The sequence below is a fragment of the Macaca fascicularis genome, chromosome 10 (genome assembly GCF_037993035.2).
Source record: "Macaca fascicularis isolate 582-1 chromosome 10, T2T-MFA8v1.1".
Lineage (NCBI taxonomy): Eukaryota > Metazoa > Chordata > Mammalia > Primates > Cercopithecidae > Macaca > Macaca fascicularis.
Window position 1 is genome coordinate 3,521,920 of NC_088384.1, and position 288,358 is coordinate 3,810,277.

A 288,358-nucleotide genomic window follows, 5' to 3' on the forward strand; every position below is an offset into this window, starting at 1 on the left:
CCTTCTCCCATGGTGTTTGTGCGGGCAGCTCAGTCTTTGTCAGAGGAATAAAGGAACAGATGAAGCAAGCTGGGAGCAAGGCGCTTCACTTGGGAACCAGGAGTGTTTATATTGTGTCGGGTTAATTAGCCACAGAAGCGCTCAGCCCATGGCCCGTCCACATGGCCAGGAATCCTTTGTGGGACCCGGAAATCCAGAGGCAGATAAAACCCAGCCTTTGCCATTGAAGACCTCAGAATCTGGTCAGGAAAAGAGATGGTAACAGCCAGTTACCAGGAAGTGTGAACGAAATGCAGAGATGGGGAGAAGTAACTTAAAAATAAGAGGAAAAGTGGTTGCCTGAGAAGGGTAGCTAGAACCAGCTTCCTGAGGAAGAAAGGAGATGTTCTCAGTCCACAGAAGCACAACTTGAGGGCATTTAGATCCTTGGACACACAGGCCTAAGAAGAAATGTGTTGTGGGATGTCAGGGGCCCAGAGAGAAAGGCTGAGTCCGGAGGCCAGTGGTTACAGGTTTCTAGCTTGATTGCTTGATGCAACCGGAGGCACGAGAGCTCCTGCTCGAGGCCCCCTCCTGCTGGGCCTTGCTCTCTGCGTGCCAGTGGTAGCCTCCATGAAATGTGATCCAATACAAGTGGATTAGTCAGGGTTCTCCAGGGAAACAGAACCAGTAGGATATGTAGAGACTTAAGAGGAGATTTATTATGGGAATTGGCTCATGCGGAGGCTAAGTCCCACGCCGTGCTGTCTGCAAGCTGGAGAACTAGGGAAGCTGGTGGCTTAATTCAGTCTGAGCCTGAAAGCCTCAGAACTGTGAGACAGAGAGTGCTGTGTGAGTCCCAGAGTCCAGAGGCCTGAGAAGCAGGAGCACAGATGTCCTAGGGCAGGAGAAGGTGGAGTCCCAGCTCAAGAAAAGAGAGAGGATTCTCTCTGTCCCTGCCTATTTATTCTATGGGGGTCCTAAGTGGATTTGATGGTGCCCACCTATAGTGGGGAGGAAGGGTCTTCTTTACCTTGTCCCCTGATTCAAATACTCATCTCTTGAGGATACTCCCTCACAAACACACCCAGAAATAATGACTTGCCAGCCGTCTGGGCACCCCATGGCCCAGGCAAGTTGACACATGAAATCAGCCATCACCACAGTTCCCCTCCCTGCCGTGTCCTGATCCGGTAGCCTCTCAGCAGCGTTCTCAGTGTTACTGTGGTGATGACACTTCAGTGTGTGTAGCTGGGGCTTTGGTTAGGAGAGGGCAGTGGTTTAGCCCTCCAGGCTGTCATTTTATTTTTCTTCAGCTCATTGGAGATTTGTCACTCTGAGTGTGATCATGAGGGGCTAATTCTCTGGGATCACAAGGCATCAAATGTATACATTTGCCAGGCCTTGAGTTTTGATGGATGGAAAAGAGCACACACATCATGGCTTTGTGTCCCTCTGCATGTGGCTTCGTCTGCCCCTGTGCATGGTTTTGTCCATCTCTTCTCATGCTTTTGTCTGTCTCTGCACCTGGCTTTATCTACCTCTGCTCATGGCTTTGTCCATCCCCAGTCATGGCTGTGTTCACATCTGTGCATGGCTTTGTCCAACCTCTGTTCTTGGCTTTGTCCACCCCTGCACATGGCTTCATTCACCTCTTTTTGTGACTTTGTCCACCCCTGCTCATAACTTTAACTACCCTTCCTCACAGGTTCATTCACCTCTTCTCATGGCTTTGTCCACCCCTGCTTATAACATTGTCCACCCCCGCCCATTGCTTTGTTCGCCTCTTCTTGAGGCCTTGTTCACCTCTACACATGGCTTTGTCCACCCTTGCACATGGCTTTGTTCAGCCCTGCTCATTGGCTTTGTCCATCTCTTCTTGTGGCTTTGTCCACTTCTGCCTATAGCTTTGTCCCCCTCTGTGCATGCCTTTGTTCACCTCTTCTCTTGACTTTGCCTACCCCTGCTCATGACTTTGGCCGCCTCTGCACACTGCTTTGTCCACCTCTGCTTTTGGCAGACATGGCTGATCACTCTCGGTGCCTTTTCCCACTGAGTGCTGATTGCATTTGTGATCCTCTGTTTTGGACTCCAAGAGATCACTGGAGTGATCACTGGAGCCTCTGAGAGACTCCAGTCAACCTCTGAGAGATCACTGGAGTTGGCTTAGGACATCATCAGTCTTGGCCATCCATGCTATGGGAGGCCATGTGATGTCAAGCTGAGGGGCCTTCTGGCTCCTTGTCCAGTACTCACTTTTTGGATGCAGAATGAACCTGCATGTTTCTGCAGACACATGGAAACATGGGTTTTTGTCCCAAGATCTTGCCTAAGAGCCTTCCAACCCTCCTGTTATCGCTCCAAAACTACTCACATCCTGGTTTAAATCCCTAGTTCTACACTCTTAGCTCCAGACTCAATTGCAACCTTCAGCTCCACCTCCAGACTGGACCCTGTCCCTTCCACTTGCTGCCCAGAGCTGACTGATCCCAAGATTGTTCTTTGATCTCTTCCCATCATTCAGGTCCTACAGTGACCTTTATTGTTATGATAATTGGCCGCTACCACCAATAACTATTGAGTGATAAAGATGCCACTTCACACATGTCATTCTAATGCTTAAAATTACACTGAAAAGTATGCATTTTTCATTCCCATTTTATAGATAAGAACACTGAGGATCAAGAAGGAAGGTGGGGATCTACACAGGGCTACATAGAGCTGGATGTTGAACCTAGACTGATCTGGACCAAAGCCTTTACTCCTTAGACTGTGCCATGATGCTCCCATTATGCTCATTCATTCATTCAACATATAATTATTGATGAATACAATGAGAAGACATCCAGGCTTGGCTCTGTCATTTATAAAGCTTACAAAACAGAGAGTCTTGCCGTAGCTATCTGTTTATTAATCTATTTCCTCACCTCCCACTAGATGGCTTCTTCAAGGCTGGGACTGACAAACGTGTATTCCTAAATTCACTGGCCAAATACAAAGAGTTCTAAGTAAATCTTGGATGAATGGAGGGATGGATGAATTAATGGATGGGTGAATGAGTGAGTGGATACATATATGGATGAGTGAATGGGTATATAGATGGGTGGATGGTTGGACTGTTGTTTGATGGATGGATAGATGGGTGGATGGGTGGGTGGGTTGATGGATGAGTGGATGGATGGGTGGGTGTATGGATGAGCGGATGTGGATGGATGAATGGATGGATGGATGGATTGATGGATAGATGGGTAGATGGATGGATGGATGGGTGGATGGATGGATGGATGAATAGATGGGTAGGTGGGTAGATGGATGGAGAGATAGATAGGTGGATGGATGGCTCAATAGATGAGTGAATAAACCTAGAAGCTGTAAGATACTTTAAGGACTTTTACTCCAATTATTTGCGTGATTTATTTTTTTTCTGAAAATTCACCTAAGTCTTGTTTTGAACACTTCCAGGGACAGGGAGCTAAATATTCTATGAGGAAGCTGCTCCATGTTGGAAAGCACCAGCTGTTGGAAGGTTATCTTTCCCAAACCTGGATTTGATGAAGCATTTGTTGACAGAAGATGGAGTTGCACAGGATGTGTGTTTGGGTTATGTGAGACTCACACTTATCCCTGGCCTCCTGGTCTAGTTTGTAAGTGTGGCTTAGCAAGAAGTGGTTCTGGGTTTCACAGGGGCTCTTCTCTCTGCCCAGGCCTCTCCCACTTCCTCTGCCAGAAGAGGATTCCTAGGGAGTCAGCAAACACAAAGACAGAATGCCTTGAATGCCTCTAGGTCAAACGTTCACTTAAAAAAATGTGTTTATGTGAAATTCCAATGCAACTGGAGTCCTTCATTCACTGGACAGCCCTAGACTCGGATGAGGTGGGGAACTCTCCTGAGAGAGTACCCAGAGCACCAGGGGGGCAGGAGCTGTAACATGTACCTGTGATCAAGAGACACAAATTCTCCTCTGCTTCCCAAATAATAAGAAAGTGGAAAGAATATGGTAGACAATGACTTGTCCCACCCATGGAATATTAAAAAAACTGGCTGAGCCTTCTCTTTAGTGAGGGCCTGGGGTTGTGGGTCACTGCTCAACTTGACCTTCTTTCAAAGCCAAGTGCTTCTAAGTCCTGTTTCTTTCCAGATGAAAGGAAATCAGTTCCTTACCCCTCAAGGCCTCCTCCACCCCACTCCCCACTCATTCATTTAGTGGAAGGAAGAGCAGCAACTGAGTCCTGAATGTGGGGGCCTCTTGCTCTGCAGAGTGACCATGTTCAAGGAGAACCCACGTCCTGCTCACGGCTCATCCCCGAGGGGAATGGGGCCTGTCCCAGGACATGCAGTGCTGGTTGGGTGAATGTCTCATCACAGGCTTCAGTTGTGAGGTCTGCTCTTGCCTGCATGTGAGGTAGACCTGTGGTTCCTAGAAGTCCTGATGGCTGCCCTGACGTCAGATTCCACATCCACCCTGCTCCAGACACTGGAGATGAGGCCTCAAGTGCCTCCCAGCTCTGGAATTGCTGGGATAAGCATCTCCTCTACTATCTGGCAGTGATAGACAGGGTCCCAGCACCACATGATGCAGGACAGGCTCGTTTGTTTGGCCACGGGGACTTTCGGAATCTGGCCTCAGCCTCCTTTCCAACGAGTCTCAGCTCTGGGTTTGGGGTCTTGCCCCAGCCATCACTCTCTGGCCAAGTTACTTTAGGGAACAGGGTGGCATATTGTCACCAATCTGAATGGGGACTCAGCCAGATACTTCTAACAGATCTGGACTTCCAGTGTGATATGATCAGGCAAGATGGGTGGTCCAGGGATGTCCCCCCCACAGGCCCAGCCATGCCTGCAGCTCAGTCTGCCCCTGCCTTCCACTGACCCTTCACCCTGCTTCATGGCACTGCAGCCCCAGCCCCAGCACCAGCAGAGTTGGGAAATGCAGCAGTGGCTGGCAAGGCTGGTCAGCTCTCAGCCCCAGAGAGTCAGCACCCACCTCCATCCTCCCTAGACCCCAAAGAAGCCTTTAACTTTGCAGAGAGAACAGTAACACCTGGGACAATCTCACAGATGTTGGCTCTGAGAGGAGATGCCACGCTCGGCCGTAGGGGAGGGGCGTCCCACTGATGTAGATGAGAACCGGAGACCTCAGAGGCAGCAGGTCTGGGCACTGAGTGTGGCTCCAATGCTTGGCAGCTGTTTGACTTTCCAAGTCACCTCCTCTCCTCTGAGCCTCGGTTTCTTCATCTGTAAAATAGGGATAGTCACACTTCCCCCAAACGGTGGAACATGAATCCGTTCATAATCTAAGGACAACAACTGGCACATGGCCAGGGAACACCCGGCATGCTGAGACCGTGACTGAGACAGGGCTGGAGCCTAGTCTGATCGGAAGAGTTAGCTTTCTGGGTCATCCTGAACATCTGTGACTCTCCCAACTCAAGACCCAAAAGATCTGGAGACTTGCCCAGGGACAGGTAGGAAAAGGGGTCTCACCCCAAGGCCAGGGTTGTGGGAACAGCAGCTTTCAGCATAGACGTTAAATGAGAATATTGTCTGCAGAGAATTTAACACCCAGTATAAAACCCAGGAAAAGCCAGCAGGCCTTTTATTGTCACTTTTCATTGCCAGTTTTGAATACTACTAGTAATAAAATATCCCTCACCTGTGAAAAAACCTTCTTTGGTCTACATTCTAAGCAATTTCTCTATTTACCACTGAGTTTTAATCGCATACATAGACTCACATACACAGACACGTGCATGGACACTCATGCGTGTGCAAATATACAAATATATGTCAATAGACATGTACCGCAGTGTTAGTTCATTTCATGTGTCAACTTGACTGGATGCCCAGATTAAATGTTCCTTCTAGGTGTCTCTGTGGTGATGTTTCGGGGGGAGATTTGCACGTGAATGGGGGGGTTCAGTGAGGTAGACGCCCTTCCCAAGGTGGGCAGACATCTTCCAATTTCTTGAGGTCCTGAGAAGAACAAAGGCTGAGGAAGTAGGAATTCACCCCTCTTTTGTTTCCTTCTGCCAGCAAGAGCAGGGACTTGGTCTTCTCCTGCCTGAGGAACTGGGGTTTGCACTGCCAGCTCTTCCGGCTCTCAGGCCTTCAGACTCAGGCTGGAAGTTACGCTCCCAGCTCTCGGGGGTCTCCAGCTTGTGATGGCGGATCATGGGACTTCTCAGTTTTCATAATCCCATGAGCCGCTTCCTTATTTTTTTAAATTTATTTTATATTGTTTTTTTTTTTTTTCCGAGATGGAGTCTCACTCTGTTGCCCAGGCTGGAGTGCAGTGGTGCGATCTCGGCTTCTGCAACCTCCGCCCTCCAGGTTCAAGTGATTCTCCTGCCTCAGCCTCCTGAGTAGCTGGGAATACAGATGTGCACCACCACGCCAGGCTAATTTTTGTATTTTTAGTAGAGACGGGGTTTTGCCATGCTGGCCAGGCTGGTGTCAAACTCCTGACCTCAGGTGATCTGCCTGCCTTGGTCTCCCAAAGTTCTGGGATTACAGGTGTGAGTCACTGCACCCGGCTACCACTTCCTTATAATAAACCTCTCCCCATCCTTTCTCTCTCTCTCCCCCAGCTCTCTCTCTCTATATAAATCTACAGAGAGATGTGTGTGTGTACACATACACACGTTTATCCTATTGGCTCTGTTTCTTTGGAGAACCTTGACTAATACAATTTCAAATTAACTTATTTGTATTATTCAACCTTTAACAAGCATTATTTTCTACACGGAATTTGATTTTTTAAAAACTCCGGTTATGCAGTGGGCCCCAGCGCAGGTGGGCTTAGCCACATGGGTTGATTTTAAGCAAAAGGTCACATGCGTATGGGACTGCCGCATCACCTTAAAGAGCATTGGTGGCCTTGCTCTGTGTCACTGCACTCGCTTATGTCCAAGGAGCTGATTTGCAGTGAGCAGCCGTGGCACGGGGCCTGCACAGAGGAGGCCCTGGAACATGGCAGCTCTGGGGTTCTGTGTGGCCACTTGAAGTTTTTACCCACATTTAAAATCCGAAACAGAGAAGTAGCCTGCACACTTCGTGGTGTAATATTTTTATTTGGCACATGCAAATTCTGTCTCACACATGAAGTCTTTCACTGAGGTCTGATATCTTGGAAATTTATTCTTTGAAAATGGCTAATTATTTTGGAACTTAAACAGTGGATCAAGATTGTAACACGGTTATGACTAAAAATAATGTTGGAATTTAGAGGAAAGGCGGCTAAGACGATCCTTCCCTGTGTCAGCCTGCTGGGTACGCCGGTGCTTTCAGGCTTTTCTGCAGGAGGGGTCTGTGCAGGGTGAGGGGGCTTTCCATCCGCAGGTGTTTGTGGTAGACCAGATGTTTGTGTCGGTAGATCCACATATAATATCTGCAACCCTCTAGAGACCCTCAAAAGTGCATTCTCTCAGAACATGCAGCTGGGACTCACACCAGGGACTCACACTGCAGGCACCTGCTTCCAGGCCTGGACATTCTTGCCAGACTAACACAAGCTGAGCCAACAGTGTTCACAGGAGGTTTTCTTCAGAGAGCCACCCAGTGCCTGGGGACAGGGAGGTGTGTGTGCTGAGTAGGCACCACATTCGGGACTTGGGGAACCCCTAAGAGGCCTGAGTCTCTGACCACTGGGTCCTGCCTGACCTTTTGAATGACGGTTGCATTTAAGTTAGGGCTGCCAGAAAAAAGACAGGAGGATGTGTTAATTTCAGAGTCAGAATTTCAGGTACACAATGAATGTTTTCAGTATAATTTTGTCCCGTACAATATCTGGGATTCTTTATACACTGAATGTTATGTTCCTTCAAAATGGATCTGTTGAAAGCCTAACCCCCAGTGAGAACACACTTGGAGATACGGCCTCTGCAGAAGTAATGAAGGTTACATGAGGTCATGAAGAGGGGCCCTGGTGCACTAGGATTTGTGTCCCGTATAAGAAAAGGCACCAGAGGACGCTCTCATTCTCTCCCAAAGAAAAGGTCAGGTGAGCTGCCATGCCACCAGCAACAGCCAGCAACAGAAGAGGCCTCAGAGTAAAACCTACCTTACCAGCACTTTGATCTTGGACTGCCTGGTCTCCAGAGCTATGAGAAATCAACCCCTGTTGTTAAAGCCATCGGCCTATGGTGTTTGTTATTGCAACCAAGCTGACTAACACAGACTCATTCTATTAAAGCAGCAACTTTTTAAAAATCTGAACTTGAACTTCAATCAGCATCCTGTGCTGTGTTTGTTTGTTTGTTTTTGTTTTGTTTTGAAACGGAGTCTCGCTCTGTCACCCAGGCTGGAGTGCAGTGGTGCAATCTCAGCTCACAGCAACCTCTGCCTCCCAGGTTCAAGCGATTCTCCTGCCTCAGCCTCCCGAGTAGCTGGGATTACAGGTGCCAGCCACCGCACTCAGCTAAATTTTTGTATTTTTAGTACAGACAGGGTTTCACCGTGTTAGCCAGGATGGTCTCGATCTTCTGACCTTGTGATCTGCCCGCCTTGGCCTCCCAAAGTGCTTGGATTACAAGCATGAGCCACCGCGCCCGGCCTTGTTTTTTAAATCCAACCGTCCTTGTTGAGGCTGTCAGCTGGACTGTGAGCTAAGGTCTGGGTCTGGGGAAGAGTAGGTGACATCCAGGAACTTCTTTCTTCCTATAGTGCAGCACTTCTCAGAGCCTGTAAGACAACCAGCTGGCACCACTGCGTGTGTCCCTGCCTCCTCCTGAGGTCAGATGGCTACACCTGGCATCTCAAGGATGGTCCTCCCTTCCTTGAACCCCCATGGGAGGGTCATGGGACAGCTGGTGCACTCAGCCTCTATTATTCAACTGCAGCTCCACTAAGCCCACCATTGAGGCTGAATGCCTCGCTCCACGCCTTCCATCCCCAGCACGAGGCAGGCCCCCAGCAGGGGCTCCGTACATGTTAGGTGAATTTGGAGCAAGGATGCACCATTGTAGCATTGCTTCAGAGGATGTTTGGGGCTGAATTATGGCCCCTCAAATATATATGTTGAAGTCTCAACCCCCAGTACTTCAGATTGTGACCATATATGGAGGTAGAGCCTTTAAGGAAGCAATAAAATAGGTAAAGTGAGGTTTTACAGTGGGACCTAACCCAAGAGGACTAAGAAGAAGAGATGAGGACACAGACACCCACAGAGGGATGCTCAAGTGAGGCCTAGGGAGAAGACAGCATCTACCAGGCCAGCAGAGAGGCCTTCAAAGTGTGCACAAATGTGTACAAATGTGAACCTGAAGGAGCCAGTCCTTCAAGATGGATCCCAAGTGGCTAATTGGGCCTAAATTTAAAACAGAGCCAAGCCAACTTTGCTGACTAGAGGTCACACTTGTACTCTGAGTGCCTTGAAAACCCACACCTCTATTCAGCTGTGGGACACCAGGGCACACCTGAACCGACCAATCAAGACTCACGTGCCTCAGCCAATCAGGGCTCAGCTGTATCAACCAATCAGAACTCAGTGGATTTCAATCCTTCATTTGCATAAGCAGACCTAATGGGGAACCTGGTCTGTTATAAAACCTGAGCCTTCCCTTTGTTTTCCGGAAGGGAATGTTGTGTCTCCCAGGTTTGCAAGTTGTTTGCTGGAATAAAATCACTTTCTTCCGAATTCCTTTTCAGATAACTTATGTTCACAGAAGAAACCACCCCTGCCAACACCGTGATCTTGGACTTCCAGCCTCTGGGACTTTGAGAGAATAAAGTTCGGTTGTTCAAGGCACCCCAGTCCTGCATGAGGACACTGACGCTGGGTGGTAGTGGCCAACGTCCAGGAACTAGAGTGAAACACACAGCCGCTGCAGGAGTCAGCCAGGTGCCTCCTCTCTCAGAATCCAACTCGGGGGTCCTTGTGCTCACCCACAGACATGCATATTCACTTTTTTAAACATGATGGTAATTTTCTTCTCCAAGAAGTAAGTGTATCTGGGCCAGCAATAGCAGGCTGACTAGATTGGATGCTGTAGGGGCTGAATAGTGGCCCCTCAAAGAGTCTGTGATGGTGATTTTATCTGGCAGTCACGTCTCTGTGGATGTAATGAAGTTGAGGATCTCAAGATGAGATCATCCTGGATTAGGGTGAGCCCTAAATTCAATGACATGTGTCCTTACCAGGCAAAGTGAGAGAGTGAGAGAGACAGAGAGAGAGAGAGATGAAGAGGTAGGACACAGAGAAGAAGAACCTGCCTGAAGACGGAGGAGAGACTGACATGGCACTGGCACAGTCACAAGCCCAGGAACGCCAAGCCACCAGATGCCGGGCAAGGCAGGAAGGATTCTCCCTGGAGCCTTTGGAGGGAGTACTGCCTTCTGGCCTCCAAATCTGTGAGAGAATAAATTTCTCATGATAATTTATTACTGCAGCCTCGGGAGACTGGCAAGCGCTAAACTATGTGCTGTGTGCTCTCCATGAGGCACACGCTGAGCTTGGCCAGGGCATTTGTAGGTGGTTAACAAGAAAGAGAGAAGTGAGAGAGAAATGAGGCTTCAGGGGCAGCCCTCACGAGGGGCCAGCAGAGGATAATCGCTCTCCCTTCTCGCCCAGCCAGAAGCTATCTTCCCCTGGATATGCATGTTCTTGCTATTCCAGAAAATATTCAAACATGGACAGAAACAGTCACATTTTCAATGAGCTGGAGGTTGAAGCTTCTGTTCCAGATGATTAATCAGACTTTATGTGCCTCTCAGAGTTGGGGAGTTTACATAGTTTTGGAAGTGGCTTCCTATTTTATGCACCATCTGCTGGGCTGTTAATAGTGGACAGATCGTGTTGGCAGCTAAGAGAAGAGGTAAGGAACCCGGTGGAAAGAGCCCAGATACTTCAGCGTGATTCTAGGGGACAGTTGCTTTGTGAAATTCGCCATGACCCTCATCACTCATCACTACCACGCTGCCGCCCTGCGGGGGCCAAGCCAGTGTTCCTGGCAGGGTCAGTCTGCTCAGATATGTGGACAGATAATCCAGCTTCTCACTCAGTCAGATTACTTCCAATAGAAATGAAGATGACTCTGGCTTTTCAAGACCTTTCCTTCTGCGGGTGGCAAATATAGATACAATGGTAACCTGGAGAAATATAAGCCTTGCTCTGTGCGGTCCTTTTGCTCATGCAGCAAATTCAAAAGAAATAAGTGCCCGGACACATCTGTGCACATGTCTAACTACGTCAATTTGGGCTCGTCATGACATTGATTGAGAATAATCTGGTAAATAGAAAGTTTAACGGCAAGAAGGAGAAGACAGTCCTAAGGTTAACGACGAAGACACACAAGCAAGCTCGCCGTGACATCGTTGTTAAAGGAACACATAGCTTTTGCTGTTGGTAGTGATGGTAGAGACAGGGTGGCATCCACCGAAGCCATGTGGTCTGGGGTCAGGGGCCACCTCCCCCTACCCTGGGCTTTGTGTGAGTCACAGCCACCAGGTCAGGGAAGAAACCAATGCTGTCCTTACAGTCTAATTTACAATGCCGAGGACTTGGCCCACGGACTTAAGAAGGACGAGCAGGGCTTGGGAAGCTGGGAGGACCCACCTAGCAGGAGAGCAGCTCCAGGTGCCTGTCCATGGCCCAGAGGAGGCACCCGTGTCCTGAACACTTTTTCCCACACGAGCAGAGGGGGCCAGGCAGGAGTGTGTGACACCCACCTATGCTGCCATGACAAATACCCCAAGCTGATTGCCTTAAAGCCACACACACTCACTCCTCTAGGTTTGGAGGTCAGAAATCTGAAATCCGTGTCAATGAGCTGAAATCGAGGCATCGGCGGGCCTGACTCCCACTGGAAGCTTTAGGAGATGATTTGTCTCTTGCTTCTCCAGCTTCTGGATTGATGTTACTTGGCCCACGGCTGCTTCCTCCTTCTTCAAGCCCCAGCATGGCACCTCGCTTCAGCCGCCATGCTGCCCTCTCTTCTTCTGTAGAGACCTCTGCTTCTGCTCCCTCTTGTAAGGATGCTTGTGTTGTCATTCTTAGGATGCATCTAGATAATCCAGGAAGATCTCCCCAGCTCAGGCTCCTCGATGGCATCCCATCTGCAAAGCCCGTTTTGCCGCAAAAGGTGGCATTTACAGGGGCCAGGAATCCAGACCTGATGTAGGTCCCCTTTCGGGACCCTTGCTCAGCCCGCCATGGAGGCTAGACAGACGGGCCTAGGTCACAGGGTCGTAGCCGCTGCTGAGGCGGACAGAGAAGGGCTCCCTTTGCTAAAGAAGCGTAGCCAAGGATGGAGCCACAGCTGCGTCCCTCAAACGCTTATGGAAGAGGCGCTTATCATACACCCAGTGTCCTGAGCTGCAGGCTGGCAATGCAGTCATTCACTCACTCATTCAAACATCCCTACACTCAGGGGACACTCACTGAGGGATGCACCTCCCCAGAAATGTGGACGGCATCATCAGAGTACTTTGCGAGCAGGATAGAGGCTGCGCTACACCAAAGAGAGCAGAGCCAGGTGGGTACATTACTGCACAGACAGCCACCGTGCAGAAGTGAGTACACCACGGTCTTAGGGCAGAGAACGGCTTCCACCAGCCTTCTGGGGCCTCACCAGACAGGAAGCCTTCAGGACACAGTGACGAGAAACAGGAGACCTCTTGACCTCCTGGCTGAATTGGAGTTGCCCAGGCCGAGAGGAGGAGGCGGGTGCAGTTTCTGGCAGCACTGGGGGGTGAAACCTGTGCTTGCCTCTGAGAGCCCCAATAGATCCTTGTGACAAGGAGCAAGGAGCATCCTGGGTCTAATCTATCTTCCATATATCTCGGAACTCCACTGCCCCCCACCTCCACCTCCAGCCGTTTCTTGTCTGGTCCAGGAAGCATCTTCTCATGGCTCCGTGGCTGCCTCCCAGGCATCTGAAGCTGGGCAGCAGGCCCCGCAGGCAGTCGGTCATGTTCCCAAGTGACTTGCTGGGGTGAGCACAGCAGCACCCACAGGCACCTGAGCACCTGAGAGCCCACAGCCAGAAGCCACCGGGCAGTGGAGACCAGACTCCTATGCAGTACAGAGAACCAGTGCCTGCTCCTACCCCATCTCTCCTCCGCCTCCCCCAGCTTCCCTCTATATTCCCCCAACTGTGTGCTCCTCCCCCTCCATGAGCTCCTCCCCTCCGTGTGCTCCTGCCCTCCGTGTGCTCCTGCCCTCCATGTGCTCCTGCCCTCCGTGTGCTCCTGCCCTCCATGTGCTCCAGTCGTCCGTCTGCTCCTGCCCTCCGTCTGCTCCAGCCCTCCGTGTGCTCCTGCCCTCTGTGGATCAAATGAAATCACATGTTTGAGGGAATTTTGTCAATCTTCAGACAGCACTGACAGCTTCAAGTGGAATAGTTGGTGTGAGGAGTGGACGCAGGCCTGGGCCGAGCTGCAGTGGGAGTGCCGTGGTGACTTGGAAAATGTGAAGGTGGACACAGAGTACCTCCTTCATAAAATCATTAGAGTGAAATTTTCTCATCCAGTTATGCAGTGGACTCTTGGTGAGACCTCAGGAAAAATTAATTAACCTATTTGTTCTTTGCTCTTCTCTTTGGCAAGGGGGGTAATGCCCTCATTTTGCAAACGCCCTCTTTTTCTTCAGAAATTCTGTAAGGCTTGATGACCTCGTAGCTCTCTAAATTATTGGATGGCACCAAAAATTCCAGAAGACAGCACAATAGGCCCAGAAATTTCCAAATGTCAAGGAGACTCCAGCAGAGCCTAGCCATGTCCCTGGAAGCTGGGGAGCAGGTTCTCTCTCCCGGTCACTGTGGACAGCTATTGTCTCCTCCAGCGATGTTTGCCCCACCTGAGCTGCATCTCCAAGACTTTAAGTCTTTAATCTATCTTGAGCTGGTATTTGTACGTAGTTTAGGGAAGGGATCCAGTTTCAGTCTTCCGCTTATGGCCAACCAGTTATCCCACCCCATTTACTGAATAGGGAGTTCTTCCTCCATTCCTTGTTTTTGTCAGCCTGTCAAAGATCAGATGGCCATAGGTGTGTGGCTTTATTTGTGGGCCCTGTACTCTGTTCCATTGGTCTATGTGTCTGTTTTTGTACCAGTACCATGCTGTTTTGGTTACTGTAGATTTGTGGTAGACTTTGAAGTTGGGTAATGTGATGCCTCCAGCTTTGTTCTTTTTGCTTAGAATTGCCTTGGCCATTTGGGCTCTTTTTTTGGTTCCATATGATTTTTTAAATAGTTTTTTGAATTCTGTGAATAATGTTATTGGTCGTTTGATAGAAAAAGCACTGAATCTGTGGCCATACTTCCCAAAGCAATTTATTTTATTTCTTTCTCTTCATTTATTTGTTGAGTTTTGGCCTTTTCCAGTTTGTGTATAAAGCTTACACAGGCCTCATGTCGTGATCCTGGAGCTTTCCCTGCTTTCCTGTTTCTAAGGAGTCCGTAGAGTGTTACAGTCAGTGTGATTGACTCCCAGGGGTGGCTGCTTCAAAAGACCCTCATGTCTTGATGTTCTAACTAAGCACAGGGTCACCCCAGCCCCTGCACAGGCCATCATGAGCTGCGCAGGTGCTCCTCCAAGTTCAGAGGCAGAGTTTTAGAAAAGGCATGCAAACACACATGCTAAGAATCCAGACTGATTGAAAATGTGCACGTGTATGTGCATGTGCGTGCATGTGTGTGTGTGCATGGTGTGTGTGCGTTGTGTGTATGTGTGCACATGTGTGCATGTGTGTGCATTGTGTGTGTGCATGTGTGTGCGTTGTGTGTGTATGTGCATGTGTGTGCATTGTGTGTGCGTGTACATGTGTGTGCATGTGTGTGCACGAGTGTGTCTGCATGTTTGTGCATGTGTGTGCATTTCTGTGTGCATGTGTGTGTGCATGTACTTGTAAACAATCTCATCCTTCCTCATCATCAAGAATGTGCAAATTTAAGACCTCAGATGTGTACACATTTTCACCCATCAAAATGAGAAATTCAGACTGTCTCCATTATTGGAAAAGGTGTGTGAAAATGGACCCTCGAATACTACCAGTGGGATCGAATTAGTGTAGTTATTTTCGGGGAGCCACATACATCAGCCAGCAAAATGGAAAGTGTGTCTACTTGGAATGCAGCAGTTCCTCTTATTTCCACATACCCTGTGGGTCCCGAGAGATGGCCTTAAACACAGCTCGGGCTCAGGAAGAAAGACCTGAAGTGACATTGACTAGGGGCAAGATTGCAAGGAGGAAAATGGAATTCTGCTTCCTGAACCCCATCTTTGGGCATTTGCACAGGGGATCCCCCTCTCTCCAGCTGTTTCCTACTCTGTGGTGAGGGCTTTGAGCCAGGTCAACAATGCTCAGTCTGGCCTCTGAGGGACACTCTTGCTATGCCAGTCTGGGGGAGCTTCTGCCTTTCACAACCCGGCAATGGCATTTCCTTCCAATGGGAGGAAAAGAAAAGTAATGGACAGAATTGTCACCACTCACTGGCTTCCTCCCACACTTGCCCGGACACACCGGTGCCTAATGTTGCCTCTGTCTACAGAATGTAGGATGACAAAGTATCTACTTTCTTACAAGCTAGTATTTTTCATTGTCTCAAGCTTAATTTGTCACCATTTTATAGCAGTCTTCTGAGCACATTAAACATTTTTGGACTCTATAATCATTAATGTCCCTCCCAGCTCTGGCTTTCTGGGATGTTAGAGACACCTAGATGTTTTATTCTTTCCTCCCTTGTAGTTGATAAAACTTCATGCAGAATGAGTAAACTGGCTATTCCCCTGTCTTGGAAAAATAGAAAGTTCCCAACCAAGATTTGCTGTATTTCAACACAGAATACAGTAACACGGCGGGTGTCCATGTTATATCATTTTAAAATGAAAGGGTTTCTTCTCACTGTATCTTCACGTGTGTGTTAAACAGTGGGGGAAAATCTGAACTGTGACAATCGCTGAAGCATAAGTGTTAGGCAATCTTGCCTAATACTGCCTCTGTCTACAGAATGTAGGAAGACAACGTGTGTCCTTGTCCACAGCCCTCCCAGACTTGCCGATGTGGGCTGGGTAGATCATTTCAGATTGGTCCACTTGACTGTTATTATGGCTGTTGTGCGGAGAAATCTATCTATGCTTTCAGCTAAAGGATGATAATTCCACATTCTAAGAATCTGAATGAATAACTCCTACAGAGCCACGGGAAGGGGCTCCTCCACCCGGGAAATCGCTGTGTGTGTGCGTGTATGTGGCTTTATATATAGTGGATAGTTTTTTCTTCTCTTTCATATCTTCATTTAGCAAGCATTTACTGAGCATTTCCCACCCATAAACCATTCCTTAGGCATCAGGACACTATGAGGAACCAGACTAAGCCACTGCTTTCAAGATGCTTCTGAGAAACCAGTTTGGGTATCAAGCTTACACGAGCCTCATGTCATGATCCTGGAGCTTTCCCTGCTTTCCTGTTTCTGAGGAGTCTGTAGAGTGTTACAGTCAGTGTGATTGACTCCTGGCGTGGCTACCTCAAAAGACCCTCATGTCTTGATGTTCTGACTAAGCACAGGGTCACCGCAGCCCCTGCACAGGCCACTGTGAGCTGCGCAGGTGCTCCTCCAAGTTCAGAGGCAGAGTTTTGTAAAACATGCAAACGCACATGCCAAGAATCCAAGCTGATTGAGAATGTGCATGTATATGTTCTTATAAACAATCTCATCTCCTTCCTAAGAAACCATGGGGGTGTTGAGGGGGTCTGCAGGGAGTGTGAGAATGAACACAGAGAGATCTGACAGTGCCGTTCACGTGTGAGGGCTTATTCTAAAGCCGGTGCCTGGAGCCAGTGGATTTGCGTTTCCAGGAATGCTTGGGCGTGCAGCGATGGGGCAGGTGGGTGCTGTCTATGGCTGGTGACCATTGATAAGGCACACGTAGCCCTAGCTAGCCTGGCCACCAGGCTGCTGCCTCACTCAATTCTCCAATCAACCCCTGAGGAAAGTAGCATCATCACCTCAACTTCTCCAGCCTTTTGAAGGGTCACGAGGCTTTCCTGTATTCACATGACCTGTGAGAGGAGAACTGGGGTTTTACCTCTGGCCATGTGATCCCCAGACCTTCTTCTCCTTTTTTTAAAAAAAAAAATGTCAAATTTATTGTGTGACTCAAATATTCTATATTTTGTATTTGTGTCTTTTTGTGTATCTCAATGTAAAATTACATACCGTTTAAGCAAAGAATACAAACTTTTTTTTTTATTATTATACTTTAAGTTCTGGGGTACATATGCAGAACATGCAGGTTTGTTACATAGGTATACACGTGCCATGGTAGTTTGCTGCACTCACCAGCCTGTGATCTACATTAGGTATTTCTCCTAATGCTATTCCTCCCCTAGCCCCCCACTCCCTGACAGGCCCCAGTGTGTGATGTTCCCTCCCTGTGTCCATTTGTTCTCATTGTTCAGCTCCCACTTATGAGAGAGAACAAGCAGTGTTTGGTTTTCTGTTCCTGTGTTAGTTTGCTGAGAATGATGGTTTCCAGTTTCACCCATGTCCCTACAAAGGACACGAATTCATCCTTTTTCATGGCTGCATAGTATTCCACGGTATATATGTGCCACATTTTCTTTATCCAGTCTATCATTGATGGACATTTGGGTTGGTTCCAAGTCCTTGCTATTGTGAATAGTGCTGCAATAAACATACGTGTGCATGTGTCTTTATAGTAGAATGATTTATAATCCTTTGGGCATATACTCAGTAATGGGATTTCTGGGTCAAATGGTATTTCTAGTTCTCAATCCTTGAGGAATCACAACATTGTCTTCCACAATGATTGAACTAACTTACACTTCCACCAACAGTGTAAAAGCATTTCTATTTCTTCACATCCTCTCCAGCATCTGTTGTTCCCTGATTTTTTGATCATCGCCATTCTAACTGGCATGAGATGGTACCTCATTGTGGTTTTGATTTGCATTTCTCTAATGACTGGTGATGATGAGTTTTCTTTCATATGTTTGTTGGCTGCATAAATGTCTTCTTTTGAGAAACGTTTGTTCATATCCTTTTCCACCAGACCTTCTATAAAGCTGCTTCCCCTAAGGGAGTGTGAGTCTCTCCCACTGACTCCACCGGGGGCCATGGTCCACATCAGCTGTGCCTCCCAATCCTCACTGTGCACAGGGCTTGGAGAGGATAGGGGATATTGCTGAAACGTGGGTGCTGGGCTTAGGTCATGCAGAACTAACACACTACCGGGGGAGGTCAGGCTGCTGGTCCACAGCCCACACTCTGAGTAGCCAGGTGTAGAAGCCAGGGTGGGGGTGCTGGTTCATGAGGACCCTGCCCTGCTCCTCTGGCCACAGAGCCCACTTTAGGACCTTCCTGTACCTGAGACTCGGAGAAGCGTCCATCCTGGTGGATTTAGCCTGTGCCTCATCCGGTCAGCGGCTGCCTGTCTTTTGGGAGTGCTCCCTGCTGGTGATCTTGCTGGGCAGGAGCTGGCCTGGACTTGGCCTGCTTCCCGCCCTCCCCCGCAACCTTCTCTTTACCCTGAAGGTTCTCTCCAGCTGGGAAGTTTACTTTGTTTGGAAAGAACTTCCTGGGGCTTCCACCTGGCTGCAACTATCTCTGCAGCTTTGCAGAAGCAATGGGACCAGGCTGGGAGGAGGGAATCCTAAGTCCAAATATTCTTTTACACCTTGACATTTGCACAGTGCTCTCCCCCTCCACCAAGCCCTTTCCCTCTCCTTCCCCCTTGATCCTTTCTTGGTTGTCTCTCCCCTTGTAGTTTCTCTGTAACTTTCTTTAGGGGAAATAAAACAGCCTTTTTTAAAAACATATTTTGGGGGTTCTACTTTTCTCTGATTAAGTTTCTCTGGGAATCCTACTCCATCAGTTTTATTTTTCCAAGAAATCCTTAAGCGTCTGTCTGCTCATACAATTTTCATTTGTTGCTTATCTGATAATGACACAGATCTTTTCTATCTCTTTAAATACATCTTTCTTCTTGTTTTGGGGTGGACTGGGGCAGATGGGACATGCTGTTTTGGGGTGAGTTTCTCAGCCAGGCTGTGACTGCTCCCAAATCTTTGTTTCCAAGCCTTGGATCCCCTCACCTCACAGGCCATCTGCCAACTGCCTCGTGATGTTAGAACCTGGTTCCACGCAGACATCTCAACTCAACCAGCTCAAACTTAACTAACCAACTCACCATCCTCCCTTCATCCTGACACTCCTGCCAGCCCCATACTTGGGAGTGGAGCTGCCATGACGGGGGCCTCGGAGAGCTCATGCACCACTCCCACCCCTCTCTTCTTCACCCAGCCAGCCACAGGCGTTGATCCTGCCATCTGTGGATCTGACCCCAGACACTAAATCAGTGTCGTCTCCCGGACAACCCCAGGTCTGCCCCAGCTCCAGGCTCTTTCCCCTCCAGCCTAAGCCAACATCACAGCCTGAAGCGGATCTCCCCTCCAACCCTTGTATGGCTGTCCTTTGTGGGACAAACATCTGACCACGCAGCTGCTCTCTCGGCAGCTCCAATGGTGTCGGGCACCTCCCGCTGCCCAGCCCGGGCCACACTGCAGGAACTGCGGCTTCGCCACCCTCTCCTCCGTCTCCTGCCGGAGCTCTGCGTGCCGCCTGCCCTTGGCCGCTCGTGGTCCTTTGTCTCTCAGGTGCCTCTGCAGGGGCGACTCCTTTGTCCCAGAAAGACAGCCTTCTCCCTCACTGCCTATTTCCTCTCCTGCCTTGAGCTCCCAGCTCAGGTGCCTTCCTGGGCCCTCTGGGTGTCCTTCTGTGTCCAGCGTTCCCTGTGCTATCCTCGCTTGAGGTGACTCTCTAGAAAAGGAGCCTCGCGTCAGGCCCAGCACTGGCTCCTCACAGGTGCTCAGGACTCACTGGCAGGGGAAGGAGTGGCCTGCGGATCTCTGGATCTGTCACTGAGCGTCCTGGCACGCGTGACCTGGGAGCACTTTTACTCCCTGGAGGTCACCTGGGATGGGGTGGGCTTGAGCCCCTCATGAGTGTGGCTCTTACACAGGCCCAAATCTGCCCTCCTCTCTCGCCGCCCGCCCACACTGCTCACACCGCCTGCTTCTCTCTCTCTCTCTCCCTCTACAGGGCTTTCCAAACCTCCATCTGTCAAATTTCAATTCTCCTTCATAACCCAGCCAGCAAGAGTAACTTATCCTTTGGAAAAGCTTCCCTGCAACTGTCAGATATGAATGTTCCTGTCCTTGCTGTTTGCAGGACACATAATTCTATTAATTTTTCATGATCCCTTTAGTGTCGTGGGGATGCATTGGTCTCCGTTGAGTTCCCCATTAGACGGTGCTTACGTGAGGGCAGAGCTGAGTCTTGTTCTTCTGTGTGTTCCCTGCACCATTCAGATATTCTCACAAACTGGGCCTCCATGGGTGTCTTTGATACACGATTTAACATCATCGCCTTCTCTCCACTTTTTCTCTAGCAAAGGTTTTGCATCTGCGAGCAGGAGCTGCATTATTTTAGGAAGAATCTTTTGGAGTCTGGTGACTGAGTTCAGATTTTGGCTCTGACATGAGCTACGTGAGCCTAGATGAGTCCTTTTGCACTTCAATTTCTGTAGCAGTAAAGCTAGGACGTTACTATCCATTCCAAACATGATGTGAGAAATGAATGGAGGCATCTGATCTAAGGCTTGGTGTCGGTTAGGCTCCCAGCACAGGTGTAGTTTACAGAACGGCTCCCTGTGGAATCGGAGCAGGCACCCGGACCCCAGGCCTCAACTGACAGGTGAGGGTGGGTGCCTGCCCTTCGCTGCCCTGGTGTCAATGAGAGATCTTTGGTTTTCTTTTGTCCTTCTGCACCCACAAAGCCATCCTTTGCTTAGGACAAAATCCCACGTCCCAGCTGAGATCAGTGGAATACTACTTTCCAGGGAAAAATTGGAAAATAATCCCACAATTTAGCCAGAGTATATTTTATTCATTCATTAATCTATAGCCATAATTAAATGGCCACAACCCGCCTTTCCCTGAATGAAGTCATTTTCGGCATTTATTTTAAGAAACACTGTTGGATTTGAAAGGACCAGTGAGTCAGGTTGGACTGGTAATTAGATGGTCTCATTCCAGGCCTCTAAACAATCATTCTTATGACATCATGGTTAGACCTCCGGTTTCTTATTAGCGAGGAAAGAAATACATACATCTCGGGTTCTGGCCACTTTCCCAAAGTGTGGGCCTGTCTGCATCTCATGCCAAGAAGCGTCGTTGTACATTGACCAAAGGACGGGGCAGCCACAGCCGTAGCTGGTGCCTCTGATAGCGGAACGGGTCCATTCCCAGAAAAATGGAGGCCATTCTCTGAGCAGAATGGCTTCTGCAAGAGGTGCCCTAGAAACTCTCATCCAGGGATTAATTTCCTGGACTGTTCTCGTGTGCATGTATGCACACACTCACATTCACACACACATGCACTCACACACTCTTACATTCACACACATTGACACGAATACATACTTTGACATTCACACACACATTCACACACATTCACACATACACTCACATACTGTCACACACTCACACACTCAGACACCCCCACACACTCACACACATATACATACGCTCACACATTCTTCACTCACATTCACACACATACACACACACATATACACTCACATACTCTCACATTCACACACACATTCACACACATCTACACTCACTCTCACACATTCATAGACACCCCCCACACACGTATATACACAATCACATTTTCACTCACATTCACACACACACGTGCACTCACACACTCTTACATTCACACACATTGACACGAATACATACTTTGACATTCACACACACATTCACACACATTCACACATACACTCACATACTGTGACACACTCACACACTCAGACACCCCCGCACACTCACACACATATACATACGCTCACACATTCTTCACTCACATTCACACACATACACACACACATATACACTCACATACTCTCACATTCACACACACACGCACACATATACACTCACATACATTCACACACACATTCACACACATCTACACTCACTCTCACACATTCATAGACACCCCCCACACACGTATATACACAATCACATTTTCACTCATTCACATACTCACACATACACACATTTACATACTCTCAGATGGACACATGCTGTCTCACACATACACTTACAGACACACACCCACACTTGCACGCATTCACACACTCAAAATCACACACACATACTCATATACTCACACACTCACAGACACCCCCCCCACACACACACATACACACACATAATCACACATTTTCACTCACATTCACAGGCACTCACACATACATTCTCACATACACTTACATTTACATACTCTCACACGCACACACACACACGCACACCCATTCTCACACATACACTCACAAACACACACACATGCACACAAGCACACTTGCCCACACTCACATACACACAGCCACACACTTATACACAATCTCACACACACACTTCTAGTATCAAGGAGAAAACAACCACAGAAGAGAGGTCCAGGTAAAATGCCATTAATCAAGACATAGACTCCTGGACGCGGAGCTTGTCCTAGGAAAGGGCAGACAGGCAGGGAGATAAAATAAGCAGAAATACGGAGTGAGACCAGAGGTGCTGTCTCCAGCCGGCCAGGGACCGGCAGCTCCACTCTGCTCTGCTCAGAGGCACCCGTGTATATTTCCGAGCAACTGGACGCTAAGCTGTCTTTAATGACAAGAGAGAGCTTCAGGAACCCCTGAGTACGGTGGAGAGTGACAGGTACAGGCATGTTTGCGGCAATTATCTCTGTCTTATTGTGGAATTAGTGTAAGGGTTTGCGGCTACAGCAGTTGCTGGCTCTGGGCACCCTCATGAAATCGAGGGTCACAGAGGCCAAAGGGTGGAGCCAGGTATCTTCTCTCTCCACACGGTCCCTCAGGCTTGTTCCCGATGCTCTGCCTGGGAGAGACGTCCCTGCCTCTTCCTTAAATATCCAGAATGGAAGTGCCTTGCTCATTTCTGAAATTGTCCATGAGCTCTTTCAGGATAACGCACTTGGGTTTCCTATAATTTCACCCCTTCCTTCATTTCTGTGCCATGCCTGCTGCTAGTTCCTCCTCCCTTCCTATTTCACGCTAAATGGTTTTTCCTGCATCGGCATTGCCCAGAATTTTTTTTTTTTTGTACTTCTGTGATGAGTCAGTGCTTCCCATTGAGGGCTGTTCATATTAAAACATCTGCAGTTCAGACTCACGGGGTTTTCATTTCATTCTTCATGCTAACTCGCTCTTCTTGCTCATCCCTGCTTGAGCTCTCTCTGCTGCCTATTTATTTGCACGTTTAAAAATATTTATTAACGACCTACTCTGCGCCAAGCCTGGGCCAGACCGTGGGGGAACAGCTATGGGCCAAGTCCACATGGGTCCTGTGTATCTCGCTGGCAAAGCCCCACTCAGCACCCAGCAGAGCTCCTGGGCAGTGGCTGGGGCCTGGGTTCCTTGTGAGTGCCAATGAGGAGTAGTGGAGAGAACACAGGACGTGAGGCCAAGTGTATCTGGATTTGCCTCAGTGAATCAACCCGCATTCATGGGCTCTTTGATTGGGGGAAAGCAGGAGAAATGGGTGCTGCTCACCCTCCACAGCCATAAAATGGGAACCAGCCTACCCCACTGGCTGGCTGAATAGCCAGGGCTAGCATATGTGAAGCCTTTGGGTACCTGATAATGGTAACTATGTATTATTAGCTTTTATTCGTCACCTGTCTTCATCCCAGAAACACACTGGGGGAAGTAGGAGAAGCAGCAGACACACTTCCTACAGTCAGGGCTCCTATCATCTAACAAGAGGGAAAGGGAATGACCTGATTCTATCCAACAAATGTCTACTGAATCTTTGCAGGCAAGAGGCATATTTCAGGATCAAGAAGAGATGCAGAGAAGACAGATGGGTATCCCAGGGGACGGCTTTGCACACGCAGGCTGACACCAGGCAAGTGAAACAAATGCTCTGAGGTTTGCAAATAGGAATCAATGAAGGCCGGGCACGGGGGCTCATGCCTGTAATCCCAGCACTTCAGGAGGTTGAGGCGGGTGGATCACCTGAGGTCAGGAGTTTGAGACCAGCCTGGCCAACATAGAGAAACGCTGCCTCTACTAAAAATAAAAACAACAACGACGACAACAAAAAACTAGCCGGGTGTGGTGGTGGGCGCCTGTAATCCCAGCAACTCAGGAGGCTGAGGCAGGAGAATTGCTTGAACCCAGGAAGCAGAGGTTTCAGTGCGCCGAGATCGTGCCATTGCACTCCGGCCTGGTCAACAAGAGCAAAACTGCATCTCAAAATAAATAAATAAATAAATAAAATAAAAAAGTACGGATCAGTGAGGTTCAGAGGTAAATTGTGGGAGGGAGGTTTAGATTCCAAGATGTTTTTGAAGGAGTTAATGCTTATGCTGGGCCTTCAAGAGTGGAGGCAACTCTGTAAGTGGAAGTCGGGGGTCCAGAAAACTCTGGGTGTGTCTGGACTTTCAGAATTGGGAGAGAGTGAGCATGCTGTCTGGAGCACGAGGAAGGCACTCCCAGGCTAAGCTGAAAAGGTGGGAGCAGACGCATGGGCCTTGACTCCCAGATGGGAGAGGCCCAGCCAGGGCTGCTGAGCAGGGAGTGACTTGATCAGAGTTGAGATGTGGAAAGATCTTTCTGGAAGCCTTTGAAGAAACAAGTGATGAGAGCCCAGGCAGGAGCCGGGTGCCGTCAAGTAGGCAACAGCCCCACCTGACTCAGATGCGGTGGAAGGAGAGCAAGATGGGGAGTCCTTCCGGAAACCACCGTGCATCCAGAGGCTGCGAGGCACAGGGCCTTTTGGGCTAAATCTACAGTGCATCATCACCAGGCAAGACTGCAGAGTCCACGTCCATTTCCCCCGGAAACCCTGCAGACTGTCTCTCTTTTTTTGACATTTTTAGGAGAGGATATGTGGGAACATGCTTTGAAGCTGCCATCGGGGCCTGTAGCTTCTTGGAACATCAGAGCTGGAAGGGCTTGGAGCCTGACTCTCCTACACTGTCACAGGAATCACCTGCCAAGGTTTCCTGGCAGGTGACTGGCAGTCTCCACCTGAATGCAAAATCACCAGCTTAAAATGGACTGGGCACTATGACAACTGTCTTGCATGGGTGACCTCATGAAATCTTCCCAACAATCTTATTTTGAGATGAGAAACTGAGAGTCAGAGGCTTTGGCTAAACTACCCAAGGTCTGCTTGGTGCTGTATGGTGGAGTGGGATTACATCTCAGGGGTCTGGTTCCAGACGCCGCACTCTTGGCCACTGCGCCAGGCCCAACAGCATGAACATGAAGCTTTGGGGCAACTCTCTCCACGGCAGGGCAGCGTGGACCCAAGCTCTCCTCTAGCTTGAATGGCTGCCCCCGACGTTTGATTTGAGGCCCTGGCTTTGGACCAGAGCATCCTTGTTCTTTGAACCCAGTGATTCTGCCCGAGACTTTTCTCTCCAGCTCCTCCAGCCCTCACATGCCTGACTTGGTTTCCTCACCTCTCACTAGCCTAGTGGCTCCCCTCTGAATGCTGAGTCAGCTAGTGTCTGTCACTTAACCTGGGCTGGCCTGGCCAGGGTGCAGCCAATGACCCCTCCTCCCAAGGGACGTCCATCCACCCCAACAACCCCAGAGTCTACTGAACCCACAGACAGCCACATCTCGTCCCAGCCCGGAAACATGGCAGGGGATAGGGCTTGGATATTTGTCCCTTCCAAATCTCATGTTGAAATGTGACCTCCAATGTTGGAGGTGGGGCCTTTTGGGAACTATTTGGGTCATGGGGGATCCCTCATGAATGGCTTGGTGCCATCCTTGAGGTACTGAGTGAGTTTGTGCTCTGAGTTTCTGTGAGATCTGGTTGTTTAAAAGGGTGTGGTACCTCCCCTGGCCACTGCCTTTCTTCCTGTGTCACCCTGTGATACACCTGCTCTCTGTCCTCTCCCATCATGATTAGAAGCTTCCTGAGGCTTCACCAGGAGCAGGTGCAGGCGCCATGTTTCCTGTACAACCTGCAGAACCATGAGACAAATAAACCTCTTCTCTTTATAAATTACCCAGCCTCCGGTATTCCTTTTTTTGCTTTTGAGAAAAAGTCTTGCTCTGTTGCCCAGGCTGGAGTGCAGTGATGCAGTCTCGGCTCACTGCAACTTCCGGCTCCCAGGTTCAAGCGATTGTCCTACCTCAGCCTCCTGAGTAGCTGGGATTCCAAGTGCATGTCACCACACCCAGCTAATTTTGTGTGTGTTTTTAGTAGAGATGGGGTTTCGCCATATTAGCCAGGCTGACATCAGGTAATCCGCCCACCTTGGCCTCCTAAAGTGCTGGGATTACAGGCGTGAGCCACTCACCCTGCCAGCTATTCCTTTATAGCAACACAAAACCCAGCTTAACACAGCAGGCTTCCCTCCATGCAATCTTCCTTCCTATTTCTGTCCAGTCATGCTGAGGCCAATTTGGGGTCCAAGTACAGGGATCTGCTTTCAACATGGATGCTCTGGAGCCCCTGCCATGGAACAGGACCCATTCTAAGGATGTTACATGGGCCCTCTGGCTTCATCCTCTCCACCTCCCTGGGAGGAAGGTGGAAACAGCATCCCATTCACAGGTGAGAGCAACCACCACGGGGCCAGGAGGATAAGGAAAGGGCCCAGGCTGCCTGGGTCAGTGCTCTCCCCACTGAACCACAGCATCCGCTGCTGCACTAACCATCCTTCCGGAACATACCCTTGTCCAGTGTTGGGCTAGAGAATTGGTAACCCAGGTCCAGCCATGCAGCTTCTGATACGGCCTGTGCAGCCTTTCTTTAAAAAACGTTTTATTTTAAATTTGACAAAAATTGTATATGTGCATGAGGTACAATGTAATGTTTCTATATATGTATACATTGTGGAATGATCAAGTCAGGCTAAATTCAGATAGCCACCACCTCACATATCTTCCATTTCTTTGTGGCGAGAACATTTAAAATCCACTCTTTTAGCGATTTTGGAATATACAATATGTAACGATAAAGTGTAGTCAGAGTGCTGGGCGATGGCTCTCCAGAACCTATTCCTCTCATCTGGCTGATTCTTTCGACCAGCGTCTGCCCTTCCCTGTCCCACCCCAGCTTCTGGGAACCGCCAGTCTACTCTCTGCTTTTGAGTTTGACTCTCCTGGATTCCACATACGAGTGTGATTGTATAGTTGTTATTAATACCTTTCTGTGCCTGGCTCATTTCACTTAGCAATGTCCTCCAGATTCACCCACATTAAGACAAATGGTAGAATTTCCTTCTTTTTTGAGGCTGAATAATATTTGTGCATTTTACAGATGTCCCCTCTTTGCTTTGTGTGTTTTTAGTAGAGACAGGATTTGATGATTACATTGAACAGAAACGAACAATTTCTTTAACCTACTCTCCCATGTTTCTGGGGGTCAGTGTGCACCCCTTTTTTTCTTGTGGTCTATGCTTCCAGCCTAGCCACCTTGGAATGTTCTCTGGGGATTTTCACTCTGAATGCTCCAGGGGCCTCTGCTATGCACACAGACATGACACCCAACAGATATTTGTCAGTGGGAGTCCCAAGAGCACTGCCCAGTGGAGAACCAGAGTGATTTCTCCTTTCAAAAGCGACAGCGTTTATCTACCTTCAGGTGTGAGCATCAGTCAGGTCTCAATCCCACCCACATGTGATCAAAGCACAAGCCTACTTTTATCTTCCTTCCTTCCTTCCTTCCTTCCTTCCTTCCTTCCTTCCTTCCTTCCTCCCTCCCTCCCTCCCTCCCTCCCTCCCTCCCTCCCTCCCTCCCTTCCTTCCTTCCTTCCTTCCTTCCTTCCTTCCTTCCTTCCTTCCTTCCTTCCTTCCTTCCTTCCTTCCTTCCTTCCTTCCTTCCTTTCTCTCTCTCTCTCTCTCTCTCTCTTTCTTTCTTTCTTTCTTTCTTAGACAGTATTTTGCTCTGTCTCCCAGTCTGGAGTGCAATGGTATAATCTCGGCTCACTGCAACATCCACTTCCCAGGTTCAAGCTATTCTCCTGCCTCAGCCTCTCAAGTAGCTGGGATTACAGGAGCCCGCCACCACACCTGGCTAATTTTTGTATTTTTGGTAGAGATGAGTTTTGCCATGTTGGCCAGGCTGGTCTCGAACTCCGAACCTCCAGTGATCCTCCTACCCAGCCTCCCAAGGTGCTGGGATTACAGGTGTGAGCCACCGTGCCCGGCCAACATGGCGGCTTCTTGTTGCTGAGGATGCCATGGCAGGGGATGTGCACACGCCTTCCACCCCTGACAGAAACCGCAGCAAGCTGGTGTCATTTTCCACGTTGTTCAGAGGAGAGTGTGTGCGTGAGCAGGACTGAGGAAGGCTCAAGGTCATGCAGCTTAACTCCTAAATCCAAAGCCCACACCCCTACCCTTGTGCCTCCCTGCTCCCTGGACGTCTCGGGATGATGACCTCCTCTCATCCACAGAAAATCATAAGAAACATTGCCATGTGCTCTTCTAAAATCTGCGTGTCCGGGGTCTGTGGACACAGCTGTCTCCAGCTACAAGACAAAGCGCCTTGTCACCATGCATGCTCCTGGAACCACAGGCTGTTCCTCTGCAGGACCTTCACAGATGCTAAAAGCAGGAAAAAAAAAAAAAGCAAACAGAAAGCAATAACAAAACAAGCCACAAGATCTGCGCCATAACGCCAGAGCCTCTCATAGTCAGAGCATTTTGTGAAAATTTCCAACTGTGGGGCTCTAATCCACTAAGACTGTTCAATATCTCATTTCAGGGAAATAGCACTTCCAGGGCCAGCCGTGGAACTCAGCAGCTCTGCTCTGAGTTTTCCGTGAAGGTGAGCCTTTGGGCAGGCCTCAGTGCTGGTTCCTCCTCACCCCCTTCCCACCTGCAGCCTTGGCAGAACCTTACCTTTCCTCTTGCAATTCAACTTCTCAAAGAGAGAAAATGAAAATGTGATTTTCTCTAGGTAAATATCTCACAGTTTTATACATTTTCCTCCCTAGGCAGGAATAGACTTTTTTTTATTTTAGAAAAATCGAAAGTGGCTTTAAAATGTCAAATTTTCTGTTGGAGGACAAACTGCCTCTTAAATATCACAGTTAAAATGCACCCTTTTTAATTTCACTCTCATCACCTTTCTCCAGAACCTGTCCCAAGTTTCCATACTGAGAAGCATAAGGATGCATATCTTCTGCCCAAGTGGCAATGATGAGTTTTCAAAGGTAGGTATTTGGGATTAATTAAAGGAGAATGTTCTCATAATTGGCAGGGACACTGTATTAGGCTCTCACTCCCGGGCCAGGGGTCTGGACCTTCCCACTTGCTCCCTGCAGGAGCTGGGTAGCCTGTGCTGGCCTATAGGTGCATCCCTGCATCACATGGGCAGGCCAGGCTCCAGAGGTGCCCTGCCGTGAGCTCCCTACCTGCATCCAGCCCTGGCAGAGGCCTCAGGCATCTATGGGTCAGCTGAGCCTTGCATGGCTCCTCCCAACATGTGACCTTGTAGAAGAGATTTAAATTTCTTCCCACATGAGGGTCTCAGCACAAGCAAGGCGGCCGTGAGGACGATGTCGTCTACTGCTGAGGGGATCAGGAGTTGGAGCATCTCACTAACAGCTTAGGATGCAGGTAGGATTGGTTCATGCTGACGCAGTTCTCAGCCCCACGGTCAGGAAGGCTGTAGGGCCTACAAAAGGAAGAGGCCACCAGCAACGCGGGAGAGCGATCCAGGACCATCACTGGGGCGGGGCCGGGCGCAGGAGACAGCCTCTGGCTTTGTCCTTAGCATGGACTGAGCACAGAGGCAAGAGCCCCTGAGTACCCACCTGAGCAGAGAGGACCGTTCCCCGCAGCCTGTTCCAGCCCAGTGGAGCCATGGAGAAGCCGGCAGGCACTTCCAAGAGTGAGAAGCTCCCAGGCTGTGGCTTCGGGATGTGTTAGTTACCGACAGCTGCCCTAATAAATTAACCCAAACGGGGTGGCGTTAAAACAACAGACGTGGACCCTCTCACAGCTCTGGAGGCTGGAAGCCCCAAATGGAGGTGAAGGCAGGGTTGGCCCTGTCTGCAGGCTCTGAGGGAACGTCTGTTCCAGGCCCCGCTCCAGTTTCTGGGTGTTCCAGGACTGTCGAAGCACCAGCCGGATCTCTGCCTCCATAGTCACGTGACCTCCCTGGTGCTTCTCCCCGTCTCTTCTAGGGACACTTGTCACTGGATTTAGGGTCCACCCTAATCCAGAGGAGCTCATCACAAGACTTTTTTTTTCTTTATTTCTTTTTTTTGAGACAGAATCTTGCTCTCTTGCCCAGGCTGGAGTCCAATGGCACAATCTCAGCTCACTGCAACCTCTGCCTCCCAGGTTCAAGAGATTCTCCTGCCTCAGCCTCCTGAGTAGCTAGAATTACAGGCATGCGCCACCATGTCCAGCTAGTTTTTATATTTTTAGTAGAGACAGGGTTTCACCATGTTGGCCAGGCTGGCCTCAAACTCCTGGCCTCAGGTGATCCACCTGCCTCAGCCTCCCAAAGTGCTGGGATTACAGGTGTGAGCCACTGCGCCTGGCCCACAAGATTCTTAATTGCATCTGCAGGCACCTTTTCACCAAATTAAACTCCAATTCACAGGTCCCAGGGGCTACAACGTGGACATGGTTTTTGGGGGATCACCATTCAACCCACTACAAGAAATGAGACAGGTCTGCCTCCAGCTCAGGAAGAGGAGGGCGTTCCCCCAGAACAGACAACGCCGAGCCTCAGTGTGCGAAGGGAAAGACAGGAGTAGCAACGACAGCGAAAGAAGAATAATACATCTTGCCTGGGCTTCCTTTCGGGAAGGAGCATGAAGAGAGGAGTCGTGTGTATGCGCGGACTGACGTTTTTAATGAGGATATCTCCTGAGCTGCATCCCACACTTAGAAGTAACTCTCATCATATGTCCAAAGCTCGATGTCAGGGAAATCAAATTTAAAACTGACACCAAGCATCGAGAAGAGAGCATTTGGGCATCAGAGAGCATCACTCGTACACATTCAAACAGAAAAAGCTAGGAGCTGGTGATGAGGTTGCTACCAGGCACAGGCCTTGAGGAAGTCCGAAGGTCCTCTCTGCCCAGACCCGGAAGCCCACACCGGGGGTGGACGCGGCTTTGGCAGAAAGAGTTCTGGGAGGCTGCTCACTGTCAAATGCAGAGTGGAGGCCAGGAGAGGATCCTGGTTCTTGGAGTCGCCCAGGAGCTCACCTTCCGGGGCTCCTGAGTTCTGAATCCACTCCCTAGCGCAAATTCATGGGTTTCTTAGACTATCTTCTATGTATTTTTATAATGGGAAGAAATGGCTTATAACGTTCAAAGCAGGGAGACCTTCGAAGCAGTCAGCTCAGTGCCAGGCACATGTAGGCAGGAAATCAAAGTCAGGGGCTGTTCAAGCTGAATTCATGTCCAGGCCCTGCCACCAAATTGCTGAGCAACTTTGCTCCCCTGTGAGAGACGGTGAATTCTGCCCCGTCTCCCGGTTCCTTGTACAGCAAGTGTCCCGAGCATAGTGACGTTTGGGACACTGGTTCAGGAGACCTGAGCTCTGGTCACTGAATGGTCGCCATTCTGCAAAAGCAGAAGTACAGAAGTTGGGGACTGAAAATATTTCAGGTGGCTGGGCGCAGTGGCTCACGCCTGTAATCCCAGCATTTTGGGAGGCCGAGGTGGGTGGATCACCTGCGGTCAGGAGTTTGAGACCAGCCTGGCTAACATGGCTAAACCCCATCTCTACTAAAAACACCAAAAAAAAAAAAAAAAAAAATCATATGTGTGTGGTGGCACGTGCCTATAATCCCAGCTACTTGGGAGGCTGAGGCAGGAAAATCGCTTGATCCCGGGAGGCGGAGGTTGCAGCGAGCTGAGATTGCACCACTGCACTCTAGCCTGGGCAACAGAGTGAGACTCTGTCTCAAAGAAAAAGAAAATGTTTCAGGCGTTCCATGGAGCAGTGTCACTGGCACACCCTGCTGTGGGGAAAGGCAGAGAGGAAACATCACTGTGATTGTGAATAAACCACTGAAACCGTCATCCCCCAGCAGGGCTGGTGGGCGGAGAGGCCCTGGGGTGAGACCTAACGCCCTCTTTCCTTGGGACCGACACTGGACAAACAGGTGGTTTGACGCAGCTGGGGTCTCACAGCCAGCTCAGGCCAGAACGAAGCTCAGAGACCAGAGCTCAGCTCCTGAACAGACGTCCCCAGACTCGCTGTGTTCAGAACCCTCGCCGGACTGGGGACCGGGGAGACTGGGCACAATTTACGCTGTCTCACGGGGGAACTACCTGGCGATTTGGTGGCAGGGCCTGGACATGAATCCAGTTTGAACAACAGCTGACTTTCATTTCCTGTCTACCGTGTGCCTGGCACTGAGCTGAGTGCTTTGAAAATGTCATTGCTTTGAATCTTAGAATGCCCCAAGAGGTCATTATAAACCCCATTTTACAGATCCAGAAACTGCCATAGCAACAGTCCTTATGCATTTATTAAATTCATCCATCTGTTCAGCTTCACAGCCTGAGATTTTTCAGATAATTTAGACAATGGGAACTTGTCTGACTTCAGTTATTCAGTTAGTGGCTCAAACACAGAATATCATAACCAGAAAGACCGGCCTAAGGGTGGCGTCCAACTCCTTCATTTTACAGAGGATGACGCTGAGGTTCTGGGAGGACCCATGTCTCACCCAAGGTTGCCTGGGTAAAGGGGAGCAGAAACAGGAAGAGGGAGCTGGTCTCCTGAATTCGATCCAGCCCCGTTTTCCTGCCAAGCCCTGGGATGAGAACCTGAGACGCCTTCTCCCACCCACTGCTCTGCGCACTGCACAGAAGAACGGCTGCTGGTAAAGTTCTGGGAGTTCTGACACACTGCATGTCACAGAAACACAGGACTGGGGATTGTCACCGCTATCAACGTTAATGACAATAAAGGGAAAACAACATTTCAGTGTCACTTCACTGAGCCGTGATTACTCATGCTTCCAGCAGATACTCAAGCCATTAGCATCCCCCACCATCCCTGCTTTATTATGGGTTTTTTTTTTTTTTTTTTAAGCCAGCTCCACTAAACACAGGCTGGATCTGAGACTGGTTTGGGGGTTAAGTTTCCTGGTAACACATCTGCTCCTTGGTCCTGAAACTTCAGGTTCCTTCTGGCAGGGGGCTGGGGGCTGAGATGGTTTTTGTAGTTCTCATTTCAGACTCTGTTAATGCCAATGAAAAGAAACAATATCTATCTATCTGTCTATCTATATGTCTGTCTATCTATCTATCTATATCTATCATCTATCTATATCTATCCATCCATCTATCTATCCATCCATCTATTTATCTATCATCTATTTGCCTATCCAACTATCTATCTATCTATCTATCTATCTATCTATCTATCTATCTATCCGTCTATCTACCTACCTACCTACCTATCTACCTAACTACTTACAATCAGGTGCCATGAAGTGAGATTTCTCTCAATAATAGACCTCACATACAAAGGTGATCTCCTGAGATTATGATGCTCCACCTTCAATGTGTCTTTTCTTTGTTTAGATAGCACAGTACTTGCCATTGTGCTACCGTCTCCTGCAGGATTCATACAGTCACACGCTGAACAGGTGCATAGCCCAGGAACAACTGGCCATACCACATAGCCTCGGTGTGTAGGAGGCTGTGCCACTCAGGTGTGTGTGAGTGCATGCTGTGATGTCCGCACAGCCATAAAATCTCCCACAGGTGCATTTCTCAGAGCATATTCCGTCTTTAAGCGACACACGACTGTATTTATTTTCACTGGAGGGAAGGAGTTTGTTCTGAAATAGAAGCCAAAATATTCTCTGGGTCCTTTTTGGGGAATTGGCTAGGAACTCTCTTGGTAAAGGCCCCAGTCCCTTCCATTCCCACCCACAGTTCCAGCTGGAGGGCCAGGGAGGCTGCCTGGGCCACAGTCCCATGATCACAGCTGATGCACGGCAGATGCCCAGGTGAGGGTCAGGTGGGCGTGGGCTGATGGTGAGGGTAGGGCCTAGGCATCTTCTGCACTCAAGTGGGGCTGCGGAGCCCCAAGACCACAGGCAGAGAAGCCCCTACCTGCCCAGCCCTAGGCGGCACCTACACCACACACCTACTCACCTACTCACTGACCAGGGTGGCCTGGTCCTCCCTGTAGGTAGGAAGCATGGGGTGACGATGCCTCAGAGAACAGAGCAGGTCATGGCAAGATGTGCATACACCCAGCTAGGGCTTCTGGAGGTCACCCCCACTTGCTAGGACCAGGCGCCACTCTTCCTGCCAGGGTCCTGCCAGCAGCTGGGCAAGGCATCGGCGGCAGTGACACCAACCACAGGCCACTTCTGCTGCTCACACAGAGTCCCAGTGCAGAAAGCCATCCCCACGAGTCCTCCCAGGTCCAGGCTACAGAGGACAATCCTTGGGTCATGGACATGGTGGAGGAATGCAGCCTCAGGAGATATGAGTGGTGGCCCACACAGTGTCCCTGCCTCCTTGGCCTGGCAGCTGCTTTACCTGACATGGATGCCGGCCCCATCCCAACCCAAGCCTGGTTCAGACACAAGACTCCAGTTCCTTCCCAGCACTCATGGACCCCGGGGGAGTTCCAGTGCTGCCTGCTTGCCATTGCTTCTCAGATGCTGTGTGTGTGTGTGTGTGTGTGTGTGTGTGTGTGTGGTGTGAGTGTTAGGTGATATGTGCTATGTGGTGTGTATGTGCTGTGTGGTGTGTGTTACATGTGTACTGTGTGGTGTGTATGTGTGGTATGCAGTGTGTAGTATATGTGGTGGGTGGCATGTGTGTTGTGTGGTATGTGGTGTGTTTGGTGGTTGTGGTTGTGTTGGTCAGTTACTGTCACTGTTTCTCTCTCTCTCTCTCTCACACACACACACACACACACCACCACCACCACCATTTCTTCAATCCTGACAAGAAACCTTTAGCTTATTGTAAAAACTACCGCAGTGAATGACATCTGCTTTAGAAAGATGTATTTTTTCCTACTCCCCCCCAGACATTATGAAAACCCTGGGTATTATACACAAAGCAGGCATGAGAAAATTCTGGTAAAGGCAGGCCAACTAGGGGCCTCAGGACCCAGGGAGTATCAGGGTGGTGAGTCCCTAGGGTTTCCTTTGGCATCCTACTCCCCAGACTCCACCCCCACTGAGGAAGAATGGAGCCCCTCCCAGCCCATCAGGGTAACAGAGAAGGCCCAGGGAAGAATCGGATTTTCACCATTGTCCAGTAGGAACGAGGCCACCCCCACAACGCAGGCAAGAACCACACAAGGAGCTGGGCCTTCCAACCCCGGCAGTGAACCCGGGTGTTGCAGGGGCTGTGTGGAGACCTGGGAGGCTCCCTCCCCACCTGGCAGGAGTGAGGCAGTGCCCCTCTTCTGCTGCTGGGGCAGTATCAGAGAAAAACAGATAAGAGCAAAGTTTTAAATGAGACTCAAAGTCTCAGAAGATAATACAAAAAATGTCCAGGTTTCAGTGGAAAATCATCCACTCTACTATGAACAGATGAACTCAAACTAAATGAAAAAAAAATCAATAGATGCTAACACCTAGAAGACAGAGATGCTAGAACTATCTGACAACGATTTCAAAGCAGCCACAATAAAAATGTTTCAATGAGCAATTACAATTACATTTAAACAAAGACACAAAATGCCTCAACAAAGAAATACAAAGTCTCAGCAAAGAAATAGGGGATATAAAAAGAACTAAATGAAAATTTGAGAACTGAAAAATACTATAACCAACACGAAAAGCTCAGTGGATGGCTTGACAGCAGAATGGAGGGGATTAAGGAGAAAATCAGTGAAGTGGAAAATAGACCAATAGAAATTATCCAATCTGAACTAGAGAAATAAAATAGAATGAAAAAAATGAATAGACAGACTCTCAGGGACCAGTGGGACTGTAACAGAAAATCTAACATTCTTGTGATCAGAATTCTGAAAGGAGAGTGGAAAGAAAATACCTTAAAGCATATAAATATAGGGTTTTGGGAAAAGACATAGGACAAAATCTTCAGGACCTACAGCTAGGCAAAGAGTTCATAGACTTGACACCATTAACATAACACATAAATGGAAAAGCTAATAACTGACTTTATCAACATTAAAAACTTAGCCTGTGAAAGGCCCTACTAAGAGGCTGAAGAAGATGTTCTAGTATCTAGAATAATGCACAGAACTCTCAAAAGTCAACCATATAAAAAAAAAATCCATGGCCAGGCATGGTGGCTCACACCTGTAATCCCAGCACATTGGGAGGCCGAGCAGGAAGGATTACTCGAGCCTAGGAGTTGGAAACAAGCCTGAGCAACATAGTGAGACCTCATCTCTATAAAAGAAATCAAAAGTTAGCAAAGCATGGTGGTGCACAAGGGCAAAAGGACACCTGTAGTCCTAACTACTCAAGAGGCTGAAGTGGGACGATCACTTGAGGCCAGGAGTTTGAGGCTGCCGTGAGCTATAATTGTACCACTGCGCTCTGGCCTGAGTGACAGACAGAGACACTGACTCTAAAATATCAAATCAAATAAAATTTTAAAACTAGCTAGAATTCAGAAGACATGAAGAAATATTAAGCCACATTTGGATTTCATTACACATCTACCAAAATGGCTAAAACAAACAAACAAAAAAGACAACACCAAATGCTGTCAAAGATACGTAGAAGCCGAATCATTCAGGCATTGCTGGTGGGAAAGTTAAATGGTAGAGCCACTCTGGAAAACAGTTTGGTAATTTCTTAAAAATTAACCATGGAACCCAGCAACTGTATTCCTGGGTATATATCCCAGAGAAATGAAGATTTATGTTCACACAAAATCCTGTACACAAATGTTTATGGGAGTTTTTTTGTTCAAAATTGCCACAAACTGAAAACAACCCAGATAGCTTTTAACAAGTAAATCGTTAAAAAAAAAAGTATCAGCATACATAGGCTACTACTCAGTAGTAAAAAAGAAACAACTTCCCTAAATTTCTAGAGCATTATGCTGAGTGGAAAAAAAAGAAAGCCAATCCTCGAAGGTTACATACTCCATCATTTCATTATTATAATAGCCTTGAAATGACCACATTATAGAAATAGAGAACAGATTAGTGGTGCCAGGCATTGAGGAGGATGGGGTAGAGGAAGGAATGGGTGCAGTTACAAAAAGGCATTTGAGGATGCCGTTGCTGGTGGGAATCACTGGCTTGTTGGCTTGTTTCCAGTTCCCAGACTCAAAGGATTGCTGGATGATAGAAATCTTCCATGACTTGACTCTGTCAATGTCAATATCCTAGTTATGATAATGTGCTATGATTTTGCAAGGGGTTGCCTGTAGCGGAAACTGAGTAAAGGGTACATGAATTTTCTCTGTATTATATATCCTATAATGGCATGTGAATGTGATTCTATAATTATCTCAAGATAAAAAGTGTAATTACAAGGGCACAGGCCATAAACATTACATCTGCCTATTTCCATGTCTTGATGTCTTGAGATTCTTCATACTTGTCCATTTGATTGCTTAGGGTAGACCTTGGGTTTTATGACTTCTGCTTTCTCTCTCAGAACACATCTGCCATCATATTGCAAAGCTTGTTCTCAGTCTCCTGGAGCACAAGAGACTGTATGGAGCAAGAAAGAGCCACCCCAGTAGCTTGGGATGCCCCTTCCTCCACCAACCTGGCTACTCAGGGTTGTCACCTGGGTGGTGATAACCACTCAGGTGACACCAGCTCGGTGTGAGACCAGCAGGGACCAGGACACCAACCTCAGAATCATGCAAGTGCATGTGTTGTTCTAAGCCACGAGGAATGGGGGTATTTGTTATGCGGCAGTTGATAACCGCTACAGGCTGAATGGTTATGTGTTAGGGATGCTGTGCATGTGGGATGGACATGGCCTTGGATGAGAAGGTGGCCCAAATTCCTTCTCTTCTGAGGTCTGAGGTTCTATCTCATGGCTATAAATTAAGGTCAGGCCCCTGTAAGGCACTTGCATGCTTAGCTTGGAGAGAGACATTTGTCTACCAAAGACAGGATCTGTGTTTCCTTTTCAGTCTCATCTATTTACAAATGCGCCTCCAGGTTCTGTTGAAATTTGTCTGAGAATTTATGGTCTCAGCCGATCAACCATCCCTTGAATCATTCAGCTTCCTAAAGCCTCACCTCACAACAGGAAGTGAGCCCAGTCAACTTTCTACGAAATAATCCATCAACACCACAGGCTGCATGGTGGACTGATTGACATTCAAAGGTCTTGTATTTGCAGTTTTGCGAGTTATGCCTATAATACTCACAAAGGTGAAAAAACCCCTGTGAATATTATTCAGCTGTGAACTACAGACAGGAAAATATCTCAAGCAAAATAACCATGGCTTGCATTGTTTAGCACTGCATAAATTTCAAAGAGCTTCCAAACCTGAGATGATTTTTGGTCTTTACGGCATTTCTCTGACATGGGAAGAGGCCATACTTACACGAGGAAATCTAGCTGCCGCTCAGTCCTAACACATTAGGACTAGTAAACAGCTAAGTTGAGCAAACTACCTGTCCCCCAAAATATAAAATTTTGACCGGTCCTAGCTGCATTCACTTCTGTATCTATAGGAGGCACATCATAGATGCCCAATCTGAATTTCTAGGTGTTTTCTGTCATAAAGGTACCTTGCCCAACCTGACAACCTTAACCCCTCATAGACCACCTTGCTCATAATAAGTGTCCAAGTGATGTTTCCTAAGCAGAGCTGAGTGAGTTACTACTGGTGAACAACATTTTATGACTGTTTCCTTTATTTAAATGCTAATTTTTTTAAAAGCTCACATGCTGACTTCGTCCACCTCTTCTGTTGGATGTATGCGAGCCCCGATAAACACCAGCCAGTGGTGATCAGTGAGGGTTACATGGAAAAGTATCAACAGACTGTGAAGCCCCCATCAACACTCACATTCATAAATACCCTTGGCAGTTCAAACACATTCCCATCTGCGGCTGGGTGACCTGGGAAGCATCACGTATGGTCTCTGGACTTTTGATTTCCCATCCAAAAACAGGAGCAATGATACCAACCTCGTTGGCAGTTACGATAATTAAGAGTAATGCGTGCTAGCCGTCTGTCAGAGATCTCGTTCTGCATGAGGGCTGCTACAAGGGCAGATGCTCTTACTGCTGACAGACACTGCATATTGCAGGTCAGTAGAGTTCAAGTACCCAATAGTCTAATCCGAAACAAAAGGATCTCTATCATCGGAGCGAGGCAGAACTGAAGCTGCCTTCTCATTTGTCAAGACTCAGCTTAAAGGACACTCCCTACAGATGCTACCTCTTTCCTTGTCCAAAGGTGGCACCCAGGCCCCTCCATGACTTGCAGTACAGACCATCCTGTTGTGCTGGTGACTTCCCGCCTCTGTACCTGTGTCCTGGGCTACACTGCCCCCGCCCCCATCCTCCAGGCTGGCTCCTGGGAGGTATCTAGGATGGCAATCACGCTGAGAATTCCTACCTCCCACATCCACAGTGTCCACCCCTGCTCCTTCCTGCTTCCCTGGAGCATCCAAGTAAGTTCACTCTGGCTGAAGCCAAGTCCCTTTCTCATTTCTCTGTTGCTGGGTTGGGTTGAGCAGAGTCTGGGATGAAATGCTGGTGGTGGAGAGAGGAATGCAGAAGAAGTCTGGCATTCTAGGCTCAGAGCTTGAGGTCTAAGACCCATTTTCTTTGCACCTCCCAGAATGGAGACGGATCCTCCTATCCCAAGATAAGCTCTCACCTTGTAGTCTTGTAAAATACCGTGCAAACCCTCACTGTTTTGTAAAAAGTGTGATAAAGCAGATTTGCCCCAAGTCCACAGAAGCATGCAGTTCTGTGTGCCCATGGAGAGGCTGGCTCTGCCGTGGAGACGACAAAGCTCCATTCAGGTTCTTGTTAAAATGCAGATCGGCAGGCAGTCGGTGTGGATGAGGGCCTGAGACTCTGCATTTATAACAGGGTTCCTGATGCTGCTGTTGCCGTAGCCCAGGGAGGCCAAGGGCTGGAATCCTGGATTTAGGGGTCACAGCTGTGTGACTTACGGCACATGGCTTATCCTGTCATCTCTGTAAAATGAAGACAGGGATGCTCCCCTCTTAGGGTTGTAGGCAGACCTGAGAATTCTGTGGGTAACTACAGCTGTCAGAAGGGCGATGTGGTGTCAGGCACAATCTACAGCTTCCTTACACAGGCAACAGCTGCAAGAGCTTTGGGAAAAAAGAGAAATGAGGTATCAAGTCAGGGAAAGACATGGAGAAACGTGAAGTGCTTATGGTTTAGTGAGAGAAGTCAACCTGAAAAAGTTACAGACTGTATGATTCCAACTACATGATATCCTGAAAAAGGCAAAATTACGAGGACAGTAAGAAGACCAGTGGTTGCCAGAGGTTCGGGTGGAGGGAGAGAGGAACAGGTGGAGCACAGAGGATTTGTAGGGCAGGGGAGCTCTTCTGGATACTGTCATGGTGGATTCCTGTCCTATTTGCCCAGACCTACACAATGCAGAGCACCAGGCGTAAACCCTGGTGGAAATTACAGATTTTGGTCAACGTATCAATATTGGTTCATCAGTTATAACAATGTACCACTCCAATGCAAAATGTCAACAACAGAGAAATGGTGTGTGGGACACGTATAGGAACTCTCTGTATTTTCTGCTCCATTTGTCTATAAACCTAAAATGGCTCACAAAAATAAAATCTATCGTTATTTTTAAAAATGAAAATAAAAATAAACAAACATTAACAGAGATTTCAAATTCTAAAAGAGATACAAGAGCTTAGCAGCAGGAGAACTGTGGCTAGCAGAGGACACAGAGCAGGGGCGAGCCTCCTCCACCTCTATCCTCATCTCTCCACCTTCCATCTCTTCCTCTGCCAAAAAAGAAGCACCAATAATAAAAATACCGGCAGTCCACAACAACCAAGACTCCATCTGTTCTGTGGTAAAGCTGCTCTTTGCCAACCCTAGGGAGATCTTCCATCAGTCCTTTTGAACTCATGGCTGCTTTCCTCCCAGCTCACTAGAGGCAGATCACAATGGCAAAGGCAGCATTTGCCCGAGTGTCCTCTCCAAGGTTGGGCAAGAGGAAGGTCGAATTGGAGGCAAAACATTCTCTAGCAGGTTTGCCCTGCAGCTTTAGGCCTGACTCCGAGTCTATCCATGCGTAACAATCTCGTGGAGTGCCCCGCCCAATCTTAGTGCTTGGCAGGTGGCAGACATCACCGACCTTCCTCCAGGAATCAGGCAGCGTCCACACCCCGCCCTGCTGTCTGGTCCAGAGCTACAGCATACACACATGTAGAACTGCCACTTTTTAGTGGAACAGACAGCTCTTATCTACATTTGATCTTAGCCACAAGTCCGGGAAACGATGAGAGCTCTTGTCTATGGAAGCACTTGTTGAAAATATTTTAGTTTCCATGGTTGCTGAAAACCCTAAAGGTAAGATGACCCTATAATTTATCAGTGAAACTAAGATACATTTGAGAATAAATGGCAGAGAAGCACTACAGATAATTTCTAAAAAATTATATATACACATACATATCAACATGTACATACACAAATCAATTTGTTTTATTCTATTGATAAGCCTATTAAATAATTCTATCCAAAAATAATTTGCAAGAATGAAATGCATTTCAAAAAATAGCATCTATTCATGTTCATTAAAGCTGACTTAAAAAATGTCTTATATTTAGTTATTAATATTATATTAATTTTATTTATTTATTTATTTTAAGACAGAGTATCACTCTGTCACCCAGGCTAGAGTGCAATGGTGTGATCTCGGCTCATTGCAATCTCCACCTTCTGGGTTCAACCAATTATCCCGCCTCAGGCTCCTGAGTAGCTGGGACTACAGGTGCACACCCCTATGCCCAGCTAATTTTTGTATTTTTAGTAGAGATAGGGTCTTGCTATGTTGGCCAGACTGGTCTCGAACTCCTGAGCTCAAGAGATCCACCCGCCCTGGCCTCCCAAAGTGCTGAGATCAGAGGTGTGAGTCACTGTGCCTGGTCTATTACACTAATTTTAAAATAAAACAATAGTTTAATACATTTGGGCACAATCTATGTACTTTTTTATCTATCTCTTAGCCAGATCCATATAAAATATATATCACTAGTATTTTGCTGAAAATGTATTGTTAATATGGTATAAATTTTAACATTTTCAAAATAGTGACTATAATTTTTTTCAAGGTCAAATTTTATGAAGAAGGCACTTGAAAACCACAATAAATCAAATGATGACAAATCCAAATGACCCTTCTCTTCAAACCTTGGTATTTTTAGTTGAGAAAATATTTTATCTGTAGGTCCTGAAATATCCAGTAAGCTCAGATAAATTTCTGCTAAAAGTGAATATTCTCATATGTAAGTTTTTACTGAAATATTAAATTCATCAACTTGTAAATTTTCACAAGTATACACCACTTAAATTCTTTAGGTAAAACAGAGTACTATGGAATGGAAACTCTAATCTTTAAGAAAGACTCAAGAGAACATATGTAGATAAATAAAAAAGACCCTATTTTCTTCTTATTTCTTTGAAATACATTTTTAAGCATTTGAAATACAACTTGTTTATATATTTATTTGAAATACAATTGTTTATAACCAAGCATAGAGTATTATATTGTGGCATATATGATAATGTAGACATGATATATATGATATTAACTCTAGCACAAAATACCAGGTGAAGGTAAATAGAGTTGCAAGCTTGCCAGACTTTTACATGATAATACATATAAGGTGGCACGATTTTGATGCTAAATATACTTAAACATGAATAGAATATATAATAATCTCTACAGCAACTGCAAAAAATCAATACTGGCAGGGAAGAGCTGAACAATGCTATTATCACCCAAATTGATACTTTCAGAGAACTCCTCACATGACTTCAAAATCCATATTCCTTTCAAGTACAAGCACGTTGTCATCGCCAAGATAAATCATATGCTGCGCCATAAAATGAATATCAGTCAAGTTAAAACGATTATAAGATATTGAATATGCTCTTTGACTAGATAAAACTGAGTCAAAAATCAACCAAAATACAGTATCTGGAAAACCCCCAAAATATAGAAATTAAATCATATGCTCCTTAATAATTATAAATCAAAAAAGAAATTACAGGAGAAAATATTTTGACCAGAATGTTAATGAAAACACATTAAAAATCTTCAGGTGGTTAATTCAAACTCTGCAAGATGTAGTTGAAACAGGCTTTCAGAGAAACACGTGACAATAAATGCTCATATGTGAAAATAATAATGGTATAAATTCAAGAACATAAAATTGCATTTTTAGAAGTTAGAAGCAGAAAACACAGTGACCCAAAATAAATAAGAATAAGAAAATAGTAACGATAAGAACTAGAATCTAGAATATAGAGAAAAGAAAGACAATAGAAAAATCAATTAGCCCAAAATGTAGGTTTTTGAAGATAAAAAAAATCAATAAACTTTTAATATGATTCATTAATAAAAAAGGAGAGTAAAAATTACAGATAACACCAATGAAATAGGGGGTGTCACTACAGATCCTATGGACATTAAAAGGAAATAAGGGAATGTGGTGGTGGCCTTTATGTCAATATACTTGACAAGTTAGGTAAATTTATTGAAATAAAATTTATCATAATTGACTCAAGATGAAAGAAGAAATCTTAATAGACCAAAATCTGTAATAAAAGGGAGAGCCCCCTTATCCATGCAGTGAAGATTCACTCTATTTGTTTAGCTATCACTCTTTCCCAAATTGAATTTTGGATTCCATACAATCTTCAAAATGTTTCCAGAAGGCATTTTTGTAGAATTTGATAATTGGATTTGGAACTTTATAAGAAATGGAAGCCAACAGACACATGAAAAACTGCTCATCATCACTGACCATCAGAGAAATGCAAATCAAAACCACAATGAGATACTATCTCACACCAGTTAGAATGGCGATCGTTAAAAAGTCAGGAAACAACAGGTGCTGGAGAGGATGTGGAGAGATAGGATGTGGAGAAACACTTTTACACTGTTGGTGGGATTGTAAACTAATTCATCCATTGTGGAAGACAGTATGGCAATTCCTGAAGGATCTAAAATGAGAAATACCATTTGACTCAGAAATCCCATTATTGGGTATATACCCAAAGGATTATAAATCATGCTGCTATAAAGACATATGCACACATATGTTTATTGTGGCACTATTCACAATAGCAAAGACTTGGAACCAACCCAAATGTCCATCAGTGATAGACTGGATTAAGAAAATGTGGCACATATACACCATGGAATACCATGTAGCCATAAAAAAGTATGAGTTCATGCCCTTTGTAGCGACATGGATGAAACCAGAAAACATCATTCTAAGCAAACTATCACAAGGACAGAAAACCAAACACTGCATGTTCTCACCCATAGTTGGGAATTGAACAATGAGATCACTTGGACACAGGAAAGGGAACATCACACACCGGGGCCTATTGTGGGGAGGGGGGAGAGGGGAGGGATAGCATTAGGAGATATACCTAATGTAAATGACGAGTTAATGGGTGCAGCACACCAACATGGCACATGTACACATATGTAACAAACCTGCACATTGTGCACATGTACCCTAGAACTTAAAAGTATAATAAAAAAATAAAAAATGGAAATACCTCTAATATTAAAATAAATTTTTTAAAAAGAAGAGCAAAATTAATAAAACATCTGACTTCAAAACTTGCTATAAAGCTATAGCAATTAAGATACTGATATAAAAATAGAAAGATTGAGGGCCAGGCCAGGTGGCTTACACCTGTAATCCCAGCACTTTGGGAGGCCGAGATGGATGGATCACGAGGTCAAGAGATTGAGACCATCCTGGCCAACATGGTGAAACCCAATCTCTACTAAAAATACATAAATTAGCTGGGCATGATGGCGTGCGCCCGCAGTCCCGCTACTCGGGAGGCTGAGGCAGGAGAATGGCTCGGGAGGTGGAGGTTGCAGTGAGCTGAAATTGTGCCACGGCACTCCAGTCTGACAACAGAGCAGGACTTCGTCTTGAAAAAAAAGAAAAAAAAGAAAGAAAGGAAGGAAGGAAGGAAGGGAGGGAGGGAAAGAAAGAAGAAAGAAAGAAAGAAAGAAAGAAAGAAAGAAAGAAAGAAAGAAAGAAAGAAAGAAAGAAAGAAAGAAAGAAAGAAAGAAAGAAAGATTACTGAAATAAAATAGAGTACCTTATGTTTTAATAGTCTATTAATTTTTTATTTATAATATTTGTCTGTATTTTTCCTTTTTTCTTTCCATATATAATGTATCCAGCTGATCGTAGTCCATTAATGTTTGAAGAATAGCACCAAAGCAATACAGTGTGAAAGAAAAAGTCACTTCAACAAATGATGCTGGAACAACAAGATGCATTTAGGAAAAATTAAATCTCAGCCCAACCTCACAATATACACAAAGATTTAATCTGTAAAGTTTCTAGAAGAAAACAGACAAAAGAACATCTTCATGACTGGAGGGCATGAAAAGTTTTCTTAATACACAGAAAGCAATACCATAAAATAATGACATAATTAATTTGTCTTAATTAAATGTATGCCTTCTCATTAAAAGATAGCATTAATAGAATGAATGAGTAAACCACAGATTGCAAGGGAATATCTACAAAATATGTGTCTGACAAAGACTTCTATCAAGTGTATCTAGAGAACTCTTAATGCTCAGTGATGAAAAGACAAACAATCTAATTAAAAACCAGCCAAATATTTTTAAAAAGATATACAAGTGGTCAGTAAGTTCATATGAAAGTGTTTAACATTAGTAGCCATCAGGGAGTGAAAACTCAAACCACAACAAGGTATTATTCACCCACAAATAACAAAATCGCTGTAACTAAAACCCCTGACAACACCAAATGTTGGCAAGGATGTAAATCAGTCAGAGCTCTCTTACATTTTTGGTGACATTTTAGAATGCTACAACCGCTTCGGAAAATATTGGGCATTTTCTTCTAAAACAAACATATGCCCATGAAATGAAATCATATGTCTGCAGAAAGACTCTCCCAAGAATTTTCCTAGCAGCTTTATTCATAGTAGCCCCAATCTGGAAACACCCTATGTGAACATCAAGAGGGCAATTGAGAAACAAACCATGGTATATTCATAACATGAACACACAGCAGTATATTCAGCAATGAAAAGTGAATAGTTTCAATAAAAACGTGCTAGTGATAAAATTGTTAAGCCTAGTGAAAGAAACTTTTCACCGAGAAAGTCTATATCATATGATTCAGTTTATACGAGGTTCTAGAACAGACTGAACTAATCTATGGTGAAATAAATCAAAGCAGCGGTTGCCTCTTGGGGTGAAGGTGAAATGGCAAGAGGAAAGGGGGAGTGTGAAAAATGTTCTATATACTTTTTCTTAGTGTATTTACAAAAACCCATCAAACACTACCCTAAAAATTGTGCATTTTGCAGTATGCAAATTCTAACCGAAAAGAAGTCGAAACACACTTTGGGAGGCTGAGGCAGACGGATTGTGAGGTCAGGAGATTGAGACAATCCTAGTCAACATGGTGAAACCCTGTCTTTACTAAAATACAAAAAATTAGCCAGGCCTGGTGGTACGCACCTGTAGTCCCAGCTACTCAGGAGGCTGAGACAGGAGAATCGCTTGAACCCAGGAGGCGGAGGTTGCCGTGAGCTCAGATCATGCCATTGCACTCCAGCCTGGGCAATAGAGTGAAACTCCACCTCAAAAAACACAAAATAAAATAAGTAGAAACATACAAAGTTGAGTTCATAACATGCATGCTGAAATATTTAGAGACAAAATGTACTGATGTCTATCACATTCAAATGTATAAAAAATAAGATGGGTTAAAGAATAAATGGAAGAATAGATACACAAAGTATGTATAATAAATTAATGGTACAATAGATGTTATGGGTGTATAGGTAGTCTCCGTAAAATTCTTTCAACTTTTCTGTATCATTTGAGAATTTACATAATAAAATGCCGAGGAAAGAAGAGTTTCATCAAATGTTGCTTCCCACATGTTGATGTATTCCAAAATGCAATTATAGAGTTTCAATATTAAATCTTATCACTAGACGAAATCTCATTATTAAATGTCAGTTTCTTATGTCAGAACAGATAAACATTTCAATAATTGCAATTTGCCAAAAGTTCTTAAATCACAAATTATTTTTGAAACTACATGAAGAATTCTTTGATGAAAGATTTTTGAAATTGAAGACTTCTTAATAAAATGCACCTGGAATGAGAGAACTCCTTTAGAAAAAGTTCAGTACAATTGTGGGTCACACTGTTTGATTTACAAAGTAGTACACGGGGACTCAAATGTTTTTAAGACCCAATTGAGTATGGGCTACAACAAAAGTAATAATATATTTTCTCATATCTAAAGTCGCTTTGGTGACACATACAAAGAATATGTTGCAGTGGACTTGTGTATGTGACTTGTGACTGTGTGTATAAAAAAAATCCTTTTAATTAATTAATTATTTATTTATTTTTTGAGATGGAGCCTCACTCTGTCACCTAGGCTGGAGTACAGTGGCATGATCTCGGCTCACTGCAACCTCCAACTCCTGGGTTCAAGCAATTCTCCTGCCTCAGTCTCCTGAGTAGTTGGGATTATAGGTGTGCACCACCACACCCGGCTAATTTTTGTATTTTTAGTAGAGACGGGGTTTTGCCATGTTGGCCAGGCTGGTCTTGAACTCTTGACCTCATGTGATCCTCCTGCCTTGGCCTCCCAAAGTGCTGGGATTACAGGTGTGAACCACCTCACCCAGCCTAAAAATATCTTTAAATCTTTGGTTGGTGTGATGTCACAATTTGAATGCCATTAGGAGTTGTAAATGCACCACAATCAATTACAAGCTCTATAGTTTCTTAATCAGTAAAATAATTGTTTTGGTCATAACTCTATGCAACATTAAATTTTTATTAATTTTCCCTACAAACACTAATGATTTTCTCTTCAATATCCAAATTTTTAACAAAATTTACAATGCTTTCACAATAAAGTCAGAATACTTTTAACAAAATAAATTCCCCCAAACTCTTATTTCATTAATTATATTAAATAAAACCTCATTTTTAAAATAAACGGACAGATTTACTATTTTAAAACATTAATGTATAACTTGCACTATTTAACTACTGGCAAATTTATTTGATGACAATTCACCCAACACGTTAATAACTATTGCTTTACTTTTTACAGATGAATGAGAAAAATTGAAATAGATAACCACCAAAATTAAATTAGAGAAAAGGTCAGTTGACTGAATTGAACAGCCATGATTTTCACAGTCAAATAATGGTGTTTTTGCAGCTACACAGGATCAGTTTTCATGATCTTTCAGATTGCACTTCTTAAAATAAGTACCAACTTTTCTTTTTGGGAGAGGGTCTCACTCTGTCACCCAGGCTGGAGTGCAATGGTGTGATCATAGTTCACTGCAGCCTTGACCTCCTGGGCTCAACTGATCCTCCAGCCTCAGCCTCCTGAGTGGCTGAGACTACAGGTGCACACCAGCATGCCTAGCTAAGTTTTTCCTTTTTTGCCCAGGCTGGTCCCAAACTCCTGGGTTCAAGTGATCCTCCTACTTCAGCCCTCCAAAGTGCTGGGATTACAGGCGTGAGCCACCTTGCCTAGCCTAATCACAGTCTTAACTACAATATTAGACAAGTACACAGCAGAAGCTGGAAGTTCAAGGTGGAAGCCTACCAAATCCATCTGGTTTATCTTAGAACAACTATTAATAAGAACATTTTCCTTATCAATAAAACATCTTTCACAAAACGCTCTTCTGGACAAAAGCCTGGGACTATAGACATGAATTGGGACAGTCTTCTGCACACTGAGACCTGAATCCATCCTATTCATGATATTTCTGATGGTCCTCCTGAAAACGAACAGACTTCGGGGTCAGATCAATACATCTGCAGACCTGTCCCAGGTGTGTCCTGGCACAGCCTTTGCAAGCAAAGTTTGTCCGGAATACTGTTGCTGTCTCCCTTTGACAATGAAAGTGAGTTTAGATGTAGTCACATCAATGAGTTATATATTTTCCAGGTATATGTAAAGGAATATCTTGTATGTACAATGAAGACATAAAACTTTATTTCTTTCAAGGCAACTTCCATGGACGTCATAAAAAAGGAATTATCCTGTATTCAGCTTTTTAAATGCTGGAATATTAGAGATTTAGACTCTGCTCCTCTGCAAATAATTCCCTCAATCCCTCAGGTGTGGGGTGGCTGGTGTATGGAGGCTGGAAGAGAGGAGATATGTATACACCAGCCAGGCCTGCCTTCAAGGATGCCTTCCAAAAGGACCGTGGAGGAAATGTTTGGGGGTGTTGAGGCCAGGAGTATGTAAGTACGAATATTAGCAGATCATCTCATTTTTCTCTTCTCCAGCATCATTTTCATACCATGATGCTGAGCCTGAAATGGAATTTTAGACCTCACAGGTTGTAAGACACATCATCAATTTAATAATGGATTTTCTGGGTAAAAAAGGAGGATGGCATTTCACATAAACCTTGTTTGTAAAACACATCATAGTTTTAGAAATATTAAAATGGGAAAAAAGACTCTATCTTAGAATACAGGGTATTTAAATGGAATGTTTTTATTCGCAGGTCATTTAGTACTTAGTCACTTTGCAGACAGTTGCTCAGCACACACCACCTGCAAGAGAAGCCTGCAGACACCTGGACAGGTACTATCAAGTTGAACCATATGAAACTTCTGTTGTTTGTATGTCAAAAACACCAGAGTGTCAGCAATTTCATATGGCTCAATCCTGCAGTAATAACAACAATATGGGTCAACTATCAGGTGCAACACTTCACCTAAATATTGCTAAATTCCCACAGATCAACACTTGAATCAGAGACCACCATCTCACTTTCATACAAGGGGAAACTTACATGCAGAAATGCGTGGTCCCACCTGGCCACCACTCCTGCGAGGGCTCCTTTCTCTGGTTGCTGGGACCTGTTCCTCCGTTCGTCATCCTTCCACTCCCTCTGTGCCCTGCCTCTCTGGTCCTGCACACACCGTCTGCTCTCTAGCGAAGCTACATTGACATCAAGCTTCTTCTAATGGGAAAATTGAGGCTCTTCTCAGACTGCAAGGAAAGGATCTCCCCAACTGTAAAAACGTGGCCAACCTGGCACTTGAGCTGAGATATCAGTAAGTTCTTCTCTGAGTAGCTGGTCAGGGCTTTCATCATAACAATCTCTTAGTCTAAATCCTGTTACACTTGGCATCCAGAATGGTACTGCCATACAGCTAAAATCCCTACTCTGAGAGCACATGGGGGTTCCATAGGTGGGGAAGGATTTATTCTTGCAAAGGTAAATAATCCACTGCCAACTCTGTGCATGACCCTGCCAGAGATGCTGAGCGGATTGAGAGATTAAACAAGGAGAGACGAGAGTTTCTCATCTTCAAGGACCACAATCAAACTGTGATAAATGCTTCTGGGAAGGTGAAAACCCCCATCATGGATGCAAGCATTTCTCAATGCAAAATTATTATTCAGAAGTCACTAAAAAGAGCCTATATCACCAGCGAGAGGGCCACATTTAGTCTTTTTCTTTTTTAGAAAAAGTAAAACTGGCCAGGAGCAGTGGCTCACGCTTGTAATCCCAGCACTTTGGGAGGCCGAGGCGGGTGGATCATCTGAGGTCAGGAGTTCAAGACCAGCCTGGTGGGAAGGGGAGGAGTCTCTCTTAGGCCTCTTTTGCAAGGACACTAATCCCATTAATGATGGTTCTGCTTTTATGACGTAATCACCTCCCAAATGCCCCACCTCCTCATACCCTCACCTTGGTGATTATTTCAATACCTGAATTTGGGGAGGACACGAATATTCAGACATTCAGAGCATGGCAAGAATGTATGATCAGTTTAAAGATGGCCTTAAGGCCAGGTGCTGTGGCTCACGCCTGTAATCCCAGCAATTTGGGAGGCTGAGGCGGGCGGATCACAAGGTCAGGAGATCGAGACCATCCTGGCTAACATGGTGAAACCCCGTCTCTACTAAAAATACAAAAAATTAGCCGGGTGTGGTGGCGGCGCCTGTGGTCCCAGCTATTCGGGAGGCTGAGGCAGGAGAATGGCGTGAACCCGGGAGGCGGAGCTTGCAGTGAGCTGAGATCGTGCCACTGCACTCCAGCCTGGGTGACAGAGTTAGACTCCGTCTCAAAAAAAAAATGGCTTTAAGTTAGTAAAAGGAACATTTGGGGGGTTAGAATGCTACCTGTCAGGTGCTATACTCACTACCTTGGTGACAAGATCATTCATACACCAAGCCTCAGTGACATACAATGTACCCACATAACAAACCTCACATCTTCTCCCTGTACCTAAAATAAAAGTAGAAAAAAAAAGTTTAAAAATACAAATGGAATAAGGAAAAGAAAAAAAAGAAAGGAAAACTCCTGGAATTGAGCGTTTAACTGACCCAGGGCTGTATAAACCCAGGGCTGTATAAACCCAGGGCTGTATAAACCCAAGTCTACATGTCCCAGTGCCCGCCAGAGAGTAATGCTAATGGTAATGCTAACTCTAGTTTTGTGCAAGTACTTCCTTTACTTCTCTTAATAGATTCATTAAATATAAAGGTTTATTTATTTATTTATTTATTTATTTATTTATTTTTGAGACAGAGTCTCACTCTGTCACCCAGGCTGCAGTGCAGTGGTGTGATCTCAGCTCACTGCAACCTCCGCCTCCCAGGTTCAAGCGATTCTCCTGCCTCAGCCTCCCGAGTAGCTGGAATTACAGGCACCCATCACCTTGCCTGGCTAATTTTTGTATTTTTAGTAGAGATGGGGTTTCACCATGTTGGTCAAGCTGGTCTCGAACTCCTGACCTCATGATCCGCCCTCCTCGGCCTCCCGAAGTGCTGGGATTACAGGCATGAGTAAAGGTGTTCTTAAACAACATAGTCTAATTGTACCTGTTTTTATAACCTGTCAAAATAAGAACTCATGGCTATGAGCCTGGACAGTGTATGGCAAGCTCATCCAACCAGTGGCCCACAGGCCACATGTGGCCCAGATGGCTTTGAATATAGCCCAACACAAACTCATAAGCTTTCTGAAAACATTATGATAAAACAAAAAGATATCTTTTGCAATATCTTTTTAGCTCATCAGCTATTATTAGTGTTAGTATATTTTATGTGCGGCCCAAAACAAGTTTTCTTCCTCCAATGTGGTCGAGAAAAGCCAAAAGATTGGACACCCCTGGTAGTGGGTAAAGAGCCTGTCCTCTGGTCCTCAGGGACCTGGGCTTGGATCCAACACTTCCACTTGCAATTCCATGACTGGTGGGCAAGACATTTACTAAGGTCATGCACCTCAGCTTTCTCCTTGTAAAACAGTGACGACAGTAGTGTAGACCTCACGGAGTGCTCTGAAGATCAAGTGAGTTGATACAGCAAGTGGGTAGAAAGAGCCTGATGCACAGTGAGCTCCATGCAAGGACTTTCTGTCATCACCATCCTCCACTGCACGTGTTTGTCAGCCAGCACTGCATTCCCTGAGACCCAGCCTCACTGATGTACATATACGCAGCTCTATTGTTTTTACCATTGCATTCATCTCTTCGACCATACATGAATACCATATGAAATGAGAGGGAGAATTACTGGGTCATAAGATATGCAGGTTTTCAAATTTGCTAGACAAAGACAAATGTTTTCCAAAGTTCTTGCACCCATTTAGACTCCAGCCAACCGTGTGTCAAGTACCCACTGCTCGGCAGCCTTGCTGCTATTTGGCGTTGTCAGATTCTTCCGTTTCTGTCAACCTGAATGCTTTGAAATGACGTCTGTTTGTCGTCATAATTTTCAGTTTCCCGATAACTAATTAAAATATACATCTTGTTATACTTTAATTGCCCATTCCTGTTTTGTTGGTTGGTTGGTTCGTTCATTTTTAAATTAATTTCATTTCTTTGGTTTTTTCTTTTTTCTTTTTTTTTTTTTTTTAGCATTTTCTGCTGGGTTGTTTTCTTGCAGATTTGGAGAATCATTCACATAGTTTGATCACTAATCAACCAGTGTAGACTATATAACTAACTTTATCGGTTATATCCATTCTAAATACCATCTTTTAATTGTGGATTATATTTTCACTTTTTAATATTGTCTTTTGATGTGGCAACATTCTAAATTTTAGTGTTTTTGAAATCACCAACTTGTTTTGTGTTTATGTCACTTCTTATTTAAGCTATCCTTCTCTACCCTGACATCCTAACTCCACTGGACTCTATTTGGTTCGGAAGTTGTGAGGTGAATTTTGCGTTTATATTACACTGCTCACCACGGTGGGGACAGATTTTTGTGTATGGTATGATATAAGGAGATGCCATTTTTTTTTTCTGTATGGACAACCAATGACCCCCAACAATTGTTGGCCTGTTCATTCTTTTTTTCCCATGGATATATAATATCATCAGTGTCATATTTCAAGCTTCCACGTTTGCATTATTATATTTCTGAGGCCTATATTTCATTCAATTTGTAATTCCAGCTACCTATTACTGAGTTATAAATGCATCAAATCTTAGTATCTTAAAATAACAACATAACTTATTTTGCATAAGAAAGTACAATTTTGAAAGCTTTCAGGAAACAGTGTGTCTTCATCCACGTAGCATCAGTAGGCATGCGTCGGGGCTGGAGGACCTGGTTCCAGAATGGTGCACTTCATGGCTACAGAGTTGGTGCTATCTGCAGGTTGGGGTTAGCCGGGGCTGCTGACCAGGGGCTTTATTTCCAACTAACCTTAGCAAGCTTCCTGCACATAGAAGTGAACAAAGAGAAGCTGTGTACCTTGTGGTATAAATTGGTATGATTTTAATTGCATTTTCCTCAGTGGCTTTTTTTGTGATACAGACATACAAGTGATTTTTGTACGGTGATTATATATCCTGCCAACTTGCTGAAGTCTCATTAATACACTTTTCTGGTGATGTCTGTGTAAATAATCCTATTCCCTGTGAACAATTACTTGGGAATCGTTCTTTCATGTATACATAGTATTCCTTTCCCCTGACTTACTGCACTGGTTAGGACCTCCAGCCTTATAAAGAACACTAGTGATGACAGAAACACACTTAATCTTCTTTCCAACTTCAAAGATAATGCTTTCACTGTTCCATCATTTCCTAGGATGGCTAATGGTATGCTAGGGTTTTTTTCATCCAATAGATTCTACTTAGCTGGGTAAGGCAGCTCTCTCCTATCCTTAGTTTGCCAACAGCTTCTTTGTTATCATGAAAATATACTGATTTTATTAAGTTATTTCATTGTTATTTATTTTGGTGATCTTACAGTTTTTCAACTTTAATCTGTTAATGTGGTTAGTTTCACTTTCATATACCACATTTGTGCCCTGTAAATAACTCATTTGTCGTAATAGTTTACATGTTTCACATGTTACAGGATTGGGTTTACTAATATTTTATTTAAGATGTCTGCATTTACTGTATCACTGAGATTAGCCTGTCATTTTATTTCTTGTACTATCTCTTTTTGGGACTTGATTACACCGTTATAATAATCTCATCAGAAGAAATACCAAATATTTATTTCCCCATAATCTGGAAGAGGTTGAAAAAATTAATTTTTCTCCATCTAAAATGGTTGAAATGCTTCTCTAAAACTGACTGGGCCTTAAGGAATCTTTATAGAGATTTAATATTACTGTTTCAAATTCTATAATGGTTTCTTCTGGAGTTAATTGGTAATTCATATTTTTCTAAAAAGTATCCATACTACCTAATTTATCACTTTTATTTTAAAATAATTAATAGTATCCTCTTTCTTACCTTTTAATATCTGGCAGCAATGCTCTTCTGTATTTCTTATTCTTCTTGCTCTCTGTGCTTTAGTCTGGATATTTTCTACTGAGCTATGATCCAGCTCATTAACCCTTTCTTCCACTGAGAAAAATTGGCTGTTAAGCTAATTTACTGAGTTCTTAATTTCAGTTGTTAATTCTACAATTTAACAGTTTCCATTTTTAATAGTTTCCGATTGCTGCTGTAATAAATTACGACAAACTCAGTGGTTTAAAACAACACAAATTTATTATCATATGATTTTTTAAATGTAACATCACATATTCATGGATTGAATGTGGGCATCTTTTGTGGGAGGGAGGCACTGTCCTGCCTAACACAATCTGCCCTCTGGCCTCTAAAGATTCACATCTGTTCCACAGGGAAAATACACCTATTCTATCTTAGAATCACCAAAGCCTCATCTCATTACAGTATTAACTCAAAGTTCAAATTTTTATCTAAATCTCATCGGTGCACAAGTCCTAAATCTTCGCATCTAAAAAATTTAAAATTTAAAATGAAGGTCTGCATACACCCATCTTGTGTCAAAATTATTCTTGATCTGTGAAAGTCAAGAAACGTGTTCTTGTGCCCCAAATACAATAGTGAGACAAAGATAGAGTAACAGTTACAGGTATTTCCATTCAAAAAGAAAAAAAAAAAAAAAAAAGGAAAGGGAAACAGAAGTCCCTGGTCCCAAGCAATTTGGCAATCCAGGAATTCGATTTGGTTTTCAAATGGCATGGGAATGATTTCTGTGACTCCCAGCTTTGCCCTCTGGGCATGCAGCTCCACCCTCAGAAACCATCCTTCTTTTTAAACAAAAGGAAGCGTATGTTTGCAGCTGAGTAGCAGTCAGAGCTAGTTTTATGCCTGTGGAATCTTTGGGATCCAATACCCTTCTTTCTTTTGTCCCTTTGGTACAAGGTGGCAGGCAGCTTTCCGGCCAGAATATTTTTAAGACCCTTGTAGCTCTTCATGGAGATTAACTCCATTAGACGTTGGTCTCCTCTACAGATCTTCCCCAGATAATCATCTCGACTTCTGGCTTTGGCTGAGATGGCTGAGGGCAACCCAGGAGTCACATGCCTAATCTCTTCAAAGAGCCTCCGGTATAACCAAATACTCTGACCCTTGATTCCCGGAAGCCACTAGCACAAACGTTGTTCAGCCACACCTGTGGTTCTCTGCAGAAAGTGCTATTCTGACATTTCTTGAATCTTAATTTAAGCACGATTTGCAATCTTAGTAGCCTGAGAAGTCCCCAAAACAGCAAGTCCTGGTTCCTTTTTGAGTAACAGCCCTTGCTTCTATCAACCCTTTTTCCTTTCACATTTTAGTGTAAGTAGCAAGAACAAACAAACAAACGCACAAAAACCACTGCACCATCAACATTTTACTGGAAACCTCTTCAGTTAAATATCTAAGTTCGTTGTCTAACGTTTTGCTCTCCACACAATTGCAGAACACAGTTCAGCTAAGCTCCCTGCTGTTATTTGAGGAAGGTGGCCTTTCCTCATGTTCCTTAACGTCCTTCTCATGTCCTTGTGATTTCTCCCCAGCCACACCTTCAATGCCCGTATTTCTACCAACTTCCTACGCATGGCGATGTCATCTCCTCTAGAATGATAAGGGCTTTCTCTACCATGCTCATTTCTTTTTGAGACTCGACTAATGTCACCCTTAGCATCCATGTTTCTACAACAGGCTGTCCAAGGAAATCTCGGCTTATTCTATAATGTCCTCAACATTCCTCCAGCCTCTCCCTACTGTCCAATTCCAAAGCCATTTCACTTTTTTTTTCTTTTCTTTCTTTTCCTTTTTTTTTTTTGAGACGGAATCTCACTCTCTTGGCCAGGCTGGAGTGAAGTGGTGCGATCTCTGCTCACTGCAAGGTCCGCCTCCCAGGTTCAAGGGATTCTCCTGCCTCAGCCTTTCGAGTAGCTGGGATTACAGGTGCCCGCCACCACACCTGGCTAATTTTTTATATTTTTAGTAGAGACAGGGTTTCACCATGTTCACCAGGCTGCTCTCAATCTCCTGAACTCATGATCTGCCCTCCTCGGCCTCCCAAAGTGCTGGGATGACCCATTTCACACTTTTAGTCCTTTGTTATCACAGAACCATACCTTCAAGTACCAAAATCTGTATTTTTTTGAATTGCTGTTACTCCAAATTACCCCAAACTTAGCAGCTTAAAACAACACAAATTTATTATCTTAGATACTTGTGGAGAAAAGTTCAAAGTGGATCTGATGGGGCTAAAATCAAGGTATTGGCAGGGATATGTTTGTTTGTACAGTCTCTAGGGAGACTTGGCTTTGCTGCACTTTTCAGCTTTAATACCCTGCCTGCATTATTTGGCTCATGAACCAGTTCTATCTTCAAAGTTAATAATAGCCATTCAAGTGTTTCTTCCATCACATCACTCTGACACTAATTCTTCTGTCTCCCTCTTCCACATTTAAGGAACTGTATAATTACCTAAATAATCCAGGATAATGTCCTTAAGTTGTGGTCAGCTTGTTAGCAGTTTTTCTTCCATCTGCAATCTTAACTACCTCTTACCATGTGACAGAGCCCATTCACACGTTCTAAGTGCCGGGACATGGGCACCTTTGGGAAGTTGTTAATCTGCCTTTGCCCACCATCCCATTGGATTCTTTTTTGTGGATTTCACTTCTCCATTGAATTTCTTCAAAAAATACTTTAACATGCTCATCACAATTATTTTAACAACAGTGTTAACCATCTCTGATATCTGGGTCATCTGTGGGTCTGAGTCTGATTTCTGTTTGTTCCCTTTGTCCTGTCTCATATGCATATGCTTCCTTTCTGTTGAAAGCTGAACAATGCACATTAAAGTTCCTGAGACTCTGGTTGCTGCTGCCTTCCTCTGTGGAGAGTTCTGTATCCCTGTATCCTCTTTTAGATAAATGGAGCCTACAGATCACTTTAATCCAAACATCAACTGAGATGTTCAAAGAATGAGCTGCCATTTCTGTAAAGCTCAGGCTACATCTATTTCACCTCTACTCTTAGAATATAGCAAGCTGAGATCCCAACTGAGACAGCAGGGTGCTTCCCGCACTCCTGCTGCATGGAAATCCCTCCTGCTGTGCCCTCCCTGATCACTGCCTCCTGTCCAAACCTCCCGCATCACAACTTCCTCTCTGGGTAGTCTCACTTTCTTCTGCTTTGAGATCCAACTGAGAACGCCACCACCCCTGTGTCCCTGTCCATTTGGAACAATTTGACTCACATGCCTGCAACACAGGCCTGGGATTCAGACCAGTATTCCTTGATACTTGTGTTACTTTCTTCATAACTCAAAACCCCCAGTGGATGATGTGATATCATCTGCTGTCATCCTCTGAGAGCCTGGTCGCCTCCCATGTTTGTTAAAGACATGAACCCACCTTCCCACCTTGGCCTCATGTCTGCCTTCATCGTCCTCCCTGACATCAGTGTCCCTGAGGACTGGCCTCTGCTCTCCCCACTACCTGCCATGTCTTCCTTACCCCTATCCCCTCCTACATCATATCCTGGGCAATCTTGTCTTCAGAACTGCAAGAGCCTCGCAGCCTCAGCTCACCACCAGTCTCCCCATGTCCTTCTTGTAATGCCCCCATTTCATCATCTTTGTGGCCAAAATCAAGCTGTGTTCATTTTGGTGTGGAATCAATTGACCACCAACCACCTTTTCCAGATCTGTCTCTCCCTTATGTCCTGGCTTCGCCCTTTGCTTCAGTTAGACTCCAGGACCATCATTAGAAACCCTGTAATGAGTCCCTGCCCCACCTCCCACTTCCTCAGACCCATTAAAGCCCCTTTCTCCTTCTGCCCTGCCCCTCCCCAGCTGCTGAATGTGCTCACAGTGGCACACTCCACTGCGCTGGCTGGACTCACAACGAGCCCTCAAACAGGCAGGCGAAACCCCCAGCAATCCTAATGTATTTGTTAAATGCTTCCCTCTCCTTTGTGCAGAAAAGCTATTCATATCCTCCCCTACCTCCTCAGCCCAACAACACCTCACCCTTCCTGAGAAAACAGCAGCTGCCTCCCTTTTCACCCCCAAACCCACCTGATTGCGTCTCCTGTGCTCACCCTGGCAGCCTCACCTTTTATATCCCAGGGAGCTGCCCCTTTTTCATGAAAGATCCTCTTCTCCCTTGCAGTTCCAGTGATAAAGCTGTGCATGGCTATCCAGCTGGCCCAGCCCAACAGAGATCCATGGTTCCTCACTTGCCTCCACCTTCTCTGTTTTTCTCCCCTCACCATCATGTCCAGCATCAGCAGGTCCTGGTGCTCTTTCCCTGAAAATATCCCAAGTCAGTTTCCTTCTGTCTATCTCAGCTGCCAGAGCCTGGCCCCACCATCATCCTCTCCCTACTGGACAGGTGTTACTGCCTTCCAAGTAGGGTCTCAGCCTCTATTCTTGGAGGTAGACCTACAGGTAAAGCAGACACAAGGGAAGGAGCCTGGTCTGGTATCCAGCAGCTCACATCAAAACGGCGCTGTGAGGTTGCCTATTCCATGTTCTGGCTGTGGCTTGTGAAGGCAGCAAGAATCCCAGCTGCCCCACCAAGCTGCCTTGAGCCGAGACAGACTTGCAGAAAATCGGGCCAATCCAGGTTGGCCTGAAGTCAAGTTGGAACATGAACAGGAAGTGACAAAAGCTTCCCTGGAATTAAATGCTATTTAGATTGTGTTTCCAGTGCCAGGAAAGAGCTGGCTTCAAGATGGAGCAGAGAGTCATTTTTACCAAATAAATGATGGGAATGTCATCCCCTGGGACAGTTAGAAAATCTCCTTGGCATCTGGTTTTAATTATAATATCTGCTCACTATCATTCCCAAGACAGTATCTCTCAAAATCCCAAGATATAATTTCTATTCTTTCATTGAAGAAATATTTGCTAAATGCTTACACCCTAACAGACACTATACAAGGTACTTAGGAAACAAGGAGGCATTAGACGTGTGCGAAAAAGAAGCTGTGTGCAGGAGAAGACCTTGTGCCAGGTACTGCCAAGGGAGTTGTGGAATCCCTTGCCGAGGACCCCTCTCCTGGCACCTCCAACTCCACGCTGAGTCCTCCAGGAGGATAGCCACCATTTCTTCCTCCCCAACCAGTCATTGGTCTGTGCCATTCCCATATCAGGCTGCAGGTTGACGGGAGGCTTCTTAGGGAACCAAGGAGAAGGTGAACAGGCACTGGCCCCAGCCTGAGCCTCACAACCCCACAGAGTCACAACCTCCCTGGCTGGGGAGCCTGTAGGTATACACTGAACTTCACATGGTCTCCCAGGAATTGAAGCCAGTGTTTTTCAAAGAGGATTCCACACAGGCGTTATTCCTGCAAAATGACCTAATGGGGAGAAAATACAGGTATCTGAGAGTGAGGGAAGAGAGAAAGAGGAAGCTTCATGTCTCAGCAACTGATACACAACGTCTTCATTCAATGACCCATTGGACTTCCTAGGAGTTATTTATTAGAATTAAGTGGCTGAGCTGGGTGTGGTGACTCACGCCTGTAATCCCAGCACTCTGCAAGGCTGAGGTGGGTGGATCACCTGAGGTCAGGAGTTTGAGACCAGCCTGGCCAACATGGGGAAACCCTGTCTCTACTAAAAATACAAAATCAGTCAGGCGTGGCTGTGCGCACCTGTAATCCCAGCTACTCGGGAGGCTGAGGCAGGAGAACTGCTTGAACTCAGGAGGGGGAGGTTGAAGTGAGCCGAGATGGCACCATTGCACTCCAGCCTGGGCAACAAGAGCGAAACTGCATCTCAAAACAAACAAACAACAAACAAACAAAGAAGCAAACAACAACAACAAAGAATAAAGTGGCTGAGACTGTTAGCAACTCTTTGCTTTAAGCCTCCATTCTCCACACTCACGTGGCTGTGGGGGCTTCCAGGCCTCCTCTGCTGGCCTCTCCCGGGGCTCTCACCTGATGCACCTGTGAGGCAGCCTGGAAAGGTACCTGCATATTGGAAACCAAATGGAGAAGACAACTGTGGAAATAAAGTTGAAAGGGCAATTTGAGGAGGACATCCTCAATCGAGCCGGAAGAGATTTGTAGCAATGTCATCAGTTGCAAACACACTACCCTTGGTTGGACTCAGACCAGGGACCAGGTCTCCCGAGTCTCCCTATGCCCAGTGAGCCACATGTGTGTGTGAGGAGCGGGTGTGCCGTGCTACTCAGAATCCACACAGGTAGACAGAGCACTGAACTTGCCTATCACTTGCTGGGACAGTTCCAGCTCACATGAGAGGAGAGAGTAAAGGCTGGACACTCTGAGGTAAAATATGCGCTGAGCCAGGCGTGGGGGAGGGAGCTGGCGTCAGCCACCTTTATCGATGCGTGCACTGACCATGCAGCAAGGCTTCCGTCCGTTGGATCTAGTCCTCATGACAGCCCTGTGAAGTCCTCATGAAGCCCTCAACGGTAGAGATCTCGGATTTAGGGATTAGGAATATAGGATTCAGAGAGGTCTAGCCACTTCACTAAGGTCACATCAGAAGCAGCTGGGAGCCAGGGTTTGCCTGACTCCTAACCAGGTCTCTCTTCTGCAAGCTGCAACCAAGGTGGGAGAGGAGGGGGCAATAAGATACAGGTAAGATTGTGGGACCAGAAAGGAACTGAAGCCGTTGTGAGTCTGCAAGAAAGATATGGCTGTTCCTGTGGTTGAGCTGAGTCAGCTGCCACCAGGGTCAGGGGAGGTGGGTAGAGAAAAAAGAACCCTCAGAGGCAAAAAGGCTGGGAAAGATCAGAGGTCTGGGTGACAGCTCTGCCCAGACATCTGCTGGGACCAAGCTGGGGTGGGCAGGCAGTTTCACGTCAAATCAGAAGACGAGAGGTCTTGGGAGGTTCTGGGGAAGAAGGAGGCAAAGGCCAGGCAGGTGAGGTTCCCGTCTCAGAAGCAACGAAGCAGGAAGGTAGTGTAATGAAAACACAGAGGAAGGATTTAATTCCCAACTCCATGTACTGCAGAACTATAGGAATTAAATGACAGCCCTGCACTGAGAATACACCAGCTGATAACAGTGAGAGCAGGGCAGGTGCCCCAGGCCCTGCAGTTTTGGGTACAGCACCCAGGCACACCCAGGAATCCCGGCTCAGGAGCTCCCAGGCCCTCCAGTGGGGCATTGGTCTGAATAAAACACTCGTGCCATGGACCTGGCCTCTGTTTCAAGGAGAGGCTGCACCTGCTCAAATTCACAAACGGGCCCACAGAAGCTGAACAGCAAGCTCTTTTGCCTCCTTGCCTAGAATGGGTGTGTGGATGCCAGCCTCCCTGTGATGTCACAGGACCAGCACCTGGCCAAATGGTGCTTCAGTTTTGCAGGCTTTCATGGCTGAAGCTGCTGACCCAGAGTGGGCATCGTATAAATCAGACGTGTCCTGGAGAGACCAGCTAAGAAGAAATGGGAAAGAGGAGTGCTGCAGGGATGGGAGGCGCATCTTGCATTTTGTTAAGATATGGCTACGGATACATCTTTACATTTTCATTAAAAAAATCAATAAGTCAATTCATAATTATTGACTTTCATTCCAGTACACCCTTTCCAAAATCTTTTCAGAGAACTGACCTCATTTGGCCCTCGTTGAAGGGACTGCTGGTTTCAGCACTGACAGGTCAACAGCTTGGAAGTTGTCACTCCTTCCCCTACGAGAAGAAAACAACAGAACATACTGAAAATGAATACCAGGACCCTCGGAAAGTGCAGGTCACAGGGCAAACTGCCTCCTTGAGATCTGGAGTGATGGCTCTATCCTGCGAGCCAAAAGCACCATGAGCTGACTTGGAACAGACGCCATGGCAGCTACACACTGGTAGGGGTATCTCAATGGTCATTTCGACAAACTGCTGAAGGCAGAGTGAGGACGAGTGTGAGAATGAGAAACTCCTCAGGGCCTGTCCAGCCTGGGTGACAGAGCCAGACTCCGTGTCACAAAACAAAAGCAAAAACAAAAACAAAAACAAAAAAAAGGAAGAATCAAAAGGAAATATAGGAAATCAAAAACTTGATGATAACAAAATATCATCAACTGGGCAGCCAGTTTGGTGAGAAATAGGAAATCTATTTCTCACTGTTCCGGAGCTGGGAAGTCCAAGATGGAGGCATCAGCAGATTCCACATCTAGTGAGGGCTTGCTTCCTCGTTCACAGATGGCACCTTCTTGCTGTGTCCTCACGTGGTAAAAAGGACAAGGTAGCTGTCTTGAGCTTCCTCTATAGGGTCACAAATTCCATTCACGAGGGCTTCATTCTCATCTTTCAAAGGACCTACCCTCAAATGAAATCGTATTGGGGGATTAGGTTTCAACATGTGAATTTGGGGGGGAAACACCAAAATTAAGGCCATAGCAAAGTAACATATATGTATGATTGAACTATCAGAAGGGGGAAAAAAGATAACAGAGTGGAAATAAATATATGTCTAAAGTCATGATGGCTGAGAACTTTCCAAAATTAATGACAGACTCCCAAACAGATCCAGGGAGCTCTCTGAACTGCAAGTAGGATTTTTTAAAATTACATCTAGGTGTATCACATCCATGTTATATTCAATCAGCAAACCAAAGACAAAGAGAAGAACTTGAAAGAAGCCACAGAAAAGCATAATACCTTACCTATATGAGGGCAAGAATAAGAATTCAGCAGACTTTGGAGGAGAGTGGAGTGAAATCTTCCCAATATTAAAGTGTTGATGTTTAAAGACCCCAACTCTAGTCTCTTTCCCTTTCATGCACCACCAAAGATTCTGGTGTCACCATGGGCCGCCACCCCACCCAATGTTACTGGTATTGTAAGAAGAAGTCTTACCCATTCTTACTTCTGCCAAGGTTTCCCTAATGGCAAGGTTCACCTCTTTGACCTGGGTCGGAAGAAGGCAAAACTGGATGAGTTTCCGCTCTGTGGCCACATGGTGTCAGATGAATATGAGCAGCTCTCCTCTGGAGCCCTGGAGGCTGCCCTATTTGTGCCAGGAAGCACATGGAGAGAGAAAATAATATAGGCCAGAAATTCAGACTCTATAAAGAAAAAAAGAACATTGGAGAAGGGATAAATGAAGGTAAAATAGAATTTTTTTATACTTAATTGATTCAAGAAATAACTGTTCAAAGTAATAGTAACCATTTATTAGATTATTATAGTATACGGAATAATAAAATGGCAAAAGAAATGGGAGGAATTGAGAATATTCTAAGAACCTGCACTACACAAGAAACAATATAGTGTTATTTGAAGGCAGACTTGGGTTAGTTAAAAATGTGTATTGAATACTCTAGAGCAGTCAAATTGGAAAAAAACAAAACAAAACAAAAAAAACAACCCTGTAGTTTTAAAGGAGTATAATAGATAAACTGAGAGAGGAGATAAAATTTATTATTATTATTATTATTATTATTATTATTATTTTAAGGCAGAGTCTCACTCTGTCACCCAGGCTGGAGTGCAGTGGTGCAATCTCAGCTCACTGCAACCTCTGCCTCCTGGGTTCAAGCAATTCTCATGCCTCAGCCTCCTGAGTTGCTGGGATTACAGGCATGTGCCACCACATCCAGATAATTTTTTATATTTTTAGTAGAGACAGGGTTTCACCATGTTGGCAAGGCTGGTCTCAAACTCCTGACCTGAGGTGATACAGCCACTTTGGCCTCTCCCATAGTGTTAGGATGACAAGCATGAGCCACCACATCAGGACTAAAATAGAATCTTATAAAATGCTCAGTTCAAAGCACAGAAGGCAAAAAAAGAGAAATTTTTTAAAAAAGAAACAAAGAATAGGTGTATGTAAAATGCAAACATCACAAACTAGTAAATATTAATAAAATTATGTAAAAATCACTTTAAATGTGAATGGTCTAAATATACCAATTGAAATACAGAGATTGTCAGAGTGGATTTAAAAAAACACAAGTACATGTTATGACAAGAGACCAACTTTACATACAAAGACTCAGCTAGCTTAAAATAAAAGGGATAGAGAATGCTATACCATATTAATACTAACTAAAAGAAAGCTGTAGTCACTTTATGAATTTCTAAAGCAAACTTCTAAACAAACAACCAAAATTTATCAGTGATAAAGAGATATTATATAATGATAAAAGCATCAATTCTTCAAGAAGACATAACGATCTTAAAAGTGTGTGTACCTAATGACAGAGTGTCAAAATACTTCAGGGAAAGAAAAGGAAAGAAGAAATGGACAAATCCTCTATTACACTGGAAGACTTCAACAGCCCTCTGCCAGCAACTGATAGATCAAGCAAGCAGAAAATCATTAAAGGTAAAGTTGACCTGAGCAGCACTATTAATCAACTAGATCTCATTGACATTTATAGAACATTTCATCCAACAATAGCAGAATACACATTCCTTTCAAGTTCACATTCGGTACTCACAAAGATAGGCCACATTCTAGGCCATGAACACACCTCAAAGGTTAGGAATCATACAAAATATGTTATCAGAAGACAAAGGGCTTACACTGGAAACCACCAGCAGAAAGACAGCGGAAAGATGCTGAAATATTTAAAGATTAAATAATACTCTTCTAAATAACATGTAAGCCAAGGAAGAAATTATAAACAAACTTTAAAATAATTTTGAACTAAATAAAAATAAGATAACATCAAAACTTGTGGGATACAGTAAAATCGGGGATTAAAAGGAAATGCATAGGATTAAATGCATATCGTTGAAATTAAGAAAGATCTATAATCAATAATCTAAGCTCCAACATGAAGAAGCTAGAGAAAGGACTACAACTGAAGCTATAAAGCAAGAACAAGAAAAGAAATTATTTTAAACATAGAGCAGAAGTCAATGGAATTGAACCAGAAAAGCAATAGAGAAAATCAATAAAATTAAAAGTTGGTTCTTGGAAAAGTTTTGTAAAATTGATAAACTTCTAATCAGCCTCACCAAGAAAAAAAGAGGTCATAAATTGCCGCTGTCATAGAAGAAATAGTGGTCATTACTACTAAACCCAGGGACATTAAAATGGAAACAAAGGAGATATAAACAACTCCATCTCCACACATCTGATCTTTTAGATAAAATGAACTGATTTCTTGAAAGACACAAATCACCAAAATCCATACAATGAGAATTAGACCATTTGAATAGGTATATAGCTATTAAATAAATTAAATCAATAATGAACAACCTTTCAACAACAATAACAACAGCAATGACAAGAAACAAAGCCCAGAAAATGTCATTGGTGAATTCTACCAAACCTTTAAGGAAGCCGTGATACTAATTATCTACTGACATAGTTGACATATGTCCCTACCCAAATCTCATACTGAAATATAATCTCCAGAGTTGGAGGTGGAGACTGGTGGGAGGTGATTGGATCATGGGGGCAGATTCTTCAACGAGTAGTTTAGCACCATCCCTCTAGGTACTGTCCTCATGATAGTGACTGAATGAGTTCTCATGAGATCTGGTCTCGCTTTCTCTTGCTCCTGCTTTTGCCATGTGATAAGTCTGCTCCCTGTTTGCTCTCTGCCATGACTGGAAGCTTCCTGAGGGCTCCTGAGAAGCAGATGCTGCCATGCTTTCTGTACAGCCTGTAGAACCATGAGCCAATTAAACTTCTTTTCTTATTGATATAAATTATAAACTATCCCATACTGGTATTTCTTTAAACAACGTGAGAATGAACTAATATGGTTACAAATATTCCTCTTCTGGAACAGAGGGAAGAAATCTTAACTAATTCTCTGAGGCCAGTCTTACAGTAATATCAAAACCAGAAAAAGATGTAACAAGGAGAAAAACTGCAGAGCAAAATATCTTATAACCAAACTACTTAACAAAACAATAGCAAGTCAAATTCAACAATGCATAAAGTAATTGTGCAATGTGACTGAGTGGGATTTATCCCAGGTACGCAAGACTGGTTCAACATTTAAAAATCAGTAAGTGCAACTGATTATATCAACTGTCTATACAAGAAAATTCATATGATATTTATTAGTGCTAAATTCGCCAAATTCCAACACCCTTTCATGACAAAAACTCTCAGCAAACTAGGAACACAGAGAACTTCTTCAATTTAATAAAGAACATCTTTTTAAAAAATTATGGCTAATATAACACAGTGGTGAGAAATTGAATGCTTTCTCCATATGATTGGAAATAAGGCAAAAATAAGAGAATGTCTTCTCTTTACATTCTTATTCAATATCATCCTGAAAATCCTAGCTAGTGCAGAAAGATGAGTAAAGGAAAAAAAAGTGAGTATATATATCTGAAAGGAAAACATAAAACTGTCTTTATTCACAGGTGACATGACATTATTAATGTAGAAAATCCTGAAGAATCGACAAAAATACTCTTGAAACTAATAAGCAATTATAGCAAGGCCGGGGATAACAGATTAATACACAAAAGTCAGCTGCTTTCCTATATACCAACAATAAACAGCTGTAATTTGAAATTTAAAAACTAATATCATTTACAATAGCACAATATATAGGTAACTAGAAATACAGAGGTATATAACTCACAAAATATATATAGGATCTGTATGAGAAAAACTATATAACACAGATGAATAAATCAAGTATCTAAATAAAGGAATAAATACTTTGTGTTCATGGATTGCAAGATTCAATGTTGTTAAGATAACAATTTTTCTCAAATTGACCTAAAGATTCAACACAATCCTTATCAAAATCCCAGGAAACTATTTTGTAGATGTTGACAAACTGATAAAGTTTATATGGAAAGGAAAAAGGGATATAATCATCAATACAACACTGAAGAAGAGCAAAGTTGGAGGGCTTCTACTTGATTTCAAAACTTACTTTAAAGCTACAATAATTTTTTTAAAAAAGTGTTTTATTGGCAAAAGAATAGACTCCTCGATCAATTGAACAGAATAAGGAGTTCACAGAAATATAGTCAATTGATCTTTGACAAAAGAGCAAAGGTAATTTAATATAGAAAAGATCATCTCTTCAACAAATTGTGCTGTAACAATTGGAAGTCCATATTAAAATAAAATAACCTAGACACAGACTTTGAAGCTTTCACAAAAATTAACTAAAAAGGGATGATAGATCTAAATGTAAAATTCAAAACTCTTGACATAGGAAGAAGAAAAATACATAGAAAGACATGGAAGAGGAGGAGGAGGAGAAACGGGCCTAGGAAAAATTTTATGAGACTTTGCATTTCGAGATGTGTTTTTAGATACAACACCAAAAACACAATCTAGAAAAAAATTTTAAGTTGGAGCTTATTAAAACTAAAAAATTCTACCATATTAAACACAATGTTAAGAGAAGCCGCAGACTAGGAGAAAATATTTGTAAAACACAATTTGATAAAGGATGTGTGCCAAAATTTTTATAAAATATGCTTAGAACTCAACAATAAGAAAACAAGAAGCCCAATTCAAAAATGGGTAAAATATCTAAGCAGACACATCGTGAAATAAATTGGGCCATGGCAAATAAGCAAAGAAAAAGATGCCCTAGACCATCTGTCATTAGAAAGCTGCAAATTAAAACAACAATGTGAACCATGACACATTTATATCACTATGGCTAAAATTTTAAAAAATGACAATACCCACTGCGGGCAAAGGTGGGAGTAACACAAACTCACATATTACTCTGAGTGATTGTACTCGTTACAATGTAAAATGGTGGAACCACTTTGGAAGACAGTTTGGAAGTTTCTTCCAAAACTAAACACAATCTTACCATCTGATCCAGCAAATATGCTCCTGTTTACCCAACTGATTTGAAAATTTATGTCTACAAACAAACAAACAAGAAATACTCATGCAAATGTTTACTGCAGCCATGTTTACAACCACCCAAAACTGGAAGTAAATAAGATGAGCTTCAATAGGGGAAGTGATGGGCAAAATACAGTTCGTCTATTCAATACCGTATTATTAGCAATAGCATAGAAGATGGACTCTCAAGCTGCAAAAAGACATATACAGCTCAAATGCATATTGCTGAATAAAAGTCAGTTTAAAAAGCATCCATATTGTATGACTCCAGTTATGTGGCATTTAGGCAAAGACAAACCTACGAAGGTGGTAAATACATCAGTGATTGCCACAGATTCGGGAAGTGGGAGTGAGGATTAAATAGGTAAAGCCCAGGGTAACTTTTAGGATAATAAACTTTGGTGTATAATGCAGTAGTGGTAGATGCTTGACTGTGCATTTTTCAAAACCCGTAGAACTTTACAGCACAGAGACTAACACATATATGATACTAAAAAAATTACATATATACATATATGTATGTTCTGTATATATAGAGTTCTGTGTATATATATAATTTTTAAAAATATCACTAAGGAGATCAAGGAAATCATAGGATAGAATGGAATGACGACTGTGGCAAAATAACTGCACTATAAATGTATAATGCAGCCTCATATATGTATACATATATGTATACATATATGCATACAATATGCATTATACACTATAAATGTATAATGCAGCCACTATAATAAATGTATAATGCAGCCTCATGGAAGAGGATGTCAGAGAAAGAAGGTGATGCATGTAACTTTGGAAGTCAATGGTCAGTGACACTAGAGACAAAAGACGCTGTGCACAGCACTGTGCTTTAGTTGACACAGTTGTTTCCCACACAACATGACATAACAACTCTGAAACCACTGTCTACGTATACTGTAATTGAACATTTAAGTAAGGGTTTTTTCACTGTTAGAGGTAAGCAAAGGGAGGAGGCTAGAATGGCACACATGGAAACAGACTGGAGTTGGCATGGTCAATTATCACCTCTTTTCACTTAATATTGATAGAGATGTTAAATATAAGAATATTTATAGGTATGTTTATAAACACACATTTCCTTGCTCTCTCAGAAACAATGGCACCCTAGTAGCAATGGGATATGCAGCGTCTAGATCTTGGTCTCCGGTACCGGTCTCCATAAAAGGAACCAGGACTTCTCAAAGAAATATGTCTGATTCTCAGACTAGGGAATGATATATAGAAGATGTACTTAGAGCTGTTTATAGTGCCAGAAGGTAACGAAGCACTAAACACACACTCACACACACACAATGACACAATGATAGGGATGCGTCAAAGGGATGCAGGAGTCCATTGAAAGAGCTCCCCATGGCCAAAGCTGATGCATTTGTAGCAACAAAATTAAATAATATTGGATTAAAATCAAACATGTAAAATAAAAATGCGTGAGTCTATACTAATGTAAGTAGATGATTGAATAAATAAATACAAGGGGAAGAAGAGGTGAATCTCCCATGCAGAAGAATCTCAAAGACTTCGTGTAGATGCTCCCTCATTTATGTCTACATGTACAGCTCCATTTTCCTTAAGCAAGGATGCACACAGTGACTTCCTACCGAAGATTACAATATGAGAATGGGGGGAAAGGGTAACCACAGTGGAGACACCTGACAAGCACACATTATCCAGGTGACCAAAGTCAGCGTCACCAGTGATGAGTCATGTTGACAGAATGTAGGCTTGATGGATGTGATGAAAATGGAACCTCACTTCTTTATTTAGTCTTGCCCCACTCAAAACCTCAGTCTAATAATAGAAGCATCAGATACATCCCAGTGGAGTAGGATTCTGCAGGATGCATGGCCTTACAACTGCTGAGGCCAACTAAAAGGAGAAAAGTCTGAGACCCGGTCACAGCCCAGAGAGGCCTCAGGAGCCATGACAACCGGATGTCATGTGGTGTCCTGGGTGAGATCCTGCATGGGATCCTTTAGGTAGGAACTAAGATCTGACTAAAGTATGAACTTTAGGTAACAATGTACCAATTCATTTTCATAAATGTACTAAACTATGTAATGGTTTAATAATAGGGGAAACTGGGCATGTACATGGAAACTTTTTATACCATCTTCACAACATTTTTGAAACTTCCAAATGTTCTAAATAAAAAGTTTATTTTATCAGCTGGGCATGGTGGTTCACACCTGTAATCCCAGCTCTTTGAAAGGTCGAGGCAGGTGGATCACTTGAGATCAGGAGTTCAAGATCAGCCTGGCCAAGATGGTGAAACCCCATCTCTACTAAAAATACAAAAATTAAATGGGCATGGTGGTGCATGCCTGTAATCCCAGCTACTTGGGAGGCTGAGGCAGGAGAATCACTTGAACCCAGGAGGCAGAGGTTGCAGTGAGCTGAGATTGCACCATTGCACTCCAGCTTGAATGACAGAGGGAGACACTGTCTCAAAAAAAAAAAAAAAAGTTATAAAAGTAAAAAAGTAAAACAAGAAAAACATAAGAAACAAACTATTCTATGAAAAGAAAATCATTCAAATCTAACAAAATTAGTAATAAGTACGTAGTTTTAGGAAATACATTATATTTCTCAATCATCAGAAAATGGGAATTCAGAGACTTTTTGACATTATTTTAAAGGTTAATTCTTGATTTCACTGACTTAGACTTTGATAACACTTGGGATAAAATTATTTTTACTTTAAATTTATTTTCAAATGATACTGTTATCCCTATGCTGAAAAGATCATACTGATCTCGGGTGGAAAAGGTTATTAAATAGCCAGCGTTTGCTAAGCATTTGTAACAAACTAAAATAAATCTATTTTCTGATACGGATTAAAACATTGCTTCACTGCTCAGATAATTACACAGCTATTTTGAAACTCTATATTGAATCATTTATCCTCAAAATAAACAAATTATAGTTGCCTATTTTATTTTTATACTAAAAAATCTATTACATTATAGTATCTTATGATACTAAAATGACTATAGATGCTTATGAAATTATGATCTTCAGCTCTAGCAGTGTAATTGGTTAAAAAAATATGAGGTCCTGTTGTATAACTTTCACAGTCCGCAAATCGTAAGACTAAGTAGTTGGAAATTGGAAATTTGTTCTGAGGGCCATAGGTTGAGAGCAAGAAGCCATGTCGTTAAAGCAAAAACTGAATTTATGGGAGATGAGACAAAAGCTCTGGCAGAAAGGATCCGTATGTCCGGTTCACAGATGTACAAACTGCACCTGACTCCAGCCGACTGCTAAGGACAGACAGCTTGGAACAGAGTCTCCTGCATTTTATCATGCATGGAGCGTGGGGAGTCAGAATAAGACAACCAGAAAGGCCAAGGAGCAAGGCTGGGAATCTATCCATGAAAGGAAGTGGGCAGAAGAGATGCACAGGCTGCCCAGGGTAAGCATTATTTGAGTACTGGATGCAGAGTCCTGAGTTGATGCAGAAGAGAATTTAAATACGAATGCACAGCTACGGGGTTGAATGCAGTGGGTTCAGGGCACCCCATCTCTGTCTCCAACAGGGCTCCTTCACTCCCACCAGGCCCTTGGTGTGCCCCCTATACACAAGAAGAGGACAGCACTCGTCTGCCAGCTCCTACTAAGAATGAGAGGTGATGGGGTTTGTGCCACCAACCAGGCTAGAGCAGGAAGTGAGTCCCAAGGAGCAGAAGAAACCCAGGGACCAGTTGTTCACTCCATACAAGGTGAGTGTGGTCAAGAGTAGACTCATTGGCTCAAGGAGTTTTCCTGTTTTTTTCCCCTAAAGACCTTGCCCTTGCTACTGAAGCATATCAGTGTGGAAATCACCTGAGGGCACCATTGCTAATAAGCCTTCACTTTGCTAGAATTGGAGAAATGATTTTCTCCTTAGCAGGCCTTTTCTTAAAGCCAGTCAGCTGTTGAAGCAACTGGGTGGCCAGTTAAAGTTATGAAAACATGTCTGCAGCCTTGCTGAGAGAGGTCAGAGCGCCCAACCTCTTCAGGACCTGCTCAGATGACTGTTGATGATACCTTGAGCCTTTGTTTTGTTGTCTCACACTTGCAGAAAAGAGAAAAACACAGTCTTTCCCAGGCCACAGACCGAGCATGAAAGAAGATCCCATCTCTCAGCTCATGTCAATCTGGTCTCCAGCAAAATACACATGGAGAGCCTGAGTGGACACACCACGTGACTCCTGCAGGGTCATCACACTGGGAGCACACCTGCTGTGATGGTGGGGGAGGAGTTGGGGAGAGAGGAGAGTCTTTCAGCAGCTGGAGGGAGCTGCACTCTGCTCCTCTGCCATTTTCAAGCTATCATACCAAGAATGACTTGAGCAAAAGCTTATGTGCCCAGAACAAATACGCTGGATAAAAAATAGCTGGTGTGAGGGCTGCTGGAAGGAGGAGGAATGGGGGAGAGTGGACGAAATGCCAGGAGGAGCAGTTCCGTCTCTGATAAGGTTGAGAGGGATCAGAGGAGGAAAGGGAAGGAAAATAGCAGCAGCCAGGCTGCTCTTGGTGGAGCTCCTCCGCTGAGCAGGTTTTGTGCCTGGAGCAGTGCATTCAGCCTCTCCTGTCTTCTTGACAAGTCTCCTTTTGAACACTCTTCCTACAGTGCAGAAAGAGATGAGATTTTGGAAAGCTATGGGAATTTTCTGAAGTCACAAAACCAATAAGCAGTTGAGGATAGCTTCAAGTGTGGCTGATCTCAATTGTCATTCTGAGGCCCAGGACTCTCAGTAAGATCACCCACCTAAGTCCACAGGAGGAGGTCAAGAGCCTGGGCTCTTGGAGGTAGCTGCCTGGTTTCAATTTTTGGCCCCACCATGACCAAATTCTTGGCAACCCAGGCAAGTCACTCAGTATTTCTGAGACTCTGTTCTGTAATCTATAACCCTGAGAAGCTAAAAGCTATTTAAATGAAAGAATGCCCATCAACAGTAGAGCCAAGCACAGTATCTGCCGCTTGGAGGCCCCAGACATGATGACTGCTGTTGCCTCCCCCTTGTTGCTGGGGAGATGGAGGTTAGCAAAAATGCTCAGAGTGGAGGGAGAAGGCAGTCCTGTGTTGCTCAGGGGTCAGCACATGCAAGACCTCGCTCAGGGCCTGCCATGGCAGAGGCTGGCCTGCAATTCCCTTAAAGACTTCTGGAATCTTCCTGCACATGGATCTTTCTCCAGTAAGGGAAGCGGCTCCAGTGGCCGGGGCGGCTCTTCTTCAGTCCTGCTGAGAGTGCTACTCTGCCGTCCACCTTTCTTCCAGCTTCCCTGCCTCCTGTTCCTCCTAGACTTTGCAATCATTAAGCCCAGGCCAGTGCCAGGCACAGCAGCCTTTGCAGGTACATTGGGACCACTCATCATGGTCTTGAAATTCCTGCACCAGGACCCATACATTTTATAGCTGGTCCTGCATGGAACCCTGGAGTTTCAGGGTTAGGGAGCTTCAGAGCTCACTGAGGCCAGTCTCCCCAGACTATAGATGAAAAATCAGAGCCAGGGACGGGGAGGGAGCTGTCCTACCTTGGCCGTTCTCTGGGTCAGCACCATTGTCTCCCACTGAGCTCAGGTTGGCCTCCCTCCTAGCCACCCTCTAAGTCACCTGGATTCTGTCTGCCCGCTGGCAGGCAGCCATCCCTCTCTGTGACATGGCAGGCACTGGGCATGGAGAAGATGAGTCCTTGACAGATAGCGGTGGGTTGCCATGGCTACCTTCCATAGGATGAGGACTGGGAGAATCACCACCCATGAAACTCTCAAAAACCTGACTAAGGCCAGGTGCAGTGGCTCACGCCTGTAATCCTGGCACTTTGGGAGGCAGAGGTGGGTGGATCACAAGGTCAAGAGTTCAAGACCAGCCTGGTCAACATGGTGAAACCCTGTCTCTACTAAAAATACAAACATTAGCCAGACATGGTGGCACACGCCTGTAGTCCCAGCTACTTGGGAGGCTGAGGCAAGAGAATCGCATGAACCTGAGAGGCAGAGGTTGCAGTGAGCTGAGATTGTACCACTGCACTCTAGTCTGGGCAACAGGGCAAGACTCAGAAAAAAATAAAATAAAAAGAAAGGAAGGAAGGAGGAAGGAAAGAAAGAAAGAAAGAAAGAAAGAAAGAAAGAAAGAAAGAAAGAAAGAAAGAAAGAAAGAAAGAAAGAAAGAAAGAAAGAAAGAGAGAGAGAGAGAGAAAGAAAGAAAGAAAGAAAGAACTTGCCTAAAACTGGGATGGGGGAGCAAGCGGATGGGCAAGGTGCTGGCGTTCAGGAATGCTCCCGTTCTCAGAGCTCTTGCATGGATGAAGATGCTGCCTGGCACTGTTACCACATTGCAGATGAAGAAACAAGGCCCCGAGGGGTTAAGGAAACTGCCAAAAGTCATGCAGCTGGAGAGAGGCAGGAGTTGGAACAAAGAGGGATGGGAACAGTCCCGAAGCCTGTCCTTGGCTGCCCCCAGCAGACCCTGCGGGGTACACAGCGTGGGTTATCTGCATGGGATTCTGTCCCATGGGTAGTGGCTACAGCACTTGAAAGCACTCAAAGTCCCCGCCCTCCTGGAGCTCCCAAATTAGGGAGAGCACCCCATCCTGTCTCCAGTAGGATTCCTGGTGAGGGGAGGCCCAGAGCTGTGGTCCAAGGGATCTGAGGGTGGCAGGGAGTCAACAGTGTGAGTCTGAGGATGGGGTCAGGGCAGGATGGACCAATGGCGGCAGGTTCTAGAATTGTACTCAGACTTTGGGTCTCTGTCAGGAAATCCATCCTCAGTCCCAGGGCAGCCAAGCCTCAAGTTGCCAACCACCCAGCGTGAGAGACGGGGCAACCCTCCTGCTGCCAGACAACATTGTTTTGAAAATTGTACATGATGTGAAGTTATTTAAAAGTGTGTTTAAAGCCATAAAGTATTAAAGAAATGGGAGGTGATATTAGGCCTGGCATTTAATACAACATCATTAAAGCTGTTACAGTTTATTTTTAATTTTACAAGCTACGCTAAGGCTTGTCTAATTTTAAAATATTTCCAAAACCTCTGTAACGAGTATATAAAAGGCTAAAATGATGGCATTTGTAAGACTTGGGGCTCCTTGCGGTAAGGGGCTGTATAAATTCTGGGACGAGCTTCCCTTCCACCAGCTGCACTCAGGAATCCCCGCCCGGTGTGTGAGCACATTCCAGTGCAGAAAGGTTTCCTCTGAGACAAAAGTTTAGCTAAGACACCGGGACGTCTTGGGAGATGAAGAGGTTAAATGCAGAGGCTCTGAGCAGCAGAGTACAAGTCCCACATTCCATTCTCATTGCCCAGGAAAAGGGGTCTTGGTCCTTCCCTCTCTGGGCTTGATGATGCAATTTTACATACAATTTGGATATAAGACTCTCAATCCTCAACAGGCTAGACAAAGGCAGGCTTGTGCTGCAGACACGCACCACAGCAGCAGGGAGATGCTGATCATAACCAAGACAGAGCACCAGGAACAGATCCAATTGCGTACGTACCAGATTCCCTGGATCCACTCTTCGGGGACAGATGCTTCGATAGATTCCCTGTCTTGGCTATTGTGAATAGTGCTGAAATTGACTTGGGAGGGCAGGTATTTCAATTAGATAGATAGAGACAGATTGACTTCAATCTATGCTCTACCCGCAAATGGGATTGCTGGATCACATGATAGTTCTGTTTTTAATTTTTTGAGGAACTTCCATACTGTTTTCTATAATGGTTGTGCTAGTTTACATTTCCACAAACAGTGTATAAATTCCCCTTTTCTTCACAACCTCAGACACGATGGAATAATACTCAGCCATAAAAAATAACCAAGTCCTGTCATTTGTAGCAATGCGGATGAACCTGGAGGGCATTATGTTCAGTGAAATAAGCCAGGCACAGAAAGACAAGTACCGTATAATCACAATCATATGTGGTATCTTAAAAAGTTGATCTTATAAAATGATACAATGGACTTTGGGGACTCGGGGGAAGGCTGGGAGGTGGATGAGGGATAAAAGACTACACATAGGCTGAGCGCAGGGGCTCACTCCTGTAATCCCAGCACGTTGGGAGGCTGAGGCGGGCGGATCACGAGGTTAGGAGTTCTAAACCAGCCTGACTAGCATGGTGAAACCCTGTCTCTACTAAAAAAATACAAAAATTAGCCAAGCGTGGTGATGCGTGCCTATAATCCCAGCTACTCAGGGGGCTGAGTGGGGAGAATCGCTTGAACCCGGGAGGTGGAGGTTGCAGTGAGCCGAAATCACGCCACTGCACTCCAGCCTGGGTGACAGAGCGAGACTCTGTCTCAAAAAAACAAAAACAAAAACAAAAACTACCCATAGGTTATAGTATACACTGCTCAGGTGATGGATGCACCAAAATCTCAGAAATCACCACTAAAGAGCTGCTCCTCAAACACCTCCTTTTCCCCAAAAGCCTATTGACTTTTCTTTTAAACCACCTTCAAAAACAGGAAGTTAATTTTATAGAAGTAGAGAGGACAATGTTGGTTACAGGGGCTGGGGAACGAGGAGTGGGGAGAGCGGAGATGGGGAGAGGTTGGTCAAAGGGTGATAAGGTACAGTTAGGAGGAGTGATGCATCCCAGTGTTCCATTGCACAGTGAGGTGACCGTTGAACAATAAGGTGCTGTAGATTTCAAAAGAGCCAGAAGAGAGGACTTTGAACGTTCTCCCCACAAAGAAATGACCAATGTTGGAGGTGGTGGATTTGCTAATTACCCGGGATCATTACACAATGTTTACATACCCAGACACTTTATAGATAGGTGTAATTATCATATCAATTAAAATTTAAAAAAACGTGCTTAGGGTGGGCAAAGCAGCAGCAGGTTTCAGCTGACCTGAGAGCATCCGACTGAATCCTGCTCCTTGCTCAGTCAAATCCTGGAATGTCCGAAGAGTAAATGCATCTGGATAGCGAGGCTTCTGCAGCTTTTAATCAGTGGGCATCTCTACTTCAACAAGCATTTGGACAACATCATCTCTTGGTTGTGCTGCCTGAATCTTGGCCTTCGTGAGGACATTGGCCTGGTTCTGGAAGAGCCAGTCTCCTGTGCTGTTCCCGGGAGGTGCAGACGAAGGTGAGGACTCAGAGTTTCCTGCATGTCCATGCACAGACAGGTGACTTGTCCTGAGCACCAGTGCGTGTGGCAGAGCCCAACCCCAGGCCCAGCCCCTGTCCCCCCTCAGCCCACCTGTCCTGCACCCCAGGACTTTCGGTCCAGCATCGTGGTGTCTGGCCATGTGCCTCCAGGAGCGCTGTGAACTTGCTGGACCTTGTTTTGTCTTGTTTTAACCTCGTAGAACGAGGTGCAATAGCATATGCCCCACAGGGCCTCAGGGATGAAGCTTCCTGATGCACGGTATGCACCTAACAAGCACAATGTCCACCCCTCCTGTTGAACACGCACTGAGGAGAATGGGTCCCTGTGTCTCAGGGGCAGCAGGCATCATCACCAAGCTTGGCTGAATCACCCTGGCTCACCCTCCGGCAACATGCAAAGACCAAAGCCTCTTGTGCTCCTACCATGGTGGCCGCAGTGTCCCATGCAACGGGCCCTTCCTCAGGTCCATCATGGAAGCAGCTCCCCAAGTCCTGCAGGGATCCGAGAGGCATGGTCAGGGTCTGTGAGTTGCAAGCATGGCCTCTGAATTTTGGAAGCACTCAGGGTCTTCCCAAAGACACGTCACCAGATGGAGTCTTACTCTGTCATCCAGGCTGAGTGCAGTCAAAGGATCTCGGCTCACCGCAACCTCTGTCTCCTGGGTTTAAGTGATTCTCCTGCCTCAGCCTCCCGAGTAGCTGGGATTATAGGTGCTTGCCACCATGCCCAGCTACTTTTTAATATTTTTTGGTAAAGTCAAGGTTTTACCATGTTGGTCAGGCTGGTCTTGAACACCTGACCTTAGGTGATCCACTCACCTCGCCTCCCAAAGTGCTGGGATTACAGGCGTGAGCCACTGCACCCGTCCTCTGAAACTTTATTGAGCTATAATTGACATACAAGAATCACACACTTTTGGAGGATACATTTCGATGAGTGTAGACGCAGGCGTGTGCCTGAGATGCCATCTTCACCATCAAGTACTAAAGACAAGCATCGCCTGCCAAATTTCCCGCTGCTTTCTGTGTGTGAATGGGGAGGTGGGTGTGAGGGTGTGTGTATGTGTGTTGGAGTGTGTGGGTGTGGGTGTGGTAGGAACACTTAACATGAGGTCTCTCCTCTAATGTATTTTAAAGTGTGAGACTGGACTGTTAACCGCAGGCACCGTGCTGTACAGCACGTCTCTGAATATGGCTGCATGCCACCACCACACAGGCAGGGCCAGAGAGCCCTGGGGCGGCGTGTGAAGTACCCAGAGCACTTAGCACACGCTAGGAGCTCAGTGAGCATTCATGGAGGCCTCAGTTACCCACCTCTGTTCACAGGAGGTAGGGACGGTCCTTGCACAAGGTATGGGGAGAAGTGTATCCTCGATGCCGGCAGCCCCCCGTGAGGGTTTAATCAGTTCGCAGAGGTGCCAGGATAGCAGAAAGGGGTTTAGATATGACATGAGTGACATCACTGGGTTTCCAGGCCTACCTGTCCCCGGGACCGCACTTCCCACCTTCATCATTTGCCTGCCGCTGGGTAGGTCATCGCTGTTCCCAGCCCAGCCTCATCACAGCCCACTGTCTGTGTCTCAGCATTGAATTCTGCTCTTTAAAAGATCAGAAGAACCTGCTTTAGTGATTTGGGTCCATTAAGTGGACACTCCCTCCTCCCTCACAGGCTGGCCCTGGCCAGGGTTCCTGCTTTTGAAATGCTGGTTAAAAGTGCCTCACACTCCCCTTCCTTTGTTCCCCTCAATTGTTTCCTCCCAAGCCCTTCTTCCTCCTTGATAGAATCTTCTCTTCTCTCAGTGAGTGTCTTCCAAGAGATTCCACGTGTTCAAGTGTGTGGAACTCAGTGTGGCTTAATGAGCCCTACACCTACTGTGTGCTGGGGCCCAAGCACGAAGACGTGACTAATTACTGGACAGACATTCCCAAAGAGACGGGAGTCTCCTGGGGAAGTCAGCACACAGGACTGATGAGAAGCTCACAGCGGGCGGGGGGCGGTGATAACACGTGACCACAAACCCAGCAGCTTAAAACAATGGACAGTGCTTCTTTCCCAGCATGGGAGGCCAGAGTCTGAAATCAAGGTCCCTGGAGTGCGGATGCAGCACTCCAGCCTCTGCCTCCATCTTCACATGACCTCTTCCCCCTGTGCCTTCTCTTTTGTCTCCTACAAGGACAATACTCTTTGAATTTAGGACCCACCATGATCCAGGATGACCTCATCTTAATGACTTCTACAAAGATTTTATTCCAAATAATCCCACATTCCCAGGTTCTGCATGAATGGATCATTTAGGGGCCACAATTCAAATCACCAAAACTATAGCTAAATAGGGGCGTGTACCAGGCACAGAAGCTATGCAGAGGAGGGCAGATCACCAGCGACATGGGGGCAGGTAGGGCCCTGGAGAGCCGCACCCGCACCCAGCTGAGGTCGACACCCGCCTCCTTCACCTCTGGGGTGGGGACCCAACTTGGCAGGGGGGAATCCAGAGAGCTGCACCTGCACCAAGCTGAAGTCAACACTCATCTCCTTCACCTCTGGGGTCAGCACCCAGCTTGGCTTTCATTTACAGCTGGACTAGGACAGGCTCGTTCTGAGCCTTGTTTCTTCAAGGGCGAGGAGGTGTCCACTAGACTCAGCCCTACATCCATAACCCTGTCCCTACCCTCACCTCGAAGACAAATTCCGTTACTCAAGGAGCTTCCGGCTTGGAAGTAAAGCAAAGATACATGGGCCTCGTGTCTCCGACCCCGGGCGTGATCCTGAGGGGGCACATAAATTGTAGCGAGGGGAGAACGTGTCTCCAGTGCCTGGTGCCCATCCCCAGGGAAAAGGTAATGAGGGAACATTCCGCTGAGCGAGCCTCCTTCTCAGCCTCCTGTGCAGATTGGCCCCAAATCAAACAGATATGCTGGGAGAGCTGAAAGAGATAAATTTTCTTCAGCCCCTCTTAATGGCCCTAGTGCACACTGGCATGTGATATGGAGTAGCCCTGCCTCTTCAGGACACACACCCGGTCCTGAAGTTCCATAGCTGAGGGTGTGGGCCCCACTGCCTTCCCCGTGCCAAGCCCTGAGGTCCAGCCTGGGGTCACTGCCCCCAGGACAAAGGCTGGCCCCTTTGGGGAAGGAGGAAGACCAGGTCTCCCATGGGGCGGAGCACAGGGCCGTTTTATGCACCCCGCTCCCCAGGTGAGCTGCATCCTCTTGGCTCTCATGGGCTGGAGCCCGCCACCCTGGAATGGTCCTCGGGGGTCTTGAGCAGAGGCCCTGCCAAGCAGCAACACTGAGACAACCCCAGCATCCACCTACCTTGTCAGATGAAGGCCACGAATGCTCTCCTCTCAGGAGGCAAAGCAGGCAAGGTGTCTGTCGCCCAAACCCTTAACTCAGAGGATCCTTCAGCTTTAGCTAAAAGTGGATACATTTAAAAATAAAAGCAGTTGTTCCATTTATGGCACACAGACCCCCTGTGTGCCAGCCCCGTGAGGAATTTCTTTTGCAATTTGTCTGGTTTATTCCTGGGAGGCGGCTGTTATCGTCCCGTTTGGAAGAGAAGATCAGAGGAGTGAAGTCACTTGGCCAAGGTGTCTGCTGGCTGGGGTTCTAGCAGCCTCGGCCCAGCTCTGCGGCTCTGCTCCTGCCAGGCTCCTGCCTTGCACTTGCCTCCCTCCCTCTCTCCAACCCTGTGGGATCATCCGGCACATGAGACTTGATAGGCACCAGCAGGTACGAGAGTGCACATGAGTTCCCAGAACGCTCACCGCGGGGGCCGCCCCACGGGGCCACAGGCCTGCTGCACACACACAGGGTTCACAGGCCCCACTGGAGCCCCGGCAGCTGGAAGGTCTTGGCTGTGGGTTTTGGTTTGTCTACACTCCTTTTTTTATTAGAGAAAACTTGTCACATCTCTCACACGTTGTCACTGAAGGCTCATTACTCTGAAATGTCACTTCAGTTAGGAACATCATTATGCGCGAACATATGCTGCAAATGACAGGGACTGCAGAAAATTTGAAAAGACGTGATTTTTTTTTTTTTCCAGAGCCACATTTTAGCAGGGACGAAGTCAACATTTTGACATCTAGAAGAGACTTAGAGGTAGAGGGGAGTCTTGGTAATTTCTTCGCAGACTGCGAGTGAGTATTTCAGGCCCAGCAAGTTGTTGCTTTTAGAAAGATGGGTTGTGCGTCACTGACCGGGAGAAGAGACGAAGGCGTCCAGAGACATCTCAGCCTGTGGAGCTGAGATCCCAGCAGGATTGTGTCCTGCTGAAGCCCAGGTCCTGCCCAGCTCCAGCTCCACACCAAGCGTGTGGCCACCTCGTTCTCTGCAAGGGGAAGAGGCAGCCTCGTGTTGCAGCATTTGGATGTTGCTGTTGTTTCCATGCCATACATGCATCTGGAATTCCGTTTTATTTTAGGGGCTGTGTTGAGGAAGAGCGGAGAGGACAAGAACTTCAATCAGTTTGGTGTTGCAAATAGCTGATGTAGTTATTTGATCCTCTCATTCTTGGACAATTATTGAGCCCCTACTATTATTTGATTCTCTCATTCCTTGGACAATTATTGAGCACCTACTATATGCAGCATGGTGAGAGGCCTGATTGAGAAATACATTTAAAGTGTACACAGTCTAAGGAGTAGTAAGGAAGGCCACTCGGCCAAAGCCTGTGCCTGGGACTCTGGGGACACTAGAGCAAGGTCAACCTTGCAGCAGCCTGCAGAGCCAAAATCAGCATCTCTTCTCCCACCCCAGTCAGAGACAGAGATTCAGAGTGGCTGGACACAAGGCATGAATCAGAGAGAATCTCCTGAATCCACATCCGCAGGGCTGTGTGAGCCACATCTCTAAACCAGTGGAGTTCATTTTCAACAGGAAACAGTGATTACCTTGCAGGGTTGCCGTTGGGATCCAGGGTGACAGATAACTCTGAATGGCAGTTTTGTGGGTCTGGGTTGGAGGAGGCCGAGTGGGAAACTGAGCCCAGGGGTGCTTCCCTGGGTGCACCCACAGCACATTGCGAGAGCCTACCTGTTCTGATGGCTCTTATCAAAGTGCTCAACCGTTTGTTCTTTCTCAGATTCTTTCCTTCTTCCTTGCTTTTCTTTGTTTAATGTCTCCCTCTTCTACTTCCAAGTAATCTTCAGGAGGTCCAGACAGTGAGTATCTTCCTCACTGCTGTAACTTGAGTCCCTAGCAAAGTACACAGGACATACGGTTTAATTAACCTCTGTTAAATAAATGAAGGAGGGAATAAATGTTACTACCATGATGTGTTCAACACATATGAATACGTGACGGAAGAATAAACCTTACAGAACATGTGTGTGTCTATGTGAAGGGGAAAAGCTGACAAACGCAGGAATGAAGCAGAAAGAGTCCTGGGGACCTGAACACCTGGGATGTGAGTCGCCGCTCTGTCCCTGGCCTGCTGAATTTGGAGGAGCTTATAATTTCTTCCAGCAAGGTTGGCCTGGGGTGTCTCCGCAAGGTGCACTCCCTGAGTGGAGGACAAGGTCAAGGCCAAGGCCAAGGCAATTGTGTCACGTGATCTAGCTTTGAAACGATCCTGTGTTTGTCAGGCTTTTTAATTTTCTTTTTTTTTTTTTTTTTTTTTTTTTTGAGACGGAGTCTCGCTCTGTCGCCCAGGCTGGAGTGCAGTGGCCGGATCTCAGCTCACTGCAAGCTCCGCCTCCCGGGTTCGGGCCATTCTCCTGTCTCAGCCTCCTGAGTAGCTGGGACTACAGGCGCCCGCCACCTCGCCCGGCTAGTTTTTTGTATTTTTTAGTAGAGACGGGGTTTCACCGTGTTAGCCAGGATGGTCTCGATCTCCTGACCTAGTGATCCACCCGTCTCGGCCTCCCAAAGTGCTGGGATTACAGGCTTGAGCCACCGCGCCCGGCCAGGCTTTTTAATTTTCTAAGCCATTATTAAAACGCAGCTAAATTACAAACTCACACTCATTTAAGAAAATGTTTCTTTTCATATGTAAAATTTATAGAATCAATTAACAGTCATTTCATTTGTGGTCTTAATCTTCCAAAATAGCAGTGAAATGTAGGTCAATGCCTGTATATCTCTGAAACCATGAGGTTCACCCTTCTTTCTAGATACTCCTTAAGCCAAATAGCACAGAGCCCACTGTAACTTCCCTCTGGTTTGTGCAGAAGAAAATCAATCGGGACGCCCGTTTATACGTGTAATAGTTACTATTAACTACTTTCTGGAGGGGGTTTATGTGTTTCCAGTTTTGCTGCTTTAAAACTTTTTAATTTTTTAAAATTCAGGTTTGTTTGTAGAATGTTCTAGAGACGAAAAACATTTTCTCATTTCTTGTAGCTGACGTTACTTGATAGATAGCAAGGAAGGAAGATGAAACCTTTTTTTTTTGGAGACTTCATTCATTGATTCAAACTGCATTCTCCAAGGATGATTTCTGTCCCAACTCAGGAGTCCATGGAAGGGAGGAAGGGATTGGGCCATGTGCCTACTGCAAGGTGATGAGTATGTGGAGAGTCGGAGTCACAGGCTGGAGAGAGGATTGCAGGGATGAGAATGATCTGGTGGCACCTTTGTGCAACATGCAAGATATGTTCTAAGCCCTTCCATTCACTTCCTTGCATCTGCTGCAAAGGGGAACGCTTTTCACTGAGACTCATCCAGTTGCTGAAATCCTTTTCCTTTTTGTGTTCTGACCCTTTCCTACTATAATCCCCAAACTATCCATATCTCAGGACTTGGTGGAAGGGCCGGGCACCATTGGACACTGCACCCCAATCCTCGACGTGGAGATACCTGCCTGCCTCCTCCTCAGGGCAAGACACCTTGAGGCAGTCCATCCTGGGCTTGGCAAGTCACCTGCATTCCCAGCCACGCTGAACCAACTCCTGATCATAGGTCACCTACCGTTCTAGACACCCAGTGCTTAGCTGAGGGGCCACAGAAAATAACACAATTCCATCTAAGGCCACCTTACCAGGTCTGTGCTCGTATTGCCAGAAGAGATTCTTGTTCCCTGCGAATGAGTCTGTGAGGAAGATATTTATTGGAACAGATGTTTCTATGTCATCTGACAAAAGCTGCCAGCGGCCTCCTGGCATAATTCTGCGCAAACACAAGCATTCCTCTTACATGAAAGCATAGAAAAACAGCTTGTAACTTTGCTTTACTTTGTGAATGTTCACAGTTAAAGTGAATACAAGTATTAGTTTCTGTAAACTCAGTTATTCAGTGGACAAATTCTGAATTTCAAAGGTGTTTGTGGTTCTGTGCACTGACTGTGAAAGTGATGGGCAATGCCAACACTGGCTGATGGTCAGATTTGGTGCCAACGGCCTTGTTTAAATTCCCATCAGTGTATGCGTGAAAGCCAGATTGTATCGAGATACCATATGGCACAATGAAAAGAACACGGATTCTAATCCTAGCTCCACTACTTAAAAGCCTTATAATCTCAGAACAGTTACTTAACATCACTGAGATCTCATTTCTTTGTTTATAAAGTGGTTAAAAATCTTGTGGAAAAAAATAGTTTCTTTCTATGTGACATGGTAAGAAGCTTCAGTAGCTTGACATAAAACTCAAGATAAAATAATGTTCCTAAAAGCATTTCATTTACCATCAAATACCACACAGCTGTCAGATTAGCATTGTTACCCTTCGTTCTACAACCACACCTTAAGCAAATAACAAATGCCAGATATAGTGCTGGGGATCCCAAGATAACAGGTTATCAGCTTGCATATTCAACATAGAGGCATTCCAGTTGATGGTTGATTACAGTGTGAAATTGTCCTAAAAGATTTGTGTACTAAAGCTATAAGGCATCAGGAGACAGATAAAGGAATCCAGATGAGCTTTTCTGAAGCTGAAACTTGAAAAAACTTAGAAATTCACCAGGCAGAAAATTGGGTTGGATATATAAACCCTTGCTTCTAACTGAACAGCCAGATAGCCTCATGGCGAAAGACTTGTCTGTGAGGTGCTTGAAAATTCAGAAGTGCAGATGGTAGGAGCTGTTTAAGGGGAAAAAAAGTGCTATATCAGGCCTCAATCCCACCATCATTCTGCAAAACAAACTACTTCAAAAGTTACTTGTTTCTTACTCAGAGGGTAGTTGGTTGGGTGAGAGTTAAGGGAAGTTCAGCTGATCTAGCCTAGCCTTGACTGACTTTGTTTTGCCTGTGTGTTGGAGGGCAGGTGAGGGTCTAAGAAACTGAAGAGAAATTTTGGAACTCTTATGTGGCTAGAAGGCGTCATTGTTTGTTCAGACCCTTCAGGAGGAAAAGCCCAAGAAAATGATCCAAACTTTCATTTGAAAACCTGGAGAGCTGCAGAAGAATAAGAGCAAGCCAAAGTTAGACAAGAATTTACACACGCTGAAACCCAGTTTCAGATAAATAAATTTGTAGCTTGGAACTAGCCCCAGCATAAAAGCCTACCAGATGAAGTAGTAAATCCTCTTTCAAGTAAGATAGTACCATCAAATTATTGATAAAATTTTCATATACAATGTTTAGCATTCAACAAAAAATATATCAGGCATCTCTGCCTGGTGTACAAAGCCAAGGCTTACAAAACCAAAGAAACAAAGGCCAAGAGAAAAAGCAAATGGTAGAAACAGATCCACAGAATTTTCCAATACAGAATATATTTTATCTAAACTTTAAAATTACTGAAATTTGTGTTTAAGACTACAGATGATAAGTTGAAGAATTTTATAATCTATAAAATTATAGAATTATAGAATTTCATAATCTTTAAAAAAATTGAAAATACAGTAGTAATAGAAGTTAAGAACTCAACTGACAGCATTTCAGGTAAAATCAAGCTTAAGGGAGGATTCCTGGAATGATGTCAGTAAAAATGGCAGAGTAGTAACATCCCAAAACACCCTTCCATAAAAACAATGTTTTTAAAAACCTGGCAAAAATTGGGAAAATCAACTTTTTCAAAACTCTGGAAATTCTTCAAAGGCTTGCACCCATCTTGTGAGTATTTATCTAAGAAAAATGGTTGAATCTTTGTAAAAGCAAGCTTTGCTCACAGTTTAACTTGCTCTAGTCTCATCCTCTGCTCTCCAGCTCAGAGGCAGCTTTGAAAAGCAAGAGCACTTATGCCCAGTATCTGAGGGAAAGGAACAAAGTTGCAGCTGTATTCAAAGCCTCATTCTCAAAGAATTGCCATTATTTGGCAAGTCAAGTGGCTAACTGGGAGCTCACCTTCTCCCCAAGAGGTCACTAGTTGAAAACAATTACAGACAAGTGTTTTAACTTTGCAGCTGCCTAAGGCAATGAATAAAAGTTTGGGTAAACGTTTTGAATAAAACTCTTTTGAGTTTTATTATCAACTTTGTGGTAGCTCTGTTCCCAGCTTTGAAACTTCTAGTAGTTATCAGAGCCTGGACAGAAGAGCAGCAGCAGGGAATCTGTTTAGGAAGAACAGAAATTTTTAAAGAATGAAGAAAGCAGGACAGAGTCTCAAATAACTGTGAGACTATCAATCAGGTCAATGTATGTGTAATATGAATGTCAACAAGAATGGGGAAAGGAAAAGGGACAGAAAGAGAACCCTAAAGGTCAAGGGTCAAGGAAGCCTAAAGGTCAAGGGTCACAGTGTGGCCAGGGCTTCAGTGACACAATCACAGTGGGAAAGTTTAGTACTTACTAAAAACCCCAGGGGACTTTCAGGGGATGTTACTCAGTATCCTTGGAGGCCACATGCAGAGGTCACGGAGGGGAAGCATAGAGAAGAGAGCATGGCAGCCAGCAGTATATTTTGGGGAACAGAGTGCAGGTCACTGTAAGTTCATGGGCAAGTGCCTGAACAGTCCCTTTAAAAAAAAGATGGCAGGAACTCAGGGAACCCAATATGCTAGGTGTTCCAGATGTCTTTAAGATTCTTTTGCTGGCGTCTGGCTTGAGTCATTTGGGTGTGGCATAGAACTGAAAATTGTGTCAAGGGTGACTGAGCCCTGCCTCTGTCATGAGAAAGCTAAATCTGATTCAAAATGGATGCTGAGGCAACAAGCACTCATTACAGTAAACAGGTTAGTGTCAAAGGCTAAAAGGAAAGGCTGAGGAACAAGATACCCATGGGACTTTGAAAAAGGTTGATATATTCTGACTGGGAGGCTCTGCAAAAGCAAAAAGTGAAGAAAAGAGCAATATTGGGAAGTGCTTGGAAACTGGGAGGTTTTTTGACCCTAGACAGTTAAAGAAAGCTCTATACAATCATTAGCTGACCATTAAGCTTTGCAAGTAGAGACTTAAATAGCCACACATGACAAAAAATGCACATATTAAATAATTAGTTCAGAAAAGTCACTAAACAATAACAACTACTACAACATGAAGAAACAATAACCCCAAGGCAGGAAAAAGTCCCGAATTTCAGAGTTGTCACATTATATTATTTAAAATGCCAAGTTTTTCAACAACAAAAAAGTGTAAGGCATGCAAACAAATAAGAAAGTATGTCCCATATACAGGAAAAAAAAAATCAATCTATAGAAACAGTCTTTGTGGAAGCCTAGAAGTTGGATTTCATAAATGAAGACTGCAATACTATAATTGGGTATTTGTATCATGTTCAAAGAATGTTAAAATATTTAAGGAAATAAAGGAAAAAGTGATGATGCTATCTCACCAAATAGACAGATGTATTTTTTTTAAAGTAAATTAAAATTCTGTAGTTGAAAAGTATAATATCTAGAATAAGACATTCACTAAAGGGGCTCAAGAACCCATTTCAGCAGGAAGAGGAATTGTTAAACTTGAAGGTGGGACTATTTAAATTATCCAGTTTGGAGAACAGAAATTTTAAAAAGAATGAAGAAAGGAGGAGAGAGTCTCAAACACCTGTAGGACTATCAAGCAAGCCAACGTATGTGGAATAGGAGTTTCAAAAAGAAGGGAGAAAGAAAAAGGAGAAGAAAGAAGATTTGAGAAAATAATGGCTGAAAAAATTTTATAAAATAAACGAATCTTTACATCCAAAAAGCTCAGTAAATTCCAAGTAAAATAAACTCAAGGAGACCCACACTGAGACATATTTAATCAAAATGTCAAATATCTTAAAAGCAACAAAGAGAAGCAACTTGTCATGTACAAGGGAACATCAACAAGATTCAAAGCTAATTTCCCATCAGAAACCATGAGACCAGAAGGCAATGGGATGGCATAATTACATTATTCTACCCCTAGGTATATGCCCAGGAAAATTGACAACAGGCGTTTAAACAAAAACTTGTACATAAACATCCATAGCAGCATTATTCACTTTAGCCAAAAAATTAAAACAACACAAAAACCCATCAGCCGAATGGATAAACAAAATGTAGTCTGTCTGTACAATAGAATATTATTGAGCCATAAAAAACAAATGAAGAGCTGATGTATACTACAGTATATATGAACCTTGAAAACCCTGTGCTAGAAGGAAGAAGCCAGTTACAAAAGACCACATATTGTATGATTCTTTTTATATGAAATGTGCAGAGTAGGCAAGTCACAGAGACAGGAAGTGGATGACAGGGGATGGAGGTCGTGGTCGGGGGGTTTACAGATAGTGACTGCTAATGCGTATGGGGCTTTTGGGGGGTGACAAAAAGTGTTTTGGAATGAGATAATGGTGATGGTTACGTGACTGTGTATATACTGAAAACCACTGAACTGTACACATTTAAATAGTTAATTTTACGGCGTGTAAATTCTATCTCAGTTATCAAAAAATAAAAAGCAGAAATCATGAAGTTATTTTGTAGAGATCACAAAGATACCTCTAGATGATATAAAAAATCAACTCTACTTAATATTATGCAAGTGGGTATATGAGGCTCAGAGTAAGTTTCCATTAATACCATATTTTAAGAATGTTTAAAAATCTCAAAACAACTTAGCTGGAAGTAATGTCAACGTACTCGAGGAAATGCTCTCCCATTACTCAAAATGCTACTTGAATTGTGACAAAGACTGATGTCAAAGAGCAACATAAAGACTAAATAAAATTGTTTTGTGAAATGGAGATTTAAGATGCTTAAGAACAGTGTTTCTAAGTTACCAGATATTTATATGTGATCATAAATATGTCTGGATAACCAAATCAATAAATACTACAGGTAAAGAAAAGAACATGAGTAACTGAGATGCTAATTCAGTAGAAAATATCTAAACTGAGACAACAAAGACAAAAGGTTATAAAATATTTTAAAAGGATATAGAAGACTCCTAGAAAATGATGTCCGATGCATGAGTAACTGGAGAATCAGACAAAGAGGAAAAAATAGAACGTAAGAAATATTTGTTTAATATTTTTCCAAAATTGACTACAAAAAATCAAACACACACACACACACACACACACACACACACACACACACACGCACATATTCTAGTCAAACTTATAAATATCAAAGACAAAGAGAAAAATCTTAAAAGTAGTCAGGAAAAATGAAACGCATTACCTTCAAAAGAGCAATAATAAAAAAGATGGTGCAACAGAAATATCAGAGTCCAGCAGACATTGATATATCATCCTCATACTGCTTCAGAAAATCACAGAACTTAGAATTCAATACAATAAAAGAATATTTTTCAGAGGTGAAGTTAAAATGAAGACATATGTGATGATTCCTCAAAGACATAAAAACAGAACTACCATTCTACCCAGAATTCCCATTGCTGAACATATACCCAAAGGAATATAAATCATTCTGTTATAAAGACACGTGCATGCGTATGTTCATTGCAGCACTGTTCACAACAGCAAAGTCATGGTTCATCAGTGGCAAACTGGATAAAGAAATTCTGGTACATGTACACTTTGTTAGTTTGTTCTTACACTGTTATGAAGAAATACCTGAGACTATAATTTATAAAGAAAATTTATAATTTATAAACATATATAAATATATAAATTTATAATTATAAATTTATACATTTATAATTTATAAAGTAATTTATAAAGAAAAGAAGTTTAATTGACTCACAGGTTCACAGAGCTGGGGAGCCATCAGGAAACTTACCATCATGGAGGAAGGCACCTCTTCACAGGACGTCAGAAGAGAGAAGGAGTGCAAGCAGGAGACATGCCAGACACTAATACAACCATCAGATCTCATGAGACTCACTCACTGGCACAAGAACAGCATGGTAGAAACCACCCCCTTGATTTAATTACCTCACCTGGTCCCGCCCTTGACATGTAGGGATTACGTACTAGGCTTAGTACCTGGGTGGTAAAATAATCTGTACATGAAACCCCTGTGACATGAGTTTACCTATATAACAAATCTACACATGTACCCCTGAATCTAAAAGTTAGAAAAAATGAAGACATAATTAGAAAATTACAGAAGTAATTAGATACTACTAAAACTTTCATTAAAATATACTTAGAAATTATTCAGATAGACAGTGAATCTCCGTGAAAGCAGAAAAATTCAGAAAGGAAAAATATAAGTTGTACCTATAATTGTAATTATAGGTACAATTATATTGTGGGAAATATATATATTATATGTAATTTAAAAATAAGGCAATATGGCATAAAAGTAAGGAGGGAGGTTAAGTATCATTGTTTTTGTGTTTAAGGAGAGTTAAAATATTATAAAAACTGACAAATCAGGAATATATTTAGTAATCCACAGGGCAACAAATAAATTTATAGTAAAAATAAAATGCCTATGTAGGCCGGGCACAGTGGCTGATGCTTGCAATCCCAGCACTTTGGGAGGCTGAGGTGGGTGGATCACCTGAGGTTGGGAGTTTGAGACTAGCCTGACCAACATGGAGAAAACCCATCTATACTAAAAATACAAAATTAGCCAGGCATGGTGGTGGGTGCCTGTAATCCCAGCTACTCAGGAGGCTGAGGCATGATAATCACTTGAACCCAGAAGGCTGAGGTTGTGGTGAGCCGAGATTGTGCCATTGCACTCCAGCCTGGGCAAAAAGAGTGAGACTCCATCTCAAAACAAAAAACAACAACAAAAAAAATGTGTATGTAATAAGTTAGGAGAAGAAGAAAAAAAGAATGATAAAAATACTGGAAAAAAAATAAGTCAAGAAAGTGAATAAAATCAGGTCAAGGTGATAGCAAAAATATTAAGGCAGGAAATTCACATTCCCAAATACCAATGTTTACATTGCATGTAAATGGACTAAATACACTGATTAAAATACAAAAGATGTTTATATTAAGAAAAAAGTACAGATATATACAGCTTACAGGAGTTATGTCTTTAAAATAAAGTTGGATATTAAAAGAATGAAAATTATGTATCATATAAACATTAATAATGAGGGTAATGCTAATTATAATAATGACAAAGTGGCATAACTATCACATGTCAAAGTAGACTTTAAAATAGAAATGATTTAGAGTTGAAAAGGAAATATTTCATAGCAATTAAAGGGTAGCTCCTCTGGGAAAATGAAATAACCCTAAATGTATTATCATCTCTGGACAGTCTCCAAATATATGTAATCAAAACTAATAGAACTAGGGGCAGAAATCGACAAGGAAATGATCATAATGGCAGTCTTAGTATATGTTACTTTGGTACTAAAACCAAAACAGACAAAACTATCAATTATTATGTGAAAGAGTTTGACAGCTTAACAAATTTACTCTAATTGGCGTATGAAGAACACTATACTCGAATAGTACAGATTATGCACTTTTATATATGCACTTGGATCCTTTATTAATATTACTCATATGTTGAGCCACAAAGCAAATTCCTACAAATGACTGAAATTAGACATCTTATATTATCTGACTACAGTAGAGTTAAGGTAGAAGCCAGTAATTTTTACTTAATAAAAAGGATAATTATGAGTAGATAATTCTCAAATAACTAAAAAATACCAACACAATTCTAAATAACCCATGAATCAAAGAAAACATTCACCAAGGAAATTAGAAAATATTTTGCTGTGTATGATGATAAAACTACAGGAAAAATGTGTGGGATACAGTTAGAGCTGCCCCTTGAGGGAAATGTATTAACATAATTCATAAAGTCAAAAAGATTAAAGGCTCAGAAATCAATCCAAATATTTATTTTAAGTAGTTGGGGAAAATGATAGTAAATTAAGTTTAAAATAGTAGTTAAGTACAAAATAAAGATAAAATGAGAAATTAAAGAAAGAGAAGAAAACTAGTATAATAGATTAAATAAACAACAGCAAATATTAGTTCTTTAGAAAGAGAAATATATTAGACAAAATCCTGACAACATCGAATAAGGTGTTTCGTTTTTTTTTTTTTTTTTTTTTTAAAGACAGCATTGAATAAAGTTTAAAAGAAGAGAGAGAAGGCAAAATTTTTACATATACCAAAAATACAAGTGACTAAAACTGACTCAAGAAGAAATCGAAAAATCTAAAATTACCATACTTACTAAAGTATTTGATAATTAACTCTATATTTAAAATTTCCCATGTCAAAAAACGACCCTCCGGGTTTCTATGACTTTACATTATTCCAGATATTTATAGAATAGCAAGATTTACCAAACTCTTATATGCAAAATACTCTCCCACAGAATAAAGAGGAAGCACTTCCTAATGGTCTTGATGAGGCCAGAGCCGTCCTGATAGCAAAACCTTCCCTGTACTTTACAGAGAAAAATGCTTGGAGACTAACAGGCTGAATTACGGTCATCCACAAAAAGATTAAAGGTTGAATCCCTGGAACCTGTGAATATGCTATCTCAAATAGTGAAGGGAGTTTGCAGATGTTAATATGTTAAACATCGGAGATGTGGAGATTAATGTAGATTATGCTGGTGTGTTCAAGGTAAGAGACACAAACATCAGAGTCAGTCATAGGAGTCTTGATGACCCAAACAAGAAGTTGAAGTGATGAGAGGAGGCGCCGTGAGCCGAGGAATGCAGGTGCCCTCAAGAAGCTAAACAAGCAAGGAACAGGATTCTTCCTTGAAGCCTTCAGAATGACCCAGCTCTGATAATATCTTCATTTTACACTTTTGATCTCTAGAAATGTAAGACAATAAATTTGTGTTGTTTTAAACCACTGTATTTGAAGAAATTTGTTATAGCAACAATAGGAAGCTAATCCAGAGAACAGTGTCTCTAATGACTATGGATCCAAAAATTACCAAAGTAAATATGAGAAAATTAAATCTGTGACACATAAAAGTGAGCAAGGCATTAAAATCAAGTCGAGTTTTTGCAAGAGGGCAAGTTGTGCAGAAATGCGTAACAGTTGAAAATCAGTCATAAATCACCATAATCACCAAATTAAGAAGAGAAATCAAATGGTCATCTCAATAGATACATAACAAGCATTTGCTGAAATTCAACACGCATTCATGACACAAAAAATACTCAGCAAAACTTGGCATAGAAAGGAATCCCCTTAATCTAAAAATAAATCTATAAAATGAAAACAGTAACCATCACGTTGATGGCATTTTACCTGATATTGGGGATAAGACAAGCTACCACCACTTCTATTAAGAAATATGCTGGAAATTCTAGCTAGTGCAATAAGGCAAGAAAAATAAATTATTGTTGTAAGGTTGGATAAAAGTAATAAAAGTTATCACTGTTTTCTGATGACATGTTTTTGTACTGTAGGTGGAAAAGTCAAAGACGTCTACAGACAGGCCAGGAAAATTAATAAGTAAATTTACCAAGTTCACTGAATACAAGGTCAACATATAAAGTTTAATTTTATTTTACCAAGAACAATTAGGAATAAAATAAAATTTAAAAAGACACAGCTCATCGTGATTTGAATAATCTAACCTCTTAAGAAAACAAACTATATGCAAAATTCTCTACCTAGAAAACTATAAAATATTATTTGAAGAAATTAAACAAATGAAAATAATGAGTTAAAATACAGAATAGTTAAATTTCAAAGCTTCACAAATTGATATATAGATTTAATGCAATCCTAAAGAAAATAATGGCTGTCCTTTTTTGTTGGAAATTTATAAACTGATTCTAAAATTTATATGAAAGTGTAAAGGACCAAGGATAGCCAAGACAATCATAAAGAAGAATGCAGTCTGAAGAATCACATTACCAGAAATCAAGATTTATTGCAAAGCTACAGTGATTAAGACAGCGTTGTAATGCAAGGACAGGCAAGGACACCAGTGGAAGAGAATAGAGTCCAGAAACAGATACACACCCCATAGACAGATGATTTATGATCATGGCACGCTGGACCAGTGGGAAAATGACGTCTTTTCAATAAATGATGCTGAGTCAATTGGATATGCTTATGGAAAAAATAAATCTTGCCCTCTTCACATCACACACGAAATTCATTTCCAGAGATATTGTAAATCTCAGTGTGAAAGAAGGACAATTTAGGAGAACATCTTAGTGTCTTAGTGATCTTGAGTTGGCAAAGATTTCTTTAAAAGGACACAAAATGTATTAACCATACAGGAGAAGACATTAATTTCTACATAAAATTAGGAACTTGTCTTCCTCAAAAGACACCAAAAAGAGGAAATTCACAAGCCAATGAATGAAAGAATATATTTACAAAACATATAACAGGAATCTAAAATCAACAAGGAAGAAAAAACAGACAAAAATACTCAGTAAAAATATATGCAAGAGACTGAACAGGCACTTCACAATAGAAGGTGTCCTAAGGACCAAAAACAAGTGAAACAGTGCTCACACTCATTAGACTTCAAGAAAACGCAAATTAGAATTACGGGGAGTTACCATAACATACTCATGAAAGGATAAAATTAAAATGGTCTGACTACATGAAGTGTTGGCAAGGATATGGAGCAATTGGAACACTCAAATAATACGTGCAAAAGTGTTAACTTTTACAGCTAGTTTGGAAAACTGGTGGTCAGCATCCACTAAAGACAGAGGTATGCAGGAAGTGGAATCCAGTCATTTCAGGTTTATACACAACAATGCTGCATGGAAAGATGCACCAAACACATGTATAGAATAATCACAGAGCATCATACACGATATCCCCAAGCTGGAGACAGTCCCAATGCGAACCAACAGTGGAATTGTTTGAATAAATTGTGGTAGAATTACACAGTGTGGTATGCTGCAATGATAAAATATGGATGGATAAATTATTAATATACAAAACCACATGAATAAATCCCACAAATGCAATATTGAGTAAAAGAAACAGACATAAAAGAATAGACGCTATATGGTTCAATTTGTATAAAATTGGAAACAAGCAAAAGTAACACAGGGGCCAGTAGTCAGAAAAAAGGTGTTACACTTTGCAAAGAAGGCAGTCATGACTGGGAATGAGCATGGGGATATTTGGAACCCTGGGGATGTGGTCATCTCGATCAGGATGGTGACTTCAGGGGTGTGTTCACTTTGTGAAAATTGACTGAGCTCTGCACACAACACACTTCTGATTTATGCATTTTCCTGTTTATGTTACAGTATAATTAAAGATTAGTTAAGAATTTTTAAAAAATAATAAAAAAGAAGCTTAGGGTGAGGGTAAATTTTCTCGTTTCGCAGCAGACATCTTAGGTTTGAGATACCTGGTAGCCTTCGAGTAGTCATGTCCAGCGGGCTCCTGAGTTTATGACTGTGGGATGAGGAGACAGTCCCAGGCTGTAGATAGAAGTTCAGAAGTTGCAGGCATACGTGAATAGCTGAAACCATGTGTGGATGAGGTCCACTAATGTGTCCAGAGCAAACAGATAAAGAAGATGCGTGACTATGAACCCTCTATTAGCATCCAACATGGTTCTCCAGAAAAACAGAACCAGTAGAATATTGTGTGTATTACACAACAAAATAAAAATAAAATACATAAAAATAGATTTAATAGAAGTAGAAATTTGAATAGATAAAAGAGGTTGCAAGAAATTGGTCCATGGGACTGTGGGGGTAGGTAAGTCTGAGCTCCGTGGGGCTCGGGGGCAATAGTGATGCTACAGTCTTCAGGCAGAATTTCTTCTTTTCCAGGGAAGCTTCAGTGATGCTCTTAAGATCTTCAACTGATGGGATGAGGCCCATTCACACTACTGAGGGTATCTCCTTTACGTCCATCAGCTGATGGTGGATGTGAACCACATCTACAAAGTACCCTCACACTGACATCCAGATTAATGCCTGATCAAATAACTGAGCACTACCTCCTAGTCAAGTCGACACATAAAACTCACTGCCAGCCGGGTGCAGTGGGTCACACCTGTAATCCCAGAACTTTGGGAGGCCAAGGTGGGTCGATCATGAGGTCAGGAGTTCGAGACCAGCCTGGTCAATACGGTGAAACCCCAACTCTACAAAAAATACAAAAATTAGCCAGGCATGGTGGCACGCGTCTGTAATCCCAGCTACTTCGGAGACTGAGGCAGAAGAATCGCTTGAACCCAGGAGGCAGAAGTTGCAGTGAGCTGGACTCCAGCCTGGGCGACAGAGTAAGACTCTGTCTTGAAAAAAAAAAACAAACAACAACAACAACAAAAAACCTCACTGCCACAGGCCTTTCTGGTCCTCAGCTCAAAGGTCATCTTTCCAGAGAGACTTTCGCTGAACACTGGCCATCCCTCCTTAACTGTCACCTGTCATTCTATCGGCAACCTACAGATTTTCTCTAAAGTAGTCATAGCCAGCTAAAACTGTGTGCGTGCGTGAGTGCGTGCATGTGTGCATGTGAATATTCTACCTGACCTGTCTTGTTTTTCACTATGTCCCCACCATAAGGGACGTGGATGTGACCTGCAACAAGTTCCCCCTCAACAGGCAAGTCCAGCAGCCGCCAAGGATTGAAAGGACTCAGGAGATCCTTTCCTTCTGTCCAGAGCTCACGTCTCCCTGGAGCCACAGCAACGTACCTGGTGATCTGGGTGAGGCTCCCACTATGAGGGAGACAGCAGCGCTCAAGGGCACCTTGGTGTGGGATTGGGTTGTCCGAGTCCTTCCCACCAGCTGACTGTCTGCAGCGTCTTCCATCCCTGTGGGGTTTTGTAACTCCAGCATCCTGTGCCATGTTGAGTCATCGCGCAGGTCAGAGGCCAGAAGAAAGAGCCCATCCACCGCGGCTCTCGGCTTTCATTGCACATTTGGAAATAAAATGAAAAGCCTCTGCCACATTTTGCCTAGCCAGTCATGACTGTTTAGAAGAATTAGCTGCGAATTAGTCTGTGCTCTGCATCTTTCTCCCCATCAGTCATTTCTGAAATGAAATTAGGGAAACAATGAAAGAATGAGGATCTGATCACAACTGTCTGACATCTGCCTCCAACACGGCATTAGGAAGCTCCGGAGAGAGCGGAGGCAGGTACCCCAGGATACACGAGCAAGAAACGGGAGAGAGCGACTTAGGCAGTGCACACCGGCTCTGTCTTCCAGAAGACAGTGGGTGATATTCTCCAGCAACTCAGATGGACTGGTAGGTAGTTCTTGGGGAGGGGGCTCCGTGGCAGGGAGTTTTCCTCGGGGGAGCAGAGGAAGGCAGCATCCCAGACAGAAGTGGCCTCCTGGGAGCATCATCATTGCAGGGCATTCAGAAGACCACATCACAACACTCCACCCCCCGCCTCCACCCCCTTCCCCCAACCCCTGCCAAACTAACCACTAACAACAAGCAGCACAAGTCAGGCGTGGTGTTAGGTTGGGGCTGCAGTTGTGGAAAGTCTGAATCTCATGAGCACAAGCCCCACTCCATACCCCACCTAAGGAGGCCTTAGAGTCAGGTCAGAAAGACCGAATGCACCTGGGTACAGGTTAAAGCGGGCATCCTTGCATTCCTCCTGGGAGAATCCTTTTGGGGGCTGTTTAAGGGGCACATAGCACATGCCCCCTCCCCATCTTGAGGCATGGGGTGGAGGGATGAGTAACAGAGCAGAATCCTTTCCTGCCTGCGGTGCTTGGGCACGCTGGTATGGTGACAACGTACCATTATGGGTGGGACGTGCCGAAGGAAAGAAGACACTTTGGGAGCTCCATCTATGCCTGGGGAGGTGGCTCTGTGAAGGGAATGCATTCAAGCCATCAAAGACAGACAGCACCAGACGTTTGTTAAAGGAGGCAGCAGATTTTATTCAGACTATTGCAGGAGTGGGGAGAAGCTGCAGTATGAACTGAGCTCAACTCTGCTGAGATGAAGGTGACTGAGGCTTTGAAAGCAAGAACAGAGAGGGAATAAGCAGGCTATGAAGAACAAAAAAAGGACGAGGGGGCAATTTGGGAAAACGGAAAATTCCAGAATGGGCACGGTATGATCTGAATACTAGTGTCATCCCAGATTCCTGTGTGGAAACCTAATTCCCAATGTGATGGTATGAAGAGATGGGGCCTTTAGGAGGTGATTAAGTCCTGAGGGGGAGCCCTTAGGAGTGGGATTAGTGTCCTTACGAATGGGAGCACTCTCCTCTCACCCCTCCCCCTGACATGGGGACACAGCCAGAAGGCGCCCTCATCAGACACTGAACCTGCTGGCACCTTGATCCTGGACTTCCAGGCTGCAGAAGCGTGAGAAATGAATGCCTGTTGTGGATGAGTCCACCTGCCCCTCCACTCCATCCCCAGTCTATAGCGTTTTGTTAAAGCAGCCTGAATGGATGGGATAAGTGGGGGGTAACTGGAGGGGGTTGGTTTGTCAGTGTGACGTAGGACAAGGCGCCTGTGTGGCTTGGTAGCATTGCTTTCTCTCGCACAAAGATTCAGAATGGGGCTGGGGCTGCGTTTTGGGACGCAGCCTCGTGCATCCCTAATTCTCATCCATGAGCCCAGTGTGCCACCCCTCCGTCTCATTTCCCCTCAACTGGTCGTTTCTAGCTTTCTTCCTCTCTATAAAAGAAAAAAAATCCATTTTGCCCAACTCTTGAAACTCTTGCTGACCTTATAGTCAGAGTATTCTTCCTATCGCAATAGTCCTTCCTCTTCTCCCACTCCTCAGCAATAATCCTTCTCAAAGTATCTCCTTACTGATGTAGGGGAGGAAGAGATGATTTTCCCTCTCCACTCCACAGTTCTTAAAGGGGACAGATCCCTGTAACAAAAGACAGATTAGCAAGAGAAAAATGAACAGAAGTTGATTAACCTCATGCTTATGTAGGAGATACCCAGAGAGATGAGCATAGCTCTGAGAGGTGGCTTGGTGGTCAGGGTCAGAGCTCAGGGTTAAACACTGTCTTCAACAGAAGCACAGAAGGGTGCTGAGGGCTGGTTAGGGAGAGGTGACCTGGACCAACATAGTAGGGACAGTGAAGTTTGTGATGGTGCCTCTCCATTGGCAAGTCTCGTGATTTAGGGTCTTTCTCTTTCTGGTGCAGAGAGGGAGAACCTTGACAAATGGGGATCTCCTTTATAGATGTAAATTTCCTTGACGAAAGAGTCATTTCTACTTTCTTCTCAGAGATTCTCTTGTGTCTACATTTAATCAAAACAATCAGCTCAAAATCATCCTTGTGTCAAAGACACATATTTTGGGTATCGGATCCTGCTGTCTTATAGCCATCTTTAGGGTGACATATTCTGGTCTCCTACACTAAGTCTGGATTTATTTTTTGTTTGACACATGTGTCTGTTGAACACTTGAAATTTGCTAGCAAGACTGTGGCACACTATTTTATTTTATTATAATTTAATTTAAATACTCACATGTGGTTGTTTGCTTCTTGCTGGGAGAAGACAATTTTAGAGGAGAAAAATGAGGCACAAGGAGATGAAGCTCCCTGATGCAGGCTTCCCAGCCGAGCAGTGATGGGGCTGGAATGTGCCCCAGGCCTGGCCACACAAGGCTTTAGTACTGCTCCATGCTGTGTCTCTTACTGGACCCTGTTAGGTTCACCCCCTGGTATCCTTAGAGGATGGATTCCAGAACTTCTTATGGATACCAAACCCTGAGGAGGCTCAAGTCCCTGGTATAAAATGAGGTAGTATTTGCACATGACCCATGCATATGCCCACGTGTATGTTATATCATCTCTAGATTACTTTTAATACCAACTACGATGCCTACACATCACTCAATTCGCGTGGATTCAACATAAGACTCTGTGTGAGGCAAATTCAAGTTTTTCTTTTGGGAACTTTGTGGAATTGTTTTTTTCTGAATATCTTTGATCCACAGTTGGTTAAGTCTATGGATGTGGAACTGAGGGATACCGAGGGTTGATTGTACAGAGAGTCATAAAACCAGTCCCAGAGGGGTCAGAGAACTGGTACCCAAAGCCTCCTTTACTGAATTTCTCCTCGGCCCCTGCAGGAGACACAGGAGTCCTCCAAAAGGACAACAGAGTGGGGGACCATTCTCCTGGAAGGACACGTGGTTCAGATACAGATTCTTCCCCTCTCCTTACACCCCATTGTGTGTCTAAACCCCACCTCTGAGCTTTCATCCTTTGTTCCACAGAGAAATGCAGATTTTTAAGAAATCTCTTGGAGAATGCTTTGAAATAAGAACAATTTATGTCTCAAACACATTAGCAGAATACAGCCTTATATTTCAATGCTCCTTTCACTGAGAACTCAGAATCCATCACCCATTGTCTGGCTCTGAAGCCACCCAGGGCCGGGTGATAGGTGGTAAACCATTCTTTGCCATGAAGCATCAGCTGCAGCTGAAATGGGATTTACGCCTGAAGCTCAAGGTCGGAGTGTGGATGACACTGAAAGAAGGTTGAGCTATCACTCTGTCCGCAGTTTGGAATTTTCAGCCCAGGGCAAGAGGAACATGGTCCTCAGGTTGGGGGATCAAATTCTCATTGTGGCTTCAGCTGACCTGGAGCGGGCTTGAACGCAAATTCGCTAACTTCTTTGAGTTCAGTTGCCTTACTTGTGTAATTAAAGCAAAGTAGATATCTCTTGCCTACTTTTTTTAATCAATAGGTAGACAAGAAGGAGAAAATAAATTGTGACACTATGAAAATTAAGGAAACGAGAAGTTGTCAGAGATGTTGTTCCTGAAGCAGTCTGGTCAGTCCCCTTCCAGCGAAGCCTTGAGGGAGAGGGCTGTTCCTGGGAGGCTCAGGGAACAGAGGACAGCAGGGAGCTGAGCGAGAGTGCAGCCCTACAGGCCAGCTCTGGGGAGCAGTGTGTGCTGCAGGGTTGATCCCTCTAGGAAGGCAGGGTTCCAGCATTTTGTACCCGCGTCCTCGGGCTTTGGCTGAGGTCCTCCTGACACGCCGGGGGATGGAAAGGTGGGGCAGCTCCTGTTCTCTGAGAAAAGCAGTTCTCCAGGGAAGGGGACACCTGGAAGTTGTCAGCCAGTAAAGTGAAATGCGCAGGACACAGCAGCACCCACGATGGTCGTTTTTCAGTATTTTTGTTGGTTTTCTATTGAGTCACTTTGTTCGTGTCTTCCACACAGCAAGAAAGTGAATGACCATTGTGCGTGATACTCAGCCCCTGAAGAGCAGCGCCTTTCACATAGTTGGTGTCTATTAAGAAATAACAGGGCTGGGCATGGTGGCTCATGCCTGTAATCCCAGCACTTTGGGAGGCTGAGGCGGGTGGATCACCTGAAGTCAGGAGTTTGAGACCAGCCTGGTCAACATGGTGAAACCCCATCTCACCTAAAAATACAAAAATTAGCCAGTGTGTGGCAGGCGCCTGTAATCTCAGCAACTCGGAGGGCTGAGGCAGGAGAATAGCTTGAACCAGGGAGGTGGAGATTGTAGTGAGCCAAGATCATGCCACTGCACTCTAGCCTGGGCAATAAGAGCAAAATTCAAAAAGAAAGAAAGAAGGAAGGAAAGGGAAGGAAGGAAGGAAGGAAGGAAGGAAGGAAGGAAGGAAGGAAGGAAGGAAAGAAAGAAAGAAAGAAAGAAAGAAAGAAAGAAAGAAAGAAAGAAAGAAAGAAAGAAAGAAAGAAAGAAAGAAAGAAAGAAAGAGAAAGAAAGATAGAGAAAGAAAGAACAGGATGGAAAATGAGGTGGACAACTGGATGGAAGGACAGAAGGAAGAACGGGTGGGTGGATGGGTAGATATACGAATGTGTGGATACCACAGGGCATTGGGAAGGTGTTTTAAGCCCTTCTCACACCCCTGTTGATTCTCACAATGGTGGTGTGGGTAGACCTCGGGAGATTATGTCACTTTTTCGACTTTAAGGGGCTGGCAGAGACTGGTTCACCCAAAACCCAGAGCAGGGGCTCAGTCACCATGCAATTATCTGCCTAGAGCCATTGACCAAAAGCAGCCATCACACCCATGAGAGTTGCCAGAACTAGCAAATAAAAGTGCAGTATTTGGAACCTATTTAGACTAAAAATGTATTTGTTGTGTCTTTGAAATTCAAATTTAATGGGGAACTCTGTATTTTATCTGGCAATTAATAAGACCCATAAGAGACGTTCAATAAATAGGAAGGGACCTGGGCCTGCAAGCCACCTTTTTCTACTCTTTACCTGCAAGAGTGACTTTTCTAGGACCAAGGCCGAACGCAGGGCACAGCGTAGCAGAGAGGCACCGGCTGTTTCACTCACGGTACTGCCACCTGAGGGTACTACATGCACCGTGAACTATCTACATTCTCACAAATTCTCTCTATGTAGCAAGCGCATTAGGAGAAGCAGAGGCCAAGGTCTTGCTGTTGCCCCTTGCTTGACCTCAAGGACTGTCTCTCGTAGGTAAATGCATCACCTAATCTGTGGTGCCTCCTGCCAAGAACCATGTTTTTTACCAAGAAGAGGGAAAAACAAATGTAATCTTGCAAGCAATGCAAAGCACCTCAATAATATGTATTAAGGGTGGTTGAAGGCCCAGATTATTTTATCCCTTATGTTTAGTAAGATGCTTTTCAAGGGTACTATACTAATTAAAACATCACATTTCTTTCAGGAAAGCCCCTTTCGCAGTGAGGCTTTGTTGGTTACAAACCATGTCTGTCTTTGGGCATCCGCTCAGAGAGGGATGCTGTGTTATCTATTGCGCATGGCCAGGATGTATTGGATATTTGAGAGAGGAAATGTCCGGCTCTTAGGAAATCCAATTCCATTAAATGCAGCAAATATCCATTGAATGTCTATGACTGCCTATCATTTTGATATGCAGCTGCTCTTCAGGATTATTTTTCAAACTAGAGTATTCATTAGTCAAGAAACAAGATTTCCAGTGGAAACCTCGGTCAAGCCATTGGACATTTATTGAGCCACTTCTCTACATTATTCATCCATCGGGGCTGGTGAAAAGGGGTGATCGGAGTGAAACGGACTGTCATCTCATGAGTGAGTGCTGGTCTTCTGGGAGAGATGACCATAAAGAGGGACTCAAAAAGGCCCCAGTAATGCTGGGGTGGGGCAGGAGAAGGCAGGGCAGAGTTGTTGGTGGACAGATCTGGAATCCGGCAGTGGGAAGTGGTCCTGAGTCTCTGAATGGCAGGGCATGTGCTTTGTATTTGTCTCCCCAGCACTGGGTCCTAGCTGAGCACCAGGTGGCAGACAGTGAACCTGCACCGATGGCTGCTGTGGATAGGGGATGCATAGGAGCTCAACAGGTGCAGGAGCAGGAGGCTGCATTTCAAAGACCAGTGGCAACACAGCTAACAGTGCAGGGAAAGATGGGCTTAGGGGCCAAAGACAATAATGATGAATTTGCCCATGTATCAGTGAAATCAGATGAATGGTGTGTGTGTGTGTGTATGTGTGCATATGTGTCTGTGTGTATGTGTGTGTGTAAGTGTGTGTATGTTTATGTGTGTATGTATATGTGTGCATATGTGTAAATGTATGCATATGTTTACATGTGTATATTTGTGTGTATGTGTGTATATATGTATGTTTATATATGTGCATGTTTGTTATGTGTGTATGTGTTACGTGTGTTCATGTTTGTGTGTATATGTGTTTGTATGTGTATGTATGTGCGCATTTATGTGTGCATGTGTTTATGTGTATGTATGTGTGTATATGTATGTGCATGTTTGTATGTGTATGTGTGTGCATATTTGTGTGTGTGTGTGTCTGTGTGTGTGTTACTTTGCTATGGCTGCTGGAACAAGGTACCACAGCTTGCATTGACTGCAAACAAAAATTTGTTGTTCCGTGGTTCTGGTGGCCAGAAGTCAAAGGTCAAGGTGGCAGTAGGGCTGGTCCCTTCTGTGTCTGGGAGGCAAAAACCGTTCATGCCTCTCCCCAGCTTCCATGTCTGGATGAACATCTTTTGCATTCCTTGGCTTATAAACGCCTCACCCTGATCCCCACCTCGACAGTCCCGTGGCGTTCTCACTGTTTTTGTCTCTGTGCCCAAATTTCCCTGTTTGATAAGGACACCAGTCATATTAGATCAGGGCTCACCCTCCTCTAGCATGACTTCATGTTAACTAGTTACAACTGCAGTGATTTTATTTCCAAATAAAGTTCCATTCTGAGGAACTGGGGGTTAAGACTTCAATGTATACATTTTAGGGGGACACCATTCAACCTATAACCCTGTGTGTGCTTACTTCTCGCGTGTCAGTATTTGACTTTCTTCTCCTCCTGCAGACGTTAGCAGTATCCTGGGGAGGACTGAGCTGTAGCAAGACGAAGAGGAATCATAAAAACCAGCCCTGATAATGTGCTTACTCTGTGCCTGGAACTGCTCTCAGCATTTTACAGGCTCCAATTCATTTAATCATCAGCACAACCCTGCAAGATAGATGCTGGTGCTCTCTTTATTGTGCAGCTGAGGAAACTGGAGTGCAAGCAGGTTAAGCAAGTCTTCTAGGATCACAGACAGTAAATATAACCTCTGCAGAATTTCCCATGTTGCTGCGGAGGAGAAGGAAGGCGAGCTTGCCAGGTCGTCACCAGTCCCAGCAAGAGCGTGGGGATGCAGCAGCCACAGGTTGATGGGTGCCAGGTCGTCACCAGTCCCAGCAAGAGCGTGGGGATGCAGCAGCCACAGGTTGATGGGTGCCAGGTCGTCACCAGCCCCAGCAAGAGCGTGGGGATGCAGCAGCCACAGGTTGATGGGTGCCAGGTGGTCACCAGCCCCGGCAAGGGCATGGGTATCCAGCAGCCACAGGTTGATGGGTGGATGCTCAAGGGAGGATGAAGGTCAGAGTCAGACCTCCGCGGATCTGCACACAGTGATGTCGAGTAAGGACCTTTCCTTTGCATTGTGCTTGCCAAGACCACAGGTCAAGGAGGCAGCAACTGTGGACACTCTGTTAAAGAAAATGGTTCAATGACACTCACTAAAGCTCTGTAAGGAAGACTTCATTAGGACCATCACAATAGGTGGAGGGACCACCAGGATGGGACCTTGTCGTAGGCAGAAAGACTGGGTTCAACCCAAAGTACAGCATGGGAAAGTGGGGATTTGTAGCCCAGGAGCAGGGTGGGGTTCAGGGTTGAAACGTGAATGAGAGGGGACATCAGTGGTGAGCGGGATTCATGGTAAAACAACCTAATGGGATTCTTGCTGAGGACAGGCCAGGGTGACCGTCATCCCCCGGGGGCTGCAGGAAGATCAGGAGCCTGATCAGGTATCAAGGGCGATCAGATGTTGAGGGTGGGGGTTCTTGATAAACTTGCTTACTCAGGTTCTTGGTAAACCTGGATTTTGGAAGGAAGTGCACAGGTGGGTCTGAGGGAGGTGCAGGAACCTGGCTAACATTTGGTGAAGTGGAGAATCTTTGTCAACCCCAGCAGGTTGGGATGCAACAACCTAAGTGGACACCAGCAAAAAGCAGGGTGAGAAACCTTAGCCATGCATTGCTGTTGGAGCAGAGATGTCCCCTAACCCATGAAGAGGCCTTGCCTGCAGCAGCCACCTCTTCATCCATGGAAGGAAACGGCGGTGGGGCGGCGGGGGGGGAAGACAGAAGATGTAAGTCAAGGAAGCGCCTTCCCAAGAGACCTGAGTCTTGAATTTTGCATTAACTCCAAAGAAACTGAGTTAACCGTAGACACCTTGTTAAGCCAAGAGAAGCAGATACCTTCCATTGCCAAGTGCCTCCCTTCCCGGCCCTCTTCCCCTTCCCTATTCACTGGAGAAGGGACGTGAGAGAGACCTGGCCAGCCATGGGAAGTAAAGCAGAGCCTGCCCTTGCCTGGCCTTCTGAATTGCCGAGCGAACCCTTTGACCCCACTACACCAGGCCACACGTTGGGATTTGAAAATCGAGCAGGGCCTGTAGCTGGTGGGAAGACAAGATGCATGTCTGGGAGGTGGTAGGGGTGGAGTAGGAAGTTCCATGTAAAGTTGGAAAGGGTGTGTGCAAACTGAGGGGAGCAGACGTTAAGTTTCAGAACGTCAACTTCAGCGGCCTTCCGCTGTCTTTCTTGGGCTCCACACAGACAGATTCAGTGACTTGCTCATGACGATATCAAGCTGCCTTGAAACATTCCTGGAACACATGGATGGCAAAACCACATGGTGTGGCAGAGCACAACACCGCCTGACTTCACCCAGTGGGACTCCTTCTGGTGGGTTTGCAAGGCATGGTGAGACTCACCCTATAGATCTTCCATGCTACCATGTTCCTCCTCTCTCCTTTAGGAAGAAAGAGATCTATGTATTCACAGAGCAAGTCTTGAGCCCCTACCTTGAGCCGGGTGATTGTTAGATGCCGAGGGTCATTGCAGAAAGATAAGCACATGATGAAGTGGCCAGGTTTTCACAGTGGAGGCTTTCTGTCACCTGGCCAGAAAGACTTAGAGGGGGCCAGGTTGAGGTGAGGAGATTAGTGAGGGGGCTCTGGCAATTGTGCAATACAGAGCTGACAGCAGTGGCGCTGGGAATGGAGAAGAAAGTGAGACAAAAGAGGCATTTTTCTGGCTGGCCTCAGCCATGCTGTGCATTTTGATGCAGGAACATCTTTACAGCTTCACCCCAAGTTCTCCATCACTGACAACTCCTTGGACAGAGAAGCATTTCTCAGATGACCTCAGTATGGCTGCCTTTCATTGCAGAAAATAAATTTTTGATGCTTCACTGGCACTTTGGAAAAAAAGTGAGATTCCAAGTCAGGAAATGTGGACTATTGCTCTTGTCTTCAGGAATCGTATGGCGAATAACTTCCTTTAGGTCACTTTGGGTGTTTCCATCCTATCCATTAGCGAAAAAGTGACTATTTCCCGGCCCCCACCCATTAATCTAGAACTCTTAAATCTGAATCATCATTCAAAACTTGGGGTAACAGTTGACATCATTGATGAATCTGTCTGGGAAATTGTATTATGACAGTGCTTTCTCTAATAATCCATCAGAAAAAAATCATTTGGTTCCTCATACAGTTCTTGCTCTCTCAAGATTTGACATCTCCCATAACGCTGCCATTGATCAATATTAAGCTAGATCCTTAAGTGCATTTTTAATGACTTTTTGCCATCGTTGGGAACAATTGGATGGAACAAATGTCGGCCATTCTTGCCTGCTCTGGCCATCTGTTTCCATCTCAGGCTCCTGGAGGTTTTTCTTCAGTTGCTTTGTATCAGGCAATTGTTGGAGTTTGTGGAAATGGACTCAAATTGAGGTTTAGATAAATCGAAAGTTTAAAACACAAATCATTGAAGTTGTCCTGGAACTTAATTGCCTCTTTGCCATCTGACATTTCTCCTTCTCTATCGAGCTATGGTGATATCACTCAGAAAGTTCCAGCCGACTCTGCATGCCTGCAAATGAGGGATTGTAGAGTTCCTAAAAATCCAGGGCTAGCAGATAATCAGAACAGGAAAGGAGGTGAGAGGCCAGGCAGTGCGCGGTTTCATCAGCCAGAAAATAAAATGGAGGGTGGATGGGGCATGGTTGGGGCTGCACAAACAAGGGACAAAAACCCAAAGCCTTCTGACTTCTGCTTCTGTGTTCTTTGTACTCCTCTCCCAACGTTTCTGCAGCCAGTGCGCCCAGAAGTGTCTCAGTGCCCACAGGGATGTGTCCAGTGTGGGGTGAAATTCTATACCAAAGCATTAGACAGAGTTTGGTCTATGTTTGACCTAGAAAATAACTGCGGAAACGCTCCACCTTTTTATTGCCTTCTGAGATGTAAAAGGGATTATTAAGCCTCCCAAACAGGAAGGGAAGTTTGAATGGAGTTCCAGGGATAATAATCTTCCCCAAGGTCTTGCTCAAGGAAAAGATGTTCAACTCTGACATAATGTTATGCCTCAAAAAGACTTTCTAATTCATCGTGAGGGGCAGCCAGCAGAGTTAGGGATCAGGATCCCAGGGTTAAAATACAGATTCTAGAGTGATTTGCTGCAGACACTGGGCCAGCCATCCAAATCTGCTGGGCTTTGATTACTCTTTCTGTAAAACAACACCAAGACTTAGTGAAGGCACCTTCAAGCTCTAACATCCTATACTTCTACTTCCTTTGACTGTTTTTTAAAATAAGAATCTGTGGGAGAAAAGTAGCTGGCATTCTCACCTTTGCCCCAACCACATGCTCAGAATCAGTCCCATTGGCATTGGTGAAGCTCAACCCATCAGGACTGTGCTTGCTTTGATGCTGCCTCTAAGTGCCGTTCCAAATCCTACTTGCATTCAAGCCCTTACTTCTCTGAGAATGAAATCCACCCCTAATATACAGTTATTTCAGTTGCTAACTCTTCTGGAATCCCTCCTGGGACCTTCCCAGAGCTTCACTGAGCTCCTCTTCTACTGAATGCTTAGAAGCAAAAATGTCTTTGCTCTCAGGCAGCCTCAAGTACACACTGGGTGATCTTGGTCACCTTTTCCTACTTTTGCATTCTGTTGTAGAGAAGATCCTCATCTTCTTAATTACTTTCAATGGTGACTCATTTGTTTGGTGTTTCGTCTTAGCATTTTTCAATGTTTTAAATTTTTTGAGATGGAGTCTCGCTCTGTCACCCAGGCTGGAGTGCAGTGGCCCAATCTCAGCTCACCACAACCTCTGCCTCCTGGGTTCAAGCAATTCTCCTGCCTCAGCCTCCCTAGTAGCTGTGACTACAGGCACGTGCCACCATGCCTGGCTAATTTTTGTATTTTTAGTAGAAATGGGGTTTCTCCGTGTTGGCCAGGCTGGTCTCGAACTCCTGACCTCAGGTGATCCACCCGCCTCGGCCTCCCAGAGCGCTGGGATTACAGGCATGAGCCACTGCACCCGGCCTGTCTTGGCATTTTTAACATCAAAATGGAGGAAACAGTTACACAGTAAAACCTCAAGCATAGAGGAATAGATGATTATTACTAGGGCTGTGTTAGATGTTTATTCCTGAGTCCAGGCTGGTGCAGGAAGAGGAGGATGGCTGTATGACATTGGCTCCAATTGTAACACTCTTATTCTCATAAAGCCAGGCAGAGAAGCACCGTGCTTCAGAGAAGCATAAAACTACAATTTCAAGAAACAAGATCTAGTCATCTATTTATTCATCCACCCATCCATTTGCCTACCCATACGTTGACCCACCTATCCATCCACACATCTGCACATTCATCCATTCACACCCAGTCCACTGGGATTCTGTTGAATATACGGATGAATCTGGGGATAATTTACATCTTGGTTTCAAAGTATAGGTTTTATTATTTTTTATCTACATTCATCCATTCATCTAACATATGTTTAAGCACTTTTTTCATGTCATTACTAGGCTTGGCTCTAGTTATACAGAAATGACAAAGATATAAACTGAATATTACTAAAATATAGAGAAATTGTGGTTTCTTTATGAGTAGATGACTGATAACTAAATTAAAAATTCCAGTGCTAAAAATGGACTTGCTTCCCTGAGTTTATGGCTGTCTGGGTATACCACAGGTATGTTTCCAGAACAAGACCACCTCCCAGTGAGTTTTGGTCCATATATATATGCCTTAATATATTGACTAGTAACAATATTTTTAAAAATTAAATACGCCATGCATACAAGTAAGGACACAGCTCATAAATATACAGTTTAGTGATATTCACAAAGCATAAACGCTCATGAAACCAGTAGTCAAGCCCAGAAATAGCACTACCCACTCTCCACAGGCCTGATTCTAGTCACCAAGGGTAACTGTTGTCTTGGCTTGAAAGATGAATTTGTTTTGTTTTTATTTTGTACTTTGTATGCACTCTTTGCATCTAAAATCTTTTCTTCAACAGTGTGTTTGTGAGAATCACTCTTATTGCATCTTTCTATTGTGTTCCACTGTATCATATACTTCAATTATTTATCCATCCTACTATTTTTTTTTTTTTTTTTTTTGAGATGGGGTCTCACTCTGTCGTCCAGGCTGGAGTGCAGTGGTGCCATCTCGGCTCACTGCAAACTCCAGGTTCACGCCATTCTCCTGCCTAAGCCTCCCGAGTAGCTGGGACTACAGGCGCCGCCACCACACCCGGCTAATGTTTTGTATCTTTAGTAGAGAGGGGGTTTCACCGTGCTAGCCAGGATGGTCTCAATCTACCGACCTTGTGATCTACCCACCTCGGCCTCCTAAAGTGCTGGGATTACAGGCGTGAGCCACCGGGCCCAGCCCTCCATTCTACTATCGATGAAACTTCAGATTGTTAGCAGTTGTGGTTATTACAAACAGTGCTGCCTTGAACATTCTTGCGCATGGCTTTGGTGCATGGCTGCATGTATTCCTTTTGGGCACCTTCCTAGGAATGTCATTGCTGGCTCACAAAGTGTGCGTGTATTTTTGATTTTAGTGAATACTCCTAAAGGGTTCTAAAATCTTTATACCCATGTGTATTTCCACCCACACAGCATGTAAGTTCCAATTGTTCTACATTCTTGCCAACGCTCAGATTGCCTGTTATTTTAATTTTAACCTTGAAAGTATAACAAGTATTTTTTATTGTTAGTAGTATTAACTTTGTGTCTAACAACAACAAAAATACACATACATTTAGGAAAAATGTGAAAAAAAAGAATGTTTAAAAATGTTCAATGACCTATAATCTCACCACTTAGCAAGAAAAACAAATCTGTATTTTCAGCATATTTTTGTCAACTTTATTATCTATAGACATATGATACTAATTTAAGAACAGTATTGGGATTACTTTGTATATGGTCATATAGCCCTGAAGTTGGTTTTTTTTTTTCTTGTTTTTCATATAACATTATACAATTAGTGTATTCCCAATCTATTAGTCTTTGAAGTTGTGACTTCCATAGAAACATACTATTTATTAGGAGAATTGTACTATAATTTATTTATCTATACCTTAATAAAGGTTAAAATTAAGCATAAAAAAGAAAATAAATCTAACTTATATCAAGGAACTCCAATACATCTCAGAACAGAGCACAACAATATTTTCAGAAACACAAAAACATCCAGCACCCAACAATTTAAAATCACAATGTCCATAATCCGACAAAAATTACCGGTCATGCAAGGAAGCAGAAAATGTCAATCCAAATAGAGGAAAATATAAGCCAACGGAAAAAGAACCAGGAAGAACACAGATAATAGAATCAATATTCTATTATGATTCCCCAAGAAAATTTCTAGGGGAAAACACACAGAACATTTTTTTTTTAGTTTAGATAATGCATGGATTTTTTTGTTTTGTTTTGTCTTGTTTTTACATAAGGCACAAAAGCATAAGCCATAAGCTAATAGGATGGTAAAACAACTATATAAATACATGCCATGAGTGCAAAAGGTCAAGGAAAACATGAATAATATTAAAAAATAAAAGCTACTGTAACTAATCATAAACTTAGCAAGTTTTCAGAATACAAGGTAAGTATACAAAAGCTATTTTATTTTTATATACTAGCCATGAAAATTCCACACTGAAGATTTAAAATGACCATCTTAGTTCCAAATAACATGAAATATTTAAGAATAAATCTAATAAAATATGTGCAAGGTGTGTGCTATAAGCAACAAAGCACTAATGAATGAAATTTTAAGAGACCTAAAAAAAGAAATCTCATGTTCATGAACTGAAAATTTGATATTTTAATAATTACATTAACAATATTTTCTTATTTTCTTTCTTTTTTTTTTTTTTTTTTTTTTTTTGAGACGGAGTCTTGCTCTGTCCCCCAGGCTGGAGCGCAGTGGCCGGATCTCAGCTCACTGCAAGCTCTGCCTCCCGGGTTCAGGCCATTCTCCTGCCTCAGCCTCCCGAGTAGCTGGGACTACAGGCGCCCGCCACCTCACCCGGCTAGTTTTTTGTATTTTTTTTTAGTAGAGACGGGGTTTCACCGTGTTAGCCAGGATGGTCTCGATCTCCTGACCTCGTGATCCGCCTGTCTCGGCCTCCCAAAGTGCTAGGATTACAGGCTTGAGCCACCGCGCCCGGCTATTTTCTTATTTTCTTTCTTTTCTTTTTTTTTTTTTTTTTTGAGACAGAGTTTTGCTCTTGTCGCCAGGCTGGAGTGCAGTGGCGCAATCTCAGCTCACTGCAACCTCTGCCTCCTGGGTTCTAGCGATTCTCCTGCCTCAGCCTCCAGTGTAGCTGGGACTACAGGCACGGGCCAGCACGCCTGGCTAATTTTTTTTTATTTTTAGTAGAGATGGGGTTTCACCATGTTGGCCAAGATGTTCTCGATCTCCTGAACTTGTGATCCGCCTGCCTCAGCCTCCCAAAATGCTGGGATTACAGGCATGAGCCACTGTGCCTGGCCACATTTTCTTATTTTCTATATTCCTAGTACTCTGGCTTATGAGGACTCCCTACAGGGGAGAGATTCCCAGGGCCAGCCAGTAATTAGATAGCAAACAATTCACCCAGAAGTAAAACTTTGATGGGAAAACTAACAAATCCAGGGCCCATGCTCAGGACCACTTTCTGTATCTGGTTCTTTAATTCCAGGAAGCAATATTCCTCTGCTTTAGTTATCCCAGGGCCCAGTAGGAGACAATGTATACCCCAAAGCCTGCTGAAGTTATTGAAACTAGCCAATCCTAAGCTTGCTTACTCAGCTTTGTTTTGTCTGTCACATGCAAACCACAATAAAGGCTCCTCCTCTTGCTTTTCTTCAGCTCCTTCTGCCTTGTGACTGCCCCTGGTGTTTTCCCCTGTGGCCCTGCATGGTGTGGCACGTCCCCTTTTCTTGGGAACTGTGAGTAACAGACAGTTTTTTCAATGGCAATGATCTCCTGATTGTTGGCCTCACTATACATGAATAATAATAAAACCTACACTTTAAAACAGAAGTAAATCATCCACAAATTGATCTATAGATTCCACAAAATCTCAAACAAAAGCAACTATTTTAGAAGGCAAAAAGATAACTCTAAAATGTATAGAAATACGAATGACAAAGAATGCCCAAAACAAAACTAAAAAAGAATAAATAAAAACTCTGAGAAGAAAATTTCTAGGGAAAAGCATAGAGAACGTTTTTTTTTTTTTTTAATTTAGATGAAGCTTTTTATTTTATGTTTGAAATTTTCTATAGTAAAATAAAAGCAAAAAGAGCACAACTCTGGAGAAAAACCTGGTCTCCATCTGGTCCAGCCACTGTGTGATGTGAGCCTCTGCTTAAATTCCCAGACCTTCAGTTCCTTCGTCTGTGAAGGAGAGATACAATGATCAATCTCATAGGTTAGTTTGAGAATATTTAATCAATAGGTACAAAGCACATAGAGCAGTGCCTGCCCATTACTCTGTAGATCTCCAGTTTATTGCTTCTAACTTCTGCAGAGTATGTAGAACAATTGGAACTCACATGCTGTGTGGGTGGAAATACACATGGGTATAAAGATTTTAGAACCCTTTAGGAGTATTCACTAAAATCAAAAATACACGCACACTTTGTGAGCCGGCAATGACATTCCTAGGAAGATGCCGCACAGGAATACATGCAGCCATGCACCAAAGCCATGTATTTATATAAATATAAATAAAAACGCACAAAAAATTGAGGATCTTTTTGGTTTTCTTTTGTCTTGATTTTACATAAGACACAAAGGCATAAAACATAAAATAAAATGTTAAAAAATTAGACTTAATAATCAAAAGTGTTTTCCTCTCAAACACTCTTAAAGGAAAAAAATCAAGCCATAGACTATGAGTATGTGTTATTAAACAAATATCTGAGTAAGAATGTTAATACTCAAAAATAAGAAATGAGAAAATTAATTTAGAAACATCCAAAAATATGGACAGATGTTTTACCACAGAAGAAATAAGTATGGCAAGTATACATTTGAAAAGATGGTCAATATCATTCGTCATTAAGAAAATGCACATTAAACTCCCATTGCATGAAACTGAAAATCTTAAAAAAGGGAAAAAGTTAATAAAACAGACAAAAGCTGGCAAAAATCTGAAGCAACTGATACTTTCATACATTGATGGTGAAAATGCAAATAGTACAATAACTTTGAAAAAAAATGACATCAATCCCGCTGTAGGTATTTACTCAAGAGAAAACAAACAAACCTATGTCTGCACAAAGACTGGCAAGTGAATCTTGTAGTAGCTTGATTGGTAATAGCCATAAACTGGAAACAACACAAATGTTCAGCTTCTGATGAGTGGATAAACAGCTATTGGTATATACACAATATAAATTTTTACTCAACAATAAAAAAGAAAGTGAAAGTAGAAAAATCTGAGTAAAATATGATACATTTTAAAAATATCAAATATTATTGCTAAAATAAGTGGGAATAAACTGTTACTACCATAAATATAAATGCACTAAAATTTCTGTAAAAAAACAGACTATCAGAATGGAGTGAATAAACATTATCTAATAATATGTTGTCTACCAGAAACACACTTAAAACCAAATAATACAGACATTTTTGAACTTAGAAACAGCCAGTGTAATAAGAGGTAAAGTACATTTAAGATCAAGGAAAGAAATACTATATATTGGTATTGATAACAATTGGTTAAGGTTTCAAAATAAATGTGAACATATATGATTTTAATAACATAGTTTTAAAATATATGAAAACAAAAACAACGAAGAAATTCAGAGAAGTAAATTGATTGATAATTGTACTTGAATGTTTTAACACCATTCTTTTAGAAATTGAGATAAAGAATCAAAAAATAAAAAATAAAACAGAATATTTTCACAAGTAGATTAATGAAGCTTAATAATATATTTTAGACACATGTATATATAATGTATTAGCTAGCCAACTCTAAAATTATCTCAAAATTAGTACAACATAATGAATATAGTTTATCCTTGTCAGAGAAAAATGTACTAAGGTGATACACCACACTAATTAACTAAAAGAGGAACAAAAAGCACATTGTTCTATCAATAAATACGTGAAAACAATTTGATAAAGTTCAACCCTGATTTATGTTATAAACTCATACCAAAAACATAAATTATTAAATGATATGATTATGTACTGGAAGCACCACAGAATAAAAATGGTTGTGCATGAGCTTGTGTACATGCATGGGCATGCGTATGACTTCAAATTATGAAGAGAATTCAACAAGTCTGCAGATCAATTTACTCATGTGAATAGCATTCTTCTACATCAGAAGTGACTACCTAATAATATAATAGAAAAAATTGATTTCATTCATAGTACCAATTATTATTATGAATAACTGAAATTATTCTAAAAGAAATGCACAGAAGGGTTATAAGAAGAAAATTAAATTCAAATAACATAAAATAAGAGTCCAAAAAATAGAAAACCTTGTTCATGGACAGCATAAGTTAACTTACCGCCATACAGCTTAATTTTTTTCTATCTTGCACTAAAACTTCAAAGCAATCCCAATAACAATTATAATTTTGTTTATAAAGTCAATATACTTAGTTTTTCAATTCATACGAGAGAATGAAAGTCTAAAAATAGCTAAGTAGCATTTGAAAAGAAACAGAGACAGGATTATTTCTTATTAGGTATAATGACAGCTTTCAAAGTCAACGTAAAAACACCAGCATCAGGGTGACCATGGTGCAGACATGCGAACAGGCAAGGAGGACAATGGAACTCGGAAAGTTCTGTGAGTGTCTACAGCGGGGCAAAATATAACACAAATATGTATTTTGTGACTTTGTATGCCTGGAAGATACTTTCACATGGACTATACCATCCTCACAAATGTATTCATGTATCCGTGTGTTCAAATCAGTGAAAAAGGATGGGTTGTTTTACAGATTGTGTTTTACAAGACAATGACTCATAAAATAGAGAAAAACATTATCTACCTTATATTCACAAATGAATTCCATGTAGATTTTAAAAACATGCCATATAAAATACAGAACTAATAAAATGATGTAATGGGACTATATTTATAATTTTCTGATGTGGACAGATTCTTAACGAAGACTTGAGAAGCATAAGTGTCAAGGGGAAAGTGATAGATTGAGATTATATCAAAATTAGATTTTCTTTCAAAGAAAACGCTCTAGACAAATAATGTAGACAAATGAAAAACTGAAGGAAATTATTCATGACTTCTAAAACTGTAAATGAAATATCATCCTGAATGTACCAGATACTTCTGCAAATCCACAAGAAAAAAAGCCAAGAAAACTAGCGGCAATTTTGGCAAAGAATATGGTAGACAGTTCCTGGAAAAGGAAAACTGAATGGCTAAGTGATAGGTAAAGAGATACTGACATTAACTCCGATTAAGACCTTATAATGGAAAAATATAGAAGGGAAGATAATTTTAGCCAAGAACTAGAATGAAGGGAGGTGGGATTTTCTGCAGGGATGCAGACATACTGGCGAACGTTAGCCAGCAACCTCATTCCTCAAAGTTTATCCCTCAGGAATTCTCCCATAAGTGAGGACAAGTGTGAAAATATTCACTGGTTATGGTTGCAGTGTGACAGTGAAGGCATAGACAAATAGAATCCACTGGAGCCATTCTATGAAATACTCTGCAGAAGTTAGAAGCAATAAACTGGAGATCTACAGAGTAATGGGCAGGCACTGCTCTATGTGCTTTATACCTATTGATTAAATATTATCAAACTAACCTATGAGACTGATTGTCATATCTGTCCTTCACAGATGAAGGAACTGAAGGTCTGGGAATTTAAGTAGGGGCCCACATCACACAGTGGCTGGACCAAATGGAGACCAGGGTTTTCTCCAGAGTTGTGCTCTTTTTGCTTTTATTTTACTATAGAAAATTTCAAACATAAAATAAAAAGGACCCCCTGTGGTCATCCCTCAGCTTTTATAATAATTGACTGACAGTCAACTGTGTTTCTTCTAGGCCTCCACCCACTCACCATCACCCTGCTTCATTTTACTTTTGAAGCAAATTCCAGAGATAATATTTGTCTTTAAATATATAATTCATAAATATAAATTATTTTCCCATTGTGAAAATAATCACAATCTTATAAGCCCACTCAACAATTTTCAACATTCGATTTTTACTTTCATCAGATATACTGCTATGTTCACATTTCCCTGAATGTTCTTAAATGACTTTCAGCAATGTATGTGTTTGTATATGATATTTGTATATATGTATGTGTGTGTGTATATATATACGTGTGTGTGGGTGTGTGTGTGTGTGTGGTGGATATAGGCAACGATTATAAGTAGCTGTTGACATAAAATGAGAAACAACCAGGCATCCTGTAGCTTAGAGATAAAAATATATCTCTGACACACTTTTGCCTAAATAAAATAAAACAAAGTAAAGTGTGTGTATATATATATATATATACACACACACACACATATACACACACAGAGCCATACATTGCGTGTCTCTATTGATCTATCTGTATATTAAGTCTTTAAACCTTTCCATGGGTTCTCCCTCTCATCTTTGTTTTTCACTCTGTGAATTTCATTTGTTGAAGAAACCAGGAGGTTTGTCCCATAGGGTTTCTCACAGCCACGTCTCCATGAAGTAACTTAGAATGTTCATGTCTCCTGAATTTCCTGGAAATTGAAAGGTCTAGAAACTTGAACAGATTAGGTTCTTTTGCTTTGTTTTATTTTATTTAGGCGAGAGTATTTCAGAGATGATATTTTTATCTCTGAACTACACGATGTCTGGTTGTTTCTCATTTTATGTCAACAGCTACTTATGATCGTTGCCTATATCCACTAATTCATTAAAGTCTAAAAATTATAAAGAGGTAGGAGGCAGACTAGACTCCAGAGGGGAGGCTTGGACACTGGACCAAATTGAAGACTAGCTAAAACAGGTCAGGGCAGAAGCACCTCCCCATAAAACGCCATGCCAGTTTACCATTGCCATGGCAACTCCCAGAAGTTACCACCCACTTTCATGATAACGACCCAACAACCCAGAAGTTACCACCTTTTCCCTAGAAATTTCTGCATAAACTGCACCTTAATTTGCATATAATTAAAAGTGGGTATAAATATGAGTGTGGGGCTGCCTCTGAGCTGCTGCTCTGGGCGCACTGCCCATGAGGGAGCCCTGCTCTGCAAGGAGAAGCACCTCTGCTGCTGCCTCAGTAAAAGCTGCTGTTTAACACCACTGACTCTCCCTTGAATTCTTTCCTGGGTAAAGTCAAGAACCCTCCCAGCCTATGCCCCAATTTGAGGGGCTTTGGAAATAGTCAAATGTTATCATTTCTTTTTCATTCATTAGCTGAAATCATTTTGTAGACAGAAACTTTCCTTCATCTATGGTTTGGTTATGTCCAGATAAATTCAAGCAGGTAAAGCAGAACGAAGCTTGGTGCTTTCCTAGTGCTTCCACTCTCCAAGTTAAATGCCTCTATTCCCTACTACCCTCCAGTGCTGGTCGATGAGTTATTTTTTTCCAGGATTAGTATGTACTTAAGATTTAAATCTATGTGATATTTTCTGGTGCATGGCAGTTTATATCTTGATTGATCTCAAATTTGTTTTCTGAGGATATTTCATGTGTCCCTGCTGACCTCTGATAGCATTCCTGCTGGGAAGTATGAAGAGATATTCCAGGCTCTTTTTAGACATTTTTTTTGCCCTATCATGGAATCACCAATTTCTCCAGTGCGTTCCGGTCCCCTTTCATGGGAAATGGTAGTTACGCAAAGGCTGCTGCCGCCACCGCACTGTACCCTCTGTCTAGATCCCAAAAGGTAGAGTCGAGTGAGAAAGTAAGAAACCCTAGCACAATACCTCTGTGTCCATGAGAAAATGCACACAAAAGAATACTCTACATGTCCTAAGTATAATTAGTTAACATAGTTAACATCACAGTTAACTTGAAACTCCAAAGCAGGTTCCAAGGAAGGGGAAAGAGGAAGTGTGGATCAGAGAGGAATTAGGTCATTAAAAAAAAAAAGTAGGCTCATGCTTTATGGTCTGAGATGTATAATTAATTTAACTTTCTACATCAGAGAGTCAATAAGTTAATAAACAACATTTTTTTTAAAAGGAAAGAAATATAGACAAATCCATACAGAAAGTAGGGCAGTAGTTGCCTGTGGTTGGTGGAGGGTTGGGAAGTGACTGCTAATGGGAACAGGAATTTTTTTTAATGTGGTAATAAAAATCTTCTGGAATTAGATTGCGGTGATGTGAATATATTTGTGAAAATACTAAAAACCACTGAATTGTAGACTTCATAAAGGTAAATTTTATGGCATGTAAATTATATATCAATTTAATAACTGGCAAGAAATACTGTGTTGTATTACTCTCCTAGATGCACACCCTAGAGAAATCCACAAACAGATTTAGCACATGGCAGTACTGCCTGGATGACTATTACTGGGACTAGGCTAAGTAACACTGGAGAAAATTCTCCTAACTGCACCCCTGATATTCTATGCAGGAGCCAGAAGCCGTGATTATGAGCTGTAGAGCAACAGAGGAAAATCTTAAATATATGGTGCTTTGGTGTAAAATGTAAGAAACCAAATGAGATTTATAGTACATTATTTTACATAAATTTTAATCTATTTATTTATGTGCATGCATACACAACACTGCCGATTTCTCTAAGTTACACATCTATCTAATTGCATATATCAAACACACCAGTGCAGATGTCAGGGCGAGAGGCAAAGGCGGCTGGGATGCTTGATTGTGGAAAACAACTGTGCAAGGAGGAGTGGGAGTCCCGTCTTAGCTGCCGACAGTAATGAGCTTGCTGGGAAACGAGGTTGTGAGGAGCCCCTTTTGCACCTGAGGTCCAAAAGGAAGAAAAAAAGAGCAACTGCTTCTGGCTCCTGCCTAGAATGTCAGGAGTGTAGTTAGGAGAATTTCCTCCAATGTTATTTAGCCTAGTCTCAGTAATAGACATCCAGGCAGCCTAAAACCCCCGAAACTGCCGTGTGCCCAAGTCTTAATGCAGTTCAAATCCCACTTGTTATTCCTCTCAAAAAGCATCAGAGAGATGGAAGTGCATTCTTAATTCCCTGCCAAATGCCTTCCAAATGCTTTCTTCACTTCTGCTGTTCTCAATATTCTTTTCACAGGGAGCTGTAACCCTCTTTCTCTCTCATCCTCATCTTCCAACTCCTAAATTGCCCTGATTCTCTGAGCTCTTGTCTTTCTGCTCTTTGGAGGATACATTTCACCTCCATGTAAAATCAACCCACTCTGGTTGCTACCAGTTCTAAGCACACATCTAACCTCTCATGCTTTCCTGCCTGCTTTATCCTGGCCACACTGGCAGCTGTTTAGATGGTGCCCACCCAGATCAAGAGTGGATCTGCCTTTCCCAGCCTTTCTGCTCTTCTCACTAGTGCTCAAACAAGATCTACGCACACAAACATTCCAGGAACCAGGATGGCAAATGGTGTTTTCTAGTCTTGGGCTGGGGAGAAGGGACAGGCAGAGGGAGCAGAGGTGGTGCCCTCTCAGGGGTAGTAGTAACAACTGGAACATGCTTCACTCTCAGAGCTTTCGTCCACAGCTCCATGCAGCTCCTCTTCAGTGTCCATAGGATCTGGTAACCCCATGTGATGGTTAATACTGAGTGTCAACATGATTGGATTGAAGGATGCAAAGTATTGATCCTGGGTGTGTCTGTGAGGGTATTGTCAAAGGAGATTAACAATTGAGTCAGTGGGCTGGGAAAGGCAGACCCGCTCTTAATCTGGGTGGGCACCATCTAATCACCTGCCAGCGTGGCCGGGATAAAGCAGACAGAAAAACGTGAAGAGGTTAGATTGGCCTAGGCCCCCAGCCTACATCTTTCTCCCGTGCTGGACCCTCCCTGCCCTCAAACATTGGACTCCAGGTTCTTCAGTTTGGGGACTCAGGCTGGCTTCCTTCCTCCTCGGCTTACAGATGGCCTATTGTGGGACCTTGTGATCATGTGAATTAATACTTAATAATACTAATAGGATATATATGTATCCTATTCTGTCCCTCTAGAGAACCCTGGTTAATGTGCTCTGGACTCTTGTCTGTTATTCTCCCAGCTCTAGGGTTGGTATTTTGTTTTCTTCGGGTTATGACTTATGGCTTGTTATGATTTTCCTTTCTTGGTCTTCACCCTTCCAATACTTGTGTAAAAAAATTCCCTATATTAAATTCCGTCTGTTGAATGCCTGTGTAGGTTTTGTTTCCCTGATTGACTCCTGGTCATTATATCTTTCAGTACCAGAGGTAGTTCCAGCCTGGAAATAGACCCTCAAAGATGGGATTCTGGAATCAGTTTGGTCATATCCTAGGTCTTAAATGCAAGGCTGAACTCGGAAGCATTAGGCAACCAGATACCGTTAAATCCATGGCGTGTCGCAGCATCCCAATTGAAGCATTCACCTGCTGTTCATGATGCAGTGTCTGTGGGATCCCATGCTGGAGAATGGCTGCTTCACTTGACCTTTATACTTTTACCGTATGACTATAGGGATTGTAGGGATTGTGAGGTGAGAGTCATATGGTACCTTTACTGTATGACTACAGGGGTTGTAGGGATTGTGGGGTGATAGTCATACGGTAGTTTTACCGTATGACTACAGGGGTTGTGGAGTGAGAGTCACATGATACTTTTACCATATGACTACAGGGATTGTGGGGATTGTGAGGTGAGAGTCACATGATACTTTTACCATATGACTACAGGGATTGTGGGGATTGTGGAGTGAGAGTCATATGGTACCTTTACTGTATGACTACAGGGATTGTGGGGATTGTAGGGTAAGAGTCATGTGGTATGTTTACCATGTGACTGCAGGGGTTGTGGAGTGAGAGTCACATGATAATTTTACCACATGACTACAGGGATTCTGGGGATTGCAGGGGTATAGTTTTTACTCTACTGGAGAGCTTATAGAGAAAATGACAAACCTGGGGCTAGAAAGGCTCAGCTTAAGTCATGGTGAGAGAACCAAATTGATTTCAGAGGAACCCTAAAATAATATCGCTGTTTTTGCAGTTGCAGTGAGAAGTGTTAGAGCTCAGAAACAAAATGTGTGTGCACAAATTGCAGAATTATAACATAAGTTGAATTCACACACCTGCTGACTCTCTTACGTGAAAGTTAGAGAGCTGATCGACTGGGAAAATCGAATTTTGAGACTTTCGATGGATACATCTGGATGGACTTAGATAAAGTTGGGAATCTTGAACACCTGAAACTCTCTGAGGGTCCTTCGCCAGTAGGCCTGGTCTGGATCTCTGAGGAGTCTAGATAACTCAGCCTTGTGTAGAGATCTTGTAATATGCTCACCTGAGGAAGGTGACTTGCGAAGTGATGCCTATTCTCCCCAAACCCACCCTCTTCACCCTTTTTACCTATAACTAGAGTTGGAGCTTCCTGTACATCACTGGGGGCGGGGGGGCAACTGTAATATCTGCCCTGGGAGGAGGTAGTTTATGGTATAAAAGAATCATGAGATATTGCTAATTTTCACCAGCAGAAATGTGAGGAATATGTGTGGAAATGAATTTAAAGGGTGTGAGGCCAAAGAAGATGGAAGATAAATTGAGACTGGGCCAAATTTACTGGTAGCAGTGTACTCATCAGAGAGCCTGGATTTAATGTGTTAGCTCAAGAAGCTGAAATAGTTTCTAACAGTTTTCTTGATTGATTTACTGAAACTTGGACTCACTGATGACCCACATCCATTCGAGATGCCAAATCTTCCCCGGCGTAATGCAGAAAATGGAATACCAAGGCTGAGAAACCCAGGAACGTCGGGGTAGACTTATGGTGTGTGTCTTATGTATCCCTTTCCCCGTGACCCTCCCTGGGAGAGCCCAGAAGACACTACCAAGAAAGGCATCTGCCAGAGGAGCAGTAGTGTTCTTGGAAAGCTCTTTGGTAAGCTTGGGATAATAGGGTCCTAAAGAAGGAGAGACCAGAAGGCAACATCTGAGTGACAGAGATGGAGACATGTCAGGTGTCTCCAGCACTGACAATCGGTCATGGCATGGATGGAAGTGCAATACAGGGAAAATCTACTAATGCTACTTGACATAGGAAATACAGGACATCTCTAGGTTCTGGTAGGTAGAAACCCAACTGTTGAGGACGCGTTGGTGAGTCCTGCACTCTCACTCAGCTTCCACACTGAACCTTACCTGTAGACCCAGAGCTGTTTGGTTGAAGGGGAATTTGAGTCTCTGAGCAGGATTCCAGAATACATTTACAGGGGGATACTGTTGATATTCCTCCCACCCTTTCCCAAAGGACCCTTCAGCTATTGACTGGAGTGAGATGCGGCTCTGGCAAAGAGAATTGACCTGTGTCTTCTCTCTTCACTCTACCCTGCCTCTGAATTGATGCCAATTTCTTGGATCTCAAATGCCACTGAAATCCCCCAGGAATGGTGGTCAACAATGAATGGGCCCAGGCAATCTAGATAATGGTTTAACAGTTTTTTTCCCCAATTTCTCAGTGTGTAATAGAGTAGACAGCCTTGACAACTGACAGAAAGTCACATGACTCTCTGGACTATAGAGTGGGAGATTTTGTGGTGAGAAACACTAAGTTTCTCTAACACTAACACTGGACCCTGGGATTTCTCCTCTGTACTATGAGAGTGAACAAAAGGAATTCCTCAGTTCTGGGGAACTGCAGAGAAGGGTCACTCTCAAAAGTCTGCCAATGTGCATGTGCGGGTGGTGCCATGTCCCCATATAACTTGACAGCTTGTCCTGTGCAGAAGATAAATGAATCTTGGAGAAAAATGGCCAAATTTTCTTAAACTTGAGCAGAAGGTGAACACAATCACATCTGGTCTTCCAATTCCGATATTGTCATTGATACAAATAGACACAGTCCCTACACCTGTGACCATTCCCCTGAATGAATTGTCCTCTGCTTAAAACACCTGGAATGGATTTTGCCTTTGACTGGAACCTGATTAATGCCTGTTTTTCCCAAGTGCAGCAGCCCAACCATCAGCCACCTGAGGGGGTGGCAGGGAAGGTGCAGAAGAGTGGAAATGTTGCCTTTGAATAAAGTGCAAATAATAGGTAGACTAGCCATTTTAATTTCTAAAGTGAGAGTGTGTTTTGTGACCTACAGGAGTGTAGGGTTGTCTCCATTGGGCAGAGACGTCCTGGGACCTGCTGAGTTTTATTGGGGAAGGGAGAAATGAAAGCATCTCCCCCAGCACTGGTAAATTTGAAGGCGCAGCGATACAGCATGTAAGTCGTGTTCCGATCCCCACCGAGAGTCATTTCTTCAATGAACTGGTTGCCCTAGCATTGGCCACCATTAAAATTAGTTGTGTGAGTTGCTTCAGACTTATTTTGATGGCTACTTTTGAATCCCACAGAGCCAGCAAAGTCATCTGTAATGTTCTCTTCTGCATTCCCAGGAGCTTGCAAAATCCATGGTGCAGATAGAGTGGTGCTCTATGATTATCTGTTGAAATGAATGAAGAAGTGAATGCATTCCACAGAGAAGGAAATAAATGTCCAAGCAGCAAAAGGAATGACTGAGTTATACAGACGGATCTCACCGAATCAGAACTCAGACCCACATCTCTAGATTCATACCCTAACAAGTCAAATTGAATTTCTGTCAATCATGTTTCCAAACTCAAAGATAAGAAGAAGTCTTACTGAGAACCTCCCACATGCTGAGTACTAAATCCCTACAGCACCGTGAAGGGACGTCATAGACAAGCCAGCTTCCATGTTCATTGCCAGCTAAGACTCACAGGGCCAGAAAAGGAAGGCATGATTCTGTAGAGACCGTCAACTCCCAGAAAGAGAAGGACTTTCATGTATTCACCAATGCAGTGACTTTCAAAGTGCATCAGAACCAGCAGCCTCAGCACCACCTGAGGACTCACTAGAAATGCACATTCTCCAGCCATATCCTGACCTACTGAGTCAGAAAATTTGAGGGTGGGAGCACCAAGGCCTGTGTTTTAACAGACTCCCTGGGTGGCTCTGGGGCAGACTCACATTGGAGACCCACTGGACTCAGGAGTGACCTGAGACTGGAAAAGTGGCTGGCACTGACTGTACTCAATCAACGTGTCATGAGGGACAGCAGAGGACTCTAGAAGTCATGCTTTATTTATTTATTTTATTTATTTTATTTTATTTTATTTTTGAGATGGAGTCTTGCTCTGTCACCCAGGCTGGAGTGCAATGACATGATCTCAGCTCACTGCAAGCTCCGCCTCCCAGGTTCACGCCATTCTCCTGCCTCAGCCTCCTGAATAGCTGGGACTACAGGTGATGGCCACCACGCCAGCTATTTTTTTTTGTATTTTTAGTAGAGATGGGGTTTCACTCTGTTAGCCAGGATGGTCTCGATCTCCTGACCTCGTGATCTGCCCTCCTCGGCCTCCCAAAATGCTGGGATTACAGGCATGAGCCACCGCGCCCGGCTGTCATGCTTTCTTTACTATTCCAGACCCTTCCCTGGAATGGGAAATCCTTTTTGACTCTGGATACTTTCAAGTCCCTGCTTCATTGATGCTCCAAACATACAGTCATGGAACTGGCAACTCCCCTTTGAAAAAAACCAATATTATAAAAAAAAAAAAAAAAGTCAACATTTAAAAAAGGCTTTATAAACAAAATTAACTAACAGCTCTTATTCATAGCACAGTTTGCTTCCATTTTTAAAGTAAGGCAGACAAGCTTCCCATAAGCAGCACTTCTCCTCACTGGCTTTACAATACAATTTGATGTATAAAAATTCAATTTACACAGAACTTTCAAGATAGACATTTATTGTGGAAAGTGGGGTATTTGACATTTGGTTCTGAGATCAATAAGTCTGGGGACTGTTTTGAGTTAAGGACAAACGCCTCTGTTCTCTCAGCTCGGCGGTGGTACAGGTGGGTCCTTTGTTCTGAGTCAGCGGAAGGCCAATGCAGTTTCCCATTATATGCGATCAGGTCAGGGGTGAGCGATAAATCCACAGAGGGCCAGCACCCATCCAGGCAGTTTCAGGAAGTCTATAAAGTGTGTATTTACTGAATTGTGCCAAATTGTTACAGGGATTTAAAAGAGAAATCAATCCTCCCATCTATCTCTCCTTGCAGAGAGGCTCTCATATAGGAAATGATCAATGCATGCCATTCAAAATAATGACAGAGATGATGACAATGATAACAATGTACACAGCTGTCTTCCCAACTGGAATATGCAAATACAGATGGGATTAATAACAAAGTACTTGGTTCCACCCATGCTTGGTAGTGGTAATTCTGAGCCTGGTTCTTTACATAATTAATTTCAGAGACTAATAACAGAGGGTTTAGCTCACTGTTAGCAGACTACACACCATATGGATTCTCTAAGGTTCTGGGAAAATGCATGAAGGTATATATTTGATTATTTCCTCCTGTGTCCAACTGTGAAAAGAAAAGTGACCCAGAACATAAACAAGTATGCAAAAACCTGTGTAATCTAAATGGCTGAATATTTGAGGAATTATTTTTTGCAAAATTTTATAAAAATTGACCAGCAAATTATGCCTTTAAGCATGGATGTGTAGAGGAGAGCCTGTGCCCCAGACACTGTAGGCCTGAAGGGAAGTGAAGCTTTGGAGGGAGGGCCATGGGACTCAGAGAACAGCTTTCCTTGGGGCTAAATCGGGGGTTAGGAAGGTGACAGCCCTTGTGACTCAGACAAGGAGCCTCAGACAGCAGCACCTTTACACAGAAAGCAGCAGGTATCTTCCTTCTCATAGCCCAAGGCTTCTGCCCAGGATTTACCCCAGGATTTATGTGAGCTCCAAAGATAGATGCAGCAGCCACAGCAGCTGCAGAGATGGTTGGGGCCTCTGCAGGGGCCGTGTGTGAAGTGGCCCCTGACCAGAGAGAAAGGGCTATCCCTGAGCTGGAAGCAGACTCGCCCTAGTGGGGCTGACCCAGGCACAGCAGGTGTTGTTAACAGAAAGGGAAATGTTGGACCTGGGAATCCCCAGTCCCAGGGCCCTGCCCATTGCTTTGTGTGACCAGGTCACCGTGTTAGTTATCTAGGGCTGCACAGCAGTGTTGCAGAGACTTGTCCTCTTCCAACAGCACATGTTGTGTTCCTGTGGGTTGAGAGTCAAGCAAGGCCCAGCGGGGTCCTCTGTGAGGCTGGAATCCAGCATCAGCCAGGGCTGGGGTTTCATCTGAGGCTCGACTGGGGAAGGATCCAAACTCATGTGGTTTTTGGCAACTTTCTGCCCATTGAAGGCCATCAGCCCAGGGCTTAGGTCGTTACTATCCTGCCCTGCCCTCTCCTGAGGGCTGTTTACTACAATAGGGCAGCTTGCTGCTTCTGAGCAAGTGAAGAAGGACTGTCTCAACAAGGACAGAGTCTCAATCTTAGGGGACCTGATTATGAGAGTGACATCTCATCATCTTTGCATAATCTATGGCAAAGTCAGAGGTCCACCCACATTCAAGGGGAAAGGTCACTCTGGGGGGTGAGTATCACAGGGCTTTTGGAGGGTCTGTCCACTTCAATCACTGAACCTGCAACAGGCTGAGGGCACCTGAAGGCAGGACTGAATCACAGCAGTAAGTGAGGAGTCGAAGAAGATGCTCATTCTAATTAGTTGGTAATTGATAACCATTCATTCATTCATTCATTCATTCATTCATTCATTCATTCTAGAGGCTGCCTGGAGGGGACACTGTGGCTGCTCGGGGGGACAGAGCTTGCAAGTGGTGGAGATGGAAGTCACAGGGCCTTGGGGACGCATCTTGCAGTACTCAATGAGAGCTACTTGCCGCCCATGCACTCATTCACTTGTCCATTCATGTCTTCATTCACAAATATTCTCCACGTGCTTGCTGGGCGCATGCTCCATGGGAGCTCTGGCAGTGGACAAAGGCCCTCAGGGAGCTGACATTTCACAGGTGGTGGGCGGGGCAGCAGGGAAGGGATGCACAATAGGATAAAGCACAATTAACTGCAGATGGTAGTTAGTGCTCTGCTGGCGGGGCACTCAGAAAAGCAGCAAGGATTGTTTAAATCAGAGCAACCTGAAGACCAGCCAACCACTGACGCACTTCCAAAATAATGTGCCCTGCAAGAGGTGGGAGGAAACCTTATTTTTCAAAGGGCTGAATAGAAGAACCAAGCAGAGGTCAGGGAGCTGCTGCTGGCTGGAGGGCTCCTACTCATGAGAAAACAGAGAAGGAGCAGGTGGAGAGGCAAGAAGAAAACCCAGGGAGCTGCGAAGAGGAAGTGGTATTTTCAACAAACCCAGCAGCATCAGAGTTATAAGATGGTAGCAATGAGCAGATTCAAACCTTTGGGAGAGCCCAGCAGTAACATGGGTGCTCGTTTCAGAAGAGTCTAGAATTGCACCAGGTACACGGGAGGGCTTGTGAGACCGTAGACACCCAGCACGTGTGGAAGTGGTGGTTCTGCTGTGGGGTTGGGTCAGGCAGCCCCACCCAAAGGTGTCTTACCCATGGGTGCCTGCTGCATACCAGGCTGTGTTTGAGGTACTGTGGCTAGAGCAGAGAGCGAGGGGACAGAGCCCCTGCCCCCAGGTGGAAGGTGCTAAAAATATGAGAAAAGTAAGATCATCGCAGTGACTAAAGCCATAAGAAGAGTGAGACCCCGTGGCTGGGGCTTGTGATGGGCAAGTGCCCCTTCAGCTAGGATGTTCTGGAAATGTCTTGGCATTTGAGTGAGAAGCAGTCTTGCAGAGGACTGAGGGGAGAATGTCCATGGCAGAGAGGATGGCAGGAGCCACAGCCTCTCTGGAGTCAGTCTTCAGGAGCAGGGAGGAGGCTGACCTAGCCAGGCAGGGGATATCAGGGCCATGGAGGAAGGGGGCACTGGGTTGGCGTCCTGGCCAGGCCTGCAGATGGGGAAGTGGCTGTGCTGGAAAATACTGATTTCACTTTCGTTGCAAATGGGAAGGAACTATTGTTGTTTTTAATAGGAAATAAGCAATCTTCAAAGACATAAATAGAACACATTCTGGAGCTCAAAAAATATCCGAATCTGCATATCAAAAGCACTCATTATCAGTCAAACTTGATGAAAGAACAGCACCTAGGTACGCATGACACAGCGAGGTGACTGGAGTAATAACCTTCCAAATCTGAAGACAGAAGAAGCAGCCTGCCAAACACAGACAAAAAGTCAAACTGACTTCCAACTTCTAGATGCTAGAGGAGCTCTACAACTTTGAAGAAAACAGTTCTATTTGAACATTTCAGATCTAGCCCAGCCATGCCACTATTTATTTGTCAAGGCTTCAAGAGAAAGACAGAAGAAGAGAGAATATATTATCTCGGTGATATGGGACCTGGTTTGTTTGGCTGTGTCCCCACCCAAATCTCAACTTGAATTGTATCTCCCATAATTCCCCCATGTTGTGGGAGGGACCCAGGGGTGGTGATTGAATCATGGGGACCAGTCCTTCCCATGCTAGTCTCGTGATCATGAATAAGTTTCGTGAGACCTGATGGTTTTACCAGGGGTTTCCATTTCTGTTTCTTCCTCATTTTATGTTGCCCCTGCCATGTAAGAAGTGCCTTTTGCCTCCCGCCATGATTCTGAGGCCTCCCCAGCCGTGTGGAAGTGTAAATCCAATGAAACCTCCTTTTCTTCCCAGTCTCAGATATGTCTTTCTCAGCAACATGAAAATGGATTAATATGCCTGGTATTATCCTTCTAAAACACCACCAACCAAAAGTGACCAAAGCAATATATTCATGCGCTGAAAGGCTTCACACAGCACCACGAACTAGAAACAATACTGATAAGGTTTGGCTGTGTCCCCACCCAAATCCCATCTTGAATTGTAGCTCCCATAATTCCCGCGTGTTGTGGGAGGGACCCAGTGGGAGATCATTGAATCATGGGGTTGATTTCCCCACACTGTTCTCGTGGTAGTGAGTAAGTCTCATGACATCTGATGGTTTTATGAGGGGTTTCTCCTTTCACTTCTCTCTCATTCTCTCTTGACTGCTGCCATGTAAGGCATGCCTTTCACCTTCTGCCATGATTGTGAGGCCTCCCTAGGCATGTGGAACTGTGAGGCAATTAAACCTTTTTCCTTTATAAATTACCCAGTCTCCAATATGTCTTTATCAGCAGCATGAGAACAGACTAAATCAAATACCCAGCTGAAGGCAGAATTATGCCCAGGTGAATATAGATGCACATGTACAAAAATAGTGTTTGTTACAGCCTTGTACAAAGCATCACAATGAGTTGCAAACAGCAATTTGATGATAGACAAAGACAATGGTCACGCCAACAGTAATGGGTGTTGGACTCACACAAGGCAGTGGTAGTCTCACTCTGACACGGCCGGAGACCACAGATGGAAGAAATTTCCTCCCCCAAGTCCCCCTAAACCAGCCATCCTTTCTGCAGAAATGAGAAATGGAGAGAGACAGATTTTCCACCCTGTTCTGCAGGTTCCTGAGCCCAGTGTGACTAGTGGGTGTTTTAGTAGTTAAAACAACAGATTCCTTTCTTTCTTTTTTAGGCAGGGGTGAGTCTGGGTTGGATTACAACCATTTTCAAGATAAGAGTCCCAGGAAACAGCCAGGTGAGCTCCCGTCTGGTACAGGTATGTCCTGTACCAGCTGGCGGCTCGGAGTCTATGGAAAAGGAGAACCACCCTGGGCATATGGGAACTCAACACAGACCTGTAGGAAGAGCCTTGTTTCTGTCTCAGGGAGTCCTGAGGTCTTATCGCTCCTGAAAGAATCAACAATCAATTCTCCTGGGAAGGGAAGACCTTTCCCAAATTCAACAGAGACTAGGTCAAATGGTGACAGGTGCAGAAGGCACTGGTAAGGGATGTGTTTGCAGGGCAGGCTTCAGGTGTGACCCAGCACATCGCCGCGAGGGATCCATGCACCCCTGGCCTCATGTCCCGGCCCCCACCCCATTGTATGACAGCTGGATGTGACATTTGTACCCACAAGCTCTGCCTAGTCCTTTATCCCTTACAGGTGAGAAAAGTGCTCCTTGGCATTTTAAAATTGGTCTCAGAAGTAATAAACAAACTTGATTTTGCCTTCCCCCTTTCTCATGGACGGGTAGAAGGACTGGGAGTCTCTCCTCACTTTTCTACTCAGGTGAAGCCCCCTCAGGAGCTCCTCACCAGGAGGGGGGGCACTGCCATCCCCGCAGTTTCCAGCCAGGCTGGTGGACAGGAACGGCTCAGAGCAGGAGGCCAGGCCTTCCCACGCACCCAAATGCGGCTGTCTCCAAAGAGCCCTGAATACAAATGATATTTTTCATTCCCGTCGGGACTACAGTTTCCTTTTCTTTAATTTGGCAGAATGAAGGAATAGGGTTGATTGGTTCTTCTAACTTTCAATAATGAGTCAGAAAAGATAAATAGGAAAGCCTTCAAATTAATTCTAAGGAGCTTAATTATTTTTTTTCCTGGGATGCATTCTTTCTGAAATGAGTTTTCCCATCTTCCTTGTGTTATAGTACACCACTCCCCACCCCACGACAAAAGTTTATTTTGAGCTTAGAGAATGAATTTGCAATTTAAAAACCTGCTGTCATCATCATACGCATTTGCATAATATGGGCTCTTCATTAGAGCACAGAGAATAAAATCAGCCTGATAATCAAATCCATTCACCTGCTATTGATTTAAAGTGGACAGAAGGCTCAGGAAGGAGCCGTGGGGACAGCGCGCTGTACTCCACTGAGCCAGGGGAGGTGCTCAGAGGCGGCCTCGAGACTTCTTGACTGTTGAGAGGGAAAGATCCACGTAGCTCTCCCCAGGCCCACCGGCAGAAACGCTGCCTCTGACACCTTTCACATTTTCATGTGGGAGCATGGGTTCTGGAATACAATATAGCTTTCCTGAAGTTAAAATTTCCCAAGACAAAATTTCCAAGCAACCTGCACCAGGACCGCCAGGAGCAAAATCATGCCGAGTTGCAACCATCACCACCTCCCTACACACACATGTGCACACACAACACACATGCACACACGCACATCACACCACACACACACATGCACACTGCACCACACACAACATGCATAAACATACACTCCTGTGCATGAGCACACACAACACATATACATGTGAACACCACACATTCACATGTATACATGTACATACATGCACATAAAAACACAGATACACACACAACGTATACACATTCACACACCTATCCCACAAGCCCCTCACTCACACACATTTACTTCCTTAGGTTGTCCTTGCTCTTGACTTGTTCCTACTGGTGCCAAGATTCAGGCCCAAGGTAGGCAAAATTTAGAGCCAAGTACAAAACACAAAAACAATAAATTGATTTCCAAACAGGAACCTGCAATTAGAAACAACGAGAGATAGAAGTAAGTGCTCCAAATTCAACTTCTTATAAGACGTAAGTTTGTAATCTACTAGGGTAGAAAGTCTTTCTAGAGGGAAGCTACTGTCCATCCGCACCAGTGCTGGGAATTGGGACAGGGCATAATCTTTAGCAAAGCAAAAGTTTTTAATTGTGATGAAAAGCAATATATCATATTTCTTTGAACCATGTGTGTTTGGTGTCATTTATAAGAACACTTAACCATGCCCTATGTCCCAAAGATTTCCTCCCATGTAGTATTCTCAAAGTTTCATGACTCTACATTTAACATTTAAATCTATAATCCATTTTGAGTTAATTTTTATGTAAGCTGTGAGGTTCAGGTTGAGGTTTTTTTTTTCTTTTGTGTATGGATTTCCAATTGTTCCAGCACAGTTTCACCTTTATCAAATATTAATTGGCCATACTTGTATGAAGCTACTTCTAGGTACTCTATTCTGTTCCATTAATCTGTTTTTATCCTTCTGCCAATACCACAGTCTTAATTACAGTAGCTATATCACGAGTATTGAAATCAGGTAAAATGATTCATATACTTTATTCTTCTTTTCCAAAAGTGTTCTATTTTCCTTTCTTTCTTTTCTTTTCTTTTTTTTTTTTTTTGAGATGGAGTCTCGCTCTGTCACCCAGGTTGGAGTGCAGTGGCGTGATCTCAGCTCACTGCAAGCTCCACCTCCCGGGTTCAAGCGATTCTCCTGCCTCAGCCTCTCAAGTAGTTAGGACTACAGGAGCCCACCACCACGTCCGGCTAATTTTTGTATTTTTAGTAGAGACAGGGTTTCACCGTGTTAGCCAGGATGGTCTCGATCTCCTGACCTCGTGATCTGCCCTCCTAGGCCTCCCAAAGTGCTGGGATTACAGATGTGAGCCACCTCACCCAGCCAAGTATTCCATTTTCTAGTTACTTTGCCTTTCTATATAAATTTTAGAGTAATTTTGTATATAACTACAAAAATATCTTGTTGTGATTTTGATAGGAATTGGATTGAACTAGTAGATCAATTAGAGATGGAATTAATGTCTTTACAATGTTGAATCTTCACTCAACAAAAATGGTACCTCTTTCTATTAATTTGAATCTTCTTTGATTTTCATTAGTATTCTGTAGATTTCAGTGTACAAGTCATGTACATGTTTTATCACATCTATACCTAAACATTTTACTTTTTGAATAATCATAATTTTTCTTTTTTAGAGATGAAGTCTCACTCTGTCACCCAGACTGGAGAGCAGTAGCAAGATTTCGGATCACTGCAACCTCTGCCTCCTGGGTTCATGTGATTCTCATGCCTCAGGCTCCCAAGTGGCTGGGATTACAGGCTTGTGCCACCAGGCTTGGCTAACTTGTTTGTATTTTTAGTAGAGACAAGGTTTCATCATGCTGGTCAGGCTGGTCTCAAACTCCTGGCCTCAAGTGATCCGCCCGCCTCAACCTCCCAAAGTGCTGGGATTACAGGCATGAGCCACCACACCTGATCAACATCGTACTTTTTAAAATTTCGGTTTCCACATTGTCTTTGCTAGTATATAGAAACACAATTGATTTTTTTCATGTTGACCTTGTATTCTGTGATATTGAGAAACACAATTATTAGATGAAGGACTTTTTTTGTTGTTGTTGCAGATTTCCTATGGCATTTCTATGTAAACAATGGTGTCATCTGCAAATAGCAACCATTTTTATCTTTCTTCACACCTGTGTAGTCTTTTTTTTTTTTTTTCTGTTGCCTTATTCTGCACTGGCTAGCAGTTTCAGCATTCTGTTGAATAGGACTGGTGAGAGAAAATATCCTGGCCTTGTTCCCACCCTTAGGAGGAAAGCATTTTGACTTCCACCATTAAGTATACCATTATTTGCAGAATTTGTGTTTGTTTGTTTATAGATGCTTTTTATCAAGTTGAGGAAGCTCCCTTCCATTTCCAGTTTTCTGAGAGTTTCTGTCATAAGTGGGTGTTGGATTTTGTCAAATGCTTTCTTCTCTGAATCAATTGACATGATTGTGATTTTTTCCCTTTAGTCTCTTAATATGGTGTATTGCATTCATTGATGTTAAAATATTAAATCAATCTTGATTCCTGCAATAAATCCCGCTTGATCATGGTGTATATATATTTTTTTACCTATCATTAAATTTTGTTAAGAACTCTTAAGGAGGTTGTTAAAAATCGCATTTTGCTAAAAATTTTTGCATCTATATTCATATAATAATATTTGCCTTTAGTTTTATTTTTTCTACTTTCTTTGGCTTTGAAGTTAATATCACTGACTTCAGAAAATGAGTTGATTTATGTCTTATCCTCTGCAATTTTCTGGAAGAGATTGTCTAAAATTAGTATTAATTATTTTTTAAATGCTTGGTGAAATTCTCCAGTGAAATTGTTGAGGCCCAGAGATACCTCTTTTTGGAGCTTTTAAAAATTACAAATTCAGTTTTCTTTTCTTTTTTTTTTTTTTCTTGGAGATGGAGTTTCGGTCTTATTGCCCAGGCTGCAGTGCAGTGGTGAGATCTCAGGTCGCTGCAACCTCCATCTTCCAGTTTCAAGCGATTCTCCTGCCTCAGCCTCGTGAGTAGCTGAGATTACAGGAACCTGCAACAACGCTCCGCTAATTTTTGTGTTTTTAGTAGAGACGGGGTTTCACCATGTTGGCCAGGATGGTCTCCAACTCCTGACCTTGTGACCCACCCACCTCGGCCTCCCAAAGTGCTGGGATTACAGGCGTGAGCCACTGCGTCCAGCCAAATTCAGTTTTCTTAATAGTTACAGGCTATTCAAGGAAGTATTTCTTATTGGGCCAGTTAAAACAGTTTGTACTTTTTGAGGATTTGGTCCATTTCATCCATGTTGTCAAGTTTTAACATGTAGAGTTGTTTGTGGTATCCCTTTATTATCACCCTGATGTCTGCAAGGCCTGTGGTGATACCACCTGTTTCCTTCCTGATATTCCTAAATTTCGTCTTCTCTCTTCGTGTTTGTCACACTTGCTAAAGACTTGTCTATTTTATTAGTATTACCAAAAATCAGCTTTTTGTTTCATTGATATTCTGTATTGTTTCTGCTGTCACTTTCATTGATAACTGCTCTCATTTTTATTATTTTCTGCTTTGTGCCTTTGCATTTGTTTTGCTCCACTGTGATGGTTCATACTGAGTGTCCACTGGATTGGACTGAAGGATGCAAAGTATTGATCCTGAGTGTGTCTGTGAGGGTGTTGCCAAAGGAGATTCACATTTGAGTCAGTGGGCTGGGAAAGGCAGACCTACCCTCAATCTGGGTGGGCACCATCTAATTAGTTGCCAGCGTGGCCAGAATAAAAAGCAGGTGGCCGGGCGTGGTAGCTCACACCTGTAATCCCAGCACTTTGGGAGGACGAGGCAGGCGGATCACGAGGTCAGGAGCTCAACGACAGCCTGGTCAACATGCTGAAACGCCTGCCTCTCCTAAAAATACAAAAATTAACTGGGCATGGTGGCACGTGCCTGTAATCCCAGCTACTTGGGAGGCTGAGGCAGGAGAATCGGAGAATCGTTTGAACCTGGGAGGCGGAGGTTGCAGTGAGCCGAGATAGGGTCACTGCACTCCAGCCTGGCGACAGAGCAAGACTCTGTCTAAAAAAAAAAAAAAAAAGCAGGCAGAAGAACGTGGGAAGACTAGACTGGCTGAGTCTTCTGGCCTCCATCTTTCTCCCGTGCTAGAGTCTTCCTGCCCTGAAACATCGGACTCCAAGATTGTCAGCTTTGGGACTCTTGGAGGTTTGCCCAGAGACAGAGGGCTGCACTGTCGGCTTCCCTACTTTGGAGGTTTTGGGACGCAGACTGGCTTCCCTGCTCCTCAGCTTGCAGACAACCTGTTGTGGGACCTTACCTTGTGATTGTGTGAGTCAGTCCTCCTTAATCATCTCCCCTTTAGGTCGAGCACGGCGTCTCACACCTGTAATCCCAGCACTTTGGGAGGCCGAGGCGTGCAGATCACTTGAAGTCAGGAGTTCGAGACCAGCCTGGTCAACATGGCAAAACCCCGTCTCTACTGAAAATACAAAAATTAGCCTGGTGCGATGGTGCACACCTGTAACCCCAGCTACTTGGGAGGCTGAGGCATGGGAATCGCTTGAACCCGGGAAGCAGAGGTTGCAGTGAGCCAAGATTGAGTCACTGCACTCCAGCCTGAGTGATAGAACGAGACTCAGTCTCAAAAAATAAATAAATAAATAAACAAATTAAAATTAAAACAATTAAACTCCCCTTTATATATATATCTATTAGTTCTGTCCCTCTAGGGAACCCTGACTAATTCATCTTCCTTTTCTAGAGATGGGAACTTATATTATTGACTTGAAACTTTCCTTCTTTTCTAGTGTAAGCATTTAACGCTGTAAATTTTCCTCTCGGCACTGCTTTAGGTGTGTCCTACAAATTATGGTCTGTTGTATTTTCATTTTCATTCCGTTCAGTGTATTTGTTCATTTTCATTGAAATGTCCTCCTTGACTCAGGTGTTATTTAGAAATAAGCTATTTAGTTTCCAAGTGTTGGGCATTTTTTTCTAATAACTTTATGTTATTGATTCCTAGTTTAATTCCAGTGTGGTCAGAGAACATATTCTATATTATTTCAATTATTTTCAATTTGTTCAGGTTTCTTTTATGGCCACAGCGTGGCCCACAGTGTGTTTGTGACCCAGGTTAGTGTATGTTCTGTGGGCATTTGAATATTGTGGGGAGTGTTCCACTAACGTCAGTAAAATTCTGTTGGTTGATTGTGTTGTCGTTGGTCGGTTGTGTTCTTTGTATCTTTGCTGATTTTCTGTCTGGGAGTTCAATCAATTGTTGAGAAAGAAATGCTGAAGTCTCCAATATAACCGTAGATTTATCTATTTCTTTTCCAATTCTTGCTCGATCTTGGCTCACTGCAACCTCTGCCTCCTGGGTTCAAGTGATTCTCCTGCCTCAGACTCCCAAGTAGCTGGGATTACAGGGCATGAACCACCACGCCTGGCTAATTTTTTGTATCTTTAGTAGAGATGGGGTTTCACCTTGTTGGTCAGGCTGGTCTTAAACTCCTGACCTCATGATCTGCTAGCCTTGGCCTCCCAAAGTGCTGGGATTACAGGTGTGAGCCACCATGCCCAGCCAACAAATACTCTTAAACTTCCTTAATCTACGAATATCTTGATTCTGCCTTTAGTCCTGAAGGCTACTTTTGCTGAATATACAATTCTATGTTGACAGTCATTCTCTTTCTGCACTGTCATGCCAATGCCTTCTGGGTTGGTTTTGGATGAGAAATTCACTGTCATTACAATTACTCTTATAGGCAATTTTTTTCTTTGTCTGATTTCAAGGGTTTTCTTTGTCTTTAGTTTTCAGAAGTTTGATTCTGATGTGTATTGGTGCAGATTTCTTCAAATCTACCTTGCTGTGGTTTCCTCAGCTTACTAAATTTGGATGTTTGTTTATGTGTTTTACCAAATCTGGGGAATTTCCAGCTACTATTTCTTTAAATACTTTTCAATTTCAATTTCTTTCCTTTTTTTTTTTTTTTTTTTTTAAGACAAGGTCTTAAAAAAAAAAAAAGACCCAGTTTGGAGTGCAACAGCATAATCACAGCTCACTTCAGCTGACCTCTGACCTCCTGGGCTCAAGTGATCCTCACACCTCAGCCTCTCAAGCAGCTGGGACTGTAGGTGTACACCACCATGCTCAGCTAAGTTTTGTATTTGTGTGTGTGTGTGGAGGGGGGGGAGATGGGTCTCACTATGTTGCCTAGGCTGATCTTGAACTCCTGGGCTCAAGCAATCCTCCCGTTTTGGCTTTTCAATGTGCTGGGATTACAGGCATGAGCCACTACACCTGGCCTCAGCTCCAGTTTCTTTCTTCTCTCCTTCTAGAACACTGATGACACAAATGTTAAAGCCTTTGTTATAGTCCCCAGTGCCTCGAAGACTCTGTTCTTTTCTTATAAGTCTATTTCCTCTGTTTTCTGTGAGATAATTTCTGTTGTTCTATGTCAAAAATAATCATTTCCTCTGTCCTCTTAATTTGCTGTTGAAACTATCGAGCATTTGTGTTTCAGTGTTTTTTCTGTTTTAAAATTTCCATTTTTTCTTCTAAAAATTTCAGTTCTAAACTTTTCTATTTCTTTGCAGACACTTTTTTGATTCATGTCTTAGATGTTCCAAATTGCTCTTTGAAGCATTTTTATGATGACTTCTTTAAAATCCTTTTCAGTTGAGTCTAACATCTGTGATATCTTAAAGTTGGCAGCTGTCAATGGTTTTGTCTCATTCAAGTTGAGATCTTAATGGTTCTTGGTATAATGAGTAATTTTCTATTGAAAACTGGACATTTTGGATATTATGTTATGCAATTCTGAATCTCATTTAAATCTTATGTTTCAGTAAGCCTCCTCTGAAGCTCCTCTGGTGGGGGACGGTGGGCACCACCCCATTACTGCTGGAAGTCCAAGATCTCTACTTGCCTCTGTTGAAACCCAGTTGGAGGGACATCTCATTATTGGTGGATGGAGTGGGAGTTTGAGCTCTCCCTTAGGCCTGCGCTGATACCAGCCTGGCTGGCACCGGGAGGAATGCCTCCCTCCTCTGCTCACTGCTCAGCATATGGCCTCCACTGACAGGGTCTGGATGGGAGGAGGCCTCAATTCCACTGAGTGGTGGTGAAAGTCCTGGTTGAACCAAACCATCCCTGACACTACCCCATTGGGGGGTGGGGTTCTCATTACCACTGAGTGAGTGTGGGTTCTCCATTGACACTAGGACACTAGGAAGTGGGAAGACAGGGCTTTTCCTACTCAGCCTTCTCCGTCATTCTCTGCCATTGGGGTGGAGGGAAGTACTGGGACACCATGTTATAATCTGGAGTATTAGGGTTCTCCAGAGAGACAAAACCAATAGGATGGATGGAGGGATGGATGGATAGATAGATAGATAGATAGATAGATAGATAGATAGATAGATAGATAGATGAAGCTGCTGCCCGCATATAATGCTGTGCTGTTATGAAGCACAGATTTTCAGTACCCACCTCCAGCTTTGCATATACGCGAGAACTCACAGCAAACACAGATACCGGGGAAGGATACACAGACTCATATCTGGTCATGAGTGATGGACACATTGGTCTGGGCAGTGAGCTGGGTGCAGGGGTCTTCTGGGAGCTGAGGGTCTGTCCTGCCAGGCCTCACCCACTGCCCACTGCTGGCCAGACAACTTTCCTCTTAGAGGAAACCTCAGGCCACACTAGGGGCCTGACCAATCCCTGACCAATCCTGGCTCATTCTAGAGGGTGAGAAGAAGAAAGCAGACTGTTCTCTGAGAGACACATTAATGGAGCCGAGGCTCCCCCAAGGTAGAGCAGGCTGGATGAGTGCTGGGGATGCACAGGTAGAACTGCTTCCCTGACTTCTGGCCCTGAGGGCTGGCTTAGCTAGGAGGCCCAGTCCGCTTGGAATCTGAGCAGGGAAACTTCAGTGAGTAGGTTTCCTTTTGAACAGAGGCCAGCATAGCCTGCCTTCTTCTAGAGCTGAGCTTTTAATAACAGTAATAGTTGTTTGGACAACTGTAATAATAATTTCAGTTAGAATGTCACTTTGCCATTTAGGAAGCAGTTTCTTAGACATTATTTCATTTTGTTTCATCCACTAACCATTGCCCAGCACTCATTTTCATTTTATTTCAAATTTGGCTTATTCTATACACACTTATGCTCATATATATACTTTACAAAATGCATAAAAGCATGCTGTTTATTTTTCCAAATATGAAATTTTTATTTCTTGTCACTGTACCCTCTTCCCTTTCCCCACAACCTCTCCATCTCCTGCCAACTTCGCCACGAGGAAATCTGTACTAACTATTATTCTCATTTGTTTTGTTTTGTTTGTTTTTAGACAGGATCTCACTCTGTTGCCTGGCTGGAGTGCAGTGGCATGATCTCGGCTCTCTAAAGCCTCCATCCCCTACTCTCAAGTGAACCTCCCACCTCAGCCACCCAAGCAGCTGGGATCAGAGGTGCATCACCCCAAGCCAGGCTAATTTTTTGTATATGTTTGGTAGAGACAGAGTTTTGCCACGTTGGTCTCAAACTCCTGAGCTCAAACTATCCACCTGCCTCAGCCTCCCAAAGTTCTGGGATTACAGGCGTGAGCCACCATGCCCAGCCTCTTCCCAGTTCTTACTTCTACACACATGTTTCTATCCCCACACATACACAGGCATGAACACACTCCACAGGGCAGTCTGCATGCACTTGCTCATGCAGAGATGCACAGGACATGGATCTATAAATACACATATGCGTGTAGAAACCTACACACAAAAAGGCAAGCTTTATCCTGTGTAATTATTTTGTGAAAATGAATTTCATTAAACACACCTTTTAGCAGGTTGCTTTTTGAGCTCAGTACTGCGTTGTCAACACCCCTGCCGTCACCGGGCAGAGCTGGAGCTCATTCTTCTGAATGACTGCACAGTGCTCCTCAATGTGAATCTCCACAAAGCTATTTACTTTCAAGTTCATCTTTCAACCCTTCAGTAGTCGTGGAATGTGAACTTTGTCACAACTGCACACGCTTTTCTATAAAAAAGAGAAAGTGTCACTTTGGTTTTGTTTTTGCTTTTAAAAGGTAGAACTTCAAAGAGCCCTGGTGTAAAAATACAAAATGTATAAAATTCTTGATGCGCTCAGGAATCAAGTGGAGTTTGCAAAGTAGCAACACAGTGAATTGGGAAGAAGTTCCAAGTCCCTTTGAAAGGCACGTTTTTAAAATTCAGACCATAGAGAGCCTGGTCAAATCAGTGCTGCCGCTACTGCTTCTATTTTTTCCCCCTTCTCACTCTTTCCGAACTTCAGACTATCGTAAGAAGCTGTAAATTATATTTTTCCCTTACATCTATGTAGCCCCTACTAGGTCTGTGGCACCGGGCTTCAGGTTGGGGTGCGTGTGGACGTTGGTGAGCCCACCCACGGCTGCATCTCTGTGCATCTGAGTCAAGGCTAAAGGTGGGGCTGGGGATGGGACCCAGTGAGGACACAGGGCATGTGTCTCTCCTGAGAAAGTGCTGAAGCATTTTCACGGGCGGGGGTCAAGCCACAGACGGAGAGCATCACAGGCCCCAATGACAAGGCAAACACAGAAGAGGAGCTAGGGGCTCAGCGGGTCCCTCGGTTAAGGAAAGGCCACAGCTCTGGGTGCTGGAAGCGCCCTGCGAGGGAGCAGACAGAGCTGCTCTGAAGGTGCTCACCCTCCTGAGAAACCATGCTGTCTCCTGGGGAAACAGGTGTGGGGCAAGAAGTGCTAGTGGCTTGTCAGGATGGACGAAGCCATTGCAGGAATCTTTGGCTGGGGTGGAGATGACATTCACAGGCCCTGAATCGGTGGAGGCCACGGTGGTGTGGAGGATGAGGACACGAATGTAGCAGTACAAGCCGGGTGGAATCACGTCCCTGTGCTTCCCACTCCAGCAGTTTCCCAATGCACTGAGGAGAGAGCCCAGAATAACCCTAACTATGGCTCAGAAAGCCCCCAGTGCCGTGTCTGCCTCCCACCCACTCCTTGTGATCTTTGCTCCACCGCCTCCAGGGTCTCCCTGTTGCTCGAAACCCTCATCTCCTCCCCATCCCACTGCTTCTTGTGTCTTCCTTTCCTTTTGCCTGTTGTGTCCATATGACAGAAACACAAGGATGAGATGCCCCCCTCCCCTTGACGCTCTATCCTATGTACAATTTTAGTATCATGGTGTCTTGAAAAGCAAAATTAAATTTGAAACTGCCTTTGCAAAGGTTATAACAGTGAGAAAATGATGATAATGAGAGAGCTGGCCTAACCTACCCCATCTTGCCTTTAACCTCCAAGCTGCCCTAGCTCATTCCTGTGTGTAGGCTGAACTAACTGGAAGCAAGTGAGTTTAGAGTTTAACTTTGAAACACAGATGATAACATAACAGACTCTCTCCAAAATGAAATCCCTCCTTGCTTGGGGACCAGAATGCCTTGTTGTAAAACCAACAAATTAGCCACAGATTGGAAATTATGACTCAGGAGTTATGAAGCCAGAGGCCGCAAGATTCCAAATCTCCTCCATTGTTCCTATGGATGACATTGCTATTGTAAAACCTAAGATTGGTGTTTAAGGTATTTTTCAGACCCTGCATTCAGGCAGATCAACTGGCACCACCCAGACCCGTAAGCTGGCTCACCCAGTCTTGCAACCCTCACCCAAGAGCTGACTCAGCGCAGGAGGACAGCTTCAACACCCTCTAAGTTTGTCTCCAACCAAACCAATCAGAATTCCCTCTTTCTTAGCCTGCCCACCAAACTACCTTAAAAAAAAAAAAAACCAAAACCCATCTTCCAAATTTTTAGGGAGGCTGATTGGAGTAATAATACAACCCTGGTCTCCCGGTTAACTGGCTCTATGTGTACTACACTCTTTCTTTACCAGGCATGGTGGCTCACTCCTATTATCCCAGCACTTTGGGAGGCTGAGGTGGGAGGATTGCTTGAGCTCAGGAAATTGAGACCAGCCTGGGCAATATAGTGAGGCCCCATCGGTACAAAAATTTTAAAAATTAGCCAGGCATATGGCAGGCACCCATGATCCCAGCTACGTGGGAGGGTTAAGTAGAAGGATCACTTGAGCCCAAGAGGTTGAGGCTGCAGTGAGCTGTGATTGAATCACTGTGCTCCAGCCTGGATGACAAAAAGAGATCCTGTCTCAAAATAATAATAATTAATAAACTCTTTTTCAATTGTGATATGGGTTGGCTGTGTCCACCCAAATCTCATCTTGAACTGGAGCTCCCATAATTACCACGTGCTGTGGGAGGGACACCGTGGGAGGTAATTCAATCACGGGGGCAGGTCTTTCCCATGCTGTTCTCATGATAGTGACTAAGTCTCATGAGATCTGATAGTCGTATAAAGAGGAGCTCCCCTGCACAAACTTTCTTGCCTGCCACCATGTAAGATATGCCTTTGCTCTTCCTTTGCCTTCTGCCATGATTATGAGGCCTCCCAGTCGTGTGGAACTGTGAGTCAATTAAACCTCTTTCCTTTATAAATTTACCCAGTCTCAGAAAGGTAGGTATGTCTTTATTAGCAGTGTGAGGACAGACTAATACGGATTGCAATTCCCCTTTCTTGATAAATCAGCTCAACCTGGGCAGTGGGTGAGATGAATGCATTGGGTGGCTACTAACTGACCCATTGACTTCAAATTACATGGTCAGGAACATCAGGAACAGACATGACGGTACAGCCTCTGACAGACGCTGTCCTGCTCTTCACAGATGCTCATCTGAGTGCCTGCCAAGCTAACTGGCCACCAGATCCTGTCCATCCTAACCTCCTTCACGGCCTGTCAGTCATTCCCAACTCCCCATCCCCTCTGATGCCCCATTCTCTCGTTTTGTCTCCTATTTCTAACTAGACTAGTGAAGATGCTTCCTATGCACCATCCTCTCCAAGGCTGGCCTTCCCAGGCCCTGCAGCAGGACTTGGTTGTGTCATCCCCAGGAAAAATCATGGAGCACTTAGGACTCTGGGCCTGGATCAAACCTGGGCTCTATCACTTCCTGGCCCTGTGATTGAGTGCATCATCAAACCCCTTTGTGCTCTAGTTTCCTCACTTATGAAGTGAGGATAATAATTGCATTTACCTCCTAGGGCTGTGGTGGGAATCAAACTGATTAAAAATGCCAAATGCTGAACAGAGCCTGGCCTGTGGTAAGCACCCAGGAACTGTTCACTCCTGTTGTTTTACACACATGTATCAGCTTGGCCCTGGCTGCAGGCTAGGGAGGATCAGTTGCCAAAGTTCCATGTGCTCCCAACATGAATGGAGAGCTCCTTCTGAGCCCCAGATGACCTGGGCCAGGTCTTCATGCTCCAGTCGCACAGAACTACTTGTTCTTCCCAGAAGGACCAGTTTCCTCCCTCATCCTGGGTGGCAGCAAGCTGACCTCAGATGTGATCTCTTCTCAGCCTCCGTCCAGGCCAGCAAGTGTCCTCTGAATACTGCCCTGTGTGGGCACAGTGGGAGGTGTTGGCCCCTGGGGGGATATGACCAGCCTCCTCTGTGAGGACCTCGGTTGGTAGCAGGAGGAAGATGATCCACAGGACACAGTGAGGTGGTGGGGAAGGTCATGTGGTCCTGGGAAGAGCCAGGAGTTGTAGAATCAAGATTCTCCTCTCTGAACAGGTACCAGCGAAGGCCACCAGAGGTGGGGACCTGCGCTAAGCTGGGGGCCAGTGAGGTCTGGCAAGGTTACAAGACAAGGTGCACAGTCCAGACAGCCCAGCATGCATGCAGGTGAGAGGACAGAGCAGCCTTGCGTCTCTGAGGAACCACCTGAGCAGCCATTATGAGGCAGAGGTGTGAACGCTGAGGGCCAGAGACCACATGCTCAGGTCACATGATGACTCAGTGGCCAAACTGGCGAACCACAGACATTTTGCCTCTACTTTAAAAAATGAGTTTGCTTCAAGGACCTTAAACTGGCAGGTGAATAATAGTCAAATGTTAATTGGTCCTAGTAATTAAGAAAAGTTAATTGCCATTTATTGGGTACTTACCGTGTGTCCAGAAGCCGTGTGTATATGTGCGTCTGTGTGTATGTGTGTGTTCCTTGAAATACATGCAGTTGGCATTGAGTAAGTGGCTCTCAGATTACCCCAGGGATAACCCCCTCCTGGAACTCAGCCCTTGCATAAGCTCCTCCCCTGAGTACAGACTGCACCTGTTGACTTCTTTCTAATAAACAGAATGTGGCAAAAAGGGCTGGAATGTCACTGAAATGAGGCTACCAAAGGACAGTGACTTCTGTCTCGATTGCTCCCTCCCTTGCTCACTTGGAGGGGAGCGAGGTGCCAGGTTGTGAGCCTGTGAAGAGACTCATGGGGCCAGGAACAGACAGAGACATCCGGCTGCAGCCACAGAAGAGTGACACCCTCAGACTGCCAGCCTATAGATGACTGAATCCTGCTCACAGCCATGTCGATCCTTCCACGGCCCAACCTTCAGATGAGACCCAGCCCAGCCCAACATCTTGAAAGTGAATGAACTTAAGGCAGCAGTACACAGCAAAGCCACACTCAGATTCCTGAACCACAGACCCTGTGAGGTGACAAATGTTTGTTTTTGCAGCCAGTGCATCTTTCGATAATTTGCTACACAGAAATCCTTAACATATAGCTCTTCTGAAGATGAAAGTATTTGGGACTTGCTCAACGTCTTTTGATAGAAAGCTGTGGCAAACAAAACCCATATTAGTCTGATGCCACCCTTTGATGGGAAGGCACAAAAGAAAAGAAGTCACTTCCTATATATTTAGGCAAAGAGTTGTGGATGGCTGTTTTTGTAGGATCCCCCCGTGAAGATGCTGATGGGAACTCCATAGACTCAGGCCCTGTTCCTGGCCCAGCCTGAGAATCTAGATGCTGAGTATGTTGTGCAGTGTGTGTGCTTGGGTGGTGGCAGGGGGGAAGAGCATCAAGCTGTAGCAGGAGTAAGGTTTTGTGTAGTCCAGATGGCTGAGTGGAGGAGAGAGGAGCTCATGTGGAACAGACAGACAGCGATATCAGCAGCAGGAAAGGAATCAAAGCTTCAGGGACAGGACAGTTTGCAAGGAGAACTTTCCTTCAGGGCCCTCCTATAGCTTTGCAGTGGTATCACTTTCAAGGGTCTTCACCGTGGGTGGGAGTCCCAGTCTGAATCCACCAATGCCCCATCCTGTAAACAGCTCACAATGGACTATTTCTGCCCACAATCGCACAACTGCTTTTTTTTTTTTCTTTTTCTAAGAACGAAGTATAAATTATCTTTGTGTTCCAGCAAAAGGAAACAGACAAGAATATCAAACAGGACAGAGATGACAGGGCATTGAAAACGAGTAACAGGGGATTTAGGCCCCTAGTGGAGGCGCTGATCCCAGCAGTTTTAGTTCCAAGTCTGAAACAAGAGGGTAATCCCTGGCCTAGGCAGGGGCAGCCCCACCCTTGACCTCCGCTGCTCTCGAGGAGTCACTTCATGAAGACATTACTCGGTAACACCAGTGCTCGCCTGACCCGTGACCCCCGACTCCAGACCTCATCTCAGGATGTGTACCTCCCGCACTTGGCCCTCTCATCCCTGCTGTGCTTTCGCTTGAGAGGGCAAGAGCCCCTCCATGTGGCCAAATAAACCATGGGGAGCGTCTCAGGTACAGCCCTCCCAGCCAGGGCACCATTTCCTGGAGCACACTCCCAAATGCTTGTAGGACAGCAAAGGACATGTGACCAGAGCCCAGAGAGCTGTGCCCAAGTCCTGGCTCTTGTTCACCATTCCTGAGAATAGGGAAAGGTGACTGATCAGAGTCCATAGGATGGAGATGATGGCCCTGGCCCCAGTCGCTCTGTTTGGCAAAGTTCTGCTTTAGATGGGTAGAGGTTCACTGACCCCTGGAACCCTGGGAACCACATGTGTCTCAGAATCAGCATCATTCAGAATGCAAAAAGTCATACACTGCACATCAGATCTTTTATGGGGCACCCCAGGGGTTGGGGACAGCACCCGTAATCAAACACAACAGATATAGCAGTTCTGCCTGAAACATGAATATTCTTGGGAATCTGGTCCATCAAAGACTAAAGAACTGCAGGTATCTCAGGTCAGATTTGGTTACCAAAGAGGCCAGGTCAGGTCAGGTGGGGTCTTATCATTGAATGAGTTCGAAAAATACTTCGGGTTTTCACAGCTTTTGGGATGTGGGTATTGCAATGAGGGACTTGAACCTGGACCCCTTGCCCACTGACTATGGGTAAATGGAGGCTGGGAGAGTCCGAGTGACTCACTGCAGTCCTGCAGCTTATAGATGGCAGAGTTGGCATTATGGCCAGGTTCTGCTTTACCCCCAAGTCTGTGTCCCAGCTCCGCCACTCGGCCACATTGACCCTGAAAGTATCCCGTAAGTAGTAGCATCTTGCACACAGTGAGCTGGCATGACACTGAAGCTGTGATGGGCAAGTCACTGTCTCCTCTGCTTTCTTGAAAAAGAGAGGCCGTATCACACTTCCTGAATCCTAAGATGGGTGCTTCTGAAATCAGATGTCTCAGAACGCATGTGTCCATTTACCATGAAACACTTGTATTCCTGTGCCCTACCTCCCCACTCCCAAGAAGCTCTTATTAAAATGCTGGCATCTTATTCCCTGTCACCATAGAGCAGCAGCTGGTGTCTTAGAATGTGGAAATCACCTCCTCAGCCAGGTGCTGGGGGATTGGATGGGTAGACTCCTGGTAAAGAACCTGAGACCACTGGGGTGGGGCAGGGGGAGGCCTGTGGCACTGACTGTCCTGGGGAACCAGATTCCAGGAGGAGGAAAGTCATGGGTATAAGCAGCTCTGCTGGGAGGCAGACGGCCTGAGCCAGGGTGGCAGGATGGTTAAGGTGATGGGGGGATTGTGAGGTGGAAGGGAGGTGGGGTTGATTAGCAAAGGCTGCATTTCCAGGTCCCCTGGGTCTGAGTGCCTCTGTGAGTGGATGCCAGACCCCTGGGGGTAGGGAGATGGGGCACGCTGGTCAGTTCTGGATTCCACACTTTCTGAGAGGCTGCGTGGGTTTCTGTGCACACTCGGTGCTGAGCTGAGCCCATCAAGGGTATGTGCTGGAAACCAGTCTGATCCGTGATGGACCAGCTGGGAGCTCAAGGATTTACACCCACTGGAAGCCTGGTTTTTCTTAGAAAACTATAGTTTTCTACATGTGACCTCTGAGACTGGATGTGCACAGAGAACTACACTACAAGGTTTGCTGCCTTGCTCAGGAGAACAGGCCCCGGGCTGGAGGGCAGAGGCTCCAGGTGCAATCTGTCTCAGCTCCGGGTTCACCTCTGTGCAGTGTTCTACAGCCCAGCACCCTTCTCTCGGGTGCAACCATGTCTCCTTTACCTAGGGATGCCCCCTGCTCTCAGAAGGTCTCAGGGTCCCACTGAGACACCCATGCGTGAAGGGGCCTCCATGTGCCCTGCCTTGGGAAACACCCTAATCTGGACCCTCAGGGTCTCCTGCATAGTTATTTGTCCTGCCCCTGGGTGGGCTCCAGGTTACCTCTGGGAAGCTCCCCGACAGGGCCCACTGGACCTGGGTTTGTCCCTGGATGGACAGGCTTGATTTCCTCTAGACCTGAAATTGGCTTCTGCTGTGGTAGGAGGAGTGCCCCGGTGGTGCCGGGCAGCTTGGCATCAGGTTCCTGGTGTGCCCTCAGCTATGTTCACCATGGGGGTGACTGTTCCACTCTTCAGATCATCACATCCTAAATGCACACAGTGGCATCTGCAAGAAAGTCTCCTCAGCTGTGGGTGATGGTCCTTTCCTGACTTAGTGACTTCAATTCCAGCCTCTGCCTGGACATCACCCCTTCTGATTTATGGGCATTTGGCCATGTCTACTCACAATCATTGTCTTCCTTTTAGAGCAGATTTTTAGTTTTATTGGCAGATTTAAATTCAGGTGGACATTTATAGAACCACACAATATAACACTTAATTAAATGATGCCACATGAAAGGACTCATGTTAAGGCCAGCCTCTGAGCCGGGCATGGTGAGGCTCTGCTGTCATGAATCGCCACAAAGTGTTGCCAGAGAACAGCAATCCAGGCTCAGGCAGACACGGTCAAAGCTGGCCTTACACCAGGATCTGGAATTTGGAGGCCCCGGCAGAGGCTGTGAAAGGAAGGGGTGAGCAGGGGCCATGCAGGAAGGGGTGAGAAGGATTCCACGTCACCACGGGAAAGGCAGAAGTGATGAGGATGATGGCCGTAACCGCAGTGAAGGCAGTGATTTCACCACGCAATAGGCACGCTTAGAGCGGGGCGCCCTGGCGTGTCGATGGGTGGTTAGTGTGCACTGCATGCTGGGCCCTGAGTCCCGCTCTCCAGGATTGACATGTAATCCTCACACCAACCCTACACAGCAGAGAGGATGATATTTTGAATTTATAGATGAGGAAACTGAGGCTCAATCAGATGAAGTCATCAGAGTCCAGGTCTGTCTGATCCGCGGGCCTGTGCCTTCCACACGGTGCTATCCTGCCTCACGGTTGGAGGGCGGATTCAGGAGGGACTCAGCATGTTCAGGAGAAGGGACTCACGGACAAGGATACCAAAGAATGACTGACAGGTGCAGTCTGGGCTGGGTCAATCCAGAGGTGGCTCTGGAGGAAAGCTAAGGATGTAGGACTTAATTCATGCTGGTGATGGGGAGCCAGTAAAGGATTCTCAGCCAAATGCAGCAGGATTGGAACTTCTTAGGGTGATTGGCAGAGGGATTGGAGCCCTTTGGGTGCATGATCACGTAGGAGGGTCCCATGTTCGGGCAGGTTTGCAACCTCAGCAAGCTCTATTGTGTGGGTACATTGTGTGCCCAGGTGGGAATAAGCACACTCCAAGCAGAACTCTTGGGTGGGGGCGAGTGATGCTTATCTGGTTGTGCCATTTGGAGCTCCATCTTCTTGTTCCAGGGGTCACAGAACAACCATTCAGGTGGGTGATGCACGGAGGAATATTTAACTCAGAACATGATGGTGAGTTCAAAACCGTTGTTGACAACAACCTGGATCTGCTCCACCTCTGGGCATGCCACATCCATCAGTGCAGGCCTAGATACAGACGGCCAAAGGCTAACAGTGGGCCACAGGTTGATGTCTGGGGCTTTGAGCAAAAGGCAAGGTGAAGACTCTGTGATTGCAGAAACAGAAAGATAGGGCCTTGGGGGCTGCTGTGACCTCGATTTCCTCTCTGTTCATTGTCCCGGGAGGTCTGTGCTGCTCTGGGTACATGCTGCCAGTTCAGACGCCACATTCTCAATCCTCACATACGTGCTTGTTCAAGGTTCTTTCAATACGCAGTGTCTATCGATCCATTTTTGCAAGGCTTGCTCCCTCCTATGTGCTGTCCAATGCTGCTGCCTGTGGTGCTGAGTAACGTGGGGATGGCCACACTGCCTTGCCAGGCTCCTCAGCCCCCACCCCTAGGGAACTGGGAGCTTCATCATGAAAGGGTCAAATGCAGAGAGACTGCCCAGCGCCCACGGCAGCCCAGCAGGCTTGGCATGCGTGATCTCCGGGCATACAACTCGGGCCCCTTGTTGAATAAGCTCTACCTGTAGGAGCCAACAGCCAGCCGTCAGTGCTGCCGCAGAGCCTAATCTAGAATTACCAGGTGGCTGAGGCCCAGACAGGGCTTTGTGCTGGGGTACTCAAGCAGAAATGTTGCTCAACCCGTGGTGATCCTATTAGGAAGCGGAGAAGTTAATGAATAGTGTGTTCTTTCTTGCTCTCCCTGTCTGCCTTCAGCACGTTGTGTTTATCTACTTATGTATGGAAATCCAGGCCTTCTTAGTAGGCAGAGCAGAGAAGCAGCTTCTTGTCTCACCAAGAAACTGCACAAATCATTCCATTCAGGCAGAAAGCTTGATTGGGCTCTTTGAGTCTAAATAAGATGTCCTTAACCCTTCCTCAACCCAGACCCTTGTTGTTTGAGATGGGCTCTTTTAGGCTGCAAGAAACAAAGAAATGCTCAAAGAACAAAGAAATTCCCAGAAAGGGATTTTTATTATAAGCTACGAGAGACACAAGAGGAGGAAGAACAGCTGCAGAGCTGGCTCCGGAAGGAGGAGCTCACCAAGGGCACCCAAGGTTGCCAAGGCTCTGGCTGAGCTACTGTGCCGTGTCCCGCAGAGGTGCAGAGGCTGGGGCTTCCCGTGTGAGTTTCACGTGTGTGACTTTCTCTCGTGGCCTCCTCTCTAGGACTCAAGTGCAATCAATCAGACAGGGGGTCTGATGGCTCCCGCCAGTCACCATCTGTGGGGCCAGGCTTCCTCAGGGGGCACTGTGGGTGTGGAAGGAGCCTGGAGCTGTGCGACTTCCTGGAATAATCTAGGACATCTGTCAGAACATGGAACTGCTGTTATTTGACAGAGGCAGCAGCCACCACTGTCTGAGTACTGATGATGCACCAACCACTGGGCTCAGTGTCTGTTGCAGTTATCGAATGTTGCATGATGGATCGCCCCAGCACTTAGGGGTCTTTATTGTGTACACAGATTCTGTGAGCCATACATTTGGGAAGGGTTTGCTGGGTAGTCCTCGCTTGGGGTCTGTCCTATTGGCAGTCAGATTTTGGCCAGGTTGTAGGCATCAAAGTTGGACTGAGAGGGAGGGGCTACTTCCAAGGCCTCATCCACATGAGTGGCATTTGTTGCCAGCTGTTGGCTGGGGGCTGGGTCCCTCTCTGCACAGAACTCTCCATGGGGCTGCCTGAGGGTCTTCATGGTGCACTGACTCATTTCTCTCAGAACTAGCAATCCAAGACATACCGGGTGCAAGCTAAAATGACTTGCACGAATTAGGCGTTTTCTTTGCGTCCTCTGTCCTGATACCAATGCCTGGCATGTAATGGCACTTCCTTCCTAACTGAAGGAAGAAGAGAAGGAAGGGAGAAAGGAGAGGGAGGGAGGAAAGAGAGGGAGGAGGGAGAGGGAGGTAGACAGGAACGAGAAAGAGGGAGGAGAGAGAGGGAGGAGGGAGAGGGAGGAAGGAGAGGGAAAATGGAGAGGCAGTAAGGAGAGGTTGGAGGGTAGGAAGGAGAGGGAAGAAGGACAGGGAGGAAGAAGAAGGAAGAGGGAGAGGGATGTAGGTAGGAAGGAGAAGGAGGGAGGCAGTAGAGGGAGGAAGGAGAAGGAGGGAAGAAGGAAAAACTTTTCAAAGTTTGATTAATTTTTCTAGATTAAAGAGTCGTGATACTAAACTTTTAACCGTGCATCAGGACAGATTGACAGAGGGCCCCGGGATGGGACCCATTGCTTTTGGGAAGCAGAGCCTGTTCGTGGTTCTGTGCAGGGTGAGTGCCACTGAGTTACACTAATAATCTAAGCCTGCCCGGTGGGTTTCTGCTGATGATAAACATCTGAGAACTCACTCATTCTTTCTCTTTTCTTGTTTGCTGACCCTTATGTCAAGGTATGTGTGACTGGCCCTGCACCTGAGGATTTCTTTCTTCTGTTATTTTCAATACCAGCTAATTGCATCCTCTCTAAGGCTGCCCCTCCGGCCCAATCCTGCCCCCAGACTGTGACCTCAGCAGGAGTCTTTATACCCTCCCTCCTAACTGCTAAATACTTGGGATTTCCAAGGGCTTGACATAGAATTGGAAGATGTCTAATAAAACTGATTCTTCAGTGTTTGTGAATAAAACAAATGTCCAAGAAGCCACATAGCATCAGACGCCAAGGACATAGGGAAGGGTCCCAAACTCTGGGTCGCCAGCTCCTCCCCATTTATGCTGTGGGTGCTCAGGCTGTGGGAGGCGGAGAGAGGACCAGGAGGAGGAGGGGGCTTTGGAAGTTGTTTTTACTAGGGAATCTAAAAAATCTGTATGTAAGGAAGAGTCTTTGTTTATAAGCTCATTTTTGTCCCAGGCAATAACTTGTCCTATGTCATGGCGTGATGGTTAATACTGAGTGTCAACTTGATTGGATGGAAGCATATAAAGTATTGATCCTGGGTGTGTCCATGAGGGTATTGCCAAAGGAGATTAACATTTGAGTCAGTGGGCTGGGAAAGGCAGACCCACCCTTAATCTGGGTGGGCACCAACTAATCAGCTGAATATAAGCAGGCAGAATATAAGCAGGCAGAAAAATGTGAAAAGAGAGACTGGCCTAGCCTCCCAGCCTCCATCTTTCTCCTGTGCTGGATACTTCCTGCCCTCGAACATCGGACTCCATGTTCTTCAGTTTTGGGACTTGGACTGGCTCTCCTTACTCCTCAGCCTGCAGACAGCCTATTGTGGGACCTTGTGATCGTAGGAGTCAATGCTTAATAAACTTTCTGTATTTATTTCTGTATATAGATACAGAATACATGGAATACATATATTCCATTATTTCTGTGAATATATACATAGAATATATGGAATATACATATCCCATTTTATGTGTGTGTGTGTGTGTGTGTGTGTGTGTGTGTGTGTATATATATATATATATATATATATATATATATAGTTCTGTCCCTCTAGAGAACCCTGACTAATACACATGGTTTACCCCATGTGTTCTGAACATTCCAGAAACCCTGTTTGCCGAATTACCTTTTTCTCATATATCCCTTGTCCTTATATAAATGCCTGTCATGTAATGCCACTCAGAAAGTACCTATGCAAAGGAAGAAAGAGAAAGGAAGGAAGGAAAGAAGATATATATGTATGCACACACACATACATATATTCCTGTGATATGGTTATATCGGAATATATCTATCATTCCTGTAATATATGTATGCACATATCATGAGACCCTAAGAACCCCAAGCATACCACCTACAGGGGTGGGGAAGGGATTATAACAATTACGAACCGGGAAATTATGAGAGAAAGCAACATTTACATGACTGTTGTGGCTGGCACATGGGGGCACTGCTGAGAAAATAGCCCAGTTACCAGCATTCTGTTTATAAAGGCCTCAGAGAAGGGTTTCCCCCGAGCCACAGCATGGAAAAACTCAGACTAGCTCCTGAAAATTTTAAAAAGTTTTTATTCTGATGGACACTGAATCACACACTTTTCTTTCTGCTTTGGCTTCCAGGCAGCTCCCAGCCACAGCTGCATCCTGCAGAAGCCACCATCTGAGAGTCTGGATGCATGTGTCTGAGACGCAGTTCTAGTATGACCTTGTCCTTACTTCCTCCATCCCTCAGTAGCACCAGGTCTTCACAATATTCTCTGTCTGGTATTTTGTGCAAAGGGGGCAGAGTTCAGGGGACAGGCATCAGTTGCTATATCCAATGCCCAAGTGACCTTGGAGCCTCGGGTAACTTCTCTGAGACTCCGTTTTCTAATCTGAGAATTAGGGAAGATGAGATCAGCCACCTCACCTGGTTGTCAGAGGATGAGATGAGTTACTACATGTAAAGTGGTTAGTGCAGGGCTGTCATATAGGGTCTGCTTGATCAACATAGGCCACTGGCGTTGTGTAGAAGCTCATCACACAGCTGAGAGACCACAGTCCCTCATCGCCCTGACACCTGTTCACCCACGCCGGGCCCTCACCCTGGCCTGGACTCTGAGCTCTTCTCTCTCTCTCACACATGGTGTCCCACCCCAGAAGCTTGATGCCCTACGTGAGCACAGCCTGCCCCGCGTGCTGCTGTTCAGTCTCTCTCCTGTACCCATCAGAACGCAGCCTGACCTGCCAGGCTCTGCTCAAGTACAGTCTCCTGCGTGCAATTTTTCCCATTCCTTTCTCCTCTTTCTCTGCCCTGTGACCCCCTCATTCTTGGGGATTCCCTAGTTATGCACGTTTGTCCATGATCCTCCTTCTAATAAAAATGCGGACTAAGTAACAAAAGAACCAGAGGCTACTCCCTTTGCAACTCCCCGCGCCAGCCCCCAACACACACACACACTTTTTCTGTGTGGCTGATGGAAAATCGAAAGTATCTCTGATTGGTTGTTTTCTGCAACCAATCAGACGTTTGCATAGGGGTGTAACTTTGTTACTTCACTTAGTCTCTGATTGGTCGCTTTCCACAACCAATCAGACTGATCGTGGGCCACTACTTCATTTACATAGGGTGTACACCAAGTAACCAATGGGAAACCTCTAGAGGGTATTTAAACCCCAGAAAATTCAGTAAAGGGACAGTTGAGCCTTTATGCTTTCGTCAGTCACGCACTATGGAGTGTGCTTTCGTTTTCAATAAATCTCTGCCTTTATTGCTTAAGAAAATACTGATGGAAACTGATACGGATATTCCATGTTATGATTATGGTTCTCATATTGTCTCCCTAACTCATTCATTCATTCGTCCAGTGAAATGCCTGCCTTGCACCAAGCACGAGTCCCTGCTGAAAAGAAGACAGCTTGTTCCTTTGCTAAGGCGCTTGTGTTCTAGAGAGGGAAGGCAGGAGTAGACAAAAGCCAGAGGAACTACCACAAATCAAATGCAACTACCAGTAATGCTGACTGCTGCGTGGAGAATTAAACTAGAACAATGCCTAGAGTGACCAGGGCACCGAGGTCAGGAAACCTCCCTGAGATGGTGCAGTTTGAGTGGAGACTTGGATGAAGGGAAGCCTGCTTGTTTGAACATCTGGGGGTAAATAATCTGAAGAGGCAGGAACAACCAAGGCAGGGGCCCCAGGGCGAGGGAGCAGGGAGGGGCAATGAGGCTTTGCCTGGCCCGGGGGGCACACAGGACAGTGTTAGGTGGCACGAAAAAGGGCAGAAGATCAAAAAAAAAAAAAAAAAAAAAAAAAGGGAATTAGGCTCTCCACTCCTCAGTCGAAACAATAAATTCTCCCACGTGCAGGTGAACATTCCATGAACCTGTTCCTAGTCCTTCACCACCGCCTCTTTCGAGATACCACCGTCCCAAATTTGATGTTCATTTGATTCCATGCTCTTCATCTTGCCTTTATCACGTCTGCATGCATTCCTGTGCACTGTCCTTTATTTCTCTATTTATAAAGCTGTCTACGTAAAATTAAAATGTATGAATCTTCCTGCAACCAGAGTATTTTCCCAGCATTAGGTTAGTGAGAATTATTTGTGTTGTTACCCAAAATCCTAGGTCATTTGTTTTCTCTGTATAGCATTTTATTGTATGAATATACTACAATTTATTTATCCATTTTCTTCTTGATGGGTTTCTGCTGTTTCTGATGTTCTCTTACATCAACCTAATTTGAACTGCAACGGCCAGTCCTGTATGGGTTCCTTATCACTTGTCGAAAGGTTAAATATATAGCTATGAGTGAAATTGCTGGGTTGTGGGACACATTTATGTTAAATTGACCAGTTATTGATAAATTTAGCTCCAAAGTAGTTGTACAAATTTATACTCCTACCATACACACCCGTTCCTCTTCACATCTTTTCCAGCCCTTCAGAGTGTGTACTCTTAAATTTTCCTGACAGGTGCACAAGTGTCATGCACTGAGATAATAACATCTATTTCTCTAGTAATGAGTTTGGATATTTTTCACATGTTTATTCAAAGTTATGGTTTATTTTTCTCCAAACTCCTTTTCCATATCCTCTGACCATTTTTTCTTCTACTGTATTTTCTTTCTCATTAATCTGTAGTCTGGATTCCAATCCTTTGTCAGTTACGCTCATTGCAAATGTCTTCTCCAGGCTGTAGTCTGTTTCTACTTTGGTTATAGTGTCTTCTTTTTTTTTTTTTTTTTTGATGGAGTCTCACTCTGTTGCCCAGGCTGGAGTGCAGTGGCATGATCTCGGTTCACTGCAACTTCTGCCTTCCAGGTTCAAGTGATTCTCCTGCCTCAGCCTCCTGAGTAGCTGGGATTACAGGCACATGCCACCACGCCCAGCTAATTGTTTTGTATTTTTGTTAGAGTCGGGGTTTCACCGTGTTGACCAGGATGGTCTCGATCTCTTGGCCTCATGATCCACCCGCCTCGGCCTCCCAAAGTGCTGGAATTACAGGTGTGAGGCACCGCACCCAGCCTATAGTGTATTTTTAAATACAAATATTTTTATTTTAATGTCATTGAGTTTGTTAGTATTGTCCTTCATAATCTGTGCTGTTTAAGACTAAGGTAAAAATGTGTTATTCCCCATAATGTCATACACATTTTCTTTCAATGTGTGAAGCTCTGTCTCTGTCACTTACCAAGTTTGTAATTAAGTGAGATGTACTTCTGGGAGTTGGAGGGAGGGAGGCTGCCTTTTCCTGTGTCCCAATAGTCTGTGAGTTAATCCGTGTGGCCAGGACCACGTGGTCTTGCTCAGGTAACCCTTATAATAAATCATTATATCTGGTGCAGTAAAACTCTCCTGGATGTTCTGAACCCTTTGCTCTTCTATATAAAGTTAAAATTGATTAAGTAATTTCTTGATTTTTAACTTTATGTGGAATAGCAAAGAGTTCAGAACATTCAGAAATTACTTAATGGGTACAACGTACATTATTTGAGTGACGATGGATACACTAAAAACCCAGACTCCAACACTAGGCAATAGATCCACGTAACAAAATTGTACTTGTACTTCTTAAATTTACACAAATAAATTAAATTAAAACTAAAGTTAAAATCAACTTGACATATTCTATGCAGAGCCTTGACATAGTTTTGGCCCAGCTTCCTTTGACTGTGAAGGTTAGTCTGGGAAAAGGGATGTATTTATAATATTGAACTGTGTATCTATACACTTCACTTTCTTAGCTTTTTAATGGCCTTAATACATTTTAATGTATTTTTCAGTAAAGTTTTACTTTTCTTTTGCTAAATTAACTCCTATAAAAATTATGTAGGTTTTGTTGTTTTGTAGTTGGTGTATTTGTTGCTGTTTTCAGTGTATAGAAATGCAATTGATATTTTGTCTTTGCTTTTACATCTTATAATTTCTTATTAATTTTAATATTTTATCTGTAAATTACTTTGGTTATGTAACTCGTAATATTTTGTGTGATTAATGAGAGTTGTGTTCCTACCTTTTTTAATTCTCATAATATTTATTTCCTCGACCTTACTATTTTTTCCCCCAGCATTTCTTTTTTGACATGCCTCATGGAGTCTTCATTTCTATTTTACCTGAAAACTGATACTCAGCCAATGTTTCACAGGAACTTCTGTGCAGATTTCTGGAGTATTTTCTCTGACTAACTCCCTCCTATCCTGTACTCTGTCCTGAAAATTCCAGACACCTTGGCTCCAGCTGACTCTCTCCTGTCTATTCAACTCAATATTTCTGGGTTTGCTTCTCCTTCCTTGCACCATGGTCTAGAAATTGCCTCCAGGCAGAAGTCCAAGGTGATCATTGGGTTCACCTAATTTGTTTCTCTTTGATCATTGTTTGCAGTTCTGTGCTACCTATTGTCTATCTTACAACAGTTGTTTTGTAATTTATTTCAGTTTTCTTGTTTGTTTTTATGGTGAAATGGCAAGTACTATAGCAATTACTCCTTTGGAAGGTAGAAGGATAAATTCTAAGCCATTTATATTTGAAGTAATTATCAATATGGCTGGGATTAAGTCCACCATATTCCAATTTGGTTTATATTTATCTTATGTGTTTTACTCCTGCTTTCTTTTTTATTTATAAAGTGGTTTTCTATTCCATCTTATCTCTTTTAATTGGTTTTTAGGTATATCTCTTTCTTTTTCATGATTTCTCTAGGTATTACAACAGGTATTCTTAATTTATACAAATCTACCATGAAGTAATATTTTAACATCCCTGTGATGTAAAAGCCATAAATAGTGTAGTCCTGTTTATCCCTGATCATTCTTTGTGTTTCATTTTCATATATTTTACTGTATTTATAAATCCCACCATATGTTGTATTACCTATTATTTTTCCTCCAAGGACTCAATTGTCTTTTATATATTTAAGACAAGTGAACAAAACACATAGTCTTTCAAATTCAATCCTGTATTTATCTTTTTTGGCATATTTTATGCCTTCTTGTTGAACTGAGATTCCATCTGGCAAAATGGTTCTTCAGCATGATATTTGTTTTACATTTTTTTTGTAATGTGGACTATGACATTTCTCAGTTTGCACTTATCTGATTTTTCTAACTTTGGAAGATAATTTCACTGGATATGGAATTCTAGGTTGAAATTATTTTTCTTTCTTTCAGAACTTTAAAGATGTTATTGTTACCGCTTCCCCTGGCTTATATTGTTTTGGAAGCCAGCTATCATTCTTATAATTGTTCTGCTTTATGTGATGCAGTAACCTCCCTCTGCACTGGTGACTTTTAAGATTTTTTCTTTTACTTAGGTTTTCAGTATTTTTGACTCTGATGACCCTTGGTGCGTTGAATTCATTCTCCTGAACTCCACTGAACTTCTTAGATTTGTGGATTGATTTTCCATTTTATCAAATTGAAGAGAAAAAAAGCTTAGTAAGTATTCATTCAAATACTTTATTGCCTCATTCTTCTTTCCTCTCCTCCCATACTCTACTTTTATGCTTATTAGACAGATTTCTTTAAACCACACATTACGGATGCTTTGTTGCATTTTTTAATCAATATTTTTTCTCTCTGCTTCATTTTGGAAAATTAGTACTGACTTGTCTTCAACTTCACTGGTACTGTCTCCTTCCATTTCTAATCTACTTTCAACCTACTTAATTTTTTTGTTTTAATCTCAGATATTGTGCTTTTTACGCTAAAATTCCACTTGTTCCTCTTTTAGAATTTCCCTTTTTGCTCTGAAATATTCCATCTCTTCAGCCATTATATACATACTTCAGTTTATAGCATTAAACATTTACAAGAGCTGTTTTAAAGTCCTTGCCTGCTAATCACAATGAATCAGACATGTTTCACCCTGCCTCTAGGTGCTGCTGTCTGGCGGCTGTTTGAAAATATCATACTATTTTAATTCGGGCATTGTATGTTAAAGAGCACTGGAGACTGACGTATTTTGTTCTGTGTTGATGTTTCAGGTCTTTCTGGTTTGCATCCTAGAGAGACCCTTCTTTCTGCCTGTGGTGACAGTGAGGCCAACCCCTAAGGAGTCTCACAGGTCAGTTGGAGTTGATCTGGGCTGCAACTCCAGTCAGACTGATGTAACCTGTGATTCGCCCAATCCCTAACCTCCAAAGCTGGAGCATTTCTTTATCTTGTCAACATTGCATCTGGAGGAGTTGGGGTGCATGCCCATTGTTTGGGTACGGTGAGGCAGTGGGGTAGTAACCCAGTCCCCTGCTCACCAGACTCTTCTCCTCCACGGCTTTCCTATCAAAACTCTGTGAAGGGGCTTATTACCCCAGCACTTTAGGAGGCTGAGGTGTGTGGATCACCTGAGGTCAGGAGTTCGAGACCAGTCTGACTAACATGGCAAAACCCCATCTCTACTAAAAATACAAGGCCGGGCGCAGTGGCTCACGCCTGTCATCCCAGCACTTTGGGAGGCTGACGTGGGTGGATCACGAGGTCAGGAGATTGAGACCATCCTGGCTAACACGGTGAAACCCCGTCTCTACTAAAACTACAAAAAATTAGCCGGGCGTGGTGGCGGGCACCTGTAATCCCAGCTACTTTGGAGGCTGAGGCAGGAGAATCGCTTGAACCTGGGAGGTGGAGGTTGTGGTGAGCCAAGATTGCACCACTGCATTCCAGCCTGGGCAACAGAGCAAGATTCCTTCCCCCTGTCCCACAAAACAAAAACAATTAAAGAAAAAAAACCCTCTGAAGGAAGAGACATGGGGGACACAGTGAAGGTAACTGGTGGGTCAATAGACCTCTGCTTGAATTCAGGGTTCTTCCAAACTCCACTCCATCTTGAAAACCCACACTGACATCCAGAACTGAGTAGTGTTTCCTTAATCTTTCAGAGTCTCTCAGTTTATGGGACCCTATCCTTGCTTAGGCCAGGCAGGTGCCTCTGGTACATGAAAGCCTGTATCTGTCCATCTATACTTCTATGAAGGACTTATCTCTCTCTGGAAATCACTTAATAAAGATTTCATCCACTGCTCTTCACTCTTCTCATAAAGAAGCACCTAATTTGTTTGTTCAGGCTCTTCATGGCCTTACCCTGGCAGTTAAGGTTTTCACAACTTTCTATGTCATAACTACAAGGGGAAATCACTGGCATACTTTTTTTTAATGACTGATTTAGTTCTTTTCATGGCGATCAGCATATTGACTGTTTTCTTTTTTCATTCTGAATTGGTCTGATGTTTAGGTTTTGGGAACATGATTCGTGTTTGTCTACACTTAGACATTTATTGACAGAAAGTTGATCATTAAAAGTAGTCTATTGTTATTGCTTTTTCTTCTATTAAATCTTTACTTTAGTCACTTTTAAAATTTTTCTTTTCTTCTTTTCTAAGATATGTACTCGAGGCTTAAATTTCCCTCTGGGCACTGCTTTAGCTCCATTCCACCAAGTTTGATGTGCTACATCCTAATAACCAAAGTATCGGTTTAATTTCTTTTTGGTATTTTTCACTTAATGATTATTTAGAAATGTATGGTTCAAGTTCTAAGGAGTTGGGGTTTTCTAGTTATCTTTTACTTGATTCCTAGATGAATTACATTGCACTCAGATAAGTTACACGTATTTCAATCTTTGGAAATTTGGGTGTTGGGAGGGTTTGCCATGGCCCAGCTTTAGGAAAAAATGTGGACCATGTTGTTGATGAATGCAATATTATACTTGCTTTCCATTTTGGTCTGTTATGCCTTTTTTATTTTTTATTTTATTTTACTTTTTGACCTTTCAGTATTTATATGTGTTTAAATGTGTCTCTTACAAATATTCTACTAGACATTTTTTTCTAGAATTTGAAGTTCTCTATCTTTAACTTGTGAGTTTCATCTATTTGCATTCATTCTGATTATTCATCCAGTTGGGTTCATTTTTTCTATATTTTGGACTTTCTTTTTGTCTTGCATCTGCTACTTCAATATTTTTGTTTAATACAAGTTTTTGAAATCTACTACACTCCCACTGCTTTTTAAATTAGAGGCTTTACTTAACCTACAAATATTATCAAGTTTAAAATTTTTCAGTACTTTTATCCTCACGCTCAACAGTATAAAGACTTTACAATGGCTTAATCCTATTTCCCTTTACAAATATTTTGTTAATTTCCCTGTGTTTCAGTCCCTCACATGTTTTCTTAATCTCAGAAATTAGTTATTAAAAATATTTTATACAGCCAATATTTGTTTAGAGTTACCCACACAAACATTAATTTATGTCATTAATTATCTTTGCATCAATTTCTTAAAGGTTATTACTTCAAGGTTAAAAATTATCTCCCATTCTTTCTGTTTTCTATTTTTGCATACACTATGCTATACATTTGAAGCTCTATCATTTCAACTTCACTTTTGTATATTCCCCAACTTTCTCTTTAGGTGCTGCATATAAAATTTCCTCAGGTTTAGACTCTATTTCCATAATTCTTTCTTTACTTATACCAAACCCTTTTTTTTTTTTTTTTTTTTTTGAGACAGAGTCTTGCTCTGTGATCTTGGCTCACTGCAACCTCTGCTTCCTGGGTTCAAGCGATTCCCCTGCCTCAGCCTCCCAAGTAGCTGGGATTACAGGCACACACCACCATGCCCAGCTAAATTTTGCATTTTTAGTAGAGATGGGGTTTCACCATATTGGCCAGGTTAGTCTCGAACTCCTGACCTCATGATCTGCCCGCCTCGGCCTCCAAAAGTGCTGGGATTACAAGCATGTGCCATTGTGCCCAGCTCACCAAACCCAATACTTAGTACATCATCCTTCAAGTTTTCATTTTATTAACTATATGTATGATTTATAAAATGTTTCCTTGTTTCTGTTTCTTTCTTTAAATCTCTCTGGTGTTTTTAAAATCATATCTTGGGGTGTTTTTTTGTGTGTGCTTTTAGTGCTTTCCTTTTATGTATCTTAAGTATACACGTTTTACACTTTCTTTCTGACAATTCTGTTGTTTTAACTTCTCGGTGGTCAGATCTGCCTTTTGTTGTTTGGGATGACTCCTGTTCCTGTTGTGAGTTGCTTCCTGAAATGTGTTGTGGTTTTGGAGCATGGCCTCATGTTTGTGGACACTTTCCTGGTAGAAACCATGCAGCAGTCATGAGGGAAAGCGTGATTCTACAGAGCTTATTTATTATTTATTTATTTATTTCAATTTATCAGTTTATTTAATGAATTGTGGTTTTGGTGCATTGACATTAACATTTACATAGTTCTGCTCTGCCCCTAAAATATGTCCAGAATTCAACATCTCCCTTCACCTCCACTCCACTACCCTGCTCCAAGCCATCCTTAGCCTGAATAGGATAATTGCCACAGCCTCCTAATGTCTCCCTGTTTCTGCCCTTGCCCCCTGCAGTCTCCTCAACACAGCAGACTGAGTCTTTTTAATTTTTTTAAAAACACTATTTTCTAGGCTGGGCATGGTGGCTCATGCCTGTCATCCCAGCACTTTGGGAGGCCGAAGTGGGTGGATTGCTTGAGATTAGGATTTCAAGACCAGCCTGGCCAACATCTACTAGAAATACATAAATTAGCCAGGTGTGGTGGCACGTGCCTGTACTCCCAGCTACTCAGGAGGCTGAGGCAGGAGAATTGCTTGAGCCTGGGAGGTGGAGGTTGCAGTGAGCTGAGATCTCGTCACTGTGCTCCAGCCTGGGAATGGAGTGACATTATGTCTCAAAAAAACAAACAAACAAACAAAAAACAAAAATAAAACGGGTTTTCTGTTTTGTTTTTTTCTGCCAGCCGCAGTGGCTCACGCCTATAATCCCAGCATTTTGGGAGGCCAAGGTGAGCGGATCACCTGGGGTCAGGAGTTCGAGACCAACCTGGCCAACATGGCAAAACCCCACCTTACAGAGTTTATTTAGACCAGAGGTCCCCAGTCCCCAGGCCGCAGACCAGTACCCGTCCACAGCATGTGAGTTACTGGATAGCACAGCAGGAGGTGTGCAGCACACGAGCTCACGTTACCACCTGAGCTCTCCCTCCTGTCAGATCAAAGGTGGCCTTAGAGTCTCATAAGAGTGCAAATCCTACGTGAACTGCACATGTGAGAGATTTGGGTTGCATGCCCCTTATGAGAATCTAATGCCTGATGATCTGAGGTGGAACAATCCCATCCCAAAACCATCCCCCAGCTCCACACCCTCGTGCCAGAAAGACTGGGAACCACCGATTCAGGCTGTGCCTGACAAGTTTCCTCAGGTACTCACAGTCAAGGCTTACCTAATGTTAATTGCTTCACTTGGCATTTCCTAAACCAGATAATAAATGTAATGTCAAGCCCCAGTCTAGGTGATTTAGGGATTCATACCGTCAATGATCACAAGACTCACGTTTTCTGCATTTGCCTGGGGTCTTATTTGAGGCTGTCCTGTGTTCCACTTTGTTGGAAGATGGATTTCTTTTTACTGGTAGGTGTTTACTGAATGTGCATTTTCTCAAGTTCCCAGTTATTATGTCAGAGCCACTTTTACATCTCCCTTCCTTGCATGGACTTGAAGATTTATCTTTTGTTTTTTTTCAAAAAGTATTTTAGGCCGGGTGCAGTGGCTCACTCCTGTAATCCCAGCGCTTTGGGAGGTCAAGGCGGATGGATCACTTGAGGTCGGGAGTTCGAGGCTAGCCTGGCCAACATGGTGAAACCCCGTCTCTACTAAAAATAAAAAAATTACAGCACCTGTAATCCCAACTACTCAGAAGGCTTGAGGCAGGAGAATTGCTTCAACCCAGGAGGCAGAGTTTGCAGTGAGCTGAGATTGCACCATTCACTTCAGCCTGGGTGACAGAGTGAGACTCTGTCTAAAAAAAAAAAAATCTCATTTATAAGGTGGAAAAATGTCCCCCTAAGGAAACATTGGCTTCAGTGTTATAAAACTGTTTGTTTTGAGTTTTCTTTAAATTTGTTGCCTTTGTTTCACACAAACTCAGCTGTGCATATGAAGAATTTCTGTTCTGTTTTATCCTATATGTCTGTGATTGTTATTTAAGAAGATGTATTTTCTTTTTCTTTCATTCTTTTTGAGACAGAGCCTCACTCTGCTCTCCAGGCTGGAGGGCACTGGCACAATCCCGGGCTTAAGTGATCATTCCACCTCTGCCTCCCAAGTAGCTGGAACTGCAGGTGTGCACCACCATGCCGGGCCACTTTATACATTTTTTGTAGGGACAGGGTTTCAGCATGTTACCAAGGCTGGTCTCAAACTCTTGGGCTCAAGCAATCCACCCACCTTGACCTCCCAAAGTGCTAGGATTACAGGCGTGAGCCATGGTGTCTGGTCAGAACATATATTTTCAAATCATGTAGTTTATGCATTTGAGAATCACTGAAACTATTAAGTGGATGAAGTAATGTATCCCTTTTCTGACCAAGCTGATATGGTTATAAAATACTCGTGCTCATTTTCACCGTCAGGATTTCACCGACCCTGATGCCATCTCCTGACAGCAAATCAATTGCTGTTTTCATGATAGCACCGTGACTTTTAAAACAAATCTGTGTCCTTGCTGCTTACCACTGTGTCCATTGTGGCATTGGTACTTGATACCAGTTTACAGGATTGTATTTGTTCAATGTGTGTATATTTAATTTGCTTGCTGAGAGGCTATGGGTAATTGGCGACGTAGGACTATGTCTGGGCCACCTCTGTCTGATCCACGTTGCCTAGCACAGTCCAAGGCACATAATATTTGGTCAGTAATAAGTTGGTCAAATTCCAAAGACCTTGTGAAAGTTATCAGAATCAAAAGGAGTCGCTAATGCTATGAAAACGGCGAGAAATAGAGTAAAGGGGTCCCGGGACATTGTATGTCTAATAATGAAAGATGCTCTACAAAACCCACAATCTGGCACAAAAGTTACTTTCTTTCTTTTTTTTTTTTTTTTGAGTTGCAGTTTCACTCTTGTTGCCCAGGCTGAAGCACAATGGCGTGATCTCGGCTTACTGCAACCTCCTCCACCACCCAGGTTTAAGCAGTTCTCCTGCCTTAGCCTTTCGAGTAGCTGGAACTACAGGTATGTGCCACCACCCCCTGCTAATTTTGTATTTCTAGTAGACACAGGGTTTCTCCATGTTGGTCAGGCTGGTCTCGAACTCCCAGCCTCAGGTGATCCACCCGCCTCAGCCTCCCAAAGTGCTGGGATTACAGGCGTGAGCCAACAAAATTTACCTTCACAAACACATCTGTCAAGCAACTGCCTGTCCAACCTTGGATTGCTCTCACCCTTGCTATTGATCCTTATAATCAAGGACAATGATCTCAAAACAATTATGTAATCCTCCTCATTGTTTACCTGTAAAAACCCTTTGTTCTCTTTTACATCCCTGAATATGCACCGTGTTTACTGTGGCACTTTTCCATTGCAATGCTCCCTTCTCATATAAACATCTTTTCTTTTAGAGGGCCTCTCTCTGTTATGTCGGTTGACAACCTTTTGCCTCCACTCCAAACTGAATCTAAATGATTTTAAGCAATTTTCCTGAGGCTATACTTTTAGTGAAAATTGAGAATAGGATTTGATCATATTTTTCTCATATCTAAAGTCAGTATAATATTCACCTATCCAAGGTTATCGTGCGAATTACAGATTCTACATGGGATGCAGCCAGTATACCAGAGGACACAGAGTGGATGCTCCAGAAATGCTGGTTTCCATTCCATTCACACGTATGGTCTCCATTTCACCTTGTCATATTGGTGTGTGTGTGATACCTGTGGAGGATATGGCTATGTCATATTGATGTGTGTATAATACATGGGGAGGATATACCTATGGGCAGAAGTTGTGAGGCACAGGAAACCCAAGGGAGCTTGCTACAGTGGAAATGTCAGTACACGAGCCTCCTGTGGCTGGAAGTGGAAACCACAGTGGGAGAGGGTCTTGTGGGAGCAGCAGTGTGGGGATCCCTAGACCCCCAAGGCAGCTGCCGCTCTAGACCTTGAGCTGGCTGGTGCCTAATCTCTCGGGGGTTGGCCTCAGCCCCACAGGGGTGTGCGGGGGACCGAGGGAAGCAGGCTGCCTGGCTCTGGCCAGCATGCCCAACAGCAGTGATCTCGGGTCCACTGGTGGAGATTCCCCACTTCTCCTGTGCACTTAGGGTGAGGTCGGGACTGGAGACAGAGAGTTGGAAATTATATTCTGGGTGTCACAGAGGAAGCTCTGGACATAGATGACAATGAGTAAGAAGTAAGGACCAGCAGTGTCAAAGCATGTCAAATATTAACCTTTGGAAAGAGAAATCAAAGACGGAGAGAAAACGGCTGATCAGAGAGACTGGAGACCAACCACACCACACGAGTGCAATTCCACAGGGATCAATAAGGAGCGGTTTGGAAGCAGGGGTCGCCGGGGTGGCACCAGAAGGACACGGGGAGATCTTCCAAAGCCTCCGGAAATCCCCTTGAGAGACAACTAAGGAAAGCCTCAGTGGGGCTGACACATAGGGTTGGTCATGCCAGAGCAGACTCCCGCCTTGCTCTCTGGGCAGCCTCCTTACTCCACCTTTCGTGAGTTCTCCGGCAGCCTCTGGAGGGGATGCATGAACAGAACCAGAGCTGAGGATGGGTCCTTCGATGGCTCCAGCAGCAACTGATAGGAAGTGATAGGAATGGGGGCTGCAGTCCTCACCACGCTGCCAAGAACCTTGGAGTTGGGGAAGGGGCACAGAGCCAGCGGAGGAGGCTTGTCATGGGAGATGCTAATACAGGCAAGGAATTGTTCCTAAGAGAGAGAAAGGGGAAAGGAAGAAGTAAGGGAGGTAGGCACACGCTTAATTTCTTTGTCTTTTGTTACTTACTATGTATGTAACTTGCTGATACATTTTCCTTTAAAAGGATTCTGGAAGCATACCATGACAAATTAGAACGTGCCCTTCAGACCCTCACATTCTTATTGGTGCTCATGGACCCAATGCCTTCAAAGCAACGCACTGGGTGGGCAACCTGACGTGCTCTCCCTTTCTGTCTCTCTACCATTGTCTTCGGCTCTCTCTGTCTCTTTCATATGTATCTATGTGTGTGCCATCATGAGTGGTATTATATTATACCTTGTCAACAACTTGCTTTGTTGACTTAGCTATACATCTTACTAATTTTACAAGTCAGTCTTTAGATCTTTCTCCATTTCTAACTCTTTTGTAGCATTTCATTGATTGGACTTGTCATGATTAATTTAACTATTCTGTCTTCATGATTATTTGTTTTCATGTTTTTGCAATTACAAATAATGCTGTGAAGAAAACAAACTGTACATGCATGCATACATGTCTCATGAACATGGGTTGGCTCTTCTTTGAACCAGATCCCTAAAATATAAGTACTGGATCAGAGTCTGTGGATTTTGTAATCAGTTGATTGATAAGCTACCCTCTTAAAGTCCTTTCCAATGCATGCTCCCACCAAAATGCAGACAGTGCCTCCTCTCCAGCATTTCACATGATGGTTTTTAATGCTTTTTCCCTAATATGAGAGGCAAAAAAGCTTGTTTTAGTTTATATTTGATACTCTTTTAATGTGTTTAGTGACCATTTTATTAATGTTCAGTCAGTCAGCCATCCATATTCTTTGACCACATTCTACTGGCTTATCTCTTTGTTGTGGATGTGTGTGAATGCTTTCTAAATTCTGAATATTAAACTCTTGCCTCTTTCTACTGAACTATTTTTGTCATTCTGCCAGATGTCAGTTAACTTTGTGTACTGTGTTACTTTTCATGGGGAGTTTGTCAGTCTTTCTCCATATTGTTTCCAATTCATTCAAATCACTGCACTTTCTCTTGCCTCAGATTATATTGGTATTTGTTAGGTTTAAATCTTTAATAACACTGAAATTTATTAACATATATTAAGTTATGATCCATTGACGCTTCCTTTAGCAAATGGGTAGTCAAATGTTCCAAAATCACTTACTAGATAGATTTTTAGTCCTCATTAACTTGAAATGCCACTTTTACTGTCTATGGATTTAATCTGATTATGTGCAAATCTCCTGATGTTTCCATTTGTTTCCAGATTGCTGTCTTCCCTTGTGTGTTGACATCACACTAATGTCATGTTGTGTTTATTGTTCCACCCTATGGCACATCAAATAGGGCAAACCCACATCCACAGTCACGCCCACAGTGCATTTTTTCAAAATTGTACTGGCTATTTCCATACATTTATTTGCCATACAAACTTGAGAATCAGATCATCAGTTTCCCCATTAAAACCGATTGCAGTTTGTTGGAGATACCGACGGGATACATGAGTTGTTGGAGAGAAATGACACCCTTTCAGTATGAAGTCTTTCCCCGGGTGGCAAACATTTGGACGCCTCTCCCAAACCACTTTCCTTTTCTTCCAGGACACAGGGAGTGATATTTTTCATGTTCCTTCACTCTGGGTGTGACGACGTGACTAACTTCCAGATGATGAAATGTGGACAAAAATGATGCCCGTGGCCTCCAGGTCTGGCCCTTAGGAACTATCTGCACTCTCTCTCAATCTCCTTTGGTTGCCTTCCGCCTGCAAGCAGGGACCTCTCAGGGAAACCTGAGGCCACCGAGGCCTCAGGAAACACAAGCTGGAAGGAGTCAGGGTCCCTGAATAGCCACATGGAAGGTCACATCCCAGAAGTCCATGCTCATTAGTGTGAGCTGAAATGGACGTACATTTTGCTAAGCCACCGAGCGTTTTGGAGTGTTGGCTAGAGTGCTGATCTACACTGATCAACAATGAATGTCTCTTCAGCTACTCAGGCCAACTTTTGCTTTTTCAGTAGGTAAGAATCGTCCGAAGTTCTTTTGTATTATGCTTTTGGCCTGGAATGGAATCTTTTCTTTTCTATTACATTTTCTATTTGATTGTTGCTGGTTATAGAAAAGCTATTGATTTTCGTAGGTTGATATATTCAGCTCCAGGTTGGTGACCTCTCACGGCCGGTTCCAGCAATTTATCAGTTTGTGCTTTTGCATTTTTATGGGAAAGAATATTCTCATATATATATTGTCATATCGCCCTAGTTACTTTTTTCATTTTTACACTGGTTAGAACCTTTAGCACAATATTAAACGGTGATATATGGTGGGCATCCTTGCTGAGCTAATTTGAGAAAATATCACTAATGTTTCACTATTAAGTATGATGCTTGCTTCAGTTTTCTGGTAAATACTTTGTATCGAGATGAGAGCATTTGATTACTGTCTTTGTTTTCTAAGTGGTTTTTTTTTTTTTTTTTTTTAATCAGGAATGAGCATTGACTGTTATCAAATGCTTCTTCAGCATCTAGTGAGATAATCAAAGTTTTTCCTTTATTCTCCTAATGTAATGCCCCATTGATAGGTTTTCTGAATCATTCTCACATTCCTGTGATTAACCCTGTATGGTTGTGATGTCTTATTCTTTTAAGATCTTGTTGATCTTAATATTAAATGTTATTTAGGATTTGTTTATCTGTTTAAAGTGGATTTGAATATACATTTTTTTCTGTGCTTGCTTGTTCAGCTGTGGTGTCATAATTATGTCAATTATTGAAATGAGAAGGTGAGAGTTTATGGAACTTATGAGTTATTAAATTTATGTAAGCATTTACTGTTATAAATGGCCCCTTTAGCTATTACTGTTATCGATTTTATTTATATTATATACAAATGTATAGTTATAGATTTCATTTCTTAAATATTTACCTATTCATTTATTGCGACAGAGTCTTGCTCTGTCACCCAGGCTGGAGTGCAGTGGTGCAATCTTGGCTCACTGCAACCTCCACCTCCCGAGTTCAAGTGGTCCTCCTGCCTCAGCCTCCCAAGTAGCTGGGACTACAGGCGTGCACCACCATGTCCAGCTAATTGTTGTATTTTTAGTAGAGGCGGCTTTTCATCATGTTGGCCAGGCTGGTCTCGAACTCCTGACTTCAAATGATCGACCCACTTCAGCCTCCCAAAGTGCTGGGATTACATATGTAGTTTTAAAAACTACAAGTTCTGCAAGGTTTTTTTGTTTGTTTGTTTTTTTAAGAAGCCCTTTGCACCAATATTTTCTTCATTTGCTTCCTAGAAACAATGACTTAATCTATTTTAGCAATTTCTTTTGAGATGTCAGATATCTAAAAAACGCTCTTTCACTGCAATGTTTAATTTGTCACCATTAGATATTAATAGTCTTCCCACCAGAGAAGTTGGGGATTTGGTTTTCTTACAATCATTCGAAAACCCACATGTACACTTTCCCTCCAACCAAACTCTTTCCTGCATGCATAGAATAATGCCAGGATTGGTTTAGAGTCAATATTGACATAACGTTCACATAATTTTGATGAAGTAAACATATATGAGCCATGCACAAAAAGTCATTTACTGTATTAAAATATTTATAAAAATGTTTTCTGAAGTTAATAATTATTTCATGCTTCATGCCTAAAATAATGTGTGCCAAGCTCACCAACTTCATCACCGCCTCCATACATTTCTGTTATGTGAGGCTCTAGCTATGGAATTACATGTATGAGTATATATATGGCTCAGAAGGTGGCCACTTGATAAATTATCACAAAGTAAACATCCCCATATCCATGTAGTATGACCACCCACACCCCAAGTCAAGAAACAGAGCATTCCTAGTGTTCAAAAAAAATCTCTCATTCCCTCAGCCCATGAATAACACCCTTCCTCACCTAACCTAACCAACATCTTGACTTCTAACACAATAGATTGCTTTTGCCTGTTTATAAAACACACACACTCAAAATAATGTGCGTGAAGGCAAGTCATATTATTCCATGTAACTGCAGCTTATTATTATCTATGGCTCTAATGGACCATTGTTTAAGCTTCCCATAATGCACTAATCCATTTTACCGCTGATCGGCATTTGGGACGTGTCCAGCTGTTGACTCGCAAAAATAATGCTGTTATAATCTATTATGCATGCTTTTGTATGTGTACACGTTTCTGTGGGGTCGTATACCTATGAGTGTAACCACTAAATTCTCACCATTACTGTAACAGAGCTCCAATTTCCCTGTATCCTCACCAACAGGTGGTACTTTCCAGCTTTTTAAACTGTTGCTGTTCTGCTAGGTGTAGACAAGTTTGCCTGTGGGCTTGGTTTAAATTTTCCCGGTAAGTGATGAGTTGGGCGTGTCTCTGTGTGTGTGTGTGTGTGTGTGTGTGTGTGTGTGTGTGTGTGTGTGTTTGAGGCGGAGTCTGGCTCTGTCGCCCAGGCTGGAGTGCAGTGGCCGGATCTCAGCTCACTGCAAGCTGCACATCCCAGGTTCACGCCGTTCTCCTGCCTCAGCCTCCCGAGTAGCTGCGACTACAGGCGCTCCCCACCACCCCTAGTTTTTTGTATGTTTTAGTAGAGACGGGATTTCACCAGGTTAGCCAGGATGGTCTCGATCTCCTGACCTCGTGATCTGCCCATCTCGGCCTCCCAAAGTGCTGGGATTACAGGCTTGAGTCACAGTGCCTGGCCCGGGCATCCGTTCTTGTGTTTATGGGTTCTTTGGAAATTTGCTCTCTGATTTGTATCTGAGGAGTGCATTTTCTTGTCTTATTGGTATAATTTTTATGAACTTAAGTGCTCAATTTCAATTGCATCTAATTTTCCGTTTTACAATTTTTTTTTTTTATTAATGATCTTTGCATCTTATTTAAGAAATCTCTGCTTATTCCAGGGTCTGGATGTTAGGTAGCAAATATTTTCCTTCCACGCATGGAATGGCCTTTTTAGTGTATTGAAAAAGAGAAGTTCTAATAGTGCCAAGTCATCTAATAAATCAGTCCTTTCCATTACAGTTAGTGCTGCTGAGTCTAGATTAAGAAATCTTTCTGGTACTGAAGTTCACTCAAAACTTGCCTCTGATGAATTCCATACGTTCTAATAATCTATTGTGTATCTGGACTTATTTTTTAATATGATGTGATAAAAGGGATTAACTTTCCTTCACTATGGGAATCCAATGACCAAATATCATTCATTTAAAAGATGTTCTAGTCATACTGTAATACAATTGCCCTTTTTTTTTTTTTTTTTTTTTTTTTTGTAGAAATCAGACCATCCAGAACATTTTTAGGTCTGGGTTAAAAGTGCAGGTGAGGGTTTTCAAAGCACAGATATAAATATTTACACGTTGTAAGTCAAGGGAACAAATTATTACCTAAAATATATTCTATCCTCCTATATTGACAAATACACACATTTCTTTTCTCAGATTTCCATTTCATAAATAATTTTGCACTTAAGCATTAGTTTAGCTTTATCTCATAGCTTCTGCTATGTATTATTTTTGTTACATTCAGTTCAAAATATTTTCCAATTTTTATATTGATGTTTTTGACCAAAGCGTTGTTTAAGTCAGGCACGGTGGCTCATGCCTGTAATCCCAGCACTTTGGGAGGCCAAGGTAGGTGGATCACGAAGTCAGGAGTTCGAGACCATCTTGGCCAACATGGTGAAACCCTGTCTCTACTAAAAATATAAAAGTTAGCCAGGTGTTGTGGTGTGTGCCTGTAATCCCAGCTACTCAGGAGGCTGAGGCAGGAGAATCACTTGAACTCAGGAGGTGGAGGTTGCAGTGAGCCAAGATCATGCCACTATATTCCAGCCTGGACAACAGAGTGAGACTCCGTCTCAAAAGAGAAAAAAAAAAAAAGTTGTTTAAAGCTGTGCTGTTTAATTTTAACATATGTGAGGATTTTCTAGTTATTTTGTTGCTATTAATTTCTCATTTCAACTCTTTCATCATTCACCCTTTATCTCCAGGTTTCATTTTCCCCTTAAGAAATGAGTTGTCAGTTTATTCTTACTCCTTTGAAGGAAATCTGGGTAGTTGTTGTTTTTAAATTTTTATCAACCTTAAGCTTTTCTGTCTTTGGTTTTCAGAGGTTTTCTTTCTTTCTTTTTTTTTTAACTTAACTTTTAAGTTCAGGGGAACATGTGCAGGTTTGTTATATCGGTAAACTTGTATCATGGGGAGTTGTTGTACAGATTATTTTATCACCCAGGTATTATGTTAAGCCCAGTGGCCATTAACTATTTTTTCTGATCCTCTCCCTCCTCCCACCCTCCACTGAGCTAATTTGAGAAAATATCACTAATGTGACAAGCCCCAGTGTGTGTTGTTCCCCTCTATGTGTCCATGTATTTTCATTATTTAGATCCCACTTATAAATAAGAAGATGCAGTTTTTGGTTTTCTGTTCCTCTGTTCGTTTGCTAAGAATAATGGCCTCCAGTTCCATCCATGTTCCTGCGAAGGACATAATCTCATTTTTTTATGGCTGCATGGTATTCCATGGTGAATATGTACCACATTTTCTTTATGCAGTCTACCACTGATGAGCATTTAGGTTGATTCCATGTCTTTGCTATTGTGAACAGTGCTGCAATGAACATATGTGTGCATTTTTCTTTGTAACAGAACAATTTATATTCCTTTGGATATATATCCAGTAATGGGATTGCCGGGTCAAATAGTAATTCTGTTTTTAGGTGTTTGAGGAATCACCACACTGTCTTTCACAATGGTTGAATTAATTGACACTCCCACCAAGAGTGTATAAGCATTCTTTTTTCTCTGCAACCTTCCCAGCATCTGTTATTTTTTTGACTTCTTAATAATCACCATTCTGACTGGTGCAGAGATTTTCTATATTGTGATTGTGCTTTTCTTTTCATTTGTTCCACCTAGGTTTCATGTTTGGTATGACTTGATATTTATAGTCACTTTTGGAAAATTCTCATCCTTAGTGCTTTCAAATATTGGTCTTACACCATATTATTTTCCCTCTACTTATAGGGCTTTGATTACACATATATTAAATTTTTACACCATACTCCTTATGCTTTTATAATTACTTTTTATATATCTTTAGAGTCTTTTTTTCACTAAGTGCATGCCTGAATATTTTCTTCTGATCTGTCTTCCAGTTTTCTAATTTTCTACTCAGCTATGTCTAATGTTGATGTAAATCCTACCATTAGATGGTTTGTCTCCTTTGCTTTACAATTCTAAATTTTTTTATTAGTTACCAATTTTCTGCATAAATTTTAATCTTCTCTTTTATTTCCTTGGGAATATAAAATATATTTATTTATAGGATTATTTCCTAATATATCACCTGAATCTCCTAGAAATTTGCTCTTACTACCTATTGTTTCTTCTGGGTTTGGAGCCGTACTGTTGGCTCACATGCCTGGATACTTTTAGCAAATGCTGGACATTACATTTGAAAAGTTTAGAGCTTAATGTTTCAGATAATGTTGTCTTTTTCTAGAGAAGAATTATATTTGCTTCTGGCCAGTGGCTACACTAGAAACACTAGTAATCTCAGGGTCTTTACTCAAGGCAAGCTCAGTTTGAACCTGGGCATTATCCCCCTTTAAGATCCTCTCTTTCTGTTTTACTCTTACTCCTAGGATATATTCCTTTGAGTCACCAATCGAAGGTTTTGAGGAGAGCTTCTGAACTCCTCACTTAGGCAGAGCTCTCAGGAAACTGACTCTGAGACAAAGATTTGTTTGCTGAAGATTTGGGAGGAGTGTTCCTGGGAACAAGGCTACTAGAGAGGAAAGGAGGCAGGATAGGGCAAAGAGAGAAGGTGAACCGGGATGCAGTTCTATCAGAAGCCTCGGCTGATCCCGTGGGAGCTCTGGAGCTGCAGTGGCCCTTAATTGCTGTCCTCAATTTAGCTGAGGGGACCAGCTCTTTACCGTGCCTCACCAGGCAATGGGTCTGAACAGCCCCAGGCAGAATGCGTAGCCCTGGGGAAAGTACTTCCCTTCAGCTAAGAGCAATTCGTCTGTGACCTGTCACCTGCCAACACTCCTGGAAGCCTGGGGAGTCAGCACCTAGACAAGCTGCTTCTGTAAAGGGCCAGATAGTAAATATTTAAGGCTTTGCAGCCCCTATGGGCTGTCACAACTCTTCATCTTTGCGGGTGCAGCGTGAGAGCAGCCATCAACTCTGAAGAACAGATGAAGGTGGATGCATTCCTCTAAAACGTCATCTACACAAAGAGGCAGTGAGCCATATTTGGCTCATGAGCTGTCATTTGCTGACCCCTGGCCTCAAATAGACAGCACAAAGAGTGTTGTGTCTTGAAGGGAGGCTGAGCGTCTCATAACATCATCCATCTCACCCCCATTCGGAGCAGATCTGGGGTTTAATATTGCGATTTTGTCCCCCCGGTTCCAATTGTCAGATGAAAGCTCCTATTAGCCTCCCAGCCTCTCAGCTACTTTGTCCAAATTTGGCAAATGCTTTTAGAGCCATGCTATCCTATACAGCAACCCTGAGTTACATGGAGTTAATTACAATTAAATAAAATCTAAAATTCAGATTCTCAGCCACAGTGGCCATCTGTTAGGTGCTTAGTGCCCGTGTGTGGCTGGTGGCTGCCTCAGTGGACAGAGAAGACATGTAGCATCTTCAACACAGAACAAGTCGCCACATAGTGCCGGAATGGAGGAAATACTGACTCCACGTGCCAGGGTAACCTCTGTGAGTTTTCTTCTTCCGCCACATCTTGGCCCCATAATGCTTCTCTGCCTTGGGAGCTCCTGATACCATCAAAGCAGTTCCAAAAAGTTCCACCTGTTTTTCTAGTTGTTTTCCAGTGGGAATGTTGGTCCACATTGTTTGCTGCATTATAACCAGAAGTAAAACTCTACACCAATCTTAATGTTCTTTTCATTTTGAATGTAATCCACTCTTTGTGTTGCCGATTTAAGGATGTTAAACACCCTCTTCAAATTGCATGAGATGACCCTGTTTATTCAGTTTCTTGGGTGGATTTCTGAAGCTAATCTGTCTTTTTTTATTCTGTATTTTTTACTCTCAGTGAAAGTTATGTGTTACTCAGAGTTTACACTTTGCTTATATTGGCGCCCTGTTGGTTCCACTGATCTGGGATAAAGTGTGTGTGTGTGTGTGTGTGTGTGTGTGTGTGTACATGAGCACACTCAGGGTTTCTGCACCACGTTTAACAGGAAATTCATGTCTCTCACATACTAACAATACAGGCTCAGATTTCATTTTGTTTTATCCGTGGCCTTGGGAAGATGGTTTGCTTCTGAGTGGACAGACATGAAACACCAGCTGTAAATTTCACGGTCCCTTTTCACAAACGATGCAGCACTTTATACAGAAAGCACCTCCCCACACGGCTCCTTTAACTTCTGCTCGACCTCAGACCCCGATGAGCACGTCAGCACCAAGAGGAGGGCCACGCCTCTACAACTCGGTCTGATTTTTGGGCTAGAAAGCACAGCTGTATTTCAAGCATGCAGTGATTCTCCCTGTTTTCAACCTGACCTATGTTTTTTACCTTCAGCATATTTAATCCAACATTTCTGTGCTGAAAGCGGAGTTAGTGGACTCTCAACCTCTGTTTAGTCTTCTTTCTTTGGCAGAAACCCTGTGTTTTCAAGTTACAAATGTTATCACATTTACTTCTGACGTTGACCCTAACGTAGGTGTCACAAGCATTGTTTTCTGAGGAAGGAAAAAGACATCAAATAGTAATGATCTGTGTGATGTTGAAAAAGCAATCTGGGAGGGGATTCTGTCTCTGAAGCCTCTGCTTTCCCCAGCTGGCAGTTCTAGAACCCAGCAATGGCTCCCTGCTTCTAAGCAGGGGGACACCAGGAGAGCCAGCAATCACTGCAAGTGGCCGCAACCCCGGAAGGAGCTAGCGAGGAGAAAGCTGCACGTTTAAAAACAGTATCTAGGAGCAAGAGCTTTCATTTGGCATGGCACACAAATGAAGTCAGTAAATATTTGGGGAACAAATGCCCAGTTTTCATTAAGAACAGGCTGGGCAGTGCAGGCGAGACAACGAGGAGCTGTCAAAGCCGATCCGACCTTTCATCTCTGCTGCCTCTGAGAAAGGCCCGTGAGGGCTGCTGTTTGCTCCCCTGTGCTTGGTGTTGGCTAATGCACTGAGAGAGGGGCTCCAGGCTCCTTGAACAGTGGAAAGACATGCACGGTTGGCAGCGAGAAGCATTTGGTTTTGGAAAACAACTAGTGAGCAGTGTCTGGAATGTGGTGAGTATCTGATAGTCACTGAATGGAGGGGTGGATGGATGGATTAGAGCAAAAATCAATGCACAAGGTTAAAACGAGATGCCTGCAATGGCAGCATTTTATGTGGTGACAATTAAATATACCATTTATTGGGCACTCTCTGTTATCATCAGTCCTTTTACATTGTACATGATATCAAGTTCTGCTTTTTTTTTTTTTTTTTTGGAGATGGAATCTTGCTTTGTCGCCCAGGCTAGAGTGCATTGGTGCGATCTCAGCTCACTGAAACCTCCACCTCCAGAGTTCCAGGGATTCTCCTGCCTCAGCCTCCCGAGTAGCTGGGACTACAGATGCCTGCCACCATGCCTGGCTATTTTTTAATCTTTTTTTTTTTTTGTATTTTTTAGTATAGACGGGGTTTCACCATGTTAGCCAGGATGGCCTTGATCCCCTGACCTTGTGATCTGCCCACCTTGGCCTCCCAAAGTGCTGAGATTACAGGCGTGAGACACCGTGCCCGGCCTTCAAGTTCTAATAAGAAATGTGTAAGCAATACCTCAATTTTCATTTTTCATATGAGGAAACCGAGGTGAATAACACCGCACAGAACCAGCCCCGAATCCTGCATTTTTCTGATTCTAATCTCTGCACAGAGCAGGAGATTTCAGCCTGATCCTAAGCCCTGGACGTGGTCCTTTTTTGAACTGTGAGTGGGAAGCGAGCGGAAGGACTCTCTACAGTCCCTGAGATGCACAGAAGCGAGGGCGTGAGAGGGAAGAAGCCACAAGAGACCATTTCTTTTCTGCTCCGGGCTGGGTGGACTCCAGTGACAGCACCGTGTGTGTTCCAGGCTTCACCTGCAACAAGATCAAGTAAAAGTCACCGGATGACAACCGAGGGTCTGGATCACTTAGTCTGAAAAACAGGCTCGTGACACAGCCAGGTCACGAGGGAGCTGGTGGCCTGGAAAAGAGGCATTTTCTTCACATGTCTGCAGAGTTATTACCAGAAAACCTTCTGCAGACACCTATTTTTAAGTCCTTTTCATCCACTTTCCTTCTCCTCCCATGGGAACCAGCAGTGTTGACCGTCCTGCTGTGTTTGTGATTTCCAGTAACTCTCCCCTGGGAGAAGGGAAGGTGGAGAGACAGTTTCTAAGGACCCTCAAAAAGTCATTACCCGGGATCAGAAAGAAGAGCCGGTTTATTTTCTTCTGTTGTATTTGTTTCTGGAAGATTAACGGTTAGAACTCGTCTGGCTGGCTCCCTCCTAGGCTGGCCAGTGGGAAGCCGGTGGACTTGGCAGTGATTGGCGGTGATTGCCTTGCATGAGCTAATAAGAATGACATGCAAATCACTCGTTGCAGCCCAGAAGAAGAGATGACATGGAAATGTTTTTAGAGCATCATTTCCCAGGAAAGTTGGAACAATCGTCCCACTTCTTCAATCATCAGAGTGGGCTTCCCGCATCAAGGCAAGCCTTGGTCTGAGACGCTGCTCCTTCCGGTTCATTCATGGAGCCCATTAGACCTTAGCTCAGAGAGGGTGGCCTCTGCCAAAACAAGGCACATCTCCCTCCTGGTCGGATCTTCATGGAAGTCTGAATGTTTGTGTATCCCAAAAATTTGTCTGTTTTAATCCTAACCCCCTCAGGTCATGGTGTTTGGAGATGAGGCCTTTGGGAGGTGATTAAATCATGGCGGTTCCACCTTCATGAGTAGGATTAGTGCCTGTTTTCGTCCGTTCTCACACTGCTATAAAGAAATACCTGAGACTGGGTAATTTATAAAGAAAAGTGATTTAATTGGCTCACGGTTCTGCAGGCTGTACAGGAAGCATAGCAGCGTCTGCTTCTGGAGAGGCCTCAGGAAACACAATTACGGGGAAGCTGAAAGGGGAGCCAGCACTTCACATGGCTGGAGCAGGAGCAAGAGAGAGGGAGGAGGGGCCACATACTTTTAAACAACCTGATCTCATGAGAACTCACTGTCTCGACAGCACCAAGGAGGATAGTGTTAAAGCATGGGAAACTGCACCCACCATCCAATCGCCTTCCGCTAGGCTCCACCTCCAACACTGCAGTTACAGTTGCACATGAGATTTGGGTGGGGACACAGATCCAAACCGTATCTGTGCCTTTATAAAAGAGGCCTGAGAGAGACCCCTCCCCCTTCCACCGCATGAGGACACAGTGAGAGGGCAGCGTCTATGAACCGGGAAGCAGGCCCTCACCGGACACAAAATTTGCCAGTACTTCGATCATGGCTCCCCAGCTTCCAGAGCTGTGAGAAATTAATCTGTTGTTCATAAGCCACCCGGACTGTGATATTTTGTTATAGCTACCCAAACAATCTAAGACACACAGCCACATCCCAAACGGGAGCAGCGAGCCACGCAGTTCCGGCTACTGAAAGCTGAAAAGGGAGCCGGGTGCAGATCCCCTATCCTGGACCCTGACCGGGGCAGACACTGGCTGGTAAGTGACAGCTGAGTCTGAATCAGACACAGAAAACGTCACAAAAGAAATCCAGTTATCTACATGGGAAAGACCTGGAGTCTTAGAGTGGGGCAGCCTTCAGAGCCACACAACTAAGGCCTGCCAGGGCTCTCAAGCCAGAGGTGCCTCCCCGGAATGCAGTGATACATGTGATTCATAGGCATATTATCAGGAAGAAATGTGAGAAGGGGATGAAGTAAGTGATGAACTTAGCACTGAGGCCCTTAAGCACGTCGTGAGTATTTTGTTCTTTGCAGTGACTGCCTGGACCATCCAGAGGCAGCAGCACTCAGCCTGCCCGGATGCACCCATCCCAGACATCCCCCACGACCCATACGTCATCACGATGACCAGTCCCTCAGTCCCTCTTGATTCTGAAAGCACGTTTCCGGGACCACGCACTGCAGCAGCTGAGCCGGACTGACATGGCACACAGGTAGATCAAGGCAATGACCTCTGTCTGAAGGAGAAATTGTCTCCTTGGTTTTCTTCCCTCCAGGACTCCTGTCCGTTCTTCCACATTGCTGTAGACGGAGCTTCTCCCTTTGCCATCGGCTTTTCTGGCTCCCCGATTTTGACTTGCAGAGTGCCTTGGGATGCCAGGCTCCCTGGGCTACCCACCCTACCATCAAGAGCTTAGCACTGAGACTCTTTTTCAACTTAAAGGGATCTGAGATTGGGTCACTTCCAGACACATAAGCAGGAACTCAATAATAGTTGCTAAATGTAATTCAGTTGAAGGAAAACCCAAGAGGAAAGTCTTCTTGATGTTTGCTTGTGTGTTGGTGACCCAGCTCTCTCCAAGGAGCATATTGGACCAGACGTTAGAAAATGCTCTGCTATGGAAAGAGCACTGCTAATGACAGGAATCCATTAAGGAGGCAGAATGCGACCACGTTGTGTTTCACGCATGCTGGGAACCCACAGCAAACGGAAAACAGGTGGAGAGCTGGCTCCGCAGCTCAGCCACACGGACCTGCTTCCCTCCTCTCTGCTTGGGCTCCTGAATATTGAATTTGAAATGTAAGTACTATGAATATTTTAAACAAAGAGAGTCCCCCAGAGGATTCACACAGAGTATTCACAGCCAGCTGCAGGCCTCAGTAGATCTGGCCCTCATTCAAGGATAAGTAAACAGAGGGGAAAACTAAAAACATGAAAATATGATGCAGCTTAAATGAATTCCATACGACAGATAAATGAAAAACACTCTTCTTTATGTTCATTTTTATTCTACTAGTGGTTACCTCTCCAGTAAGCCACCAAGTTGACCCTCTTCTTGTAGATCAATCTCAAGAATAAAATCGTATGTGCTGGCCCCTTCCTATGCAAAGCACAATGAGAATTGTCCTGTTTTTGCCTCCTACCTCTCTCCCTCTTCCACCTCCAGTGTTGTTGCTCAGGTAGGGAATTTTGTGCTTGACTGATTAAACGAATGTTATTTTCCTTTGGCATCATCCCTCCTTGTATTTCTCAGACTTTCACACTGGCTATGCTTTTCCTCACAAGCCTGGGAGCTTACCCATCTCTTCCTTTGCATGGAATCCTTCTCCTTAGCTGGTTTTCAGGGTGGATCTTCTGTGTGGCTCAGGTTCTGCTCCCCTGACACTTCCAGGAGCTCTGCCCCTGCCAGCACAGAAGCTAGCAAGGCCCCTGTCATACGGTCCACCTCCCCTGGTTGCATTTATTTCCAACTTAAATCTTAAATCACATCTCCCTTGCGCATGCACATCTGTCTCTTCCTGAGAAGGGGGCTCCAGGAGAGCAGGGCCATCCTCTCTTTTCTCTGCTGTGTCCCCCGAACCCACAGGAGGCCCTGAGTCTGTTGCTGCTGACTGACAGCACACAAACACGTAATTGTGAGCGGCCTCTGCAGTTGACCTCCTAGGATATGGCAGAAAAGACAATGTCTATCAAATAAGACAAATGTTATCATGGTCAAAGGATATTCTGAGATGAATTAGTGATTAAGACCTTTTTCTAAAAAGGTAATTCACAGACATAATATCCGTTCGAGTTTAATAAGATGAGAACTGACCCTGAAGAAAATAAACATAATATTGTCAAAGGCAGATTCGAGAACATTTCACAGAATGAAGAGGAAAGGGCACAATGAAGAAAGACCTCAGGAAGAACATGAAAACAAAGAGGAGACATTGTGATTCTTGGGGGCAGGAAACTGATGGGGTTGAAGAGGCAACGTATCAACGGCAGCAGGAACCCTGTAAAGGAGCTCAATAAGAAGAAATGTCCTTGACCTTGGCAAGTAGAAGGAATGTCACATACCAGACAAAGTGAATACATCAATAGAACTCCGAGAAACGACTCCATTTCAGGAATAAACAAAAAATAAAGATACTGTGAATTCAACTCAACAAATTAATAAAAGAGAAACAAAGAAATGTAGCATAAACAAAACCAAATTAACACAGGTCAGAGCAAAACTAAATAACAGCAAAACGATGACACTGAAATGAAGCAAATCTATACACCAATTTTTTTTAAATCAACAACTCTCCAGCTTAACGCAGAAAAAGAGAAAAAGCCACAGAAGAGGGTTGTGGCAGTAGATGAAAGGAAAATAAAAAGTATGTAAGAGACATTTTTTAATAGATTCTGTGTGATTCAACAGTTTAGTAAGAAAATATAAATTAACACATCGAATCAAAAGAGGTAAAATGTCCGGGTAGTCGCTCAGGCATCCCTCCGTTAGAGCAACCCATGGCCAGGCCAGCAACATGGCCCTCCACAGCCTGCTTTCCATGCAGCTAGCAGCCAGGGGCACCCCTTCAAAGTGTGCCCCACCCTGCCTCACTGGCTTGGGCCCTCATGGCTGCCCCTCGCCCAGAATAGAGTCCCCGTTCTTGCTATGGCCACAGCCCCTCTCCCATCCATCCCCTTGCTGTCACCCCTTTAACCACCTGCAGCCACTCGGGCCTCCTTCCTCTGCTCCCATCTCTCTACTACACCCTCACCCCAGGGCCTTTGCACAGCCACTCCCCTGACCTGGACTCTTCATCTCCAAGATACCTTCGTGTTGCGCTCCTGTCCTCACCTGGACCCTTGATAAAATATCACCTTCCCAGTGAATTCAAAACAGCACTCCTGTCATTGTTCCTGAGTCTGCTTTACTTTCCTTTGTCATATTCTCATGACCCAATATGTAAGATATTTAATTTTTCATTTTAAACCCACCTCTCCCTCTCTCTGTCTCACACATGCAGAGTTGAGGCAAACATTCCCAAGGCACACATCTAAGGAAGAGATTCCATCCTGCCCCCACCAGGCCCCCACATGGAGCCCTTGCTTCAGTGTCAGAAGAGGAGGGTCTGGCTCCTCTAATGGCTGGGACCAGGCCCTGCCAGTGGCTGGGCTTCTTGCATTCTTCTGTTTTGAAGTTGCTGGTGGCCTTGGGTGTCTGGGGCTCACAGGCATCCATTATGAGGAGGTTATCATCCACTTCCCATTGTCCCAGACTAAAGCAGAAAGCAGGTGCATGCTACCACATCCACGCTCATCCCTTCATCCTTGTTCCTGGGGAGATAAAGACCAACTGCCTGGAATCACCAGGGACTCTTCCAGGTCCCGGGCACAGCGGCGAGATAGGAAGACAAGACAGGGCTCCGGCCAGCTCTGGCAGCTCCAGCAGAACTGACATTAGAGGAGCCCGGGACAACCAGGAAAAGGCCTGTGGGGCTTGGGGAGATGCTGTGAGGCAGGCACTCAGGGCTGTGATTGCCTGTGCAGGGGAGGGCTGTGCTAGCTGGGGCTTCTGGAGGTGACAGGAGCTGAAGGAGGACAAGGCTCTGGCATGTGCAGATGGGTGGAGAGGAACCTGGGGGTGGTCAGGGCCCCAGTCAGAGTGCTTCAGGCAGAGGGACCCTCAGCACAGGGGAAAACCCAGAGAAAGAGACAGGCTGGCTGAGCAGAGGCTCGGAGTAGGCTCAGGGAGCCTGGAGTGTCCCAGGTGGGCAGGGGGAGGGCGCATGGATGCTGGTCCATGGTGCCGGGACTCTGCTTTCTGCTCTATGGTGCTGCTGTGGCTGCTGGCACTGGGCTGCAGGTGCACACAGAGAAGCAAAGGCGTGGGAACTCCCAGGATCCCCAAATCACAAGAAAGACAAGTACAGGCAAATGGAGATCACTCAGAATCCAGAGACTTAGAGCATTGGGAAGACGGGCACAGATAAGCACAGAATATGGCTTCAGGTCCAGCCCTGGGCTCGCCACTGCACCACTCTCAGCCAGTATCCTCATCTTTCCCGCAGCAGCTCTCAGCCAGCGTCCTCATCTGTCCCGCAGCGGTCATACTTGCTCGTCCACTTTACTGGGAAGGGGTGCAATGAATGTGGACGCATGCACGTTCCAGGGCAACCTCATCATCGTTACAGCGGTGGGTGTAGGGGGAAGCCAGTTCACAGGGCTGAAATCAGTCATCCCTGCCCCCCACTTGTAGGTGAACACATAGATACCCAAACTGATTAAAGGAAGCGTCTAGAAGGTCTCCCCAGCCTTTATTATCTGAGACTTGGCTTTCAGCCCCAAAGCACTAGGCCTTGATGTTAACCTTCCGCCATTAACCTTTGGTGCTCTTCAATTAGCAGCAGCCAGGGGTCCTTGGCAGGTATGAGAATTTGGAAGGACAGCCCCGGGGCATGGCCCCAGGCTGCAGCAAAAGGTTCTAAGTGTTCTGCTGGAGGGAAGCCCAGGAGATATTGATCAGCTGCAGGTGGGGGAGGCCCCAGATTCCACCCTTGCCTGCCTCCAGGAGAAGGTTCTCCATGGGCCAAGATGGAGGCAGAGTCCCACGTTGCCGGGGCAGCTCCCTGAGCATGGTTCCCTATGGATGGAGCCGAGTGACATCATGACTCTAGGCCTCAACGAAAGAGCTTTGGAAAATCCTGATGATTAGAATTGTATTAAATCAACAAACTTCAGGTTGCACGGTTACTAGAAAATGGAGGTCCGCGTCATCACTTACTAGACACGTGACCTTGAATGACGGCTTCCCCGTGTGAAACAGCGAAGCTCTGTAACCTCCACGAACTTGCCTCGCATCCTGCATCTGCTGTGGAAGACGTACGTGGCCTCTGACAACTTGTTCAAATTCCCTGGGACTCAGTTTCCTCATCACACACTGCAAATGGCAAAAGCTACTTCGAGGTCAAATGAGATTGTCCATCTGAGAGCACTTAGGAGAGAGATGTCTGCACCAAGTGAGGCCTGGTGGTGCCAAAGTCCCCCTGACCCCGGGGTGATTGAGGATGAGGCAGGGAGGAAACTGTGGCACGGAAGTCAGATATGGAAGACAGTGAGCAGGACCACTGGAAGTGGCTGTCCCTGAGACGCTTCAAGGCCATGGCTCCTGGCCTGCCCTCGCTGGGACAGGATGCCCCTGTGACCCTCACTGCCCCCACCACCCTCGCTGCCCCATGCCCACCTCCTAGCTTCTGCCCACTGTGCCTTCTTCCCCACCGAGGGCATCACTCTCTGCTTTACTTCAGGGCTCTGGTCTCCCTTTTCAGGATGATGGTGGTGGGAAGGTCTTGGTACAGAGGACATGAGCCCAGATCTATGGGGACAAGGAGAATGAATTCCCCAGGGCCCCTCCTTAATGGGAAGGGACAGTGACTGTGATGGCTTTCAGGTTGAAGATGAGGGGTCTGAACACAGAAAGAGTGGGTCCTGCCCCCCGTGCCCTCATGTCCTGCTCTATTCCCCTCAGTCTCATATACTCCCTTCCTTGACCATCTACTTTGGTTTCTGATTCTGTGCTCCAATGGAAGGAACCTGAGCTCCTTAGGGAAGCAGCTGACTTTAGGTCTGGGCAGGGAGTGTAAAAGCCGAGCCTGGAGCATCTTGTAGGGCCAGAAAGTAAGGAAGGGCTCACATCACCCCCAGTGAGGGGGCACATCCAGGAGACCCGGGACAGCCAGCACTGGAACAAGTGAGCAACAAAAGAACGTCACTCCGCGTTGTAACCCAGAGGATAAAATGAGTATCCACGAACCCATGCTGATGAGTAAATGACCGCATCAATTCATAAGTAGGGGAAAAGAGACAAATCTGACACACAGAAGAATTTCAAATGGTTTATGGACTTACATCCCCCTTTAACTTGGGCTGGGCATGGTGGCTTCCTTGCTGTAAGTCCAGTATAGAGAGGTGAAGAAAAATGATCTCTACGGTAAAGAAAGCTGATGAATACACTTCAGCCACGTGACCAAGGTCAGCACCAACCAGCCAGGGTCACATTGACAGCAAGCACCTGGCACAGTGTGATGAGAGGGCACCGCGCCCTGTGGTCACCTCAGTCAAACCATGAGAAGCACATCAGATGAACTCCATCTGAGGGACATTCTACAAAATTTCTGGCACTCCTTAAAATTGTCTAGGTCATGAAAAACAAGGAAGGTCTGAGTAACAGTCTCAGCTAGTAGGAATCTAAGGAGACATGATGATGAAATGTTATATGAGATCCCGGAACAGAAAAATAAAGGCCATTAGATTTATAACAAAACACCATAGAGAAATCAAAATAAGCTATGAAATTTAGTTAACAAAGGCATGTCTATATTGGTTCATCAGTTATGACAAATGTACCTTGCTACCGTGATATGTTAATAGTAGGGAAGCTGGACGTGACATATGTGGAAATTCTCTACCTTATCTTTGCAATTTTTCTGCAAACCTAGAACTGTTCTAAAAAATACCTTATTCAAATAGTCACATTATAGTTACATAGCTCTTCCATCCATCACCCACAGAAATTGGGCCACTGAGACTGAGATCTTTCTACAGTGACAATCTGGCTATCTGTGTCATTCCTCCCTGAACACACAACTACCAAGTGGTCCTCAGGGTGACCAGTGACGAGGGAGCGCTGCAGCCAGCACACCCCGGAGAACCAGCTCCAGCTATCCCTCCCCTCATTGCCCTTGAGGGACCAATTCACCCAGGAGATAATGACCCGCAAATGAACACGTTTTATTGCACTGAAGACTCAGCTCCCACTAAAGGGCCCTGGTGAGCTCAGCTTCATCTTAGGGAATGCTCTTTTTGCCTAGTCAAGGAAAATCTAAAATTAAAGCAGCTCAGACAGCCTCCCTCACTCCTTGCCAAATCCCTGACCCCCACATGAGTCTCAAACTTTTCCTCTTGGCCCCAAAACCTAGGTCAAGTGAGGTGTGGGGAAACCATTTCCAAGCTAGAAACACAACTGAATCGCCAAGGAGCCTTTGAAGATCTCAGACCCTGAATCAACTCTGCTTTTCCAGAAGTTTTGAGTGCAAAGGGCACATAATGGATTGCTGGGCACGGATGTGGGCAGAGGGGAAACCCAACCAAAGGAGGTCATCCTAGCCAACATCCTTGGGAAGGTCAAAGTCACCTTAGCAGAAAGCAGCTGGAGGCTGCAGGAGGCCCTGGGCTGAGGACATAAGAATGGGCAGTGGGACAGAGGCCTTTGCCCTCCTCCACGTGCTGCACAGGAACGCCCAGCTGCTAAGAAAGGACCTCAGAAAAAACGCATTCATGGGCCCACCAGGTAGCTCTGAGCCCCTTCCAGACCCACCTCACTGCAGTACCACTCAAATAAGAACCCCAGTGGGGTGAAACTTTAACAAGATGAGAGGAGGGAGAATGCAAGGTGGGGGGAAGGGGGCAGCTGGCCACAGCCCGTGTGCCCTCCTGCAGGTTTTCTGCCCAGAGCAGGTCTGAATACAGAGATGGGAGAGGCCCCCGCTTTCAATCCTGTTCAGAGTTTTGATTATTACACTGGACTGAGCATACTAATAACCAACTTCGGTATCTTTTATTACCTGAGAGTGACAAGGAAATTCATGGTGCTGCCTGTTTTCATCCAGGGCAGGAGAATAGAGAACCCTGCTGAATAAATTTAAAGGGTCAGTTAGAAAAGCAAGTCATCTCGCTAAATCATCCCAGCCTTGTTTTTCCTCCCAGTATATATGTAACACATACGTGCCTAGATGACATGTGTGTGTGCAGATCCCCAGGGCTGATGCAGACATTTTATCAACCTTGAAATCAGATGTGCAAGATGCTCTGTAACATTCGAATGTGCTGTCGCGTGTTTCACGTAAAACATCTGTGAACACTTTCCACATCACCCATTGTCCCTCTGAGAGAAACGTGTCCTGCCTGGTCAGGACTCTGGTCTGTGGGCGGACAGTAAAGGACTTAGACAAGCTTCTACTGAGGAACGTCAAAGTTGCTTCCCCGTTTTTAATGTAGCTGCCCACTTCTGAATTTGGTGCCCACTGTTGGCCAGCAGAGCATTCTGACTGATGGCACATGATGCCTCCAGGCTGACCCCTGGATTGTGCCGGGGACTGGATCTGTCCTGGTGGGGCTTCTCTGCTACCCTGGAAGCACTGGGCTTCCTCTGAGGCCGCACAGTCTGCCCGGCACAGGCAGTAGCCATCTGTCGCTCTCGGCTCCCGGGCACCCTTCAGGTTTTCCGAATGTGGCACACGCCTTCCCGAGGGGAATAAGGCACCAAAACTGCTGATGCTCGCCCGGACCTCTCATTGACTTTGTTCTGTAAGGAAACAACGCCACCTCGTTTTCTGATGTCCCAAAGAAAGGCGTCCCCAGAGAGCTCCGAGAAGGGCTGAGCAGCCCCTCGTGGGATGGCAGATGCATGCTGCAGCCGTGTGGGTTCCCCAGGGCACTGGACCATCATCCACAATATTGGCTTCCTTTGCTGTGTTTACATGCGTTGTGTCGTAACCAGTGGTGTGAACCAGGGTGTCCTCACAGTCTCAGAAGGAGCAAGCGAGTTTAATTCCACCAGCTCATACCAATTCCTATTCCATCCTCAATACTGGGTGTGCTTTGTGTCTCAGACACCACTTCAGGCCTGGAGAAGCCATCATGAATAGCATGAGAGGGTCCAAGGCCTCAGGATGCAATTCAGCGACCTGACATTAAACACATAAATGCCTCCAACGGGGAAGGGTAAGCAGAGCGTGGCATGGAGCAAAGAACAGTGGGATCCAAATTAGAGGAGGAGTCCGGGGCCAAGGGCCAATGAACTGGGTGGGAGGGGTGAGTTCCAGGCTGGGAAAAGCCCTGAGGCAGGAAAGGTTTGTGGGTTGCAGGTACAAAAATAAGGCCAAAGGGGCAGGGCAGAGGCTAAAGAGGTGTGTGTTATGGGTTGAACCATGCCCCACAAAATACGCCGAAGTTCTAACCCCCAGTACCTGTAAATGTGACTTTATTTGGAAGTAGAGTCTTTGAAGGTAATCAAGATGAGGTGATAAGGGTGGACCCTGATCTAATCTGACTGGTGTCCTTTATACATGGGATAAACGGGGACAGACAGACACACACAGGGGAGACCCAGTGAACACACAGGGGAAAGAAGGCCTTCAATTAGCCAAGGAGTGCCTGAGACCCCCAGAAGCTGGAGAGGGGCCTGGAGCTTCCCAAACAGCTTTCAGAAGGAAACAATCCTGCTGACACCTCGATTTGGGACTTCCAGCCTTCAAACCTGCGAGAAGATGCATTTCTGTTGTCTAAGTGGCTTGTGATACTTAACTATGGCAGTTGCTTGTGAAACTTAACTATGGCAGCCCAAGTAGATGGATACAGCAGGGAAAGATGCCGGCTGGGCGTGGTGGCTCACACCTGTCATCCCAGCACTTTGGGAGGCCGAGGCAGGCAGATCACGAGGTCAAGAGATCGAGACCATCCTGGCCAACATGGTGAAACCCCGTCTCTATTTAAAATACAAAAGATTAGCCGGACATGGTGGTGTGTGCCTGTAATCCCAGATACTCGGGAGGCTGAGGAGCCCGGAGAATCGCTTGAACCTGGGGGGTGGAGGTTGCAATGAGTCAAGATTGCGCCACTGCACTGTAGCCTAGGGACAGAGCGAGACTCTGTCAAAAAAAAAAAAAAAAAAAAAAAACCACCATGTGCAATCTTCCAGCCAATGCCAAGAATTTTACATTTAATCTCCAGGGGCAGGAATGCTGCAAGGCTAATTAAGCAGGGAAGGAAAATGACCAGACTCGAGTGTAACAAGACATCTTCGGAGGTGCCACTGCAGGGATCAGTCACTGGGCTGAAGGGGCACACGGTCACCCCCTCCTCTAATCATCCTACAGAGCTGTGGCCAGTCTAGGCCAGTGGAGAGGAGCTCGGGATGTGTCCCAGAGACCTGGATCCAGGGCCATTGCCACATGACTTTGGGCGTAGAAACCTGAGTCTCACTTTCCTCAAATGCGAAGTGGGAACCACAGCAGCAGCACATGCTTCCAGCGGGTTCTGTGTCATACATGGGCAGTGCCTGGCCCAGCCCTGCCCAGTAGCTGCTTATTAATCCATGGTGCCCGCTGGGCATGCAAAGGGGAACACGGTAGGAAAATCCATCAGACGGAAACACAGTGATGCCGATTCTTGTGTAGACCGAACTTTAAAACATCCCACAGCGAGATTCCAGGCATGTGTTTATTGTTCTGACACAGAAGAAATGTTCAGGATAAATGCGTAGAGATCAGAAGCCGTGGAATGAAGATCTATAAAGAACTTCAGAACCAACCAGCATAAAATGTCAGTGGATTTTTTTTTACCTCTTGAACAAGCCCCGGACGTCTGCTAAGATCACAGTCTCAGGAAGGACTGACAGGGTTGGAGGCTCGAGGGGAAGGCTTCCGAGACCGCTCAGGGGTGGGAACCAAAGGGGCTGGATCATTTCACATCTGCCTCAGTCTCAGTGTTCAGTTTGGGACACTAGGTCCAGAGAAAGGAAATAAATCTAGGTGGCTTCACTTTGCAGTTTGTACTTAAAGACAGGCATTACACCATCGATCAATCCAACACGTACCTATTGAGCCTCAAGCCGTTATTTATCCATGTGTTCAAAATACTCAGCAGGTGCAGACAGCAAGGTTGGAAAAGAACTGGTCCTGCCTTGTGAAGCCTGTTTTCTATTGAGACGCTTACGCCCAACACACACACACACACACACACACACACACACACACCACACACACAGAGCAAGCAGAGCTAGGTAACCTAGGCAAAGAAACAAGTGAAAGTTACGGAGATGAGTGTTGTGAGGAACACACACAGCACCAAGATGAAGAACAATAGTGAGGGGGCAGAATGGGTGGTCACAGGGGTCCCCAGAAGACGGGCATCTCAGGATCCAGCCACTTGAGGACAGAGGACGAGCAGGCAAGGGGAACAGGATCTCAGAGGAAGAGGGCTTGAGACCAAGCCCCTTGGAATAATTGAGATAACACACTCACACAGGCATGAGTATGTACCCATAACCGCATAGGTACATGCATGTATATGTATGTACACACACAAGTGTGCATAAACACACATCTAAATATAAACACACATGCATGCACACATAGATGCGTGCTGCATACACAGGCACAGTCATGGGACACTGTGGTGGAGCATGATGAGCAGGAGGAAAGGGCGGGTGAGGAGGCTGGGAAGTTGGCGAGAGCCAGAGGTGGTGGGCTTAGTGTGGTACGGGAGTTTTGTTTGTGCTCTGAGCGTAATGGAAACCACAGAAGTATTGGAAGCAGGAGAAGAACGAGCCTATTATACACTGTATAATCCTCGCTGCTGTTTCTGCAGAGCAGATTATCTGGGGGTGAGAATGGAATAAGGAGATGAGTCAGTAGGCCTCTGAGCAGGCCAAGGGAGCAACAGTAGTGGCCTGGACCACACGGCAACAGTAGAAATGGCAGTGAGTGCGTTGATGGGAGGGGCAGAGCACGCTCATGGGGGAACATGGAGTGGCAAGAGTGGGAAAATCACATCTGGACAGAAGTAAAATGTGATGGGATACAGGTCACAGTTTTTTCCAAAACTGAAGGTAGACTTCAGGCCACAGACTCAGAAAGATCTGTTAAGCCAAGATGGATCCATTCAAAGGAAACCTGACCCATGGGCATACTGCAGGCAAACTGCTGCGGGAACGAGACAAAGAGTCTTAAAGACGCCCAGGGAAAGTGAACATGTGGTCATCAACGTAGGAGTAACAAGGCTGAAAGATAACTTTCCAATATAAACCGTGGAAGCAAGAAGGTGCCAGAATTGCACGCTATATGTGAGTTCTTTAAAAAGCCCTGAGGTAAAGTTTTATACCGAATTATAGCATCATTGTAAATAAAGACATATTAGTCAATCAAAAACTAACAGTTTTTAGCCTACAGACCAGAATCTATACAAATGTCAGATCGGACAATGAAATGAAAAAAAGAAAGCACAGAAGGGAATGAAATGCAAAGAAAAAGACAAAATGTGGGTATAATTTAATTAGAAAATAGTTAAATATGACTGAATTATACAAAATATAAATGCCCTCTAGAATTTTTTTTTTGTGTGTGTAGGGGTGTGTGTGTGTAATTTAAATTCATGCCAGTAAACATGCAAAAGGCAGGAGGTAATTGATATTGAAATATTCTTAGGACGTCTAACATTATTGGATGTCTTTATTTAGTGTTCATTTACAATGATGCTATAACTCTGTATAAAACTCTACCTTGGGACTTTTAAAAGAACTTTAAGAATAGCATGTAATTCTAGTGCCTTCTTGTTTCCATCATTTATATTGGGCAGTTATCTCTCAGTCTTGTTATTGCTACTTTGATGACCACATGTTCACTTTCTCTAGATGTTTTTAACTACCTCAGTATAAGACACAGTTGTTATTGGGCCATAAAGTTCCAAGACATATGTTAGGAAAACTAAGGTAGCCACCATAAGAATTGCTACAGAATGTATTATTGTCAAGCTAAGAGAGGGAAATTAATAGCCTTAAATGCATATGTATACAATAAATAAAATCAATCATCGAAGTTTGGATCTCAAGAATCTTGCAGAGGAACAGCACATCAAAGTCACTGAGGCTAGAGAAAAGAAAGACAGCTATCAAAAACATGAAATAGAAGAAAAAGAAACAAGAAAAACTAGCAAAGCCAAGAAATGGCTTATTTTTAAAAAAGATTATAGACAGTTAAACTGAGCAAGATTTATCAAATAAAATATTACCAATATCAGGAATGACAAAAGGAAATTTATTACAGATCCTACAGATATTAAAAAAAAATATGATAAACTACTTCAACAGTAAATTAGGCAGTTTAAATGAAATGAGAAAAGTGTTTTAAAAATGCTAAGTATGTCACAAGAACAAACTTAAAAATCTTAGTAGCCCCATATTCAGTAAAGAAAGTGCACCTATTTCTTTACAATTCTCCCCCCATGTCCACCTGTATAAATCTACTGAACAAAACAAAAATCCAGAAGTTCAAAATAATCCACAAGTGAATTTTGAGGGAAAGGATAAAAATAAATTTTAAATTTTGAGAGAAAGTGTAAAACTATTATTATGGGAGACCTTACAAAGATAGGAACTGAGAGAAAGCTGCCCAGTATCCATGAGTCCAGTTTATTATTTTTACATAAACCCTGGCAAAGGTATTAGAAAATGGAAACCTATCTCCCCCATTGACATAATGCAAAGACACTAAAATCAATACAGAGTGAGAACTCAGTTGTAAATAAAAAGGTTAATACATTATGACCAAGTGGCATGGATTCCAGGAATGCAAAGTTAATAAATATTTCAAAATAAATCAAGGCACTTTGCAGAATGAAAGAAAAGAAGACAAATTATATAATCATTTAAAATTGTGCAACACACACACACATTAGCCACACTTTGACACACAGACTAGAGAGTCTCAGAAAACAGGAGTGAGATGGGAATTTCGTTATTTCGATAAATGTATCTACAAAATACCTACCACAAACTTCACATTTAAAGGTTAATTTCTGAAAGCTTTGCATGTAACATCAAAAAAGCTCTTGTATCTGCTATTCCAAATTCTACTCAACATAGGAATAAAGGCTTTAGTCAGTGCAATGAGGCAAGAAACAGAAATAAAAGAGATAAAGACAGAAAAGGGGGAAAAAAAGTCATTATAGACACAAAAAGTCCAAAGTATCTACTGACAAAACATTAGCAATAATACATGAATTTGGTGAAGTCCTGTACTGATGTTGTATAAAAATAACAGCAACAAAAAGTAGTGCATTTCTGTATGCCTGCTACAATCAAATAGAAAATAAACTTTTAAAAAGATATTAACTAAAATAGCATCACAAATCAAATAAGTAGAAAGGAACCTAGAGAAAGTTGTGGAACACTTCAGTCTGAAACTGATACAATGTTACTTAGAACAATTAAAGAAGATCTATAGGAATGGACAGCTATCTATACTCACCCACTGGGAGATTCATTATGCAATGTCAATTCTCCCTAAACGGATGTATGTAGTTGATGCAATTCTCCCCAAAAACCCCTACAGATTTTCCCACGGAAACTGATGCAATTCTTCTAAAGTGTATGTGAAAACACAAAAGGCAAAAAAAAAAAAGAAAAAGAAAAAGAAAAAGAAAAGAAAACAGCCAAGGAAACCTCAAAGCAAATGAACAAAATAAAAATCTTACATGAGCTGATATCAAGGTACGTTATAAAGCCACAGTTATAAGACTCTAGTGCAAGTTTAGAGAAGTAGAACAAATGGGCAGAAGAGTAAATCCAGAAATAGATTTATGCACCTGTCTGAATTACAGTGATGATGCCGCCACAGTCCCATGGAGGAGAGATGGACTTGCCAGTCATGCTGGACCAACTGGAGATCTAGAGCGGGGGTGGGAAACAACGATGAAACCTGGCCCTTCTCCCGTCCAACAAATATTTTCAGATGCATCACAGACTTCTGAAGTTTACAATTTTTTAAAAGGCTTCTAGAAAAAGACAAAAGACCATCACTTTCTGAATTTTGGACAGGCAAATATTGCTTAAATGGGACAAAAATATGATTAATCTTCCTAGAAAGTATCACCACAATGTCCAGAGTACAATGACAATATTATTAGCAAAAAAATATATCATCAGCCATACTAAGAAACAGGAAAATATGGTCCTTAAGCAATAGAAAAAGCTATCAAGAGAAATTGATGCTGACACATTTAAAGGCTGGGATGGTAAACGAGGGCTTCTACCTAAACGAAAAAAGATTAACCCGACTATATTTCTAAAAGCTCAGCTTCTCTCCTTCAAAAGGTACCAGCGAGGAAGTTAGGAATCTTCTTTCCTTCAAAAGGTGCCAGCGAGGAAGTCAGGAACAAACTGAAAATCTTACACGAGCTGATATCAAGGTACGTTATAAAGCCACAGTTATAAGACTCTAGTGCACGTTTAGAGAAGTACAACAAATGGGCAGAAAAACGCACACTGTTGCTCCTGGCCGTCCTAGAGTAACTGGTGAAGGAGTTGCTCTTTCACCTATAACTACAAACCAGGTTCCAGACCCGGGACTGAAGGCACCCCAGAACCATGATCCTGGAGAAAAGCCAGTGGGAGCCTGGAGTCGGCTGTGGACCCAGCTTTCTGCTGGGGCTGGGGAGAGGTACCCAGACAGGGCAGGGCCTGAATGCAGAAGACAGCAGAGACCAAGGCTGGGCTGCACACACCTGGAATGAGATCTGCAGGACTCAGAGACAACTGCTGCTGGGGCTGGGAGGGAACCTGAGATTTTAGGGCCTGCCGCAGCCAGTGCACAAACCCTCACATGAACATCTTGGGCATTCAGCTGAGAACCCAGAGAGACTTTAGCTCAAAGAGTAAGGACGACACCTTAGTGTGAGAACCACACGCTGGGATGAAGGTCCATGCCGAAGTTCAATTGTTGTAATAAAATCAAAGAAAGCCTGATACCTGCAACTTATCTGCCTTCTAGGAAAAGCAAAAACAAAACACGGAACCTTCTTGAAAGGGCACAATCTCCTCCTCCTAAAATATGTCACCACAGTGTCCACAGTACAATAAAAATAGTCTTAGTCACGACAGGAATTACCCTTAGGCAATGAAAAAGCCATCAAGAGGAACTAACACTGAGGAATTTAGATGTGAAGATGGCAACCAAGGCTTCCACGTGGCTATTTTTTCAATAGCTGCAGGCATTTAACATGAGGAATGGTCATGATGAGTGAGCAGTGATCTCGGCAGAGAAACACATCCTGTAAAAAATAATCGCGAAATTCTATACCTGAAAATCACATTTTAAAAAATTTACTAGAAGGGATTAAGAGAGAGAGATAGTATATTGCAGAAGGAAGTGAGAACTTGAAGGCAAATCAATGGAAATTATCTAACTTGAAGAGTAACAATGTTGAAGACTATAAAAATAATGAACAGAGCCTGAGAAACCCACGAGATAATAGGAAGTGATAGCTCATATATTTGAAGTCTCATGGGGACAGAAAAGGGAAAATGGAGTACAAACAAATATGTGAAAAACAATTACCAAATTTTTTCTGAATTTGATGGAAATTAAATCCAAGAAGATCAATGAATCCCACACAGGATAAATTCAGAGAGAACTCCATTTACATACATCACTAACATGTAAATTAAAATAAAGTTTAAGAGAAACACAAAACCTTCAAAGTAACTGGAGAAAAAACACTAGGTTGGTCACATACAAACGAATCACACTATGACCTCTCATCAGAAATGCTGGAGAGCAGAAGATTGAGCCGTGTTTTTAAAATGCTAGGGGAGGGCCGGGTGCAGTGGCTCACGCCTGTAATCCCAGCACTTTGGGAGGCCGAGGTGGGCGGATCACCTGAGCTCAGGCGTTTGAGACCAGCCGGGTCAACATGGTGAAACCCCGTCTCTACTAAAAATACAAAAATTAGCCGGGCATGGTGGCCCATGTCTTTAATCCCAGCTACTTGGGAGGCTGAGGCAGGAGAATGGCTTGAACCCGGGAGACAGAGATTGCAGTGAGCCGAGATCGTGCCACTGCACTCCAGCCTGGGCGACAGAACAAGACTCCATTTCAAAATAAATAAATAAATAAATAAAAACAAAATGCTGGGGGGAAAAGAGGGGGAAGTCTTTTTTTTTTTTTTTTTTTTGAGACGGAGTCTTGCTCTGTCGCCCAGGCTGGAGTGCAGTGGCCGGATCTCAGCTCACTGCAAGCTCCGCCTCCCAGGTTTACGCCATTCTCCGGCCTCAGCCTCCCGAGGAGCTGGGACTACAGACGCCCGCCAACCCGCCCGGCTAGTTTTTTGCATTTTTTAGTAGAGACGGGGTGTCACCGTGTTAGCGAGGATGGTCTCGATCTCCTGACCTCGTGATCCGCCCGTCTCGGCCTCCCAAAGTGCTGGGATTACAGGCTTGAGCCACCGCGCCCGGCCAAGAGGGGGAAGTCTTAAGCTAGAATTATATAACTAGGAAGACATACTTCAACGTATGTGAAATAAAGACTATATTTAATTTAAAAAAAAGGTGAAACAATTAGTCGTCAACGACCCAAAACTGAAAGAACGCTAAAAGAAATTTCTTTAAACTGAAGAAGGAATATGGGATGAACACTCAGATGTACAGACAAGATTACAGAGCATCAGGTGAGTGAGTTTTGAAAGAAGTAGCCTTGGGAAGGACATCGTGCTGCGTGTGCAGATGGAGAGCGTGTGGCCGAGGATAGGAGGAGAGACTTCAACAGAAGAATACACGGTGCCGTTCTTCAGTTTTATAACAAATAGTGAAATAGTTTAATACTCACTCTTAAACTAGAAATAGTTTAATACTCTTTAATACTTCATCCATCTTGGAGCACATATCAGCAGTTTGTTCCTTTAATCAACAAATAATATTCTTTTGCGTGGATAAATTAAGTGATAAATTAAGGATGCATATTGGAACCCCCAAGCACTTAAACACACGCAAACACAAAAGTAAAACTAGAATGTCAATAGAGAAAATAAAATAAAATTCTAAAATATATTTGATTAACAAAGACAGGAAAAAAAATAAAGAAGCAAAAACCAGATTGAACAAATCGCAAAAAGAATATGCTTGATAAATTATGTATCAATAATGACATGAACTATAAATAAAATACAATAATTGAAAGACAGAGAATATCAGAATGCATCAAAAGCAAGATTCAACTATGTGCTATTTACGAGAGAAACATTTCAAACATAAAGACAGATAATTTAAAAGTAAAATAGTGGGGAAACATACATCATGAAAACAACAAGCATGAGACTTCTGGTGTAGTCATAATAATGTAAGACAATGTACCATCCAAGACCAGGATTATAATTAGAGATTAAAAAGGGAATGTAATCATGGTAGAATAGGCAGTACACCACAAAGAGATAACAGTAACATACAAGGGCAGTTAATAACAGCCCCGAAAAATATGAGAATCCCAAACTGACAGAAGCAAATAGAAAGTCCCACACTTGGGACTGGAAATTTCGAAGCCCATCTCTCAGTAATTGATAGAACACATAACAAAAACAAATTAAAATTCATTTTCAAGAAACAGTAAGGATATAAAAAGTTTGAAGAGTACTATCCACAGAGCATATCTGATTGTCATTTATAGAAAACACTGCCAGACACAATACACATTCTTTTCAAGTGTGTAGGAAATCGCCACCAGCAAAGGTCATTGGGTAGGCAGGAAAATGTCTCGATAAATTTTATAACATAAAAATCTTACTTTGTGTGTTATCCGACTGTAAGACAATTAAATGACAACTCAACAGCAACAAAAATCTTTTCTAAAAATCCCCAAGTTTTTGGAAATGTAACAATGCATTCCTCTTTTTTTATATATAGAATTGTGCAAACATTAGCACAGTCCACATTAAAACACTGCCCTTAAATTTTCCTCATGGCTATTCATGGTTAATCCCCACTCCCACCACCTGCCTTTGGCAAACAGCCATCTGCTTTCAGTCTCCATACATTTGCTTATTCTGGATGTTTCATATAAAGGGGTTATGCAATAGATAATCTGTTGTGTCTAGCTTCTTTCACTTAGAATAATGTTTCTATGGGTCATCCATCTTGCAGCACGTATCAGCAGTTTGTTCCTTTAATCATTGAATAATATTCCTTTGCATGGATACATTTTATTTATACATTCACCAGCTGATGGACATTTAGACTGTTTTACACTTAGGGGTTCTTATAAATAATGCTGCTTGATCATGTGTGCACACATTTTTGCATGGACATATGTTTTCAGTTCTCTTGGGTAGCTTCTGAGGAGTGGAATTGCTGGGTTGTATATTGAACTTTTTAAAGAAGTGCCCAGCTCCTTTCCAAAGTGGCCGTCCCATGTTGTTTTCCTGTGGATGGTCTAGGAGGAACCCAGCTTCTCACATCCTCAGCCGCCCTTGGTACTGTTGGCCTTGGTGACCTTCAACAGGCAGGAAGTAGCATCTCATTTCGATTTTAACTTGCATTCCCCTAATGACTAATGATGTTGAACATGTTTCCACCTGCTTTTTGCCATATGTGTATCTTCCTTGTGAGTATCTAGTTAAAGCTTTTGTCCACTGTGTAATTGGGCTATTAATCTTCTTATTACTGAGTTGTAGGAGTTCCAGACACAACTCCTTTAACAGATACATGATTTGCAAATATTTTTTCACAGTCTGTGGCTGGTGTTTTTATTTTCTCAACAGGCTTTCAAAGTGCCAAAGTCTTTAATTTGATGCAGTCCAATTTACCTTTTCTTCTTCTATGGATCGTACCTTTGCTGTCATATCAAAGAACTATTTGCCCAACGCAAGGTTGCAAGGTCTTACACCTACGTTTTTTCTAGATGATTTTTAGCTATAGTTTATACAGTTTAGACCATAATGCATTTTAAGTTAATTTCTGTATGGCCTGAGATGAGGGTCTATGTTAATTCATTTTATGCATGTGCATATCCAATTGTCCCAGCACAAACTGTTGAAAAGACTATTCTTTCTTCCATTGAATCACCTTGACATCTTTGTCAAAAATCAATTGATCACAAATGTAAGGCTAGATTGCTTGACCCTAAATTTTGTTCCATTACCTATATACCTTTCTTTAAAGCAAAACCACATCTTCTCAATTATTGTAGCTTTATACTGTTTTGAAAATATAGTCATGTATACCCTCCTCTCTTCTTTTTGTTCTATTCCTATGTGCATTTTAGGGTCTGCTTGTCCATTTCTACACAAAAACCTGACTTTGGATTTGGGAGGAATTGTGTGAAATTTATGGATGGATTTGAGGAGAACTTTATTTTGACAATATTGAACAATATTTTGACAATCTGAAGATCCATAGACATGAAATATCTCTCAATTTATTTAGGTCTTCTATTTCTTTCAGTAATATTTTAAACATTTCATTGTACAAGTTATATATTTTTTGGTTAAATTTATTTTTAACTGTTTCCTTTGGTGTTATTGTGAATGACATTTTTTGGTTAACTTCATTTTTTGATTATTTGCTGCTGTCAGTAAAAATATGATTGATTTTCATATACCAATCTTGTATTCTCTAAATAAAACATAAGTGAAAAAGAAGCTACAAAGGCCATTAGAAAATATTTTAAAATTTAGTCATAATGAATATGCAACAAATCAAAAGTTCACAAAATGCAAATAAATACAGTGCTTTTGGAAAATTTAGTTTTAAATGTTCATATTAAAAACAAGAAAGATTTTAAATTTTATTATCTAAACGATGCCTTAAGAAGCTAAAATTTTAAAACATCTAGCAAGACTGCTCAATAAAAAAGAAAACACAAATTTTATCAATGTAAAGAATAACAAAATAGATCTTGCTTCATGTCCTACAGATATTAAAATGTTATAAACAATTTATGGCCAACATTTTACACCAATGACAACTTAAATCAAAGAGACAAATACCTTGGAAAATATGACTTAATAAAGTTGACAGACATTACATAACAAAAGCAGAAAATTATAGGCAATATTCTTCACAAACATCAATAAAACAATCATCCTGAATAAATTATTAGCGAATTGAACCTAGCAATATACAAATATGAAATATACTATAAGCAAGTGAGGCTTATCACAGGAATGCAAGGTTGGCTTAACATTAAGACATTAATTGATTAACATTAAAAGAACAAAGAGCATCTTATGATAACCTCAATAGGTACAGATAAAGTATTTGGCCAAATTCAATATCCATTCATATTGAAAACTCTCAGCCAACCACTACTTACAGGAAAGTTACTCAATCTGTTAATGAGTATCTACAAACATTACCTGCAACTAACATCATACTTAATGGTTAAATATTGCACACTTTTTTCCTGACATTTGCGACAAAGCAGGGATGTCTACTCTTACCATTACATTGAATAGTATGCAGAAGGTTCTATCCAGTACAATAAGGCAAGGATAAGAAATAAACGTGTAATTATTCTAAAGGAAAACCAAAACATACTTCATTTTCAGACATAATTGTTATGTGAAAAGCAAGAAATCTATCAGAACAAAAATATAACACTAATAAATGATTTCAGCAAGGATGCAGAAAACAAGGCCAATATGCAAAAGTCAATTACATATCTTTACAGTAGCAGCAAGAAAATGGAAAATGACATAAAATATTTACATTTTAATAGCATAAAATATATCTAGAAATAAACCAAAATATCTGCAAAATAACTATACTGAAAACTACAAAACATTATTGAGATTAGTTTCAAAATGTTTAATGATGAAGAGCCATATATGTTCTTCATGGATTAGGGAATTAAATATTCATATATGTCAGTTATCCCCCAAGTTAATGAATAGACTCAATGCAATCTTAATGAAATCTTAAAAGTTTTGTAGAAATTGAGAAAAGCTAAATGTATAAATTTTCTAGATCTTGGATAGGCAATGATTTTCTAGAGAAAACAAATAGTAATAACTTAAAACTTTCTTAAAGATTTCATCAAGATAAAAAAACTCTGCTTATTAAAAATACTACTAAAATTTAGAAATGAAACAATAGAGGAGAAAATGTCTGTGATACATATATCTAAGAAAGAATACACAAATGTATATGTATAATTTACATATTATATATATTTATATATGTGTGTGTGTGTGTGTATATATATATATGCAATTTAATACCAAGTGGGAACCACTTCACACCCATAAGAATGGCTAAAATTAAGTCAGACACACTGATGTGCACCTGTAGTCCCAGCTACTTAGGAGGTTGAGGCAAGCGGATTGATATCTTGAGCCCATGAGTTTGAGACCATAGTGCACTATGATTGAACCTCTGAAGAACCACTCCGCTTCAGCCTGGGCAATGTAGCAAGATTCCATCTCTTAATAAAAATTCTGGCTCAAATTAAAAATACTGACAACACCAAATATTTGCAGAGATTTCAAACAAAAATATTGCTCATATATTTCTAGTGAGAATACACAATAAAACTACCCCTTTGTAAAGTGGCTTGCCAACTTTTTAAATAAGTATATATCTACCCAGCTACTGGCTAGTTTTATTTAGAGAGCTAATGAAAATATATTTCTATAAAACATCTTTTACATGAATGTTGCTGGTAGCTTTAAACACTGTAGCCCAAAACTGGAAGCCACACAGATATCCATCTACAAGACAATAGATGAACAAATTGCAGTATTTCCATGTAATGGAAAGTCACACAGCAACAAGAAGCATAACACTACTAACATATTGGACAGCATGGATGGAGCTCAAAAGCACGCAGAGGGAAAGAAGCCACGCACAAAATTATATCTACTGTAAGAGTCTATTCATATGAATTTCTAGAGCAGGAAAAACTCATCTATGCTGCTAGAAACTCAGGCAGTAATGGCCTCATTAGGGGCAGTGCATGCAGTGACAGGACAGGGCTAACACATAACCTTCAGAGTGATGGGATTGCTTTGTATCTTGATAGAGGTGCAGGTCATGCTGGTACATGTGTTTGTCAGAACTTACAGAGCAAAACATAAATTCAATATCTGTGAATTACACCACTTGAAAAGAAGGGCTTAATAAAATTAAAAACAAAAATTCATGCCATATTATGAGAGAATATATTTTAATATATTTAATTAAATACATGTAACAGTTTAATAATTGTTTGACTGATAATATATTAATTCAAATATATTAAGTATATTTGAATATCTTTTAAAAGGTATCTAAAATGTAAAAGGAATTCTACGAAATAATGAGAAAGAGAGACTCCACCCAGAGAAAAATGAGCAAAAGACTTGAATAGTCCCTTCTCAACAGAGGATCTCCAAATGGCTAAAAGGAAAAAAGTTGTCTTCAGGAAAATGCAAATTAAACCAGAAGGAGATGCCACTCTGCTCCCACTAAACTGGCTTAAATTTAAAAAAAAAAAAGGATGGTACCAAATGTTGGAATGATAAGGAGTGATGGAACTCTGATACTTAATGATGTAAGTTGATGTTTGAGCAATCCCTTAGGAAAACTGTGTAGCAATATGTGATATGTCTCAACATACCCACAACTTTATACCTACCAATTTTGTTCCTAGATACATACCCAAATATTTATATATACTGTCCAAAAGACATGTGCAAGCATGTCTGGAAGCTCTAGATGCCATAGTCCAAAACTAGCAAGCACCAAAATGCCTATCACCAACAGTGTAATGGGCTCATGAATCGTGCTGAATCCTTGCAGTATTCCTACTATAGCAATGAACTCCCATTATAGCATCAACACGGGTGATGGGTAATTTTAGGTGTCAACTTGACTGGATTAAGGGGTGCCCAGATAGTGGTAAAGCATCAGCTCTGGGTGTGTCAGTGAAGGTGATTCTGGAAGAAACTGGACTCCGAATCTGTGGACTGAGTAAGGATCATCCACTCTCACCCAGTGTGGCAAGCACGATTCAGTTGGCTGAGGGTCTGAATAGAACAAAAAGGCAGAGGAAGAATGAATTTGCTCACTTGCTCCCTCTCTTGTGGAGCTGGGACACACTTGTTCTCCTGCCCTTGGGCATTAGAACTCCAGGTTCTCTGGCCTTTGGACGCCACAGTGTGCAAGAGCAGTCCTCTGAGTGCTCAGGCCTTCAGCCTTGGACTGAGAATTATTTTGGACTCCACAGTTTGCAAGGTGCTCTTGCAAACTGTGCTCAGGCCTTCAGCCTTGGACTGAGTGCTCAGGCCTTCAGCCTTGGACTGAGGGTTACACCACTGGTTTTCCTGGTTCTGAAGTTTTTGCACTTGGACTGAGCCACACTCCCGGCTTCTTTGGTTCTCCAAATCGCAGATGACCTGTCATGGGATTTCTCAGCCACTATAATCTTGTGAGCCAATTCCCCTAGTAACTCTCTCCTTTATCTATCTATCTATCTATCTATCTATCTATCTATCTATCTATCTATCTACTTACCTATCAATCATCTATATATCCACCCATCCTTCTATCTAACTATGTATCCTATAGGTTATGTCTCTCTGGAGAAATCTGATAGAAGGTGCATGAATTGCAGATACCATTGCAGGTGCTTGTTGATGTTGGAAGCCAAATTAAAAAAAAAACAGCTTTATCAAGCAAAACAGAAAGCTCCTATCACTTAAGTATTTTAGGAAAGTGTGGAGTTTCGGGATTGGTGGACTTTTGTACATGGAGTGTTGCTAGTTTATTGGGGCCACTTTAAACTAGATCTTTGCTTACTAGTTACAGCTTGGAATTAGGGCCAAAGAATGCCAGGCTTCTACTTCCTTTCCTGAAGCTGGTGACTCTTCTCTTTTCATTTTCAGAGGATTCTTGACTAGGAGGGCGGTTAGAAGGCTTTTACAGTATCAGCAATATTCCATTTCTTTCTTTTTTTTTTCCCCTGAGATGGAGTCTCACTCTGTTACCCAGGCGGAAATGCAATGGCACAATCTTGGCTCACTACACCCTCTGCCTCCCAGGTTCAAGCGATTCTCCTGCCTCAGCCTCCCAAGTAGCTGGGATTACAGGTGCTCGCCACCCTGCCCAGCTATTTTTTTTTTTTAATTTTTAGTAGAGAGGGGGTTTCACCATGTTGGCCAGGCTGGTCTCAAACTCCTGGCCTCAAGTGATCTGCCCACCTTGGCCTCCCAAAGTGCTGGGATGACAGGTGTGAGCCACCATGCCCAGCCAGCAATTTACTAAATTTAAGTTTACAAACAAAATTAACAAACATTTTCTAAAAAGAACCTTTATACATAAACAATGTTTAAGTTAAAAGTGAATGCATATGGTTAAAACAAATTAGAAATTGCTTTGAAAAAAGGATAAAGAAATATGAACCTAGAAGATGTATCTGAAGAAATAACCCAATGCAGCTTCAAGAGATAAGGAGATAGTTTAATAGAAGAGTTACAAGATAACGTTAGCAATGGGTTGTGATTCAGCTTCAGAAGAGAAGGAAATCCCACTGAACAGGATAACATGGATGAACCTGGAGAACACCACGCTACGTGAGGTGAGCCGGTCACAGAAGGACAAATGCAGCATGATTCCACTTAGTTGAGGTATTAAAATAGCCAAACTTGTAGAAACAAAGAGTAGAATGTGGTTGCCAAGGGCTGGAGGGAGGAGGAGATGGGAGTTGCTCAGTTCTATAGAATGAGTAAGCCCCAGAGCTCTTATCGCACAACGCTTTGGGCCTATAGTTCACAATACAGTAGTATTAAGCCCTAAAAACTTTGTCAAAGATAGCTCTCAGATTGCGTTTTGTTTGTTTGTTTGTTTATTTGTTTTGAGATAGAGTCGCGCTCTGTCGCCCAGGTTGGAGTGCAATGGCATGATCTTGGCTCACTGCAACCTCCGTCTCCTGGGTTCAAGCGATTCTCCTGCTTCAGCCTTCAAAGTAGCTGGGATTACAGGTACCCACCACTACGCCCAGCTAATTTTGTTATTTTATTTTATTTTATTTTATTTTATTTTATTTTATTTTGAGAAGGAGTCTTGCTCTATCACTCAGGCTGGAGTGCAATGGCATGATCTCAGCTCACTGCAACTTCTGCCTCCCAGATTCAAGAGATTCTCCTGCCTCAGCCTCCCAAGTAGCTGAGATTACAGGCATGTGCCACCACACCCAGCTAATTTTGTATTTTTAATAGAGATGAGTTTTCTCCATGTTGTTCAGGCTGGTCTCAAACTCCCAACCTCAGGTGATCTGCCCCCCTCAGCCTCCCAAAGTGCTGGGATTGCAGGCATGAGCCACCGCGCCCTGCCTCATGTTGCATTCTTACTATAATAAAGAAAGATGACAACATTAATATCAAGCAATAACAACAGGTAAGACATAAGTTTTTCCATTATGTCCTGGATCTTTCCTGACATTCATCCATTCAATCCTCACGTCAAACCTGCACCGTGCTGATGTCACCCTTATTTACATGGTGAGACTGCAGAGGGACGGAGATTTTAAGTAACTTGCCTAAGGTCGCAAAGCTAGGAACTTTAGGGAATGAGATTTAAACTCAGGCAGTCTTCTTCAGAAATCCAGAAAGAAAACTGAAAAAGATAAACTGAATTGTCGACCGACCCCATCTGCCCTGAAACTGCCCACCTTCTGCCCTGATACCCACAGGCAGAATAGCAGCCCCTGCAAGCTGGCTTCTGTTACGTTTGGCCAAGAGGTCAGCAGCAGAGGGCCGGGGGTGGAAGGGGGTCTTGGTTCCCTGCTCTGTCCATTCTTCCTCACCTCTTCTCAGGAAGCTCCATGGCTCCGTGGTGGTACCTCCCGGGCTTCATGCCAGCTGACACAGGACCCCGTAAGGTCGCACCTTCCCCTTGCCTGTTTGATTCTTGAGGGGGCGAAGCCTTCCAGTTGTTACCAGTCCTTGGTTGTCCCATCTCTCTCATCTCCTTCCTTAACATGCCAACAGGTCTGTTAGCAGTTCAGTCATTAATGTCCCTTCATTTACAACATCTGTGTGAATGTTGTTTTCTGCTAAGACCCTGAATGATCTAATTGTGGCTACCAGGAATGGACTAGGAACCAGAACTTCAAAACAGGATTTGGGAACTGAGTTTCTCACGTTTGGTGGATGCATAGGTGGCCTCCTTGCTGGGACAAAGCTCTTACTAGTAATACATGCCAAGCAGTAACATCACCACTGTGTATGTACTGTCCAGGCGATATGGATAGGGTGCTGGTGTAAGGAAAAGCTCTCCGTAACCAAGTAACTGCTGCTGTTAACACCATGGAAACAGGAGTGATGACCAAGACTGTGGTGTGGGCTGGCATAGGGTCACGTCCCTGGAGAGATTACAACGAGAACAGGGGATTTAAATAAGAAGGGACTTAAATCTCCAAATTGTGCTAGTCTCCATGTTAAGATTAAAGCCTAAAGGCGAAAAATGAGACTTGAGGGAGTGTAGGAACACACAGTGAGCTGAGAACCTTGAATCTCCAAATTCCCTTGAAGATCTCTTGCTGGTGGAGGCCACCCCTCCTCCTGTTTCTGATAAATAAATACCTGCTGCATGAAGAGCTTCCAGAACTTCACCTGGGTTTCCTCATAAGCGAAGACCCACAGCCCCTCATAGTGTAGGAAAGTCCTAGCTCAGAGGAGAGGGAGACCCATGAGGTCTGTTCTGTAAGGAGGTAGCCTACATAGCAAAGGAATTGCAAGCTGTCATCAATTTGGATCAGCAAGGACCTGAGAAGCTGGCCTAAGGATGGATTCTGAGCGTGCTTGACCAAAATGGATGAAATTTAAATTGGATCAGACCGTAGGTATTGATAAGATGTATTCCACTAGGACCTAGAAGTCTTCACTAGAGCAGCTATGAAAAGTCCTGATCACTTGTTCTGTCTCGGTTCAGCTGTGACGAACATGCATTGAAGTTGAGACATAGATTCTCTCCTGCTGTATTTTAGAGTTAGAATCCTGAAGCGAGGTAGCTGACTCGAGCCAGTGTGCCTGAAATGTCCCTGGTTATAAAATGTAGAGTCCTGCATCCTGGGAAACTCCTCAGTCCCAGGTAAACCGGGACAGTTGGTCACTCGGGTGGCTCAAAAGAGCCGAGCAACTTTCTGATATGCAACTTGCTCAGCTACCCCTAAACCATACCACTGAGAGGTGCAGAGAGCAGTTTCTTCACCAAGGCATTTAGAAACCCTGGGAAGGCCGGGCCCAGTGGCTCATTGTAATCCTAGCACTTTGGGAGGCTGAGGCAGGCAGATCACTTGAGCTCAGGAGTTCAAGACCAGCCTGGGCAACATGGTAAAACCTCATCTCTACTAAAAGTACAAAAATTAGCCAGATGCAGTGCATGTGCCTGTAGTGCCAGCTACTCGGGAGGCTGAGGCAGGAGAATTGCTTGAACCCGGGAGGCAGAGTTTGCAGTGAGCTGAGATCGTACCATCGCACTCTAGCCTGGGTAACAGAGCAAGAACCTGGTATAAAATAAAATAAAATAATAATAATAATAATAAACCCTGGAATACCTGGGAAGAAATCCATGAAAGTGAGTGTCCGTCCTCTGGAGGCTGGAGGTTGTGGTGGTAGATTCTATCATTGGATTCCAAGTGGTCATTAAGAATAAGGAGGCCGGGCTCAGCAGTTCACACCTGTAATCCCAGCACTTTGGGAGGCTGAGGCAGGCAGATCACCTGCAGTCAGGAGTTGGAGACCAGACTGACCAGCATGGAGAAACCCCATCTCTACTAAAAATACAAAATTTGCAGGGTGTGGTGGCACATGCCTGTAATCGCAGCTACTCGGGAGGCTGAGGCAGGAGAATTGCTTGAACCTGGGAGGCAGAGGTTGTGGTGAGCCAAGATGGGGCCATTGCACTCCAGCCTGAGCAACAAGAGCGAAACTCCATCTCAAAAAAAAAAAAAAGAATAAGGAGATCATAGAGCTGTTTCCTGTGTATGATCTGCAGGGAACTGTGGCAGTGGCTATTTGATAACAAGTTCCCTGTAATTTATGCCACCTTACATGCTTCAGATCATTTTTGGGGGAAGGTTCAGTCCCTCTGGGGAATCATCTTTCAAGGTAGTTACACATGTATGCTTTAAATTTTCTTCCAAACCTCTCCCAGAGGGAAATGTGGTCATTTACCAGGGTGACTGTTCAGAGACGCACTCCAACCTCTGGGATTACTGGACACTGTAGAGTTGATGATGCTAATCCCTGGAGACCCCAAACACCACAATGGCCAACCCGTCTGTGTCAGGGTTTATGGGGGTCAGATGATGCATGAAACTTGATTTGAATTAGTCTCACTCTGGGTCTAACAGGCCAGCCAGAGCATCCTGTAGTTCTTTATCCAGTTCCTGAGTGTAGAGTTGCCATAGATATTCATAGCGCGTGGCATAATCACACAATTGTTTTTCTGACCCGTGAGGTGAAGTCCTTATGGCAGAAAAAGCCAAGTGTAACTCTTGAATTGTTTCCTTCCGCAAGGAAAATAGTAAAACGAAAGTAACGCCCTATGCACGCAGGGCTGCGGAAACTTAGTACCATCAGCTGAGGCCCAGGAGGTGCAGTGGCAATGCTTTGCCTTGTCTGCCTATGTAACTGACTGTGTGACGCGAAGCCAGAAGCAGGCGGAAGGACCAAACACTGGTTGTTGCTGCTGGTCTAGATATAAGAACTTAGTTGAGCAAACCAGTAGAGATTTGATTCCTACCTGCCACTCTTGGCCTGGATAAAGTTTTTTTCCCTTGATTTCAGTAAAAATAAAAGATGAGCAAAGCACATTTGCTTTCTTACCTTGGGGTTATGAGAGTAAGACAAGGGAGATATATATATATATAAAAAAAATATACACACACACATGTTATTTGTGTATTATATATTTTTAATATATTATATATAGTTATTTATATATGCTATATATTATTTATGTGTGTTATATATTATTTATATATTATATATTATTTGTATATTATATATTATTTATATGTATATATTATGTATATATATGCATTATTTATAAATATTATTTTATATATTTGTATATAGAATAAGGTAAAAATTCAAAAGTTTTCAGTAATGAAAATAAATGAAAAATCATAAAACTCAAAAGTTAATAGACAGAGGCTGGGCACAGTGGCTCATGACTGTAATCGCAATATTTTGTGAGACTGAGGTGGGAGAATTGTTCGAGCCCAGGAGGTGGAGGCTGCAGTGACCCATGATTGCACTTCTGTGCTCTAGCCTTAGTGACAGAGTGAGACACTGTCTAAAAAAAAAAAAAAAAAAAAAAAAAAAAGGTTAACAGATGTCATAGTAGTTTGGATATGAATATAAGAATATAAGAGACCTGCCAAAAATATACAGAGATGGAAAGTTTGAGAGTGAAGAGACTGTGTGTAGGCAACGTCTCAGGGGACTTCCAATGGTCCCCACAATCTTCACACTCTCCTTCCCTTGTATGTGGGCTGCTCCTAGAGACATGATTTGAATGCACAGAGTACAGCAAAGTTGGAAGGATGCTGCTTCTGAGATTAGGTTCCTGGCTTGCTCACTCTCTGCTTCCTCACTGCTCATCTGATTGAAGCCAGATGCCATTTTGTAAGCTGTTCTGAAAAGAATCCCTTGGGTCAATGATCTGAGAGAAGTCCCTAGTGAGCAGCCTGTAAGATGCTGAGTTCTTCCAGCAACCAGGTGAGTGAGTTTGGAACCAAGTCCTCCCTCAGTCATGCCTTCAGATGAGACCACAGCCACATCCACTACTTTCAGTGCAGCTTCGTAAGACACTGCTAACCAGAGGTACCCAACTAAGCCACACCCAGATTCTTAACCCAACGAAACTGTAGGACAACAAGGGTAGGTTGTTCTAAAGCCACATATTTTTAGGGTATCTGTCATACAGCTGTAGGTAACTATTAACAAAACAGATGGGAAAAACACAGCAGGCAATAGGAACCAAAAGGAAGAGGAGATGGCTCTATAAAATGCAGAAAGTACCTCTACATTGAGTCAAAAGAATTGTCAAGGGTAACAATTTACACAAAATGATTGAAGTTATTATTTATGAGAATGATATCACATTTCCAAGCTCATTTGCACTTAATAAAACACACCTAAAATTCAAAGAGCAAACATTTTCAAAACTACAGAGAGAAATTAATATATACATAAAATCAAAGTGTGAGTTTTTAATGTTCTTCTCAATTGTCAACAAGTCAAATAAATAAAGTATCAAATGTTGAAATAATTTGAAAAATGCAATTAAAGCATGATTCATTTACTAGATCAATGTACCCACTTATTAGAGAAAACATGTTCATATGGGGCATAGACCAAGGTGGCCATGTGCTAGGTATGGGAAATCGCAGTGAGTTGCTATCATAAGGATCATTTTTCAAAGTACGTTGATATTTTGAGTTTATAACAATATTCACACATTTTAAAATACACCTATTAATAATAATTACAAGTCAAGAAGAACTCACCAGGGAAATTAAAACATTTCAAAGTAAATGATAAAAATACTACACAAAGTATTAACATAATCTGGAAAAAGCAGCTTTGAGAGAAAAATTTAAGCTTCAAATGTATAATCTGGAAATAAGGAGCCTATACACTAATGATCTAAGTGTCCAATTAAGTAGTTATAAGAGGTACAGAAGAATAATCCCAAACAAAACAGAGATAAGGATCTATTATAATGAGAATAAAAAAATTTTTTTTTAAAGACATTGAAAAAAGAGTGGATCTTAAAAGGTACTAATAGACTAATATTCCTCTGTGTGGGTATATTCTGGAATTTCAAACTGACTTTGAAAAACTTACCAGGAGTGAATAAGAGCCACAAATGGTTAGAACTGCATCTAGAAAATGGCAAAGACCGGGCTAGGCTCAGTGTAATCCTAGCCTGTAATCCTAGCCCTTTGGGAGGCCGAGACGGGCAGATCAGCTGAGGTAGGGAGTTCAAGACCAGCCTGACCAACATAGAGAAACCCTGTCTCTACTAAAAATACAAAATTAGCCGGGCGTGGTGGTGCATGCCCATAATCCCAGCTACTCAGGAGACTGAGGCAGGGGAATCGCTTGAACCCGGGAGGCAGAGGTTGCAATGAGCCCAGATCGCACCGCTGCACTCCAGTCTGGGCAACAAGAGTGAAACTCCATCTCAAAAAAAGAGGCAAAGAACATAGAAAACATGGAGCAAGCACAATGACAGTTTGAGGAAGAGAGAGAGAGAGATTGAGAGAGACAGAAAGAGAGAGATGGCCTTTCTATGAGGGAGCGGGACGGAGGTGTGCCCTGAATTTGAAGGACAAGAAAGAATGAGACATGCAGAGATGCAGGGAAAGGATGTGTGGGTGGGGTGGGTTTGGAATAACAGAGTCCCAGACCTGTCCATCTGGATGACCAGTAGGGTCATGCACTGTCGGAAGGGACTGGAGGCAAAGGGAATGATGCCATGTGGATGCTGAGAAGCCTGTGGGTCTTCCCTCCGGATTGTGGATCTCTTGAGAAAAGCTGGGGGAAAAAAAGCAGAAAAAAAATCTTGATTTTGTCTAAGGTACACACACACACACACACACACACACACACACACACGTATACATGTAAATGGTTGTTTAAAACAAGGATGCTATAGTGCTTAACATTAAAAACAGCCGTTCGCGCCCCTTCTCATCCACCTTTGATTCTTGCTTCCCAGATGCAAGGACTTTTTTTGATATTTAACTCCATATTTTCAAATCACATACTTTCATCCTATTACTTGAATTGTTAGGTTTAGTTCTAATCTTTGGAAGATGATTCAGCTTATGGATGTGGCTCATCACAGACACACTCACATATCCACACACACTGTCACACACATTCACACACACTCATACACAACTGCACACACTTGACACACTAGCCCACAAACATTCACTCACATTCTCTCACACACATTCACACACACTCACACTGGCTTCACCTTTCCCCAACACAGTTGTGGCGGATGATGATTACATATTTATATCATCGTGATTATGTAAATAGTGCTCTTGGCTAGAACATATAATGCACTATAATTACATTTCCTTTAATGAACTTTGTTTTCTTCAGGGACAATCATCTTGTTGAAATCCTTTTTTCTTTTTTTATATTTTAATGTGATTAGGACTGGTATATCCTGCAGCTCCCCTGCAGATGCACACGCCCCTTTCAATGCATGTCCCTTCGTCTGGTAATTGCTTTCTTGGGTGTCCATCATCGCCATCCTGGACAGCCTCTTCCTTTCCTTCCTGGCTATAGTCACTGTTTCTTGGAGCTACTTGCTTTATGGATGTGTTTTGTTGAATCACATGCTACAGGACTCTCCCAAAAAAAAGCAAATGAGTAATATCTGCTTAGAGTCTGCATGTATGAAAATACCTTTATTCTTCCCTCCTTTGTGAATGAAAGTTGGGCTGAGTAGAAAATGCTATGTGAGGCCGGGAACGGTGGCTCACACCTGTAATCCCAGCACTTTGGGAGGCCGAAGCGGGTGGATCACGAGGTCAGGAGATCAAGACCATCCTGGTTAACATGGTGAAACCCTGTCTCTACTAAAAATACAAAAAATTAGCCGGGCGTGGTGGCGGGCGCCTGTAGTCCCAGCTACTCGGGAGACTGAGGCAGGAGAATGGCGTGAACCTGGGAGGCAGAGCTTGCGGTGAGCTGAGATCCTGCCACTGCACTCCAGCCTGGGCAACAGAGCAAGACTCTGGAAAGAAAGAAAGAAAGAGAGAGAGAGAGAGACAGAGAGAGAGAGAGAGAGAAAGAAAATGCTCTGTGAGAGATATTTTCCGCTAGAAATTTGAAGGCATTATCTATCTCCTAGCTTTCAAGGTTGTTGTTGAGAAGTTTGATAGCATTGGATTCCCCAACACTTTGAATGAACCTGATTTTTCCCACTGAAAAATGATCTACTTGCCTCATTAAAGTTTAGCAATGACGTGGCTGGTTTGGGTCTTTATAATCAACTGTACTGAATAGTCTGTAGACCCCTTCAATTAATTTATTCAACGCAAATGTATCTAAGTTATACCACATGCTAAGAATTTTCTAGGTCCTGGGAGGCAGACAGAGCAGTGTTCTTGAGCATCTTACCCTCTACCAGGGAGATAGAAAATAGACAATAAACATCATGCATGAGCAAATGGCTTTGTGATGTGTTCTACGAAATCAAAGAAAAAATAAATGAGAATGCCAGAGTCACGGGGAGTGGGCAGGTGGTTGCAACATGAAACAATGAGGTGAGGGGGTGATGAAGCCAAGAGTTAGAAATCTCTTTCCAGGTGGAAAGAAGAGCCATGCAAATGTTCTCAGCCAGCGCCTGGTGCTGCCATAACAAAGCTCCACCAACCAGGGGCTTAAAGAGCAGACATTTATTCCTAGTCATTCTGGAGGCTGGAACGGCCAGTGTCAAGGTCCCGTAGAGTTCAGTTCCTGGTTTGTAGGTGGCCACTGTCTCACTGTGTTCTCGCACGGTGGAGAGCAAGCGAGGGCCAGGTCTCAGTGTCCCTCCTTACCAGGGCATCGATGCCATCCTGAGGCTCCACCCTCTGAGCTTGTCTAAGCTTAATCACCTCCAAATGCTTCATCTCCAAATACTCTCCCATTGGGGATGAGGGCTTCCACAGATGGATTTTGGAGAAGACAATTCAGTCCTCAGCAGGCTCCGAAGTATGCGTGTTCCTGGCATGTTGAAGAACATCAGGGAGTTAGAGTGGCAGGAGTAGAATGACAGCTAAGGAGAGTCGCAGATGATGAGGCAGAGAGATCATGAGGCCCTTATCAGCTTCTGGGCATTGGGATGGGATGCTTTGGCTTTTCTTCCAAGTTATGGAGGGACTCAAGCAGGCCTCTTAGCAGAGTAGTGACAATGGGTTAATGCAGTTTTATAGTCTTACTCTCACTCCAGAGTTAAGGACAGCCTATGTGAGGGTAGAAGCAGGAAGGCCTGTTGGGAAGACCTGTAGCAGTGCAGACGAGAGATGAAGTGATTGCTCTCAGTATAGCAGCAGCAGCGAAGGAGAGAAATGGTTACATTCTAAATACATCCTGAAGGCAGGGCCAGTGGGATTTCCTGTTATATTGGAGGTGGAAAGAAAAAAGAAAAAGAGGAGTTTAAGATGATTGCAAAATTTTTGGCTTGAGCTACTAAAAGGAGTAGATCTAGCATTGCTGAGATGAGGCAGGCTGTGGGTGAAGTGGAAGTTGGGGGGATGGTGAGGCACCTAATTTGGTACATTTTGAGTCTGAGATGACAGACATCCGGAGAATGTGACAATTACAGCTGGATAGATTAGTCTGGGATTAGGAGGAAAGTTCTAATCTGCAGACATAGAGTCTTTAAAATAGGGATGGGCTTCAAGACCTCACCCTGGATAAGAACCATGGAGACAGTGAGTTTGGACCTGATGCAGAACATCCCGTATTGGGGCACTCCAACAATTAAAGCTCAAAGAGAAGATGAGGGGCCAGAACAGGAGGCTGATAAAGAGCAATCAGTGAGGCGGGAAGGAGAAGACAAAATGAGCAAAGAGGGCAAGGTCAGGAAGCCATGCAAACAGCACATGCAAGCTCTGCTGTGAGAGCAAACCACAGGGCACCTGAGAACTGACTGCTGGTCTAGCCATATGAAAGTTACTGGTGACTGCATGCCTCATTGATGTCAGTTTATAAGAGCATGAGAGACAGGTCACAGGTAATAATCTTTGTTGCAAAACAGAGTAAAAATAAATGTAGTCGTTGGTGGGAAAAGTGGGGTCAAGAGAAAACTCAATTTGGAAACTTATAACCTCAGTGCTGGGAAATTTTCTTGAGTTATTTCTTTGCTATTTTCCCCTCCCTTCCACATGGATAGTCTCTCCTTTTGAAATTACCATGAGGATATGTGAAGTCCTAGACAGGTCTCCTTCTTCTTCTTCTCCTGCTCCTCCTCCTCCTTCTTCTTCTTCAACCTCTCCTCTTCTCCATTTCTTTGTGCTCTTAGTTTCTGAAAGGTTCTCTCAGAATTTTCTTGTGCCCTACTAATGAAGGAAGGTAGATGTTCTTCACTGGCTTCCAGAGTCTCTGCAGCAGATTGGGTTAAAATTGCCCCTGGTGGTAACTGGCTTGAAGATGTGCCCACTCCTGGTGTCTTCCTTTCCCTGCCTCACTTCCCCACATCCCTGTGAGAGTTCCCTTCACCTTTTGAACAAACTAGTTGTACTTGAAGCCTCACCTTGGTAAGGCCCCAAACCAAGATACTGTGTGCTAAGTCACTTTCACTCAGTCTTTTCCTTCCCGTTTCCAAAATGGTGTTGTCTTCATCTGTTCTCTTTGTCTTGTGGGCTTAGGCCTTTGAAAAGTCATTTTGTTGTAATTGTAATGAGGGTTTAAGAAGAGAAAGAGCTAAGTGAGTGTGTTAAATTTGCCATCTTTATCCAGAAGGCATTTCTCAGTCATCATGGCATCGGTGACACCTTGCCCATTTGCCTGTCCGCTCGTGAAACGTGAATGAAAACTTGTAATTTCTCCCCATCGAAGGGGAAGAAACACAGTTTGACCTGTCATCTGTGATTCTGCAAAATTTACTGGAGGCCAAAAGTTGGTCTCCACGCCAATAGACAGTTTTGCCCAGGTATGACAGTATTTCATCTTTGCACGCAGTAAATAAGCTGTAAGCACCTCCCATCAGTGTGGGAAGCGGACGGATGCTCGCGGCTGCCAGAACCCCTCCACCAGCCCTTTCATCCTTGGACCGTGAAGCCATCCTCATTAGCACTAAACGCAACGTTGCCACCAGCAAGGTCACTCGTAGACACTCAAGTTCCTTTATTGCCTGCACAATACCAAGAATAATGAAAAGACCATCTTCCCAAATCAGGATCCATTGAGGCCGGTGTTGCCCTGATGGTGACATTAGAACAGGCTGAATTGTTTTCATTAAAATGCAGCCCATTACTGTAGATGAGAAAGGAGTTCCACCGAGGGAGATTTCAGATCTATGCTTTGTTTCACTGAATTATGGAAAATTAACATGCTTCTGTCTTCATTCCTAAAGGTAATAATGTTCTCTCAATTGGAGGGACGGAGCACGTATGATTAGGCAGCCTGGAGGAGTGAGGCATATGTCTGATTTTGCTTTCAACAACAACAACAACAACAACAAAAATACCCGTTCATTAAAAGCCGAGAAGAAGAGATATTTATATATGAAAGGAGTGCTTTTGATTTGATCCCTGGAGTAAAACGTCATAAATAGCTGTTAATTTGGGTCTGTTTACTAAAAATTTAAGGCCTGCAGAAAATCTATTTGAATCATCACAAATGTAATAACGTCTACCTGGAAGAAAGTGAGAAATGACAGCAGCAATTTGGGGTGAAACTTGAGTGTACTGGAGCTGGTGTGTGCCCAAGCACAGACTAATTAATGTTTGTGTGCTGCCCAACTCACAGATTCACACTCAGCAGAGCATCAATTAGAGGGGCCAACCTAATCCTCAGGTCTTTCTGCAGCAATAAAATCATTTTTTCCAGTTCTAAATATTATTGCTATTAATATGTGGCCCTTCAATGTGTGTTCTTAGCTCTCTTGATGAAAGGGGTTAATTATCCTGATGATTATTTCATCACATGGTTTTGTTGCTCTGCCTGATAAAACAAAAGCCATTTCCTGGGACAAGACCAGGGATAGCCAGTAAAGTCGTTCTGTGTAAACACCACAGCACTGAAAACAACAAATGGTTGCGTCCATGGTAATGATGTCCCCAGAGAACGGCATTGTGGGGAGAGTGGGGACCTTTGATCTGGGCTCCTTAGCCAAGCAATGAGGGGAAAGGAAGCTTTTGCTTTTCCAGAGCGTTCAAAGGCAACTCCTGACGCCACCCCCATTGCTCCTGTGCTTGCAATATTCATTTTATTTGGTGATTTCCGGTATGACAGTGTTTGGATCGAAAGACCAGAGAAAATGGCCTTAGTTTTGTGTTTTGTTCAGCCAACTAGCCTGCAAGTGTTAATTTCAAGTGTTTGTGAAGAGCCTGAGATACGGGCATACCTGGCCTCCCACTTCTGCCTCAGCCCTTCAGGAGAAATCAGGCATCTCTATGCTACCAATGAAGACGTCCACATGCAGAAATAGTAGTTGGTTCTCTAAGACCAGAGAGTTGGCAAGGTTTAGCCAGGACTTGAATAGAGCTCCTTCCATTTTCAAGCCTGTTTTCTTTTAAATACACTAAGTTTCTGTCTCAGTCTACCTAAAATATCTATCTCAGGAGCAACATCATTCAGAGCCCACGCAACTGGGGCCATGGCTTCAGGCTGTGGTCAGTCTTTATCTAAGGGAGCCCTGCCTGGTGGTCTGGAGACAAAGTTGCTGCCCCAGCTCATGGGCAGTAGGGTGGCTCACTGAACAGGGGATCACACATTATCCTGCCCACACATTATCAGGGAAGAGTAAGCTCTGTTCCTCTTGAGACTGAGGGCCAGCGTCCTTGGAATGATACCAGGATCTCAGATTTCAAATCCACCTCTGTCCACTCAGCCGCTTCCCGAGTGAGTCTCTCAGCGTCTAGGATTTTCCTGCCTCCTGGGTCATTAGGAAGTTCCGTGTTATGCCCGGGGCAGCTGGCTGGCTGTAGTCTACTGTCTTGTTGGAACTTTTTCCAGGAACAGGATCACATTCCCGTCTCCTCACCTGGAACTGCCCAGTGGAGCTCAGCCCTATCCCACTCTGAGATTGGAGTGTGTTCAGGGATTTTTCTTTCCTTTCCTGTTTCCTTTCTATTGTTGCTAGAGACACATAATTTTTTTCTACTGGGTTGGAGCCATTCCTCTGACCCTGACGTTTAGCCTGTAGCCTTTGCTTTCTCCTTCTCAGAGTAGTCCTTTGAGGACCAACCTGCTTCCACCTTTGTGCACCACGCTCAGATGGGCTGAAACAACCCTCTGCAGTCTCAGAAATGCCAAGACTTTCTTCTCAGTCTGGACTGCACAAGAAATCAAAGGCCAGCTTGCACAATCTACCGCCGGGGAAGATTGCTGGTTGCTGACATAAAATCAGATTTTTATCAGATTCCAGTGCCAGGCAGCATCGTCTAACTCTGTAATATGAATATGCACAAAGAAAGTTTAAGGTAATTTATGATGGAGCCAGTACAGTGATTCTAAGATTCATTAGTTGTCATGGTACCCCCCCCACACACACACACTCACACTCACATGCACACACAATCATACCCTCAACTCAGGGGCTCTAAATGTGGAAAGTTCATTGTAGGAGGTTCTTGGGTGGTGAGACCAAGCTCCAAGATGACAAGCTCAATGGCAGAAGGGACCACTGTGCCTCGGTCTTCACCTCCAAGTCACAGCACTTAATACCATGACTGGTAGATAATAGGACACAACAACCCGTGAATCAGTGGATGAATGGACAAATAAAAATAACAAAATGGAAGCAGAAGAAGGCAGCTAATCTGCTGCTTTAGACCCCCATGATGTTGGCCAAATTCAGCCACTCTCCATTTCCTTCATAGGATCTCATGGCAATACTGTGAATTCTGTCTAGCTAAAGCTCTTCTCGTCAGTTACAAGCTCACTGTCAATAATACCTTTCGCTTACATACACAAAAGCTTCTGTGATGTGGGTCAAACTGTTGACCCGTTGTGCTAGGCCTGAACTAAATATGTAACAACTCTTATATAAATTTTGAAGTTGTCTTTAACTTGGCACCGGAATCTCGATGGCAACACAACTGCTGTCAGTTCAGGGCTGTGCCTCTCCTTTTGCAAAAACACATAAATAAATCAAAAGAAAGAAAACTAAAATAAAGAAACAAGAAGCCTGTACTTACCTCAGTGGTGCCTTGAAGTCCACATGTAGGAGCTCAGGAGAGCTGATGACAAGGCCAGTGATGCCCTGATGGTCACTCAAGTTCAGCCACAGCAGGGGTATTTACACCAGGGGCATGGGGCAATGGAGAGCAGATAAACCAGCACAACCGTCCAGACCCCACCTGCCTTCTCCCTTCCCTTCTCTTCCGGGTCTGCACTCCTGAATAGACACGTGGTCTGCAGCAGCAGTCCCCAGCCGTTTTTTTTTTTCCCCCATGGACTAGAGGGGGGATGGTTTTGGGATGATTCAGGCACATTACGTTTATTATGCATTTTATTTCTATTATTATTACATCGTAATATATAATGAAATCCCTGTACAAGTCACCGTAATGTAGAATCAAGGGGAGCCCTGAGCTTGTTTTCCTGTAACTAGCTGGTCCTATCTGGGGGTGATCGGAGACAGTGACGGATCATCAGGCATTCGATTCTCATAAAGAGCGTGTAACCTAGATCCCTGGCACGTGCAGTTCACAGTAGGATCCACGCTCCTCTGAGAATCCAGTGCTGCCACTGACCTAAGAGGAGGCAGTTCTGGTGGTAATGTGAGTAATGGGCAGCGGCTGTAAACACAGATAAAGCTTTGCTTGTCCACCTCTCACCTCCTGCTGTGTGGCCTGCTTTGGAGATTGAGGCCCCGGTTTACAGAATTCCTGGCCTGGGTAGACACGCTGCCATGCTTCCTGGTGTGTCCATTGCTCTTGGTCAGCAGTGCAGTGGGACAGATGCAGGCTGCAATGGTGGTTTATAGAAGCAGAACACAGCAGTCTGCTTTCTGGTTTGGAATCGGGGTCTTGGGCTCAGCTCATGCACTGGTGTAGTGACTCCTGATTTTTAATTAAAAGGGTAAATTCAGAGAGAACATCATGTGCGCCTGTATTCAGGGAGCACAGACTGTGGGGGAAGCCTATGCAGGAGACAGAGGGCAGCCCCACCTCATTCTTCTGCTGGTCATTCTGTGCTCAGGCAGGAACCATAGGCAGCAGCCTCCTAGTCTACTCGGGGACATGTCCGCAGATGTGTGAACTCGGAGGGAGGTTCAAGTTTCCTAAGAGGGGTTCAGGCGTGGCTCACAGGTGACACGGGAGGAATCCAGGCAGGCTCCCTGTAGGAGGAGACATCTGAGGAGGATCCTGAAGTTCTGAGTGGTACATTGTGAACTGATGGAGACTTCTCAGGGGAGGACACAAAACCTGAGGGAGGCCATTTCCTTCATCCTGTCCTCTATCTGCCCTCATGCCTGCCACTGGCTGCCTGCACATTAATTTCCCATGAACCCAAAAGGAGAGATAGTGGCAATTAATATTTTTATGCAAATGTTTTGTGCCTCAGGGTGTACCCTGGTTGTGATTGATGAACAATGATTGAAAATAACTCATTCAATGTAATCTAACAGGAACAAATATGGGAAGACAAGATTAAATTAAATTTCTTCCCCCTGGAAAAAGAACTTCGAAGGTCATCCTCCTGGAAATGCAAGTGGTTTCTTCCACTGGAGTTCGAGGTTTTAGGCCCCAACTTGAAATTCTAAAAATAAAAGATGCTGCATAAATATGTTGTCCTGAAATTAAGTCTACCCTTCTCTTCGATCTGCAGGCACCTTTCTGGGACTCTGAGTCTTCTCTGTGCCCACAGAGTCCTGGATGTGGAAGAGGATGAGCCGGTAAATTTACTAACTCAATTCCCTCCCTGGGACCCATGTGGTTTCTTCCAGGAAGGGCTCTTCTTTGACTGTGTCGGAAACATTGGACGAGCAATCAACAGATCTTGGGTGCTTCTCCCTGCGTGCAAATTACTCAAGTTTCCAGCCGTAACCCTCGCCCCCTCATGGAATCGCCAGAGCCACAGCCTAACAAGGTTGCAGACCCGTGACTCTGAAGGAGGCTCTCCACCTTCACAGGCTGGGGCCTTTGGGGAGCACCCCCAGTTTTCATTTGGTCGGTCGATACTATTGCATAACAGGGAAGGAGCTCAAGAGGTCAAAGCCCAGCAGAGAGTGCTTTGCATGAGGAAGTGACACTGAGACTGTGAGAGCTGATCTGAAGTGTACATCCTAGGATGCACCTATTTAAACATGTATTTGCCATCCAGAACTGTGCAAAGTCATTCAGACATGTTCCCATTGCAGCTGCTCCACCCACACACGAAGATGTTACACATTCTCACCCCGAGGTGCTGTGTCCCGGGTCTGACACACAGGGAATCAGCCAGCAGGCACAGACTCACTCAGAGCCAGCAGTGCCTGCAGTAAAGGGGGCCGGCCTCCTTCAGAAAGTCCATGGTTTTGCAGCCTGGGAGCTTCTGGGCTTTATGGCTCAGTGTTTCTTCAGCCTTCTCCCTCTGCAAAGTCCTGACTTCCTGGGTCATCTCATGAGTGTATCCACTCAATTAATATGTCTCATTCATTCAACATACACTTCCTGAACACCTACTTTGTTCCTGATATTCTTCCAGGAACTCAGGATACAGCTTTGAACCATGAAGAAAATGATGTTTCCTGTCCATCATATAAGCTTACTTACATATATTACTTACAGATAGTGTTAAGTATAAGCTGATATTATAACTGATTAAGTATCAAATGCTATCAATTAAGTATCAAACGCTTTCTGATACTCATTGTCTGTAATATTAAAGAATGCCATATTTCATCAATGCCAGGATATGTCTTCCTCACATTTTAACACCTCTGAAATCTAGATGTCCTTGCCATGTCTGTTGACCACACAGTGGTCTTTATGTAATGGTCATTGTCTAGGCATGCATGCCAAAGCTTGCAGAACAGGTGCAGTGACTGGGAAATAAATCCTGGACCCTCACATGGGGCACTGCCTTCAGGAATGCTGCACAGATGCACTGGGGGGCAGAGGATGATTGTGAAAGCAGAAATATAGGTAATTCCTAATCAAAAAACTGCCAGAGTATTGGGTTGTAAATACTTGTTTAAAGTTTTAAGGATATTGTGATTGGTAGGCAGAATAATGGCCCCCGAAAATGTCCATGACCCAATCCCGATAGCGGTGAATGCTACGTTACATGGTAAGGAGGCATTAAGGTTGCAGATGGAATTAAGGTTGCTCCTCAGTTGACCTTAGCATAGGGAGAGTGGCCTGGACGATCCAGGTAGGGCCAGTGTAATCAAAAGCTCTTTAAATGTAGAAAAGGCAGGCAGAAGAGTTCAGGTCAGAGAGATTTCAAGATGGTAGGTGTGTGTTGGCTTTGAGAGGGAAGCAAGGATCCTTCAGCCCAGGAACACAGGCAGCCTAGAAGCTGGAGAAGGCAAGGAAATGGATTTCCCCTGGACCCTCCAGAAGGACTCAGCCCTGTGACACCAAGACTGCCACCTGGTGATGCCCATGTCAGATGTCTGACCTACAGAACCACAAGATACTGTGTCAGTGCAAACACAATTGTGGTTATTGCTCTTTTAATGGCAGAAACTGCAATTACTTTTGCACCAACCTAATAATAAATGTGTGTTGTGTTAAGTCACGAAATTAGTGACAATTTGTTACCACCTTGGTAAGAAATGAATACAAATACATTACCAAATTTATTCCACTTCTATTTTCCTTATGTACACACAAAAGTGGTATAGGTTTAAAGTATGTGATATATACTAATATACTAATTCCAAGTTATGGGAGAGCACTGCATAGATAAATTTAATTGGGCGTGAAAGGAAAATAAATCTGGGGACCCCAAACTCACTCAGCCAAAGGGAAAAGTCAAGCTGGGAACTGGACCACGCAAACCTGCCTCCCATCTTTACTCCTGAAAAAGATGGCTACAAAGATGAAAAGCTACATACCTCCCTCACATTTTGCCCAGAAGGAAATTCCTGCTGGCCCCCGAGATCGTCACCCTGAAACAGTTCTGTTGAAGTTCATCCTGCAATGTAAATTGATAGCTTATCTTCACAGACACAGGAATATAGGTCAGAACTGAGTCATCCCTCTGTTAACCTGAGACAAATCCATATTTGATTGCTTCCTCTGCCCTCTTGTCTACATTACCCTATGTAAAAATGCAGATTCCCTGAGCCAGACAAAGTCATAAATGACTATTTATCCTACCCTCTCTGTACATGAAAATTATGTATTTTTCAGTATCCTGCCCTTTCCCCTTTAAATATTAAAGCCCTCAAAATCATCTTCAGAGAAAGGCATAGATCTGTCTCTTGGATGCGTGTCCTTAATTTTGGCAAATACTAAAATGATTGAGATTTGCCTAGGTCATTTGCTTTGATTTACATTGACAATTTCATTTTTCCTGTCTTATAGTACATAAGTAATCAATGACAATCAGTGACACCTTAGAGCAAATGAATCCACTACGGACAAGGCAACGTAGTCAGCACACACCCATCTTCAGATGTGGAACGTAAGTGCAGTAAGGAAGTGGGTGAGATTCCATTCCTTAGCTTCCTCCCCACCCCATGTAAGCCCCATAGCACCCTTCTGGCCTGAGTGATTGTGCCCAGATCTCAGAAGGAAAATACCGGACTTGGAGCCCAGCCGTTGGGGAGCATCTGGGGGACCTAGGATCTGAACCACAGATCTGAGGGATGTGAGGCCCCTCCTAGCTGCCCAGCCTCGGGAGAGCAGGACTGTGCTGACTGTGCTTAGTGCTCTAACGTTGGCCTCATGCCCTGTCCCTCCTGCACAGGACTTTGGGGCCAGTTATGAGTTTGAGAGGTCAGATAAATGTGTCTATCTCCCAATGACGCAGAGAAATGAAAATCTTCATTGCACATGGCCCCTGGGATGGATCTTCCACACCTGTTTTTTTTTCTAAGACAGCCAGGTGCCAAGTACGAGTCTGCAGTTGAAATTCCATGGCAATGACCCCCCTGAAAATAACCCGCACAGAAATGTCACTTAGGAATCTTTATGACTCTAGCTCTTCATCTATCTTCCCAACAGGTCAGCTGTTGGCTAACCGTGAAAAAGATTTTTCAGAAAACCTTCTCAAATAAATCACGAATTCCTTTCTCACAACTTAGAAGAACAAAACTTTATGAACTTGAAAGTAAAGGAAGCAGCACCTTTCTTAAGGGCTCTGTGGGCACAAGAGGCGTCCTCACGCCCATCCCTCTCCCTGCCGCTCTCCGTGCTTCTCACCACTAGCAACCCAAGGGTGCAACAGCAATTCTGTCACTGGTGATCTCTCTCTCCCGGAGGTCACCGAGAGCTCAATTTATGTGCTGCCTGTGTGAGAGCAGAAGAGAGAGAGGAAGTCTCCGGAACTCAATCTGACCCACTTGGAGGTGAGCTGCTGTCACCCCAGAGCATCCCTCACGCGGATGAGGCACTGTGAGCCTTTACTTATGCACGTCGTCAGGGCTCTGCGCTGCCCCCAGGAATAGGACATGCCTTTGATCCCAGGGGACCTGCTGGTCTCCACACCGTGGTCCTCACTTGGGGAACTGGGGGCTGAGACTCTGCTTCTCCCTGCCTCCCTGTCCTCCTGCAGGGGGTGCCTCAGACAGCAGTGTGGCCGGGGCCGAGACTCTTCTTCCCCTTGCCTCCCTGTCCTGCTCCAGGGGTGCCTCAGACAGCAGTGTGGCCGGGGCCGAGACTCTGCTTCTCCCTGCCTCCCTGTCCTGCTCCAGGGGTGCCTCAGTGTGGCCGGCAGCGGATTTTCCTGGGCAGGGATTGTGGTGGGTTCTCTGCAAAGGAGAGAATCAATACAAGGCAATGGAACAGACAGGAGAGGGCCTGAAGCCTAACCCTACCGGAGGGCTATGAAAATTCAAGCGAATCACTGGCCTTCCTGAGCTGTCAGCTTCCTCATCTGTACAATGGGAATACTAATGTCACCTTCTATAGTCTAAATGATTATTATGAATTTGAAACTGGAAGATGCATTTACATGCTCTTGAAAATAATGAGTTTGCAGGTGACTGGTACCTGCCTTGGAGGCTGGAGGTGAGAGCAAAGGCCTCTGGGGATCAGAGTCAGATCCTGAAGCACGAGTCCTGCTACATTTATCTGTTCTTTTGGGGAAGGGAAGAACCTATCCAGCTCGTCCTGGGGCTCAACCCTGCTGACCGTTCGTGCTTGTGGCCTGGCGTGTGTGCTGGTAGCCTGGTGTGTGTACCTGTGGCCTGTTGTGTGTGCCCGTGGCCAATGTGTATGCCAGTGATGCTGAGCTCCTCGGTCTGTCTCATAGTAGCCCCACCGTTCTTGAAATCAACATCATTGATGGCCATTCCTGATCTTATCTAAACCCCTGGGCTACTGGAACTTTATATAACCACAGAGAAGCCACTTCCGGATTGAAGAAGGTCCTGGCGCTATGCTGGGACCTGGAGCGTCCAGAGACCAGGAGTCAAGGTAGACAGTAGAAAAAAAATATTAAAATGTCTGTCTCAGGAGTATGTATGGTGGGCTGTTGGATGATGGGCTGTGGGGTTGTGGCTGGCAGGTGGGAGGGACAGTTCTGACTGGGACTGCAAGAAAGGCTGACCCCAAATTCATTGCAAGCACCCATTTTTTAAACACCCGCTCCTTACATGCTATGTTTGCAGGGAGTTCCTCACTTCGGAGTGACATGGACAAGCTCAGGGACCCGACGGCTCTTCCCGAGCACCACCCTCCAGCGGTTTGCGTGTGATGGAATGAAGAAAGGCAGAAATCGGGAGACCCAGTTTTTTCCTGCTGGGTGCTGGGCCTCTGGTGTGGTGTGTGGCCATGGGGCATCCCAGGTTTCTCTTCATCTGTAGAGAGGATGACTGAGCTGCTGCCTGCATCCCACAGAGTCTCATGCAGAAGGGGCAGGGAGCTCATGGCACTGGCAAAGACATGCCTAGCCCACTCTATGGGTGTGAGTCAGCCACCCCAGAGAGGGACAGAGCTGGTGGCACAGAAGGCGGGAAGAAAGAAGAGGCTCTTCCTGATGGAATTCCTGAGCACATGCCCCAGGCCTCGCCCAGCTGCCACTGTAGGGCTCCACCTTCAGGGGACCCTTGATCATGAGCTCCACCTCACCAGGCAGTGGAGGCTGGACGGGGTCACTCATCGCTAATGTGACTGGACCCAAGAACCATGCCTGCCGCAGCGCTGAAGCCAAGGAGAGAAGAGCCAGGAAGGGAAGGCACGGAAAACTCACAGTAGCCTGGGTGGAGAGGTCCTCAGGCAGCCCGAGGCCGCAGGCTCGTCCCTTGGGGCCCTGGGCCACAAAGATGTGGCATGTCGGTTGCAAAGGAAAGAAGGGACTTTCGATTGTAGAACAGAGAAAGGGGCTGCCTTCTGTCAGGCTCCTCTGAGCCTCTTCTGGACTCGGCCACCCCTGGGGGTGTCTGTGTTCATCTTTGCATTGCTCAGTTTTAGCAAAACTCCCTTGTTGGTTTAGCCAAAACCCCCCCCAGCTCCATGACTGATCACGCTCAATATCTGACCAAATTCTTCTTCTCCACCATCCCCCAGGGGATGTCGGTCACCTTGGTCTGTCTTCAGCAAAAATCCTATTAAGTCCGTTTAGCCAGAATCCCCCTCACCCTGATGTCTTCTCAGTGATTTCCCACCCCCTGACCCCACCCTCCTCCCCGGCTGTGAATTCCCGCTTGTCACGCTATGTTTGGACTTGAGCCAGTTCTACGCCGACATCTCTTCCCCCTGCTGCAATTGTCCTGAGTAAAATATATTTTGCTGCTTTACCTACTGCCCAGCTCTTGTTTTCTTTAACAGGGTAAAGCCAAAGGTGAGTTCTACAACAGAAGGGCGAGGAAGAGGAAACCCAGACAGGAAACAGACTCAGAGAGGGGAACCAGGCACTGGCTGTCAAGGCAATAATGCAAAAACCACAGCCTTCAATATTCGAGTGAAATGAAGACTAATCCCGAAAGCTACTGAGGACATGGTAACACTCTGAGTCCCTAGTGTATTTCTGAGACGGGGTCTCACTACACGACACTTTAGAAACAAGTTGATAAAAGGTGTTACTGCAATATCATGGGTTCCATCCGGGTCCTGCTGCTTACTGCACCGCAAGCCAATCCCTGAGACGAAGAGTATCACCAAGGAAGAAAGCTTTATCGGGTGCTGCAGCCCAGGAGATTCTCAAATCCATCTCAATGACCAGCTAAAATTAGGGGTTTATATAACAGGGAAGAAACGTAACAGTGTATGGAAAAACAGGAGCTCAGAGGGGTAGGGAAGCAATCAGGGCGAATGAAGGGTCTGACATCTCGTTGTCTGGATGAGATGATCTAGTGAGTTTCAGTTCTTTGATGCTTCTGAGAGGCCTGGGGGTCCTTTCCTGAAAAAGGAACTCATAAAACAAATACAAGTTTCAAGCTTTAAGACCACAGGGGTCAATTTCTATGTTTACCAAAGCAAAAACAAAAACAAAACACTGTTTATGGGACTAGGGGTCAGTTTCAAAAGTATAGAGGTTCCCAACGTATCAGGATTATTAGGACTGAGCCTTAGTGAGGCTGTCACTTGTTTGGGTTGACGAGTCAGTTCTCAGAGCACCCCCATCCTGAGCCCTCTCCATCACACCACTTGAGCCTGGCTGGAGGTGGTCTAAGCCTAGGGGAGTGTCCAACCTGCAGAGACAGGGAGACACGGGACAGTGGAGGTGAGACCCAGGTCCTCTGAGTGCTCTCCAGAGCACGGGGATGTGAGGAAGGAAGGCAGCCATGCCCAGACTGCTGCACCCCAGCCTGAAAGAGAAAACAGAGCAAAGGATCTCGGAATGTCTCTGTCCAGGGTGAGAAGCTGGGGAGGCAGAAAGGGGCAGGGCAGAAGGTATGAAGGATACAAAGCTGGATCTCAGCCAGGATGATGAAGGAGAGGCAAAGGAAATGCCACAAGGTCAGAGCAAGGAGAAACCAGCATCTATAGAGGAAAAATGAACCTAGGCTGAGGCCTTGGTGGAGAAGAAAAGGAAGTCAGGAGGAGGAAGGGTTTAGGGAAATTAGGTGGGGGCAAGAAACCCTAGGGAGAGTCTCAAGATCATGTACAAGACTCTAGAGCTGGTAGCAAGAAAGGGTGAGGTGCCCTGAGTAAGCCGATCCTAATGCTCCCCAGGCTGCATCCTCAGAGAGAAGTGATTGATCTCTCCATCGGTAATTCCTTAGCGCCAGGCCTCGGCCCTGTCAACATTGTGTCTCTGAGCCTCCTTCTTCTGTAAACATGAATAATAAGAACATGTATTTTTGCAGATGTCTTCTTTCACACATTCATTCATTTATTCAAGAACGAGCAAATCCTCTGGCATTTGAATCACGTGCTGCCTGGGAAAGACCTACTTCCCCCAGCTATCCAGAGAATCCTCCACACTAGACAGTGCCCTCCTGCTTGCTTCCCTGGTAATTTTATCCTGAGGATCATTTTGAGCCAGGAATATGGAGAGCTGTGACTTCATAATTTGAGATTTATGTATCATTAAGTTCCAGCAGTACACGGCCATAAATAAGTGTAAGTACCCAGAGCTCCCACCCGTTCCGCAGGAGGAGATTAGAGGCGGGAGCGGAAAGGGAGGAGTGGTCATGCAGCGCCCCTGGGTGTCACTTGCTGAGTGCTGGCAAAGCCCCTTGGATGAGGGTGAGGAAGGAGCAGCGGATCCCAGAGAACTACTGAGATTCCAGGCGATCCCCCAGCTCGCAGGGGTGGTTGAGAATGTCCACAATCCAGTAAGAGAAGGAGTCTAATATGCTGAGTCTTGCCCAGAAATCAGGTTGGTGATTTACTGTGCCAGGAGCACCTGTGCAGGATGCAGCAGCAGGGTTCTCCAGTCAGCAGCACTCACTTGCTTGAAAGCAACAGATTGTCACCTTGAAGTTGACTGATTAAAAAAAAAGGTCAACTCATTTAGAGACTCTCTAGAGGAGAGAAACAATAAGGAATCGTCACACCAGGGTGATTCCAGGTACCTTCAGATCCGTAGTTAATAATTTCAGCATCCTTATGTACATATTTAACATTTTCTTCCTTTTTTCCGTGTAATATTGTAGACAGAAGTATAGGGAATCATGAATACTTTCATACCTGCCACTTGAATTTCTCAAAACATAATGTTTTGCAGTATTTGGTTTGGATGACTTTCTTTTAAAAATAAAACGTTAACGAGGGAGTTGAAGTATCTCATTCTCTTGTTTCCAGCCCAAAACCTGCCTCTGTGCCCCAGTTCCAGAAGCAGCAACCAGTATCCTGAATTCAGCATTGCTAATCTCGTGGGTGTGTAACATTCTTACACGTATGTTTATCCAGAACCCAGAGATTTCATTGCTCCTCGTGTTTTTAAATTTTAAAAGTCATTTACATCTTATGTCGTATTTTATGTATACCTTGAAATTCATGTTCCTGATCCATATTATGTTTTTGAGATTTAGATGTTTGGATGCAAGTTTGATACTTTAATTTTTCTTTATAGTATGCACATTGTGTGTCTTATTTAAGATATTATTTTCTAACCAGAGGTCACACAGATATTCTGTTGAATCTATTGAATTCTGAAAGGTTTAGGGTTCTGCTTTAGTTGTTCAGTTCTTTAATCAACCTGGAATTTATGTGTGATGTGGGTTATAGATCTATTGTATTTTTATTTCATGTGGAAAACCTACTGTTCCAACACTAGCGAATAGCTCACTCTTTGCCTGCTGAATTGTAAGGCAGACTCTGTTTTATACCAACGTACACATGGATCTATTTCTGGGCTCTTTCTTTGTTCCACTTACCCATTCGTCTATCTCTGCATTGATATCATACTCTCCTTATTACTACAGGTTTACAACAAATGTTCATAACTGGTAAGTAAATGAAGGTCATAAAATAATGGAATAAAGTCTATAATATATCGAATGTGCCAAGGGAAGAGAACAGTAAACCTACAAGTCTCTTTCCAGCTATCTAAATGATAATTCAACAGTGAGGACAAAATAAAGACATTTGCAGGCAAAGGCTTTATCTCTCTGTGCTGCTGCATCCTGGTTAATTTCCTTGGTTTTATCCTTCACCTTATTTATTCTTTCCTTTCAGCTATATCTAATCTGCTGCTCAACATGACCAATGGGCCTTAGATTCTGTATGTGTGTAATTTTTACTTCTAGAAGTTCTATTTGACCCTACTGCAACTCTACTTACTGTTTTCTACTTTTATGCCCTTTTTTATGTAATTATACTTAAAATTATACATAAAAGTTTTCTACTTTTATGCCCTTAATTTGTGTAATTATACTTCTTTATACTCTTGTTCGGATTGATCAAACCTGGCTGCTCACATTGTCTGTTTTCTCTCACTCATCCTATGTTTTGTAATTTGGGATTACGAGCTCATCTTCAGTGAGAATATGTGATAATTTGATTAAGGCTTTTCTCCTGTAGCTCTGCTCTGCATTTGCTTCTCCCAGACAATCTCAGGGTCACATGAACCTAGAAGAAAATTTCTTTGCCTTAGGTAATTCCCAGCCACCAGGGGGCAACAGATTCACACAGGGGAGGTGCAGGCCTGGGTTTTGATTTCTCCGGGAAGACTTCGTTTTGTCTTCACAAAGACTCTGATCTTGGCATCTCCCTTGGCCATGGGAAGTCGTTTCTCTTTCCCCACGTCCCTGCTTTCATGAAATGTGGGTTCTCAGTTCATGCTCTGACTGGCATGGGTTCACCTCGTCACTGCCTCGCCTCACCAACCACGTTTCCCGGTGCAGTGGCAGAGCCACAGAGTCAGTGCACACCCATGCACTCACGCCCAGTTTCCACTTCTCTTCAGTCATTACACACACACACACACACACACACACACACACACACACACCTGTCCCCCTTCTGGGGACTGAAGATGCAGCATTAGACAAACCAAAGAGGAAATGTCCCTGTGTACACAACTTTTTCAGTGTCAGGAGGCAGAGAACACACGTATCTTCCAGGTGGTGGGAAGAACCAGAGTGGAAAATAAGGCAGGGTCAGGGAAGTGGAACAACACAGGTGGGTCATGATTTTATGTGGGTGGGTGGGGATGGCCTCTCTTAAGGGGACACTTGAGCAGGGACCAGTGGGAGTGAATTGAGTCCTGTGTGTGTTTGAGGAAGGAGATTTCAGGTCATAGGAACAGCTGGTGCACGTGTCCTGAGATGGGAGTGGGCTTGAGATGTTGAGGGAAGGGAGCCTAGAGGAAGAGAGGAAAGTAGGAGATGAGGGCAGAGAGGTGACCAGGAGCCAGGTCCTGGGAGCCTTGTAGGATAAGGACCTCAGATTCATTCCAAGGGAGGTAAAATTCCATTGGAATGTTTGCAATGAGGATCTGATCTAGCCAGTTCCTACTCATCACTCCAATGTCTGCTTAAATGTCGTTTGCCAAAACATGCCTGACTCCTCTCCTCAACTGATAGCCTGTTCCCCATGGATTTCTGGCTCCTGCTTCTTTTCCTGGCACCTGTCCCATGCCAGGCCTTGTCTTAAGTGCTTGGTATACAACAGCTAACAAATGGGACTGAGTTCCTGCCCTCAGGAATCTTACCGTCTTGCACTTACCATTACAAGTCACTTTGTGGACTATTTAATGTTTCCTTCCACAACTACACTGCGCTGCCCACGAAGGCAGGGCTTACCAACTGTGTGACTGTGGGAACATTATTTAATCTCTCTACATTTTAGGGTCATCCTCTGCAAAATAAAATAGCATTTCTCATCTCATGGGATCCTGTGAAGTTTCAGTGAGTTACAGGAAGCACTGAGAACATAGCTGATGAGTGTTCCTACATGTAAATTTGTTCTCATCTTGTTTCTTCTGTGTCACTACTCAACTGGACTCCTGCTATCTCCGCTCTTCTCTCTTTTCATTTTTAGAAATATTCTTGGGTTGGGAGTGGTGGCTCACACCTGTAATCCCAGCACTTTGGGATGCGGAGGCAGGTGGATCACCTGAGGTCAGGAGTTAGAGACCAACCTGGCCAACATGGTGAAACCCATCTCCACTAAAAATACAAAAATTAGCCAGGCGTGGTGGCGGGTGCCTGTAATTCCAGCTACTTGGGAGGCTGAGGCAGGAGAATCACTTGAACCCAGGAGGCAGAGGATGCAGTGAGCCAAGATCGCGCCACTGCACTCCAGCCTTGACAACAGAACAAGACTCCATCTCAAAAAAAAAAAAAATTAAAAAATTCTTATTGAATTGCAGATTTACATGCAGTTGTAAAACAATACAGAGAGATCCTGTGTACCCTTTACCCAGTTTCCACCAAAGAAAATATCTTTCAAAACTAGTCCAACGTCACAACCAGGATATTGATTGATCAACCCATAGATCTTATTCAGATTTCCAGTTCTAATCGCTTGTGTATGTGTGTGTATGTGTGTCTTTAGTTCTGCATATTTTTGTCGCATGCTGGGTTCACGTATGCACCAGGACAGTCTAGACACAGAACGATTCTATCACCGCAAGAATTATTCTTATTGCTCAGTGGTTTCCATGGCATTGGGTACACTTTGTTTAACCACTGAGGGCATGTGGGATGTTTCTGGTTTGTGGTTATTGGAAATAAAGTCTCTATGAACATTCATGTTGAGGTTTACGTGTGAATATAAGATTTCCAAGAGTAAATACCCAAGAATGCAACTGAATGTTCTGTAAGAAACTGCCCGGTTGTTTTCCGGAGTGGCTGTATTGCATTTCCACCCGTGATGTCTGAGTGATTCAGCTTCTCTGCATCTTTGCCAGCATTTAGGATCATCACTATTTTTTATTTCAGCCACTTTAGTAGGGATGCAGCGATATCCCATTGTAGTTTTAATTTTTATTTTTCCAATGGCTAATGACGCTCAACATTTTCCATGTGCTTACTTGCCATCTGTACATACTCTACATGAAATTGTTTCCAAATGCCTTTTGCCCATTTTATAATCAGGTTGTTTTTTCACTGTTGAATTTTAAGAATTCTTTATAAACTCTAGATACTAATCTTTTGTCAGATATGTGATTTGCAAATATTTTCTCCCTGTTTGTAACTTGTCTTTTTGTCCTCTCCACATGGTTTTTTTTTTCAGAGTTTAAAAAAAAGATCATAATTTTGACCCAAACTGTTCAGTTAAACATTTTTATAGTTAAGTTCATGAATCATTTCCAGTTCATTTTTGTATAAGGCGAGACATTTAGTTTGGAGGGGTTCATTTAATTTTCCTAAGGATGAACAATTGCTCCAGCACCATTTGTTGAAAAATCCAGCCTTCCAATTGCTTTGCATTTTTTTTTCTATGCATATCAGTGTGTCTTCATGTGATGTGTGTACACCTTGCTTCCATTCAGGCACCTGCCCTCACCAGTTTTAAATATCATTGTCTTGAGTATCAGATGGTAACATGATTTTTACTTCAATCATCATGTGTGATTTAGACCATTCAGGAGGGAGGGGAATAGTGTGCTCACGATACCTACCCATGTTCCTGTTTTCTTCCTTTCTGATGTTTCATGATTTCTTCAGTTTTTATTTTTTTTCTGTTGGAAGAGTTTTCTTTATCCAATCTTCAAAAGTAGATCTGCAAGCCACAAATTCTTTTAGTTTCCCTCCATCTGAGGCTGTCTTTGTGTGTGTGTGTGTGTGTGTGTGTGTGATGGAGTCTCACTCTGTTGCCCAGACTGGAGTGCAGTGGCAAAATCTTGGCTCACTGCAACCTCCACCTCCCAGGTGCAAGGGATTCTCCTGCTTCAACCTCCCAAGGACCTGGGATTACAGGCATCTGCCACCATGCCCAGCTAATTTTTGTGTTTTTAGAAGAGACGGGATTTTACCATGTTGGTTAGGCTGGTCTCGAACACCTGACCTCAAGTGATCCATCTGCCTCGGCCTCCCAAAGTGCTGGGATTATAGGTGTGAGCCACCGCGCCTGGCCCTGAGGCTGTCTTTACTGCCTCTTTCCCTCCTGAAGGATGGTTTCCCCAATATAGAATTCCTGGTTGAAGCTCTTTCTCCTCTCCTCGTTTACTTCCCCCCAGTGGTCCTTCGATGGGGCGTTCACCTATAGGTCCCATCTCATTTCTCTCTGGCTTCTATCAAGACATTTTCTTTGATGTTCATATCCAGAAGTTTAAATAAGATGTGACCATGTGTGAGTTTCTTTGGGTCTATCTGGTTTGGGATTTGCACACCTTCTCAAATCTGTGGGTTTATGTCTACCACCAAATTCAGGGACTTTTCAGCAATGATTTTTTCATTTATTTTTGTTTTGAGATGGAGTTTCACTCTTGTCGCCCAGGCTGGAGTGCAATGGTGAGATTTCGGCTCATTACAACCTCCACCCCCTGGGTTCAAGTGATTCTCCTGCCTTAGCCTCCCAAGTAGCTGGGATTACAGGCACCCGCCACCACGCCTGGCTAATTTATTTATTTATTTATTTATTTTTAGTGGAGACAGGGTTTCATCATGTTGGCCAGGCTGATCTTGAACTCCTGACTTCAGGTGATCCGCCTGCCTTGGCCTCCCAAAGTGCTTGATTACAAGCATGAGCTACTGAGCCTGGCCTGATTTTTTCAAATACCTTCACAGCTCTACTCTCTCCTCTCTTGGGATTCTTCTGGCATGCATGTTGGAGATTTGGTTATTGTTCTACAGGTCCTTCAGGCTTTCTTCATTTTGTTCCAGTTCATTTTTCTTCATCATTCAGAATGGGTAAGTGACTTCAATCTGTCCTCCAGGCTCTACCCTCTGTCATCTCCTCTCTGTGATGGCACCTGCCCAACAAGTTTTTTAAATTCCTGTAACCATATTTTTCAATTCTATAATTCTTCTCTGATTCTTTTTTTATAACTTCAATTTCTTTGCTGTGATTTTTTTCTTTTTGCATTTGTTTCAAGAGAATCTGTAATTGATTGTTGAAGTATTTTTACAACGACTGCTTTAAAATCGTGTCATATAATTTCAACATCAGATCTATCTTGTTGTTGGCATCTGTTACCTGTCTTTTCTCATTCAAATGGTGCTTTTTCTGGTTATTGGTATGACGGATGACTTTCAGTTGTATTGTGGACACTTTGTCCATTATGTTAGGAGACTCTGAGTCCTACTTACATCTTCTATTTTAGCAGCTGGTCACCCTGTTTATTTTAGCACACAGGTCTCTCACCTAGTTTTGTGGGCTGGGGTCCTAATGACAGTTTAATTTTCAGAGTCTTTGTGCTATTGTTTGCACTGCTTGGTGGATCTGGTGCTGGAGGAGCTTCCGTGGGTCCCTGTGGGAACGACCTCAGGGCAGGAGGAGCTTCTGCAGACCAGGTCATCTGCATCTCTCCATGAGGAAGGAGAGTCTCAGGCTTCCTTGGCTGGATAGTCATTGTGGTGGGACCTCGCCACCCCACTGGGACCACACCCCGGTCCCCACTGTCTGTGTGGGGAGAGGAGTCTCAGGCTTGCACGGGAGGGGTGATTCCCAGGCTGCACCATTCCTTTTGGCTGTCCCTCTTGCCACTGTCCCAGCTATGCCTGCATCTCTAGGTTGGGGAGGGGGGGTCTCAGGCCTGGTGGGGAAGGAGTCTCCGCAGGTCACTTATTTTTGGCAAAGCTCCCAACTGTTCCAGCTGGTGGCAGGTCTGGGTTCACTTGTTATTGTAGGAGGGACTCCGCTTGGGTCTAGGACAGGAACGAGTCCACCCAGGCGGACTTCCATTGCCACCCTGGGGGACGGGAAAGGCCACATCCTTTGCTTCTGTTCGGGTGGGGGCAGAAGGCACCCTTCCGCTCTGCTCTGCTCTTCCTTCTACACTTGGGTTTCCAGACAGTTTGCCTTCCTCTTGCCACTTTTCCAAGTTCTGCAGTGGCTGCCTCTGGCATTAATTCCAGGATTCATGACTGTGCTTGACAAAGAGGCACCATGTTGTCTGGCCCAAGCCCCTCCTCATCTCTTCTGTGGGCCCCGTCTCCACTCTGCAATCTCAGCTCCAGGGAGGCCGCCTCAGGCTCCTCCTTCTTCCCTCCTTTGTCCCTAGCTGTGTGTCCTCCTTGGGTGACCTGCCTAGTCCCAGTTCTGGAGAACATCTAGGTGCCGAGAACTCTCAGGTTTCTATCTGCAGTCGGAGCCCTGGCTTTGAGCTTCAGACTCATATGTGCAAGCAGCTACCACAGGACATTTCTGCCTGGATGTTTTCCATGTGTCACAGTCTTTCCTGGAAAAGCAGAGCCATTGATTTTATCTCATACATCCGTGGCTCCTCTAGTTTTCTCTGTCTTAGGAAACTATAGACCACCACCTGATGTTCAGACCAGAAGTGAATGATCTCTGAATGCTGTGTTTCTTTGCAGCTCACTTATAAAAACTTGGCACAGCCCGTCACCTCTCCCCACCTTCACAGCTGTGGCCCTCCTCCAAGCCAGCGTCCCCTGTGCCCACATCATCAGGAAAACCCCGTCTGGCCACCTGATTCTTCTCCTGCTTTTCTACACCAGCCCAGGAGTTCTGGAAGCAGCACAAGTCTCTCCAGGTCACAATGCCTTAACCTTAAGACCTCCTCACTCAGAATAAAAGCTATAGTTGCCCATGTATCCAGGTCTGATCCCAGCTCACCCCATCCTCCTCTGTTTCTCCCCTCACCCACAACGCACACCCACACTGGCCACATCTTTGGCCCTGGAACCCACAAACTCATTCTCAATCCAGGGCACCAACCCCTTGTTCTTTTGTTTGGGATGTTTTATCCTGGATGTCCATGCAGCTGCTCCTCGTTCAGGCCACAGCCAGCTGTCACCTAAACCCAACCCACCTGCCCAAGATCTGGTGGAAATGGTATTTGGCCTATGACCTGTCTTGACTTCTCTGCCAACTCACAGATGTCTAGCCAGGCCAGGGTCACTTTATTAGGGAGAGAGGAAGAGGTGAAGGCAGGAGGGAAAGAACAGGCAAAGAGGTGCAGGGAGACGGGGAGACAAGCTTGTTAGGGAAAGGGAAGGGAAGAATCCAGTCAGCAGAAAGAGGCAGAAGCAGGGTGCGAGACACAAAATTGAGAAATAATTCTTAAATTAGATGCCTGACTCTGGCATGGATTTTATAGCGCATTATGAGATTCTAATGCAAACCAGTGCCTCTGTTTTATTTATGCGAGAAACAGGCTGAGAGATCAGTGCTGAGATTCATGAACTTGAACTACACACCAGATCTAGTAGTAGTGAGTTTTTTCACCCCCACCTCCCTACTTTTTCAGTGTATGCAGCTCTCAGTGGGGAAATAATCTTCCCTTTGATTTTGAATGGTCTCTCGGTCTTTCAGAATCCTTGGGGCGGCAGTGGGATGTTAGTAAGTCATTCACTCAAGAGCCTGGCCTGGTAGATATGGATTTATAGACACAATGTCTATAGGTAAAGAGTCTCTGGACCCAGAAGGACCATGAAGCAATTTCAGTGCAAAACATGGTCTTTTATATTAGCCTCATCCATTCATTCATGAGCTATGGTATCGCAACTGTGCAAAGACCCAGCCATCCATCCCCTCATTCACTCGAAGGGTGGGTGCTGAATATCTGTTGTGTGAAGAGGGCTGTGCGAGGCCCTGTGGAGGATAGAGGGGAAAGGGAAGCTGGCCCGCTGCTTGGAAAGACCAGAAACAGAGTTTGCAGCAACTTACGAACGCTGCTTGGCCACATAACTTGTCAGGTGTAAAATAAGGAAGGTACTAGGTGATTATGTATCACGACAGCGTTAGCTCGCACAGCCTTCTCCGATTCTCAGGTCTGACCTCCCCCACTTACTGGTGAAAATATTTGCTGCATAGTTGGGAGAAAACTATTTTATTCACTAACTTAATCACTTTCGACATATAATCAATGATTGCTATTTTTTTAAAAAGGGATTGTGCAAAATTTCAAACATACTTAAAGGGAGAGAGGTTTTATCTTTCATAACTGCTTCATCTATTCATTTATAACATTTTACAGCTGTTTTCAATGCATGTCAGATATTGTATCATTTCATTCCTAAAGGCTTCAGTGTATAGCTCTAAAAAATAGAAGTTTTTATTTATAACCAAAATGTCATTATCACATCTGGCACAATGAACAATAAATTCTTACATATACCCCATGCCCAGCCCATAGTCATGCGTCTCTGCCCACTCATGAACATCTTTACCCAGTCGGTCGGTTTGAATCAGACTGCAAACAAGGTAGACACATCAATTTGGGTTGAGTCTCTTAAGTCTCTTTATTGCGTAGACGTCCCTGGCCCCTTTTTGTTTTGTTTATTAACTTTTTCCCCAACATTAGATGACTTGTCCTGTAAATGCCAGCCATAGAGGATTTGTCTGGTTGTTCCTTGTGGTGTCATTTGAGTTCATCTTCTATTCCCCATGTTTTTGTAAATGGAAGGTAGAACCTTGAGTGGTTTCAGGTGTAATGTTTTGAGCAAGAATTCTTCACAAGTAGAACCGTGTGTGATACACACTCATCACACGGGGGACACACTTTATGGTCGTCCTCTTCTTGGGGCAATCAGGGAATATAAGTGGTGGCAATTTAATCTGTCCATTGTCATATTCTCCACCCATCATTCATCTAATGAATGTATCCATTGATGATCATTGCCCAGGTCAATCAATTCCTTTGGGTCGGCAAAACAGTGATTTTTAAGAAATCTATAATTCTTCTTCTAAACTTAACGACTTACAGTTTTTAATGAATAAAACTTAAAAAGACCCTAATATGCACTTAGTGATATCTCTGTACATTAACTTATTATTATTATTATTTTGAGACAGAGTCTTGCTCTGTCTTCCAGGCTGGAGTACAGTGACACGATCTTGGCTCACTGCAACCTCTGCCTTCCAGGTTCAAGCGATTCTCCTGCCTCAGCCTCCCAAGTAGCTGGGACTACAGGTTCCCTCCACCACACCTGGCTATTTTTCATATTTTTAATACAGACAGGGTTCCACCATGTTGGTCAGGCTGGTCTCAAACTCCTGACCTTGTGATCCACCTGCCTCGGTCTCCTAAAGTGCTGGGATTACAGGCGTGAGCCACTGTGCCCGGCCTTAACTTATTTTTATGTGCAATGGAGGGAGGGAGAAGACTGGGTCTTTCTAACTCTTCATTCTTTATAAAAGAGGGTGGGTGTCAAGTTAGTTCAACTCCATCCATGCTTACTGAGATTTGACTCATGCAGGGCTCTTTGGTGGAGACCTGAACTACCTTTGCCTTCAAGAAGTTCAGCATCAGGAGAGGAGAAATAACAAATACAGTTCCACTGTACTCAACATTTTGTATCAGAGCCATATGAGAAGCAAGCTTGGCATAAGAGCAGATATGATCAGATAAGCCTCCACAGAACAGGACAGTTTAACAAAGGACGGGACACAGCAGTTTACCCTTGAAGGATAAGTTATATTTCCACATGGATGTGGGTTGGAATGCAGAGATCTCCTGGAAGGGCAGAACAGTAGAAAGGCTGTAGGTATGAGGCAGCTCCCCATGACTGGGGAACTCCAAGTGGCCGGGCACGTGAGGCAGGATAGAGTAATCATCTAATTAGTAATCATCTCATTAATTATCCAAACCGGGACCTGCTGAGACTAAAAGGGGCCATGACCCAGGCCGACCTGGAAATTAGGTTCTCTAAATATACAACTTAAAGTAGGGAGGGTGGAGAATGCAACTGGAGCCGTGAGTGGGAACCACTGCAGGACCCAGGATATTAACAAGACGGGTCTGCAGGTGTTGGCGTTTGCTTGGTGTGTTCCGCAGAATAATAATGCCCCAGGGAGGCCCACGTCCTGCTCCTCAGGAACTGCAAATGGGTCGGTTTCACAACAGGGCAAAGGGGAGGCGCGGTTACAGGAATTAAGGCTGCTCATCAACTGACTGAAATAGGCAGATTATCCTGGGTTCCCTGGGGGTAGGGACAACATAATCCAGGGGTCTCAAGAGAAGAGAGAGGCAGAGGAGAAAGTCCAAGGGAGACAGAAGCGAGACCACCGTGAAGTATGGTGTAAAAGATTCAACCGTTTTGCTGGCTTTGGAGATGGAGGTGGGTGCCACAAGCCAAGGAATGTGGACAACCACTAAGACGGGAAGCAGCAAGGAAACAGACTTCCCTCAAAGGCTCCAGGGAGGAAGACGGCCCTGATGATGCTTGAGACTCTAACAGACTTCTGACTGCAGAACTATAAGCTAATAAATTTGTGTTGTTTTGCTCCACTAAATTAGGGGTAATTTGTAAAAGCAGCAACAGAGAACTAATGCAATGGGCTCTGGTAGCGAGAGGGTAGAGTGAATCACAGATTTCAGTTTTGGAAAGCTAGGTGTGTCCTGGGACCATTCATTGATAAACAATAAACACAAATGGGTTCAAGGACAAAGATGATGCATTCAATTTTGCAGATGAAATTATCCAACTTTTCAGTAGCCATGGTTGGTGACAGTCCTGAGATCAATAGTACAGCCAGGCTGGGCACGGTGGCTCACGCCTGTAATCCCAGCACTTTGGAAAGCTGAGGTGGGAGGATAGCTTTAGCCCAGGAGTTCAAGACCAGACTGAGCAACATAATAAGCCCTGTCTCTAAAAAAATTTAGAAAATTAAAAAACAGAGCCAGGAGTGGCTGTATGCATTTATAGTCCCAGCTACTTGAGAGGCTGAGGTGGGAGGATCACTCAAGCCCAGGAGGTGGAGGTTGCAGTGAGCCAAGATGGTGCCACTGCAACTCCAGCCTGGGCAACAGAGTGAGACCCTGTCTCAAACAATAATAATAATAATATTATTATTATTATAGGCAAAGATCAATTGGCTGGTCCACATGCTATGCAGCATATCACGGAATGAGAAAACTCCTCAGAACCAGCCTAACCCACAGTGGTAAATGCTGAGTGTTTGAAATCCCTGAGGTTATGAGATATCTGGGTTCTTTTCCCTGACCATGCCCAGGGATCTTGTCCCATTGGTTGGTATTTCACAAAATAAATAACCACCAAATAGGTTACATTAACTCCTGGCATCTTGTGATAACGACAGTGTAAATGTATTGTTTGTACATCCAAAGCAAAACAATGATCTCCTCTTTCAGAAGGCTTTGCTCAAACTGTGAATTTACAGAGAAGACTCCCTCTGACATCAAGATGGTCACGTTACTAACCCGGGAAATCACAGAAATCCATCCTTGCCAGAGGTTTGTTCTGGAAGTGGACACATGAGCCCTTATAGACCCGGAATAGTATAAACTTTACAGGTGGGTAGGCCTATTTCACTGGGCCCCAGAGTTGTTAGGATGTAATTCCGGAGTTTCCAGGCTTCATGTCTCTCTATGTGGTACAGGTTGTTGTATCAATCAGTTCAGGCTAATTTTCTTTAATTTTATTTTATTATTACTTTTTAAGTTCCGGGATACATGTGCAGGATCGGCAGGTTTGTTACACAGGTAAATGTGTGCCATGTGCTTTGCTGCACCCCTATCACCTCAGTATTAAGCCCTGCATGCATTAGCTCTTTTCCCTAATGTTCTCCCCACCAAGCCCCTCCCCGACAGGCCCCAGTGAGTTTTGTTCCCCTCCCTGGGTCCGTGTGTTCCCACTGTCCAGCTCCTAATTATATGTGAGAATATACAGTGTTCAGCCTATTTTTAAAAAAAAATTTTAGTTTAAGTTCCGGGATGCACATGCAGAACGTGCAGGTTTGTTTCATAGGTATACAGGTGCTGTGGTGGTTTGCTGTGCCTATCAACTCGTTGTTGAGGTTTTAAACCCTGCATGCATTAGGTGTTTGTCCTAATGCTCTCCCTCCCTTTTCCCCCCACCCCCTGGCAGACCCTGGTGTGTGATGTTCCCCTTATCACATGATGTGTCCATGTGTTCTCACTGTTCAGCTCCCACTTATAAGTGAGAACATGCAGTGTTCAGTCTATTTTTTATTTTATTTTACTTTAAGTTCTGGGATACACGCGCAGAACGTGCAGGTTTGTTTCATAGGTATACATGTGCCATGGAGGTTTGCTGCACCTTTCGACCCATCGTCGAGGTTTTAAGCCTCACGTGCATTAGGTATTTGTCCTAACGCTCTCCCTCCCCTTCCTCCCTTGCCCCCCTAATAGGTTCCAGTGTGTGTTGTTCCCTGAAACTTCAGGAAAGTCTCAGGATACAAAAGCAACATGCAAAAATCACAAACATTCCTATACACCAATGATAGACAAGCAGAGAGCCAAATCATGAGTGAACTCCCATTCACAGTGGCTACAAAGAGAGTAACATACCTAAGAATGCAGCTTACACGGGATGTGAAGGGGCTCTTCAAGGAGAACTACAAACCACTGCTCAAGGAAATAAGAGAGGACACAAACAAATGGGAAAACATTCCATCCTCATGGATAGGAAGAATCAATACCATGAAAGTGGTCATACCGCCCTAAGTAATTTACAGATTCAGTGTTATTTCCATCAAAATACCACTGACATTCTTCACAGAATTAGGAAAAAAAAACAAAAACAAAACAAAAAAAACCTTAAATTTCATATGGAACCAAGAAAGGGCCTGTATAGCCAAGACAATCCTAAGCAAAAAGAACAGGCTTTTTTTTTTTTTTTAATGAAATCTCACTCTGTTGCCCAGGCTGGAGTGCAGTGGCATGATCTCAGCTCCCTGCAACCTCTGTCTCTTGCGTTCAAGAGATATTTCTGGCTAATTTTGGTATTTTTAGTAGAGACGGGTTTTCGCCATGTTGGCCAGGCTGGTCTCGAACTCCTGAACCCAAGTGATCTGCCCGCCTTGGCCTCCCAAAGTGCTAGGATTACAGGAATGAGTCACCACATCTGGCCAAGAGCAGACTTTGGCTTTTTTTGAGACGGAGTCTCGTTCTGTCACCCAGGCTGGAGTGCGGTGGCCGGATCTCAGCTCACTGCAAGCTCTGTCTCCTGGTTCAAGCGGTTCTCTTGCTCCAGCCTCCAGAGTAGCTGGGACTACAGGCGCCCGCCAGCATGCCCTGCTAATTTTTTGTATTTTTAGTAGAAACGGGGTTTCACTGTGTTAGCCAGGATGGTCTCCATCTCCTGACCTTGTGATTCGCCCGCCTCGGCTTCCCAAAGTACTGGGATTACAGGCGTGAGAACATGCTCATTTTTAGTTGCATTAACAAACAATCTCAAAGTGTCAATGGCTTGGGATAGGAAACCTTTGTTTCTTATGTTACAGGTCAGCTCCGGGTGCTTCCTCATCCTGGGATTCTAGCAGCAAGAAGAGCCTCTGTCTGGAGGACCCATGAGCCAGGATGGTGGAGAACAGGCAGGCCCAGTCAGTGTCTCCCAAGGTTCCTGTCAGAGGCCCAGTGAGTCAGTGCTGCCATATTGCATGGGCCAGACAAGTGTTGGTAAGCCTGATGTCATCGGGCAGGGAAGAAGAATCCCCACTGACAGAAGAGAGGAGCTGGGAGTGCTGTTGCCGCCTGGATCTGTTGATGAGACCTGAAACAGATGAGGGAGAGAAGGCATCGCGGTGGTGCTGACGTTCGGGGTTCCAGATACTCCTGAATGCTGAGTGTATGATCGATCCCAGATGACTGCTTCATTTTGCAGAAGGGGAGTTGGGTTGGATTTCCATCCTTGCTTTCTTGGTATTATAAAACATCCTCACTGGTTTGCATTTAATTCCTTTGAAGAGAGTGCTTGCTATGGAAGCTGAAATCTAGGATGAGCTCATAAGGATAAGACCTTAACTTCACGCCATCCACATTCTTCTGGCAGTCAGATCACGTGTCTGATATGGTCATTCAAAAATCCTGGTAGAATTTCTTCGTAGGCTTTTAAATTTAATCAGAACATAAATGAAGTACGCTGTACAAATCTTAAGTTTATAGCTCACTGTTTTTTTTATAAAAGGAAATGTGTCAAGTCAGATGATAAAACATTAAATGTTACTGTCCTCCCATAAGCCTTCCTCGTGACTCTCTCAGGGTTAATACCATTGAACTCTCCATAAATGACATGGTGCATACACAACTTTGTATTTGTAAGGTCTATTTTTTTTGTTGTGTTTAGCCATATTTTGTTCTTTGTGTTGCCATATATTTCATTGTATCATATATAATATTGTATGATATGAATATGCCACAGTTCACATATACAGTCTACTGTCAGTGGACATTGGGTACATTCTGAATTCTAGGCTTTTACAATGAAAGCTTCTTTTCTCCTCCTGCTGTGCATGTATTTACACTTCTTTTGAGTACAGATCCAGAAGTAGGAACGCTGGGTCAGGCGGCTCCTGAGCATCTGTGCTTGTGAATGAGTCTGTCTCTTAGTTCTGTAACTTTTTGGTTCACATACTTTGATATTATACGAAGTGGATTGCTCTGTTATTGATAACTGTTTTATCTACCTGTTGAATTGGCCTTTGGTGGTCATGAAATGCCTCTCTTCCTCTAACGTCACTCACTACCTGTAGTCTGCTGTGTCTGATATTAGTTCAGCTGTGGAAGCTTTTCTTCAGTTAGTGACGGCATGGGGATACTTTTGGTATCATTTTACCTTCACCTTTCTTTGCTCCTTTTCAGTTTAATTTCTGCTACTGTTGTTGTTATCTGAGATTTCTGAATCCTATGTGATCATCCTTGCTTCTTATTTGGAGTATGTAGTTAATTTTCATGTAATGCATTAGATTGAACCGTGTGGAATTGCAATATTAGATTTTTTTGAACAAAAAAAGAGAAATTTCATGTGCTTCAACCTAGTAATTACTACGTATTTCATTTAAACCTATAGTCTTACCTTTTGCTTTCTGTCTGTTCCTGGCTTTTTCCTTTTTCCTTCTCTTCTTGATTTATTTTTTAATTCAGTATGCCTTATTATCCCATTTTCTTTGCTGTTAGTTTGTTACATATCTATTTATTATTATTTTAGTGACTAAATAGATATTATAATAGAAACCATTGGTATATTACTACCAATCTTACATTGGTAGTTTTGCCACCTCCTGAACAACACAAGATCTTGCAACACTCAAGCTCATTCACTGGCCTGCCTTCTTTGGGATTTAGCTTAGATTATCATTCCTAATTCTTCACTCATTCTTCAATCCTTCCTTAACAGGATTTTAATTCATGCCATTTTCTCTGTAACCTTGTAATTCCTCCTACTCAAAGGGGAGGAGTATGTTTCACCATGCCGTCATGTTTGGTTGGGCTCATGATCTGTTTTGGAAATGACATGTGAGAATGAGACAGAGGACCCACACAGACTTGACGCACTGTGAGACAATGTATTAAGTCCGTTTTCATGCTTCCATAAAGAAATACCCAAGACTGGGCAATTTATAAAGGAAAGAGGTTTAACTGACTCACAGTTTCACGAGGCTAGGAAGGCCTCAGGAAACTTACAATCATGGCAGAAAGCGAAGGTGACGCAAGCACCTCTTCACAAGGCAACAGGAGAGAGAAGGGCATGTGAAGGAGGAACTTCAAACAGAAATCCATCCCATCTTATGAGAACTTACCCACTATCATGAGAACAGCATGGAGAAAACCAGTCCCACAATCAAATCACCTCCCACCAGGTCCCTCCCTCGACACTGGGGATTATGGGGATTATAATTTGAGATGAGATTTGGGTGGGGACATGGAGCAAGACCATATCAGACAGCAAGCGTTGTCCATCCTCCTCTGTGCCTTTTCCAATTGCCATGTGTGGGATGTGCTCCAACCATCCCAGGAGTTCAAGGAGAATTGACAAGTGAAGAATGGCCTGGGGCCACACCAGGCAATGTCCAGATGTGCTCAATCTGCTAGTGAGATCATGTAATTAATCTTCATTCTGGATCTCACAGTTTTCATTTCTGCCATTTCCATTTGGATGTTTCTGTAGTTTCCGTCTATCTGGTGAAATTTACAGCTTGTTTCTACCGCTCTATGAGGTCCTTTAACATAGCTGCCATAGGCATATTAAAGGGCCTATTTAAGATGATGCCACCATCCAGGCCCTCTCTGGACATTTCATGGCCATTTTTCCTCATGACCGTGGGTCTCCTTTTCTTATTTCGTCTTCATGTGTCATGTCAGATTTATTTTATTCTGGAGACAGTTTGTTTAAAAAAAAAAAAAGTAGACCAAAGTAAATAATGTTTAGCTCCAGAAGAAAGCATGCCCTGCTCCTGCCCAACCATGGTGAGGGGAGTTGGTGTGGGGAGAATCCATCCACTCAGTAGCTGAGTTGGGCCTGGGCTTTGAGGGAACTTTAGATTGAGTTCATCATTTGACTGGAATATTTTGAGGGTGAAATCAGGATCTCTCCTTTAGCATGTCCTGTGATCTGAGCACCGGTGAGAATCCAGGGCTCTCCTTGTGCCTTGGGTCCCAGATATCGACTTTCCAAATCACAGGAATCTCTTTTCCTGCTTTTCAGCCTATCTGCCAGCTTTGCGGATTGCTAGGAAATGCTTTGTCCCCTCCAGTCCTGTCCCCAGCTTTCTGCACCTCAAAAAGATGTGTCTGCAACCTTCTTCCAGTTTCAGTCTGCTCCTGCCTTGAAGCAGTTCCTGGCAAGGCTCCTGCCCTGTTCTAGATTTTGATGGCTTTGGCATTGCATTCAGCAAAAGCCTGCAGACCAGCATACCACACAGAGACCACATTCCACACTGCAACACGTCCGTTCCCATTTAAGCAGCTCAACTCCTGAATTATTTGTGAACTACTGAGAAACATCATCATACCCTTAATATTCTGCAAATACCATGCACCGTCCCTGGCGTGAATGTCTCAGAGCTTGCAAGACTTGGAAATATATGAATATATGATCTGAGGAGAGAGCAAGCTCAAAAGGCCACTTAGTCCATTAGAATGCATTTGACTTTAATATTCAATTCCCTCTAGATATTATTTAATTGTTTCCTGAGTAAGCCTAGCATTTTGACTCAATATTGGTTTTCCCCTCTTAATTTCCATGTACGGCCCCTTCTGCCTGAATCCAAACTAGTAATGTAACCTCATTAACTCTGTTTAGGATTCAAGGCAGTTGAATTAAATCATTGACTAACAGTTTATTCTCTTGGCCATGAAGACTAAATGCTGCTCAGCTTGTCTACAGTGGGCATCTCTTTTCTTCCCAGAGCTTCCTGGTTTGCTTTACTCTGTGATGAGAAAAATGTGTGCAACAAAAGGGAGCCTATTTCTGAAGGAAAGAGTACCTGAGATGGTGGCTCACACCTGTAATCCCAGCACTTTGGGAGGCCAAGGCAGGCGGATCATGAGGTCAGGAGATCGAGACCATCCTGGCTAACATGGTGAAACCCCATCTCTAGTAAAAATACAAAAAATTAGCCAGGCATGGTGGCGGGCACCTGTAGTCCCAGCTACTCAGGAGGCTGAGGCAGGAGAATGGCATGAACCCAGGAGGCGGAGCTTGCAGTGAGCCGAGATTGCACCTCTGCACTCCATCCCGGGCGACAGAGCGAGACTCCATCTCAAAATAAATAAATAAATAAATACATAAATAGTACCTGAGAATCAAAAACAACCCCACACTCATGGTAGCAAAACTGTGAATGGTGGGACAGCAAAGCCCTTTGCATGTCGACACTGTCTGCAACCTTGTCTGCCATTTCCAGAAGCTCAGCCCTGACCAAGCCAGGCCACACCCCAGCCCAGTGCTCCCATGAGTCTCCCTGTTATGGCTTGAATGTCTCCCCCAAATTTCATATGTTGGAAAATTAATCCCTAAATCATATATTGATTAGAAGTGGGGCCTTTGGGAAGCAATTAGGATTAGATAAGGTCATCAAGGTGGTGTCCCCACCATGGACCTGGGGGCTTTATAAGAGGAGGAAGAGACTTGAGCTGACACGCATCCTCTTGCCTTCTCACCATGTGAGCCTCATGCCATGTCATATGGTAGCAGGAAGGCCCTTGCCAGATGCCAGCACCATGCTCTTGGACTTCCCAGCCTCTAGAACTGTGAGCTAAATAAACTTCTTTATAAATTACCTGTTTCGTGGTATTATATTATAGCAACAGAAGTGGACTAGGACTTTCCCTGATGAGTATCTTCAGTGCCATTTGAGGATACTTCTCTGCCTCCTTGGCAACCTGGTTCTCCCTGCCTCTGCAGTTTCATGCTCCATAGTTCTGTCTGCTAGGCTTGTTCTCTATCACTGCTTCAGATGTTTTCCTGAAACCATTTCTATTAGAAGAAAAGTAAATGTGTAATATGGGGAAGAGGATCTAAGCCACATACCCTAAAGAAGCCTCTTAGGGCACAGGAGCTCTTAATGATATCATTTACCTTTAATTCCTGAACACTCCACTCCATTTCATATCTGCATTTGTTTTCATGAAACATAAATATTTAAATTGCCACTGAGTAATATTAAGTGTGTGAAATCAGTCTAAAGACAGCCCATGTCCCCTGAGGTTATCTGAGGCTGAGAAAACATGTGCAGGCTGTCCAAGAAAGAAAAACACTCGGCCCAGCATGGGGGGTCATACCTGTAATCCCAGCGCTTTGGAAGGTTGAGGCAGGCAGGATCACCTGAGGTCAGCAGTTCAAGACCAGCCTGGCCAACATGGTGAAACCCCATGTCTACTAAAAATACAAAAATTAACCAGGCCTGGTGACAGGCGCCTCTAATCCCAGCTACTCGGAAGGCTGAAGCAGGAGAATTGCTTGAACCTGGGAGTTAGAGGTTGCAGTGAGTCAAGATCATGCCACTGCACTCCAGCCCAGGTGACAGAGCGAGACTCTGTTTCAAAAAACTAAAATACATACATACAAGAAAACCACTTAATAAATGTTCTGATGGTCTCAAGTTAGGTACTGTGAGGTGCCAGCAAGGGCCATGTAATGGAAGAAGAGAATGAACAGTAGAGAAACTCAACTCTTGAGCTTGGACCCAAAAGAAAGGAAAAGTTTAATGATCCAGCTCTCAGTGTTGGTTCTGCAGATAGTGAGGTAGGCAGAATCAGCCCAAGAAGCAGATCAAATTAACTGTGGTAAGATTTCCATCAGAGAACAGGAGGAAACAAGATGAGAGAAATGGATCCCTAAAGGCTGAGCCCCTTGCTTTAGAAAGAAAGTTTCATTTACTCAAGTCCAAGAAAATTCAGAACCCAGTAGAAGCCCCTGACTGGGGAAGGTCATGTCAGAGGTCACATACACCGCTGAGGCCATCACGGGCTCAGCTTTAGCATCTTCCATAGTAATTTTCTACTTTAATGCAGAAATCTGCTAAGAGCATCTCCTGCTGAGATCATCTGGGAGACTGAGGCAATCTTGCCAACTTCCCGGCTTTATCATGGGCTGGGAGAGTCTTGCCCTACTGCAGTTTCTGGATGGGAAAGGGGTAGGTGACAATGTGGGGCTGTTGGAAGAAGCACGTCTCTGCTCATCTGTCTTGGGCAACTTTGCAGCCCTTTGGGAGGAAGAGTGGCCTATGTATGGATTGAAATTGCTGAGTCCACTTTGAACAGATGATGGGACTCCTTTCACTGGTGTGTCTGCCCTTCAGGGACCTGGGTCTCTGTCGTGTGGCACCAGCTCTATAGCTCCTCCAAAGGTCCAGTCTTCTCCTTCCAATGTCGGGAGGGAAGAGACATGCAAGGGTGACGTGCTTCCCTCTCCCTCCATGACTTCCCCTCCCCTAGCCTCTGGTGGCTGCTCAAGTCAGAAATGGTGAAGAAGACCCAGGTGTCCTCACAGGTGGCCTCTGCGCCCATCTGAACAGAGGCTGCAGGAGTTTCCCGCAGTGGCCTCAGGTCCCAGCTAGCGGCCCCATCCACCTTGACCAGCCAGTCTTGCATGGTTAAGGGGTTCCAGCTGCTTCCTCCATTGCCACTGGGTCCCTGGGTTGCATCTCACAAGGGAAAGCCCAGGGGGATGGATAGGTGCCTGTGAGCTCTAAACATCTAAGGAAAGGAGCACAAAGCTCTGTCCTCAGTGGAGGAGATGGGATAGGAGACCTACCTAGAGTATAAGGAGGTGGATGTTCTGGGAGGACCCTTCAGGGAGCTGTGGGCATCCCCTGCCATCGCTCCCTCCCTGCCCATCTGTTGATTACAGGCTGTGTCCTGTCTCCACCCTTAAGACATCTGCGGCCCGCCTCTGAGGGTTGACCAGAACAACGTCTGTCTCAGCTGGGTCAGTGGCAGAAGCTGCCACCTGGTCTTCTGACTCCACCCCCAGTGGGCATCATGGGACAGGCTGAGACTTCATCCTTGCAGGACCCTGGAGTGACTCTTTATCAAAGCATCTCTCAGCAATGCAGACAAAGATCCCCAGGAAAAGGCCACTGCTCGCTGCTGTCCGTGGGCAAATCTTACCACACACAAGATCTTATTGCTTCCACCCTGCCTGGCGCTTGCAGCTGTGGCCTTAACTCTATTGTTTTGGCTCTTCTGGATTCCTTTTACAGATCATTGGCCTAAAACAATTCCTGTTTGTGCACCAAGACCCGGTTCAAATGTCCTTTGTTCTACAAACATTCTCCAACACCTGCAGGCAGATTAAAAAATAACAGCAGTAGTGGTTTTAAAACAACGGCCACACCACGGACCTGCCTCCCAGATGCCAGGTACTCGCTCTTTCCCGTGACTCGTGTGCTGGGACTGATCGGACAGACACACAGACACCAGCTCCCAAGGCCAGGTGGTAAACTTGCAGGACTTTTACAAGCTGGTATTTAAACGTAGCCCCATTATTAGAAATTGAACCATATGAAATTGCAATGAAATAAATTATACAGAAAACAAAGGTATTAAATATTACTCAAACTCATTTTCTGATTCAGCAAGAAGTTGGTTCCCATCGTTGTTACATGTCTTTCTCCTTTGGTTTTTGTCTTACTTATTAATTTGAACTAAAATCATCAGCCAACATTCCTGTTGGAACCACAGTCATTAGTCAATGATGTGGGCAACTTTATTTCTGAATTGGATTGAAATTATTTTATAGTAAAATTTATAATAAGCTTATATAGATGTATAGGCATACTTTTTTTTTCAAGAGAGCTGGTTAACACCAACACCCCATTACAATAACCTTAATGAAGCAGGTATGCTTATTATTTCTTATTTTCAGCTTTATTAGGGTATAATTGATGATTAGAATTGTATGTATTTAAAGTGTACAGGCTGGGTGCGGTGGCTCATGCCTGTAATCCCACCACTTTGGGAGGCCGAGGTGTATGGATCACCTAAGGAGAGGAGTTTGAGACCAGACTGGCCAACATGGTGAAATCCCATCTCTACTAAAAATACAAAATTTGCTGGGTGTGATGACACACATCTGTTGTCCCAGCTACTCGGGAGGCTGAGACAGGAGAATCGCTTGAACCCAAGAGACGGAGGCTGCAGTGAGCCGAGATCACGCCACTACACTCCAGCCTGGGTGAGACAGAGCGAGATTCCGTCTCATAAATAAATAAATAAACAATAAATAAAGTGTACAACTTGATGCTCTGATGCGTAGCCATCACCTTACATTGTTACCATTTTCTTCTTTTGCTGTGTGAGAACACTTAAGATTTACTGTTAGCCAATTTCAAGTATAGGATACAGTGTTATTACCTACAGACACCACGGTATAATTTTTATTGTCCCTATTTTAAAGATGAGGAAGCAGAAGCCAGAGAGGCTACACAAGTTACACAGCGTCACCCAGCTATCGAGTGACAGAGCTGGGATTTAAACTGTGCCCCTCCAGCCCAGGTCCTAGACTCTTCTCCACTATCCTGTATTTCCCCCTGGATTCAATCTCTTCCTCCCCGGGATTACCAGAACATTTTGTGCAAACCTTTCTCTCACTGTAATGATCATTGCAGGATAATTAACTGCGGTTAATTCTTTTTCTTTTTCCCCTAATAGACTCCTTTATTTCTCTTCCTCCAGTGGCTATAGCACAGTCCCTAACAAACAGTAGGCACTCAATAAATGTTTAAATGAGTCGATAAATAGATCATGCCGTCCCCCATATGCTCTGCACTTTCTGCCCTCAGCCTTGCAGTGCAGGTGCAGCTCCACCTTCTCTGCACCTGCGGCCCCAGCCCTGACATCTCCCCACCTGGCCGCAGTGCAGCTCTCTCCAGGGGCTGTCCCCTTGCTGTCCCAGAGCCCCTGCCAGTGTCTTCTCTGTCCTCCCCTCAGGCTGCTCTAGCACCTTCTGCAGATGGTTTCTGTGCACTTGGTATTCCCTGCACCTCAAAGTGCTTCCCTTTGAGGACAGGAATTCGGTGGACGTGTGGCAGGGCCCGTCATGCGTGAGGCCGTGGTTGTGAGTGGACAACAGAGACTGCCTTCACAGGCATCCAGCCTGAACTTCTTGCTGAGTTTTGGATTCTCCACTGTTCCCCTGTCGCCGCCATCTTTCTGCAGGCTCTCGGCGGATGAGGGGCAGGTGGAACCCAGCCCTCTGCAGACACGCTTCCATCACTCTGCGGGATTGAAAGGGCAGGGCAGCCTGGCCTCAATCCAGACACGAGAAAAAAGATGTCTTTCCTGGCCCCGAGCTGGCTGGAAGATGAAGGCGTCGTATGTTTAGAAGAAGAGCACACCAGGGGCCCTGCTGCTGTATCTGCTTCTGGGGTCAATAGTGACTCCTGGCCCATCTGTACAAACTCTACAATCTTAATCAGTGACAACTTCTCATCACTGTGGTGATAGGGGAGCTCCAGTGGGGCAAGGGGCCGAGTCCCCAGCAGGAGGAAGGAGGCGGTGGGGGCTTAAGCGAGGGGGAGAAGACCCAGCCCTGACCATCCTGACCGTTGGGTGACGTTCCCAAGGATGACCTACAGCCCTTCCCCACCACCAGCTGCCTGGCTGCCAAGGAATCAGGGAATGCAGATCTGGGGTGTCTTGTGTCGAAGTCCTTCTTGTTTGCCCTCCCCCAGGGCTGATATAACCTAGGTCCAGGCAACAGGGAGGGGCTGCTGGGGAAATCTCTCAGACCCATCCTGCCTTGTATGTACCCTCCCAGGCCTGATGGGCAAGAAGTGCTCTCCTCATGGGTGTGCGCAGTGGTACTGGAAAGGAGAAGAAAATCTCAGCTCTCCATCTTCATCCTGGGCCAGCTTCCTGGCTCCTCCATCCTTAGCTGTGTGACTTGGAGAAGTCACGGTGCCTTCTGGGGCCTCAGCTGCTTCTTCTGTCAAAAGGATTGAATAGTTCTTGTTGGACAAATGGTAATGAGAATAAAAGCAGGTGCCTCTAACACCAGTAGATGCCATCCTTCCTTTGTGGTCGTCATTGTGGTTTCATACCTAGCACAAAAGTCTTCCCCACCGCAGGTCACTCACAGCACTGGCGTGGATCCTTGAAACCACAGCTGGAGATCACCTTGTTCTCAACACTGCCATTTGCTTTTGAATTACAGAAGTAAACAATTAAAGAATTTTTGTTGTCAACAATCCCAGTGATAGAGGTCATATGGAGATCATAGGATGCTTCTCACTCCATCGATTCCTCTCCCCACCTCTCCCAGAAGAAGTAAACCCGTGTCGGGGCAGGAAGTGTTGGAAAGTTATTATTTTAACCTTGGAAGCGCCGTGAGGCAGCAGGAGCTGGCTGCTGTCTCTGATGAATGACCATACACCTCCCTTTGAGGTCAGGAGCTGGTGGTTCCTGCCCTATCCGTCTCTGTACCGAGGCTCCTCTGGGTGATTATTTCTGAGCATATGGGCTGTTGGGATGACAAACGCCCTCGCAGCCGCGCTCACCGGCTACCTAATTGCTGTGTAGAGGTTTTGCCCAGCACACGGCCCCAGCGTCCGTTCTAAGGGAATGTCACACCAGGCCTGAAAAACTACCTCCCACAATCTCCACTTTGTGTGGACACGAAAACTGAGCCTCTGGCGGAGAAGTTTCCAAGAACCCGAGAGGTGGGAGGTGACACAGTTTTGTCGCCCGTCTTCTGACTTCTGAGTCAATGTTCTGTTTTCTTTTATTTTCACTAATCCTCAGTGTCTAAAACATGGACAATTATGTAGTCACGCTCTCCTGAGTCCCTCTGCAAACCCTGGGACCTGGCATGCCACGTGGTAGGACAGGAGACCCACTGTGGGTCCTAAGACTCCCCAAACGCAGCCACAACAGCTGACAATGTCCACCGGGATTCAGAAAGAGATAGAGAGGCAGAGACAAGGGACAGGAAGAAAGGGAGAGAGAAAGAGAGAGAAAGGGAGAGGAAGTGGCGAGAAGAGAGAGATGTCTGTGATGGACTTTTCTCAAATCCTCATTTTGTGCCCAGGACCCAGCCTTGCAATGGGATGGTTTGGAGAACATCGCAAGTGTGGTGCCAGCTCCCCAGTCAGCACCGGGGAAATGAAGGCCTAATCGTCATTGCTTTTGCCTCCTGATGATGTTTTGTCTTATATGACAATTTCTGCAGAAATAATTGATTTTATGGCTTGATTTCATTCCTTGCCTATCATGTTGAAGACATAAGCACATAATGAGATTGTTGTCTAACATTCACTGGGATTAAACGCCAGCAGAGTATCTGGGATTAATCAGCCCTGTTTCTTTCATTAGATTATCTGGAGCAGCTCAAGCAAACAAGCAGGTTTTGCTCAGCTTGCAGCCTGTCCCCAGCAGATGTGGCCCAAAAGTGCACAGCGATTCCCAGGTAGCTGGCTGTAAAGGTCTCTTCTGTAAAAAGGCCGCCAGGAGAACAAGAGAAAAGGTCAGATGGCCAGCAGGAGCTCTGGCCTTCAGGCAACGTCCGGTAAACCAGATGGAGGTGTGGGGTGGCGTTTTCCTCTAATAGTGCCTCAGAGATTCAATAAATCAGGCAAAGAATAAATGAAGGTGCAGGGCAGTGGCAAGAATGCCAGCCCACTGGGCAGGGGCAGGAGCACAGGGTCCAGCCCAGACCTGCTTTACCAGGCGCTGTGTTCTGAGCGAGCCTCCTGCCTCTCCGCCCCCGAGTCTCCTGCCCGGGAAATGAAGGGATGTGCGGGGGCCTGTCCCTGGGCCCCCTTTTAAAGGCAGAAGGCATGGGGAGGGGCATCAGTCACTGGACCAGCCTCTTGCTGGCTCTGTGATCCTGGGCATGTTGTCCAAGCTTTTCAGTTCCGTTTCCTGAAATAACAATAAATTTATGTACTTCACGTGGTCTTAGAGTAGAATTGCCAGATAAAATACAGGATCTTCAGCTAAATTTAAATTTCAGATTAATTTTCCAGTATGAGTGCATCCCACATGTTACTTGGGACATATTTATACTAAAAAGTTATGTGTTTATCTGAAATTCAAAGTTAACTGTACACCCTGTATTGTTATTTTTTTAATCTGGCAACTCAATCTTAGAAACAATGCCATCTGATATCTATTCCTTCTTATTATTTCATCTATTCAATCAAGAACGATTTCCCCAGCACGTACTATGTGCGAGACACTGTTTTATCCCATAAACAAAAAAACAAAGAATGAATGTCAAGCACATGTCATATAAATAGCATTCCCCAAATCAGCTATGCTCAAATGCCCACAGCCTTAGCTCCATCGGCCACTCCATGAATATTTCCGGAGAGCTTTCATCCTTCAGGGGTCTTCTCGTTGTGGGGCTACATCAGTGGCCTGGATGGAAAAATGTCCTTGCACTCAGGAGACTTATGCCCTAGAGAGGTGAGTTAGCAAGGAAGCAGCAGATACAACATGCAGGTACATAGTGCATCAGAAAATGACCCATGCTAGGGGGAATCCAGCGCTGGCAGCTCCAGACATTAGTGCCCAGCCAACTCCCTTGTGCCCAGGGCAGCTCATACTGGGCCCACCGTCCAAGCTCCAAGGCAGGTGCCTTCACACTGGCTCCCTCTTGCTGCCTCCTCCATTCCCTGAAAGTGTAGCCGGGTTTGTTGCCCTCTCCAAGGGACTTGGGAAAGTTACACGCCCTGCCCTGTTCACACACACAGATGCACACATGCACACACACAATCATGCATGCACACGCACACACGCATGCACACACACAATCATGCATGCACATGCACACATGCATGCACACACTCAATCATGCATGCACACACATACACACAACCATGCACACACACATGCATGCACACACATACACACAACCACACATGCACACACGCATGCACACACACAATCATGCATGCACACACATACACACAACCATGCACACACACAATCATGTATGCACACACATACACACAACCATGCACACACACATGCATGCACACACATACACACAACCACACATGCACACACGCATGCACACACACAATCATGCATGCCTACACACAATCATGCATGTACACACACAATCATGCATGCACGCACACATACACACACTCTTGCATGCACGCACATGCATGCACAACCATGATCATGCATGAACACACACATACATGCATACATTCATGCACATACACACACACACACACACACACAAATGCATAGTCTTACGCCAGGCATCTTTTCTTGCCTGAACCTCCTGTGTTCTCTCTTTTCCAGCTTGTTTGAGGTGAACATGAGACACTAGTCTTACTGGCTGGTACAGATTGGGCCACAGAAATTGCCATGTTAGCAGAGAATGCTGGTTGAATATTGGCAGTTTCATAGTATTCAAATGAATCTTAGGGTACCATTATGTCCAAGGTTCCCTTAATGCCCAGATCCGACTTTGACCAGGTCATTTTTCCTTCCATGAATTTCTGGAGGGAAAGAATCCACGTGGGATGTGGCAGGTCCCAAGTCGGAGCAGCACTTTCCACCGCTTTATCACTCCTATCCTGGTGCTGCAGTCTGTGGCAAGGTGAAATGGGAGTAGGTGACGTGGGTTCAAAAGCCAGACATGAATCTTTCTCCCCTCTAAGGAGAGAACAGAAGAGGGCAGCGTGGCCGTGGAGCTGACGCTTCTGCTGACTCAGATAATGATTTAAAAGGGAAGGTTACACCGGGGCCTGCAGTCATCACCCTACAGCGACCGCCCGCTAGAAAACGGGGTGTATCCTGGCATCCTCTTCCCTGCACACCCCATCATTCTATGTCCCGGAGACAAATCCCTGACTGGGCTGTTCCCCAAAGTCGTGCTGAACTTGACAGTGAGGAGCAGCGTGCACAAAAACGGGAGCACTGTTCTCACTCCCACCACCCTCACCCCGCGGCCAGGCAGCCCACGGCCCGCAGGGGAGGGGGACTCGCGTTCTGCACCCAACATTTTGCATCTCTGAAAATTGCCACTTATTCTTCAATGGTAGTTGACAAAGGACCCATGTCCTGCACAGCGTTCAGGATTCAGAAAGCGTTCCACCTCGTCCACAAAGCTCCCTAACGCTGATGCGGCTTCCTGGGGATTCCACCAGGCCACCTGTGTCCCTCACACAGCCTGACCTCCTAGAACTGCCCTCCGTCACTCACCTCATGCTGCTAGACAGACTCTCACCATCCCGGGTGAGAAGAGCCTCTTCCTGGACTCCCTCCTCCCTGCATCCTCCCCTTCACTCATGCTGTCTCTCAAACGCGGTCCTTCTGTCGACCTGGAACCCTGTAGAGGCTCTCCTGGCTTCTGTAGTAAGAAATCCTATCCTAGCACAGTGTCTGTCCTGAATCTCCCGGTCTGTGCCCACGTCTGTGGCCTCTCCCCACTCGGCTCCCCGACACACACAATGCTCTGTATGCCGCCTCCTCGCAGACCACCTGCACCCAGGCCCCTTGCCTGCTCCTCCTGCCCCCAGAACCAGGTGGCCTGTCCCCAACATTGTGTATGGCTGCCTTCCATCCATTTGTTAAGATTTAAGTCGGCCTGGCACGGTGTTTCATGCCTGTAATCCCAGCACTTCGGGAGGCTGAGGCGGGCAGATCACCTGAGGTCAGGAGTTCGAGACCAGCCTGACCAATATGGAGAAACCCCGTCTCTACTAAAAGTACAAAAAATAAGTTGGATGTGGTGGCGCACGCCTGTAATCCCAGCTACTTGGGAGGCTGAGGCAGAAGAATCACTTGAACCCAGGAGGCGGAGGTTGCAGTGAGCCGAAATCGCGCCATTGTACTCCAGCCTGAGCAACAAGAGGGAAACTCCGTCTCAAAAGAAAAAAATAAAAAAGATTTAAGTCAAGTGCCACCTAACTGAAGAGGCCTTCCTGGGTTAAGCATAAGCACTCTTTCTTTAAATTACCACCAGCGTGTGATCCTCTTTGAAAGCTGCTTGAATGTTCTGTGGCTCAGTTTGCTCACGGGTAGGACTTGTGCCTGGGATTTCCTGTAGACAAGAGCATTAGCGAAGACCCAGATCGAAGCCCTGCCTGGCACCCGTGTCCACGGAGCTAGTAGCTGTCTTTGCTGTACTAAATTTCTCCAGATGTATTTCTCAGAGCGTGGGCTTTGTATTCTAAGTATTTCTATTTCTTGGAATGAATACAATAGATGTTCAATAAATCTGAGTCCATGAGCAGACAGTGAAAACCCAGCTAATGCCGTGCACTTTTTCCCTCTCTCTGTAGAGTCTGTATTCTTCCTATCAGCTTCCAGGCGATGCCACAACTAATGGCCACAAACTCATGGTTTAAAACCACAGGAATTCAGCCTCTCACAGTGCTAGAGGCCAGAAGTCTGGCATCAAGGTGTTGACAGGCCTCGCTTCTTTCAAAAGCTCAAAGGAGGATCCTTCCTGCCTCTCCCAGCTCCTCCTGCCTCCAGGTGTTCCTTGGCCTGTGGCCACATCCCTCCAATCTCTGTCTTCAAGGACACGTGGCCTTCTCCTCTGTGTGTTTGAGTATTCCCTGTTCTCTTATAAAAATTTGTCATCCGGGCTGGGTGCGGCAGCTCACGCCTGTAATCCCAGGACTTTGAGAGGCCAAGGTGGGCAGATCACGAGGTCAGGAGATCAAGACCAGCCTAGCCAACATGGTGAAACCCCATCTCTACTAAAAATACAAAAATTAGCTGGGTGTGGTGGTGTGCACCTGTAGTCCCAGCAACTTGGGAGGCTGAGGCAAGAGAATTGCTTGAACCCAGGAGCCGGAGGTTGCAGTGAGCTGAGATCGCCCCACTGTGCTCCAGCCTGGTGACAGAGCAAGACTCCATCTCAAAATAAATAAATAAAACAAAATAAAATTTGTCATCTGATTTGAGGATTTGAACTTAAATCCTAAGGATGATCTCATCTCCATATTCTTAATTGAATTACATCTGCAAAGACCCCATGTCCAAATAAGGTCATATTCACAGATGCTGCGGGTTAGCATTTGGACACGACTTTTTGGGGCACAGTATTTGGCCCACAACACCCCTTATAACTGGGGATAAGGGCACATTTTCCTTCAGAATGCCCACAGCTATGGGAACGTCGTTCAGCCACAGCGCTGTGTTAAGTGCAATTAGAGGCAGCTACTTTAGGGCAAAGTTGGTTTTGACAGGGGGCTGGGGATGTTGGGTTTTTGCATGATTTGCATATGGAAACCATCCGTAAGGATTCATGCCAATCAACTCTCAGCACACACAGAAGCAGGCAGGGTGCTGGGAGCCGCCAGGACGCATCAGCCATGATGATCCCCGCCCGTGAGAACTCACCCCCCCCCCGCCGGTGACAGACACACACAGATCATTCCAGATCAGGAAGCTGCAACTCCCGCTGGGCTCTGAGTGAGATGTTACCACAGCCAGTGAGAGAAGGAGAAAGAGATCCCAGGTCCCACTGTGGGAACCAGAAATGGTGCCTTGGAGGGAGGCTGGAGGAGGTCGGGCTGATGCTGAGGGGCGAGGGACGCCTCTGGGGCGGGGGCAGATGGGGCTGAGGATGGACGGGGTGGGGTCTGTGAAGGGAGAGCTCGCAGGTGTCACCACGGCCCACTCCTAGGGCAAAAGTGGATGTGTGGGCCAAGGAGAGGGCAGAATCCGGGCCCCTGTATGAGGCTGCACAGATACAGTTATGACAGCATTCAGGTATGGAAAGGAGCCCTCCCAGGAGAGGGAGTGCTGGGGTTTTACAGACGCAGCCCTGGCCTCAGGAACCACCTACCGGGGCACAGTGGGAAAGTCTGAATTCCAATGGCTCAGCTTCCTCACCCCCTTGGCCACATGGTGGGGAGTGGAGGAGGCAGCAGGGAAGCAGGAGGCCTGAGGAGGCTTTGGAAAAGCCCGGTGGAGCAGAAGGCCCCGACTGTGGAGCAAGGATGCCCCGTCCCTTCAGAACCCCAACAGCAGCCACCCCACTGAAGCCCAGCCAGGCTCCCTCCAGAATGGATCTGAAATTCCCCGACAGACTCCCTCCAGAATGGATCTGAAATTCAGATCCACACTGAGTTCTCCGTGGCGCGTGGTCACGGGTCCTGAGGAAGTGCCACAGGTGCCCTGGCTCTTTGCTTGCCATGGACCCCAGGGCCAGGTGCACAGGGACACAGGCAGCAGGAGCTTCGGCCTTTGTCTCTGTTCTGGCTCTGCAGCCTTTGTGAGCAGGGGCTGGCAAGTTCAGGAACAGCTGGACTCTGATCCCAACATCTTTTTGGCTCAGGAGCCAAACATCTGGCTCAGGAGCCCGACATCTTTTTGACTCAGGAGAGCTGCTGCTCTGCACAGAAGGGGACCCACCCAGTGGCACACACTCCTGAGGGTGCGGGGGCAGGAATAGAGCCCGGGTCTGCCCAGCCTATCAGCCTGTCCTTCTCTCCTGGAAGAGCTTGGGTATTGCATGGAGATCACTAGAGTATCTCATCCAATTTTACGCTCTTTCCTGGGCTTCATGGAAAGACTTCCCAGTTACCCAGTGGCACTGGAGAAAGGTGAGTACCCGGAGTTCTCTCCCAGCAAGATGAGGATCCTCAGAGAAGCCTCCTGGATCCCTGAGTCACCACGTGGAAGGTAGCTGCCTGGGGAGCCGCAGACCCGCAGTGGACTTAACTGAGTGGGAAATCTTTAAAGTGGGGGGTTTGTTTCCACAGCATAGCCAGGTTCAGCCTGACTGCTCCAGGCTCCAAAGGAAAGCAGCGTATGAGCCTGGGTAGTTCCCAGAGGCCTCCCTTGGAAGCTGAGAGGCAGCCAGACACTGGGCAGGGCAGAGGTGCAGGTCATGGGATCCGGGGCTAAAGCAGATCCCAGCAACCTCAGGGCTGCACCCTCAGCGTCAGGCTGGTCTGCATTCCCGACAGCTTCCCAGGGAAATCTGTGTCCCAGATTGCAGTACGGGGTAGATCTGAGCATCAGACCCAGAGCCTCAGATTAGTACCGAGGACCCGCTGTGTTCGGCAGTTGCTCAGAGGAAGCCCTGTTGTTGGTCAGTGGGGACCATTGATTACATTGCATTGTGACCCCAGTGGCTGAGAGAGAAAGCAAAGCACTAGGATGTCTGCCGTTCAGGAGAATCCTGCAGCCTGAACCCTCTGCTTCCGCAGCCAGCATCAAGCCTGAGCAGGGCCTGAAGCTTTGTGTGCCTCTCACAGCGGCACTTTGACAGGGGAGCAGCAAAACTCTTCATTTGGGCAGACACCAAGGTCCTCATCTGTGGGATCTGGGCACAAAGACGCATCCCGTGCAGACTCTGCACACAACGAGGCCCCTGCGGTGGAAGCAATGTGTGGAGGGGCTTTCAAGTGGCCCCTGCCCCTTGCTCCAGGGTGTATGTTCCCTCAACACTGTTTCTGACACACGCCCCGCCGGACGGGGAATCTGTGTTAACTCTGCAAAGATGTCAACGCCGCACAGCTCAGGGCATGTGGCTCTTGGAGGCCGGAGGCAGGGATGGGGGCTTTTCTCAGCCCCTCTCACACCAGGAGGAGGGGCTGGCATCTCATTTCCAGACCCACCCAGGCACCTCACTGGCTTGCTGGTCTTCACCACTGGGTCTCCTGCACCAGGACTGTGTCCAGTCTCCAGTGGGCACAGATTTAGGGGGTGAGACAATGCAAGGATTGTGGGCAGGGCTCCCACCCTGCACTTTGACTGCTCCAGGCCATAGCCCAAAGTGTGTCTAAGTCCTTCAGAGGCCCTGACGCAGGCTCGTAAGCCCTGCTCTGGTAGTCTGACGGCCACTGGGTGGGACGGATGGACACGAACAACTCTTCCCCCACACTGGGCCAGGCTGAAGGACGGGAAATGTCAGTGAAGGAATAGACCCAGATTTCTGAGCTACCACAGACAGGATTTCAGATAAATGAGACTTAACTTGGGAACAAAATCACAACCTAATCCCTCAGGGAGTTTATTTTAAAAGACAGACAAAAAGCACATTTAATTTAATGTTATGCTAAAGCAGCAGCAATGTTCAAAGGCAGCGCATGGTAAGAGAGAAGCAATTGCTTCTTTGCCCCTTGGAATAATAAACCTCAAAGAATCAGGCAGCTACTCTACATATTCTGTGCAGAGACCCATCCAGCCATCCTGCTCCCTCAACTGTGGCGCGCCTATCTACCAAGGACTCCAGAATGTTCCTGCCTTAACCACTCCACCTACCCCCACCCCCTCGGGAGCCTTCATACATGCTGATTCTGGAGTATCCCTGTCATCCAAATGCCTCCCCCCCGCAGTCCTTTGGGGTGCTCCACTTCTCCTCCTCCCCCTCCTCCCCTTCCTTTTCAGGTGTCTCCCTCCTCCTCCTCCTTCTCCTCCTCCAACAGCCTCTTTCAGGAAGGCCTTTCAACACCTCACAGCTAAAATTGACTCCCCCGACATTCTGCAAAGGAAGCTGTACAGTGTGCTTGCGGAGAGGAAGGAGAGGAGAGGAGGAGAATGATCTTACGGGGCCTGGGGACACCTAGGAAGGGTGCGGTACTGCAGATTTCCTCCACACGCTGCCTCACTTCCTCATGACAGCAACCTCCATCCATCCACTCAGCACCCAGCGGTGCTCTGCGGGCAAGAGGAATTGAGAGTGCATGGAAAGCTCCTAGAAGAGGCTGGGCCAGGGTGGACCCTTGAGAAATGCCAGTGAGATGCAGAGGCAGCGGCAGGGGGATAGGGGAACCCAGGTGGCAAGACTGAGGCAGGCACCAGCCGGGAGCCAAGGCACAGAGGCCCATGTTCTTACAGAGCAGAGTTCGCGGAGTTCCCTCACATTCTTCCAGAGGTCATCAGTTTGGGGATTAGAAGACATTGCCTCCAAAAGCCGCCCCATATTTGTGCAGGTTCCGATGGCTCCCGGCATGGAGCTCTGGGTTTGGGTCTGATTGATCTTCCTGCAAGCATCTGGCTTAAGGAGATGGTCATTAAATGTTTTACTGGGTGAATTAGTCAACGGATAGGCAGTGACTACTGTAACCAAGCATCCGATGCCAGAGGATAATTAACTTTTTCTCCGATGAGTGCCCTACGTCGAGTTCCTACCAGGAAAAATTAAACTCTAGCAGCTCATTGTTTCAGCCTGGGTTTGATTAGTTAGTAACCTATTGGTCAAAATGGTAGAACCGATATTCTGTGATTCAGAGGAAAGACCTGCCCTGCAGAGAAAAGGGCCTTTGCTCTAATAGACCTTGGGCAACCAGGATGACGTAGCTCCAAGGATGCTCCCATTTCTCTTGGCTACGATGTTTGGCCTGTTGAGTGCTAATATTACCTTGAGGCGATGATTATGTGATGCGTTCTTGTACATTTTGAATGTATCCTTCAGCACTTTAATATTTAAAACGTATTCTGAAGCAGTGGTTTTTCTACATCGTGAACAGAATGAAACGTATTGGAACCCACATCTTGTCAAAACTCCTTGTGAGCATTGAGTCATTTTGCTTGAATGTGTTGGGGCAGGAGGACCCAGGGGAAGGGCGTGTTGGCAACAAGGTTTATAGATAATAAGAATTGACACTCACGGTGGCCCGGGTGTGCGAGGGAGATCTCTCTAAGGCAAATCAGCGTGATTATCTATTAATTAACCCTGAAATAGAAATATTCTCAAGCACTGAAACCTTTTCAGATGAACTGCAGTGAAATCAGGCACCCTATTACCATAATAACATTTTAAACTCGATAATGTATTTAACATTTGTCTAACGTAAGTGCCTATAAGTGCTGTAATATAGCAGTTGTGATGATAAGATCAAACAACAGTCTTTAAATGATGACAGTGTTGAGATGGGAACGTCTCACTCAGGTAATCGCCCACTTCCCTTCTCAGGTGCTGGGAGTGAGTCCTGTGTGTGAGAAAGAAGGAATTTTTGTACCATTTTGGTCCCTACCAGTTTCTTTCCCACTTTCCAGAAGCTGCTGGGCACATGGAAGGCCTACCATGGAGGGCCTACCTGGGACAGGCCTGTGCTACTTCAGGGGACACAGGCACCGAGAAGATGGAATGTCCCACCCTCAAAGGCTGTATGGGTTTTTGATGGGAGTGTCCACAACAGCAAAGAGGAAGGCCCAGCCTCCTCTGGGAATGGGCTCTCCCTGACTCCTGCCTTCATCCCATCACTGGGCCCTCACCATATGGCACTGTGCATGTCGACTGGAGGCAGGGATGAGGGTTTTTCTCAGCCCCGTTGCACCAGGAGAAGGGGCTGGCATCTCACTTCCAGGCCCACACAGGCACCCCCTGGCTTGCCCCCACCAGAGCGTGTAATGGCTGCAATACACAACTCCTATATCTCAGTGGCTCCATGCAACAACCAGTGACCTAAGCTGCAATACACAACTCCCATATCTCAGTGGCTCCATGCAACAACCAGTGACCTAAGCGGGGGACATGGTTTGGATGCTTGTCCCCTCCAAATCTCATGTTGAAATGTGATTCCCAGTGTTAGTGTTAGGGCCTGAATCATGGGGCCGGATCTCTTGTGAATGGCTCAGCACCAGCCCCTTGGTGATGAGTCCTTGCTCGGTTAGTGCACATGAGATCTGGTTGTTTAAAAGAGTCTGGGACCTCCTCCACCCTCTCTCTTGCTCCAGCTGTTTCCATGTGATTCACTGGCTCCCCCTTCACCTTCCGCCGTGATTGGAAGCTTCCGAAGGTCCCACCAGGAGCAGACGCTGGAGCCATGCCTGTACAGCCTGCAGAACTGTGAGCCAACTAAATCTCTTTTCTTTATAAATTACCCAGCCTCGGGTATTCCTCTACAGAATGCAAGAAGAAGCTAATACAGTGGGCAAGAATTGGGAGTGCACTCTGCTCCGCATGGTCGCTCAGGAACTCAGGCCTCTTTTTTCTGGTGGGTCCAAATCCTCCCTGGGCCTGAGGGACTCCAATTTGCCCTCTGCATCCAGTTGGCAAATGGAGAAAGAAAAGGTGCAGGGTGATAAAAGGGCCTTGTAGGAGGCAGGTCTGGAAGCAGTGAACCCCACCATTGCTCATGGCTCGTGGCCACAAGTCAGATGCTCAGCCCCATCCATCTATGAGAGAGCATGGAAAATACATGTCAGGAGGAAAATAACGGAGCTCAGTGGACCAGCGCATTTTCCCTGCTCCTCCAATGTCTGTCCACGCGCAGATCTCTGCAGGGCGGGGATAGGTTACATTCACAGTTCTGCCTTGATGCCCAGCACAGGGAAGGCACTCAGTGTGGGACTTCTGAGTCTTTGTGTGGGTGAATTAATAAAATATCTAACTCTGATTGAATGTGGTAAGCAGGGAGGAAAGCTGGGCTTATGATCATGAGATCCCCACTGTGCAGCCGACACTGTGCCTGGCACCCTGTGCCCCGATCCCAGTCAACCCACTGCACTGTGGCAGGAGAGACACAGAGCTCCTGAGTCGCTTGCCCAAGGTCACTGGCATCGTCATTGGCAGATCTGGGAATGGAACCAACGTGCTCACTTTTTCTACCGTTCTTATCTGTAGCATGGCCTTGAAGCTGTGTGAAAGAGTGACTGTCCCAGGGAGGGTGAAGGAAAAAGCACAGTATCTTAGTGGCCCTCAGAGAGGCAGTGATAAATAGCTTTTTCTTCCCTACATCTGACCCCAAAGAGACCCTGCTCCAGGCGTGTCCTTCCCGCGCCTGGTGAAACGCCAGAGAACGCCATCAGTCCCAGCTCACCAAGACACCTGTCTTCTCATTGGGAGCTTCGGTCCGTTCTGTGCAGTAATTATGACCTGTCATCTGGAACAAATACCTGATATGACAAGAAAGATAATTAATATGCTAAGAGAAAACTTTCTCTTTTCCTTAATTAAAGCACACAACTCTTTTTAAAAGCAAGAAAATATATCTATTGTCTCCAGTCGGTGCACGTACATACCAAAGTCTGTAGAACGTTGCCGTTTCATTACATTGTGCTTTCAGTGTTTGAATATAAAAATAGTTTGTGGTTAGAAAACTCAGCCAGAAAGTGCCAAACAAACAATAATAATAAGGACAGCTTTTTAGAGAACATCTAATGTGTTCAAGGCATTTCGCAAACATCTGTAATATCCAGTTACTCTGTAGCAGTGAAACAGCAAAAGAACTCACAGCACCCACTCAATTTTTCGTGAAGGGATCTTTACTCATTTTTGCACGTAGGATAGGATAAGATAATTTTAGAGCACTGAGATAATAATGCAAAAACAATTGTATAGTTTTCAAAACTAAGTCTTGGATTAAAGGGCAAGTCTATAAACAGCTAACTATGTTTTGTTTAAGATTCACAGAAACATTGTGACCTAAGGACAAAGCAGTTCCAAGCCTCCTTGGTCCCTTGCTGGCATCAGATCTCTGTGGTCCTTGGTTGCCTCTTGATACCACCCTATTCCTCTTCCCCATATCTCCCTCCCAGAAAAATCCTCCACCAGCCTGAACAATTTAAGATGTTTCTCTAGAATGCTAGTTCACCATCTTCCCAGGTTTGCTGGCTTTCCAAACAAAACTGCTTTTCCTCCCACAACCTGGTCTCCCGTGTTTGGCTTTTGAGCAGTGAGTGGCCAGACTTAGGTTTGGTTACCACTTCACCCAGAATTATGATCATCCTGATTTTACACATTAAAATAAATAAATAAAGGAGGGCCAGGCATGGTGGCTCATGCCTGTAATCCCAGCACTTTGGGAGGCCGAGGAGGGTGGATCACTTGAGGCCAGGAATTCAAGATCGTCCTGGCCAACATGGTGAAATCCTGTCTCCGTTAAAAATACAGAAAGTTAGCCGGGCGTGGTGGTGTGTACCTGTAATCCCAGCTACTCAGGAGGCTGAGGTGGGAGGATTGCTTTTCAGCTCAGAGGCTCTTGTCCTGAGCCTGATTTATTTCCTCCAGGACATGCTGCCTCTAGGATTAGAATGGAATAGCTGAACAATCCCAAAGCTTCAGGGCCCTGCTCTGTGCCAGAGACTGTGGTGGAGCTTGGGAGCATGTGGAAGCCGCAGACCTACTAGCGTGGGAAACACGCATCCAGGGGGCCCAGAGCAGCCTCTGTCCCGGGATGCTGGTGGGCCGTCTCCACAAAAAGACCCCCTAGAGGTCAAACGGGCCTCTGTCCCCAGAGGACTAGCACAGGGAAGACAAAGTCAGAGCCAACACTCAGCCACGCCAACAAATCACATTGACCATGCTGGTTACTGGAGGAAAAACACTTAGCAACAACCGGCCACGCTCTGCTTCCACCCTCAGGAAACTGCAGTTAGGAGCTCACTCCCTTGCCGAGGTCACTCCAGGGAGGTAAGACCAGGATAAAGTTCCCGTCTCTTAGCACCCACGGCTCTATCCCTTCCACTTGGAAACAGGCAATTCAGCAAATTGTACACCCTGACTTATGCTCTTTTCTTGAGAAACATTCAGTCCTATGGCTTTAGTTGTCAAGGGAAACAGGAAGAACCCACCGAGTCTTGTAAAAGGCTCTCCCAAGCCTGCAGTTCTCTTTGTCTTCCTAAGAGGAGAGCCAGGCGGGGCATGCACAGCCCCGTGGCAGCCGCAGCACTGAGCGCCAAGGAGCCCGCTGGGATCTGGGATCTGATGTGGCGGGAACAATTGTGTCTGCAGGCCAGAGGGAGAGCGCCTGGGGAGTTGAGGACGTGCACTCATCAGTTAATTTGGTTTCCAAGGAGAGGGCTGACTGTTGAGCTTGGAGGCCCCGTACCTGGAGGGGCAGGTGCACAGGTCTCTCTGCTGCTGCAACCCAGAGAAGGGGCAGACAAGGTGGGGCAGGGGCAGGAAAGGATGGCATTGTGTGTGCCAGGCAAGGGGGCAGGAGACTTGGGAGACAAGGAGGAGGTAAGGCCCATTCCCCTGCTTGGAAGAGTCTGAGGAACCCAAAGGGCACATGGGTTAACTCACGCCTGGGACCCAACACCTCCTGTCCGGCAGTCGGACATTGCCAATCAGGAGAGAGCCAGCCGTAGGGAAAGGCTGGACTCCAGCATGAAGTCCTAATGTTCAGCTGAAGATCTGTGTGGCTGATGACTGGGCAGGCAGCCGTGCTGTCTCCAGAAGCTGCGGTTGGCCAGGGATGGGGAGGGTGAGAGGCAGCGGCCAGCCAGAGGGGTGTGCAGCCCTCACCCGGGCAGAGCACAGCCTCCCACAGCACAAGGACTCGGGCAGGGCTGTGGGGCACGACCAAGAGCCAGGGACTAAGATGGAAGCTCAGCGTGAGTCCACCAAGGAAAGGGCATAGAGCAGAATTTTTAATTTTAATGAAGTCCAACGTATCAATCATTTTTTTCATGGATTATGCTTTTGCTGTAGTATCTAAAAAGTCATCACCACACCCAAGTCATCTGGATTTTCTCTTATCTTCTGGGAGTTTTCTAGATTTTCATTTTACATTTTACACGTACACTTCTAGTCTCTCGCCATTAAGTATCATATTAGCCTAAATGTAAATGTATAATACATGTTGAGTTAATTTTTAGGGTAGGTGTAAGGTCTGTGTCTAAATTCATTTTATTACATACGGATGTCCAAGTGTTGTACAGCGATTTGTTGAAACAGCTATTTTGGGTCCACTGTATTGCCCTTAATCTTTTCTTAAAGATCAGTTGATATATTTATTTGGGTCTATTTCTGGGCTTTCTACCCTGTTCTGTTGGTTTATTTGCCTGTTCTTTCACCAGTACCATACTGTCTTGATTACTATGCTTAATAGTAAGTCTTGAAGTCAGGCAGCGTCAATCCTCCAACTCTGTTCTTTTTCAATACTGAGTTGGCTTTTCTGGGTATTTTGCCTCTCCATGTAAACTTGCGAATCATTTTGCTGATACCTACAAAATAAGCTGCTGGTATTTTGATTAAGATTGCATTGAATCTGTAGATCAAGTTGAGAAGAACTGATGTCTTGATAATATCGAGCCTTCTTAATAATAGAAATTGAATAGTTCCCCATTTATTTTTTTATTTTACAGAGTTTTATAATTTTTCTCATATACATTTTGCACATATTTTGTTTGATGTATATAAGTAATTCATTTGGGGAAGGCTAATGTAAATGGTGTTTTGTTTTTATCTCAAATTCAATTTGTTCATTACTGATAAATAGAAAAGTAACAAACTTTTTATATTAACTGTATAACCAACGACCTTGCTCTGATTGCTTATTAATTTCAGGGTTTTTATTTCAGTCTATTCTTTTGGATTTCTACATAGATGATTATGTCAATTGTGAATAAAGACAGTTTTATTTCTTCCTTTCCAATCCATGTACCTTTTATTTTATTTTATTTTATTATCTTATCACAATAGCTAGAACTTCTGGTATAATGTTGAAAGGAGTGGCGAGGGAACATCTTTTCCTTGTTTCTTATCTTAGCAGAAAATCTTTCAGTTTCTCACCATGAAATATCACGTTAGCTGTAGGTATTTTGTAGATATTCTGTATCCATTTGAGGAAGTTACTCTCTACCCTGAGTTTGCTAGGAGTTTTTATAATGAATGAGTGTTGAGTTTTATAATATCAAGTACTTCTGCAACTTTTCATGTGATCACTTGATTTTTCTTTTTTTGCCTGCCATTATGATTGATTATATTTATTGATTTTCAAATGTGCATACCTAATACAAGTCTTATTTGGTCACAGTATATAATTATTTTATGTATTTTTCTATGCACGACTCAATTTGCTAACATTTCATTGAAGAGTTTTGAAACTATGCTCATGAGAGATATTGGTCTTTTTTTTTTTTTTTTTTAAATATCTTTGTCTGGTTTGGGTATTAAAGCAAGACTGACCTAATAGAATGAGAGGAAGAATTCCCTCTGCTTCTATTCTCTGTAAGAAATTGTAGATATTTGGTGTAATGTTTTCCTTAAATATTTGGTAGATTTCACCAATAAACCCATCTGGGCCTAGTGCTTTCTTGCTTTGAAGGTTATTAATTATTGATTCAATTTTGTTGATAGATATAGACCTTTCAGATTGTCTATTTATTCTTGTGTAAATTTTGCCAGATTATGTCTTTTAAGGAATTGGTCCATTTAATCTATGTTATTAAATTTGGAGGCATATGGTTGTCCATAGTTTCCTTTATTATCCTTTTAATGTTCATAAGATCGGTAGTAATGTTCCCTCTTTCATTTCTCATTAAAGCAATTTATGTTCTCTTTTTTTTAGTTAGCTTGGCTAGAGGCTTATCAATTTTGTTGATCTTTTCAAAACCAGCTTTTGGTTTTGTCAATTTCTGATTTTCAATTTTATTTATTTTTGTTCTAATTTTTATTATTTATTTTACTCTGCTTTGGAAATTACATCCAATCTAATATATACATCTAACGTGATTGATTTTAGATCTTTCATCTTTTCTAGTATATACATTCAAAGCTATACATTTTCCTCTAAATGTTTCTTTTGCTGCATCTCACAAATTTTGATGTTATATTTTCATTTTTATTCAGTTCCAAATATTTTTAAAATTCTTCTCAAGATTTCTTCTTTGACCCATGTGTTATTTACAAATGTGTTGTTTAATCTGCAAGTACTTTGGAATTTTCCAGCTTTCTGTTATTGATTTCCAGTTTAATTGCGCTGTGGTCTAAAGGCACACACTGTATGATTTCTATTCTTTTAAATTTGGTTAAATGTGTTTTATGGCCCAAACTTTGGTCCATTTGGTGAATGTTCCATGTGATCTTGAGAAGAATATGTACTCTGTTATCATTAAATGAAGTCATCTATTGGTATTGATTATATCCACCTGATTGGTAGCACCATTGGGTTCAGCTGCATCCTTATTGATTTTCTGCTGCTACATCTGTCCTGTGCTGATTGAGGGATTTTAAGTCTTCTGCTACAGTAGTGGATGCATCTCTTCACAGGCCTATCATTTTTGGCCCCTTGTGTTGTGAAGCTTTGTTGTTAGGTGCGTGCATATTAAGTATCACTCTGTCTTCTTAGATAATTGACCTCTTTATGATTATGAAATGCAGACTGCAATTTAACTGAGATGGTTAGAAAAAGGCCTTTCAGGGAAGTTGACCAAACTTCTTCTGGCAAAGCTAATGGGGCAAAGGAGAAGGCTGACAATTGCCTGCACCAGAAGCAGCCAAAAGGTCCTATTACAGTGCAGGTCATCACCACCGGAAACCTCAGCCCTGGCTTTGCATTAGCCCGAGAATAAGCCAACCCAAGCTTGACCCACAAATCCTCTGGGATCTAGGCCCATCTGTCCTCTTGCCATGATACTTATCTTCCTTCCCCAAGCTTGAGCCAACTTGGAGAGGGTCTGCCCTCTCTTCCTCTAACCAGAGAGCTGGTGCCTACCTCAGGGCCTACACATTCCTTTACCTTTGCCAAGGATGCAGTTCCTACTGTGCAATGCCTAGTCAACTGGTTCTACAGTCGTGGCTTCCATGCCGCCTCCTCCAAGCAGCCCTACCTGATGATCCCATCTCACTTCTTATTGTATATCCTGCATATTTCCTCCAGAGAAACTAAACAGTTGAGAGAAATTTGTCATTAGATTGCAATTTCCCTGACAGCATGGATGTCATCTGTTTTGTTTTCCTGATGTAACCCTGTAAGATAGCAGACGTGCAATGAATGTGCTTTGGACAAATTCATACGTGGGAGAATAAAGCCCAGGATAGTGCCTGGAATGACCCAGACCCATAAAAGCTGGTAAAAATGAACATCATACACAGTGGAGGGAGATCCCAGAGAGTTCAATCAGCTTCCCAGTGTTGCACAGCTTCAGGAGTGGGGCTGGGATTTGAACCCACAGCTTCTGACCACAGATTCCATCTCCTTTAAAGGGGCAGGGCTGCCTCGAAGACCAAATAGAAGGAGTATTTCCCAGTCTTGGTTGGGGGAGGAGGGGTGGATGCAAAAGGCAGTAGCCCCTTGGCTGCAGAACAGAGTCTCTTAAACTGGGAAACCCACCACGGTGACAACCAAGTCTGCCGGGATGTCACCCCGTCCCCCTGCACTTTGTCTTCACCACCAGCAGGGCATCCCCATGGCTCTCTGCAGCAGAAGCCACTGCAGCTCTTTCTGAGTCCGGATACTTTCCCATATCCCAGTCCTGCTCCATCTTTAAATAATTCAAAGCACTAAGCCCTTGCGGATCCCCGCAGGCTGGGCATCCTCCCGGGAAGCAGTTGAAATAAGAAGAAAGGGCTGTCTCCCAACCCTGAGTTCAAGAGATGTCCAAAGCTTTTAATTTAGTTTGATTGATTTAATATCCTGCATCCTGGGAGCTGAGCTCAATGTGATCCTAGCTGCTCTCCTCTCCCTGCTAAGCTGACAGTAAAGCAATGCATTACAGGGCTAGGAAAATAATAAAATGTTTTCTCTCCATAGTTCACCCAGCAGCCAGAAGCTATTTTCAGGGAGGAGAGAAGGCTCCCTAGCAGCTGCCCATGGGTCACCTGAGCTGTGTATCTTGCCAAATCCTCTTGCTGGGGGAGTCTCTGTCCCTCCACTGCCCTGAGAGGACTGTGCCACCTTGTTCAGGGATGCTTGCCTAAACAGAAAGCAGGCGCTTTGGACCACTTTTTGCTGCATGGATATTTTTATGGAGAAGTCTCTCTTCCAATGTGTACCCTTCACCCTTACCATTGAGAAAATGTACCACTGGGTTCTCCCACTGTTACACTGGTCTCCTCTAGGAAGCCCTTACCATTGAGAAAACGTACCACTGGGTTCTCCCACTGTTATACTGGTCTCCTCTAGGAAGCCCTTACCATTGAGAAAATGTACCACTGGGTTCTCCCACTGTTACACTGGTCTCCTCTAGGAAGCCCTTACCATTGAGAAAATGTACCACTGGGTTCTCCCACTGTTATACTGGTCTCCTCTAGGAAGCCCTTACCATTGAGAAAACGTACCACTGGGTTCTCCCACTGTTACACTCGTCTCCTCTAGGAAGCCCTTACCATTGAGAAAATGTACCACTGGGTTCTCCCACTGTTACACTCGTCTCCTCTAGGAAGCCCTTACCATTGAGAAAATGTACCACTGGGTTCTCCCACTGTTACACTGGTCTCCTCTAGGAAGCCCTTACCATTGAGAAAACGTACCACTGGGTTCTCCCACTGTTACACTGGTCTCCTCTAGGAAGCCCTTACCATTGAGAAAATGTACCACTGGGTTCTCCCACTGTTACACTGGTCTCCTCTAGGAAGCCCTTACCATTGAGAAAATGTACCACTGGGTTCTCCCACTGTTACACTGGTCTCCTCTAGGAAGCCCTTACCATTGAGAAAATGTACCACTGGGTTCTCCCACTGTTATACTGGTCTCCTCTAGGAAGCCATTCCTGCTCCAGGGACTTAATCCAACTCCTTCCTAGCTCTGTGGCCTGAACACCAACCCACAGCACACGGATCCAACTCCTTCCAGCTCTGTGGCCTGAACACCAACCCACCAACACACAGCACGTGGCTACATCACTCTCATTGGCTTAGACCCCATCATTTTTACTCATGAACCAAAAGGCATCCTGCAGGCAGGCCCTCAGGCACCATGTCATATCCTTCCTGGTATCCTAGACTGAGCCCAGGCCCCAACCATTCACAGCTGGACTTTCAGCAAGTGTGGCCAGTGAGTGGACATGACAACTTCCCTCCTGATTCCTGATGGCTGAGCCTTGGGTCAGTGATACAAGCTGGCCCCCAGCTCTGACCACCTCTCTAGGCCTCTCCTGCAGGTGGGACACGCTGCCTATGTGCCACGACTCCTGCTTTCCAGTGCTTTCTTCATGAGGTTGCTCCCCTTGGCCTGGCACCGGTGGCCCCAAGTCCCAGCAGCTCCCTTCTGTCCGGCCCCACCCCCACCTCAGTCAAACTGGAGGAAAACCCAGAGGGAGGATGGGTTACCTGGGCCACCCAACAGAGCCATCAAAGGCCTGAGCGTGTCTATTCAGCTTTCTGGATGGCCCCCAGGTGGCCTCAGCTGTGCCCGAGTCCAAGGAAACATGTGAGCCCTAACATAGAGAGAGGCACATCCTCCCACAAACGCCATTACTCCATCAGCCTCTGCCTGCAGGTGCCCAAGTGGGAACATGCCCTGTGCCCCCATCAACACTGCGCATAACTGCTCTGACCCCTCACTTCCCAAGACTGGCGGGGGGGGCCTTCCTGGATGCACAGAAGGGTGAAATCCAAAGTAAATCAGGCTCTTCTGGCAAAGAAGGGGCCATGGTGGCCGTGCTCCCCCACTGGGAGGAGTGTCCATCCCTCGTTATCCCATCTCCAAAGCTGGCCAGTCCCTCAAGACCTCACTTACCCTGAACTCTCTGCAGAGGGCACCTGAGCCCCTTCCCGTTCCCTGTCTGTCCACAGCGGACCTGTCCCGGAACTGTTGACAGCACCAGGCCAGCAAGTGGAGGTCTCCAGGCTGCAGCTGTGGAGTGGACCCCCACTAACCACGCCTCAGCTGGTGGGACCCTGGGCTTCTCTTGGTGTGATCTGCATCTTATCACTGTCCAGACATTGTGTCCAGGGACACCACCCTCAGTGTCCATGTGGTGACGCTGGACTGTGCTGGACTGTCCATAGCTGGACTGTGCTGCCTGGGAGGGGGCAGCAGGCCAGTCAGGAGCTGTGAGCCAGCACTCAGGAGACAGCCCCGGGGGGAATAGAGATGCTGTTGAAGCTGTCACCCTATGGAAGAGAGCGCCAAGGAACACAAGGCCTGATCGCCAGGAGAGGCCACCTATAAGTCCTCACTGGCCCTCAGACTTTAGCTAAAGGGCAGCCCTTCTCATGCCTTCATCTTAGCACTTGCAGCCCTCGTTATTTATTCAGCACACATGCCCACTATCGGCCGGGCCTCAGGGACATCAGACTTGGCCTTGGCCTCAGGGATCCCGCGTCCTCATGGGCTTCACATGGAGAGCCTTGTTGGGCTCTCCGTGATCCCATTATCACCTCCTCCACAGAGGATGCTCTGCTCAGAGGATGCTCTGCTTTCTGTTTAGGCAAGCATCCCTGAACAAGGTGGCACAGTCCTCTCAGGGCAGTGGAGGGACAGAGACTCCCCCAGCAAGAGGATTTGGCAAGATACACAGCTCAGGTGACCCATGGGCAGCTGCTAGGGAGCCTTCTCTCCTCCCTGAAAATAGACGTCCAGACGTCTTCATGAGCCACTGAGTATTTGCCTTCTACTGTGCTTGGCACTACTGCAGAAACAAAACTCATCAAATGGATGGAAATGGGCCTCGCAGAACCATGCCTGGTGTGCAGTGAGCATTCTACGAAGGCTACTGTGGCTGCTCTACTCCACACACTCCCCACCTACAGGCTCAGAAGACTCACAGGCAGATGAGAAAGACCGTGGCAGGCAGTCCACGTACCCCCAGGATGCAACGGACACTCAGTGACCTCCCAGGCAGGGACTGAGGCCAGCCAGGCAGGGGCAGCACAGAGCACCTGTTTTGATGACCGGCAGTGATAGCCCAGGCAGGCGGATCAGGAAACAGAAGGTCTACAGCTCAGGGTGAGAGGTCAGAAGCAGGATCCTGCCACCTGGGCAGGCACGGGTGACAGTGAGACTCCTCAGCCTAGAGTTTCTGGCTTCCAGGCTCAGGCTCTGACTCACACACTGGCTTTGCCGTCCACAACATGTGACTTGGACAAGTCCCTACAGCTCTAGAATCCTTGATCCTGGTGTGTGTTTAATGGAGTCAGTAGGAGAAACTTCATCTTAAATTTGAGGATAAAGTGAAACAAATAAACAGCTGTTATTTATCCTGTGTGTGGGGCCACCAATGTGCTTTGCTGCAGGTGCGTTAGCTGCGGATGGAATGCAGTTCCCTGATGCCGTTGAGGACCTCGCGGGGCAACTGCACCTGTTTCCTTTTGCAGATGACTCTGAATCTGAGACGCATCTGGTCCAAGTGTTCAGGTGGGAGGTTGTGGACGTATATGGCATTTCAGTGCAGCTTTTCCTGCCAGAAGAATTTCTTTTTGTTCTATGTGGAAAGTCAGTTGCTAATAGCAGGGCTGTAGTGTGTGGCATTGCCTTGCGTGTTTGATGCGACTTTGATGACGGCATCAGTGGATCCATTGTCTGCACCAGCAATGATACTATGCTGTTTGTTTCCTGAAACTTGTAAGTAAATATTTATTTTAGTAGGACAAATCCCCTTCCTTTCTATGCTTATTTTTTTTAAATTTTGACCTGGCTTTTATTAGTCATTCATTCTGTTCAGATATTAGAATCAACTTGTCCTCTGATGTGAACGATTCTGTTACAATTTTGTTTTTTTGTTTTGTTTTTTGTTTTTATTCTTTAACTTTTATTTTAGGTTCAGGGGTACATGTACAGGTTTGTTATATGGGTGAACTCCCGTCATGGGGCTTGTTGTACAGATTCTTTCATCATCCAGGTAGCAAGCCTAGTACCCAGCAGTCATTTTTGTGCTCCTCTCCCTCCCCCAACCCTCCATCCTCAAGTAAGCCCCTGTGTCTGTTGTTCCTCTGTTTGTGACCATGTGTTCTCATCATTTAGCTCCCACTTATAAGTGAAAACATTTGGCATTTGGTTTTCTGTTCCTGCATTAGTTTGCTAAGGATAACGGCCTCCAGCTCCATCCACGTCCCTGCAAAAGACATGATCTCATTCCTTTTTATGGCTGCATAGTATTGTTCCATGGTGTATATAGAATATACACCACACTATTAATACTATGCCATGGACTACTCTGCAGCCATAAAAATAAATGAGATCGCATCCTCTTCCATATACCCTGTAGAATCCCACAGTGTATGTATAGCATCTCTCTCAACCACATATAATTGAGTTGGTATTTCCACTTGGGGAGAATTCTCATTGTTAAAACATTGGGAAAACAGGGTGTATGTATGTCTGTAATTTCTTTAAGTTTTCCTTTAAGTTTCTCAATGGAAGTTCATTTTTTCATTAAAAATTACTTAATAACTTTGGTAGAATACTAAGCAACACAATTTTCATCACTTTTATGATGATTATTACAATTTCTAATTGTTTGAAGCTGGTATACATGAGCAATATTGGTTTGTGTATGTTGCTAGATCTTGTATCTAGAAATCTCAGTGAACTTTCCTATTCTATGTAAACCTACTCTATATAAACATTCATCTAATCTACAAATAACAGCAAATTGGTTTCTTCCTCTCTGGGATTCATAAACCTTCCACCCTGCCCTCTTTCTTCAAGAAAGTGTTGAGGGAAAAACTTTTATCTTGCCCCTGCCTTTGAAAACAACTGACCTGGAGTTTCACCATTGACATGATATTTGGGTGGTTAGAAACAATTTTTTGTATTCAGGGCCTTTATGTCATATTCCTAACCTGCTAAAATATTAAGATACTGATATTATACATTGGTTGGTTGAATTGGTCATTTTAAATACCACCCAGTTACATCTTTTGTTAAATGCTTCTTTTGTCAATTGTGATGATAAGTATTTTTTCTTCTTAATTTCTTAATATGACCAATTATATTAACGGATTTTTCCTAATGTTATAAACCCATTGCATTCATAAAATAAACTTGGAATAAGTACTAACATATATATATTAATAATATATATTTACATATATTAATTATATATATTCATACATATGTATATAATTTTTACATAGTCCTGAATTCAATTTATTATATTTCTATGATATTTGCATCCACTTTCACAACAAAAATCAATGTGGCATTTTATTTTTTGTATTGTCCTTGTCCAGTTTTGGTGTCGAGGACATCGTCTTCTAGCAAGGCCTGGAAAGCTTTCTGATTTTATTTCCCTCTGTGTTGAAAAGGAATTATTTGTCCCTTTAGGGTTTTGAGAAATTTACCCTCAAAATCCCCTGTGCAGTGCCTTGTTGGTGTTTGGGGCCGGGGAGAAAGGGAATTAACAGATTTTTGAGTAACGCTGCAATTTATAAAATAGCTACAGGTGTATCCTGAAATTTTGCTTTTCCTCTAATAAATTTTGGTATTTTATAGTTTTCTATAAAATTTCCATTTCATCGTAGATATTAAATCCATGGGCACAAAATCGACTCTAAGGCAGTATTCTCTTCTATTTTGAAAGTCCACAGAACCTACGAGAGGGTTCATTGTTACAGGTTGTGTTTGTTCTCTCTCTCCATTTGGATTCATGGCCTTCCACAGTGATATCTAATTCATCACTTCTTTCAAATAAACTTCTTTTGGCTTTGTTGGCTTTCGCTGTTATTTTTCATATTTTATTAATTTCTGCTTTTGATTTCACAACTTCCATTTTTCTAAATTTTGTTTTGTTTTGTTTTAGGGTGTGTGTGTATGTGTGTGTTCAAACTAATGTTTGTTCTGCTAACTGATTGAGGTGAACACTTATGATGCTTTTCAACTTTCTATTTTTAATAAAAGAAATAAAACATTGCTGCTAAACTGGTATTTTATGATCCTTGCCTTGAAGTCTTTCTTGTGTGATTTTAATATTAACACACCTGCTTTATATTTTCAAATACATGCATATATTTGCCTGGATATATTTTTCCATTGAAATGTCTTCGGTTTATATCATTTTGTTTTAAATGGGCCTCTTTAAATTCTCTATGTATGATCGTAATTATCACCCTTAACTCTGTCTACTCAAGGTTTATGAAGATATTTTACCATGCTAATTCTAAGAGATATATATTTTTAACTTTGAAATTTAGATCCCAAGTCTAACAAATTGTTTTTTAACTATGGTACAAAGTAGTTCTTAAAATCCTCTTTTTTTTTCTTTTTTTTTATGTAGACATTCAATTGACCAATAGCTGGTAAGAAACCATCATATTTTTTTAGCACATATATTCAGCCTAACATTTTTCTAAAAGTCATAATAAATAGTTTTCCTTCTACTGAAGAAAATAAGACATTTAGCTTACTTTCATTTTCTCCTCGCTCCTTTCCTGCCTGATTCTATCACGGCCATGTTAAGATCCTACTTTTTAGTATAAAAATATGTTCCTAGTTTTATCTATTATACCTAGAAATCAATTTACAATTAAGTACAACATTCTCCTGTTTCTTTTCTTGCCATTATTCTCCATCCCACGGTCCTTTTTATTATTGGGCTCATGATTTTTGTTTGTTTACTATTGTTTTGTTTAGCTGTATATTCAAGTTATTTTTCAAAAGAGTCCATAGAAGGTAAATTGATTTTCTGAGGTTTTTAATGCATGAAAATTGGTTATTTTCCTCCTCGATTTGAATAATAATTTATCTGGGCATAGAATTATAGACTCAAAGGACTTTCAGATCTTGGAAGTCATTTTCTCTGAAGGTGTGATGTGGCTATTAGAAATCTGTCACCAGTGTGAAACTTGTTCCATTCTAGTTCCATTCTAGGAATCTCTTTTTGGTGTTGTTAAACTATAAAAGATTTGGGGATAGTTTCTTCACTTTTGAAGTTCTTTATTTAGAATGTATCTAAGTGCTTGCATTTTTTTTCTTAATCCATTTTGTCCCAAAATAGACTCTTTTTATTCTAAAAATGCGCGACTTTCCTCAATTCGGGGGAACGTTTTTCTTTCCATCTGTGAGCGTTTCCTTTCTTCTCATCTCCTTCCTCCTGCGTCTCCCTCTCTTTTGGTAAAACTCCACAACCCAGTCATCTAGATGAATGATTCAGTGTTTGGCCATTCTGCGACTCAGATATATCTCAAGTATTTTATACATTTCCAAGAACTCTGATCATTTTTATTCCTCATTTTTTTTTTCTTTTTCTTTTCACTTCTCAGGATGTGATCTGGGAATTTATCCTGAATACCCCCCAGGTTGGCGGCTTTCCTGAAGACAGCAGAGGGCCTTTCCCTTCCGTGTCTCCTTCCATTCCATTCTCTTGTTTTGTATTTCTGATTGATATATCATAGCTATACATATTCTGAGGCCACAGACGATATTTTGATACACGTATACAATGTGTAATGATCCCGTCATGGTAACTGGGATATCCACCTCCTCAAACATTCATCTTTTCTTTGTGTTGGGAGCAGTACAATTCTTTTCTTCTGGCTATTATGAAATAGACAATAAATTGTTGTGAACTGTAATTTCCCTCCTATTCTATCAAACGCTAGAACACTGCAGCTGGTTCAGCTCCACCTTCCTGTTCAGCCTCACTCTTGGGTTACCAGTCTCCCCCTGCCCCTGCACATCATGACATGATAAAAACTGCACTAGCTGAAGCTGAAAAGTGGCACCCTCACCATCTCCACTTTATAGAACACACTCAGGCCCATGGAGGCGGACGCCAGAGCACACAGACTCTGCCGTGGCGCCACACAGCCCCCGGCCCTTCCTCTTGTTCAGAAGCCAGTTCTTCCTGGGTCCACTTGTTCAGTCACCCTGAGGACTGCGCCCACGCCCCGTCTCTGCCTGCCTGTTGGGCACAGGGTTTGGCCTCATCTTTGCAGTAGCTTTTCCTGCTGTTTTTCGTATGTGGTTCGCTTTGGTTTCTCCGCTCGTCTGATCCTACCCCTTCTCCTGAGAAATCCTGCAACCTCTTTGTCTCTTTCATGGTGTCTCTTGCTGGTTATACACTTATTCCCCCTTTTCTGTCATTTTTATGGCATTTTTAGGGGCAGAGGACATGACTGCTCTGTTTGGTGGCCCACTTTGGTCCCAAAGTCATCTTCCGAAAGGTACCACGACCTCTTTAGAGAGCTCCGCAGGTCCTGGTGACTCAAGTACCTAGTCTGGACCGCTTAACTCAGCCCAGGGGGCCCTTTAGAGTTGTACCAGCCTCCCCATCTTACCCTGGGGTCTCCCCTGGCCTTTATTCACCCAGCCAGTCCCTGCCCCGGTGGTGAAGTTCAGCTCCTAAATATGCCAGGTAGGCTCCACACGCTGGTCACTCCACTGGGACACTCCTGATTTCTCAACCAACCGCAGGTCTTTTCCCCCTGGCCCTGCCCAGCTCCTGCGCCTGGCTGGCTGTGCAGCCCCGTACTGCACTGCTTTTGCTCTCTGCTGTCTCGATGCCTTTCCCAGCCTCCCCACCTCTCAAAGGGCAGGGGTCAGCACATCCTTCCCTCGTGGGAGGAATTCGCTTTGTTCATTAAAGGAGCCCAAGAGTGACATGCAAGTGCCCCCTTGTCTGGGAAGATTTGTCCCTGTCTCCTGGCATCTGTGTTCCCAGTCCCTTCGCTCTGCAATGGTTTTCCTGCTTCTGTGAGAGCAGCTCTCTCATTTCATCACAATCATTTCTTCCTGGGTCTTTCTCTTGACACTAGAGTGTGACGCCCTTGAAGGCAGGGATTTTTACTTCTGTTTCTCCATTCTCTGGAAACAGTGGAGTATGTAGTGTGCAGTGAACCTGCAGTGTACAACTCATTCTGATATGATTTGGCTCTCTATCCCCACCCAAATCTCATCAATGAGTTGTAATCCCAATTGTAATCCCCACGTGTTGGGCAGGGGGAACCTCTTTGGATGTAATTGAATCATGGGGGCAGTTTCCCCCATGCTGTTCTCATGATAGTGAGTCTCGCAAGACCTGATGGTTTTAAAAGAGGCTTTTCCCCCCTTCGCTCGGCACTTCTCTCTCCTGCTGTCTACTGAAGAAGGACTTGTTTGCTTCCCCTTCCTCCATGACTGTAAGTTTCCTGAGGCCTCCCCAGCCATGTGGAACTGTGAGTCAACTAACCCTCTTTTCTTTATAAATTACCCAGTCTCAGATATTTCTTCCTAGCAGTGTGAGAACTAACACAGTAAATTGATACCACAGAGAATGGGGTGCTTTATAAAGATACCCAAAAATGTGGAAACAACTTTGGAACTCAGTAATAGGCAGAGGCTCGCACAGTTTGGAGGGCTCAGAAGAACACAGGAAAATGTGGGAAAGTTTAGAACTTCCTAGAGACTTATTGGATGGCTTTGACTGCAATGCTGATAGTGATATGGACGATGAAGTCCAGGCTGAGGTGGTCTCAGATGGAGACGAGGAACTTGTTGAGAATTGGAGTAAAGCTGACACTTGCTATACTTTGGCAAAGAGACTGGTGGTATTTTTGCCCTGCCCTAGAGATCTGTGGAACTTCAACTTGAGAGAGTGATTTAGGGTATCGAGGGGGAGAAATGTCTAAGTGGCAAAGCATTTAAGAGGAAACAGCATAAACGTGTGGGAAATTTGCAGCCCGACATTGCGGTAGAAAAGAAAAAAACCATTTTCTCTGGAGAAATTCAAGCCGGCTGCAGAAATTTACATAATGAGGAGCCGAATGTTAATCACCAAGACAATGGGGAAAATGTATCTGGAGCCTGTCAGAGACCCTCACAGCATCCCCTCCCATCACAGGCCAGGAGGCCTAGGAGGGAAAAATAGTTTCCTGGGCTGGGACCAGGGACCCCCTGCTCTGTGCAGCCTTGGGACATTGTGTTCTTCGTCCTAGCTGTTTCAGCTCCAGCTGTGGCTGAAAGGGGCCAAGGTACACCTCAGGCCATTGCTTCAGAGGGTGCAAGCCCCAAGCCTTGGCAGCTTACACATGGTGTTCAGCCTGCGGGTGCACAGACGTCAGGAACTGAGGTTGGAGAACCTCCACCTAGATTTCAGAGGACGTACAGAAATGCCTGGATGTCCAGGCAGAAATTTGCTGCAGGAACAGCGCCCTCACGGAGAACCTCTGCTAGGGTTGCGCATACGGGAAACGTGGAGTTGGAGCCCCCACATAGAGTCCCCGCTGCAGCACTGCCTAGTGGAGCTGTGAGGAGAGGGCCACCGTCCTCCAGACCAAAGAATGGTAGATCCACTGACAGCTTGCACCACGCACCTGGAAAAGCCACACTCAATGCCGGCCATGAAAGCAGCCAGGAAGTGGGCTGTACCCTGCAAAGCCACCAGGGAAGAGCTGCCAAAGGCCATAGGAGCCGATCTCTTGCATCAATGTGACCTGGATGTGAGACATGGAGTCAAAGGAGATCGTTTTGGGACTTTAAGGTTTAATGACTGCCCTATTGGATTTTGGACTTGCATGGGGCATATAGCCCCTTTGCTTTGGCCAATTTCTTCCACTCAGAACAGGTGTATTTACCCAGTGCTTATAGCTCCATTGTATCTAGGAAGTAACTAACTTGCTTTTGATTTTGCAGGCTCATAGGTGGAATGGACTTGCCTTATCTCAGATGGGACTTTGGACTTGGACTTGGGGGTTAATGCTAGAATGACTTAAGACTTTGGGGGGTTATTAGAAAGGCATGATTGTATTTTGAAATGTGAGAACATAAGATTTTGGAGGGCCCGGGGGAGAAATGATATGGTTTGGCTCTGTATCCCCATCCAAACTTCATCTTGAATTGTAATCCGAATTGTAATCCCCACATGTTGGGGAGGGACCTCGTGGGAGGTGATGAGATCATGGGGGCAGTTCCCCCAGGCTCTTCTCATGATAGTGAGTTCTCACAAGATCTGGTGGTTTTATAAGAGGCTTTTACTCCCTTCACTCAGCACGTCTCTCTCCTGCCACCATGTGAAGAGCGACGTGTTTTCTTTCTCTTCCACCATGATTGTAAGTTTCCTAGGCCTCTCCAGCCATGCGAAACTGTGAGCCAATTAAACCTCTTTTCTTTATAAATTACCCAGTCCTGGGTACTTCTTTATAGCAGCATGAGAATGGACTAATACACATCCTCAGCTTGCTCTTGCCCTCCAGCTCCATGGTACCCACCCTCACCTGTACGTCTCCAAATCTCAGGTGGCCCAAGGACCCAGCATCCAGCGCCTCCTTCACAGGCCACTGTCTGGTCCCATCTGTAAGTGCGACTTCCCTGAAGGGCTCCCACCACTCAGCCCAGGGCCACACGCTCCCTAAAATGTCTGATTTGCTGCTGTGCAATGAGGCTCTTGCCAGCCAGGTGAGAAGCCCTCTAGCAGAAATGATGAACAGTGTTGGATACTGGAAAACGCTGAAGAGCAGTGGCTCCTCAGACTTTCAGGACAGTGGCAGCAGCATGGTTGCTGTGGCAACCCCACCAACGTGATTATATCCCAAGGGATATGAGGTGAGGATGCCGACCAGTACGAATGCAGAGTCCAAGACCAAGCTTAGGTGTGCCTGGGCTCAGACCTCCCAGCCACAGGTGTGTCCAGGGAGCCACACTGCCTCTGCTACCCTGGTCCAGCCATGCCATGTCTGCCGCCCCAGGCCCACCCCACCACTCTGACTTCCCACCTGTGGAGTTTCAGTCCATCTGCTGTATACAGCTGAGCCTGGTTCTCTGGCTGACAGTCACATCGCTGGTCTCAGGACAGCCTCAGCCCTTCGTTGCTCCCTCTTCGAGTGATCCGGAGAAGCTCTACATGCCATGGTCCCTGTGTGTCTGTTCGATTGCATTTTATGTCTGCTGTTGAGACTCCCAGAGGACACAGTGCGTACAATTTATCTTTATCCTCCAAAAACCAGTACAGGCTGGCACCTTGCAGGCATTTGTGTTTGTTGAGTGAAAAAAACCAAGCCGTTGCAGTGGTTTGATTCGAGCAGAAATGTTTTACATCCATTGCCCCAGTGATCAATCCATGGAGACATCTGCTAAGCCCTTTCAATGCAGTGCTAAGCCCTGCTGCTTTTCCTGAGCAGCTGTTATGAGGCGTGACACACAGTCCTCAGAGAGCCCCACAGACCCCACCACCCCATTTGACTGATGTGGAGTTGGAGTCACAGCCAGGGGTGTCTGGATCTGAATCTGGGCTGCTAACGTCCACACCCACCCCGTCTACCACACCGTCTTACAATCAAAGGCCACGGGATGCATGAGAGTTTGGAAGTTCCTTCCTGAATTTTTTAAAACACCATAAAAGTTTAATACTCAAAAGCATTAAAAATACCATAAAAATACTGTCTGTCTCAAGCCCAGGGATGTGTTTTTCTCTCCTGTGGTCAAAAGTAAAATTATCCTCTTGTGTGAGAAAACTCATGTATCTCATTAGATGCCTGAAGCCCACCAATAAAGCAAATTAAAGATTAAAACCCAGCAGGCCCCCTCTTTCAGAGATGTGTCCGCATCCTCCCAGCTTCTGCCCAGCTCCCAGGCCTCCACTTCCTGCTTCTTGTACCCTATTGATGGATTTAGGGTACAAGGTTGGAGAACAGCCTCTGAGCAAAGCTTCTCACAGGCATCCCAACAGGAAATCTTGATCTTGATCTTGAAACAAATGCTTAAGTTTAGGTAGGTTTCCTATGGTGAAAAGACAGGAAAAGAAAGGAGGTATGACTCTTGCCCCATTAGTCTGTGCCAGGGCTATATGTTTGCCTTCAAACCCATCCTAGGATGGATCCCATGGCTGTGGGGCAGTCAAGAGGGAGGAGAGGCAAAATTTCAGGAGGTAAATGACCACAGGACGCCAAGGCAGAGGTGTTAGGGACTAAATCGTGCTTTCTGAAGAAATCCACATGTTGAAGCCTTCACTCCTAGTGTGGTTGTATTTACAAAGGCTGTCTTTAAAGAGGTGAGTGAGTTAAATAAAGTCATATGGACAGACCCTAATCCAATGTGGCTGGTATCCCATAAGACAAAATTAGGACAGACATACACAGAATGATGACTGTGTGAGGACACAGGGAAAAATGGCATCTACAAGTCAAAGAGAGGTCCCAGAAGAAACCAACCCTGCCAATGCCTTGATCGTGGACTTCCAACCTTCCAAACAGTGAAAAAATGCATGTCTGTTGTTTAAGCTGCCCAGTCTGTGGTGCTTTGTTACAGCCTCTCAACCTGACTAATACAAGCAGTAACCCAGACACATGTCACAGGATACCTCTGGGGAACACAGCTGGATGCACCAATCCACTCTCTTCCCACATGGGAAGTGCCGTCCTCAGAAAAAAAAACTGCTCCGTGACTCTACAGGGCAGGGTAAGAACATTCCCCACTCCACACTGCCCTTGGCAAGCTTCTCCTCTCCTGCTCTGGAGGTTTTGTGAGAATCGGAACCACCTTCCTCGTGGTTCAGGATCGCATACCTGCTGTTCTCCCTGAGCATGTCGCAGCAGCTCCTCACACGATCCTTCTCCCCCAGGCATGGGGTTCTCCTCCACCTCCCCCCACTCATTGTCCACATAGTCCCCATGCACTGCTACTTCACCTCCTGATGACTCAGCCTGCCCTCCGTCCCTGCAGCCATTGATCGCGCACACCCGTAGTTTCCTGCATGTACCACGGACCAGCTCCCATTTGCTCCAGTGACAGGAAACCATTTATGAAGCCGATA

The 288,358-nt window shown here is 44.5% G+C and overlaps 1 long non-coding RNA gene across 1 annotated transcript; it reads right to left on the minus strand.

Moving 5' to 3' along the window:
* Nucleotides 1–60,868: 60,868 nt before the first annotated feature.
* Nucleotides 60,869–63,995, minus strand: LOC123567307 (uncharacterized). Its single transcript, XR_006690227.2, has 3 exons — nt 63,802–63,995; nt 62,564–62,640; nt 60,869–60,951 (listed from the first exon to the last, which is right to left on the minus strand). It is a non-coding gene; the product is annotated as an uncharacterized lncRNA (long non-coding RNA).
* Between the last annotated feature and the right edge of the window lie 224,363 nt (nt 63,996–288,358).